The sequence below is a fragment of the Onychostoma macrolepis genome, chromosome 17 (assembly GCF_012432095.1).
Source record: "Onychostoma macrolepis isolate SWU-2019 chromosome 17, ASM1243209v1, whole genome shotgun sequence".
Taxonomy (NCBI): Eukaryota; Metazoa; Chordata; class Actinopteri; order Cypriniformes; family Cyprinidae; genus Onychostoma; species Onychostoma macrolepis.
This window is the reverse complement of record NC_081171.1, coordinates 25,391,230-25,679,587: the sequence shown is the minus strand read 5'-3', so window position 1 is coordinate 25,679,587 and position 288,358 is coordinate 25,391,230. Positions and strand designations below refer to the sequence as shown.

The 288,358-nt window shown below is 37.2% G+C and overlaps 1 protein-coding gene and 3 long non-coding RNA genes across 5 annotated transcripts; 3 read left to right on the top strand and 1 right to left on the bottom strand.

Moving 5' to 3' along the window:
* Positions 1 to 16,937: 16,937 nt before the first annotated feature.
* Positions 16,938 to 18,241, top strand: LOC131523429 (uncharacterized). Its single transcript, XR_009266774.1, has 4 exons — positions 16,938 to 17,007; positions 17,109 to 17,188; positions 17,420 to 17,515; positions 17,896 to 18,241. It is a non-coding gene; the product is annotated as an uncharacterized LOC131523429 (long non-coding RNA).
* A 34,750-nt stretch (positions 18,242 to 52,991) lies between these two features.
* On the top strand, positions 52,992 to 54,648 carry LOC131523363 (uncharacterized). The gene is made up of 5 exons (XR_009266757.1): positions 52,992 to 53,173; positions 53,268 to 53,365; positions 53,467 to 53,546; positions 53,778 to 53,873; positions 54,267 to 54,648. It is a non-coding gene; the product is annotated as an uncharacterized LOC131523363 (long non-coding RNA).
* Positions 54,649 to 66,038: 11,390 nt separating this feature from the next.
* Positions 66,039 to 67,105, bottom strand: LOC131522763 (uncharacterized). The gene is made up of 3 exons (XR_009266629.1): positions 66,772 to 67,105; positions 66,305 to 66,369; positions 66,039 to 66,213 (listed from the first exon to the last, which is right to left on the bottom strand). It is a non-coding gene; the product is annotated as an uncharacterized LOC131522763 (long non-coding RNA).
* A 45,248-nt stretch (positions 67,106 to 112,353) lies between these two features.
* LOC131522739 (leucine-rich repeat and fibronectin type-III domain-containing protein 2) lies at positions 112,354 to 239,002 on the top strand. 2 transcript variants are annotated; one of them, XM_058748405.1, is made up of 5 exons: positions 112,354 to 112,425; positions 150,355 to 150,492; positions 200,130 to 200,204; positions 229,994 to 231,389; positions 235,331 to 239,002. In XM_058748405.1, exons 4-5 carry the CDS (start codon positions 230,014 to 230,016, stop codon positions 236,295 to 236,297), a joined length of 2,343 nt encoding a protein of 780 aa, XP_058604388.1. In that variant the 5' UTR covers positions 112,354 to 112,425; positions 150,355 to 150,492; positions 200,130 to 200,204; positions 229,994 to 230,013; the 3' UTR covers positions 236,298 to 239,002. The 2 variants fall into 2 exon arrangements, with proteins under 2 accessions (XP_058604388.1, XP_058604389.1); XM_058748406.1 differs by lacking the exon at positions 112,354 to 112,425 and adding an exon at positions 116,564 to 116,587.
* Positions 239,003 to 288,358: the final 49,356 nt, after the last annotated feature.

Genomic DNA, 288,358 nt, shown 5'->3' with positions numbered 1-288,358 from the left:
TAAGTAAAAATCACATTTTGTATTTAAATTAATTTCCTTAAGTAGGGACTAATTTATTTTCCTTTTTAGACTATGCAAAAACTAAATGTGTTTTACCGGATTCAGTGCATCTTGAACTTGCATTATTTGTTGGTTCTGGCAGGTTTGATCAGGGTGTTCTTATCCAGTATGTACAGTATCAAGATAAAGTCCTGGCTGGTGTAGCTGTGTTTACTGACTTTCATGAGGTTCACACTGATTCCTTTGCTCCTTCCAGCTGCCAGCAGTATAATACCTCTCTACTATTGCTTCTGGTTGGTTGCTTTACCTGATCTTAACAGCTGCACATATGTATATTTAAATTCCATTAACATTTTTTTTTTTAAGTCAAATACATTTCAGGGAAGAAAAAAATAATAGTACTGTCAAATGATTAATCGTGATTAATTGCATCCAAAATAAAAGTTTTTGTTTACATAATATACAGTATGTGTGTGTACAGTGTAAATGTATTATGTATATATAAATACACACACACACAGTGTATATTTTGCAAATATGTACATGTATCTACATGTATATATTTATAGTCATATAATTTACATTGTGTATATATATATATTTAATATATAAACATAACATTTTTTCTGAAATATATACAGTACATGCATGTATGTGTATTTATATATACATAATAAATATACACAGTACACACACACACATATTATGTAAACAAAAACTTTTATTTTGGATGCAAATAACTGTGTTTAATTGTTTCACAGCACTATTACAGACATAACTGAAATGCAGGGCATTGCTTATGACTTGCAGGACATGGGAGAAAGTCCTAATTTCGGGACTGTCCTGCATTTCACCCTAACCCCAATACAAGAATTAAGAGTACTAACTAAACTGTACTGTTTTTTGTGGTAACACTTCGCAATAAAGTTATTTTATTTATTTATTTATTTTCATTTTTTAATACTCATGGCGATCTGGTGGTAGACAAACAATTTCAATGCCATTATACAAGTGTGTATATGATAAATAAAAATAATGAACTCTGATGAACCATGGAATTAAAGAAAGACTAGTAAGCTTGACACAATAAATTAGTTCATACTATAATCATTTATTTAAAATTCTAATAAATCAAAGGCAAATGTTGATTTATTGCCCTGTTTCTAGACTTAAGTATGTCCCTTCAAAACTATTGGTTCTGTTGGCGTACAGACATACAGAAATTTCTCTTACACAGCTCAGAAAATGTAATTTTACACAACTGTGGACCTCATAAAGCATTCTGCTCCAGTGTGCAAAGAAAGGCAGAGAGACAGAGAAAAATGGTCTTGGCCCTGGTTTAGCCCTCACTTCTCTCTCCTGATATTGCACTCTTTTCCTTTCCTGTTTTTTTTTTTTTTTTTTATCTCCTTCTTAGGATCTTTAATCTGTTTCTCTCTCACTCTTTCTCTTTCTCTCTCTGTCTCTGTCTGTTTTTCAAAATCCGGAAACCACCCTCTTTCCATCCCACAGTGCAAGGCGATTTACATCTAACACCTGTGTGATGGACCTGCTAATAGAGTCCTACTAAATCAGCAGAACCCAGTTGTACACCTGAGCCGAAGTCATAACTGACTGTGAGCCCAAGCCAGGGTATTCTGTAGGGTTTACCCCCTGCATAATGAGGAGGCGTAATGAAGGCCTAGTTTACAGGCACTATCGAGCACAACTAATTGTGTTTTGCTTGGCAACACAAGGTTACCCTGGCTTCAGACAACTGCAAAGGCCACACAGTGTAGTCGGGCTGAGAATTCTTCCTTCGCATCCTTTACTGGGACTGACAGTGACTGCCAATTCACGGACATTTCATGCCAGATTTTCAGCCAAGCATCCGGGCCATTTAAATGCAGTGTAACAAAGAAGCACAATCAACTTTCACAGCTAAATATAAATAAAATTACCACAGTTTAAAATAAATCTATATTTAAAGAGACAAAATCATGCTTTTCAGTGTTGCACTGAAAATACCTGGCAAGTAATTTGCTATATTATTTTGAATGCATCATGTAATGATTTTGTTATAAGGCATCATTCATTTGAGATCCCAATCCAAGGATCATTCAGCATAAAACATAAAACAAGAAAAATAATGACAGTAACAAACACATAAGCACATTCTCTGTTCTACAGAAAATGAAGAAGCATGCTGCTATTATTGGAAAGTATCATTATTCTTTCTTATCACGGATAATTACAAATAGGTGTTTAATATCACTCCAATGAGCTCAGACGACAGCTACAAATGAGCTGAAGCTAAAATCACTCAATAACTTTAATCAACAACCACAGTTGGAATTTGATCAATATTTACATACAAATGATCTGCATTGTGCTGCAGGTCATGGGCAGAGCTGAAGGTGAAACGTGTTTCATTGAAATATAGTTAATCTGACTTAGTGAGGGCTGAAGGTTGCTCATTTATAATTTATATTATCCACAAGATGAATGGAAGAGCAAAACTAATCTCGAGCAAAATGGGAGAAGTCTGGCTAATCTACCGCATTCCTATCAGCACATTGCCTCTTTTCTGTGAAATTCTGAAAACCTGATAACACGGTCCTATATGTTTAATGAAGACGTGGCTTGTGCCTTTGTGTTATAAAACAAGAACATTTCTAACTTTTAAAACTTTGAAAAAGTAGTAACAAGTAGAAACAAAGGCATATTTTGCTTTAAAGGTTTTTGAATGAGGTTGATATCTGCGTTCATCAATGCACCAAACAAAGTGTGGCTTTACTTAGTATATTTCTGGCATTAATTACAAAACACTTCTTAACTAATATTTACAGGTAAGGAATTAGGCAATAATGTCTAATGCTGCCTTCACGTGCTATTGGAAATGTCCTGTTTCTCACTTATGAAGTCATGATTACGAGCTTGTCATATTCAAGTGCTTTAATGTCAGAAAGAATAAAATGTAGCATCGCATTGGTTGACAATCATATAAACATTCACCGCGCTATTCATGCAGTTTGCTGACAATTCTGGAATTTCGGTCAAATACATGCTTATTTCACTGCTTATAAAACATACAATATGCTTCGCATGATCGTTCGTATCTAGCCGTATCTACACTACTTTAGCGACAAGACAAAGGGATGTAGTTGTGAGAACAGCATTTACAGCAGCAATGGTTGTCCCCTCCACCATGTTTAAAGTTTAAGACCCGCCCAACTCGGAAACTCAGGTATCAAAATTATTTCCAAATTTCCCAGTAGTAAATACGACTTCAGAGGCCATTCACGTCCAATTTCCGATTAGGAAACTGGTATTTATGATAATTCCGATATCATGTGAAGGCAGCATTAGTCAGACTTACTCCACTGAAGGCCAAATCAAGTCATCTGTCATTTTTCCCAGCTCTCTTACAAATTTTGATGACGATTATCTATATTTGCAGAACACAGTCCAATCGAATCAGAGCAGACATATTTAAGCTTTTTTTTTCTGGTCATGCAACTACACTAGTTTCCCAAGCATGAAACAGCACAGTTTAGGCACACATTTTTGATAGCATTTTATTCAATCAAATGCGTTTATGCAAATTGCTTGGCTGCTGAAAAATCTTCAGACATGTATAATAAGAGCCACTGCTCTGCCGTGTAAATCACAATGTTTGCAGGGCAAGGAAAGGCTCATTTTTTTTTTTTTTCACTGAAAAGAAAAAGACAGAGATGTGTGTTGAGTGATGTAGGATGTCAGATGACTTTTGTCTTTTCCCAGAACCTCCCTTATGTAATCACCTCATGCAACTCTGTGATGATGATTTAGACTGATGAGTGATGCAATGTTTGAGAAACCGCAAAGCTCTTTAAAAAGACACTGAATCTCTCCGTCATTAGTCTCTTGAGCATGATGATCTTCCTTTGCTTCTCAGACATTCCATTTGATGACATTTTCTGAAATCTCTTTGATTTCAACCCAAGGACTACAGTATATGGACTGACAGGAACAGCCGATATAATGAGTTCAAAGAAATGAAGAGCTTATTGAAGATTTTTTATTAGCTTTTTTCTGCTCTATCATCCAATGAAATTGACTGCAGCCTCATGTAGCCATACACATTTCAGGTATTTGGTAAATAATACATGGAATGAATAAACAACTAAATCTCCCATTAGAAATGACAATTAATGGCGGTGACAAAAACACAATAAAATATACATGTAAAAGTGATTGAGAGAAAACCAACTAAAATGGGTTGTACGTCTAGCATATTTCAAGGTAATTAAGAAACTCAAGTTCACCAAGTGTTACTGTTATTAATTCATTAGGCAGGGAAACGTCTCGAGGGAATGTTTTATCTAGATTTATACTAGGCAGAGAATTTTCATTACTCTACCCATAATCCTAACTGAATAATACATTTATGAGGCTGGAAACACATTAATATGCATCTAAGGAATCCCAGGATACTCAGTTCTATTTCATGGCTCCCAGTTGAGTAAGGTTGATACATTATTCCCATTTGTAAATTTGGCATGGGAAGTCCCAAAAATGACTTTATGAGTCATTATTTTAAATGGCTCAATGTATTTTAAATTAACAGGAGATTACATCTGCACATTGTGCAATAGTGGAATCGGATAGAAGACGGAGATCTCTGGATGGATTGTAATCATTTGTTGACAATTACATGGTTTAATAAGTCACTTTAACGATGTGATTAAATCAGGCCTGAAACAATAATGCTTTAGTGACATTATTAGGGCTGTCAAATTAACATGTGAATTTAGTACAAATAATGCATATCTGACCTTTTTGTAAATCCTGTAATAAAGGGCTTATGTTAAATCATATGGAATTAAATATATGCATTAATATGCAATATAATATTAAATCCACTGGCAGGTGAAGTGAATAACATTTATATTGCTACAATGGCACCTGTCACGGGGTGGGATACATTAGTTCATTTAATTAGTTCGAAGCAGGAAAAATGGGAAAGCAAAAAGATCTGAATGACTTTGACAAGGGCCAAATAGTAAAAGCTAGACAACGGAGTCAGATAATTTCCAAAATGACAAGTTTTGGGTAGTGTTCCCGGTTTACAGTGGTTAGTATCTAACACAAGTGGTGCAAGGAAGGACAACCAGTGAACTGGCATCAGAGTCATGGGCGCCCAACGCTCATCGATGTATGTGCTGAGCAAAGATTAGCACTGGTCCGATCACACAGAAGAGCTACTGAGCTCAAATTGCTAAACAAACTTAAGACTAGGCATGATGAAATGTGTAAAAAACACATACTGTAGTTGTTTGCTGTGTATGGGGCTGACCCCTGTCCACCAACTACAGCACCTATAATGGGCATGAGAGCATGAGGACTGGACCTCAAGGTTGCCTGGTGTGATGAATCACGTTTTCTCAAAAGGTACACTTCAGATGCCGGTTGAACTGACAATTCATTCATGTAATGGTTTAAAAAAATTAATTATGTTCAGCAACATGAGTACAGACACCCACAATTTCAACCTGCTACTTTTGTGACGTCTATTTGAAATTCTGTGGATATAATTCTCTGTGGCCTACCTCTGTATGTCTGAGCAGGTACGCACACACTGAGACTCTGGACCAAGGCTGCAGCCATGCTTGTCATTTCTATCACACACCCAAAGGAAAGCAAAAAAGAAAAACACAAAGATCCCATATGTGTGACCATTTTACAATATCTTGTCTCATAGCACTGTTCATATGTTTTAGTGCAGTATAAGGCGATTTGAAAGATCTTAAAAGTGTCACCAATTATAAAATACCCACCACATCTTTCTTCTCGGATTACTACATAGTTGTCTTATGTGTAATTTACATCCTTAATCATTATAATAGTGGCGTGGAGTTATGCATATTACATTATGGATACTAATTTGTTTGATCATTAAATAAGGAAAGGAATAATATTTATCAAAGTGTCTAGATATTAAGTCATATACAGTATAAGAGGCAATTGGTTCAGACCTGCCAAACATAATTTTTGAATTTCATAATTTGATAAATAATTGGATTATTATTTAGCAAGCTTGCTTGGTAGAGAGCATTACATATGATGTTGCCTAAGACAGATAGTAATACTGCAAAATTAATGTGTTTCTAAAATGTTGACTGGTGCGTGACTTCTGAAGTCTGATGAATATACACTGAAAAAAATTATAAACGCAACACTTTTGTTTTTGCTCCCATTTTTCATGAGCTGAAGTCAAATCTGTCTAAGTCTGTGTTAGTGGGCACTTCTTTTACTGAGATACTCCAGCCACCTCACAGGTGTGGCATATCAAGATGCTGATTAGACAGCATGATTATTGCACAGGTGTGCCTTAGGCTGGCCACAATAAAAGACCACTCTAAAATGTGCAGCTGTATTGGGGTGGGTCCGAAAAGCAGTCAGTATCTGGTGTGACCATCATTTGCCACACGCAGTGCAGCACATCTCCTTCGCATAGAGTTTAACAGGTTGTTGATTGTGGCCTGTGGAATGTTGGTCCACTCCTCTTCAATGGCTGTGCGAACTTGCTGGATATTGGCAGGAACTGGAACACACTGTTGTATACGCCGATCCAGAGCATCCCAAACATGCTCAATGGGTGACATGTCCGGTGAGTATGCTGGCCATGCAAGAACTGGGATGTTTTCAGCTTCCAGGAATTGTGTACAGATCCTTGCAACATGGGGCTGTGCATTATCATGCTGCAACATGAGGTGATGGTCGTGGATGAATGGCGCAATAATGGGCCTCAGGATCTTGTCACGGTATCTCTGTGCATTCAAAATGCCATCAATAAAATGCACCGGTGTTCATTGTCCATAACATACGCCTGCCCATACCATAACCCCACCGTCACCATGGGCCACTCGATCCACAACGTTGACATCAGCAAACCACTCACCCACACGATGCCATACATGCTGTCTGCCATCTGCCCTGTACAGTGAAAACCAGGATTCATCCGTGAAGAGAACACCTCTCCAAAGTGCCAGACATCATCGAATGTGAGCATTTGCCCACTCAAGTCGGTTACAATGACGAACTGCAATCAGGTTGAGACCCCGATGAGGACAACGAGCATGCAGATGAGCTTCCCTGAGATGGTTTATGACAGTTTGTGCAGAAATTCTTTGGTTATGCAAACCGATTGTTGCAGCAGCTGTCCGGGTGGCTGGTCTCAGATGATCTAGGAGGTGAAGATGCTGGATGTGGAGGTCCTGGGCTGGTGTGATTACACGTGATCTGCGGTTGTGAGGCCAGTTGGATGTACTGCCAAATTCTCTGAAACGCCTTTGGAGATGGCTTATGGTAGAGCAATGAACATTCAATTCACAGGCAACAGCTCTGGTGGACACTTCTGCAGTCAGCATGCCAATTGCACACTCCCTCAAAACTTGCGACATCTGTGGTATTGTGCTGTGTGATAAAACTGCACATTTTAGAGTGGCCTTTTATTGTGGCCAGCCTAAGGCACACCTGTGCAATAATCATGCTGTCTAATAAGCATCTTGATATGCCACACCTGTGAGGTGGATGGAGAATCTCGGCAAAGGAGAAGTGTCACAGATTTGTGAACAATATTTGAGAGAAATAGGCCTTTTGTGTACATAGAAAAAGTCTTAGATCTTTGAGTTCAGCTCATGAAATATGGGGGCAAAAACAAAAGTGTTGCGTTTATAACTTTGTTCAGTGTATAAAGAGGCAGGAAGAGAAATATGACTTAATTTGCTATAATATGCAATTTTTCACATTTTGTTCTTATCTGAAAAATGTTGAAGACACAACTACAATATGCACAATTAATAAAGTCACTACTACAAACTATTTTTATGTATTTTGTGTGTGTGGCAGTCCAACATCCAGGTTGTCTGAAACAATCTATAGCTTAAGATAAGGCTGTTGGAGATAAAGTAAAGAATTTCCAGTAGAGCCACATTGGGATGGAGATGAGTATTTTAATGAAAGCACTTTGAGTGTTTACTTGTGTATGTGAATATATGAAGAGCTCAGATGCAAAAGCCTCCAAGTACGTCTGACATTTTTCTTTAAAATTAGCATTTCTTTCTGGCTACCGTGTATAGGTTTCTATGCAAGTACTGATTCTTCTGAATGGGTTGAGGCTGGTATTTAGCGCATTTGAAGTGAAAGTACTTGATGAACATATACTATGTGTGGAGAGCGTTCACTCAGTATTATTATCTCATTTTTGACCAAGATGGCTTTTAGAGGCTTTTGCATTGGAACTCTTCATATGCATATGTATATGTGTGTATATGTGTGTATATGTATAAGACACAGCTCACTGACACTATGGTTAATGGTTGAAATGTTAACAGTGAAAGAGATTATAAATATAACAACCAATAAATAACTAAATAAAAATAAAAAGTTAATAAAACTTTAAAGCTTTAGTTCCTAGGTTTGGAACAGGATGGGAATAAAGTAAATAATGGCAGATTATTCATTTTGGGAAAATAATCCTTTAATATTGAGTCAACATTTTCAGACCTTCAAAGCATACTAAGATCATCTGACTATATGCCACTCAGCACACTTATTATTTAGCAAGCTTGCCTGTCAGAGAATGTTGCTTATGTTGTTACATACAGGTGCATCTCAATAAATTAGAATGTCATGGAAAAGTTCATTTATTTCAGTAATTCAACTCAAATTGTGAAACTTGTGTATTAAATAAATTCAGTGCACACAGACTGAAGTAGTTTCAGTCTTTGATTCTTAATCTTTGATTTTTGATTTTAATTGTGATGATTTTGGCTCACATTTAACAAAAACCCACCAATTCACTATCTCAACAAATTAGAATATGGTGACATGCCAATCAGTTAATCAACTCAAAACACCTGCCTTCAAAATGGTCTCTCAGTTTGGTTCACTAGGCTACACAATCATGGGGAAGACTGCTGAGCTGACAGTTGTCCAGAAGACAATCATTGACACCCATGACAAGGAGGGTAAGCCACAAACATTCATTGCCAGAGAAGCTGGCTGTTCACAGAGTGCTGTATCCAAGCATGTTAACAGAAAGTTGAGTGGAAGGAAAAAGGGTGGAAGAAAAAGATGCACAACCAACCGAGAGAACCGCAGCCTTATGAGGATTGTCAAGCAAAATCGATTCAAGAATTTGGGTGAACTTCACAAGGAATGGACTGAGGCTGGGGTCAAGGTATCAAGAGCCACCACACACAGACGTGTCAAGGAATTTGGCTACAGTTGTCGTATTCCTCTTGTTAAGCCACTCCTGAACCACAGATAACGTCAGAGGCGTCTTACCTGGGCTAAGGAGAAGAAGAACTGGACTGTTGCCCAGTGGTCCAAAGTCCTCTTTTCAGATGAGAGCAAATTTTGTATTTCATTTGGAAACCAAGGTCCTAGAGTCTGGAGGAAGGGTGGAGAAGCTCATAGCCCAAGTTGCTTGAAGTCCAGTGTTAAGTTTCCACAGTCTGTGATGATTTGGGGTGCAATGTCATCTGCTGGTGTTGGTCCATTGTGTTATTTGAAAACCAAAGTCACTGCACCCGTTTACCAAGAAATTTTGGAGCACTTCATGATTTCTTCTGCTGACCAGCTTTTTAAAGATGCTGATTTCATTTTCCAGCAGGATTTGGCACCTGCCCACACTGCCAAAAGCATCAAAAGTTGGTTAAATGACCATGGTGTTGGTGTGCTTGACTGGCCAGCAAACTTACCAGACCTGAACACCATAGAGAATCTATGGGGTATTGTCAAGAGGAAAATGAGAAACAAGAGACCAAAACATGCAGATGAGCTGAAGGCCACGGTCAAAGAAACCTGGGCTTCCATACCACCTCAGCAGTGCCACAAACTGATCACCTCCATGCCACGCTGAATTGAGGCAGTAATTAAAGCGAAAGGAGCCCCTACCAAGTATTGAGTACATATACAGTAAATGAACATACTTTCCAGAAGGCCAACAATTCACTAAAAGTGTTTTTTATTTATTTATTATTATATTTTTTTTATTATTGGTTTTATGAAGTATTCTAATTTGAGTTAGTGAATTGGTGGGTTTTTATTAAATGTGAGCCAAAATCATCACAATAAAAGGAACCAAAGACTTAAATTACTTCAGTCTGTGTGCATTGAATTTATTTAATACACTAGTTTCACAATTTGAGTTGAATTACTAAAATAAATTAACTTTTCCATGACATTCTAATTTATTGAGATGCACCTGTAAGCTAGAATGGAAGTCTGTGCAGTTTAATTAGTATAATTAAGTATATTTAATATAGAGTATGTATAAAGCTACACTTGGCTACACGAATAAAACATTGAGCACCAGAGAAGAGGGATGCATAGAAAGATAAAACAGAAATAATAAATAAAATATATTATTAAAATATATGTATTATTATTATCATCCAGTCTTTTCATGCCCAGTTCTATCAGAAACAAACAAATAAATAAAACATATTAACTAAGGCTTCTGAAGATATATTAATGTTCAGTGGAGACACACAGTGATAGAAGCGAGTGTTTTATTGAAATGCATTGTAAATGATTTTAAGATGTTCATGTAGGAAGTGAGAATTGAGGTAGGCAATTGTCCTCTAGGCTGTGCATGTCAACAGAGTGGATAAAAGAAAGTTGTTTTATTACAATGTTAAATCTTCAAAGTGTAACAAGTCTTTCAGCCTTCAGTGACAAAAAAGCTATTGTCCATCTGTCACTCTACAAAATGACCACCAGGATATTCATACCATGCTTTGTGGTGCAGATCTGGTTTTATGTTTTCTGTGAGAGATGGTCTGCACTGTCAGTGTAAATAGACCTAGCTAAATGTTGACTCAATGCAAATGGATTCACATCTTGTTTCCAACAATTAAACTGACCATCTGCATGAAATGTCTGCCGTTTCAGAGATTTGCTGGAAATTAAAGGAACATTTTGTAGTGAACTCGGTACTATGTACATAATATAAACAAATGAGCCTGTATGAATAACATTTCTGCTAAAGCTTTTGCCACTTTCCTGTAAAAACACCTTTAATCATCCCAATTATGCTGTGCATTAAAATACAAACAAATAACTACAAATTATTAGCTAATTTGATTGATTATACAAATTGCCAATGACCTATTATATATATATATATATATATATATATATATATATATCTTTGTAGTGAACTAGCTTTTATCTCTGTTTACTGTCTAGGGAAAATTGGGACCAGTCCTTAGGAGGCCATAAGAATGAAAACATTATAACATTATGCATGTTACTGATGTCAATCAATCAATCAATCAATCAATCAATATTATTTGACCTTAGGCTGTCATGCAACTTATGGCAGATGAAATCATGGAAATAAGCAGTAACCAAGAGCACATTGAACTGTTAATCATTTTTAACATTTTTTTGTTCTTGATGACATATCTGCGTATGTATTTTATAAACAGAGTAGAAAGTAAACATTACCTTTTCTTCAGGTCTCAAACATAATTTAGATTTTCCTCTCATGCTTGCCATTTGCCTCATTACTTTCCTTGTTCTGGTTTGTTTGAGCTAGAACAAAAATCTTGCACACTCATGTTCTGAAAGCATATCAGAACAAACAATTAAATGCCACTAGGGCAGCTCTTAGCATTAGTTTCATTTCATCACCCAAAGACATCGACAGCCATGTTTGTGTCATGTGTGGCCATACTTATGCTTTGAATTATGGGAACCATATCATTCCAGTAGGCCACCCAGTTTTCTTTCTGATCGCCATATATATTATCATCAGTGTGTCAGATAGGCTACAAGGCATGGGTAATTGTGAGAAAAATAAAATGATGTTGCAATAGTTAATGCTAAGGAAATGTTCACCAAGGATTTTCTTAATTTAAGGGGTTTGATGCAACCAGCTGCACGCCCTCTGGAAGCATTGATAGGGGTGTAATGGTACACGAACAAGACGGTTTGGTATATACCTCGGTTTAGATGTCATGGCTCGATATGGTTTTGGTACAGCAGGAGGAAAAAAAAAAATATATATATATATATAGCTTTTTGTTTATTTTTTTTATTAAACAACGGTTGACTTGAACAAATTGCTCTTTCTTTAAGTAAATTCATTTATAATTGAATAAAAATCAGCTTCTGCTCTAAACTATAGGGAGCCCTTTTACATTACTATAAGGTTACAATTAACAACAGAGCCCAAACTTAAATTCAGTTACTATTTATTTTTAACTATAATAATCAACACTCAAAAAAAAAAAAATAAATAAATAAAGTATGCAAACACGTAAATTGTTTTTAAATTAACTTCTAAATTATACAATTTCTATTTGTTGTTGAAATATAATGATTTATAGAGTGGCTGTCATAACTTCTTTCATAAAAGATGTATTTAAACATACATTAAACAATTAAGACATCACTAACAGGTAAAGTAAATATAATGAGTATATAATCTAATACTTCTCAAAATGCTCTTCTCAAGACTTAATTTCTCTAGCTGTAGACACCGATAACTTGCCTGAGGTAAATAAAATGCTACCTGAGATTTTGTTTACATGCTGTTTAATGATGTCTTTCTACAGTTGAAACACTAATTGTGCGATTACGTTAGGGGTGAGATGTTCATTCATGTATATTTCACGTTAAAACTAGTAATAAAGAGGAAGGGATGATCGCTCTCACTCGCGCTCTGTGCTGCTATTAGAACTGAGACGTTTATACAGCAATCTGTTGTGTCATGTCAAAGAGCACCAAAACGGCATTTATTGTCTGAATTCCCTGAGAAAAAATGGAACGATTTGGTCGGTACACATGCGTACTGAACCAAAAGACCGGTACCGGTATGAATTTTCGGTATGAATACGTGTACCGTTACACCCTTAATAGACCATGTATAAAACCCTAGACTAAAGAGCTATAGCCAAAGGTTTTGAAGTATTTAGTTCTGAGGTAATACATACATCAAGGTTGTCAGGTGTCCAGTAAAGTTAGAGGTCAAAAAACAAAAACAAAAAAATTCCATTTGCGAATTTGTAATCAGCTTTTAAATAGCTGAAAAGTCTTTTCTCTGGAAACTGATTATACAGCCTGACTGCAGAGCCTTGTATTGGTCAAAGTTCCCGTAATGGAACAGACAGTGTGTACATGTGTTTTTGTCCACTCAAGGCACGTAACAAGGCACCCAACAATTTGTCACTGAAGTGGTGCTGGCACAGTGTCAAGTTCAGTATGCCGCTCCACCAGGGCTTTGTGGTTTACAATATGTGTCATAACCTGCTGTCTCAGTTCTCATGTTCGTATAATATATATGAGGGATGTGGAAAAGGCTAAACTGTTTTGGCTTGCTGTCTGCAACTTAGGAACTCAAGTGTGACACTCAACTCCATGCATCTCAAAGATACCCTACTAAACCTAATTATGAAACTAAAGGAGAAGAGGCTGGATGCCTCAGGAATTTTAAAGAGATGGAGGCATGTAGCAATTTGTACAATTTAAGAAAGGTGATCAGCAGAATTTTATAAGGAGACTTTTGATAATTGTCACAATATCTAAATTATTACCTTATATACAATGATAAGGTTTTGAATCAAAAGTCAAATTACAGAAATGTTTATTTTCTTGAACACTTTTTCCATATTCCATTGATCATTTGAAAAGATTGTCCTTTCTCTGATTGACACTGCTGACTTGGTACAGCTAATGTCTTGCCACAAACAAAGCAATGCATTGATAGTGTGACAAAGACACTTTTTCAGGTGAATCAACCTATGAATGACTTACACTATACTTTCACAACAGTGTGCATTAAAGGCAATGCACCTTAGTTGTTTGGAGTGTGTGTGTGTGTGGGGGGTCAATAATAGTGATTTTTTTTTTTTTTTGTATCCAGGACTTCAAGTGTGTATTTACAGAAAGTCACTTTCAGAAATAAATGTACCCTGAGAAACATTTACTGGACTAAAAATTGTGACAACTAGTCCTAGTCTCGCTTATACAACTGCAGAAGTTTGTAACTTCATTTCACAAGTTCACACCTTCATTAAATCTATAATGAGAAATGAGGAAAAGGGTAAACAGGTTTGGGTCTCTGTGCAGAATGGAGTTTCAAGCATGAGACTGTTCTCTAGTTTAAAGTTTCTCCCAAAAGAATGTTTGATTGTATTATTGAAAGACTGCAATGCAATGCTTACACAGAGCACCAAATATTATGTTCTGTAAAAAGTATCAAATACCTTACAAATAGCATTACGGGAAATAAGCATTGATCACTTATACAGTACTTTGGCACTACAGTAAACCAGATAATAAGAATGTGACACATTGTGCTACAGAAATAATATACTGAAAAAAAAAAAAAAAGATCCATTAAAACCTAATTATTTAAAAACACTAAAATGATGCACAATAACAATAAGCAGGAAGAAAAAAAAGGTAGAAACATATAATTGTAGATAATTTTGTGGATTATATTTGCAGTATTGTTGTTTAGTAGTGCTGTTGTTTCACAAACTGGGCTGGTCAAAGGTGTATCCATGTATCCATTAAAAACAAAATTTAACAATTGATTGCTCTAACTATCCATAAGTAGGTTTGCAGAATACCAAAAAAATAAAAAATAAAAAATAATAATAATAATAAAAAAAAAAAATTAAAACAAACACAACTCCAAGGTCAGCTTATAAACCAATAGTAATATCATGATTTAGTCTATAATATAGAGTCTTTTGCTGGAAATCAGTGACTGAACAAAAGCAACAACATCTATAGACATTGAAGGTAATCTTTTGTATCTTTTGGGCATACACCATTTAAAGTCATTCAAATACATGTTAAAGTGTGTCATTGTAGCAGTGTTATATTGCTTTTAGTATACCACCAAAATAGAGCCTGTGATGGAATTAGGTACCAAGAAAGGAGGGATTGTGTGAGAGCATTGTCAATATAAAAGGGCACTTATCTATTTACCTCCAGCACATCCATGTAGTAACGTCATAGTTTTACATTAAGAATAATATTCATGAATGTGTGATTGTCACGGATCAGTCAGGCCCTTCCCTCCACCAATCACAACGATCCACATCACCCGAATTCTAATCACGCTCACCTGCACCTCATCACCACAGTCATCAACTCCAGCATGAAAGTACACACCACAGTTCACCTGTTGTCTGATCTCGTAACCACTACGTGGATTCTACAGCCAAGACCAACTTGTTGAGTATATACCTTTCAAGATACTTACCCTTTATGCCTTACCTCCTGTCTCTGCTCCTTGTGTCCTCTCCTCCCAGATCGTCCGTCTCCAAGTTCCGTGTGCATCCCGTGGATTCCCTCGTCTCGTCCTCCCCGCAAGTCTGTGGATATCAAGATTGTTAATATCATCTTCACCGCTCATCAGAGCTCACTTCAGATCTCTCCTACTCGCCTCAAATTGAAAGACCATTGTTCCATTGCCTCAACCTGTTCAATAAACGCTCCCATACCATCACTCACCTCTGCGTCCGACTTTGTTACAGTGATACTGTTGTCATAAAGAGCTCTTTGATTTTAGCTTTGTGCGGGTGTGCGTCTGTGTAAATAATCCTCAACCTTCAAACCAAAAATACACTATATATCCAATTAAACATCAGATTTCCAAGCAGCAGCTGGTCTAGTTTTAGAAATGCAATATGAGCTGTCAATCTAGTCTGCATAGCTTAACTGAGATTGCCTCGATTTTTGCTGATGGGAGCTGTGACCTTGTGCTTTTTTTTTTTTTTTTTGTGGAGTCACATTAATATAACTGCATTATGCAGATCCATTGCATTAACACAAGCTGCAAATTAGTTGTTTTTTGAAAGTTCAGGGTTCTTTTTTTTTAGCTTTAGTCAGAAATTTCATTCAAACTATCTCATAATTGAGACCTGAAATACATAAGCATGCAAGCTAAAGCATGCAAGCCTTGATAAGCTAAAGGGGGGGGGGGGAGGGGGTGCACAGAGACTGTGCATTGAAGTATTTTTACACACTCCGGTTTCAACAGTGCTTGCTGTTTCTTTTTCCCTGTCAGACGAGATGGAGGTATAAAAAAATAGCATGTTGTTTGTCAGACTAGCAGGTCCAGTTCATTCTGGGTGCGCCCTGACCTTTTCAAATGTGATTTCCAAGAGCCTTTCATTCCTGATGGGCCTTCTCCAGAGGAGTGTGGCCAGTGGCAGTCCTCCTCAAAAGGAAAGGTCAATTCTTCAGAACATCTTGAGCCACAGATACATAGGAGTTGTTTTCCATGTGGCAGAGAGAAGGAGAAGCAAACAAAGGTGGTGAATAATATTGCAACTGACGTAAAGGAAATGACGACAGGTGGACAAAGCCTATTAAAACTGGATTGTCAGGAGTGGCTGGAAAAGGTGAGAGACATTATTGGTGATCTAGGCCAGAAAACTCCAGAATCCTGATTCTCATTTTCATGTTTCAAACCTGTATATGACATTTAAGTACTAAGCATTTTCTGATTCTATTATCAGAATATTAATCACATGCAGTTTTACTGTTCCACTTTATATTAGATGTCTTTAACTACCATGCACTTACATTATAAAATTGGGCATTTGGTTCAGCATACTTGTGTTCATACAGTACATTTTGTTCTGCAAAACGCTTGCTGATACAGAGTGCTTTTGTAGGCCAAAACCTGGAAACAAGTTAGCATTTTAGCACTTCTGGTTCCATCCTCATGAAGTCAATAGGTTTAGTGAATGGGTCTTTGGTTAAATGTCTGAAGTAAGGTTTTTGGTTACACTGTAAAAAAGCCAACTTTCAAAAAGTCCTCCTAATAAACATAAAACAGTAAAATGAACTATGATATTTTCATTGGAAGTGTTCATGCATTATACTAAGTTGATTCAACAAATTCGTTGCTTAAATGTTAAAAACATGCATTGTCGACATGGTTGTCGATGCTAACGTGAAGGACGAGTGGCGTCGTGCTTGATCGATCCAGCTTTTCTATAAAATTAAGTAAGTACTTTTTTTTATTTTTCATAATCGACTGTATTTTATTTGCCATGTATAATTAATGTTTTGCTCTTCTCAAACTGACGGCCTAATCTATTTCGCAGCGTGTTTCTGATGTTGTGCACATTGAGTTCTTTTCAAAGCTGACGTGCCAGATAAATCCAGCTTTTCTATAAAATCACTGGTACGTAGTTATCATGTTTTATAATCGACTGTATTTTATTTATCATGTAAAAAATGCATTGACCGTGTAGACATCTTCCTATATTATATGGGTTTGGATTAACGTGGGTTAGAGTAAAAGATGACAGAATCATTTTTGGGTGTACTGTACCTTCACCTCCTAAAGCAGAAAGAACAAATGCAGATTTTATAAACAAAATATATGTTTGTTTGTTTTTGTTTTGTTTTTAAGGTGAGTGACATTACCAAACATCGTAAAACAACGGCTCTTGAGGGATTGCTACTTTTCCTGCTTGAGAAGTCAGCAAATTTGCTCAAGATATGCCTGGTAAATTACCATTTTCATACCCTATTTCCAAATCCATTTGTAAACTATATATATTTTACATGTATTCAGTTTATTTACACAACAAACAATAATAATAATAATAATAGGACGAGACAGAGTTCAGAGCAGGTTCATCGGGCAAATTCCCAATGGAAGGGCAGGCACGTGCCCTGCTCACCCAAAAGTCCCCACTCCAAGGACTCTACCTTTTGAAGGGAGTAGGACATAGGGATTATCACTTCCATTTGGAATTTGCCCAGTGAACCATTCTGTACGAATACACGCATCGTTGCACCTCTAAATAATAATAGTAATTATTATTATTATTATGTAAATTTACACTTCCATTAATACCTACCTCCCATCCATTATTCTCCCAGGATACGAATTCTGTGAACTGCTGCACCAAAGGTGTAAAGATTGGAATTCTGACTGTGGAGGAAGATGATGTTGCCGGTGTTACATCGCAGCCCACTGTTATCAACATGGCCATAATCTTGGAGGAGGCCATTGTGCTTGAGGACATTAAAGATCTTCCATCTGCATTTGCATATTTGTTTGGCCTCTTATATGCATTTAACATGGAATATCTGAAAGAATTGAAGTACACTTTTGAAGTCATCATGGATCTAGGTGGTACCTGCTCAGCTAGAGTGCAGTCATTGAAATCCAAACTTTGCTAAATGGATGAAGCCACTTAAATGACGTTCTTGCGTTGGCTTTTTTAATACTTTTATACTTAATGACTACAAAAACACCTGTTTTCATTCAGTGTGCTAATTACTGCTAAGGTTTTTGTTTATTTGTTTGTTTGATTGTTTCAGCCTTTGCCTTAAAGGAAAATTCACCCAAAAATGAAAGTTCATTATTTACTCACTCTCATGTTGTTCCAGACCTGTGATTTTCTTTCTTTTCTTGAACACAGAAGAAGATATTGTGAAGAAAGCTGACAACTAAAGGGTTGACTGTCATAATATTTTAATCCTATGGCAGCCAGTCAGTGACTACCTTCAACTGATCGGTTATCAGCATTCTTCACAATATCATCTTCTGTGATCAAAAGAAGAAAGAAAGTCAGGTTTAGAAAACTCCAGTTGTAAATTACAGTAAATGATGAAAAACTTTCATTTTGGGTGAACGATCTCTTCAGGCTGGAGTTTCTCCTAGTGTTTTTTTTTTTTTTTCCTGGACAAAGTAATTGTATTTTATTTCTGTGTAGACACTCTACTTCCAAAGATCTGGGTCAAGATTCGATTACAGGCATATCAGTGTATGTTCTGACAAGAAAAAGTACAGTGTACTTATAGCTGCTGAGTAGGGTTTGTAGTGTACTCGGATGCTTTATTTTTCTTATATATATAATGGCAAATTGTTTTTGAGGAACATTTAGGTTGATGTTAAAATATGCAGAATAGAAGTTTTCACATAATTGTTACTTTAAAATCTACCAAAATGTTAAGTACATTTGCAAATGTGCCTCATGTCACAGGACAGCTAACATTGTATGGTATAATTAACACCGGTTTTGTGGATTTCTTTAACATTCAATGCATTGAATTCAGTGTATAATGTTAAGAAGTTAAAAGGCAATATTTGATACTGTTATGTCATTGCTGTGCATTGGACACAGAATGTTTAAATAAAAAAAATTATTTGACCTATGTTATGGTCTCTTCTTTAATTAGACTATTTAAATAATATATAATAAATCAGTCTAGGCCTATTTGTTCAGTAAACAAAAATATTTAGTTCTGTAATTCATTAGGTAAACATGACAATTTATGTTGTGTCAACTTGTAACCTTAACGTAATCTTTTGAGTTGGGTGGACTTCAGTCCCTGTTTGTTGAGTTTACTCAAAAAAGCGCTTGCGATAGGTTGCCTTATTATTTTAAGTTTACTCAACTTTTTTTTTTTTACAGTGTAGAACAAGCTCAATATATATATATATTTTTACATTTAATTTTAGTAGTGCGCTTTTGAGTTTTTTTTTTTTTTTTAATCCTTCACTTGTCTTGAAAAGTTGGTAACAGTAAACTAGTCTTTATTTTACTTAACTACTTTATTTTAAGGTTAAATTTTTGCTTTTAACAAACCATTAACTATGACTTTTGCCTCAATAAACTCCTAATTTTCTGCTTTTTAATAGTTAATAATGTAGTTAAGTTTAGGTGTATTGGGTGTATTGATATTGTATTAGGGATGTACAGTAGAATATGGTCATGCAGAATATGTTCTTACTAATAATAAGCCAATATGTTAATAATAGGCATGCTAATAAGCAACTAGTTATTAGTGAAAACTGGTCCCTATACTAAAGTGTTACCAGTAAACTCGTCTACTTACTAGCCCGTTTTTACAGTCTCATTGTGTTTATATCACAGTGGTGTAGTTTTTTCATGGCCTGAATTTAGCAATTTACTTCTGGCGATTGCATTTAGACTTCAAAATGCATAAAAGTTGTGTTCATTAACTCCATAGCAGTTAAAACATGGCCCTTTTATTTCTTTAATTCTATGGGTCAGAAAGTGGGTGTAAATGGTCACAAAAAGTTTTGTACTGTTTTTGACAAAAACACTTTAATCGTTTGAAATAGACCTCAGGGAAGAAAACAAAATCATGAAAAATGTATGATGTGACCTCTTTAATCATTACAAAAATGTTGCCTTCAGTTGCTTATGTTTAATTCTTTATAATTTGACCATGTAAAAGTTTGTTTACATGAGTCATGTTCTCTTTAATTAAATTTGTGCTTTCATTGGAAGAGATACAATGTCTTTTCCTGCGGCTGCTTTTTTTTTTTTTTTTTTGGACTGCAGTACAGCTCATTGGTGAAGTTATAGTATGGGGTAAGACATTAGTAATCTGATATTTTATTATCAGATATGCAGACGGCATCTATTTAACAACTGAGTTTGATTCTTCAATAGAGCCACATATGTATTTCAGCATTCAAAAATGTGACATACCATTTCCAAATGAAGAGTACAGTTGGATCTGCTTCCTTCTCATCTGTAAATGTGATGATCCTTTCAGGAGTAGATGGAGATAATCATGGGCTTGTGGAGTCTGTGACTCCCACACCACAGTAGGTTTAATTGACTCTGTCCCAGCTGGCCCTCAGTGGCAAAATGAGAGAAAACTTATCACCGACTCAATTAAGAGTTGGAAACTATGGGTCATGCCGGGGTGGTGCAAGAACACGCCAGCCCAGTTGGTGCCCCTGCAGTATTCATCACATACTGCTATAACTATTGGCACCTCTGGCTTTCTCACTGCCTGTGTCCTGGCACAATCATCTGGGTAATTGGAAGGCTTCAATCACAAATGAACTTCTCTGCACATCTTCTGCAGGGGCCTTGCTGACCTTTGAAGAGAAAATGGTATAAACGTTTTCCACATTATAATGGAATATGGCTTCATCAGCCCCAGCCCCAGCTCCATATTCATATTAAAGTAATAGTTTACACAAAAAAATAAATAAATAATAATATTTTTTCTATACCCTCATATCATTCCCCAAATAAATAAATAAACCTCAAAAGGATATACAGTAGTCCCTGTCTAACTATAATATGGAAAAGAGCTGTGTGAACATTGTTTCACAGAAATACAGTCATTTTAATCCCATTCATTATATTGCATTATATAAACATATTAACAATTAATTTGGATTTTAAACATTGTGTGTTAAATTAGGTGATTCTCCCAATTGTCTAATAGTACATGTAAACCTACAATAACTTACTACACAATGCTAAAATTAATAAATGCTGGGTAAATATGCTCAGAGATGCAATAGTACAAATTTGGCAGCCGATAAGGGATGTGCCCTGGCTGCCAAACAGCACATCACTGGAGCACATGTTCCTGGCGGAGGAATGTTATTGCACGCTGTGCTGCCAGTCGTTAGAGAGCTGTGAATAGATGCGTTGGCTTCTTTCCAAACCCTGCACCTGGAAATGGGCTATCATGGGGGTGGGACAGGCTAGACAGGGGGAAAGCTTTTATTACCACAACCTTATTGACTACATTTTCTCAAGGTCAGTAATCCATATAGTTTATTACTTATTATGGCTCATTATTACTCATCATTTTGAACGTGTCTGAATTAACATGCACACACACACACACACACACACACACACTGCTGTTCAAAAGTTTGGGATCAATAAGATTTGTAATGTTTTTTAAAGAAATCTTTCATGCTCACCAAGGCTGCATTTATTCTAATATGCTGCTTTATTATCAATGGTGGAAACAGTTGTGCTGCTTAATACTTTTTTTTGGAAACTTTTTTTTTTTTTTTCAAGATTCTTTGATGGATATAAAGATAAAAAAAGAATGAGCATTTATTCAAAATAGGATTATTTTCTAACAATATACATTTTTATTATTACTTAAATTCAATTAAGTTTAATTAGGATTCTGAAATAAATTAAGTTATTAGATGAAATAAAATTATCGACGTAACGTCAAGTGACTGACGTAATGGGATCTCGCCTGAGAGCCCAATCACCTTCGAGACACAGTCTCTACACTCCCATCCCCCCCTCCTTTCACCAGTGGGCTTCCGGTCCGAGGACGCAATGCCTTCTCATACGCCCCCTGCCCAGCCGTGGAGCCAGGTAAGTGTTGCACCGCGCATTCAGACCCCACTTCGAGACGCACTGCCTTCCGAGTCGGGTCCCTGTGCTCCACTTCGCTGCCCCACCGCGGGTACGTCAGTGGCTCCCCTGGTCCTGCTTGTACGATCTCTGGGGGCCTGGCTAGCGCTCCCCAGGCCGTATCACTGGCTCCTGAGAATCATCAGACTCGGCTATGCAATTCTATAACGTAACCGAGACACTATACATATATGGGTTTTTGGACCCATTGTACCCTATTCATTCATTCGTTTGTTTATAAGACAGTAAAACAAAATACTACTACTAATAATAATAAGGTTACACTTTATTTCGATAGTCCACTTTAGACATTCTAATAATTATAAGTAACTTTGTAACTACATGTCAATTACATGTCAACTAATTCTCATTAATTTGCAACCTCATGTCTACTAACTCTTAGTTAGGTTTAGGGTTAGTAGAATAAGTTGACATATACTTGCAAAGTTTCTTATAGTCAGTATGTTGTTTGCTGTGGACCCATCAAAATAAAGTATTATAAGATATTAAGTAGACAGTCTACTAATACTCTAATGACTGCTAGTTGACATGTAGTTGCAAAGTTACTTACGGTTAGTAGAATGTCTAAAGTGAACTATCAAAATAAAGTGTTACCAACAATAATAATAATAATAATTATTATTATTATTATTATTATTTAAAGTAATTATTTCCTTAAATGGAAATTTATAAGAATTTATAAGAAAATATGACTTTTGTTTAAAATGAGAGGTTTCACAATGTCATGCACCAGCCCCTCTGAAGAAATGCATGACTCTCTGAAGTCTTATCTAAACTATGTCTCATGAGAATTTTAGCACTGTTCAAAGGATCAGAAGAATTACTGTATGCTGATGATTATTTTATTTATTCATGATATCAAATTATCATGTGCCCCATAATTTCAGACCGTGTCTATTGGCTATAATAACCCCTTCTCCGATAACTGCTACTCAGTTACATCTTATGATCTTTTTGATTTATTTGATACTGCTTTCTTCAAGGCTGAAAAAGTAGGTGATAGATGATTAGCATTTTTTGGAGAAACCTTGAAGAGCGCAGAAGTGCTGTTGTTATTGTTAACTCCTTTGCTGCTAATTATTTAACAGCACCTGGATTCCTATTCATCCTTGCCAGCGATTTCCCCCGAGAAGATGCTGCACGAAAGATCAGGCCTTGAGCACTTTTTGCCCCAAAGTAAATACTCATATGCCAGGTGGTTATCTCCGGGCACAGAGTGCCAGACATCCAGACAGGTGCTCTGCTCTGAAGCAGGACTCCCGGCCTGAGCAATGTATTGAGCGAAACGGCTGTCAGGCTGTTAAAAAATGCTGATATTAGAGGTGTGCACCCTGGGACGACTTGAAAGCAGGCCTCATTTAAAGGTTTCTTCCACGTCGCTTAAGGCAGGGAAAGGGATGAAAACAGCAGACATCACTCATGTGGAGATTCAGCACTAGCCTCAGCTGCAAGCATGATGTGGGACTGCTTGACCATCACACATCAGAAGAAAACAAACTCCCAGATGATAATAAATATCAAACATTCCTCCTCTGTGAAAGGAAAGTATGGAAGAAACCACATCCAGAATGAAGCTTTAACATTTTGCTGTTTACCATGAGCTGAAGAATAAATTAAGTTCATGGCTAAAAATATGGGGACACCTGCTCATTGACAGAGCCAGAACTTGCTAGCTGTTTCCCATAAAGCAATGCATCCATCTCCAAATGTCTGCTTCAACTCTTAAAAAATTGTGGCCATCTGGGCATGTGGCAGTTTGTGGTCAAATATAGTATGCGACAAATTACAGCTCTTTTGTTGCATGCTGAGCATTATATTTATTCTGCAGAACATTATTTATTTAAAGGTTAAGTGTGCAATCATTTCTAATTTAAAACACCTTCTTCCAACCCAGTGTAACCCTGTAAAGCCTACTGTACTGTATTGCAACTTGCATTCCATTCAAGTTATACATTTGATTAGTTCATGCATTACTTGACGACTAAACCAATGCCCTTAGCATTGCTAGATTCATGCTCTACTGTCTGAGTAACAAGAATAAACGTTTGAGCCTCCTGCAAATTACAACAAAGCAGGTCTAACATTTTCTTTCACACTTCCTTCACTTAAAAGATTTATTCTTTAACACTGGTTTATTAATGAGCAAAATGCCACTACTACTGCTGCTGCTGCTGACCCAGAAGCATGTTATTGACAGTGTTAGGAGTTACTAGTTACATGTAACTAAATTACGTAATTTAAGTACAAAATAAATGTAATTGTAATCAGTTACAGTTACTGAGACAAATCATGTAATTAAATTACAGTTACTTATAAAATTACAAATGGGTTTACATCTGGTTTTTAAATTTTATTTATTTATTTATTTTCTCTCTCTCTCTCTCTCTCACACACACACACACACACACACACACATACAGATTTAACTGATTTCTTTCATAAATTGCAGTGACTGATCTAAAATGTGAGCCACCAATGTTTCAGAAGTGTAGGACACATGCTGATTTGATAACTGGTTATTTCCTATTTGGGTTTATGGGTAACACTTTATTTCGATAGTCCACTTTAGACATTCTACTAACAGTAAATAACTTTGCAACTATATGTCGACTAGCAGTCATTAGAGTATTAGTAGACTGTCTGCTTAATATCTTCTAACACTTTATTTTGATGGGTTCACAACATACAACATACTGACGATGAGAAACGTTGCAAGTAGATGTCAACTTACTCTACTAACCCTAAACCTACCCTACTGAGAGTTAGTAGACATGTAGTTGCAAAATAATGAGAATTAGTTGACATGTAGTTACAAAGTTGCTTATAGTTAGTAGAATGTCTAAAGTGGGCTATCAAAATAAAGTGTAACCGAAAGGGTCTATGCGAGAGGGCGTGAACTATCCTGGATAATGCTGTGAATCACACCTGAGAAGACAAAGTCCCGCATAATGAGCTCCATAATGACATTTAGTCAGGTGTGTGACTGAGAGGAAAGAGTTACAAGAAAGAATGTGAGGAAGTTTTTATTTATTTTTTTTTTGATAAATAGAAAGGTTAGAAGAGAATCGTTTGTAACATGATAAATGTCTTTATCATCACTTGTGTGCTAAATAAAAGTTTTAATTTCTATATATACTGACTCCAAGCTTTTGAATAGTAAAAATATTTCACAATATTGCTGCTTTAACAAATACAACTTTATGTATTTTGCAAAAACTTTTGACTGGTAGTGTGTCATGTTGAAATATATAAATGAACATCACATAGGCTACCTGGCATTTTCATATTGTTTATGTGCTCTGAAGGAAAAAAATAAATAAATAAATAAAAACATTTTGAAATTCTGGGTTATTTCTCTCAGCAGATCTTCTTCCAGAGACAGAAATTAGCCGGGATGAACTTTATTCTTTGTTTGGAAGGACTTTGTTTGTTCATGCGAAGACGATGTGGGCGTTTACATTAGCACATGTCTCACGTGGATGTTTGAATGTGAAAAGCGCGATCGGCGCGTGGGCGTGACCGCATTAGATATAATGAGTTGAGACAGGAAAACCGGACATCGCGTTGGTTTCATACGGATTACTTTAATAGAGAATATTTGTTTTGGACGTGACTTACTTCATTTAAACATTTAAAAGACATTTCAAGCTTTCTATACATATATTTCTCATGTATTTGAGGCAAGTATTCGCTGGAGATTCATGTTGTTTTATTTACGTGTCTGTGAAGAGAGGTGACAGAGACAGAGCCGACAGAGAATGCACCCTGTTTATTTTCTTTATTTATTAAAAGCACATTATTTTGTTGTTATTATGACTATACACAAATAAAAGTAGACCCTTTGCAGTTTCAAACAATACCTTATTCTTATATGTACGATTAAAACTCATGGAGTATTTTTAGTTCTTTTTGCGGTCATAAAGAAAATACGAGACATCCCGCACTGGTGCGGGCTTCGACCCCATGGGGTTAACAGACCTACTACAAGGAAAGCCCAAGTCTCTGTCCTGGTCACCAGCAGCCTCTGAAGCCTTCGACACATGGAAGGGAGCCTTCACCAGCGCCCCACTCCTTGTTCACCCAGATCCTGATCTACCCTTCGTTGTGGATGATGGTCAAGATGGCGCCACTGTGTTCGGAAGCCGTTCAGGCTGCTCCGTTTAGATTGTGCTTTTACTTACTTTTTTACGTACTTTTGTTTTCTATTTTTACACACATAATGTCTGCATTGATCACTTACGACAAAGTAACGCTTTTGGTCATTGGACACCGCTACACTAAATTGTTTCAGGACACTTTATCTTCGAATCCATCATGGCCACTCGAGATTCTTCGGAACGCGGAGGAGAACAATGGCCACTTGAATAACCCCCCGAGGCGACGGATCAAGAAACACTGCGGGAAACGCGTTGGGATTCGCAACAGACTGAGAAAAAGGGCTCACAGTCCTCCTCTACCAAGCATTCTGCTCGCCAATGTCGAATCCTTGGAGAATAAGATGGACGATCTTAGAGCCAGGATAAGTTTCCAACCGGACATGAGGGACTGCAACATCCTTTGTTTGTCTGAAACATGGCTCACGCCCTCGGTCCCCGACACTGCTGTAACGCCGTCTGATAACTTTGTTTTTCGGATGGACAGAACAGCCAAGGCCGGTAAATAGAAAGGTGGAGGAGTGTGTTTCATGACTAACAAGAAATGCTGTGACCCCAGGAATATCTCCACTCTGTCGCACTCCTGCTCGCCTCATCTGGAACATCTATCCATTATTTGCCGCCCATTCTATCTGCCCCGGGAGTTTACATCGATCATTGTTAATGCTGTTTACTAGGGGTGACCCCAAATAGTTGATGATTCGATGCTTCGATTCGAGGAGCCTGATTCGACTCCCAATCTCACAGTCGAATATTCGCTTGTTATGATCATACCATTTTGGCTATATGGGGGTGCTCAATGTCTGATTTCACATAGAACTACCGGTTTTCTCCCAATAAGTTAATATACAGCCTATTATGATAATGCTGTAAATAAGAATCTAAAAAGAAAAAAAAGCTTTAATAAATATTTTAACGTGCGTGAATAAATCCAACCACCCCTATAGATTTAAGTTTCATTTTCCATAATCCCTGATCGACAGAGGAGCATCTTGGCGGCAAGGATTTAAAACTTTAACAAGACTCAAACTGACGCAGAGTGAAAGACTGGATTTTTTTTCGATCAGGTAGGATACAAGTAATTTCAAAACATTTCAGCCGGTTTATATATACACGATATATATTATTTATCTCTTATAAGATGCATTTGGTTGAGTCGCTGCAGTAAAGCGCTTTATTGAACAGTGATTATCTCTTCAGTGCGCAGCGCGAGCAGGACAAACAACTATGCAGAATAGTAATAACTATGACTGGGACTGTCATATACACATAACATTATAATAAGAACACTATTATAATAAAACGCTGTGAATTTTTAGAGTTTAGTTCCCGTGTTTCTGCACGTTGTTGCGTCCACAAAAGGAGTTCAGAGCCGCGCAGACACGTTCATGCATCGGGGCGTTTTGTGCATATAAGTTGTTATATTAACGTTATGTTGTATAAACAATGAAGCGTATTTTATATGAGATAAATGAGTTAAATCCCGTTGATTAAAAACCTTCTATCAAATGATTAATTCTACTGGTCATTCAGCGCGCGCAGCTCAAAACAGAAATGCAGAACATTAATAACTGTCATATACATAACGTTATAATGAGAGCACTATTGTAAAAATGTTGTGAATTTAACTATCTTTTAATCAAAACATAAAACATTATTCACTCCGTTTGTATCTGCGAGGCGTCCATTACACATTTTCCCTGTGTGTTAACGTCAGTATTTATGACTGTCGAATGTCTGACTTGACTCTTGGTAATGTATTTTGCCCCGCCCCCAAATATATGATTCGACTATCAGTCGACTATCGGCAAGATTTGAAAATTCTGATTCGACTATGAAAATCCTTAGTCGGGGACACCCCTACTGTTTACATTCCACCACAGGCAGACACCGGCTTGGCCTTGTCTAAGCTCCACGATGTGCTCAGCGGCTACATTAACAAACATCCTGACGCTGCCTTTATCGTCGCGGGGGACTTTAACAAAGCCAACCTCAGGCAGGTCATGCCGAACTTTTACCAACATATATCCTGTCCAACCAGAGGACCGAATACACAGGACCATTGCTACTCTCAGTCTAAGAATGCCTACAAAGCCCGCTCACTACCGGCTTTTGGCAAATCGGACAATGCCGCCATTTTGCTCACACTGGAATATAAACAAAGACTCGTTCAGGACCCCCCGGTGGAGAGAGTAGTGACGTGCTGGTCCTCCCACTCAGAAGCTATGCTACAGGCGGCTCTTGATGACGTTGACTGGGACATGTTCTGGGCGAGTTCATCTGACGTCAGCGCGTTCATGGATGTAGCATTAAGTTTTGTAAATACGCTAACCGAGCAAGCTACTGAAACAATAACCATAAGGACCTTCCCAAATCAGAAACCATGGGTGGACAGAACAATACGTGCTGCGGTTAACAAACGCACTGTACAACACCAGTCTTCTGTCTGGAAATATGAGCAAGTACATAGCATCGTGCTATGCTCTCCGACGTGCGGTAAGAGCCGCCAAACTCCAATACAGGGAGAGAATTGAGTCTCATTTTCAGCTCAATGACTCTCGACGCATGTGGCAGGGACTGAGGACCATCTGTGCCTTTGGAAATAAATCCTCCGCAGAGGTGAGAGCAGATCCGTTGCTGGCCGACGAGCTAAACACCTTCTACGGCCTCTTTGAATGCAATGGCGGCGGCAGCGCAACTCTGCCGATCAGCGCGTCAGGAAGCAGCAGGCAGAGCAGCGATAATCATGTAATCACTGTGTTGGAGGATGAGGTTTGGAGGGCCCTAAAAAGAGTGAATGTAAGGAAAGCAGCCGGACCTGATGGGATTACTGGCCGTGTTCTAAGGTCCTGTGCTGATCAGCTTGCTGGTTGTTTACCTCAATCTTCAATGAGTCCCTTGCTACCCCTGTGGTTCCCACCTCCTTTAAAAAATCTTTCATCATCCCTGTACCTAAGAACAATAAACCCTCTTGCCTGAATGACTATCGTCCATTCACCCTCACATCAATAGTCATAAAGGTTTTTGAGAGACTTGTAAAGAACCACATTTGCTCCTCCATCCCTGTTACTTTGGACCCTCTTCAGTTTGCCTATCACCCAAATAGATCTACTGACGATGCCATCTCTCACGTCCTGCACTCTTCCCTCACACACATTGACAGCAACAATGGGAACTATGTAAGGTTGATTTTCATTGACTATAGCTCAGCTTTCAATACTATAGTCCCCATCAAACTAGCTTTTAAACTCACAGACCTCTGCCTAAATTCTTCACTCTGCGACTGGATTCAATACTTCCTCACCGGCAGACCTCAAGTGGTGAAAGTTGGCCAGTTCACCTCAAACTCCATCACCCTGAACGTAGGAGCCCCACAGGGCTGTGTCCTGAGTCCCCTGCTCTACTCACTCTACACACAGGACTGCATGTCCTCTCACAGCTCCACTTCTATTATCAAATTTGCTGATGATACTGTGGTTCTGGGCCTCATTTCCAACAATGATGAGACTGCATACTTAGATGAGGTAGAGAGACTTACATCATGGTGCCAGGACAACTGTCTCTCTCTGAACGTGAACAAAACTAAAGAACTGATTGTGGACTTCAGGAAGAGACAGCAGCGGCCCTACACTCCTCTTATGATCAGTGGGACCCCAGTGGAGAAGGTGAGCAGCCTCAAGTACCTTGGTGTAATCATCTCTGACGACCTGACTTGGACTACACACATTCAAATACAGGTTAAGAAAAAGCAGAGCTGTCAAAATCACAAAAGGACTCAAATCACCCTGGTAACCGTCTCTTCATCTTGCTGCCATCTGGTGAGCGCTTCCGCAGCATGAAGGCAAGAACTGAGAGACTTAGGAGGAGCTTCTTACCCCAGGCCATCAGGCTCCTGAACTCAAACTCAGTCTTTTAACGTCAACATGATTCCATTTAATAATCACTTAATAATCAGTTAGTTGTTCATCATTCTCATCATTGTATTGCTGCTATGTAGATACCCTATACAACCTGTTTGCACATTGTATTGCTGCTATGTAAATTCCCTGTACAACCTGTTTGCACATTGTTCTTGCACATTCCTGATTATATTATTATTTATTAAGTCTATGGTACACTGTCCTGCACTTTTTATTTTATTGCACATTTCCTTTTATATTTTACTCTTTTTATTTGTAATCTCATTGTGTTTGTATTCCATATAATTGCACTGTCCATGGAGCGGACCTGACTCTTATTTCACTGCTGGTTATACTCTGTATAATTGTGTATGTGACGAATAAAAAATCTTGAATCTTGGAAGTCGACGCTTCAACCACCGGAGTTGGGGTGGTGTTATCACAGCAGCTGGGGAATCCATCTCTATTACATCCATGTGCCTTTTCTCGGAAGCTCAGCCTGGCAGAGGTAAACTATGACATTGGCAACCAGGAGCTGTTAGCCATCAAGCTAGCACTGGAGGAGTGGAGGCATTGGCTGGAGGGAGAGGCTCGTCATTTCACCGTATTAACCGAACACAAGAACTTGCAATATCTTCATGATGCCAAACGTCTGAACACCAGACAAGCGAGATGGGTGCTCTTCTTCACCAGATTTAACTTTACAATTTCCTATCGTCCAGGTCCGAAGAACGCCAAGGCCGACGCTTTGTCTCAAATCTACTGCCCTTCAGAGAGACTGGAAGAACCAGAAAGCATTATTCCCTCCAAGTTAATCCTAAGCCCCATTGAATGGAATTCTCCTCCAGTCGCCTCCAATGCACCCCCTAACAATCCGCCGGGCTGTCCAGATGGATGTCAGTATGTGCCACAATCACAATGCACTCCGCTCATCCTTTCTGCTCACACCTCCTTGGGCACTGGAATTCAAATACCCCAGGGACTGTAGAAGTTAGAAGTTAGTAGAAGTAGTATCTTGTTGGAAATATGCCCTACACCAAACCCAACCCTAAACCTACCCAATAGTATTGACAAATACAAAACTAATATAAAACGCATTTGTGGATGCAACTGTGCTATTTGAACTTCCTTATATGCAGATTTGAGCTGTTTTGTCAAACCGTAGTTACACAGGATTTGAACCAGAGCTCTTCACCTCTCAAGTACGTCTCCGTACTCCAGGAGCTACCGAACAAACCTACCGTCTATGAAAACCAGCATGTGTGATGCTAACATTCAAAAGCATCAGTTTTCAAATCTCCCAGCATATTAATATTGTTTTGAAGTCATAACATGATATTCTTCAAGTAATTGTGCGAAAATTACGCTTTATTAATCAAAACTCTGTAAATTTGTGTGAAAAGGAATAAAAGGCATCTGAGTTTTACTGCCTCTAGTGTTCATTTCTTTGCTAGATGAATGTTATGCTAAAATTTAGAAGGTTCACATTGTCAAACATAACACATAAACAGTAATACAATAAAATAAAATAATAAAAATCTAATGTACATAACTTATAGCAAAAACAAATAAGAAACAATTGTTTAAATGAAATATCAAACGTGAAGTGTCACACAGGGCATTCTGGGAATATCAATTTAAATATTTTCACTGTAAATTATGGAATGAACTGTTCTTTCTACGTATTATGGACACATAAAATAAATACACCAAACATCATATAAATAAAAGTGTATTATAAACAGTTAATAAGCATGTATAATAAACATGTAACATTCACATAATTACTTTTTTTAATGTCCTGCAACTCCATCTTCTCAAGACAATATGTTATTATTAGAATAACAGCATTAGAAAATGCATTATATTGGCTCTGTGTGAGGAAGATTGGAATTTAATGCACTGAATGGTAGTTAACATTCTTGCGCCGCATCTGCATACAGTTGTTCAATTTCAATTTTTGTATAATTCCTTCAGACCTCAAGTGTTACACATGAAGAAAATTGAAAATGAATAATCCATTAAATGTATGTGTCTGCAGTAATTGGCTACAGTAGAGATGGGTGAGGGGTGGGAGTTAGGGTTGGATTGTGGGGCATGCGCAGCTAATTTGCTGCCATTGGACACAAGCACTTATCTTGCTTCTCTTTGTGAGACGATAAGACCAGAACAAGGAGTTTGAAATAGGCTTGCTCCCCTCTTATTCTGTAATGCGGACATATGATTATGGGCATATGCATAATACTCTCGCTCCTAATAATAAGCTAAGCATGTAATAGGCTATAACTTGCAGTATTAACGTTACATATTAATAGCAGACACATTGCAATATCAAACATACTGCTTTCAACATTGCCTTACCACACCTTTTAATAAGAACAATAATATAATACGAGCATAAAATATGCAAGTCAGGACAAAAGGTTTTTTTAGATGCTAGAATGAACAGCAGTGCTGTCAGGGTTTTGTTGCTTTAAATCAGCACTTATCCCCTGCTGGGTAGATACACTAACTGCACCACTGTGCTGACAAAATGCCTGTATCTCTATTGAAGATCTAGTCTGGTAAAATAAAACATTGGCAATTTAAACACATAGCACAGTGACAAAGTTGTGCAACCGGATCCTGGCTTGTGGTCCTTTTTGATCTCTTTCCGGCTCTGCTTTCTGTCCACTCTGTGCTATACTATACTAGACAAACACCCAGAGTGGTTCCCAAACAGGAGTATGTAACGATTTTCATTTTATATACTCCTGGCTGAAGTCATTTGCACAAAAATAATGGCTCTGGAAGTGAGTGCTTGCCAGCAAAGATGGCAGTATGCACACTGTAAAAAAAATTCAACTGCACGTTTTTCAGTTTACGAAACCTTTTGAGTCTCAAATACTAAAAAAATATATTTTCTTGAAACTACATAAAAACCCTTGTCAGACCAACAATATTACCCCAAATGCTGTCCCAACTAGTCAAGCACAGTTGTCTGAAAAAATAATTTCATATTGTTGAAATGTTAAGGCTTTGTGTGTTCCCAGCATGCATTGCAGCATGAATTATGCAGTCAAGGTCATTGCACACTGAGTCCGAAATTTTCGCACGTTGAAAAATAAATACGACCTCACGTTATGTCAATCATGTTTACACACTGCCTCTTTCGTCAGTCATAATAAAATCCGGATAGGGTTTGATTTTTTTCAGTTTTTCACATCCACTTCATCTCGCAGCACAAAGCACTGTACATAGATCACAGAAATTGGTGATCTTCTTATTAATATGCAGCTTTAGTATCGCTAGCAAAGCATCAAACTGAGCCACTGACATCCTGAAGTAAACTTTGAATCGCCCGTAATAATCCCTCTGCTCTTTAATAAGGAGGGGGAACTCTCCGTCCTCTCTATATTTTAGGATTGGATGGACCCAATATTTCCTTTTTTTTTTTTAAGAAGCGAGAGGAGAACAAAATCATCCTCAATGCTTGAAGACTCCATTTAGTAGGCTACTGTTTTGCTAATTTTTTCGCAACGGATTAATTAATATGAAAATGGCGGACTCAGTGTAATGACCTTTACTGTTATAGGATTATTGTTTTGCTGTTTGCTGACTTCATTTAAACTTTTTTGTTGTTGTTTTGTCATTATTGTTAGTTATTTGTTGTACTGTGATGAAAAGAGCTCATCTTTTTAACATTTGTTGGATGTCACCGTTTTTGAGGTTAGTGTGTCTAGTTTTGAGGTCTAGAATATGTTTAGCCAGTTATGTCTATTTCCTGGAAAACTTAGCCTTGTAAGTTGTTTTACAAGCAATGTACAAAGCAAAAGACAGTGTTGTCTACGTATTAGACTAAGTTATCCATCAAGATTAATCATTTATAAATAAAAAAATTAAGTTGATAATGTGGTGACTTTTTACACATTCTCTTTTTCCTCCAGGAAAGAGAAAAAATAAAAAATAAATACCTCAATGATAGAAATTGTTGTCTCTATGGTGCCCGCGAGGTGACACGGTCGGTTCACTTAGTTTTGTCGTGGCCACGACATCATAATTCGTGGGAACGTGATAATATGTTGTGGCCACGAGATATTAATTTGTGGGAATGTCATATTAACTTGTGGGAACGTGATATTATGTCGTAGCCATGAGATCATTTTGTTGAGGTAACTATAGTTAATATCAATGACCTGGCGGTCCACCAGCAGTTTTTGGGCGGCACAAATTCAGCGGCTTAATACGGTCGGACCACTGTCGGCACACCATCGGCGAGCCGACCAATCTAAAAATGCTGTCGGTCAGCCGGCGTTTTTTTGGGTGGCACACCACCAGCGGTTTGCCGTGGCTGGGCCTCCGTCGGTGCACCAGTGGCAAGCCAAGGGTCTGTCCTGTGTTTCTACTGAGCTCTTACATGACATCTTTGTTTTATAAATTATATATATATATATATATATATATATATATATATATATATATATATTTTACATTTATGTACATTACATTTTACAGTTAAAAGGAATCTGAAGCACTGAATAAAAATAGAGTTGTAATTAACAAAAGTATAGTATAAAAACTGCAAACACATTTTTAAATGAAATAAATAGTTTGAATGATCATAAAAACAACAATACAAAATCTAATAAAAAATTAAAAACTAAATCTATAAAAATAGACGCTGCAACACTGCGTCTCTCGCTGCTGTTTTCACCGTTTTCAGGTGAGTTTAGTCCCTAAAATCACACAAATATTACATATTACAACTGTTCCTGACACTTTTCTTTCTTGTAATTGATATGCTTATGTTGAATATTTACTTCATAAAGACAGTTTAGTGTCTTCGAAAAAGTCCGTTAGCATCTCAACTGTTTTCAGACGATGTATGCTAACTCTGTATATTGAGCTCTGATTGATCAACGTTTTGACTTTTCATCACATATTTATGTGTAGTTGGGAGATTTTAATAGCTTTGTAAAGGTTTTGTCAATAGGTTATTGGAATTAGACAAATTTATTTAGCCTAAAATATGTGCTGTAACTTTACTGTTAATCGGTGATGTCACTTAAAGGAGCATGTATTAACTGAATCTAGTTAAAACGTGATTTGATATTTAATGGCAAACAATTATTGATAAAAATTGTTCTGTGGTTTCAGGAGTAACACTTCTACAACAGAAGAGAAGCTCCAAGATATCTAAATTTCTGAAGGAAGCTGCTGACAGAGATGTGGGAAACATAGGTAAGCTGCATGAAAAAGCTCATTAAATCACTTCATATATGCAAATATGTAGTGAAAAAATGCATATCACCATGCATCTTTTACAATTCTTTATTAAAGTTATTTTAAGAAGGTTTTGACATCCAAACGTGAGTGAGTGATGTTAAAATGTATTTTATTTCTGTGATCAAAGATTCATTTTCTGCATCATTACTCTTCAGTTTTACACAACCTGGTCTCATAAAAATATGTACCTCTGCGCACTTTTTGTGCGACACTGTTTTACGTGCCTTGCTGCACGTTTCGCCGCAGTTTCAAATAGAAATGTCCACTGCGTGGTGCTAAAACACAGGTTCAATACATGAACCCTGGCACGTTTTTATTACGTAGATATTGATACGTATTGCTGTTTTTTTTATTACGTTGCTTCAGATACGTATTGTGGCGGTTCAGAATTCAAATATCCGGGGAATGTCGCTAAAGGTTAATGCTCTATCGTGTTGGAAATATGCCCTACACCAAATCCAGCCCTAAACCTACCCGATAGTGTTAACAAATGCAAAACTGATATAAAAACGTATTAGCTGATGCAACTGTGCCATTTGAACTTACTTTTACGCAAATTTTAACTGCTTTATCAAACCGTAGTTACACGGGATTCGAACCGGTGCTTCTCATCTCCTAAGTCCTTCTTCGCACTCCATGAGCTACCGAACAAACTTATTATCTATGAAAACCCATAGATATGAAGCTGGATGTGTGCGATGCTAATGTTCAAAAGTATCAGTTTTCAAATCTCCCAGCATATTAATATTGTTTTGAAGTCATAGCATGATATTCTTCAAGTAACTGTTAGAAAATTATGCTTTATTAATCGCAGCTCTGTAAATTTGTGTGAAAGTGTTCATTTATTTTGGAAACTGCAGTGATATGTACTTATTGGTACATATTTCATGTCACGCTAAAAAGTGCACCTAGGTACGTAAATGCCATGAGACCAGGTAGGTTTTACATGATGATTATTCAGAAATCATTCTAATATGCTGATTTGCTGCTCAGGAAATATTCCTGATTCGTATTTTGTTTTATGTTTTGTGTGTATTATTCAGGATTCCTTGATGAACAAAGTTTAAAATGTGTTTATTTGAAACAAAAATATTTACTCTCACAGCAATACATTACAATTTTAACATTTAAAAAAAAAATAAAAAACGTTCTCTTGAATTGTAATATCATTTCACAATGTTATTGTTTTAACTGTTTTTTGAGTTGTGAGTATAAGAGACTTCTTTCAAAGATGTAAAAATCCTACTGACCCCAGACGTTTTAACGGTTGTGTAAATTACAGTAGTTATGATGTTCCTCCCACTTCAATAATACTGCGGCATATGTACACTGTAAAAAATCCAATTAACAAAATGTTGAAAAGGCAAAAATATTTGGTTACACTTTATTTTGATAGTCCACTTTATACATTCTACTAACTATAAGTAATTTTGTAACTGCATGTCTACTAACTCTCAGTAGGGTAGGTTTAGGGTTAGTAGAATAAGTTGACATATACTTGCAAAGATTCTGATAGTCAGTATGTTTTATGTTGTGGACCCATCAAAATAAAGTGTTAGAAGATATTAAACAGACAGTCTACTAATACTCTAATGACTGTTAGTTGGCATGTAGTTGCAAAGTTACTTACTGTTAGTAGAATGTCTAAAGTGGACTTTAAAGTTAACTTTTTATTGCTTGTGCTTAGTTGAGAAGACACATTAAGGCTGCACAAATATATTTAAAAAATATTAAATGAATGGTTATTTTCAAATCCAGTCAACATTCAGAATGCTAAATGTTGACTAAACTAATAAAAACAAATCCAGCCAACACTGAGATCATTCCACACGTGCACGAGCCTGAGTGACTTTGTGGGAGAAACAGTGACGATCAAGTTCACGAGTCAGGTGAGTTGCACTAAATAAATGTTATTTTTTAGACTAAATTTAACGAGGAAATCATGCAACATATCCAATTTTTGAGTGGACATTTAGAAAATGTTTTATGAGTTGTTAAAAAGTGGATATAAGACTAAATATTTGTACTTAACGTTATATTGCATTTATAAAAATGTATATTATAAAGGTGTAAATGTTTTATTTCAAATGTATATATTTATACACAAGCGTACAACATAAATAAAAACATTGAATAAGTGTTATATGATACGTTATGTCTGAGGGAAATTTAAGTTAAGGGAACGTGCTCTCACCTTGTTTAATCCATAAAACACAATGTCAAAAGCTGTGTTACTATAATGAATTCTTGTCTTGTGAATGGCGCTTCGTAAGACAAGTTCATCGTTCCGAACGAAAATGAACAACTGAATCGTTTCACGAGTCCGTTCAAAGCATCTCAGTCAGTTCTAGGTTAGTGAATCACTAGATCGTGTACACGAGTTTCTGCACAGGGAAAGAACGTGGCTCAGTAAACACTGGGACAACTGATCAATCAATTTGTAAAACGTCACCATTGGTATTATCAACAACAGGCAGGACCGTTATATTATGCTATTATTTTATGCTATTTAAGGTAACTAAGCCCTATAATATGAAATGTACATGTTCATTTTCTATTACAAATCCAGTCAGCATCAATGCTCCCTGTTGTGCAATGGATGGATTTATGCCAAAAAAAAAAAAAAAATGGTTTCAACTTCTGTTTTATCACAAATTTATTTAATTAACTGATATTGATACATTGTAAGTGATTTAAAAGGCATCATTTAATTTTTTTAACTTAAAATGTACTTTTCTTTCTCCATCAGGGTGTGGCCAAAGGTTTCATTGGTGCTTTGTCATCACTGCAAAATTTCAGATGCAACCCAGTCAGTTCTTCCAAGGCACCAAACACCAAACCGCTCCATTGCAATTACATACTGCGTGTACCTTCAAGACTAGGAGTTTATTGTTTTCATTCCAGGTAATGTGTGTAAATGTTTAGTGTTTACTACAATTAAAATGTGCTTTACTGTTCTCAGTGGCATTTACGCTAATATTAGTCTGTTTCATTCTTATTCTGAGGTCACCATAGCCACCCAGATCCAGTCCGTATCCAGATCAGATGGTGGATCAGCACCTAGAGACGACCTCTACAGCCCTGAATGTCAGCGGAGGCCATGTCCGCTAGATGAGCTCCAGAGACAGATCCCCAGTGAAGACCTCGTTGGCCATCGGGACAAGACCACGAGATCCAGACAAGTCCTCTGCTCAATCTGACCTGTGTAGGAATTAAACCATGCCATGCTGGTTTCGTCTGGCCAGAGGAGAACTGCCCCTCGACTGAGCCTGGTTTCTCCCAAGGTTTTGTACTCAATTTCTGTCACCGATGGAGTTTTGAGTCCTTGCCGCTGTCGCCTTTGGCTTGCTTATTTGGGGACGCTTGGCTGATTGCATAGACACTATTGGAAGAGAGCTGAACTGAATGATGATTTAATTGAATCATCAATGAACTGAATTTAACTGGAAAAATGACTTGTTAATGTCCTCTTGCATTATTAACAAACTATTTTCCTGTTTGACTGTAAAGCTGCTTTGGCACGATCAGTATTGTATACATTGCATTATAAATAAAGGTGACTTGACTTTATTTTATATACTGTAACACCTTGTTTATTTTTATTTTATTTTATTTTTTTTTGTGACTTCTGCCTCATTTTAAAGATGTAATTGTGAACAGTAGTAATATTTGTAAATGTTTGTTTGCTAACATTTTGTTTAGCTTGTTTAGGTTTTTCTTAGTTCATTAAAGTTTAAACTGAATTTTGCAGTTGTATTACAGATGTAATGTTTGTCAGCTGGAGTTTAAAGGGATAGTTCACCCAAAAATGAAAATTTGCTGTTAATTTACTGACCCTTAGGCCATCCGAGATGTAGGTGACTTTTTTTCTTTAATCCTGTATGTTTAGTCTGTATGACAAATGTTATAAATGGAGATTGTTATTAAATAATGGCTATTATGTGTTGTAAATTGTGTGTTTTGATAAACACCAGTTAGTCATTTTGAATAATTTTGTTAAACTATAAAAATATGTTTTAGTTCATAACCTTGTACTCTAGTAATAAATGTGCATGATCATCTTTTGCCTGAAATAATATGAACAGCATCTATGCTAATTCTTCTACTTTTGTTTTCCTGTTTCTATCTCTCAGGTTTCCCATCCCAGTGTTACTACAGCTTGGATCCAGCCTCACTTGTGGTTACTTCAGATGATGCCAACACTCATGAAGACCCCAGATGATGGCAACTATAGATGAACATACCAACCTGACAAATGTTATGTATTGTAATCATTGCCTTAAAGCACATGTTGAGTGATTTTCAACCCACTTTGTATTGTTACTATGATGGTAATATATGTGAACGAACAATGTTTAATCTTTCTCTGAGTTCTATGAGATACACCCATTTATTTGTCAGCCAAATAATGTTTTGCATTATCCGAATAATGTTTATTTACATATTACAGACTTTGAGACAGTATAAAGTGGATTTAAATTCCCCGAACCTACCCTTTAATGGTTGTCCCTTTAACTGAACATGACTTTGAACACATAACTTGTATTATCTTAGAGTTATTGACATATAGACATTAATTTGTTGCTAGAAGATGCTCCCCATTGAGTCACAGCCACCTCAGGCTGTTGATAGGAATTTTTTTTTTTTTTTTTTGAAGCCTAGAAATTTTCTAAAGCTGCTTTGATTGTGAAAAGCATTGTACCCTTACAACAGTTAACCGTGTTTTTACCCACATAGCAATTTTTCTTTGGCCCAGTTCCGGCCCAAGTCTGGATTTCAGACAAGGGCCACACATGGGCCAAAACTGGCCCAAGTCTCAGCCAAGTTAATTACCCATAACTGGCCCTGAATTGGGCCAGTTCTAGCCCATGTGTGGCCCTTGTCTGGAATCCAGACCTGGTCCACACTAGGACCGTAATTCATTGCGGTATATGGGCCAAGCAAAAGCTGATTGTGTGGGCCAGAGAAAAATTGCTATGTGGGCCGGAGAAAAATTGCTATGTGGGATCTGAGGTCCTGTATGACCATAGCTGGCCCTGTTCTGGTCCTATACGCTGGACCAGAAGGGTTCCACATGTCAGCCTCAACAAAACCATAACCAAGCCACTTGATACACACCCCTCCCAGATAAATAGTCACAACAACGACAATCTTCTGAACAAATATTTAATCATGTTTAATCAGCAAACCAAGTTGAATGAATCTCACACCTAACATACAGCATTGTCAGTTCACACTTTCACAAAAACTATAAAAACATGCTTATTTGTTTTGCTTGGTCAGTGTGTTCACCCTGTTGGAGTATGGCAGTGTGAATTGGCTTTTAGGTGCTTTGGAATACAAAACAAAAAACAGTAAAATAAATATATATTTGTTTAATGTATGCGCAATTAACACAAAATTCTTAAATAAGGTAGTTTCTCTATTTTTGCAGTATTCAAGTGTTCATGTCCCTGAATAATATCTGCATGAACCTAAGTCTGAAGAGTACACATATCTAGTAGACAGCAATCCTTGTGAGTGAGAAGTCTGGTGTGGAGGCTGGATCTGGAACTGACTTCTGTCCAGGTTATCCGTCTTCACGAACTGCCCTGAAATACAATTCAAACAAACAACCCAGACAGCAAGCCAACATTGAATAAACATTGTTTTTCCATCTGAATCATCATTATGGTTGATGTTGAAATTTCAATGCAAAATAAATGTTGAATCACCATTACCATATCGATGAAAACCTGATGTTATTAATGTTGATGGCAACAATATTGGAACAACATTGATCTATAGTTATCTTTATGATTGATTAAGCATTGATATTTGGTTTACCGGGCGATCGCTGAATGTGTTGAAAAGTCATTGATTTAGTTGACCGGGAAACGACGCTGTTGTTGAAGAGTCATTGGCATATAGTTGACCGGGAAATATGATTGAAAATGCATCGATATATAGTTGACTGGGAAATATGATTGAAAATCCATAGATTTTTGGTTGACCGGGAGATCAACACCAACGTACTGCACCGGACACAGCTCATTTCTGGACCTTGGCACAAGCGTACAGGTAAGCTTGCTTAATGTTCGATATGAATGAATTGTACCAAATCAAATACTGTTAGGTTGATCGTTAACATGATGGTTAATGTAGTAACCGACGCAGTGCTGCAGTCACTGAAATAGATTTTTGTTTTACCAGTGTGTCAAAATCTGCCAAAAGTACTTGATCTCTTCTAGGTTATAAAGTTAGCAAAACCTCATTGGTCCAGTCTATTTTTGTGACAGCTAGCTCAAAATACATGTCTGTACCCATTGCTAGTGTCGTGAAATCTATTAACAAAGCACCGCTATTTCTTCTGACCGCCGGAGAACACCGGCGGAACCAACGCTAGCATAGTGCTCTACCCACAGCAGCGGCGGGCCAGAATTACACAAAAGACATGGTTTACCTTTACTTTATTCAATGCAGAACTGTCTCGAGTTGTAATGTTAACTGGAAATGCCGATTAGACCATCTTGTAATAGCCTACAAATCCAAAATATGAATAATCCTCGAGCAGGGCTGCGATGTGCGATACAGATTTGTAACTCCATTGTGTTTGTTTTCAGAAATGATAACAGTCGTTTTATACTAGTGCTTATGCGATATCACGATTTTTGATGATCTTCTGCACCTTTTCTGAGCGCGAGGAAGCGCTGTTATACAGCGCCTGACAACCGGGCCTGGCGTCTTAGCCCCACATAACGTTACTTCATTTAGAAACAATTAAAATGCCTCGTTAATTTATTAGCCTGTTTTTGCGGTGAGATTTATGCTTATTCCTCCATGCACCCAGTATTTAAGCAGAAATTAATGAGCAAATTTAGTCAACCAGAAAAATCTTTTGTCTATGGTAACTCTAATCAATACATTTACTATTTAATTAGTTATAAGTATCCAGTTATTTATATTTAATTTGCTGAGTTAACAATTAGTTCTGATTTAATAAAATAATAAACATGATTTTTTTTTTTTTTAGAGTCACTTGGCCTCATAAATTGTCCTTATGAAAGATGTCACTGCAAGCTAATACTTTGCCTCCCTTTAATTCGAATACATCCATGAACATATTGGGCAGTTTTTAAAAGTACTTTGAATGTAGTCCGTCTTATACAGCCTCGACAAAAATGCGTTTCTACCCAGAAATATAAAATGATTTACCTAACTATGAGATGGCAAGATGAGAGAGGGGGTAAAATCTTTGCGTGGCAGGTGGAGCTGCCACTCGACCAGTCACGGTCACGGATATATGTTCCATTCAGACATTATAGCACATGTGACAGAAAATTACGTGATGTGACGTGATATAGGTATCTTGTACTTAAATATAGTGAACGGAGTCCATTATTCATGAATAAAAATTGTTCAGTCTTTAGAAAAACCTTTGCAAGCCCAGTTTAAAAGAACATGTTATCATCTGCTTTGTGGGGAAATAATCAGGGCAGTGGATGATTCTGAATTAAATTGCTGTTTACTGACACTGTGATTTACTTTTTGTCCTTTTTTTCAGATCATTAATCCACATCGTTTTTCAAGTAAGCAAGTCTTTAGTATAATAAGCCTCATCTGAAGTGGCTGCGCGATGCCCCAGACCGAGCGGGAGGAGCTGGAAGACAGACGCAGCAGGAGTTAGCACTTTAAAAGAAAAAAAAAAAGAAATAATACAATAAAAATGATTGTTTAATTTTTAAAGAATGCGTGGGGTGTCATTTGTGCTAGTCTAGGTTATAGCCTAAAGGTATAGTTTCTATTTTCTATAGTTTGCTAGCCCATCCTGGCTGTCGATAAAGCAGGATTATAGCCTAATAATAATGTTTTTAATATTATATTAAAATTACAGACCTTCAGATTAAACCTATGGTATACTAAAACACCATTGAAGTTTTGTTGATATGCTGGGATTTCAACATTGTTTCAATATCCATTGTAATCGAAATACCATTGAAATTCTGTTGATCTCTAGGTATGATTTAAACGTTGTTTCAATGATAATAGAGGGTGCAACATGATGAAGAATCAACATCAGAGTTCGACGTTGATTCAATGATTTTATCGTTGACAGCGGGATGTTGATTTAACACCGTTTCAATTACTATTTGCTATCTGGGAATGTAGTGTGAGGCTCTTACATTCACAATGCTCATTTTGGCTTCGATGGTGAAGTGTGCAGAAAATTCTGCTGGACTGAAATTTAGTATTTGGTGAACAGTCTTCGAGAGTGCAAATAATATTTTAAGTTTTAAGTATCTCTCAGGCTCGCGTGAGGTTTCCACGAGCAACAAAGTCTGCATGAACAAAAATTTCACTACATTTAAAGTTTAGAAAATAATAGACAGACCGTTACAGTTTGAAGTGAGGTGCGTTCACAGTACTGGTTCTGTCTTACCATCATTAATTTTAATTTCAAATAACTTTTTTATTATCATCTGTGTCTTTTTTTGAATTATGATTGACCCCTCTGTAGGTTGTTGTGTATGAAGTGTCCTCAGAGCAGAGTTAAACAAGATGGCCTTGTAGGACATGCAGGAACCCAGACAGCAACATAGTGTCGGCCCACATCTGGCCCGCGTGAAATCCATGCGGGCCAGATGTGGGCCGGATCTGGGTCGACCCTGCTTGCTGTCTGGGAAATATTTGATATTTATTTGATATATTTTTTATATATTCGACAAACTTTTGAATGTTTGAGGTTTTACTTACTAGTCAGATGGTTTATGGCGCTTTGGAGATGTTCTTCGACAGGAGATCTGCTCCGCTCCAGCACAGCCATCAGCATGGAAGAATAGGAACAGTATGTCACATAGCCAACAAAATGTAGTATATAATGTCAGGATTATTAGAAATAAACAAACTACAGCAGAGGTGAAATGCAATAATAATAATAATAATATACAAAACATACAAAAAATCTTAAGATACCAGAATTCATATTTTTAGGTTTTACAGATGCATGATGATATAGTTGAAATATATTGTGAAAAATTCATATAAAGTTATTTAATAAGATTTCTCAGATCACCTGTGTTTCCTGTATCTCTGTCAGCAGCTCTCATTACAAATTTTCTTGTAACTTCCCCTGTTTTAGGTATTTTTTTCTGACGCTCCTGAAATCACAGTACAATTTATCAATATTTGTTTGCAATGAAAGATCAAAACGTGTTTGAAATAGTTTCAGCCCATTAGTTCATGTAAGTGACGTCACCGATTGACCCCCACAGTGAAGACTTTTAGGTTAAATTAATTAGCTTATAGTGACTTCCATTTATCTATTGAAAAAGTATCAGCAAAACATTTACAAAACTATCAAAGCCGCTCATCTACACATAAAAGGTGCTTAAAAGCTCAAACGTTCATTAATAAGAGCTCAAATGTATAAGTTACCTTACCTCCAATTGTTAGCCTCTATAGTTAACGGTTGTGATGCTAACGGTCTTTTTGAAGACACTATACCACTCCTGTAAAGTAAAGATTCAACAGAAACGTGTCAGTAACATGTAAGAAAGTGTCAGGAACAGTTGTATGTATTATTTGTGTAACTTTAGGGACTAAACTTACCTGAAAGCAGTGAAAACAGCAGAGAGACAGCTTCTCGCTACTTGTCAGCTGAGTGAGTTGACTCGCTGTTACCATGGTAACCTCCTCCGCTTCAGTTTAAATGCGATTTGAATGCTCAACGCGCGCGCTCATTGGCCGTCCACACGAACGCGGTTAATTTCAAAACAGCAGCTTTTTCTATGCGCTTTGGCTGTTCGTCCTCACGCAAACGCTGCAGCAGGTCACTGAAACCGAACATTTTGAAAACTCCTGCCAGGGTGAAGATTTAAAAAAACTCCGGTTGCAGTGTTATCATGTAACGTACAGCAAAACCAGAGTTTTTGGCTTGTGACGTCGGAGCCTGCGCTGTTATCTCCGCCTACTTGAAACTTTGTCAGGCTTCTGATTGGCCAACATGGCCTAAAACACATCAAAGTTACCCATTTATATAAAAAGTACAAAAGTCAAATAAAATGCCCTGAAATTTCATCATGTATTGTTTAGTGGGTCCACATCAAACTGTAAATTGAATGAGAATATGAAAGCAGTGAATGCAAAACATTGTTTGAAGTCAGTTGTATATAAATAAAACAACAGGATATACTATTCTATAATATAACATATAATATGATATCATATGAGGCATGAATATAATTTCACATGTAAACACAATTAAACACACAATATGAGCTTTATGTTATGCATTTTAAAAATATATTTTCAAAATGTATTTCAATATATTTAACATTGTTTCACATATATGTGAATATATTACCTTTCTGTATGGGAAAACATTGGCATTTTACTCAAAAATATTTGAAATGGATTTTAAATGTGGGTCAAGATCGGCAATACTTATGTGGCCCACATATCTACATTTGACATCTGGGCCAAATACTGCATCTGACATCTGGCCCATGTCTTGTGTGCCGTCTTAAACCCGGTACCACCTCTGCCAATCTCGGGCCATGTTTGGCCCACATGCTGTATGCCAGTGCCGGATGAATGGCAGATGAATATATGAATATATATATATATATATAAAACAACAGAATATATTATTCTATAATATACTATATAATATCATATATTATATAATATCATGAGGCATGAATATAATTTTGCATACAAACACATAATAACACACAGTATGAGTTTTATGTTATGCATTTTAAAAATATATTTTCAAAATATATTTAACAGTTTCACATTTATGTGAATATATTACCTTTCTGTATGGGAAAACATTGGCATTTTACTCAAAAATATTTTAAATGGATTTTAAATATGGGTCAAGATCGGCAATACTTATGTGTCCCACATATCTGTATTTGACATCTGGGCCAAATACTGCATTTGACATCTGGCCCATGTCTTGTGTGCTGTCTTAAACCCGGTACCATCTCTGCCAAACCGGGGCCATGTTTGGCCCACATGCTGTATGCCAGTGCCGGATGAATGCCAGCTGTGCCAGATGCATGCCAAATCTGGGCCAAATTTCTTTGCTGACTGGGTACTATGGTAAAACTAGTAATCATAACTGTAGTAATCAGGGTTTTTGTGTTTTTCTCAAGCTAATGTTTTGATATCATGGTTCTACAATAGTAATATTTTAGTAATGCTGGAGTAAAACTGTGGTAACCATAGTTTTTGAAACCATGGTGAAGTTTGTAGTTACTATAGGTTTACTACTATGCTGTAAGACCATGGTTATGGTCTTACAGTGGTCTTGTATGGACATATGTGAACTGAATGCTTCTATATGAAAGTCACATTGGATAAAACCATCTGATACACTGTAAATGCATTTGTATGTTTAATCTGTTCACTGAAAATACATTTGCAATTGCTATTGTACATTGTTTTTGATCCATTATCAAAAAACTGATTATTGTGTGCAAGGATATTTTGGTTAGCGTAATCGAACTGATTACGGACCGACCGTGGACCGCCATCAAACAGTAACCGGCGGCTCGACTTTGGCACCAGTGGGCCGCCACTGGTCTTATGTTAGCTGGGTACATCCTTATGCCGTGGCCTCGAGATGCTATGTTGAGGGAATTACATCCATTTCTCGCGGCCACGACTTCTTATGTTGAGGGAACAACATATTTTTATTGTGGCCACGAGATCAATGCGTAAACAAACCTGCGTGACCATAGCAACCCGGGATTATCAGTGATGGATTCATTAATATTTTATTTAGAATTAAGAAATTATTATATTAATTATTATAGAAATTACATGATTAAATTATTACCATGGCTATCGGACTGTATTACATGCCATAGTCAGCATTCAAATTAAGTTTATCATGAAATGTTACATAAAGTGCATAAAATAGGCCCACAAGAAAACATTTTTATCCATCCCACAGTCTTGTAAATCCATTAAGTGATCGTCTTTTTCCCGTAATATTTGTATATTATTATTAGCCTATTGTTATTGGTTATATTTTGATATTTGTTTATATTCGTTTATATTTTTCCCTTCATTTCGATACTTAACGTTCTGAATTGTAAATAGCCTACTGTGAATGCTCGACATGCCAATAAAGCTTTGATTATGCTGACTTGAATTTTTACTGGAAAGCAGTTTAAATTTAACATAGGCTATATTTAATTTTATTTCTGCTAAGTAATACACCATAATTACAAATACTATAGTGTTTCGTTGAGGAATTAATCATTCACGTTATGATGTCGTGGCCACGACAAAACTAAGTGAACCGACCATGTCACTGTCACGAATCCGGTGTGTGAACTTCCATTCACCCTCCACCAGAGGTCACTCGCTCACCACATTGACTCCATGACACTGGACTCCATTTCCCATGCACGGCTGGTATCCCCAAACCAACTCACTGTAACCCTCCTGTTCTTGCGCATATTCCCCTGTCCGAAATGCTTCCCAAGATGGGAATCGCTTTATGTTGCGTTTGGGCTGCATACACCACCGCAGAACTGCCCGAGGTGACTGCACCCGCTGCAGTTTCTCCAGAGGTGGTGGCACATGCTGCAGAACCTTTAGAAGCGATGGGGCTCGCCTCAGTCCCTTGTATGGTGGTAGCGCCCAGCAATGTACTCTTAGCCTGTTGTATTGCGGTCGAAGAGACCGTTATTGAACTCTCCTTGTGTCCTGAGTTTACCACTGTAGAACCTCCTGAGGTGGCGGCAACCGCTGCAGAACCTCCAGAGGTGTCAGCGGTATCCGTCAATGAACTCTCGTCCCGTCCGGTCACGGATATGGAGGTCGTCTACGAATCCTCGTCCGGTCCTGTCACAGCCAGAAGAGCTGTCCCTGAACTCTCGTTCTGTCCTGTCACGGCTATGGAGGCCGTCAATGAACTCTCGTCCTGTCCTGTCACGGTTATGGAGGCCGTCAATTAACTCTTGTCTTGCCCTGTCACGGCTACGGAGGCCGTCTGCGAATCCTTGTCCTGTCCTGTCGCAGCCAGAAGGGCTGTCCCTGAACTCTCGTCCCGTCCGGTCACAGCTATGGAGGCCATCTGCATATCCTCGTCCTGTCCTGTCACAGACAGACGGGCTGTCCCTGAACTCTCGTTCTGTCCTGTCACGGCTATGGAGGACGTCTGTGAACTCTCTGCCTGTCCTGTCACGGTTATGGAGGCCGTCAATTAACTCTTGTCTTGCCCTGTCACAGCTACGGAGGCCGTCTGCGAATCCTTGTCCTGTCCTGTCGCAGCCAGAAGGGCTGTCCCTGAACTCTCGTCCTGTCCGGTCACAGCTATGGAGGCCGTCTGCATATCCTCGTCCTGTCCTGTCACAGCCAAAAGGGCTGTCCCTGAACTCTCGTCATGTCCTGTCACAGCCACGGAGGCCGCTTTTGAACATTTGCCCTGCTCTGAACTCTCGCCCCATTCTGAGCCAGCCATTGTGGCTGATTGTGAACTGTCTGTCTTGTCTGTCACTGCCAAAGAAATCATTGATGAACAGTTTGTCTGTCCCCTTCCCATCAATGTTTTTAGTTATGGACTGCTTGCCCGCTCAGTTACCACCAGGGAAGATATTCATAGACTTCACATGTTCCCCACCTCTGTCCTTGTGTCTGTGCATGTTCTTTCTTCTCCTTGTGTCTCAGTTTTCCCTAGGTCCCAGTCTCTGTCGTGGGTTCCTGATCCGTTGTGGTGGGCTCCTGCTCTGTCACGAATCCGGTCTGTGAACTTCCATTCACCCTCCACCAGAGGTCACTCGCTCACCACATTGACTCCATGACACTGGACTCCATTTCCCATCATTCATTGCACTGATTGCACACACGGCTGATTGTACTAATCACACGCACTCCTGATCCTACGCACACACTGATTACATGCCTTATATAAACCCTGGACTTTCTTTCCCTCACTGCCGAGTATTGTATGCACTTATCCCTCTCCTAGTGATAGCTACTACGGAGCCCACTTTGTTGTCGTAGTCTTGCCTGTTCTCCCGTGTTTGTTTCTAGCCCGTGTTCCCTGGATGAACCCTTGCCTTGCCGTTTGGACACTGTTTGCACCCCTATTGGATTCTAGCCCGTGTTCCCTGGATTATCTCTCTGCCTTGCCCATTGGATACTGTTTGCCGATCGTCGACCCACGCTTGCCCTAGGTTTACTCTTTGTCTTGTCCCTGCCATACCTGTTTGCCATTGTTTCGACCCTGCCTGTATTTATGACCATGCCTGTAAATAAAAGCTTGCACTTGGATCCACATGTCTCACGTCTCGTCAGCCTCGTTACAGTCACCTCGCGGGCCATATGTTTCAGTTGCTGTGACAAGAATTTTTCTATTAGCAAAATAAGACAATCAGCATTGCATGAACAAACAAATTTACCTTGGCTAAACAAAGTATATTTACCGAGGTTAACTAAAAAAACTATTGTTGAGAGAACTCGAATGTCTTACTGCATCAAGTTGCCTTATTTTTTTTTACCTTTTCTCAACTATTTATTTTTTACAGTGCAGGTTTTACATTTTCAGGGCTGCATATCACTTGGGCAACAATCATTGAGATGAACTGGAATTGAATTCTAACAGTTTTCTCCAGGTATTATAGACCTCCTTGGTGCTGACCAGTCTGAAACTTCTGAAGAGAGTAGTGAAGATGTGATTTAACCAGGCGCAAGAAGCTGCTGACTTTGTCTTTGATCAGTCCCACTGCAATCATTACTCTACTGTGAGCTTGCTTGACTTCTTATTCTGAAGTCAATCTCAAATAAAAGCAAAAATAGCTGCCCCAATCTTGCCTGCTCCATTACCCTGTTCAGCTTTCTTGGCTGAATTTTTGTAAAGTGGAAAATACAAGGGAGAATCTTGATTCTCAGGTTTAAAGCTTCTGCCTTTGTTGGAATATGTTTTACTTCATGTTGCCACAAATTTAAAGAAAATGTAAAAAGAAAAAAGGGCGGGGGTAGGGGGTAGATGGGGGAAGATACCCTCCTTAAAACTAGTATACCCTACAAGTTTAGGATAATGTACACGATAATGATACATCATGTAATATTATGAAAGAAAAATAAATAAACATTTGATAATTGTCTTTATTGCCATTGTAATTATACAAAAATTATAATAATAATAATAAAAAAATATATAATAATAACTTAAGGTTAAAATTAACATTGAAAGTTTGATTTAGTATGTTATAATAAACATAAACTTTAAAAATTGCCTTAGGTAAGGGATCTAATTCAGTAGCAGGGCAAGATATTCCCTTTTATGATTTTTTTTTTGTTGTTAAATGATGTGTTATGAATATGTTATAAACTACAATCTCAGTCAAAGTGATACATCGATATATGAAGATGTTTAAAATGTAAATATATAATTTATGAACTGTTCAATAATAACTTCATGATTAATGAATATTATTTTTTTATTTATTGTTTGTTCGTTCATTCATTCACACATTTGTTTGTTTGTTTATTTATTTATTAAAAATAATAAATAAAAAATAAAAATTTATCCAACACCTGTCACTCACATGGATAACTTACTGCTGTCTCAATCTTACAATACAATTGTGGCACCTTTTTCAGCAATAACTTCTACTAAACGCTTTTGATAACTGGAGATCAGTCTTTCAGAGTGCCGTGGTGGAATTGTGGCCCACACACTGCTTTAGTTCAGACACATTGGCAGGTGTTCGAGCATGAACTGCCCATTTAAATTCCTGCTACAGCATCTCAATTGGGTACATGTCAGGAGTTTGACTAGAAACTTCACTTTTGCTTTTTTGAGCCTTTCAGAGGTGGACTGGATCATTGTCTTGCTGCATAGTTGCATTCGAGCTTCAACATACAGACTCAATCCTCTTCCAAACAGTTCCATTTTTGACTCATCAGTCCACAATAAATAAATAATTAAATAAATACATGAATTCTCCCAAAGATTTGAGGATCATCAAGATCAAGAATTTGTAAAATTCAATTGAGCCTTAATTTTGCTTCTATGTTAGCGCTGCTTTTGCCTAGCCACTCTTCCACGGATTACTTTTTTGCCCAGTGTCTTTGGAATAGTAGAGTCATGAACATTGAGGCGTGTGGTTCCTTTGATGTTGTCCTTGACTCCTTGAGTCTTTTGTAACTTCCTGGATGAGTCACAGCTGTGCTATTGGACACATTTTGGAAGGTTGGTCACTTCAAGTAAAGTTCGCTACTGTGCCAAGTTTTTCCATTTAAAAATAATGTCTTTCACTGTGGTTCCAAGAGTCTTTGAAATCACTTTGTAACCTTTCGCAGGCTGATTATAGTTGTATTTCAATCGCCTTCTTCCTCATAATTTCTGGAATTTCTTTTACCTTTAATAAAGTGTGTTACTGGGTAAAAACTTTTGACTAACTTCATACTGTTGAAAATGTTTTGAGTGTTAATTTAATAGAACAGGGTTGGCAGATAGTAGCCAGACTTGGTTGCATATAGTCCAACTGAAACCCATTATGAAAGCAGTTGCATAGATTTGTGAATTAGTACCTACAGGTGGATGACAGAATGCACACTGTAACTCATTCTATTTTCATCACCTGAACAAAAATCACAGGGCAGATCATCTATAAAAATAAAAAAAAATCCTTCATGTCCACTAGCATGATAACTTATTTAATGTCTCAGTCTGATAACACTCTGACTCTAAATTGCTAGAAAAACAGAGTTAAGACAACATAGTAATTGCTACAGGGACCCTTGATGACCTAATATCTGGGCTGTCTGCCATTCAGAATTAAACCGAGAAGCTTGAGGCTTTAAAATGGCAATTGAATTCCTGAATTTGAATTAATGGCAAACAGAGTGCAAAATTATAATTATAAAGATAATGTGATTTTAAGAACATCTAGGACATTTATATATCTGCTGAGAGGTTTCTTAACCATAATACAATTCAACAATTTAAGAAAAAAAAAAAAAAAGAAAATCTTCAAATTGCTCAGCTCTGCCTAATGCACACCTGACGTTATTACAGTTATACTGTGATTCTCCTTTTGACACCTTGAATTAAATCAGAAAGGATTTTCACCTCCTAATCTTGTTGGAGTTGATTTCCAATAAAGCCACAACAGTGAGGATATGTAAAAAAAAAAAATAATAATAATAATAATAATAAAAATAAAACACTCCTGGAAAGAAATAAAAGAACATCATCTTTTGTTTCCCTGCCAATTGCATTTGTAGATTAGAAATAATGGTATATCACCTGCTGCAGTATTTCAGTTAACTTTCATATGTCAACCTCCATCTATCTTGTTTTTCTTTCATTCTCTGTGTGTGTATATATACACTGTAAAAAAGCCAACTTTCAAAAAGTCCTCCTAATAAACATAAAACAGTAAAATGAACTATGATATTTTCATTGGAAGTGTTCATGCATTATACTAAGTTGATTCAACAAATTCGTTGCTTAAATGTTAAAAACATGCAATATTTTGTTGATCTAACTAAGAAGTTTAAGTTTTCATTGATTCTAACGTTTCTTGTTAGCGCGTGCGCAGTTTGAACCTTGAACGCATGCGCACTTTGATACTTCAGCTACTTCGGCTGTATGACGCAGATTTCAAAAAGTTGATGCTGATGAGGGGTGATATCGTGCCTGGTATGTAGTAATAATATTTTATAATCGATCAATTTTATTTGCCATGTATAATGAATGTGGTCTTCTCAAACTTACGGCCTAATCTATTTTGCAGCGTGTTTCTGTTTTCGCGCACTTTTGTGTGGTTGTCGATGCTAACGTGAAGGACGAGTGGCGTCGTGCTTGATCGATCCAGCTTTTCTATAAAATTAAGTAAGTACTTTTTTTTATTTTTCATAATCGACTGTATTTTATTTGCCATGTATAATTAATGTTTTGCTCTTCTCAAACTGACGGCCTAATCTATTTCGCAGCGTGTTTCTGATGTTGTGCACATTGAGTTCTTTTCAAAGCTGACGTGCCAGATAAATCCAGCTTTTCTATAAAATCACTGGTACGTAGTTATCATGTTTTATAATCGACTGTATTTTATTTATCATGTAAAAAATGCATTGACCGTGTAGACATCTTCCTATATTATATGGGTTTGGATTAACGTGGGTTAGAGTAAAAGATGACAGAATCATTTTTGGGTGTACTGTACCTTCACCTCCTAAAGCAGAAAGAACAAATGCAGATTTTATAAACAAAATATATGTTTGTTTGTTTTGTTTTGTTTTTTAAGGTGAGTGACATTACCAAACATCGTAAAACAACGGCTCTTGAGGGATTGCTACTTTTCCTGCTTGAGAAGTCAGCAAATTTGCTCAAGATATGCCTGGTAAATTACCATTTTCATACCCTATTTCCAAATCCATTTGTAAACTATATATATTTTACATGTATTCAGTTTATTTACACAACAAACAATAATAATAATAATAATAGGGGTGTAACGCACGTGTATTCGTACAGAGCGGTTCACCGGGCAAATTCCCAATGGAAGGGCAGGCACGTGCCCTGCTCACCCAAAAGTCCCCACTCCAAGGACTCTACCTTTTGAAGGAGTAGGACATAGGGATTATCACTTCCATTTGGAATTTGCCCAGTGAACCATTCTGTACAAATACACGCATCGTTGCACCTCTAAATAATAATAGTAATTATTATTATTATTATTATATGTAAATTTACACTTCCATTAATACCTACCTCCCATCCATTATTCTCCCAGGATACGAATTCTGTGAACTGCTGCACCAAAGGTGTAAAGATTGGAATTCTGACTGTGGAGGAAGATGATGTTGCCGGTGTTACATCGCAGCCCACTGTTATCAACATGGCCATAATCTTGGAGGAGGCCATTGTGCTTGAGGACATTAAAGATCTTCCATCTGCATTTGCATATTTGTTTGGCCTCTTATATGCATTTAACATGGAATATCTGAAAGAATTGAAGTACACTTTTGAAGTCATCATGGATCTAGGTGGTACCTGCTCAGCTAGAGTGCAGTCATTGAAATCCAAACTTTGCTAAATGGATGAAGCCACTTAAATGACGTTCTTGCGTTGGCTTTTTTTAAATACTTTTATACTTAATGACTACAAAAAACACCTGTTTTCATTCAGTGTGCTAATTACTGCTAAGGTTTTTGTTTATTTGTTTGTTTGATTGTTTCAGCCTTTGCCTTAAAGGGAAAATTCACCCAAAATGAAAGTTCATTATTTACTCACTCTCATGTTGTTCCAGACCTGTGATTTTCTTTCTTTTTCTTGAACACAGAAGAAGATATTGTGAAGAAAGCTGACAACTAAAGGGTTGACTGTCATAATATTTTAATCCTATGGCAGCCAGTCAGTGACTACCTTCAACTGATCGGTTATCAGCATTCTTCACAATATCATCTTCTGTGATCAAAAGAAGAAAGAAAGTCAGGTTTAGAAAAACTCCAGTTGTAAATTAGAGTAAATGATGAAAAAACTTTCATTTTTGGGTGAACGATCTCTTCAGGCTGGAGTTTCTCCTAGTGTTTTTTTTTTTTTCCTGGACAAAGTAATTGTATTTTATTTATGTGTAGACACTCTACTTCCAAAGATCTGGGTCAAGATTCGATTACAGGCATATCAGTGTATGTTCTGACAAGAAAAAAGTACAGTGTACTTATAGCTGCTGAGTAGGGTTTGTAGTGTACTCGGATGCTTTATTTTTTCTTATATATATAATGGCAAATTGTTTTTGAGGAACATTTAGGTTGATGTTAAAATATGCAGAATAGAAGTTTTCACATAATTGTTACTTTAAAATCTACCAAAATGTTAAGTACATTTGCAAATGTGCCTCATGTCACAGGACAGCTAACATTGTATGGTATAATTAACACCGGTTTTGTGGATTTCTTTAACATTCAATGCATTGAATTCAGTGTATAATGTTAAGAAGTTAAAAGGCAATATTTGATACTGTTATGTCATTGCTGTGCATTGGACACAGAATGTTTAAATAAATAAAAATTATTTGACCTATGTTATGGTCTCTTCTTTAATTAGACTATTTAAATAATATATAATAAATCAGTCTAGGCCTATTTGTTCAGTAAACAAAAAATATTTAGTTCTGTAATTCATTAGGTAAACATGACAATTTATGTTGTGTCAACTTGTAACCTTAACGTAATCTTTTGAGTTGGGTGGACTTCAGTCCCTGTTTGTTGAGTTTACTCAAAAAAGCGCTTGCGATAGGTTGCCTTATTATTTTAAGTTTACTCAACTTTTTTTTTTTACAGTGTATACTTCATCATTTTATCATATATGTTATCTTACTGATGGCTGGAATGGGCTACAAGACCATCGCTAAGCTGCTCCGTGAGAAGGTGACAACAGTTGGTGCAATTATTCGCAAATGGAAGAAACACAAAATAACTGTCAATCTCCCTCAGTCTGGGGCTCCATGCAAGATCTCACCTCGTGGAGTTTCAATGATCATGAGAACGGTGAGGAATCAGTCCAGAACTACACGGGAGGACCATAGTCACCAAGAAAACAATTGGTAACACAGTACGCCATGAAGGACTGAAATCCTGCAGCGCCCGCAAGGTCCCCCTTCTCAAGAAAGCACATGTACAGGCCCGTCTGAAGTTTGCCAATGATTCAGAGGAGAACTGGGTGAAAGTGTTGTGGTCAGATGAGACCAAAATTGAGCTCTTTGGCATCAACTCAACTCGCCGTGTTTGGAGGAGGAGGAATATTGCCTATGACCCCAAGAACACCATCCCCACCGTCAAACATGGAGATGGAAACATTATGCTTTGGGGGTGTTTTTCTGCTAAGGGGACAGGACAACAGCATGACAATGACCCAAAACACACACGGCCAAGGCAACAAAGGACTGGCTCAAGAAGAAGCACATTAAGGTCCTGGAGTGGCCTATCCAGTCTCCAGACCTTAATCCCATAGAAACTTTGTGGAGGGAGCTGAAGGTTCGAGTTGCCAAACGTCAGCCTTAAAACCTTAATGACCTGGAGAGGATCTGCAAAGAGGAGTGGGACAAAATCCCTCCTGAGATGTGTGGCCAACTTCAAGAAACATCTGACCTCTGTGATTGCCAACAATGGTTTTGCCACCAAGTAATAGTTTTTGCGGAGGGGTCAAATCCTTATTTCACTCATTAAAATGCAAATCTTAACTTTTTTTGAAATGCGTCTTTCTTGATTCTTTAGTTGTTATTCTGTCTCTCACTGTTCAAATAAACCTACCATTAAAATTATAGACTGATCATTTCTGTCAGTGGGCAAACGTACAAAATCAGCAGGGGATCCATATTTTATTTATTTATTTTTCCCACTGTAGTTAAAAAATGGTTAAATGTAAAACATTATTCAGTATTTAGTCAGCTGCATTCTGTTTTATGACCCGATATTTCTTGTAATCAGTTTGTTTAGAGGAAAACAAACTTCTGCTGCTCTCACAGCATGATATAAGACAGCAGAAAAATATTATAATTTTCTTTGAGAAATGGCTCTGCTGGAACCTCAGGAAAATTACTGATGAGAATTTATTTGTGCCAGTTCATTGACAATTAATCTTGAGGATATTATTTGAACAGCAGCTTTGGAGCACATGGCTTTGTTTTGCCATGGCAGCTTACAGCAAGAATGCCATTGAGATTTTTAAACCAAGCTGAATGCAAGCAAGCAAAGGGGAAACAAATGTATACACATCCAGACACTGCATTAATGATGAAATGATTTGAACCAGAAACAAGTGACTGGACAAAGGTTTTTGAGGGTGACTAAATGTATTGGTAACTAATACATGACACCTCAGACACATTTTCATGCAGAGAAATCTATGCATTGATTTCAAGAAGAAAAAATGCACCTATTTTAAAAATTAAAAAAATTAAAAAAAAACATGAAAAAAAAAATCACCAATCCATCTTTTTTTTTTTTTTTTTTTTTTTTTTCAAACCCACCCCTTCAGAAAACTGTCATCAAGTTTTAATCAGTTCAAATCAAGAATTTCTTATTAAAAATTCAGTTTCACCTGGAAATATGTCACAACAGATGTAATCCAAACAGTTTAATGCCGAGTTCCAAATTTTTTTAATTAATTTAATTTATTTTGCATACTATGGTAACAAATGTGCTTTTATCACTGCAGACCAATTATATGTCTTGTCTGTATGTGTTTTAAAATTAATTTGAATATATAATTTCATAACTTAAGTTAATTTATAAAGGGGTCAACATTATTATTATTATTTTCTTTTTTTTATTAATTCACATTATTACTGTGATGTAATTATTTGTAAAAAACAACAACAATGCAAGGTCATTCTGAAAACACCTGCATGTCGTCTTTTATTGTTGACCAAATAGTTGCTTTTGTTTTGTGTTTTGATGTCACGTGTGGTATAGACTGCAACTGACAGCAGATCTTCGGAAACCCATTGTGTAAGAAAGTCTGACATAAAATCGATATTAAAGTATGTGATGTATGAGGGGTTTGTACAACTCTAGACAAGCCAAGAAATAATAGACACATTCATTAATCACAAGACTGAGCTAATTGATTTTGTTGCGAACAAGAACGCTTAAGACAATCCCGTTTCCCAGAGGTCTAAATATTTGAACACTGTACTTCATTTAGTTCCTGTTGTCAATTCTGCAGCTAAATAAACAATATACCTGTGGACACAAGAGGCCATACATTACATCTATATTTAAATTAAACCTTACAAACACAGTGAAACTAATGCATCAACCACCGAGGAAAAGGAAAACACATTGAATCTCATTACACAACAAAAACTTGGGGTACAGTCAATGTTAATTCAGTGTTTTTATGCAATAGAAAATGACTTGTGTTTAACCACCAGTTTTCATGTTGCATATCTTTCAGACTTCCTTTATTTTATCTGAGTTTGAAGAAATCTTGCCAAGGGCATTCTCTACACCAGGAGATCTAGAATAAGAAAACGCTATGGCATCAAAAGACGCCTTTGAATTTTATTTTCCTGACATTCTGCCAGTAAGGCTAGAGCAGTTTTCCTTCACTCATTACATGCTCGTTTTATTGCTCATTAATACACTGTGCTGATAAGCAGACTAAATGCTGTGCCAAAAGCACAATTAATAAATGAGTATAATTCATGCGGACGAGCCAGTTTAACCTTCATCCTGCAGAGCTGAAGTATGTTTAAAGACAAGATGAGGAAATGTACTTTTCATATGGCGACTAACTGCTACATGACTTTGTCGGGGTCATCACTGCAGAAACAGGAATCAGCAGAGTGATCCAACAGTACGGGTCAGTGCTGTATCTTCTTTCTTTTACACGCTTGACCCACATTTCTGCTCTGTTATCTGTGAATGCTTCTCAGTGGTCCTCAGGCTGATTACAATTTTTTTTTTTTTTGCTTTGCTGCTGAGCTTGAGCTGATAAAGATGGTTTGGCCAATTGACTTTCAAATGGAATAGAGAAAACTTTGTTTCTGTTTGGAAGCTGTGTGCAAAATATAACATTCAATAACGAATAAGAAAAGGATAAAAAGTCACTTTTTTCCTATGAATAAAGTACACTGTAGTAGGGATAGTAGCCAACCCAACCACACACACACACACACACACACTTTTTATTTTTTTATTTTTTGGTAAATATACAAATTCATGGAAGATTAATAGAAACTAAAACTGCTCATAAGTACAGTTGGACCTGTCGAGGAATGGAGGAAGGAGGTGCTTCACAGGTTAGTTCACCCAAAAATGAAAATTAGTTCATGTTTTACTCACCCTCAAGGCATCCTAGGTGTATATGACTTTCTTCTTTCAGATGAATTCAATCAGAGTAAGATTCAAAATTGTCCTGGCTCTTCTAATCGCTATTATTGCAGTCAGCGGGTGTTCTGCTACACAGTCCAAAACACGTAAAATAAAGTCTGCGAATCCATATAAAAAATATACCTCACACGGCACCGGGGGGTGTATAAAGGCCTCCTGTAACGAATCGATGCGTTTTTGTAAAAAAAACAAAAAATCCATATTTAAAACGATATAAACAGTTTTGTGTAACTTCCGCTAACTGTCAAAGGAAGCAACGTTTCCTTACTTTACCAAAGGAATAACAGTCTCCTCTTGGCTTATATCGAAATCCTTCGACATTTTTCTTAACAAATCCTCGTTTTGTGCTTCTAATTCATGGCCGGCGTTTTGTTTTGTTCTCTCTTATTATTAATATATTGCCATTTCTTGCTAAATTTTACATTCACAAATGTAAATTTTCAAAGAAAACGCCTTACTTTTTTATTTTCAGGAAAGATTTTGATGTGTACGTAAACTCTTTAAGAAACTCTAATAATTATATTGCATGTAAGGCTCTTTCATGGTGTAAGTCTTAAAAGCTAACATAGTATGCTTTGGATTATTGTTTGTAACCCTCATTGTCTTTTGTTCTTACTTTGTCTTTGTAATTGTATTTGTTGTTCTGTTATTGCATAATAAAAAAAATAAATAAATAAATAAAAATAAAAATTACAGTTAGATGACGTGAGAGAGATGTGTTTATTATGTATGAAATAATGATATTTTTCTTACAAAAACACATGGATTCGTAACAGGACGCCTTTATTCATCCCCCGGAGCCGTGTGAGGCATGTTTTTTTATGGATTTGCGCACTTTATTTTACGTCTTTTGGACTGTTTAACAGAAACACCCGCTGACTGCAATGATAGAGCTTAGAAGATCCAGGACATTTTTTTTATATAACTCCACCTGGAATCGTCTGAAAGGAGAAAGTCATATACACCTAGGATGGCTTGAGGGTGAGTAAATAACAGGATAATTTTCATTATTGGGTGAACTAACCCTTTAAGGTTGAGGTTAAGTACATCTCTTCTTCCATTTACTGGGAACAAATAAATGTACTAAATGTACCGTACCCATGCCAAAGAATATATTTATATTTCTTCCATAATGGTGTTTGTTTTCACTTCCTGAAGGCTGTACAGCTCCAAACATATTCACATGCAAATCTTATGACACTTCTAAAATGTTCCAAATGCTTCATTAAGCTCCTGCTGTTATCATGCTATGTTATTTGAGTTAATTAGCTAGCACTGTGTCATTTTAGTTAATTAGTGAGCACTATGTTATTTTAGTTAATTAGCACTTGTATTAGGACCCAGTGCTTGTTTTGGATAAGGTAATGCATAAGCTGATGAACCAATAACAAATCACCAAAAGGGAATTACAAGGCTTGATTTGTTTCTTTTATTTAACAGATTTGAGCCATGGATTAATTGCTTTATCTATATTTGTTATTATATTTCAAGGTGGAATCAGTGTGAAATATGGCAGCCTGTGAGAGGCAAATTATTTAGACATTTGTGGCTGTGATTATTTTAACTCAAAACTGTCCATTTTATTCCATCCACAATCCAGTTTAATAAGCCACTATGTGCACTTTTCTTTGCAAAAATTATCAGAAAACATTTCTGCCTAACAAATATATAAATTTGAATGAATTATTACCCACTTGGTTATTTGGAGATTAAAAATGATCATTACATTGTACATGATTGTACTTGTACATGTTTTTCTTGTACATTCTAAATATGTTTTAAATCTGAATGTGATTCCTAACTTTTAGTCATCAGCAACTTTTGCTGAGGCACAAATTGACTAGAGGAGATGGGCTATAGGTTGGCAATATAGTAGTAAATGATCACTTGCAATGAAACCAAATACAACAACAAAAAGTAATCAGACTAACTAGACAGAAGATACTCAGCAGAATCCCCAGACCCTGTCCAAATGAGTAACTAATGCCTTTGCCCATTCTCCACTGAGAGTATAAAAAATTAATTCACATTAAAGAATCCTTTGTACTTTCTAATAAGATCTTCACTTATGTATGACTGCATTAAAAGTAATGACCATAAAACCCAACCTTTTCATTTTTTTTTTTTTCATTTTTTTTTTACTCATTGCATTATCCCAATGGGATTCATAATTAGTTTTTTACTGGTGCAAAACCTTCCATATGTAGCCCTAATGGACATGAAAATGGGTTCTAGATAAGCTGAGCCAGGCTCTATTCCTGTGGCTTGCAAACCTCTTTTTATCTAAAACTAAACAGCACTGAGAGGCCATGTGTCAAGACTGAACAGAAAAACTTGCACTTAATTCAAACATCTAAATGTTTAAACGGAGGGGTCAGCAACCTTAGACACACAGGTCAAATATAAATCTTTGAATATCAAACAACCACCATCAGTAATAATTTCTCCTTTTATCATAATCAGTCTGTTTTATTCAGATATGAGGTGTATATGAAGTTAAACACTCCAGCTGAATCACAGCTGTAATAATTTGAATAAATTATTCACGTAATGGTGCATGCTGGGAAATAGAGTTCAGCTTCTAGCACCAGGTGGGCTGGGTGGATGTGCACAGTGATTAACAAGAAAAATGAAAATGGCACTTCATGTCAAAAAGGTTTCCGACCCCTGTTCTAGAGTGTGTAAACACGGTCAAAGGTCCTCTCTTGGAGTTTAATGGTTATGCATTTCCCACAAGCACTTTGCATTAATTGCTTGCAAAGTTGCAAATGAAAAAGAACAGACTGCCTGTGGACTACTAATTTCAACCTGCGTGGATGTAACTTTCCAATAATCTAGTTGCAAGCAATTTTGTATACATGAATAGCAGTTTTTAACATATTATTCAGAACTCTGAAATTAAATATTAAGTTTGAAGCTGTGGGTGTATAAATGTCTATATGCTCTTTCATTTAAGACAAGCTAACAGAAAGGTGCATGGCCTGTGTCCCTTAAAGAGGAGAGGTACGTATCAACTCGTCTAAGTTGAGGGAAGAACATATTGGAATATGGAAAAACGGTGGCGTTTTCCTTTAAGAACAGTAGCAGAACGCAATATTTGCCAGAAGATTCTTCCATGTTTACAACACCCTCTGCATCAATAGCCAGAGAGTAAATTAATGTTTCTTTAGAAAATAAACCACTCACTTAGCCTAGACTTAACTGCAGTGTCTGACAAAGATGCCACAGAAGTCCAACAAAGGTGCAGTCACGTTGGCTACAATAATAAAGAGTGCACAAAGGCAATGACATTGACTAAAAATAAAGTTCCTATGTTTGTAAACACCTTGAAATGGCATCCTGGTATGCACTTTTGCTGCATATGAATAAAATATGCATCATTATCAGGCTAATGCTGAGTGTGTTATCCATGGCACACTTTCTTCTAGCTCATTAATGTACCAAGATCTTGTCAACTTCTGTATGTTGTCACAATCTGTTGCCAAGGCAGTTACCACTTCTCAACAGCTGCAGAGAGTTTGCTGTCTCAGTGATAATCAAGTTTCACCTATGACAGCCTAAATAAAGGTTTTTTTTTATTTTCTTATTTTTTATTTTTCTTTACTACGTGCATTTAAGTAGGTTCATTTCAAGATTAGTGGCAAGTCTGTGTCAGACTTTGGGTTCCAATTATAATCTTGTAAAAGCTCATATGCTTTGGTGTAATGGTATACTCATAGACAAGCTATTGTTTTCATGCCCCAGTGCTTAACAGTCATATATCAATTTATATTTCACAAAATTATGGACAACATTTGTTGTAATTAATTCTCCTCTGAATTAAAGAGTTTAGCATATAGTAGAACTTTGATTAAAAGCAAATAAAAACATGGAAGAATTGGGTCATGGTAATATGTTCCTATTACATACAGAGACTTGTGACTGTAATCAGCAGATTCTGAGTACCAGACAGCATGCTTTCAAGGTTGCCAATAGGCAAGGGTGCACTGGTTGGCATGGGTCCTCTCAGTTAAAATAGCTTCTGTTTTGTGCCCCCGAGGACATGAAATGGTGCCTCCTTGGTGCCCTACAAAGACTGCATAATCTGCGTATAGTGAGCAGTGGTACTGCATACTTTAAACAATTAAATAACTTGGGAACTGTAAGTACTTGTAGTTGAACAGCTATGAGTTATTGCAAATGTGTGTAGGGATATGCCCTAAGTTAAGGGACAAAAAAATTAATAAATAATAATAATGAATTCTACTGAATAACAAGAAAATATTTGTTAGATTAAATAGTCAGACTGACAGACAAGCACACGGACATGAAGCAATATTTTGATCAACATTTTTAGGCAGTGGTGAGTCTGTAAAGCCAATATGACTAAATTATGATGAAAGTGTGATCTAAACTTGGTGGCCAGGGCCAAATGCGATGGCTTTGTTGCATGTTGTCTTTTTTAGCGTGCTCATCTCAAAAATCAGAATGTGTCAATAGCAGGCTAACATTAAACTAAGATACATTATGATGCATGTTTTTTTTTTGTTTTTTTCTTCTTCTTTCCTTCTTTTTGAAATGTGTTAATATTTTAAACCTTCAGAACAAGATAAACGATAACTATAGTGTTGGGAAGGTTACTTTGGAAATGTAATAGGTTACAGATTACAAGTTACCCTATTTAAAATGTAATAAGTAGTGTAACTGTTTTAGTTGCTTTATTAAAGTAATTTAACTGATTACATTGGATTACTTTCTGATAACTTCTCTATATTTCTAATGTTTTCAACTATTAATCATTTTCAAACATGTAAAGCAGGCAGGGTTAACGTTACAGTAGCATTCAACACTGATAGTCAGACTGTTGAAATTCTTCATCACTTGAATTAAGAATATAATAATCTAATTTTAAAGCCCAGCCACCACAGAATCTGACTTACTTTGAGATCATTCTGAGGTTAAAGCTGCAGTCCGTAATTTTTTTTGGTTAAAAAATATCCAAAATTAATATTTGAGCAAGTACATAACCAGCCAGTGTTCAAAATTATCACCTTACTTTAGCCCAATTCACAACGGTTAGTTTATAATAATGTTTTTTTAATTTGAGTGGTACCGGGAGGTTTTAGCGGGAAATTCGAGCATGGCGCTGCGTCTTTACGTCATGTCTGTAAACATAAAGAAGTTGTCCCGGCTACTAGGCTATTGAATGTCAGGATCCTGCAGGTGGCAGATCATTTATAGCCTTTTCTCACAGCAGCTGGAATAATTAAATATATCATTTTGATCGTGGATTGTAATCCAGAAAGGATTATGTGTTTATGAAACACAAGTAAATGAAATTAAATTATATTCCAGTTTTAAATGTGCTTCTGATTACAAATAGCCTGGGATTACACAATATTTGTATTTTAAAGAAAACCAGTTCGAAGGGAGCATAGTTTGCTTTTTGGGTTAAAATAATTTCTTAATATGAAATTCGAATGGTATGACAATTAATAGACTGTACAGAAATTGAAATCTACACGCTAATACACACTATACTTATTGTCAAGCAATGCTGATGTTGTCAACATGAATAATTTGAGAATAAAGTATAACAATAATAATAATTTGCACTGTTTGATGTGATATGAGCTAACCGATCGTTAGATTTAATTACCATTGATAGCACGATTTATTGTAATGTTTTTTTTTCCTCAGTTGGTCAGAACAAACGTGGCAGACTTGTTACTTACTTGTTCAGATGGCAATATATGGTGAAAATTCTTATTTGGGTCATATATTCCAAGACGTAGGCTAGAATCTGTGATTCCTAAGTACAGGATCCACACCGGTGCGGTGACTGACAGACTGACACACATACTCCTCAAAACATTAGATTCATCCACGCTGGAGCTGTGCCGGAGTACAACCCCATGCAAGGAAGATAATTCCGTAGAGCTGCAATTCCAGGTTTTCAAACAGGGATGGTGACAAAGAGGCAAAACTTACAGACTGCAGCTTTAAATACAGATTTAAAACCAAAACAAGAAATAATTTAGCTATGATACTGTTTTTGAAATCACATATTTGCATAGCTATGACAGGAAACACTGGCATCTAACAATTGCTTGAAAAAAAACAAAACAAAAAAAAAACAAACACTTAATCTTAAAAAATAAAAGTACTGTATATACATAAACTGGTAACACTTTATTTTGATAGTCCACTTTAGACATTCTACTAACAGTAAGTAACTTTGCAACTACATGCCAACTAGCAGTCATTAGAGTATTAGTAGACTGTCTGCTTAATATCTTCTAACACTTTATTTTGATGGGTCCACACCATACTGACTATCAGAATCTTTGCAAGTATATGTCAACTTATTCTACTAACCCTACACTGTTAGACATTTCAAAGGGTTTTTACAGTAACTTACTGGCAACACTGTTGCCAGTAAGTTACTGTAATTACAATTTACAGTAGCAAACTGTATTTGATTTTTCAGTATACTACTGTAATTCATTCATTTTAATATAGATTTCATTGGATTTTATTTTTACTCTACATAGGTACTACTGGCATTCAATTAAAACAGACACAATAATTACAAAATATCAAATTCTTTATTTAAAACATTGCATGTATAACACATAAAAATATAGTCTTCCAACTCTGGAACAGTGCATCTTCACCATTTATCCGGTCTTAGGACGGTTTGCAGTGCATTTTGTTGTGATTTATCCTCACAAAGAATATTTAGGCAACAGAAACATAAAGAAAAGCAGCCAAAGAATACATAGCCATCTGCAAAACCCAGGTGCTGCTCCAAAACGTGGCCACCATCTTTGCTCACCATCCACTTTGACAGAAATGTCTTCTCTGAAAAACAAGTAGAAGAAATGGCACACTTTTAAAAGGCAAACCTCATATAGAATACACAAACCTCTCAAAACCATAGCTGTTCTCTTACCATGAATTATCAGTCTCAGGGTGGCTGGCATGTCCATGTCTTTCTTGATGCTTCATTGCAGTTGCCTTTAAAACACAAATACAAAAAAATGCAGTAAATCTTAAATTCCATTAAAAACTATAACAAACTAATTCTAAAACTAGAAAGGCAGCTAGCCATACAACTAGTTTAACCTAGCTAACATGATTTTATTTTCTCAGGCTACTGGCCAACATTAACTACTAACACCTGAACTAAATTTCACATTAGTTAACCTAATGTTAATATAAGATAAGTGTTGCTCGTTAAAAACAATTTTAATTCGGTAACTTAATTCAATAAGCTGACAAAAGTCGTTTGAAACGACAGCGCAGTTTACCATGGTAAAGTTCTGTAACCGCCATGTTGACTAGTAAATGTTACTATGGGTTAAACTATTGTGCAAAAATCTGACACAAACACACAGACAAACGTACATATATTTGTACCTTGCTTGCTGGTCTTTTTCTCTCGTAAGGTGCATCAACACACAGCGCAGATGTTCTCCGGAGCTCTCCCACTCTTGCAGGTTCATCCCCGGGAAAACCCGCGACGCTGCCCGCTGCTTCCGTGTCTTCCTCGTACGCGAGTGGCGCGGCGAGGCGCGACTCGATAAAAAACAATATAGAACCCATTATATATATTATCTACAGTGGATGCGGACAGTAATGTGATGCCCCGGTATATTTCTGATGTACAGATGTACTACAAGTGCTCGCGCTGTTTCTGACACGAAGTACAAACGGATTTTCCAATCATTACAAGCGATGTAACACATCCAGTGTAGTCAGTCCCAAGCTGCTGCGGCGTTGTAGACACGGTGTTGGGCAAATTGTGTCAATCCAAATGTAAGAAATTAGGAAAATAAAACGACCTCAGTATAATGGCGCCAAAGAGACCGTTACAGTTGTATACAGCAATTTAAAAAAATATAGTAGTCTCTGTATGTGGGGTCTGACGTCACAGAAAATTCCCATGATGCAAAGGGTATTACAGTTACTTACTGTAAAGGGAATTTGCAGTATTATACTGGGTGATATACAGTAAATAACTGTGGAAATTACAGAAATGTCTAACAGTGTAAACCCTAACAGTCTACTCTGAGAGTTAGTAGACGTGTAGATGCAAATTATTGAGAATTAGTTGACATGTAGTTACAAAGTTACTTATAGTAGAATGTCTAAAGTGGACTATCAAAATAAAGTGTAACAGCTAGATGTTCTCCCAGCCAAATCTTTTAAAAATGTCTTGCTTTTTCAGCCCTTTGTTGCCCCCATGCCAACTTTTTTGAAACCTGTAGCAGGCATCAAATTTGAAATGAGCTCATGTAGTGGATAAAAGTGTAAAACTGCTCCATTTAAACATTTGTTATGTTCTCTATGTTCTATTGTGAATAAAATATAGGCTCATGTGATTTGAAAGTCTTTTAGTTTTCATTTTATTCAAAAAAAAAAAAAATAAAATGTCCCAACATTTCCAGAATTCGGAATGTATATGATAAATAAAAAGGAAACGGATGCAATTGAAAAAGAATAGAGCAAGCTAGTGTTAGATGATTTTTATTTTTTGTTTGTTTTGTTTTTGTTAATTGTATAATAAATAAAAAGAAACAGATAGAATACAAAATGATTAAAAAAGCTAGTGTTAGATTTTATTTATTTATTTTATTTATATATATATATATATATATATATATATATATATATATATATATATATTTTTTTTTTTTTTTTTTTTTTTTTTGAAGAGAACAAGCATTAATGAATAGAGTGCAAGGGACAAGTTTTCTTTTTTTTTTCTTTTTAAGAATATAAGTAGAATAGAGAGTGCTAGTGTTAGAGGGTCAAATAAGAGATGTGTTTTTTAGGCGATTCTTGAAGATGGCTAAGGATTCTGCTGCTCCGATTGAGTTGAGCAGGTCATTCCACCAGGAGGGAACATTTAATTTAAAAGTCTGTGAAAGTGATTTTGTGCCTCTTTGGGATGACACAATAATGCACCGTTCATTTGCAGAACATAAGCTTCTAGAGGGCACATAAGTCTGAAGTAATGAATTTAGGTAAAGGGGTGCAAAGCCAGTCGTGGTTTTGTAGGCAAACATCAATGCCTTGAATTTTATGCGAGCAGCTTTTGGTAGCTGGTGTAAAATTGATAAACAGAGGTGTGACGTGCATTCTTTTTGGCTCATTAAAAATACATTTTCTGGATTAATTGTAAAGGTTTGACAGAACTGGCTGGAAGACCTGCCAAGAGAGCATTGCAATAGTCCAGCCTGGACAGAACAAGAGCTTGAACAAGGAGTTGTGAAGCATGTTCCGAAAGAAAGGGCCTGATCTTCTTGATGTTGAATAAAGCAAATCTGCAGGACCGGACAGTTTTAGCAATGTTTAGTATATATATTTACTCAGAAAGTGCAGCTGTCAGCCATTGCTCGTTGGCAGCCTAAAAAAAAAAGTAGTATGAAATACATTTTGAAACCCAGTGTCCCACGAGTTGTTTTATTCCTCATTCTGAGCATGTTTTCTGGCTCATGATATACTTTGGGGAATAATGATAGCTTTCAGAGTTAATATCCCACTCGTTTGGTAAAGTTAGACTGATCTACTACCCAACTATTTTGAACCTCCGCAGGGCCATTCTGGCTGCACTTGAATTTCACTGCTCTCTCTTTGCTCTACAAGTTCTATTTCATGGTACAGTGACTGGGTACAATGACAGCTCTCTTCAGCGGCAGAGCACACAACTTTATCTTCGGGAAGACTCAGAAGGAATACCCCTGCCGGACGCTATTGACTATCTAAGAAAAAATGTCAGGATGGCATTCCGAATGAATGCCCACAGGTGAGCTAAGCATGAGAAGGGGCAATTAGGGAAATAATGCTTTGACAGCATGTGGATCCACATACAGTGCATTCAAATTAATGCGAACTGTCTCATCAGAGAAGATTAAATGAACATGACTGATGTTCAAATTGCCCAAGGGTTTGCAGTAGTTTTTATTTAAAACAATAGAAATGAAATGAGAAAGACAAAGAAACAGAAGGCTCAGGTAACATTAGCATTTTCTACCACTGAGTTTGACTACAACATTGCTTCCCCAGCTGTCAGGTTTCCTGTGCTGATAGGACCTCAGTTAGGCTGCTCTGCCTGACTGGCTGCAGAGCTTTATGGCATTGTGACAAAAGGCACAACACAATTATTGTCCATTACCCAGGCGACCGGGACTGAATGAAAGGGAGCGCACCAATGTGGCCCCCTTGATGGATGTGATTCTGCATGCAAATGCATTCAGCTTCCCCGGTTCATGTCACACCTTGTGCATTCAGCCGGGGTGATTCATTCTTCCTGCCAGAGTTAAGACACATTCCTCCACTTCTATGGAGGAGTGCAAGGGCAGTAAATGTCATAATTCTAAGCTTTACTATGTACTGTACAGAGATTACCAGGTTTCATTAGCAAGCATATAATAAGTGAAATTTTATGATTAATAATATCTCAGATTGTGTGGTGTGTCGAAGAGAGGTGTGCTATACTCTTATAAATGATCAAAGGTTTAACAGGCGGACATAAAAATAAACAACCTGGTCTCATAAAAATATGTACCTCTGCGCACTTTTTGTGCGAGACCGTTTTACGTACCTTGCTGCACGTTTCGCCGCAGTTTCAAATAGAAATGTCCACTGAGTGGCACTAAAACACAGGTTCAATATGTGAACCCTGGCACGTTTTTATTACGTAAATATTGGTACGTATTGCTGTTTTATTATTATGTTACTTCAGATACGTATTGCGACGGTTCAGAATTCAAATATCCGGGGACTGTCGCTAAAGGTTAACGCTCTATCGTGTTGGAAATATGCCCTATACCAAATCCAGCCCTAAACCTACCCGATAGTGTTAACAAATGCAAAACTGATATAAAAACGTATTAGTTGATGCAACTGTGCCATTTGAACTTCCTTTTACGCATATTTGAACTGCTTTGTCGAACCGTAGTTCGTAGTTCGAACCAGTGCTTCTTGTCTCTTAAGTCCGTCTCCGTACTCCGTGAGCTACCGAACAAACTTCGCATGTATGAAAACCCATAGATATGAAGGTGCTGTATGTAGGATTGGCACCTAGCGGTTTAACTAAGTATTGCATTCCAAATTCAAAATATTGGATACAGTTTTTTTCACCCGGCCCCTCCTCCTCAGACTTGACGCACACGCAGGTTGCCAGATTAACGACACCAACAGAAACGAGCGCACATGACGATGAATGAAATTAAATACACTGTGTTTTCCGCCAACTGGCGACCCGGGGTTCCGAAATACAATTGGGTAAACTGGCAGTGGGCGGGTTTCACAAACCATAACAAACACAGACATTCCGGGCCAGAATGCACATTTTCAAAGGAGAATAACTGACTGTAGAATTGTTTTTCAGATAAACAAGTATGTTAACTTAGCATGTTTCTTAAATATCTGCAAACATATTATGGTATTTTTATGCTTTAGTAGAGTCAAAATCCTACATACAGCACCTTTAAGCACAGAGTTTCCGAGTTGGGGACGTGTCAGTGAAAAAAACATGTCAGATGCAATGGACGCAGCCAAAAACTAAAGATATGTAGCTAATAAAGTTGTTTAAATTAATAAAATTATTATTATTTTTTTGTAATGTACAATAAAACTATGTAAGTTGCACATACACAATATTATATTATTGTGTAATTATAATAGAATATATAATTATTCAGTTTACATTACTTTCATAAATTAAATAAAAACGGAAAAAAGAAAAAAAAAAACACACTGATGCACGTTCTTCATTCAATATTTTGTAGATGTAGAGTTTAAAAAAATAGTTGAATTTTATGTAGAAAAGTTAAAATCGCCATCTTTTTCTGACCAAAGTGACTTGAACGCACCTGACGTCGTGATAATGACTTGTCAACTCGTAAGTACGAATGTCCCAGGAGGACTTGAACGCAGCATCTGAGCAACACACAGATGTGTTTACTGAATGAATGTGATTGTAACGAATTGGGTGAGTCAGTGTTTCAATGATCCATTCGTAAAGTCACTTTGTTTCGTTCCTTTCGTTCCTCAACAAATTAGCTGTTTCAGTGAATCAGTTGAATTTATTAATTATTAATAAGTCACTATTAAGACAGTGACCTGTGCCACCTACAGGAATATTTAGTTTCATATTTACATTTATATTTAGTCATTTAGCAGACACTTTTATCAAAAGCGACTTACAAATGAGGACAATAGAAGCAATCAAAACCAACAAAGGAGCAATAATATACAAGTGACATGGCAAGTCTCGGTTAGCCTAACACAGTACATGTAGCAAGGTTTATATATTCATACACAAAGCAAAAAGAAAACAAGTAGATAGAAAAGAAAAAGATTAAAGCTAGTGTTAGAGGCATTTTTTTTTGTTTTTTTAAGAAAACAAATAGAGAGTTCAAGTGTTAAAGGGCCAAGCGTTTTATCTATTTATTTATTTATTAAAATAAATAAATAAATAAAATAGAATGAGAATAGAGAGTGCTAGAGTTAGGGGGTCAAATAAAGATAGAAGAGATGTGTTTTTAGCTGTTTCTTGAAGATGGCTAAGGATGCAGCTGCTCCAATTGAGTTGGGCCAGTCATTCTTCCAGTAATTTATTTGAAGTATAATTTCATTTTTTTAAATCATCATTTCATATTTCAATATTAAGGATATCGTTTTTAAGACATTATTCTCATGGAATTAGTTATGCAATAGTAATTAAAGTGTAAATTATACATGCAGATTATGTGCCTCTTCTGCAGTGCAATTATCATTATTATTATTATTATTATTATTTTTAATACTGATTTAATTTGATTGGTAACAGCCTATAGTGCCTTATTTTTATAACTGAAATTGTTATTTAAAAGTAAGAGTTTGGCATAAAATATAATGCATAATTTAATAAGGTTAGAAAAATGCCTGCAGATGGGGTCTTCACTTTAGCAACCAACTAGAGACCACCAAAACACTCTATGAACCACATAGCAATGTGCTAACAATCATTTAGAGCTCTTTAGCAACTGCAAGGCAATGCTGTAGGATCGGGCAGCATTATTCACATTTTTATGGTCTAGATTTGTCACTTGTTATAGTTAGAAATCAGTATAAATGAGACTACTTTAAAGACCGAGTGTCTGTAATGACATTAAAGACCTTAGTAGTGTAGGCCAATTGGAATCTACAGTGTTACAAGGCAGTTTAGAAACAAACCGTGGCACTTGTCACAAGTGACATGCAGGGGTGTCATTTCATCCTGGTTATACTGCAGTCAGAAAAATGTGCACTAGTTTGATGTTACTGTCAAGGCCAGAGAGAAAGCAAACAAGTGTGCATTAGATTAATCTGACAGAAGACACTGCATGTTACGTCGCTCATTTGAAGAGTTTGCAAGCTGTTCACAAACAAACATTAAAGAAACAGATGTTTCCTTTCGCTTTAAACTCAACATTAGGAGATGATGGTGCAGAACATCTCAGAACATTCAAAGGCAGGCAATGTCGAAACCCATCTTGTTATGAAGCCTGCTGGGATGCTGTAAGGTTATTTTGGGAGTCTATTTCCCAGAGTAATGTTCCTGAGGTATTTTTTTTTTAGGGTGATGAAATAATAACAACAATGCTTTACAAAAACGTTGTAAATATGTGTATATATATATATATATATATATATATATTTGTGTATCAAATATCTCAAAGAATGATTACAAAAACGGTCAGCAGTAGGGGTGCCCGGTTATATATAACTTTTAAAAAATGTAAAATGTTATTATTATTATTTTTTTTTAACGGTGTCCGTCAGCGAATCAGCTGACGGACACCATGCTGCCTTACCACGGGAACATGCCAGCTGAAGATAATGAGGAAATTACGTTGCTCCCTTTGCCAAGTGCATTCCAAACGACTACATAATGGCACACACGTGCCCTGCTCACTCCAAAGTCCCCACACCAAGGGGACAGGGATGATCACTTCCATTTGCAATTTATGGTGCCCGGGAGGGGCCGTCTTCGGTTCACTTATTTTTGTCGTGGCTGGCCACAACATATTAAGTCATGGGAACGTGATATTGTGGCCACGAGATCGTTTGGTCGAGACAAGGACATCCTTATGTCGTGGCCTCGAGATGCTATGTTGAGGGAAAGACATCTGTTTCTCGTGGCCACGACTTCTTATGTTGAGGGAACAACGTATTTTTCTCATGGCCGCGAGTTTAATGCATAAACAAACCTACGTTAAAACAAACATTTAATTTAATATGTGTTTATTATTATTATTATTATTATTATTATTAGGTTATATTAACTTGTTAGGGCTATATTTTTATATTTATTTCACATAAATATAATATTTTATTATTTCCCCTTTCAATTCATGTATCGTACCTAATCGTATCGTAGACCTACCTATCGTACCTAATTAACGTTCTGTATAATTATGCTATTTGCTAGGCTACTGTAAATACCTGACAATTATGCCAGTAGGCTACTTTATGATTGTAGGCTATGCCAGTGCGTGATGATAAATGAGCATGTTGTGTTTTCATTTACAAATGAAACTACATGAATGATTCATTCCTCAACGAAACACTAGACAGTAGGCTATAATATTAATAATTATTAATTCGCAGGGAAAAAAGAAAAAAGAAAGAAAGAAATATATATATATAAATGTAATATAATAATATAAATGAATGTTAAATTCAACCTTTAAACTGCATTTCCAATATAGGCTATAAATTCCAGTCAGCATAATCAACGCTTTATGTCGAGCATTTACAGTAGGCTTATTTACAAAACTGGTCAGAACGTTATGTAAAGAAATCGAAATGAAGGGGGGAAAAAACGAATATAAAAATATAATAATAGGCAATAATAAGAATAATGATGATGATAATGATAGCTATTAATAATATAGCATATTACGGAAAAAGACTATGAGTTAATGGACACACACAGCTAGCAGATGGATAAAAATATTTTCTTGTAGTCTATTTTATTTGATGTACTTTATGTAACATTAGCATATGATAAACTTAATTCGATTGCTGGTTACATCGTGTGCAATTACTACAGTACAGCCTATGGTCAATATAATATTTTAATTATGTAATACTTTCTATAATAATTAATTTCTCAACTCAAAATAAAATATTAATGAATCCCTGATAATCCCGGGTTGATATGGTCATGTAGGTTTGTTTACACATTAAACTCCGTCAACCAACCTGGGGCCTGTACCATGATGGTAGATGAACAAATTCAGAGTTACAGGATTAGTTTCGAGTTGACAAAACCAAACCGCTCCAATCCGGCTTTGTTGGTACCATGATGCTGATCATCAACTTTCTTTGTTAACTCAGGCTTTGATCCTGAGTTTGTGGAGCATGTGCACATGAATGTGTGACATCAGTGGCTAACAGCCAATCACAAGCCTTGGTTAAAAGTTAAATATTTGCTAAAGGTTAAAAGATTGAAAAATATGATTCATTTAAATGCATTTACAATGAAAAAGTACTTGTTCATGAAAGAGGACAAATAAAATAAATTATCTTGCTTTATCAGTGCAGTCACAAGTGAAACTTAAGTTAGTTTATATTGTTGGAAATATACAGCGATAGAGACTTGAACATGTAAGGTCACAGTCATTTTTAAAGCATTATCTATTGATTCTACAACTTGTTTATATTATATACAATCTGTATCTATTAACATTCATATATAAATTATTTATAATAACTGTTAAACTAAAATAGCTTGTGTGTAATGGATTAATAATAATATAAATAATATAAAATAATGTAATTATCATTAAGTCCAGACCAACTTTTTTTTTTCTTTTTTTTTTTTTTGTACTAGTGACCTTTAATTTGGAGCAAGATAAACTGGGAGAGTGACTTTTTTTGTGTCAGACATGTGTCAGTTAGCTCACATCTGATTGGTCCAATTTCAGTTTGAGATCTCTAACTCAGAACATAACCTGCCCCGGAGCAGGTTAGCTGTGGAGTGTAAGTTACTATGGCAATGAACGCAGCTAAAAGCCAAGCTACTTTCATGGTACCTAAAACCCAGAGCTGGCGCAAGCTAAACTGAAACTTACCTGGCTAGCCAACTAATCCAACTTCATGGTACAGGCCCCTGGTCTCGGAATTCTGTGAGACCAGGTTGGGTTGCAACATAGCATCTCGAGGCCACGACATAAGGACGTCGTTACCTCGACAAAACGATCTCGTGGCCACGACATAGTATCACGTTCCCACAAGTTAATATGTCCTGCCCACGACAAAACTAAGTGAACCGAAGACGGTCCCTTGCGGGCACTGTAGCAATTTGCCCCGTGAACTGTTCGGTACGAATACATGTACCGTTACACCCCTAGTCAGCAGCCTTCCTAATGGGCATGTTCATCCCATCTTGTTCCACTTGAGGTCACCTATGAATTCATCCACTTTAAAAGTTCACAGAATCTGTGATATAATGAACCATGAGCCCTTATTATTTCTTCTGCCATTTTGATCAGGAACAGGGAGGGGGGGTAAATAAATAATAATAAAAAATAAATAAATAAATAAAAATCTTTCACATCTGAGCCTGTTTTTTTGGGAAAATAGTTTAGTTTTAACTAAATCATAAACATAATTTGACAAAAAAGCAAAAAAAAAAAAAATAATAATAATAATTTGGCTGCAATGAGACTGTCTGTGGTATGTCGTATCATTATTTTAGTGTGCCTATTTATCTAGCTTGTTTGCAGTTGTATCTTTGCTACTGTTTACCACTAGATTAAAAGGTTAAAAGTCTTTTGTAGCAAAGTAAAACAGGAATTCAAGACTTTTTAATGGGACTATACTAATGATCTTGTCAAGCACAGGGTGGCCCTGGAAAACAAACAAACAAACAAAAAAAAAACATTGGTTTGTAAAAAAATCCCATAGGAATTGTGTTTTGAAGTCCTCCTGCTGGCAGAAGTTCTTTTAAAATGTGCAGTCTTTAACATTAACACAACAGGTTAAAAATAGATAAAAGCAGCCATGATGCTGTTGCCAGTTCGGGATGCACAGGGAAAGAGAGCAAGGCCCTTATTTTGGAAGCTTTGGTATTCAGATGAAGAATCACAAGATGTTGCTTCTATTACTGGCAGCAGCTCATTAGGCCACTGCATTTTAAGCATGAAGCCCTCAAATATTTCGACGACAGACATGCCTCCACAAACAAGGTGAGTTTGGATTAGGACATCTCTGGCATTGTGTAGTCAGAACACTAGAAAGAAACTGGGGAGATTAATTTACAACAAAGGAAGTTGAATGGGTACTGTAACAACGTGTTAAGTGTTGTCACAGTACACTAGTTTGGCAGAAAGTAAGTAAACGACACAGTTGTCTGTGGGGAATCTCTGATGCTCAACCCAGATGGCCATACAGCACACACTCTCTCTTTCCTGGGCTAATGTTTTATTAGAAAAGCAGTGGGAGCTTTGTCAGTGTTCCAATGGTCAACATTAGTGATGAGTAGCAAATGTTGAAGAGTGAGATACATACACTGTAGGATGCTCCCACTGCATTGGGTCTCTGAAGTGCTTAAGTGACCAAAAAAAAAAAAAATGTTTTCATGATATTACAGCACTGAAAATGTACTGTACATGATTCAGTGAGAGAAAAGTGCATATTTATGATCGAAATTTGGAGAATATTGCTATAGTGTGACCATATTGTTGACTGAATATGTAGCTTATATATAACTATGCTAAATTAGATGTTTGGTCACAGTAGCAAAATTCTGCATGCAAAAAAAAAGGTCTGTTGTCAATAGTTTAGCAAAGCACAAATCTCTCACAGAGGTTACTTTCAAACCAAAAAGCTTTCCAGTGGTTTAAGTGGTACATTTTACTAATCATCTTGAACTTGATGCAAAGTCTGCCTTGGGTAATTCTACACCCTCACACAAAATTTCCAATTGTGTGGATTCCAATGAGTGGATTTGTATTAGATAAATATATTCAGCAGGTACATTACAGTTTTTGAAACAGTTAAGATACATTTAAATTAAGATGTAGGCTAGTACTTTCTGTGGCCTTCTCACATAATGTCTGTTATTGTCACGAATCCGGTCTGTGGCCTTCCGCCCCGATAGCCACCAGAGGTCGCCCTTCCATCAAATTGACTCTTGCACTACACTACTGTTGCACGTCACCCACGGACTACAATACCCATCATCCATTGCACTGAGACACACACACACAGCTGATTGCACTGATCACACAGCTGATTGCACTGATCACACAGCTTACTTAAACCATGGACTTCCTTAATCAGATTGCTGAGTATTGTTTAGCGTTTATCACAGTCATTGCTGATAGCTACCTTACGGAACCTTTTCCTAGTTTCTTAGTCTTGCCTAGCCTGTTTACCCATGTTTTGATTATTGCCTTGTGTTTTTGGATTGCCCTTTCGTCTTGCCTTTCGGACTCTGTTCGCGCCTTGCCTGGATTATTGCTCGTGTACTCGGATTACCCTTATTGTCAAGCCCTTTGGATATTGTTCGCCGATCGTCGACCCACGCATGCTCTCAGAATACTCTTTTGTCTCGCCTGTGCCATGTCTGTTTACTGATGTTTGACCCTGCCTGTGTTTTGACCATGTTCACTAAATAAAGCTTGCACTTGGATCTGTATGCCGCACGTCTCGTCGGCTCCGTAACAGTTATAAAGCCCTGAAACTATTTAATTGATGTCAAGGCCACTGAATGATTAAACTTACAAGGCACATGTGATCCAAGTTGAAAGTTGTTAAAAAAAGCCTTTATTTATATAGCACTTTATACAATAGAGATTATTTCAAAAGAGCTTCACAGAAAAAAAAAAAAAAAGAATAAATTATGCAAACTTCAAATACAAGACAAATTCTGATGTAAATCAGCAATAAAAAAGAGCTCAAGTCAGTTCAGTGTTAATATAGTTAAATTCAGTAATTGTACAATTTATTATGAAACAAGTTCACTTCATCTCTACAAAATCCAATAGTTTTGTGATTCAGCTCGAGTCAATAACGATGTTGACTCAGTGTTGAATCAGTTCAGTTCAATAACAGGGTTGATGTTGCAAAATTTGTCAATTATGAAACAAATTGGATTCAGCTATCATGCAGCTGCGCATAAAACAACAGTGTTATCATCCAGTAGTTTCAGTCCAGATGATAATGTTAATTATCTTTTAAACCTGAACTAAGCAAGCCGAAGGTGCAATAGGTAACAGAAATGGACTATAAAAACCTTAGGAGAAACCAGGCTCAGTCTGGTGACCAGATTTCCTCTGGCCCGAAAACTGAGATTAAAATCAAAGCCAGCAGAACAGCCTGTCACAATGTATTTTATGTATCCACAGGATTATAGCCACAACTGCTGTAACTCCCGAATTTAGATTATTTTGTTCCCTATTTGCAGATTGTTATTTTCCTGTGCTGACATTTGCCTTTTTGTCTTTTGAAAGCAAAAAAAAAAAAAAGAAAAATTGCAACAACACCATTTTCATTGTTTTTAGTCAGTTTATTTTGCCTCATTGTGGAAAACATCCAACAATATACCTGCAGCCCGAAATCATTCAAATGGCAGTCCCTGGCCTTTGGATGTAGAAAGACAGGAGGTAGGTAGGTCGGAAAATAAATGTCACTCACGTCTCGATCTACAAAAAAGTCATCATAATCTCGCCAGCACACTGTTGCTCTGAGCTGCTCAGGCTCTTTGTCAAACATATTGAGGAATGTAATTCTTGGAGGATTTCTGGCAAATCGCTTCTGCCAGTTTATGCAGAATGAAAGAATACAAAGCACGAGTTGCTCACACAAAATAGGCAGAGAGTAGCAGATAGAGAAGGAAAAATGAGAAAAGACCGTCTTGCATTCGCAACAAGTGGCGGGTGTCACAAAGGCAAGATGGCTCAGCTGAACATTTGTAGTGACAGTTGTTTCATTTGACAGCTCTTTCTCTCTCCAAATCCGACCAGCAGCACCACTGTGACCATTCATCCACTGTGAGTTCCTGTTATGTTATTCCTAAAAACCCAGTTGAGGACTTATTTCTGCCTCCTCTTCAATTGTTTTTATTACATTTTTTTTTTTTTTTTACTAGAGTGAACACGTGGTTACCAAAGCTATCCTTGCTGATTTGTGGGTAACGCCATAATCCCTGGCAATTAGAGACATATGATTCAGCTTCAAAAGACTCATTTCCCCCCACCACGAGTAAGATCCTTGATGACATTTAATGCACTTATAATTTGCTTTGAAATTGCCCTTTCAAGTCGACATGCACATAAAGGCAGCTTATCGATTACTACTTAACAGGAAGCCGATCTGCACTTAAAATGGGCAATTAAATGGCTGGTAATTATATATTGATTGAAAGCTGCGGCATTTGTCAAAGGCCGGGTGTGTAATCCACGCCGATGTGGGGGAAGGTTTGGAGGGTGGTCAAGGGGGCAAGCAGGAAGTTGTTGTCTCAGCTCATCAGCTCCCCTACAGCCTACGCCTACAGCTTTGGGATTTCCTCTAAGCCATGATGAAACCTAGTGATGACCTTTCTGATTTTGTTTTCATTACCTAGCTCCTCTGAGAATCTCCATGGTCTGATTACAGGGTTTGGATAATTAGAGTAAGGAGGCATCTCTTTCCTCCACCTCGTAGATGGTGAGGAAGCAGGCCTGAAGAAAGCAGAATTTGTGCAGACTTGGTAATGGTACCTCTTGGGTGGAGGTATTGATTAATCAGCATCTTGCAGCCAGATACCAGAGTGTGTTGGGATCAAACCTCACTGGCCAGTTAATTAGCAGCAAAGATTTTCCTTCCATGAAGGTGGACAAAAAAGAAAGGAAGGGAACAGGTTTGCAATAGCAATGTAAACCCGAAAAAAACAAGAAAAAAAAAACAAGATGAAAGGTTTTTTTTTAATACAATGGGGGATTATTCGAATACCAATCATGCAAGAAAGCGAGTGGTGTCTCCACCACTTTTATTCCATGTTCCCGCTCTCTCGCCATCTAAAAATCTTAGAATTCCATATATACATCAGAATGATGCTTAAAATCCTTATAAGGCTTAGAAAAATATTTCTTCCTGTGAATGCTGTAAGGTAATGGAGTAGTCACATAGTGTTAAATGTGTTTGCCAGTATGTGGCCTTTTAAGTTTCACAGTGATACTAATAGGATTGGCTACTGCAGATTCAGCCTCTGCTGGGACAGCCGATAAGACTGCATTACTCACCTCCCACCCTGCCAACAACGAAGGAGGACGTGGCCCTATATGCACTCAACCTTACAAATGGAAATATGATATCATTTTTATTTTATTTTTACTATTTTTGTGTGTTATGTAACATTTGATGATTTATGTATTTGTTAAAATGTCAAATGGCTCAATGGCATGCACATACTGTATGCCTGAAATGCTGCAATGTTTTAATTTGATTTAATTTGTCTCTCATATTAACATAATTTGATTCTATTCTATTAAATATGGAATTCTGACGTAGAAAGACTGAAATAATATTTTAAAATATAATATTTTGCATCTGCAATAATCCTTGTTTATTTAAAACTTTGAAAATCATTTTTTTACAGTGTGATACTGGCCAGAAGGGACTGCATGAACCATAAAAACAGGAGACATTGGCTTCTATAATATGGCTTAATTATAAGCATTGATATCATGCATTTATGTAAAGTTGTTTTGAAACAAAGAGTATTGTGAAAAGCACCATACAAATAATATTTGACTTGACTTGTTAATTTTGTCTGTGTGTGGCTAGGCTGCAGGGCAATGCGGTGTGAATGTCTCTGTAGGTTCATCTTGAAATAAATGAAATGCAGTTGCAGAGTTTTGCTGATTGTTCAATCTTCATATTCTGCTGGGTTTTCTCAGTTTTATTTTTTATTTTTTTGCATCAAAAGAGCACAGATAATGTCAACCTGGTCTCATGGCATAAACGTACCTAGGTGCACTTTTTAGCGAGACCGTTTTTACGTACCTTACTGCACATTTCGCCACAGTTTCAAAGAGAAATGTCCACTGAGTGGCGCTAAACCACGGGTTCAATACGTAAACCCTGGCACGTTTTTATTACATTGATATAGGTACGTATTTCTGTGTTTTTATTACAGTATGTTGATATAGGTAGGCCTACGTATTGCGGTGGTTCAGAATTCAAATATCTGGAGACCGTCGCTAAAAATTCCAAAATGTTGGAAATATGACCTACACCAAACCCAACCCTAAGCCTACCCGATAGTGTTGACAAATGCAAAACTAATATAAAAATGCAGATTTTAACTGTTTTGTCGAAACATAGTTACACGGGATTCAAACCAGAGCTCCTCAGCTCTCAAGTATGTCTCTGTACTCCGTGAGCTACCGAACAAACCTACCGTCTATGAAAACCCATAGATATGAAGCTGAATATGTGTGATGCTAATGTTCAAAAGCATCAGCTTTCAAATCCCAAAGTATTAATATTGTTTTGAAGTCATAACATGATATTCTTCAAGTAATTATGCGAAAATTACGCTTTATTAATCAAAACGCTGTAAAGTTGTGTGAAAAGGAATAAAATGAGTCAGAGTTTTACTGTCTCTAGTGTTCACTTCTTTTGGAAACTGCAGTGATATGTACTTATTGGTACGTATTTCGCATCTCGCTAAAAAGTGCACCCATGTACAGTACGTTTATGCCATGAGACCAGGTACCAGGTAGCATAATGTTTAATGTGGCCTCCAAGTGGCGCTGTAAATACTGTAATTATGAGTTAAGTGTGTACACACACATGATAAATTTTAAAGCAAAAAAATATATATTAAATATAAAGCATAAAAATGGTGAAAGGCATCTCTACAGCAGATGATGTTGATTTAATATAATTCAGTGCTGTATTGATATAATATTAAGCTATTATATACAACACTACTTGACCTGAATAAAGCTAATGACTTGATGGTTCATATCAGTTATATTGCCTAGATTCCATAAATATATCATGCATAAATAAATCATATATGTTGAATAAAAGTAATGTTATGCATATACACTGGTACAGCACAAAGAAGAGATTTTTCCATTGATCACAGTTTATTTGTGTTTCCTAACAATGATTGCCCAACTTAGATATATGAGCTTCATGGATTTTATCGAAGGCAGCATTTTCCCCCCCTGTTTAGCCTATAGAGATCAAATTATTGATTTAATGATTAGCTTAATTTGAATGCCAATGGCAGAACAATAACTACCTTTTAGCTATGTTTAGTTGCTTCACAAAGATAACAATTATGGCATTAAACTTGTCATTTAGCTTCTGGCCGTGTTGGCATAGGTGCATATAAATGTCCTCTGCATATTTTTCTTTCTTTCTTCTTGTTCTTCCTCTTTCTCTCTATTTAATCTGAGAAGCTTCTATGCATATTTTCCCCATGCATTAACACCTACCCCAAGAAAATCTGTCCTATCAAGTGTGCTTGTTTCATATTGTGCACGTCTTTAGCTGCAAATACATTTAATTTACAATTGTTTCTGAAGCAGTTAGATTATGTATGTATGTATGTATTTATTTATTTATACAACAACGTATAATCTGCCAGTGGAGTTTAAATGTCTGCAACAGTATTTTCTTTATGTGGCACAAAATGGCCAGTGAAAATGAGAGAATCAGACCCCATAATTCAAATCTGTATTGACATATCTCTTCCAGCGCATGACATCAATGACAATCAGATCTGCTCCTGGGAGCTCTTAAGGGACGGTGCGTCTATTTGAGAAACAAAAATATGGAGCTGATATGGAGATTCATGTCCAATAGACCTGTATTATTTTTAGGAGATAATGCTTTGGAGATCAATAAATCTGCAGTGGAAACAGAGCGAGGCCTCTGTCAACTAAATGCTCACAAAAATGTATTTATGTATCTTTCGGCAGATCTGCTGATTCTTGTTACATTCAGTTCCCTTTCAGTCGGTCACTCCGAGTCACGTCGGATGACCGACGAATTGGGATCTCGCCAGAGAGACCAATCCAATTCGAGTGTAACTAAACGAGCCAATGGACATTGGCATGTGATCATTGCATCCAGCTGCCGCTGATCACAGCGTGAGTACAAGAGGCAGCGGGTGCACCGCATTAATTCATCCTTTCGCTTCGGAGTCGAGCGGCGGTGAATCACTGCTGCGCAGCAGCGGTGGTCGCGGTCTCACGGGAGAAGAGGTCGATTCCCGTGAAGACAGTCACACTAGGAGTGTGTGGTGGCCAGCTCCCCTGCGTGCTTCAGCACTTAATAAAGAGCAAATTTCTCTAAAAGAGCAACACGGGTGATCGCGTCTTTTTGAAGATGTCTTGTCACCCGTGCGTTTCTGGGTGTGGTCGTTTCCTGGCGCCTCAGGACGGTCACGATCGCTGCCTCACGTGTCTGGGCATTCAGCATGCTGAGGAAGCTTTCGTGGATGGTTCATGTTCTTCTTGTGGGGACATGACCATCTCGGAGTTGCATAATAGACTCCACTATGTCAAACATGGCGGAGTCCCTCTGCCTCTGCCGCGATCCAGCGTTCGTTCCCGGGGCGGTGCTGTGGAGTCAGAGGTGATCTGAGGGTGACAGTGAGGGCTTCCCCAAGAGGAGTTACTCACCCCTCAAGCACTCCGCAGCCAGTGGAGCTGCCGAAGGAGCGCGCTGGGCCCTCTGCTGGACAGAGTGCACCACGCGTTTCCTTCGGTGCCCCCTCTGACGACCAGATGTCAATCGCTGCATCGGAGGGCGAGTCCTCTCTCTCCGGGGATGACGACCTGGCTGCGTTGCCCCCTTCAGGTGTGGTAACGTTGTCCGAGCCAGACCCAGAGATGACGGCTATGCTTTCCCAGGCCGCCGAGAATGTCGGGCTCGTGTGGAATCCTACACCGCGTCCCGATCCTTCGAGGCTGGACGAGTGGTTTCTCGGCGGGGGTCACGCTGGTTCTCAGCGCCCCTCTCCAGTGCCATTCTTCCCCGAAGTGCATGAGGCGCTCACAAGATCGTGGCAGGCACCTTTCACTGCCCAAAACAAATCCTGTGGCTCCTCCCCCCTCACCACCCTCGATGGTGGAGCCGCTTTGGGGTACACGGGCATCCCCCCTGTGGAGCGGTCAGTGGCCATGCAACTATGTCCAACAGCCGCTACCACTCTGCGGGGTGACCCGTGTGCGGGCCTGTAAGTATTCGTCAGGTCTAACTGGCAGTGCTTATAGAGCCTGTGGGGAGGCGGCTTCTGCCCTTCACGCCATGGCGTTACTGCAGGTCCACCAGGCCAAAGCCCTGAAAGACCTGCACGAGGGTGGTCATGACCTGGCGGTTCTACATGTGCTGCGTGCTGTGACGGACCTCGCGCTTCGAGTGACGAAGGTGACCGCACAGTCTCTGGGTCGTGCGATATCCACGTTAGTGGTCCAGGAGCGCCATCTCTGGCTGTGTCTTGCTGACATGAAGGAGCAGGAGAAGGTACAGTTCCTGAATGCTCCCGTGTCGCAGACCGGCCTTTTCGGCGACACTGTCGAGAGCTTTGCCCAGCAGTTCTCGGCAGGCCAGAAGCAGACTGAGGCGATCAGACACATCATGCGCCAGAAGAAACCTTCTGCTTCCACTCCGGCTGCAGCCCCTCAGCCTGCTCGCCGTGGCGCCTTCGCTGCCCCGCTCGCGCAGCAGCCTTCCACCAGGCAGCGTCGTGGAGCCGGTCGCAGGCAGGACGCCCAGCCCGTCCAGGCAACCCCGCCAAACCTGGCGGCAAGCGCAAGTGCAAGAGGCCCTGAGACGGGCGACCCAGAGATGGTGGAGACTGCTTGTCGGGAGATGGTGACCGCACCACTCCCTCCCCCGGAGGAGGGCCGAGTGGAGAATCTTTTGTTTCGTTTTGTTTTTGTTCCGCCACTGGCCCAGCAGCCAGCGGTACCCAAAACATCAATAAAAGAGCGGTTTCCTCAATCTCTGGGTCTCAAGAGGAGGAGAGTGGTGAACCGTGCATCACGGGATCACTTCCCTTCTCCTCTCTCGCCAGCAGGCAGCAGTGGGTTGCCCAAGAGCACCCCTCCTGCCCATTTGTGGAACCAGGTAAGGGCGGTAACACTCGAGTCCCCGCTTCAAGTCGTCACACGCCAGGCTGTCACAAGCCTCAAGCCGGGTTCCTGTGTTTCCTCCCTCACGAGGAGGAATCAGGTGAGTGTTACACTGCACACCCAGACCCCACCCCCCGCCATCACAGGCCAAGCCGTCACAGGCTCCGGGCCGGGTCCCTGTGTTCCACCTCGCTGCCCCACCGCGAGTATGTCGGTGGCCCCGTTGGTACGTTCTCTCGGAGCCTGGCTAGTCCGTCTCGGGGGCTCCTGCGGACCATCAGACTCAGCTACGCGATTCAGTTCGCCCGGCGTCCCCCCAAGTTCGGGGGCATCCAGGTCACTTCAGTCAAGGCCGTCGATGCCCCTGTCTTGCGTGCGGAAATTGCAGTCCTGCTGGCTAAGGACCCGATAGAGCCGGTCCCTACAGCCGATATGAGGTTGGGTTTTTACAGCCCTTACTTCATTGTGCCCAAGAAAAGCGGTGGGTTACGACCGATCTTGGATCTACGAGTTTTGAACCGTGCACTTCACAAGATGCCATTCAAGATGTTGACGCAGAAACGCATTTTTGGGTGCGTCCGTCCCCTAGATTGGTTTGCAGCAATCGACCTGAAGGACGCGTACTTTCATGTCTCGATTCTCCCGCGACACAGGCCATTCCTGCAATTCGCGTTCGAGGGTCGGGCATACCAGTACAAGGTCCTGCCCTTCGGCTGTCCCTTCGCCTCGCGTCTTCACCAAAGTCACAGAGGCGGCCCTTGTTCCCCTGAGAGAACGGGGTGTGCGCATCCTCAACTACCTCGACGACTGGCTCATACTTCCACAGACTCGAGAGCAGTTGTGCGCACACAGGGACCTGGTGCTCAGGCACCTCAGCCAGTTGGGTCTTCGGGTCAACTGGGAAAAGAGCAAACTCGTGCCAACGCAGAGGATCTCTTTTCTCGGCATGGAGTTGGATTCGGTCAACCAGACAGCACACCTCACCCAGGAACGTGCTCAGTCAGTGCTGAACTGCCTCAAGACTTTATCAGGCAGGGCGGCGGTCCCACTGAAACTCTTTCAGAGGCTCCTGGGGCATATGGCTGCAGCTGCGGCGATAGTTCCGCTCGGTCTGCTCCATATGAGACCGCTTCAGCACTGGCTCCATGGCCGAGTCCCGAGGTGGGCGTGGAAACGCGGTACTCACCGGGTTCGGAGTTGCTCAGGTAGACCTGTTTGCATCTCCAGAAACCACCCACTGCCAGTGGTTCTACTCCCTGTCCGAGGCAACTCTCGGCACGGACGCACTGGCACACAGCTGGCCCCAGGGCCTGCGCAAATATGTGTTCCCCCCAGTGAGCCTGCTAGCACAGACACTGTGCAAGATCAGGGAGGACGAGGAGCAGGTCTTGTTAGTGGCTCCATATTGGCCCAACAGGACCTGGTTCCCGGAACTCATGCTCCTCGCGACAGCCCCTCCCTGGCCGATTCCTCTGAGGAAGGATCTGCTTTCTCAGAGACGGGCACCTCTGGCACCCGGCCCAGACTTGTGGAAACTCCATGTGTGGTCCCTGGACGGGACGCGGAGGTTCTAGGTGATCTGCCCCAGGAGGTAGCTCTCACTATCGCTTCAGCACGAGCACCGTCCACAAGACGGGCCTATGCGCTGAAGTGGAACCTGTTCGTCGAATGGTGTTCCTCTCACCGTGAGGACCCCCGGAGATGTTCGATCAGAGCCGTGCTTTCCTTTTTGCAACAAGGCTTGGAGCGTACGCTGTCCCTCTCCACCCTTAAGGTTTATGTTGCTGCTATTTCCACTCACCACGACCCCGTAGAGGGGAGGTCGGAGGGGAAGCACGATCTGGTTGTCAGGTTTCTTAGGGGGGCCAGGAGGTTAAACCCTCCTAGGCCTCCCTCCCTACCCTCTTGGGATTTGGCATTGGTGCTAAGAGCCCTACAAACTGCCCCCTTTGAGCCTTTGCAGTCAGTCGAGTTGAAGTTTCTCTCTATGAAAACCCTACTCCTGACTGCGTTGGCCTCGATCAAGAGGGTCGGGGACCTGCAGGCATTTTCGGTCGACGAATCGTGCCTTGAGTTTGGGCCGGCTGACTCTAGTTCAACACTGAGGCCCCGGCCCGGCTATGTGCCCAAGGTTCCTACCACTCCCTTCAGGGACCAGGTAGTGAACCTGCAAGCGCTGCCCCTGGAGGAGGCAGACCCAGCCCTAGCTTTGCTCTGTCCTGTACGCGCACTGCGACAGTATGTGGATAGAACTCAGAACTTCAGGACCTCAGAACAGCTCTTTGTCTGTTACGGAGGACAGCAGAAGGGGAAGGCTGTCTCCAAGCAGAGGATGGCCCACTGGATAGTGGATGCCATCACCTTGGCCTATGGAGCACAAGGTGTGCCCTGCCCGCTCAGGTTGCGTGCTCACTCCACTAAGGTTGTCGCATCGTCCTGGGCGCTGGCTCGTGGTGCCTCGCTAGCAGACATCTGTAGAGCTGCGGGTTGGGCAACTCCTAACACGTTCGCTAGGTTTTATAGCCTACGTGTCGAACCGGTTTCTCTGTGTTCTCACCTCAAACGGGTAGTGGCACTGAGAGGCCCGGCTCAGAGTCGGCTTGCGGCGTTCTTTCGCCTAATTCTCCAGAGAGTTCCTTAACCAGGCAAACCCTGTCGAGTCCTCCAGCACTCCGGCGCCAGGCCTTTCAGCCAATGAATTCTTGAAATCTGAAGACCCTTCCGGGATCCCATATGTATATTCCACGGTATGCTTATTAGAGCCGTGTTTCCCCTGGCAGACCACGTTCTGCCATCTCTAATGATGCAGCCTGTGCCATCTCAGAGACTTCCATGTGCAATAGGGCCCTTCGGGGTTACTTCACATGTCTAAATGCCACTTAACCCCCTCGGGGAGGAGGTACCTCTTCCAAATGGAAGGGCACGCTTCCCAGTGTTATCCAAGTCCTATTGTCTGGGTTGTCCAAGGAACAACAGTAGTTGACCTTCTCTGTGTAGAGCCCGGTCCTATCGTCTGCCTTATAGGAAGGATCAGGAGGCCTACACAGGGCACTGGAAGGGGCAGCTCCTGTGGCGTTTTGGTAGGGATCCCAATTCGTCAGTCATCCGACGTGACTCGGAGTGACCGACTGAAAGGGAACGTCTCGGTTACGTATGTAACCCTCGTTCCCTGAAGAAGGGAACGGAGACGTCACGTCCCATCGCCACAGTCGCTGTACCACCGCTGAGCGGCCGGGTCAACGGCTCGGTTCCTCAGCAGCATGAATGTCACGGTGCACCCGCTGCCTCTTATACTCACGCTGTGATCAGCGGCAGCTGGATGCACGATCGCATGCCAATGTCCATTGGCTCGTTTAGTTACACTGGCGGGATTGGTCTCTGGCGAGATCCCAATTCGTCGGTCATCCGACGTGACGCCTCCGTTCCCTTCTTCAGGGAACGAGGGTTACATACGTAACCGAGACGTTCTCAATGTCTTTTTTTTGTTTTAACAAATATGCATTCTTATAAAAAATGCATTTGTGGGTCAGTTCCTAGATGATTTAGTGAATACAAATTAAAACCAAATATTCACAAAATATTGACAATTAATCTGAATCCATCTTTCACCGAATCATACTTTTTAGTACCAATCTGTGATATTATTATGATCATTATGAAATAATCTATATTTAATGAATTATCCAGACTCTTCCAACAGCACTTTCTAAGTGTAATATTAAGCTATTTACACACCACAGGCAACAATTAATGTGTCCTTCCTGTTTATATTATTAAATTAATTTAGCAGTCAGTTTGCTTTAGGCCATGGTAGTCTGTGAGAAAAGCTAATGGTTTAAACAAAACTATTATGTATTATGTTGCTTTGGTTTTGTAGCTATGTATATCATGCTTGGAGTTTGATCTGTTGTAGGAATGAATTCTAGATTTTATTCAGAATCTCTGGTGTGCACAAATGTTGCCATAACTAGACAAAAACTAAGAATGGCAAGCTAAATTGGGAAGTGCCTTCAGAGCCATATTCTAGCAGGTTAGGGATGCAGCTACTCAATATTAATACATATTTCAAATAGGCTTTTGGTTCATATCCAAAGCACTACAAGTATACAAATAAAATACAAATACAAAATACAAACAAACAAACAAACAAACAAATAAATAAACCAATACATTAAATAACTCATCACCCAATTAAAAAGCACAAGTCAAGTCAAGCATTGTAAGCAAAAGATGAGTTTTTAGCAGTTACTTAAAACAGATTAACATGGAATTATTTCCAACAGTGAAGCATTGCCAGAGTTTCTATCCAATAACAGTGATGAAAGGAAAACCATCTTCATTGTCTCTATCCAATAAAATGGCAAACATCCAAAAATAAAACAAAAATAACCAGAAGATTTTGTCGGCTGTCAGCTCCAGCAAATGGTTGAAGCCACTCTGCTGTCACCAGCAATGACCCAACACTCTGGTGACATTTGCCCAGCAGTAGATACCACACATTTGGCAAGAGGCCAGACAACTAGCCTGAAGCAGATGCCTCTTAGTGGATTAAAGACTTTAAAGCAGTTCAACTCAGTAGGGGGAGGTATCGCATGTGGCTGCCCCCTAGTGCTTTCAATGAATCATAGCATTTACTGCTTGGCAAGTAGCCATGGAGTCAATTGTCCTTGTGGTCAGTCGCCACTTTCCCAGTTCCCTTGTGTGGTCACTTGGCAAGAGGTACTAGCTCCTTAGTGGATATGCAATTGTAAATCGTATTCATTCAGCAGTCCGCTCTGATTTCTTTCAGCACTCTAATCTGCTACTGGTAGAACAAAAAAGGCTTTTGAAAAGAGGATGCTGCCTAATAGAATCTTTTTTTATCACCATAAGTCCAGGGCCATGGGGATTTTGCTTCTTCAGCTCTCAGTACACTGCACACACACACACACACGTTTGTTTCTGTGAACTGTGGGGACTTTCCATAGACTTCTGTAGTTTTTATACTAACGAAACGATATATATATATATTGATTTGTGGTCATTGAAAAATATATTTTGAATATTCATAGATCACTGCATTCATAGATCAGGGAATATTAAATGCTGAAATAAACTGATTTCAAAAGATACAACTTTTTGTTCTATGCCCAGCCAAGCATGAAATAATATAGGAAATGAATATGGGTCATTTTAGACTCATGTTGTGCAATAGAAGGGGTTTGCATAGCTTGTGTATCAAAGGGTTACAGGAAATGAACAGTTTATTAGTCAATAATTGAATGTGTTATTTTCAAAAATGTCCAATGTTATTTTCATAGGAGCCTGATAAAAATACACATTTATAATAAATAAATGCTTGCACCTGACCAGACAGAATCAACTATTTCTGAAAGATGTATAATAATTACATACATTTACATTTGTTTAATTTACACAAATGTGCAAAAGAGAAAAATACAAGCAGAAGCAATTAATTAAAGAAGAAACAATACAAGTATTGTTATGTCTTACCATAATAAACTATACCAAAATAATCAAGGCATTATTCTCGTTTTTGTTGAGCCCATGTTTAACCCTGGTTCCTCCCAGTTTTTGGTTGAACTCTTTTCCCTTGCATTGTCACCTTTAGCTTGTTCTGTCTGGCTCTAGGCCACAATTTTAATAATCTGCTTTGTGACAGTTCCAATTGCTAAAAGTGCTATACAAATAAATCAGAAAGGAATTGAATTGAATTAACTCGCCTTACTCTGTGCTAATGCCATGTGTAAAACACGGAAGAAGCTTTTACTGCTCTCGTTTATTGGCATAAGCAGGCCACAGTATTGAACGTGGCCTTAGGCTACCAGCCAACACTACATGTCCCAGGAGAACAGGAATGGTCAGCTTCTGGCAAAGGCACAATCACTCACCTACTCACAAACGGGGACAACATGATCTTCAACTCCCTCTGGGATACTAATTGGCTTATCGACCTCATCTCTGATGTACTACCTGCCTCTTAAGTACAAAAAATAAAAAAATAAAAAATAATAATAATACATCCTCTTGAAACAGACGTGTAACTGCTCACCCAGATACAGCAAGTGACGTTTTAATGCTGAGGAAACAGGGGGTAATTGTTACAGGGAGACCCAAATTTTGTGTAAAACGTAAGTTAGTTGCAATTATGTAGTATAATATAAAGTTGCTATAATATTTGCAATAATGCTATTGCACTGAATATCGGCATGACTGTGATTACCTGCTGCCAAATCACAGAAAGAGTGATACACAGAACAACAGAAATCCAGCGGACATGAACTGTTCTAGTAGGGGTGTGCAGCGGAGCCATTATTATTCTGTATCTTTATCTGTGACAATCTCAAAATTATTTGTATCTGTAGGCCTATCTGTATTCGGGTGGATCCAGAAGTGGGCGTGGCTTAAACCGGAAATTCGTCAAATTACATGAAAATACCATTTTAAAATGCAAATCTGTTCGATTTGTAGTTTTTATTTAACAAATATGCCTTGTATAACTAAAGAAAGTATTATTTTTTATTATAATTATAACTTTGTAAATATCTTCTATTTAAAACTACAGAAAATGTTGATCAAAAAGAAAAATAACTTTATTCTTGTTTTCCAGTGAAACTTTGTGTTCAATTTGTCAATCCACAATCTTAAATAAGAGGACTAATAAAAAAAAAAGAAGCTTGAAATAAATAAATAAATAAAATAGAAATGGAAAGAAAGTGTTCAGTAGGCTACTCATAGCAGAATGACAATAAAGCTTGCTTGAACTTGAAGTAATTTAGAGATCATGGGACTGTTTCATAAACGGCGCTAAGAAAAGCAGAGATTAAAGTCCAAAGCCTGACTTGAAATAACATAAACAAATCAATCGGGTCTAAAGCGGTTTCATAAACGAAAATTTAAGTTCACGCAATCTCACTGATTCGATCCAGGTTCAATGAGTCAGGATAATTTGATGTGCACGCTTATTCTTAAGCAGCCCTGATCATGGATCACATTGATCCGCCATGGCAAACAGCGAATATTTGTGCTGTTTAATGCATTTGAGACATTGTGTTTTCCTCAGTGCATAACTGACACGTCGCAGGTATATTTTTTCTTCTGTAAATGTTAGAAAGTCATGCAAATATATACATTTTGCTGTGAGGAGTGGGCAATGCTGCTGCGCGCATTTTGCCATATCTAGTTATTGTAAGCGTCGATGGACTTGTTTTAATACTTGTAACAGAGTTAATAAAGTAATTAGAGCATTAATAAAGTGGGAAGATGAAGGTTGAAGTTAGATATTCTGTATCCTATTTGCAAAATGCAAGATTTAAACATATTTTGGTGCATTTTTCAGGGGATTGGTTGTGTTTTTTTTTTTTGTTTTGTTTTGTTTTTTTGTAGCAATAGACACTGACAGGCAGCAATCAAAAAAGGAGCGCGCGGATAGTTTATTGCTGAGGAGACCACACTCGTTAGACAAACTCAAAGATCACCATAATATCTGTACGAAACTGTGTCAAACGCTACCAAAGCAGTACTAGCCATTATTATTAAATCTTAACAACCGCAAACCTCACTAATGTACTGCTGTTCCAGCTAACGATTGTCTGCTGAATATTTATTCTGTTATTTGGATAAATTCGTTATTCGTTTTGAAGCCATTATCTGTGCCTTTCCGAATAAGGTATTCGGCTTCGGGAACATCCCTATGTTCAGTGCTCAAACACTGATAAATTTAAAACAGCATCTTTTTTTTTTTTTTTTTTTCTCAGGTGTTAGCAGTTTTGGATATTATTATTACTAGTAGTAATAGTACGATATTAATAATTTTCATAATTTTTGAAATAAACTGGTTGTGTAGGCCCATGTCATTATTTTTTGCACACTTCAGGTGTCTTTATCTATTGTGTACTACAATTTGAAATAATATTTTGATTCAATTTATCAAATACATATTTTTAAATTGCACTTGCATTGTTAAAGGTATGATGTAAAAAAAAAAAAAAAAAAAAAAAAATATATATATATATATATATATTACACACACTGTCAAGGTGCACACAACAGGGAGGAACGAGGAACACGCAGATGAGGAGTAACTTCAAAATAATAGTCTTTAATGGTGACATCAGGACAGGGACAGACAAGGCAAGGTTAACACAGACAGGAACACCGGGGAGTAACGAGTAGACCAGACGAAAACTAACTAAACAGGCAGGAACTAAATACACATGACAATCACTGTTAATAACTAAAATACAGCTGGACAAGACTTAACTAATAATCACACTTAACAAGGACAAGACAAAATATGGACACAAGAGGCAGGAACACATGACACACACGACAGAGCACTGACACACACACTATTTGCAGTGATTTATCATTTGTTGGCATTATTTAATTCTTTAGCTAATTTTTAGCACTATTAATCTCTCTTTTTCCCCAACTATTCAACTAAACAAAAACACAGCTGTTCAGTGTTTGTTCATGTCACTTAATAGTGCATTATTTAATTTTAGCAGATACAACTTTTGATTTTGAAAACATATTAGATGTTAAAAAGAACACTAAGATTAATAAATGCTGTAGATGTTAGTCTTGTTAATTGTTAAACTAGTGAAGTTAACCTTATTGTAAAGTGTTACCAATGTATTTGAAGAAAAATCCCAGAAAATAAACTATGAAAAAGCTAGAATCTTCTTTTGTTGAATTCTGTTTGTGCATGATTCTCAGTTATCTGTAGAGTTTATTTATTATTATTATTATTATTATTATTATTATTATTATTTTGCACTACAGTCATCCTCTTTCAGCATATCTCACTGAGTCTTCAGGCAGTTGCAGTTATTTTTAATAAATCATTCAGAGCTATGAAGCACTTAGCAAAGGTCAAAAATGCTGTGAGCAGTGTTGAACAGAGGCTAAATAGCTACTCTAGTAACACTTGGTGGCACAGCGAAATGGAGTCCATGAAGAAGCTGTTTACTGCACTGTTAATTGTGGTGTAAAAGAGGCTCTTTAAGACAGCATTGAAGCTCCTTGCCGGTGACCTTGGAGAACATTTCACAGTCTTTGAATGTAAACAATGCAATACCTGAATGTGTCAAGTTTATTTAATGGTTTTCGTTACATAAATCTTTCTGTTTTGTCTATAAGACAAAATCTTATGGGCTCTGAATGCCTTGAAAAGAATAACACTGCAGTTGGGCTGATGTACGACCCTGAATGAAACAACTTGTCATGCCTTTCATGTATGTGTCTTGCACACGTATAATCAGCAAGTGTGCATCTGACACAATGTACCCCGTGTTGACATTTGTCTTCCAGGATAGGAGAAAAGGCAAAATAGCAACAACTCTGGTTGTAGAGCATACAAGCTAACAGTCAGAATACAGCGTTTATAAAGACCCAGCAAAATTATTTTACATTTTAACCAATTTAAATATAATTAAATGTGTTGATGTTTGTCTTCCAGGTGTAACGCTGGTGTCGAGGAAGGCACACCAAGGTGAAGATAGATCCAACAATTCGTTTAATGGCATCGAAAAAGATAGCTCATTCAGACGAGGAGTAGACACACAACAATCCAAACATAATACCGGACTTGCACAAAGGAGTGATTTTAAATAAGGCAGGAAACTGATGACACACAGGTGCAGAGGATGAACTAATAATGACAAAACGAGAACAGGAACATAACCAAATATGGGCACAGAGGGAGAAAACACGACAAGCAGTCCATGGGGTGTGGTAACAGAGTACTGCAAATATAAAAGACCCAGCAAAATGATGTTACATTTTAACTAAATTAAACATAATTAAATGTGACCTGAAATATTTATATATATATATATATATATATATATATATATATATATATATATATATTTATATTAATATAGATTATATATATATATATATAATATAACATAATTATATTAATATAATATAATTAATATAATATAATATATATATATATGAAAATTTTGGAGACTTTTTGTCACTTTCAATGGCCTTTTTCCCAGAGCACTGACTAATTTATAACCCTTTCACTAATTAGAAAAGTCTTCCACAAAAGAGACAAATATTACTTTTGCAAATGTGATTAAAATGATGAATAAAGTGATGATTTGCAGCTGCAATGCCACAGATCAAGGATAAATGTGATGAACAAATGCAAGAAGAGTGAACATTTGTTGGGATTTTCCAAAATGGTAATTTTATTGATGTGTGTTGAATGAGATGGAAAGAACAAAAGTAATACATATAAATACAAGCATATTTGCATGCATACATACAGTAGGCCTATACAATATATATATACATACACATAAATTAATACTCACAGTAAATATTCACAGTGAAACTGCTGTGGTTAATGAATATCAACACCAATAGGTGTCAAATCCAAAACCATTGGAGCTGGAGTTGACATGCTGAAGATATTTAAGAGCTGTTGGCTAATGAGGACTCCAGTTTAAGTCTGACTTGGGTTGCATCACAGAAAATAAAATAAAATAAAACAAAAATAACATAAATCCAAAACCACTGAGACAAAGAAGAGCCATTGTACACCTTTAGATATACTACTTAGTTATGTTAAAAATAATAATAATAATAATCTGGAGGGGGAAAAAAAGAAAAAAAGATCCTGTTAATTGGTTAATCATAAGCAAGTGAAAAAGAAGTTGTGCACATTATGGTTTTGTGTTGCATATGTTGTTAAATTAATGAATATTATTAGTGTCATGTGTGTTACGATGATGGTTTTTCGTATTTGTGTATACAGTGCCATTATACAGTACCGTTATGATCTGGCAACCACGACCTCTGTAAATTTAAAAGATTCCTAAACCTAACCCTGTTTTTAAATTATGGTCATTGTTTGTGTTAGTCATTTAAATAGATTAAAACATTGCTGAAACTCGCTTGGACGAAGCCGAACGGAGGATTTCGTCTGCCGAAGATTCGGCAGCAACTACTGAAGGGCAGCTGGCTAGCTTGAAGGTGCCGGTGGATCAGTTACAGACAAAGATAGATGATCTTAAAAACAGAGGCCGTCGCAAGAATCTGAAAATAGTAGGTCTGCAAGAGAAAGCTGAAGGCTCCGGCCCACTTTCAGCGTACCTGCGAGACATGATCCCTAAGTAGTTGGATTTGCCTGCTGACTTCCCTGCACTGGACATCGAGAGGGCCCACAGATCTCCCACCTTCGCGCCTAATAATCCGAATTCAGCTCCGACTCTGAGAAGTATTTTAGTTCGGTTTTTACGGTTCACTGATAAAGAAGCAATTCTGAAGGTGGCCCTGAAGAAGACCGTCATTCATAATGGCTCAGAGCTTCGATTCTACTCGGATTTGTCAGCTGGTCTACTCCAGAAACGCCGCAAATTCACAACTGTGGATAAAGCTCTGGCAGCCCATGGCCTGTACCAAGGATTCGCATATCCGGCCAGACTTGGGTGTCTGCATAATGGAAAGATGCACCTGTTCAGTGATGCAAAGCTTTCTTGGACTCTCTGGGCGACTAATTTAGTTTGGTTGGAAATCTATATCTTTTAATATAAAGTGGAACCAATAATTATTATCCCAATGGTCTCACTTCTTTTATTTGTTGGCATTATACTTGTTAGTGGAGCGGGCCATGACGGGGCTGTTTAACTTGGTGGTATTCATGTTATCAGCTGTTTCAAGGCTTCCTATGTTATTTTGTGACTCGTTGACATTATCTGTGCCTCATCGTTTGGGGATGGGGCCTTGGGGGGAGGGTTTTTTTTATGTTCATATTGTGTTTTACTTGTGGTACTTTTCTGTTCATATTTGGTATCTCACACTGACACATGTACATTTTTGTGTGTTATTTTCATGACTCTATTTTGTTTTTCTGTATGCAGAACGCTCTCCGATTGGTAACTTGGAACGTGAAGGGCATAGGTCATGTAATTAAGAGGAAGAAAATTCGGTAACACTTTATTTTGATGGTCCCTTATGAACATTCTGTTGACACTAAGTAATGTTGCAACTACTTGTCAACAAACTCTCATAAGAGTATTAGTAGACTGTCTGCTTCATATCTACTAACTCCTTATTGTGTTGGTCTCCCAACAGATATTCTACTGACTATAAGTAACTTTGCAAGAACGTGTCAACTTAATCTAACCCTAACCCTACCATTCAACTAATACACTACTAACACTCTAATGAGAGTTAGTAGAAATGTAGGTGCAACATTACTTATAGTCAATAGAATGTGTTAAAGGGACCATCAAAATAAAGTGAAACCAAAAATTCTAACATTCCTTAAAAAAATAACATATATCTATCGCGTTATTACATGAAACTCATTTATCTGATCAGGAACATATTAAGTTGAAAAGAAATTGGGTTGGTCAGATTTATTATCCCTCATTCACTTCAAATAGAAGGGGCACTGCAATTCATATTCATAAAAATGTTCCATTCATTCTCAAGCATGCAGAATATGATTCTGAGGAAAGATTTGTGTTTATTTCTGGTTTCATTCTTGGAAGAAATATCACTGTAGGGAATGTATATGCTCCAAATATAGATTGCCCTGATTTTATGTCATACAGTGGGGCAAAAAAGTATTTAGTCAGCCACCAATTATGCAAGTTCTCCCACTTAAAAAGATGAGAGAGGCCTGTAATTTTCATCATAGGTATACCTCAACTATGAGAGACAAAATGAGAAAAAAAAAATCCAGAAAATCACATTGTAGGATTTTTAAAGAATTTATTTGCAAATTATGGTGGAAAATAAGTATTTGGTCAATAACAAAATTTCATCTCAATACTTTGTTATATACCCTTTGTTGGCAATAACAGAGGTCAAACGTTTTCTGTAAGTCTTCACACACTGTTGCTGGTATTGTGGCCCATTCCTCCATGCAGATCTCCTCTAGAGCAGTAATGTTTTGGGGCTGTGGCTGGGCAACACGGACTCCAAAGATTTTCAATGGGGTTGAGATCTGGAGACTGGCTAGGCCACTCCAGGACCTTGAAATGCTTCTTACGAAGCCACTCCTTCGTTGCCCGGGCGGTGTGTTTGGGATCATTGTCATGCTGAAAGACCCAGCCACGTTTCATCTTCAATGCCCTTGCTGATGGAAGGAGGTTTTCACTCAAAATCTCACGATACATGGCCCCATTCATTCTTTCGTTTACACGGATCAGTCGTCCTGGTCCCTTTGCAGAAAAACAGCCCCAAAGCATGATGTTTCCACCCCCATGCTTCACAGTAGGTATGGTGTTCTTTGGATGCAACTCAGAATTCTTTCTCCTCCAAACACGACAAGTTGAGTTTTTACCAAAAAGTTCTATTTTGGTTTCATCTGACCATATGACATTCTCCCAATCCTCTTCTGGATCATCCAAATGCTCTCTAGCAAACTTCAGACGGGCCCGGACATGTACTGGCTTAAGCAGGGGACACGCCTGGCACTGCAGGATTTGAGTCCCTGGCGGCGCAGTGTGTTACTGATGGTAGCCTTTGTTACTTTGGTCCCAGCTCCTCTGCAGGTCATTCACTAGGTCCCCCCGTGTGGTTCTGGGATTTTTGCTCACAGTTCTTGTGATCATTTTGACCCCACGGGGTGAGATCTTGCGTGGAGCCCCAGATCGGGGGAGATTATCAGTGGTCTTGTATGTCTTCCATTTTCTAATAATTGCTCCCACAGTTGATTTCTTCACACCAAGCTGCTTACCTATTGCAGATTCAGTCTTCCCAGCCTGGTGCAGGTCTACAATTTTGTTTCTGGTGTACTTTGACAGCTCTTTGGTCTTGGCCATGGTGGAGTTTGGAGTTGGACTGTTTGAGGTTGTGGACCGGTGTCTTTTATACTGATAACAAGTTCAAACAGATGCCATTAATACAGGTAACGAGTGGAGGACAGAGGAGCCTCTTAAAGAAGAAGTTACAGGTCTGTGAGAGCCAGAAATCTTGCTTGTTTGTAGGTGACCAAATACTTATTTTACTAGGGAATTTACCAATTAATTCTTTAAAAATCCTACAATGTGATTTTCTGGATTTTTTTTTTCTCATTTTGTCTCTCATAGTTGAGGTATACCTATGATGAAAATTACAGGCCTCTCTCATCTTTTTAAGTGGGAGAACTTGCACAATTGGTGGCTGACTAAATACTTTTTTGCCCCACTGTATGTGGTTTTAAAGTTTAATCAGCATTGCAAGAACATTGGATTTTTAGGAGGTGACTTTAATTGCATTCTTGGCGGAAATTTAGATAAATCCTCACCCAGGGCTTTAACTCGTTGCAAATCCTCACATATTTTATGTAATACTTGTACGAATCTTGGCCTGGTGGATATTTGGAGAGAGCTGCATCCTAAAGACAGAGATTATACTTTCTACTCTCATTCTCATAACTCCTATTCAAGACTGGATTATTTTTTCATACCCTCTGAATGTATACACCATGTGAGTTCTTGTCATATTGGTCCTGTTGTGTTATCTGATCATGGTCCCGTTTATTTGGATATTGATATTAGTATATCAATCCAGAAGTCAACTTATTGGAAATTTAACACTTCATTTTTAAGTAATATCAATTTTTGTTCTTTTTTTTTTAAACAGAAAATAATTAAATATTGGCAGGATAATCAGAATTCACCATTTTCCCATGATATAAAATGGGACGCTGCCAAAGCCACAATCCGTGGACATCTTATTGCTTATGCCTCTCTGGTGAAGAAACTCAGAAACCAGAAAAGGAAAGAATTAGAAGCCGAAGTAACTTTTTGGGAAAAACAACATAAAAGATTCCCAAGTCATGACAACTGGATTTTGTTTAATAATGCCATAGCTAAGCTTAACCTAGATCATATAGAGCATGTTAAAAAATTATTATTTTTCAGTAAACAGCGTTATTACGAGTTTGGGAACAAACCAAGTCGCCTTTTGGCGTACCATTTAAAAAAAGAGCATAATGAAAGAACCATAAAAGCAATTAAGACTTCTGAAGGCAGAATGACCTTTGATCCCCTGGATATTAACACTACTTTCTCTGATTTTTACAGAACTCTTTATACATCTGTGTGTAGTAGCTCCAGTGAGGAATTGCTGAACTTCTTGCTTGAGATCTCTCTTCCGAGCATCTCAGAAGATGCCAGGGCTTTTTTAAATGCCCCTTTTACTAAGGAAAAAATCTGGCAATCTATACAATCAATGCCAAATGGTAAGGCTCCCGGCCCAGATGGGTTTCCGTTGGAGTTTTATAAACAATTTAGGCCTGAGTTTTGTCCAATTTTAATACAAGCAATAAATAGATTCAAATAGATTCAAAAGTCTCTTAGATTCAAATTCTATGCCCAAATTTTGGTCATTGGCGGTTATCAGTCTACTTTTGAAAAAAGATAAAGAACCGGTGAAATGTTCTTCTTATCGCACAATTAGCTTACTTAATGTGGATTATAAAATTATAGCCAAGTCTTTAGCTCGGCAACTTGAAATTGTTTTACCTCATATTGTTAACCCAGATCAGACAGGTTTCGTGAAGTCCAGATATGGCACTGATAATATTCATAGAGTACTGAATATTATAGATTATTTAAATGTTACCAAGGAACCTGCCTTCATTGTATCCCTCGATGCCGAAAAGGTGTTTGATGGGGTGGAATGGCCCTTTCTTTTTGCAGTTTTAGAGAAAGTAGAACTAGGATTTAATTTCATTAGCTTAATTAAACTTTTATATTCTAATCATATGGCTCAAGTTAACACTAACAGAGTGTTATCTGACAGATTTTCAATAAGCAGAGGCTGTCGTCAAGGCTGCCCACTCTCGCCATTGCTATTCGCCCTCGTTATCGAACCACTGGCCGTTGCTGTGAGAACTAACTTTAACGTATATGGCATTAAAATAGGTCTAGAGGAACATCGTATATCCCTTTATGCAGATGATGTTCTTCTCTATCTTAAATATCCTGAGACCTCTATTGATGCAGTTCTTGCTGTAATAGAAAAATATAGCAATTTTTCAGGATATAATATTAATCTAGACAAATCTCAAGCTTTACATATGCATATTCCCTCTGAAGCCATTTCAAAATCCCCTTTTAATGTAGCATTTTTCAATTTAAATATTTGGGAATCAATATCACACCTGATTTGGATGATCTGTTTAAAGCCAATTATCCCCAGTTAATCATGAAAATCAATAAGAAACTATCAGATTGGTTGACGCTTCCAAACTCTTTTTTTTTGGCAGGATTAATGTTATATGAATGAATATTCTCCCGAGATTAATTTTTTTTTATTTCGAAATGTGCTGTGTTATTTAAATACTGATTTTTTTTTTAAAAGGATTAATTCTTCAGTTTCAAGTACATTTGGAATCATAAAAAGCCCAGACTGAAACTCTCTGTTTTGATGAAACCAAGGGAATTGGGTAGAGTTTCGCTTCCTAATTTCCAGTTATATTTTTGGTCTGCACAAATTAAACACATGCTGAGTTGGTTTTTTAACAAGTCCAACTCACGTTGGACTGGAATTGAATCTTCAAGATGCTTTCCTAGGCTGTTAAGCTCTCTTCCATTTATTCATAATATACAAAAAATGGAACCTCTGATTAATACTTTCACTGTGATAAATACTCTTTTGGTGTGGAAGGATGTTATGACATATTTAGAAATTTCAAACAAGTTGTCTCTTGAGTCTCCTATATATTGCTCTAAATCCTGATCTTCCTTCACCCATAAAGAATATTGATCTTCTGACCTGGAGGTTGAGAGGAGTGTTGAATTTTGGTCATTTATTTGATAATGGTCAAATAAGGTAATTTCAGTCATTAAAGCTGGAATTTAACCTGCCCAGTAATGATTTTTATAAATTTCTTCAGTTACGACACTTTTTAGAGTCACACTTTAAAGAAAATAATATACGATCTGATCTTACTGAAGTGGAAAAACAGCTTTTCTCTTCATTCGCTCTTAAGAAGAAGATCTCTGAATTTTAATTTTTGGTTTATAAAATGTCCCTGTTATTTACTTGGATGTGCCCTGTAAATTGTATTTATTTATTTTTTATTTTAAATTATATTTTACATGCATATGTTGAACATGCATATCAAAATATTGTAAACTAATATTTGACTGTACATGCTGTTATGAGATAGTTGTTATTGTAATAAAAAAATAAAATAAAAAATAAAACAGCTGAGAAATTGCATTCACCCAGAGCAATTTATTTATAAAATTTATACGAGCAGCTGAATCCTTAGCCATTATTTAAAAAAAATAAATAAAATGAATAAATCTGATTACTTTGTAAGCGCACCTATTTTTTAATTTTTTTCTTCTACAAGGTGCGATTCGGTCAGAGATGTTGAGTGATCAACGGTGCTTGCATGTTAATTAATTAAATCACCTTTAACTTTAAATCTGTTAAAAGTCACAATATATCAAGAGTCACACAATATGTGACAGTATCTTATAAGGTGCTGCTCTTCATGAGCATCTTTTCTTACAGATCAATGCCCTACCAGCAGGTTTACCTAGAAATAATGAATACACATGAGTAATGTTGCCCTGATCCCCCAGCTTCCTTCATCATTTCAGGTGTAGTTTACAGGTAAAAGTTAAGCAATCATTTCCTCTTGATGCTTGTTTGAGCACAAAAAAAAGAAAAAAAAGAAAACACTTTTAAGAGTTGTCACACAGAGATGTGATATCAAAACTTTTTAGATAAGATAGTGAGAGTAGCAGTGGATAAAATGTGTCACCTCCTTAATCTACTGTGTTGCATTTTCATGTTACTATATTTTTAGAATGTTTCCATATACGGCTGTCTGTGATTGAGAGCTTTGCATGAGAAAGTTTTTTATTTTTATTTATTTATTTTTTTACTCTGCAAACTGTTGTTAGCAACACAAAGTGCATTTTCTGCATGGTAGGTAAAGTGAATTTTATTTTAAAGAAAATAGATTCAAGTCTAAAAATAGTGAATTGTTGGTCATATTAATGTGTAAAATACATGTTAAAAATCAATTACACTAAATGCAACAATTTTACTAAAGTGGTAGATGCTTTACAGTCATTTGTGTCAGTGGCTCAGCTTATAGTTGTGAGTATGGGGTTGTGCATTTAATTTGTTTTCTTGTTTATGTGTCACAGATCGGTCAGACTTCCACGCCAGCCAATCACAACGTACACCATCACCCGAGTATTAATGAAAGGCACCTGGACACTATCAGCACCTCATCAGCACACCCCAGCTCACACCTCGCCACAGTCAGACGTCCGATCTCGTTCATACTAAGTGGATTCCTTCCAAAGCATATCCAACGATTACCTGTTGCTAACCTGAACCACTCTTCCATCTCAAGTGGTCACCTTTTCCGTAGTATTACTCTGCTGTTCAATAAATCATCCCAGTTTTCACCGACTCTCTGTGTCAGATCTGATACTGTAACAGAATGTTATTTTTAACGAAAAAAAAATTATAATAATAAGTTGCTCATGTTTTCTCAGATGATGCAACTTATCCCTTGAAGTCACTACTAGACTTTTTGATGTCACATTTTTCATAGCCCTATTACAGCATGTCCCTTGAATATTTATAAACATTTTAATATATAGGCTGTCACGGATCCGTCTAGCACTCCTACCCTCGTCATCACTGAGCACCCTCACCTGAACCCTAATTACCTGCAACTGCATCTCATCACCACTATCATTAACTCCAACATAAAAGCACACGCCACTATTCACTCGAGGTCCGATCTCGTAACCACTACATGGACTCTACAGCCAAGTCAAACTCGTTGAGTGTATACCTTTCAAGATACTTACCCTTATGCCTTACCTCCTGTCTCTGCTCATTGTGTCCTCCTCTCCTCCCAGATTGTCAGTCTCCAACTTACGTGTGCATCCCGTGGATTCCTTCGTCTCGTCCTCCCCGCAAGTCTGTGAATATCAAGATTGTTTATATCATCTTCACCTCTCATCAGAGCTTACTTCAAATCTCTCCTACTCACCTCCTATTGAAAGATCATTGTTCCATTACCTCAACCTGTTCAATAAACGCTCTCATACCAACCTGATCTCACAGAATTCCGTGTAATGTTCACGGACTTAATTAACCCCGAATCTGTGGTGGCATCACGGAATCGCCGAAAATTCCGTGATGGGCTCACAGAAGGCATCAGCCGTGGTCCATGCACGGATTCACTGGTTCAACACCAGCGCTGCATCGGACCACGTAAAAAGAGTGACTCCGATGCAGTTATACTTTCACTGGAGTACCTGACCCCACCCCTACCCTAAACCTACCCAGTTCTGAACAATAATGATGACGATAAATTTCCCAGTATCGCGTCGGCATATTGATGCTAAAGGTTTCCGTGCGTGGAGCACGGCTGATGCCTGTCACTGACTTACATTGGTATCACTTCTGTGAGCCCATCACGGAATTTTCGGCGATTCCGTGATGCCACCACAGATTCGGAGGTTAATTAAGTCAGTGAACATTACACGGAATTCTGTGAGATCATGTTGTCATTCACCTCTGTGTCTGGTCATATACAGTGAGGAAAATAAGTATTTGAACACCCTGCTATTTTGCAAGTTCTCCCACTTAGAAATCATGGAGGGGTTTGAAATTGTCATCGTAGGTGCATGTCCACTGTGAGAGACATAATCTAAAAAAAAATCCAGAAATCACAATGTATGATTTTTTAACTATTTATTTGTATGATACAGCTGCAAATAAGTATTTGAACACCTGAGAAAATCAATGTTAATATTTGGTACAGTAGCCTTTGTTTGCAATTACAGAGGTCAAACGTTTCCTGTAGTTTTTCACCAGGTTTGCACACACTGCAGGAGGGATTTTGGCCCACTCCTCCACACAGATCTTCTCTAGATCAGTCAGGTTTCTGGCCTGTCGCTGAGAAACAAGGAGTTTGAGCTCCTCCAAAGATTCTCTATTGGGTTTAGGTCTGAGACTGGCTAGGCCACGCCAGAACCTTGATATGCTTCTTACAGAGCCACTCCTTGGTTATCCTGGCTGTGTGCTTCGGGTCATTGTCATGTTGGAAGACCCAGCCTCGACCCATCTTCAATGCTCTAACTGAGGGAAGGAGGTTGTTCCCCAAAATCTCGCAATACATGGCCCCGGTCATCCTCTCGTTAATACAGTGCAGTCGCCCTGTCCCATGTGCAGAAAAACACCCCCAAAGATGATGCTACCACCCCATGCTTCACAGTAGGGATGGTGTTCTTGGGATGGTACTCATCATTCTTCTTCCTCCAAACACGTTTAGTGGAATTATGACCAAAAGTTCTATTTTGGTCTCATCTGACCACATGACTTTCTCCCATGACTCCTCTGGATCATCCAAATGGTCATTGGCAAACTTAAGTCGGGCCTGGACATGTGCTGGTTTAAGCAGGGGAACCTTCCGTGCCATGCATGATTTCAAACCATGACGCCTTAGTGTATTACCAACAGTAACCTTGGAAACGGTGGTCCCAGCTCTTTTCAGGTCATTGACCAGCTCCTCCCGTGTAGTTCTGGGCTGATTTCTCACCTTTCTTAGGATCATTGAGACCCCACGAGGTGAGATCTTGCATGGAGCCCCAGTCCGAGGGAGATTGACAGTCATGTTTAGCTTCTTCCATTTTCTAATGATTGCTCCAACAGTGGACCTTTTTTCACCAAGCTGCTTGGCAATTTCCCCGTAGCCCTTTCCAGCCTTGTGGAGGTGTACAATTTTGTCTCTAGTGTCTTTGGACAGCTCTTTGGTCTTGGCCATGTTAGTAGTTGGATTCTTACTGATTGTATGGGGTGGACAGGTGTCTTTATGCAGCTAACGACCTCAAACAGGTGCATCTAATTTAGGATAATAAATGGAGTGGAGGTGGACATTTTAAAGGCAGACTAACAGGTCTTTGAGGGTCAGAATTCTGTGTTCAAATACTTATTTGCAGCTGTATCATACAAATAAATAGTTAAAAAATCATACATTGTGATTTCTGGATTTTTTTTTTTAGATTATGTCTCTCACAGTGGACATGCACCTACGATGACAATTTCAGACCCCTCCATGATTTCTAAGTGGGAGAACTTGCAAAATAGCAGGGTGTTCAAATACTTATTTTCCTCACTGTATGTTACATAGGCATAATCCTAATTAATTTTTTGTTCAGCTCATTGCTCCTGCCTAGAGAACAACCTGAGTAAAAAGTGACAGTTCTTTTTACTCTCCTCTGTTTGAGTTTTGCATCAATGGCACTATCGGAATAGCAAATCAAAATGTAACAAGGTTTGGGCCATTTTTATAGATATACAGACTAACAGGTAGACTAATACATTGTTAATTTCATAAACAGCTTACACTTTATTTTACACGTACTTTACTAGTAAATTATGTATAATTAAAAGCAAAGTAACCCTAAACCAAAACCTAATCCCAACCCTAACCCTATATTAAGTACACATTGTTAGTTAATATTACTCAGTATCCAACTGTATAATTACACTGTAATAAAGATAACATTAAAATGACGTGCAAACCATAAATAAATTAAGTCAAAATATGAAACGACCATTAAAGGGATAGTTCACCCAAAACTGAAAATTCTGTCATCATTTACTCACCTTCAAGTTGTTTCACACTGGTATGAGTTTGACAGAATGGCTACTGTTAACTGTTTGGTTACCAGCACTCTTCAGAATATTTTATTTTGTGTTCAACAGCTGAAAGAAATTCATTAAGTTGTTTGGAACAACTCAAGGGTGAATAATTGATGAGTTTAGGGCTACAAGAGATACCTTAAACTACCCTCAGTCTCCTCACTAGTATTCTTTCCATCTTCTACTTCAACTCTAACTTCAGTAATGAGATCTTGAATGGAGATTCTCCTAAAGCTGATTTTGTGAGCTGTTGCTCTGGTACGTTATGGAGCTCGGACACAGCTGTCAGTGCAGCTGAGAGGAGGGGAGAGAGGGGCTCCTCATTCTGTCTCTTGCGGTCTACATCGATCATTCTCCAAGGGGAGGCTGTGGGAGCCCTCTCTGTGAACCCAATCAAAGGGGGTGTTCATCGAGAGTGTCTGCCAAAAAACACATTCATGCCTGGGTTAACCTCCAGCAAGCACAAACAGTAACTTACCATTCTTCAAGCTCAAAGTTATCTAAGCAGCACTGATATTTTAAGCAAAGATGTTGTTTAAAAACTAATGAGCAAAACTAACGAGTGCATAACTAATGAGAATATTATATCAAAAATAAAAATTTTTGGTAACACTTTATTTCGATAGTCCACTTTAGACATTCTCCTAACAGTAAGTAACTTTGCAACTACATGTCAACTAGCAGTTAGTAGAGTATTAGTAGACTCCCTGCTTAATATCTTCTAATACTTTATTTTGATGGGTCCACAACATGCTGACTATAAGAAACTTTGCAAGTACATGTCAACTTATTCTACTAACTCTAAACCTACCTAACAGTCTACTCTGAGAGTTAGTAGACATGTAGTTGCAAATTAATGAGAATCAGTTAACATGTAGTTACAAAGTTACTTATAGTTAGTAGAATGTCTAAAGTGGACTATCAAAATAGAGTATAACCAATTTTTTAAGAGGATGTTTCCTTTTCCTTTCTTTCTTTTTTTGCCAATTTGCATAATTTCAAAGCTGTTTTCAAACTATGAAATGAAACCGATACTTTTTGCAATGCTTGACACAATTGTTAATCATGCACATGACATGCCTTTTTTTTTTTTTTTTTTTAACAGCAAACAGTCTTAAATTTGGATTTTGTTAGCAGTTTTGCTCTAATCCCCTGTCGATTTCTGACTCTGATCTACACTGATTTCATACATGGCCATTCTGCAATCCAACTGATGAAAATCTGTCATAGCGAAAGTTTGAGATTATTGAGAACACACGCACACACACACACACACACACACACACACACACACACAAATGAAACACTGCGGTAGTTGTACATCTGCAGACCTACTGTTGAAGACTCCTATCTTAAAGAGTAATGCTCTGTCAAGACTGTACTGCAGTCATTCACAGTTCCTATTTGTTTCGGGACCTTTTGCTTTCAATCTCAAACGAACTGAAGTAGAATGATTATATTGCCCTGTGGTGATCATTCTGCTCTTTAGCCTTGAAAACTCCTTGGTCACTTCAGCAGTTTTTTTAGGTCACTCTCCGACTGCATGGCAGATGGGCATTGAATGAGTTTTATGACATTTGTTTCAGTCTGAGCCAATGATTCTGCATACTGCAAATCTATTCTCCTTTCATCAGCAACATCTTCAAGAAAACAAATATGAACTGTCATGTTTTTACTTGTGAGCAGTGACTTTCTTTCTCTGTACTTTCCATTTTTCATTATTTGAAAATGGCCATTCTTGAATTCACTGAAAAAAGGAACCTCTTGGGAACCATTGATGAGTTAAAAAATGAATAGGAAAACTGTTTCTTTGTGTTTAGCTGTCAGTCAGTCATATCTTTGCTACCTAATCGTTCACAGATGTTATGCCATATGAGTGGCAGGGATATTTCTTCCATATCAGTGGCAGAAAAGGGATAAGGTACATCTCATTCTGCAATTGTGTCACTCAGGATGGACATATCAAATGTATATCGTAACTCCGTGTCAAGAGAATAAATCATCCCATCATCTTTCTGTGAAAAAAAAAGCCTGATAGCAAGTGAAAAATAACTTTGTTAAATAATTGTAAACAATAGATTTATTACGCAATAGAGTTCACAATAATATATAACACTTACCAACACAAATACCACAAACTTAAACATTAAACCACTTAAACATTACATGTTTTACCATAAGACAAATGTGATAAAATAACTTGCTTAGTCTGCCAGTGCACTGATAGATGCTGTCTTTCACTTGCTGTCTTTTGTATAATAGGTTCAAGGATAACAGAAAGAGAGTTTATAACAGGGATCCTCAAATCTGGCCCATGAGATCCACTTTCCTGCAGAGTTTAGCTCTAACCCTAATCAAACACACCTGAACATGCTAATCAGTGTCTTCAAGATCATTAGAAAATCACAGGAAGGTGAGTTTGATCAGGGTTGGAGCTAAACTCTGCAGAAGATTGGCCCTCCAGGGAAAGATTTGAGGAACCCTGGTTTATAAGAACATTCCACTCAACATAATTACATACTGGTAGTATGTATAACCAGAAGTAAACTTAGAAAGGTAGCAATTCAACCCGATCTCATGAAAGTGCGTATAAATAGTACGCCAAATGAAAATAAAAACTTGTGGTATTGATATGCAAAAATGGACTTTGGCGTGTATATGCTACGCGATGGGTTGGATTAGAGTTCTGAGGTAGATGCGTATCATATGTACGCGAAAACTGCGTATCATATGCACAAGAAAACTGTGTATTATATGCACGCCAAACACGTTCGTATCATATATACGCCAAATTCCATTCTTGCGTATCAATACCACGAGTTTTCATTTTTATTTGGAGTACTATTTATACACATTTTCATGAGACTGGGCTCCCTTTCCCCTATAGACTATCATAGTAAAGGGAACAGCATTTCTGTTTGCTTAAAATAAAGCTGATAAAATAAACTTTCATTATACATAAACATGTAAAGCATACTTTCACTAGCAGGAGTCCAGAGTTATTTCTGAATCATCTTGCACTCAGATATGTATTCTTGTCCAATCAAATATGCACTAGAATGACTATTTCCCCTCAATACCACCTGCCACTAAATAGCATTTGTAAAAAGCAAATCATGGTTTGTGACTGTAACATATGCTGTGTTCAAGCCATGTCCTAATTACTGTGTGAGATGACAGCTTTATGTACTTGAATTTGTCTCATAATGCCAAATTGGATTCATATTTAATAACAACATTAATTAATTCATTTATTCATTTATTTATGTATGTTGAAAACTATTTAAGAAAAAAAATCATTAGGCAACAGTCTCTATACTAAAATTGTACATTAAACATATTAAAGGGACACTTGACTCCAAAAAATGACAATTTTGTCATCATTTACTCACTCTCAAGATGTTCTAATCCAGTATGAGCTTCCTTCTTCTGCTGAAAACAAAATTAATCTATTTTGAAGAATGCTGGGAAACAAACAGTTGATGGTGGCCATTGACTTATGTCAAAAAAGGGATACTTTCAACTGTTTGGTTCTTTAAAATATCTTAATTTGTGTTCAACAGAAGAAAGAAACTCGGTCACACTTTATATTAGGTGGCCTTAACTACTATGTACTTACATCAAAAAATATGTACAATGTACTTACTGTGTTCATACTGTATTGCAAAACACTATTGCTGCTATTGAGGTGGGATACGGGTAAGGTTAGGGACAGGTTTGGTGGTATGGGTAGGTTTAAGGGTGGGTTAAGGTGTAAGGGATGGGTCAACAGAGTAATTATAAATGTAATTACATAAATTAATTACATATGTACATATAGGTATTTCAAAAAAATATATATAAGTACAATGTAAAAACATGTATGTACACAATAAGTGCATTATACCAAATTATTTATTCAAATGTAAGTACATAGTAGTTTGGAATACAGGTTTGGAACATGTGGAGGGTGAGTAAATGATGATGATGATGATATATATATATATATATATATATATATATATATATATATAATTTATTTATTTTTTATTTGAGGGTGAACTGTCCCTTTAAAGCATATTTAACAACTTGTCTGTTTGTACTTTTGCATCACTCACATACACTAGTCTGGATTTATTTTATTTTTTTCTTTTACAGACAATAGCAGAGTGATAAAAAAAAAAAAAAAGGTAAATGTCCCAAGTTATATTAAATATCAGTTGATTATTCTTGGAATAGCGCCTGACCCATCAAATTTAAGGGCTGGAATTGACTGTTGTATGATTACAGTTATGATGACAGTTATGAAACACTTAGAAACATAATATAAATAGACTTTTTCACAATCAGTAGTCATGCTGTTGGATGGCAGTTTAATGAATAGCTTCTAACATTAATGTATTTCATTTTAGATTTTATTTTATTATTCTTTTTTTTTTTTCTTGGTGTAAAGACCTAACATGCTTTCTATGTAGTGTAAGTTAATTGACACACATCTGCTCAATCTCTGAAAGACTAATCATGTAGGTTAAGTAAGGGCAAAGATAATCCGTATAGTCTCAATTCAAGTTGATCCGACACAATCGGACATCCTGCGTGTAAACGCAGTCAACCCAGATCGACCATTCCCTGCAAAGTGTAATTATGTAGCTTCGGCTAACGTACATATAATGCGTAAATCCGGACGCCTTGGCATGCGCCATACGTCCGTCTTTGCATTACTGCGATCCCGATAAGCTTCTCGGAGTTGTCCCTGCAACGCTCGATGTCCGTTCTGACTCGTTTGTGCCATCTACAGATTTGCACAGCTCTGGAGAGCTCCTGATCACCGTCTATACGCGTCCGATACATGTTTCAACTGACCTGCGCTAATCGCAAACCATTCTTTTTAAAACTATAGGCTCAATCGTTTTCCTCGAGGTGTTTCTGGATATCGCTTTAGTTGCGAACGGAATTGCCTGCACGTTAATGGATTCACTATTAAACAATGGAGAAACAGACAGCAACTGAAAAACGGGAATAAACGGGTGGCGTTCGGAGAGGAATACACAATTTAACGAGAGATCTGGGATAATTGTCTGATCTAGAAGTGCGTGTGGTCGTTTTCAGCTCAACTTGGTGGAAACTACACAAGGATGGTGTGTTAGGACTCGGATTTCAGCGCAGTTCGGTGTGCAAAAGAATGCACCCTGCTCCGTTTCTCCTTTCTTTACATGACACAAGAAAAGAAGATGTATTGAAACCGCAAAGGCTTTAAAACGCCTCTGTTTAGAATTAAGTGGAATCAAGGCGAATGGATACGTTTCCAATGTTTAAGGTAGGTGAAGGGCTTGTCACGCTGATTATTGAGCACCTGTCATTTGTAAAATAATGTCAAAACCGTTGCTAACACATCGACACGGCTTTTAGTGTTTTTACATCAGTTGAGTCGTTCAGTCGATTACAGTTGTACAGAAACTCTGCATTTGACGTGCTCGTTTTAACTACATATCACCATCGATGCTGAAGAAGGGTTTCTTGCACTTCCAAAAATGTTTAGATATTTTTGATAAGGAAAGTTGTGTCTACTAAAAATATACGAGGTGTCCATTATTGGTCCTTTTTAAACGTTCCTTGACAATTCAGGAATTTCAGTATGCTTCCCAGCATAATTGCCAGCTGAAATTACTCACTGTTCTATTACTGCTATTTGATTTTCTGACCACCTAGTAGGTTTCACGCCTATAATTCTGGTGGTATAAATGTTTGATGGGACTTATGTTGTTTGAGAGGTAAAATCTGCCTCATTCTGAAGGCTTATTAATAATTGCTGCTTTTCATTGTGTTATTTCCAGTGCACAAACAAGCAATATATAATTCACATCGTGTTGTGTACATAGTAAGCTTATGCAAACTGATACCGTTTGTACTCACCTGTGTTCATGGGAGTGGTAGTTGAGTTTCTAATCATGGCTGCATACTTCTTCTATTGCACTTGCCACAATGCTATTATAACCTTGTAAAACATATAATTCACATGCACTGGGTGGCCATCAAGTGGCACAATACCACCCGAGTTCACACTGGCTCAGATAATTATAGTCTTTGCAAAACACACCACACAAGTGCGCAGAGGAACGGAGAGACTGGGAGATTTCAGTACCACGGACAGCACCTGAGTCTAGTCTCACTTGCTTGCCATTTGCATTGCACAGATATCTACCAATAGATTGCAAAGATGCCACTTGAATGAGAAAATTGTTTTATGGCACCTTAATGAGACTCTCTGGCAGATGTCAATGATGATTGGGAAGGCACAAAGAGCATTCACCTTGAGGGCCAGCTCATGCAGCGTGTCAGTGTCTGAGGAACAGATTCATTAGATGAACAAGCTTCTAGCACAAAGCCAATTTGATTAGGACTCACGTGCACTGCAGCTCTAATAAGTCCCCTCCCTTTGTGTACCTGCTCTCAACCTTTCCAAATATAACTGAGAACAAAGGCTGCAATTGTCAACAGTAGTGAAATATAACAGCAGATCAAGCCTTTAGAGTATTGATTAGTGTCTTGTATTTATAGTTCCAATGTATAATATTTAACTAAATGTTGAAAAATATTACTTTGCCTCTGATGTGAACATGTTAATGCACACAAACCCGAAGAAATGCCTCAAGATTATACCATCAAATGGAAACCATAGGGTCAGGAAAGTTAGGAGAGTTCAAACCAATGGTCAGCTTTTAAAGCCACTCCACCTCTCAGACAATTGCTTCCAATTGGCCTCTGATTAACCTTACATCCACCTTCTTAGCTTAGACTTAGCCACTTAAAAGGCTCTCATACCATTCCAGAGGGCTGGACAGATGGTTTACCATTTTTTCATGGGCTGCTCGAGCATAGCAGGACTCATGTACTTGCCCCCCCCCCCCCTCCCGCCGCCCCCGCCCCCGCCCCCGCCCCATCCCTTCAGCTGGTGTCAGTGTAGGACTGTTGACACAAATTTCCCAAGGTGCCACCATCATTTGTATGCCAATGTGCTCTGAACTGCTCAGCCTCATTTGTCTTCCCTATATCTAATATATGCAGTTAAGCAGTTATTCTATAGAAGGCGATGCAAATGGTGTATCGAATGGTGGTTTCCATTTCAAAAGTTAATTCCGTAGTTCAGTAATATGTGAGGACGTGCGTATGAGGTCACTATGTCTGATTGAAAATTTCAGTTCATCTGCTCCTTGCTGTACTGCTCATCTTGAGGAGCTGACATTACCTAGACTAAGACTGTGTAATCTCTGTCTGTCGGGCAATTATAATTTGAATTCTCAGAAGACAGAGATTATGCAAACTCTGAAAGGGCCCTCCAGACGAAGATTCATCTAAAATCTACTATAAAAATGCTGTAGAGACCTCTGGGTGCTTAACTGACGTCCACTCAATCAGAGGAACGGCGGGCTAGAAGTGCTGCCAACCTAATCTCTGTGACTGGCAGTAAAATACTTACATTGCCTTAGCCCACAGGGGATTAGGGAAATTTCCCTAATGAACTTACAGTTAAAGCCTCTCACCCACTGGACCCAATTTACAGAGCCCTCTTTGAAGCACCCTGGATCCTGCATATAAATGCATCAGTTTGGAGTGAGCATTATGCCAGTGCTCGAAGATATCTTTGCAGGACTGTTATTTATTATTTGTTTGTTAGTTTTATAAATACTTGAAAGAAAGAGTTAATTAATGAATAAATAAATAAATAAATATGCATGCGTATTTATTTAGAATGAAATATATATAATATATTTATTTTAATATATATATATATATATATATATATATATTACTATAGTAACTATAGTATTGTAGCTATGTACTATTGTACATGTGGTTACGTCAATTAATAAAGTAAATAAAGTGTTCATCTGAGAGTGGAACAATCAAGATTTCCATTGATGTATGGTTTGTTAGGAGAGGACAATATTTGGCCGAGATACAACTATTTGAAAATCTGGAATCTGAGGGTGCAAAAAAATCTAAATATTGAGAAAATTGCCTTTAAAATTGTTCAAATGAAGTCAATGCATATTACTAATCAAAAATGAAGTTTTGATAGGAAATTTACAAAATATCTTCATGGAGCATGATCTTTACTTAATATCCTAATGATTTTTGGCATAGAACCCAAATTCCGGAAATGTTGGGACATTTTTTTAATTTAAAAAAAATGAAAACTAAAAGACTTTCAAATCACATGAGCCAATATTCTATTCACAATAGAACATATAGAACATAACACATCTTTAAACTGATACATTTTACACTTTTATCCACTAAATGAGCTCATTTCAAATTTGATGTTTGCTACAGGTCTCAAAAAAGTTGGCACGGGTGCAACAAAGGGCTGAAAAAGCTAGATATTTTGAAAAGATTCAGCTGGGAGAACATCTAACAACTAATTAAGTTAATTGACATCAGGTCTGTAACATGATTAGCTATACAAGGAATGTCTTAGAGAGGCAGAGTCTCATAGAAGTGAAGATGGGCAGAGGCTCTCCAATCTGTGAAAGAGTGCGTAAAAAGATAGTGGAATACTTTAAAAACAACATTCCTCAATGTCAAATTGCAAAGGCTTTGCAAATCTCATCATCTACAGTACATAACATCATCAATAGTTTCGGAGAAACTGGATAAATCTCTGTGCGTAAGGGACAAGGCTGAAGACCTTTGTTGGATGCCCGTGGTCTTCGGGCCCTCAGACACACTGCATCACTCATCAGCATGATTCTGTCATTGACATTACTAAATGGTCCCAGGAATACTTCCAGAAACCACTGTCAGTAAACACAATCTGCAGATGCCAACTAAAGCTCTATCATGCAAAAAGGAAGCCATACGTGAACATGGTCCAGAAGCGCCGTCATGTCTTGTGGGCCAAGGCTCATTTAAAATGGATTGTTTCAAAGTGGAAAAGTGTTCTATGGTCAGTCAAGTCCAAATTTGACATTCTTGTTGGAAATTACGGATGCCGTGTCATCTGGGCTAAAGAGGAGGGAGACCTTCCAGTGTGTCATCAACGTTCAGTTCAAAAGCCTTTATTTTGTGCATAAAATTGTACAATTTCTCGGTTTAAACATTTGTTATGTTATCTATGTTCTATTGTGAATAAAATATTGGCTCATGTGATTTGAAAGTCTTTTAGTTTTCATTTTATTAAAAAAAAAAAAAACAACAACAACAAAAAAAAAAAAATGTCCCAACATTTCCGGAATTCCAGTTGTAAAAGAAAAATCTATAATTTTGACAATGTATTTTTGGCTACTGCTACAAATACACCCGTGCAGCTTAAGGTTTTGTGGTCCAGGGTCACATATTTCTTGAGAATTTCAAAATTTTTATTCCTATAATTCTAATTAAACAATTTTCTATTCTGTTTATTACATCAACATCACAACATCTGAATGAGAACAAACCTGCTGTTTAGGGGCCAATCTGAAACAGCTTTGCCACATTCTGTAAGTATTTTGTCATCATCTAGCGTCTTATTATAAAATGAATGTGTCATGACCAATAATACTGCCTTCTGTTGAAAAATATCATGACCATCAGAGTTGATAATATTTTCTGGGTTCTACAGTGTACAGGGTCAGATAGTGAGGAAGATACAATCATTTTTTATAGCCATTGTGACAGAGGAAAAGACAGTGTGTGTATAAATGCCTTTAACTGAAAATTGAGTGTTTAATCTTGTGATTTTACATTGTTGATGCACTATTTTCCTATTTTGATAATGGCAAGTTGCTTTGACACAATCTGTATTGTTAAAAGCGCTATATAAATAAAGGTGACTATAAGTGTGTAGCAGTGTTTTGTGCAAGTCTAGGTATACTGTCTGTGTGCATTGTCAAGTCAACATTTCAAGTTGTCAAATGCATTTACACAGCAATACACATTGTTTCAAAGCAGCTTTCGAGAACATTATGATGGTAATGTTTCAAATATATTTTCAAATACCTTTTTACCTTGTAGTCAGATTTAGAAGATATGAGCTGGACAATAATATAGTACATATTTAGTAACCATAAAAACGATCAAGCATTGAGCTATATTGCCTGCATCTGGACAAAGCTGGACATACCTTTTCAGTATATCCAACAATTGTGGGTAAATCTAAAAAAAAAATAAAATAAAAAACATAACACCATATTTAGACAGTGTGTGCATTTTGCAAGCATGTGCAAGAGCGAGTGTACTTGAACTTGAAGATCAGCAATAAATAACTTAATGGACTCATTGATTGGTGTTTGAAAATGCTCCCAGACATTCCTTAATTACACAGAACAAAAACATCCGCTTAGACTGCTTTCACTGCATAATAAATGATAGCATAACTATTATCTATTATTTTTATGCCTAACCAAAACATTTAAATCATCGCAATTGTCTTGCTGAACATGTTTAAGTGTGCAGGCTGACTATGAGAATTTTAATATCTTATGGTTTGATATATGTAAGTATATGGCATATGCATCCGGAAACAAGCACAGGGTCATTTTCTTTTGGTTATGCCACAGAAAGAAGTGTGTTCAGGATATCACATGAACTTAAACCTTTGATCTAGATCCTGATGCTAAATTGGATCCAGTGAGGTGGCCCTCAGCATAAGCCATTTACTGTTTTTCACTGTCCATTAAAAAGATTGTGATCACTTTACTTTTGGGGAAATGAACTGATCTTGGGTCAGATGTGATGATAAAGGCGATGATGAAGAAGCGGCTTTTAAGAGCTGATTTCTGACATAGGCAGAAAGTAACTGGAGCAATGGCACCTCAGGGACAGTGAATGGAAAGGAGCTAGGCCATGCCCTGCAGCCACACACTGAATTAGAGACCCCTCTAGGGACTCGGGGGAGCAGTTCTCATCTTACCGTGAAATATAAGAACATCATTACTCCCACCCACGATCAGAGGTTCCTAAAGAGATGAGGCCTTTGTGCTCACGTTCAGGCATGGAATGGAGTCGGGTTTATAACTTCATTTCTCCATTTCCCCAACATATAAAAGGGCCCTCAGGCATGTGCTATTTGCATAACTAAGAACTATGTGCACATCTCAGTTTTTATTTTTATTTTATTTATTTTTTATTTAGTTGTAGTTTTAGTTTTAGTTTCAGTTAACAATAATAACCAGTCAGCATGAAACTGAAGTTGCGATCTCCTTTTCTTCCATAATTGACTTATCTGAATGAAAAAAATAAAATAAATATATATAATATATTTAATCGTTTGACTGTTGTCGTTCACTATTGCCGCGATTTCACGGTGACTTTAAAATAATTCAGTTCATTAGACAACCATTTTGGTAACACTACAGGTAAAACCGAAAGCTCTCAAACTCTAAAACAGTTTGTTAAGTTCATGTTTCAACAACATTTACAATTTAAAATAAGCAATATCATCTGACAATGTTATCATAAAATCAGCTTCTTTTGCTCAAACAATTTTTCAGGCTGGTCCTGTCAATATGCATGTGTGTTCTGCAGTAAATATTTATGAAAAGACAAGCTTTTAAATACTTACAGTCTGTATAGATGCCAACCTCTGCATGTGGTAATGGGAAGCCCTATTCCTTTGTTATATTCCCTCAGGGATCCTTGTGTACTCATGCTTGAGTTCATAATGTCCATAGAAACCAATGTACTACAATGCCACCAGGGTTTTACAGCACATAAATGATCACACTAAAAATAAACTGAATGTTTAGACAAGAGGCCAGAGTATCATATGTGGTTTTATCATCCAGCCTTGGGCAGTTGGATCCAGCTACATTTAACGTTAATGTGTAGATTTGTATCAGAGCATAATACACCAGATATTTATGCATAGTAAAGACATCAGATGTTTTTGGACACTGCCTTTCTCTGGTCTCACATTCTGAAGGATTATAGGAAGGGGGGGCTGTAGCCCCTTAGGAAATTGTTGAAACAGTTTCGCTCTACGGACCGAAAATGGAGAGCTACTTGTAGAGCGGCAGGGCGATAACATTCAGGCTCAGCTGGGGACATTGGCTCTGTGAGGCTGTAATTTAGAAAGGATCCAAAGCTTATCAGTCGGCATCCTGGTGTTGGCGAGGAAAAAAAAAAAAAACTCCAGGGATGAGTCACTCTGAGAGGGAAACATAGCTAACAACATATACACACATAAGCTCTGTTCCAAAACCTAGTGAGCTGCATTGCTGTCATTCTAAGGCAGCATCGTAACTAGAATGGAAGCTCATTTGGTGACTGATTTGCAAAACTCAGTATAGACTAACTCACAAGAAGTGCATGGAAAACTGGACTTATTATTGCTTCCAGTAAAGTTTAATGTTAGCATGTTGCTAAGCTAGCAACATGTGGTTATATAATAAAGGGATGTTTACACAAAGAATGATAAGATTATTAGTGTAACTATAAATTATTATACAGTCACTATAATTGCAATACTGTATAATTATATAATTCAACGAAGAGTAAAGTACACACCACAGCTATAATGCTTTTTTGTTTTCCAGCTGATGAGCAATTAACATATTGACAGTCAATCAGAATCCACCCAACTTTAAAAAGCCTGAGTATTTGAAGTGGCTGCTCATACACTGTAACTGCAGTTCTAATAAACCACAAATTAATCATCTTATTGTTTACATTTAATGTAAAATAAATAACAAAATGTCAATATTCAGGGCACCAAGACATTGTCTATTAAACACATCAACAAATTATAAATATTTCTGAGCCTATAGTAGTAGAGATACATAGATACTACATAGATAAGACAAGTTGTTTTATGAATATATTTACATACTTTGATTAAATATAAATTATATGTTTTAGTACAAGTTTAAGAGTTTTAAGAGCAACACATTTTTTTTTTTTTTTTTACTTTGAAGTAATAATGTTAATTCTATTAATTAACATTATGCAAAAATTCAAGGAAATAATAAAACATTAGATACCTAACACTGCTATTATATTTTCAGAGGTCTTACTGATGAGTTTTCATTTATTATTCATTCATTCATTCATTTATTTAATTTCCCCGTCGGACAGCAAAACAGTCTAGAATGAAAATAGAATGGGCAGTCAGAGAATTTGCATGCCATGAAAATGCTACTTTGATCCTCAACAAAGGTCAAAATAAATGAAAATGTTATGGAAAATAATAATTTACTGCAATCACAGAAATCCAATCCAGACAGGATTAGACTAATGTGAGGACCTCAGAGTTAGCTGAACAAAGTACTTTACTCATAGTTCCTCCCACAAAACAAAACAATGACAACAACAACAACAACAAAACACACATATGTGGTCAATTTGTGTTACATTGATTGCACTGAGTGTTTTTGACTCCCAAAAAAATGACCAGTTCATAAGAGTCATTTGTATGTGAAGCGGACTGCACTGGTGTGTTGAAGTCTTGTGAGGACAACTTATAAAGGAACCTGCTTTTCTGCTTTTATTTCGGGGTATGCAGTCTTTTTATGTCGTCATATTGAAGTGGCACTGCTGAAAATCGGTCCAGGAAAAACTGCTTACATTAATATTTTATATACTGGGATTTCAAATGCTTGGACTGGCAAATCATTTCTCTTAGGGTGGCAGTGGTAGTAGATCTGACTCTGATACTATATAAACATTTCTTTAGGTTTAACTGCATCTTGGATGCTTTTTTTTTTTGGTTCCCCAGTTTTTGCAATGCATTCTGGAATTGCCTTATCCATAGAGGACACACACTACTAAACTTCATATATGAGGTATCATAGAAGTGTAAAGAAACTCACTAGCGTAGAGAATTCTAACCAGACCAACCTGACCAGGCTGGAAGGCCAACTAAGATCGATTTTGTTTTCATCACTTTGCTTGTTTTATTATCTACCATGCTAAAACAAATTCTAATTGCTTGTCAAAGTAAAACATGCTCCTCAATAAACCACTTTTTTTTTTTTTTCAGCAAGCCTTAATAAAGAGATATCATTTTAGCTGTAAGGTTAAAATCATGCTGGTGTGGATGTGGTAAAAGGTCACTGGAGTGGCATGAGGGTTGCGTATAGGGAGCAGTAAGATTATTCTCTGCTCAAGGACACAGACAGAAACATCTCCATTTATTTTCATGTCAAGAGCCTCTGGGTGTTGTCTGCTCTGAAAAACACAGAGATGCTGTATTCTGCATGCTGAGCCTCTGCAAAGCAAACCAGCTCTCTGGAGAGCAGGGTCTGTCATCGTCCTCCAAGTTTGAGGAGAGCTGAGTTGAGCAAGTGGGCGCACTGATTAACTCTTTATACCGTATGATCAGGTAGGCGTAGCTTTTGAGGAATCCAGAACACTGCTAGCAAAACAGCTGTCTGAAAGTCTCCAGAGTGGGCCCAGAGCTCCTTAAGAACAACCTGATCTGAATGTATTTTGGTAGAACAATTTGGGTTATGTGCGCCATTCAAGGATGCACTGCTGGCAGGTGGAGGAGGGCAGCAATGCTGGCGTTCTCAGCATCAGAAATCTCCAGGCACCCTGCCTGGGACCAGAACCAGAAACTTGACTCTTTCCAGCAAAGCACCAAAACCCCCTGTGACATATAAATATTTCAAATGCATGAACACCAGAAATTGTTTTTTCTTCAGAATTCTGTTGTACTTTAAGAATGTGGTATAATACGATTGAGGCTCTACTGTAATTTAATACTATTTCTATATTGTGAGGCTGAAAGGGATTATCGATCGTCTCTGTCTGAAGCTGAATGCAGAAGATCAATATCCCTAAGAAACTTTGCTAAGGTTTTTGGTTTACTGTCATAGTGACCCACATTTCAGTAATAGGGTGTGCCGTTTACATTGGAGAGCAGCACTGTTAATCAAGAAAGAAAAGGAGAGCAACGTTGAAACGAGTCCAATTACAGTCATACAAATATATTGATCTGATAAGAGTGTAATTTGCAGTTGTTATTGCTTCTGTTGAGTCTACTAGGCTACTTGTGAAGGACTATTAAGGACAACAAAAACATATTTAACTGACATTTAGTTTAGTTGATTGTATTGCATATGATTTCACTGGATCTGGAACAAGTGAAAAGTTAGGCTGTTATATTATTGGATAGTACTGTATAATTCAAAGTTTGCAGTTTTCCAGTGGAATTGGGCTACATTTACACTGTTGCTTTGGATTGCTTTTTAGTCTCTCAATTAAAGTAATCCCCTCACAACCCAGTCCGGAATACTATTTTGACAAATGGGAGCCGATAAATGGCAACCCTGTCTGCAAAATTAATTTCAGGGGTAAAGAATGCTGTCAGTTTTTTTTTCTTTTTTTCTTTAGAACAATGTATAGTGATAAATAAAACTGGGACATTTTCAGTTTCATGTTGTCTTCATGGCTTTAAAGGAGAAGTGTTTATTAGTACACAGTTCGTAGGTTGATTTCCTGAAAAAATGGTGCTTTCAAAATATTTCTTGTTTTATAAGACTGGAGACATGTATTATGAAAGTAAAAAGAAAATAAGATGTCCAGCATTTGAACTTCTAAATTAGTCAGTGAGGTGAGTGCTAGGCAAACAGTGGCAGGATGGAAGGAGTGCTGAGAGTGTAGCATTCTGTTGTACATCTATTCTGAATATCTAATTTTTGAATACTAATTCACTGCCTTTACTAAAGAAAACCTTGGCATGTCCAGGTCATACCCTTCTGTCTGTAGCATTTCTTAGCAGTGTTTCCTGCTGAGCATGTTGCTGCAGCTTTTCAGCAACGCTTATGATGCTCATTTGTCTCCATCAGACACTGTAGTCACAACTGTGCGCTTGTCAACTAAGCAATTTCAGTGCCTTGGTTTCTTGATTTGCATTGTGAAAACAAAGATAATGAATTTAAACAATATATATCAGTTGCAATGGCATTGCGTACCTAAAATCATTCTTGCGTACTGTCATGATAATGCAGGTAGTTTTTTTTTTTTCAACATGATTTTCCATATTGGTTTTGTATATTTACTAAAATCTCTAAAAAGTGGTAAAAACAAAATCAATCAATCAATGCTTTACAAATGTATTAATATTATTTTTTTTAATTATGAATATCATAATATGATGTTTTCTTGTGGTTATTTATACATTTGAAAAACAGAATTTTTTGTACAACATTATTTCCTTTCTACTGCCTTTCATATTAGGAGCAATGCAACAAGCCAATCAGCGCTGTCATTTTTATTTATTTTTTATTTATTTTTATTATTATTATTATTTTATTTTTTTTATAAATGGCAGATTTCAAATGACATAATTTGGTAGTCCTGCCATTGAGATGAATAGGAATCCTAACAGATAGAGTAGACAAGACATCTTGAAAAATAAAAATGTTACATGCCGCACCCCTGACAGATAGTGTCATTGGAGCATAATTGCTTTTCAAAAGCAGCTTTAGCATCATGGTTAAATAGTACACTTTAGGCAGACAGCACTGATTAATAAATCAGCGTTACTGACTTAAATAAAAGATTAACATGGATAACTTGTCAAAGTATGATTAGTAGTATCTTATTTATTAGAGTTGTATGCAACAGGCAAGCAAATAATTTTCTTTTAAGCACAAAATACAAGTGTGTTAGTCTCCATTTCGTGATTAGTTTTTTCATGCTGATGGTTTGCTGTGTTCACATGGCCATGCTGATTACAAAAAGGACTGTTAAAAAAGCAATGATTTAGAGCAAATAACGATGACAAAGTGCTGCTGGCATCTGTAAACATAAACTCACACACAAAATGCATGTGGCTCGACAACCACTCACAACGATTATTGACACTGTCAGTCACAAACATGGCAGGCATGCAACAACAAAGGCTTGAACAGTCTCTCACATAAACGCACACATACGGCAGAGAAGTCAGCTCCTCTGTATTCTACTGCCATCTAGCATGTGTCTCATCTCGAAATTGCAATTTTTCGCTTGCATGCTCCATAGCCGCCCATCTGAACGTGGCATGTGCCCTGTTGAGATGTCAGTCATGCGACAGTGATGGCAAACAAGCTCAAGGACTTGAGTGCCACTCCAGTGATCACCGATGGCTGACAGTCCATCACTGCTGCCACAGCAGACCCTGTGCGACTGATCGATTCAGCTGGACAACGCTGTTACACGGCTTTCCCACAAATACAGGAGAATACCCGAGAGAGAGATTTTCAATTCTGTTATTGTATGATGCTCGCTGAAGTTTGATCTTGAGTTTTGAGGTTTGTTGAGTTGCCAAAACTTCTCCAGACACATAAATACGAGTTTGTGTCAGTTTGCTGTTTGCTGTCTCTGTGAAACAGTAAAGGACTCAAGCTGCCTTCACCCAAATTTACAGCCTTCTCCTCGCAGGCTTTTATGGGAATGTTTATAAGGATTACTTGTCCCAATAGTGTGGCTTGTTGTCTAACTTTGTCACAACAACAGAGGTGTCAACTATAAAATGAAATGAAGTCGTGCAGTTGTTGTCATCATCTTTGACATTCAAAGAGATTTTAATTCAAGCTAATGCATCTTTTAACATCTTTCACAACTGGCATTATCAATTATGAAATAATCGTGTTATCAGTTTCAAATAGATGAAAATACAGAGTGCTGATTTTCACGCTCCCCTCTGAGCAAGTTCCCTTCTCGTGTGATGTCAAGTGATTTATATCTCATTAGCGTCTCTTTCAAAAGGATGCTCCGTATTCAGTAGTGTGATTCTTCTGGCTTGGTGCCACACCCTTACGGCAAAACCAATTAGTTGCAAAAACAGCTCTCTAGAACTTCCTGCTACAAAGCTAACTAATAATCATCACACCATCGTGACTAGCATGCAGCTTTCACTAAAGTCTACAATGAAAACATCCAACTTTCTCATCACACGCCTTTGTCAGGTTAGTATACCATGACGGTAGCTAATTGTTATTAATTTCTACGTAAAAGAATAGTGATGAGGTACAATATTGAAAGCTTGGTTTCACTTTATTTTGATGGTCCCTTTAACACATTCTATTGACTATAAGTAATGTTGCTCCTACATTTCTACTAATTCTCATTAGAGTGTTAGTAGTGTATTAGTTGACTGGTAGGGTTAGGGTTAGATTAAGTTGACAGGTTCTTTCAAAGTTACTTATAGTCACTTATATATCTGTTGGGAGACCAACACAATAAGGAGTTAGTAGATTTGTAGCAGACAGTCTGCTAATACTCTTATGAGAGTTTGTTGACATGTAGTTGCAACATTACTTAGAGTCAACAGAATGTTCAAAAGGGACCATCAAAATAAAGTGTTACCGGAAGCTTTTGTAAGAGTAAAAGAGTTTGGTAGCACATAGCATATCACACTTATATTGTATATCACAAAATAAAATGTGAATGAATACTGAAAAAAAAAAAAAAAAATCTAATTTTGTACACACACAAATAATGTAAAATGCTAAAGTGAAAACCTGTTGATCTTGACCCCTTGAATCTTCCATTGTTTGGTTAAGCAGTTTGCACACTAATACACTGCTAACTACCAAAAATCACTTTATTGATAACTTGTTTAGTCAAACATTATTTGAACGTCCAATTCTCACTATTAACTAATTATTAACTATGATTTTTGCCTTAATAAATTTGTAATAGTTATAAAGGTAGTTGTTAAGTTTAGGTATGGGGTATGATTAAGGGTATGATCTAAAATATGGTCAGGTAGAATAAGGCATTAATATGTGCTTTATAAGTACTAATAAACAGCCAATATGCAAGTAATATGCATGCTAGTTAATAGTGAGAATTGGTCCTTAAATTAAAGTGTTACCACTTTTTTTTTCTGCTTACATTCAAAACAATAAACTTTTTTCCCCCCTTGTGCTGATGTCAAAACATAAGTATCCATATATTCTACTTAGATGATTCTATTTAGTCTGTAAGCTATGATGTAAAGTAAAGGAATGGTGGGGAAATCTAGATTGGTTCCAATCGGTTTATTCTTACTGCATTGGAGTTCACCGCCCCTGGTATATAGTATAGTGAAATGTACAGTTGCAAGTTCTAAAATACACAGGCACCATTGTGTACTTGTAATATATATATATATATATATATATATATATATATATATATACAGTATGTCATGTTTCTTTGAATTCTTAAATTGATTGAACAGAATATTGTTTGCAAAATCATTGTGTAAAGACTACTACAGCACTGTAAAAATATAAATAAATAGATTAAAAATGTTAAGTTGTAAACAAATTATTGGAGAAAGTTATTCTACTATTTTTCTTAAGTACAGTTTTAACCTGACTACTTGTAACTCTTACATTCGAAAAGGGCTGCTCTACTCCGTTTTTCAACTTTTCGATCTGATGGCTTCTAAGCTCCAAGTGGTCTCATGGGATGTAAGAGTGTCCTGTGACTGCACACTTCAGAATCTCTGGCTACCGTAGGTATTTTTTGCTCACTGTTCCATGAATGCAGTGTATTTGGACATCTCACTCATTTGACAAACTGCTTTTTGAATTCTGTTGTTGGAAAGCATGCATATTTGGACAAACACAATGTTTTCTCTTCCCATTCCCCAATATTTCCTGCTGTCTCTCTCCTACTAAAAATAAGTAGCTCAAAACATACTGTCTGTACTTTTTTATCTAACAGCTAAGCCTTGTGTTGGCAAGAGGCAACGGTGAAGTTCAGGTTATGCTAGTTGACAGCAATTTGAAAGCGAAAGAAATCCAGCTAATGATGCAGTAGCAATTCTTGCTGCTCTAGAATATGTGCAGTTGTAAGCAATTCCTTGGGGAGCCACATATTGTATATGAGAAATATGAGGTGTGTGGGTGTGGTCTGCTTCTCAGGGACACAACAGGGGGGATATGGGTAGGGAGCAGAGAGGTTGCCAGAAGACTTCCAGGAACATATGGTGCCTGCACCACAGCTCCTTGACACCTTTCAAGCAGCAGCTGTTTTGAGAGGTTCATAGATAGATTTTATTTACTGTTTAAGCAGTAAAAAAACAACTCACTATTGGCACAAGGTGATACTGCGCTAATATAAACAGCACAAAGAACATAATTTTATTTTGTTTACAGTATCTGCTTTAGCAATTTTCTTTGAAACATTTGATCATATTCACAGTGCCTTTCATGACATTTATGCATATTTATTAGGGTGGCCAATATCCACCTTTTTCTTGCCGTAAAAATGAGAGTGGCCATTAGTAAATTCTATGGGTCTAGCTTCCAGTCTCATCTGCGTCCAGCTATTTTTAGCCTGTACAAAACCGTTTGTTTTGCTTCTTGATATTGAAAATTGATGAGTCCTTTCATATTATTTTACTGTATTATCTTAATTATGATCACACTGGTTTGTAGTGCAAACAGTTTTACCGTTTACAGCACGTTGTTATTCTCTCTCTCTCTCTCTCTCTATACAGTGGGTACGGAAAGTATTCAGACACCCTTAAATTTTTCACTCTTTGTTATATTGCAGCGATTTGCTAAAATCATTTAAGTTCATTTTTTTTCCTCATTAATGTACACACAGCACCCCATATTGACAGAAAAACACAGAATTGTTGACATTTTTGCAAATTTATTAAAAAAGAAAAACTGAAATATCACATGGTCCTAAGTATTCAGACCCTTTGCTCAGTATTTGGTAGAAGCACCCTTTTGATCTAATACAGCCATGAGTCTTTTTGGGAAAGATGCAACAAGTTTTTCACACCTGGATTTGGGGATCCTCTGCCATTCCTCCTTGCAGATCCTCTCCAGTTCTGTCAGGTTGGATGGTAAACGTTGGTGGACAGACATTTTTAGGTCTCTCCAGAGATGCTCAATTGGGTTTAACCCTTTAAAACCGGCTGTGTCGGCGCCGATACATCAGACCAAGCTGTATTCATGTTACCATAACTCTTCTACCGTTTGGACTATCAAAATAATTCAAATTGCTCCTGATAGTAGACAACATGCGCTTTTCGGCAATATATGGCTTAGGTTTTAAAGGGTTAAGTCAGGGCTCTGGCTGGGCCATTCAACAACAGTCACGGAGTTGTTGTGAAGCCACTCCTTCGTTTTTTTAGCTGTGTGCTTAGGGTCATTGTCTTGTTGGAAGGTAAACCTTCGGCCCAGTCTGAGGTCCTGAGCACTCTGGAGAAGGTTTTCGTCCAGGATATCCCTGTACTTGGCCACATTCATCTTTCCCTCGATTGCAACCAGTCGTCCTGTCCCTGCAGCTGAAAAACACCCCCACAGCATGATGCTGCCACCACCATGCTTCACTGTTGGGACTGTATTGGACAGGTGTTGAGCAGTGCCTGGTTTTCTCCACACATACCGCTTAGAATTAAGGCCAAAAAGTTATATCTTGGTCTCATCAGACCAGAGAATCTTATTCAGGTGTTTTTTTTAGCAAAATCCATGCGGGCTTTCATGTGTCTTGCACTGAGGAGAGGCTTCCGTTGGGCCACTCTGCCATAAAGCCCCGACTGGTGGAGGGCTGCAGTGATGGTTGACTTTCTACAACTTTCTCCCATCTCCCGACTGCATCTCTGAAGCTCAGCCACAGTGATCTTTGGGTTCTTCTTTACCTCTCTCACCAAGGCTCTTCTCCCCCGATAGCTCAGTTTGGCCGGACGGCCAGCTCTAGGAAGGGTTCTGGTCGTCCCAAACGTCTTCCATTTAAGGATTATGGAGGCCACTGTGCTCTTAGGAACCTTAAGTGCAGCAGAATTTTTTTTGTAACCTTGGTCAGATCTGTGCCTTGCCACAATTCTGTCTCTGAGCTCTTCAGGCAGTTCCTTTGACCTCATTATTCTCATTTGCTCTGACATGCACTGTGAGCTGTAAGGTCTTATATAGACAGGTGTGTGGCTTTCCTAATCAAGTCCAATCAGTATAATCAAACACAGCTGGGCTCAAATGAAGGTGTAGAACCATCTCAAGGATGATCAGAAGAAATGGACAGCACCTGAGTTAAATATATGAGTGTCACAGCAAAGGGTCTGAATACTTAGGACCATGTGATATTTCAGTTTTTCTTTTTTAATAAATCTGCAAAAATGTCAACAATTCTGTGTTTTTCTGTCAATATGGGGTGCTGTGTGTACATTAATGAGGAAAAAAAAAACACTTAAATGATTTTAGCAAATGGCTGCAATATAACAAAGAGTGAAAAATTTAAGAGGTTCCGAATACTTTCCGTACCCACTGTATATATATACAAATATACTGTATGAAAAAAGTTGCTTCCAACCTTTAGCACTCAGATTGACTCTCGTATTTAATGTACATGTGGAGAAAGCATTTTCACAAATCACAGTACTAAAAATTGCAGTCTCTAATCTCATGAAAATGTGCAGAGACCAAATGCAGAGTGGACGGATATCAACTGTGGTTTATCCTCAGTAGTTGACTGTGAACTTTGAATCTTCTATGTAGTACCAAAATATGAAGTTTCACAATTATGTTAAAGTTGGAATTTCGCATGACCTGTTATCACGTAAGAAGTTGGGATGGATTATATATAGCGTAGATATGACATATTCATTCATAAATTACTTCTTGGCGGTAGCATAACTCATTTTTCACTGTGTGAGTACTGTATGTGTGTCTGTGTGCAAATAAGTGTGTCTATGTGGAGATAAGTCAAAGTGAGTTGTGATGGGCCAGCATAAGTTCTGGGCTGTTTTTGAGTCCCATCCTTGACTGGTGTGTCTATTGGCATTCAAATAAATCCTTTGGAGGAGACTCTCACTGGAAGCATCTGTTGGTGTATTGACAAAATAACCACAGTAACACTATCTGCAAAGAGTCATTAGAATGACTCATTTGTATAGTTACAGCTCCAATACACATGGATGCTTAATTGAATTCTCCAGTGGATAACCACATAGACAGTGAAATCAAACTTAATTTTACATTGACAAACATTATTATATTGTATATATTTATATCTGTATTTCTTATTTGGAAGACAGAAAGAAACATTCTGAATAACGTATTGCTAACTCATAATGTATGACTCACACTTCAAGAAGGATGTATAAACACCATGAACAATTTATAAAAAAAATAAAAAAAAAACAGTCCATACAACTCATACTATATATTCCAGGCTTTATAATGATTAGCTGGCTGTGTAAATTCTTCTGTAGTTTTCTGTCTTTCCTTCTTCTTCTTCTGCTTCTTGCATATGATCAGTGCTAGTCCCTGTGTGGCATTTTCTTCATATTATTTTAGTGACAATAATGTTTTAGTAAGCTAATGCTTGCTTACATTTCATTGTTCTTATATACTTTAACTTTTGAATAATATGTGACCCTGGACCACAAAACCAGTCATAAGTCGCTGGGGTATATTTGTAGCAATAGCCAAAAATACATTGTATGGGTCAAAATGATAATTTTTTTTCTTTTATGCCAAAAATTATTAGGATATTGAGTAGAGATCATGTTCCATGAAGATATTTTGTACATTTCTTACCGTAAATATATAAAAAAATACAGGTGCATCTCAATAAATTAAAATGTCATGGAAAAGTTAATTTATTTCAGTAATTTAACTCAAATTGTGAAACTCATGTATTAAATAAATTCAGTGCACACAGACTGCAGTAGTTTAAGTCTTTGGTTCTTTTAATTGTGATGATTTTGGCTCACATTTAACAAAAACCCACCAATTCACTATCTCAACAAATTAGAATACTTCATAAGACCAATAAAAAAAAACATTTTTAGTGAATTGTTGGTCTTCTGGAAAGTATGTTCATTTACTGTATATGTACTCAATACTTGGTAGGGGCTCCTTTTGCTTTAATTACTGCCTCAATTTGGCGTGGCATGGAGGTGATCAGTTTGTGGCACTGCTGAGGTGGTATGGAAGCCCAGGTTGCTTTGATAGCGGCCTTCAGGTCATCTGCATTGTTGGGTCTGGTGTCTCTCATCTTCCTCTTGACAATACCCCATAGATTATCTATGGGGTTCAGGTCAGGCGAGTTTGCTGGCCAGTCAAGCACACCAACACCATGGTCATTGAACCAGCTTTTGGTACCTTTGGCAGTGTGGGCATGTGCCAAGTCCTGCTGGAAAATGAAATCAGCATCTCCATAAAGCTTGTCAGCAGGAGGAAGCATGAAGTGCTCTAAAATTTCCTGGTAGATGGCTGCGTTGACACAGTGGACCAACACCAGCAGATGACATGGCAGCCCAAATCATCACAGACTGTGGAAACTTCACACTGGACTTCTCAAGCTTGCAGTCATCACTGTTGCTTGTGCACCTTTTCCTACGCAAATTCTCCCTTCCAGTCAACTTTGCATTTACTATGCTTTGATAAAGCACTCTGTAAACAGCCACACTTTTCAGTTATGACCCTCTGTGACTTACCCTCTTTGTGGAGGGCGTCAATGTTCGTCTTCTGGACAATTGCCAAGTCAGCAGTCTTGTCCATTATTGTGGTTTCAAAGAACAAGAGATACCCGGAATTTATACTGTAGGGATGGTCATTTATTGAAACTCAAATGTAAATATTCTAATATTTTGAGATACTGATTTTTGACTTTCATGAGCTGTAAGCTCTAATCAAAATAAAAAAATAAAAATTTGAAATGTTTTACTTTACATCCAATGAATCTAAAATATATGAAAGTTTCACTTTTTGAAATAACTTACATGAAAAAATGGCATTCTAATTTATTGAGATGCACCTGTATGCATTGCTTATAAGAACTTCATTTGGACAACTTTAAAGGTGATTTTCTCAATCTTTTGATTTTTTTGCACCCTCAGATTCCAGATTTCCAAATAGTTGTATATCGGCCAAATATTGTCCGATCCTAACAAACCATACATCAATGGAAAGCTTATTTATTCAGCTTTCGGGGGATGTATAATTGTCAATTTAAAAAAAAAAAAATTACACTTAAGACTGGTTTTGTGGTCCAGGGTTACATGTGTAATTAAGCAGGGAATACAATCATGTAAACAGAACATTAGAATAAAATGAAATAAAAATAATAATGGAAAAATAAGATAAAATATAATCAATAACTGTCATTAAGATTTATTATTATTATTATTATTTAGAGTGGCATTCATTCAACAAACAATGTTTTTTAGATGTAACTTTTTTTTTCTTTTTCTTTTTTTTGAAGCAAGCTATTTACTGGTTTCCAGATTGTATAGCCATTTATCTTTTAATGGCTATTTATGTGTGTTTAGATCAGTGTTGTGGGGGAAGGGTGATATGGAAAGAGACACAAGGGATGACTCTTGGATGTGAAAGTGATGTGAAATTTATCCAGGCGAATGGTTCTGATTATTCATGCAATGTGTTAATTATTCATAAGCACAACTGCAGAACCTGGCCTCTATCATTTGATCTGGGAATAGGTTATGTTAATGTAAATGTGCCTACCGGAACTTATACTGTATGTCTGCTTTATCTGACTTGGTGGAGCTTTTGACAGATCAATCACTAGAAGGAAAAATAAGACTCCAAATGTTCATGCAGCTTTTATTGCATTTGCAAATTATATTTATGAATAAAGGAAGAGTTAAAGAGTTCCTGAAAGGAACAATCTAGTGACTAGATTATTTATCATTAGGTAAGATCATATGTGACCCTGGAGCACAAAACCAGTCTTAAGTCGCTGGGGTATATTTGTAGCAATAGCCAAAAATACATTGTATGGGTTAAAATGATCGATTAAGAAATTAAGTAAAGATCATGTTCCATGAAGATATTTTATAAATTTCCTACCATAAATATATCAAAACTTAATTTTTGATTAGTAATATGCATGGCTAAGAACTGATGATGTGTACATCTCAATTTTGAAAAATTGACACTTAAGACTGGTTTTGTGCTTCAGGGTCACATATGTGGATGCGTGATGGTAGATGGCTACACAGATTATACGTAATTGATTATAATTATTAATAGTTATTTTGCAAGTTTGGCGTGACTTGTCATTTTGTTGTGGAATTAGAGCTTTGTTAATGCACTGCAGGAAATTGCAGAGACCCAGCTGGATTTTGACATGTATCACTTTCATTGGCTGGGCTCGCAGTGAACTGCCCCACTGATGCCTCCAGCATTGATATCACAGCTATAAATAATAAAGCAACCCATGGCCCAGGGAATACATGTATCTGAAACAATGAGAGTGCCTAGACTGCTCTTTGGCAGGATCAGATCAGTATATATTAATGAGACTGAAGCTCAGAACCTGTGATTATTATTTTTAAAAGCTTGGCTTCATTTAGCCTATTAATTCAGGAGGAATGATTTTGTCGGCAGTGGTAACTATGCTGTAACGGTATAGATAGGCTAAATTGACCCCTTAGCCCTCAATAAGAAGATGTCTCTTTGTAACGTGCTGATAAGAACTTTATTTTAAGAGTAATTTTCAGACTCCTTTTAACATTTGGCAGATTGACAAAAACACAGTTATTTATACTACTGTTTGTCAACTAGTGAAATCACAGTAGCAGGGTGCTGAAGCAAAACCAGATTTTTGAACTTTTCTCTGCACTTACAAAAAAACACTGTTTAAATGCTAACCATCAATCGCATAAACATATTTACATCACCCTTCCATAATCATAAACTACTGAAATTCTTCATTTATTTACAGGTATATCATTTTTTTTATTTTTTTATTATTATTTATATCATTTACATAACAAATGTTTACCAAAGACACAATCGTGTCAGCAAACAGCATTCTTGAGATGTTATGCAAACAGAAATATAAGACGTGACCAGAATAATTTGATTGTGCATCATTTCCAATCAAGCTGTGGAAATATGATTTAATTGTGTACATTTAGAGTATTTAAAATGCTATATAAACTAAATAAATTGTGATGTTGTGTTTTCAAAGAATTTCAAAAGAGCCCACAAAGGAAAGTATTGGAACAAACACTCATAAATGGCATAAAAAATAAAAATAAAATGAAAAAAATTAAAGTTTTTTTTTTTTCTTTGTACTTCTTAGAAACAATCAAGCAATGCCTGAAATAAACAGAACAGTCATCATTATATAAACTGTAATAAACTCTGTTTACTGAGCCATGTGTTTTATACTTATGTAAGATTGTGCAATTCAAAAAAAAAAAAAAAAAAAAAACATATCACAAACATTCAGGGAGACAAAAACTTTAAACATAATGGAGTTGGAATTTTCATTAGATTTATTATCCGCTTTGTAATATCAAATAAACTTCACACACTCGGCTTCTAAAGGGCCAATTCACAAGAAAATCATAAATAAATACAATAGAGACCAAAAGCCTTATTTTCTCACTCAATGACTTCCATGACATTTACAAAGCATGCAGTGAAAAGGGAACTGGAGTATTTGGTGGAGATAAATGTACTACTCAAATGGCAATGGCATCGCTCTTTAAAGGGGAAGGATGTGTTTTCTTTCACTGGATGATAAATGCAGCCGTTGTTGTTGTGTAAACTGGAAATTTAACTGCAAAGTTTTGAGGTTTTCCTTGAGGCACTGCAGCACACTGTAATATTCAGCCCGTGCCCTGTTATAAACTGTGGATAAAACTTCACTAGGACTAATGTGAAAAAGGCTGGATTAATGTCTCAAAATATGCCCTGGTGGTTAAAAACAAACAACATTTTGTCGTTGACATTTAGGGCTATGGCAGTGAGATCATGTGTATTCCATTCCAATTTTACAGACTAATACTAAGGCTTCTCTTGAAGGCTCTTAAAAGCTTCAGTTCCTTGCAAACTTATCATTATTGTGAGCCCATGCAAGACTAACACAAGCCGTGGGTAGAATGCACAAACCTTTCAAATATAATGTACCAACAAGCCCCTGTGGCAAACTTGAGGTGAACGCTGCAGCAAAATTTCACATGCAAATGAGCTTTGTGCCAAACTGTTTGCTGCAAATTTGCTGCAAGCACTCAAACCTTTGACAATGCATTAATGAAAACTGACAGCAACATTTTAATCTGTTGAATATATAATGTATATTGTTTTCACTATGGTTCATAAAATGTAGGTTTTTGTAAACAAAAGTAAATCTGAAAAAAAAAAAAAAAAAAACCTGTCTTAAAGGCTTGTAAATGCTTGTAGCAAATGTGTGCGTGAGCCCATGCGAGATCACAAACCATGCAGAGAATGCACAATTTACAATTTTACAGGATGACTGTGTGGCAAAAATTGCACAGGCTGGAAATCCTCTTCTCATACTGCTTTATGCTTTTGAATTGGCATGAGGAGATATCAGATTGCATCAGGCTTCATTGCGAGTCCCGCAGTCAGTGTAAGAGGCTTTGCTAACTGACTTCTATTGGCAAAAGGGGATAATTCAATGAAACATTATGAGCCCACTCCATACTCCATAAAAAGATTGCCTCCTCCCCTGCAGTGACAATGCAGCTCTCAATTTGGAAAAACTGGAAAGCTTTCTATCAGAAAAAAAAAAAAAAAGAGAGAGAGAATTCCACATAGGGAATAGAATGTTTGAGCATTTAGAGAGAAGACTTTATCTTGTGTGCAAGTAGGGGCCGGCCGACCTGTGGGGCTGAAGGACTGGATTAAAGATTTCCTGCCACACAGGCTTTTGCAGCTATGTCAGTGGTATGCCGATGACTCCCTCAGCGCTGCGGTCTTGCTGCACAAGACCACTACAGATATACTTTTGTTTGAAATAGAAGGACAGGTTAAATTGGAGATTTCTGTGACATGATGTAGATTGTTAGAGTCATTTTATAATGACCCAGGCTGTGATGGGAAAACTGGGGCAAAGCTCAGAATCAGATTAATTAGACTGAGACACATGACTAGCGGCTCACATGTTGGTATGCCAGGAAGCTGTTGTGGCATTGCAAAACTCACTTTTGCTTTCTCACAATTACAGGAATGCTGTACATTGAATTAATTGGCTTAAATTTGTGGTTATTTGCTATGATAATTTTTTAAGGAACCATGAGAAGAAGTAGTGCTTGCTCATGGAAAACTTGCCATTTCTGTGTGATGATGCTGCAAATGTGTTCTGAATGGTTGTTGGTGTGTTCGTTTTTAATGCTAAGTCATTCTGTGATGGTAGGATGTTAGGATACTGGTCCAAGTCAAACAAGTTCATCTTAATCTTAAATGTTGTTCTGATCTCCACATATGGTTCGGGTTCCTCTGTGTGCTGTGATTTTTTGTTTGTTTATTTTTATCATCAATCTTAAGTCTAGTCAATCCTCTCCCCAGTAAGCCTCACAATTCATTCATATCAGTAAAACAAATGGTGCAGGATAAATTGTGTGCCAAAGTAGGATTAGGGTTAGAGGTTTGTTCAATTCCTTAAATTTAAGATGAGCGGTAACAATAAGTAAGGTAGACTTTGATGTTCTTTAAAAGTTTGAAATAACTTCCAAAAGCTTGAATGTTACTAACACGTTTTAGCATGTTGCTAGAATGTTTGGAGTAGGGGTGTGCAGCGGAGCCATTATTTGTATCTGTATCTGTATCTGTGACAATCTCAAAATGATTTGTATCTGTATCTGTATTCGGATAGACCCTGAAGTGGGCGTGGCTTAAACTGGAAGTTCGTCAAATTACATGAAAATACCATTTTAAATGCAAATCTGTTCGATTCATAGTTTTCATTTAACAAATATGCCTTAACTAAAGAAAGTATTATTATTTTTTATTAAAATTATAACTTTGTAAATAGCCTATCTTCTATTTAAAACTTTATCAAAAAATAAAAATAACTTTATTCTTTTTATTTTCCAGTGAAACTTTGTGTACAAATTTGACAAGAGACAAGCATCCACAATCTTAAATAAGAGCACTAGTAGAAAAAAAAGCTGAAAAAAAAGAAAAAGAAAAAGAAATGGAAAGAAAGTGTTCAGTACTCACAGCAGAATGACAATAAAGCTGGCTTGAACTTTAAGTAACAGATCATGTGTTGCGGGAGTCTGTGATCATTTACAAGTTTTTTATCAACAGAGCGCAACAAATCATTTGGACCCTCCAAAAGCCTTGATCAAACATCGCTTTTCTTAGTCTTGTATAATTAAATGTAATGCGTTTTTACAGTTGGATTTCAAAAAGGTTTGAAGTTAGGACCGTTTTTATGATATTTTTGTCGAGTTGATATAACTCTAGACAAAGCTCTGATTTCTGAGAGACGCGCATAGACCCCAGCGCAGATATTGATTTGCGCTCATTTCATTCATATAGGCTATAGTTTACACTCATTCACTTTACACATCCAGGCCATAGCAACTATGAGGTCCAGACCTCCGTAAATGTTTCATGTTCAAAAATAAAATTTGAAAACATGAAAAATTATTTAAAATGATGTGGCTGAATAAATTCATGTGGCTGACTCGCTGCGAAACACAGTGAAGGAGCTTGGCACAAGTGCAGCCTCCACTCCGCTCCGCCATGTTGCCAAATCTACTTATTATAAGCGTCGCTGGACTTGTTTTAATACTTAATGTAACAGCGTTAACAAAGTAATTAGGCATTAATAAAGTGGGAAGATGAAGGTTGAGGTTAGAGATTCTGTATCCTATTTGCAAAATACAAGATTTAAACTTATTTTGGTTTAAACTAATTTTTCAGTAGATTGGTTGTGTTTGTTTTTTTGTAGCAATATCTGGCAATACTGCTTCGCCGACACTGACAGGCAACAATCAAAAAAGGAGCGCGCGGATAGTTTATTGCTGAGGAGACCACAATCATTAGACAAACGCAATGATCACCATGATATTATCTGTACGAAACTGTGTCAAACGCTATCAAAGCAGTACTAGCCATTATTATTGCACAAATCTTAACAACCGCAGACCTCACTAATGTAGTGCTGTTCCAGCAAACCTGATTGTGTCTGCCAAATATTTTCTCCGTTATTCGTTTTGAAGCCATTATCCGTGCCTTTCTGAATAAGGTATTCGGCTTCAGGCACATCCCTAGTTTGGAGTATATTTTAGCAACGATTATGCTTGCATGTTTTAGCACATTACTAGCATTTGTAAACCCTCTGGTTCTACTCACCACGCTCACTCCGAGCAAGATTCGAATAGGCAATTCTTGCATGGGAGGCAGGGATTCTAACATAGACGCTAAAGACTGTAGCCTCTAGCATCAGTCGCTAATGCTCCTCATGAGATCAGGGGAGTAATGTTTACCCACACAGCTTTTACCAGCTGGCATCCGTTACACAAACCCTCTAAACCTCAGTTCTATCCAGGTCACAGCACCAATGTTACACCTCCGGTTCTACTCACCACACTCACTCCGAACAGGATTCGAACCAACACTTCCAGCATAGCAGTCACTAGTGCGCCTCTTACGATCAGGGGTGTGAGGTTTACTCACACAACTCTTACCAGCTAGCCTCCATTTTATGTATGCTTTAGCACAGTGCTAGCATCATGTTAACACATTTCTATAATGTATTGTCATGATTTTAGCATATTGGTAGCACCTGTTGCTAGCTTGTATAATCATGTTGCTAGCATGTTTTAACACATAACTAGCATGTTTTGAACTAGTTTTAGAACATTGTCATCATGTCTTAAGCTGCTAGGATAGATAGATAGATAGATAGATAGATAGATAGATAGATTTTATTTTTGCTTGCTTGCTTGCTTTCTTGTGTTTGTTTCAGAGATCCATATATTCTTCATCTTAACTCATTATAATATACTGTCTGCACAACTAGTATGCACAATATGAAGCATTAAGATTAATGTTCAAAGCACTCTCCATGCCAGAGCTTGTTCTCCACGATTCGTCGATTCTACATGGATTCCTGTTTGTTCCTTAATGAAAGGCATTGCAAATGGATGTGCAGTGTGAATTTTTATGCCCTGTACTAGTGAGGGAAGCATGCTAAACTGCGCATAATGAGGCCATATTGTTAACTCTGTATAGAAGGATCCTCTACATTACCTGCATTTGTTTGGAAAGTGCAGTGAGGCACTGCTGATCGCTGTGATAATGCGAGAAACACCGCACATAACAAATGCTTGTCTTCATGGGGGAATAACAGTTCTGAAAATATTTGCAATAACTTTTTATACCTTGTCATTTTGGAAGGAAATTTGCAATGCAATTTTATACTCTAATAACATTTTAACAATGTATATATTACAGTACCCTATGGGGGGGGGGGGGAAATCATGTAATAACATCTACAAGTTTAATTGAAGTTTATAGCATGTTAATAACAAGTTAATAACAACAGATGCTTTTCAGGGACAAAGAAACTAATCAAGATAAGTAACAGGCTCTGTATTAAGCATGAAGTTTTATTCTTAGATAATACTTTAGATATTATGAACTAACAATGAGCAACATTTTTTACAGTATTTACTAATCTTTTTTGATGCCATTTGTTCATTGTTTATTCATGTTATTTATAAGTGTTTTAACTAATTCTAGAAGTTGAAATGTTATGTTTAAACAGAGCCATCTGTTAGTAATTTAGTTAGTATAGTCAGTGATACTCCCAATTGTCTGAACTGTCAATAGTACAACTGGTTTTATTGCATTTTTCATTTTCTTTTTCAAACTGGCACCAACGTAACATTGCTTCTGACATCAGTGTTTGACAGCAGTAAAGATCTGCCAAATCTGTGAAATCTGTGCCAAACAATTTTGAGCACATCAATCGGAGACAGATTATTCGAAAAAGTAACACCTATTATAACTACACTGACATACAACTGCAATACTTGTGTACAATGTTATCATTCTTGTTTTGTTCTGTACGGCTTATGTCATGAGTGTCTTGCTCGCTCTCACCTCTAAGCGTCGCCCAGGAGACAGATAATTCTGATATTGCCTTTGTTTTGACAGTGTGTCACCTCTTGTAAGTAATTTTTTGTACATGTTCTGTCATCCCACTTTCTCGTCAGCCACTGGGTTATTTTTATTTATTTATTTTAATTTGATGAAAATGTCACTTTGATGGCAAGGTTGAAAAGAGCAGACAGCTTGTAAAAAAGTTAATTCCAACCTATGGGCCACGCAGAAAAAGAGGTGGTCAATTATATTAGTTCAAAAAGTTCCAATTTGACAATCAATGTATTTTTAGACAATATGTAACTGTACAGGTTTCATTTTTTTGCTTTCTGACACTGGCAAATAATATCGTGGTATTCAAACATTACAACACACTGGGGAACTTCCATTTTGTGAGATCAGTTTTGTAAAGTGCTGACTTTGTAATTCTTTTTACAAGATGTTGGGCTTTGTTTGTGTACAAGACACATTAAAGCACATTATGTCATGGTCTATTGCATTCCATGTCACTTAATTCAATTAGTCTATGGAATTAGTCACACTTCGTGGCCCATAGATCTGAACATCATAGCATGCAAACAGACTTAATGCAACACAAATGTGCATGAAAAGCTAACATATGCGATACTTTCACATAATTTCTCTTTAAACATTCAAATCAAAATAATTTCAGATATAATTACTTATCAGGATGCATCTGCAATGGTAGTTATGGGAGATGGCTGTGGTAATTATCATGTCAAATATAAGCATATGGAATAATAAGGAGAAATTGATTTCAGGCAAAACACATCAGTCCTTTTGATATCAGCGAGCTCATAATCCTTCATTCCACAATATTAGGCCAGACAGTGCATTACTGTTTTGCAGCTTTTCCCATTCCATCACATGAATTAGGAATTAGGAAAACACAGTCCTGTCTTTCCCTCTTTTACACAATTAACAAATATCATGCAGTGATGAATGGTTTGCATTTGAAATCCTTTAGATTTAGATTAGTGACTCTGAAATAAATTCTTTTAGACAAGGTCGTAGCGCTTGCTAATGTCACACTGTTTTGCTCTGAGCTACCACACAGAAACACTTGAGAAAAATATAGTAATATTGAGGGGGATTATTTTTTTTAAATAAAATAAAATATTATTTTAATTTAGTTATTTTAATTGTTATTCATTTATTTATTTATTTGTTTGTTTATTTAGAGAGAGCGAGAGAGAAAGAGAGAGAGAGAGAGAGACAAAGACAGAGATGCTATAATATTTCATTAAAAAGTGATGGGATTAACTATTTCCATGCCAATGACAGAATGTTATAGCTTCCCGTGTTTTCACATCTTCTGAAATAGTACATAATCTCAGGATCCAAACACAGGTGAAGAAGAAGCAGAAACAAGTGGAAGCATATGTAAGCAGATGTAAAATGATCATCAAATATTAAACAGCACATAAATCAAAATGAAAATGAAAAGTGTTAATGAAAGCGATCTATCCTATCATCGTTCTGAAACCGATCCGGAATTGTATTTATTTTATTTTTAATTTATTTATTTCCAGAGCAATATTTTTGTGGTGCGTAGATAAACACAGGTTGTCATTTTCTTTTGAAAGTGTGTTGATGTGAGGCTCTAATTTGAGTGCGAATAGGTGATGTGTTAGTGCGTTCTCACCTGTGTGCAAAGTCTGCCATCTGCTCGTCGGCTGTCCGGATGACTGGAAGCTGTCTGATTATAAGTAAAGCTCGTCTTGACTTGCTGCCAGTGAGGGATGAAGTGAACATCAAAGCTTAAGCCAGACTGTGTCCAAGCAGGGCTTAGATCTGTCTCGCTATGCTTACCAGTGCTCCAGGGTTCTTTGACTAATATGAAATGCAGAGACAAGGCCGGCCCATCATACAGGCAGCCACCTAGGGCCCTGACATGTCTGGGGGCACCACAAAATGGTCCATAATAAATGAGCAGATCATTACTTTCGACACAAGTATCTTTTTATAATATTTATACTGCTGGGCCCCACTTCATAATCTCATCTAGGGCCCCACAAAACACTGGTAGCAACTCCAACATGCAATCTCTTCATAAAGTGTATGGAGAGAATTGTAGCTTCAGTGACTCTACAGTGACTCTTTTTTTTTTTTTTTTTATTGTATAAAAAGCTGATATAGACACATTTATGACTTTATATATAGAATTCTATATTATTGTAATAAGTTGAGTTGCTAGTCAACTGTACAAAACCTGCAATCAGCGAACTACTGTATGTTGCAAAAATTGCCTTTTCTCATAAATATTATTAATACATTTAAATATTTATTCATATTAATCAGTCTTTTCATATTGCTGTTCATAGTCTGTATTAAAATGGTTTTACCATGGTTAAAGGGGTTTCTGTCTAAGAACAACCCAAAAGTAATGATCATGTAACTTCCACACCTCGCGGTGAATTACAAATCAAATTAGATGAAAGATCACTTGAGAGTGTTTTAAATAAAACTGCAGACACTGCATTCACCGTTCTGTTTAGCTAATTCAAACATCCTGTTACATCTTGTTAAACTCACATCAATTATACATGTTTCTTATAGTGCACATTTCATTATCCAAAATGCATAATAAGAACTAGCAACATGTTCTCACAACTATGTCGTATTCAAGCATATTCACCGGTTTTTACATAAATGTGCATCTGAAGACTGAATAAAATGTTGTGAGACAAAATAAACAAGTAGCTACATACACGCATATGGTATTGCTGCTATTATAGTATCAGACTGTTCCTGTATGTGCTGGGTTTGAGGAATTATACATTCTCTACAAGTTAACAATTTCTTTTTATCTGCTGATGTTCATTTTGGAACTCTTTTTTTCCCTCTTCTTTTTTCGTACACATCATCACAACTACGAAATGAGAACAGGCTGGAAAACAGCCATAAATTGCAGACTCAACAGGAGTGTGAATTTTTATTTCAAGTGGTTCCTGTTTTTTGCTTCATTTCCCACAGATCTACAACAAAAGAAACACTCATGCTCCCATCTGAAAATATGTGTTAGAAACACATCAACAGAAAATCACATATCTGTCTAGTTCTTTATTTTAGGTTCATGTGTATCATATTCCCAAATAGCCAATCTATAGCCTTTTTCAAGAGTTTGTTGTCTTTCTTATACAAAGTATGCACAAATTAAAACACGTAAAAGGTTTTTAATTAACATAAAAAAACACTAATAATAAATAAAAAAATAAATAAACAATGGCACGTGGCATCAACAGGAGACTAAACTAATGTTGTTAAATATTAGGTTTGTTAATGAAGTGTACTATAATGTTCTTTCATGAAACGGCAAACTTGATCATGGATTTGGTGTATTTCCCCTACCTGAGGGAAAGAGGCAAACTGTAAACTCAATTGCCAAGCAGCTGTATGCAAGCCTCACATCACCAAGTGCAATGCCAAGTGCTGGATGAAGTTGTGTAAAGCATGCTACCACTGGAGCAGTGGAAACGTGTTCTGTGGAGTGACTAAGCACGCTTCACTGTTTACAGTCTGATGGGTGAGTCTGGATTTGAAAGATGCCAGGAGAACATTACCTACCTGACTGCATTGTGCCAGCTGTAAAATTTGGTGGAAGAAGAGTAATGGCATAGGGCTGTTTTCAAGGGGTTGGGCTAGGCCCCTTACTTTCAGTGAAGTGAAATCTTAATTTTTTTTTAGTAACCAGAACCAAGACAATGCTATGCTTCCTACTTTGTGGGAAGAGTTTGAGAAAGGCCCTTTTCTATTTCATTATGATTGTGCCTCAGTGCACAAAGCTAGTCCCATACAGACATGGTTGGATGAGTTTGGTGCGAAAGAACCTGACTGGCCCACACATAGCCCTGACCTCAGCCCCATCGAACACCTTTGGGATGAACTGGAAAGGAGATTGTGAACCAGACCTTCTCATCCAATATCAGTGCCTGACCTCACAAATGCTCTACTGGATGATTGGCAAAAATTCTCACAGAAGCACTCCAAAATCATGTGGAAAGCCTTAAAAGAGGACTGGAAGCTGCATGTCTATGTATTTGGAATGTGATGTCATTAAAATTTCTATTGGTGTCCCGATACATAATATAACTTAAACAATTAAGTTTTTAAGATTGAATAATTTAGACTAAAAATCATCCAGTCCAGGTTTTCAGTGACTTTAACTCTCCCAACACGGTGACAATTATTTATTGATTAATTAACTAAGAAAACAAGATCCATGAAAATTGTTGTCTTCATTTCCAATGGTTCAGTTGTTTAATGCTATGTATTCATGGTTTCTCTGAGAAATGAAGTCTACATGGCAAAATGTAAGATAGTTACAAATTGCCATTGTGTTGGACGTTGCTTATATGAAACATTTCAAGCGTAACAATGGATCCTGCAACATCTCAAGACAACAAGATACTGATGTGACAAATTAAACAAGAGTGCAAATAAAACTGTCAAATGGTCAAACAATACAACCATATAATTACTCATGTATGCAGAGAAAAACAACAACAACATACCACAACACCAAAACAATGGAGGAAATCTTTATTTGTTCAGTATGATTTACTGAAATAATGAAGGATCATTAGTGGTTTCTTCCGAGCCCTTGGCGAACTGTCACAGCTTCCTCAACATAATACTTATTGATTTTACATGATCAGGTGAAGAGGTCACACTGTAAAGTAGTCAGGTCAAGACAGACCCTGTCTTTATACTTAAAGTTGTACACATCAGAGTATGAAAAATACATTGTACGGGTCAAAATTATCAATTTTTATTTTATGCCAAAACTCATTAGGATATTAAATAAAAATCATGTTCTATGAAGATATTTTGAAAATATCTTACCGTAAATATATCAAAACTTCATTTTTGACTAGTAATATGCATTGCTAAGAACTTCATTTGGACAACTTTAAAGGCGATTTTCTTAATATTAAGATTTTTTTTTTGCACCCTCAGAGTCCAGATTTTCAAATAGTTGTATCTCGGCCAAATATTTTCTGATCATAACAAACCATAAGGAAAGCTTATTTATTCAGCTTTCAGATGATGTATAAATTGTAAAATGTAAAAAATTGACTCTTAAGACTTTATTTTGTGGTCCAGGGTCACATATTACTAGCATATTGGCTGTTTATTAGTACTTATACAGCACATATTAACGTCTTAATCTCCTTAATTTAGATCCCTTCATCCTACCCCATAGCTAAACTTAACAACTACCTTACTAACTATTAATAAGCAGAAATTTGGGAGTTTATTGAGGCAAAGGGCATAGTTAATAGTTAGTTAATCATGAAAATTGGTCCCCGAACTAAAGTGTGACTATGAGAAGTGTAGGGAGCAAAGATAAATTATTTTGTTTGGGGAATATGTGTTCACTCTGAAATAAAATGTTTGTGAAATATTATAATATGTTAACATAAAGTTGATGTTAAACATTAATAACACATAATCAAATTTATGAATTCAATATTATATGGACATATTGGAATATTTTAATACATGTGAACAAATGTAAATATTTACAGATCATACTTTAAATGTTTTTGTTATTTAAGTTTAGTATTTTAGTTTTTGTTATTTTAGTTTCTGCCTGTCAATATGTTAACAGTGTGAATACAAATGAGACCACTTTCTATATAACAGAGCATCTGCGTTTCTTCAAGCAAGAATATCACACAGCACAATACTTAAGACAAGCGAGAAACATCTCAGCTGGTGGCTAGCAATGTTTTGCCAATCATGTTGAAAGACAGATTCATTGGGGAATTGTTTGAAATATGGATTCTCAAGGAATTCCTCATTCCTGAGACAACTTACAAATTGGGCCTTGACACTTGCTTTGTAGGGTTTTTGATTGCAGAGTGCAAAAAAAAAAGAAAAGCAGCCAGTCTGCCTTATCCTGTGAGATTTTAATGGTGCTTATTAAACATTCCCTGAAGGGTGTACGTTGTGGCAGATGTACAAGGTGTGTTGCTGAAGCATGTAATGTAAGCAGAATTTCCCTCAGTGCATTTCACAACTGCCTTTTTTTATTGGAGTGATTAGGTTTCTGAATTAATTATTGTGATTAGTCATTTTCCAAAACAACACACTAGAGCTTAATATCTAAGTCGTACCTATGCTTTTGTAGTTTGATCTGGCTCTGAGATAAAATGTCACAGTTGAAGTAGAATTTCAATCAGATTACAGATTATGCAGACAAGATTTGAGAAATGAAATCTGTTAGAACTAATCCAACAATATAACTAATCAGCTTACTCTTTGCCTTGCTGCGTATGCAATATGGTTTGCGGTAAAGATGTTTTCAATGAAAGAGAAAAGCAGGATGAAAGAGAATCATTATGACAAAATCATTTATAATCTCAAATATTATGAGAGGTTTTCTTCAAATGTGTGCCTAAATAATGCATTTGGTTGACATGCATGAGTCAGTGGGTCACTACGATAAAATATGTACAGCGATTGGCCTGTCTTGAAGGTCATCACTGTGTGAAGCATCATATCATAAAATTAGATCTCTGACCAAAAACTACTCCATCATCACTCATGAATATTTCAGACCCCCGACATAAGTTGGCTGTTTGAAAATTTTATTTTACAACTGTGTAAAGATATGCCTCAGAAATCATAAATATTTATGCCGTTTCTCTGCCTCAGTTATCTAAAATGATTCCCGGGTGTGGATGCTGTGTAGTATCACATCTCTGGGCAAAGCTTTGCCAGCAACATTACTAATTACTATAATTAATTCTCTATGTTTGGCATCTGTGTATGTCACCTAATTAGCAGATGTGGTTCTATTCACTCATATTTCAATGGTTTGCTCTGTGAAAAAAGGTTACATTTGCTTTGTAATAAGGCTCTTTTGACCCTCTCAACCTTGAAAGACAACAACATATTTTTAGATTTTCAAAGAACATATAAAAGATGGGTTCTTTTCTTTTCACTGATCCAACTTTCATCTTAAAGTTTTGAAGGTGATGACAGAATGTATTTTGTGAACATCTTTTCTTGAGTGACTGATGAAATGTTCTGTCTTGACTTTTATTGATATCTTGGCCTGTTAATGCTGTGATGATGGTTTCTTTCCTCCACTTATCTTGACTGAAACAATGAATGGAAGAGACTAATTTTTATGAAGTATCGCTATAATTGCTGGATCCGCACAAGAGAGTGAGAGAACAACTTTAAATTCAGTTGAAGTTCAGTGCACTATGTTTAACTGGCCATTAATAATGTCATATTGAAGCTGCACTCTATGAATAATTGGTTTTGTAATGCACATCTCATTTTTATTTTTATTTTTTGTTGATAAAACGGACTAAATTTGTTTTGCCAGATACACATTTTGTGACTGAATATTTGCTAAAAGTAAAGCTAAAAATCAGATTTGCCATCAAGGCAAAAACATGCTCACAAAACAAGGCAATTAAGCTCGGAGTTAGTTCCGGTGACATTGTCATTGTGGCTTTCTTTGTTTCTAAACACAGCAGCTGGTACACTGAGACTCTGTTTGTAATACATAGACAAACTAATATTTGGATCGGATTGGAAAGTCATACATAAAAACAACTGTAAATATAAACATTCAGATTAATGAAAAACTGCATTTCAATAAATTATACAGTCTCTGTATTAGCTGACTTGCTCTCTATAGATATAGGGCCAGATTTACAGCTTGTGCCAGCGCAAACCCTCTTTTGGCATTCAAAACTACTGTCAGGATTTACTAAAGATACACAGTGAAAAATAAGCTATTTTATTATTTTTGTGGCTGACCTTATTGGACATGCATTTGTAGGAGGTTCCCTTTCAGATGCAAAATGTATGGGAGGAAAATATTTAATTGAATTATGTAACGTGATTTACTAAGGTTTGCACTTGTCATTGTACTGGTATTTGCACCATTATTTATTTATTTGTGCCTGTGTTGTTAGTAGATTACACATACCTCATTGAAATGTGCTGGCTGCAGTTCTTTATTTTGTGCATTGTCAGTATGTCACCTGCAGAACTTTCCTCTCCCATCTGCACTTTTATGGGGTACATTTGTTATAAGGTAAAATAAGGTTTCATTTATTAACTATATTAGTTAATTTGAACTAGCAATGCAAAATACTTCTAAAGCAGCCTGGCCAAGCTAGTGTTCAGCTGGTTCTCCCAATCTGACCAGCTAAACAAGCTGTCAAACCCCCTCTTAAACTATCTATGACCAGGCTGAAAGACCAACTAAAACAAACCACTTAGCTTAGGCTGTTTCAGTCTTTTTCCCCCCTACCCTATCAGGTCTAACAGGGCAGATGTTACAATATCAAGAAACCAGAATATGTATCGTACAGATTAAGGGTGGGCTGTTTTGACTTGGGACATCTATCAAACACCCATAAAAGCTAAAAACAACTTTAAACTTACCACCCACAATACCTCAGCTATCACATTTGGTTGCAGCAAAGGATGAGTTCTGAGTACAGGATCTAAAATGCAGCCAGCTTCTTTTTATTAACAAACCCAAAATGAACAGTATACCCAGGAATCAACATAGCTGTTAACATACAAACATAACAACCAAACATAGACAAAAAACAGACAACCAAGGAAACAGAGGACTATACTGTATTTACGCTGGGGAACCAAGGAGGGAGACAAGATAACAAGCAACTTAACTACAAACAAGTGACTTGAATCAGTAACCAATGCAACAAACAAGAAAAGACAGGCAAGCAAAAACCAAAACTAAAACAGACAAACCAAACATAACCCTGGCATTAGCAATGTGGTAGCAAGTTTTACACTTGCAAGCACCACTCACATTTTCTTCAGATAATATCAAAATGTAGTTTTGATAAGTATACCGATAAAATTGATTACAATATCTGAGATGAATCTTCACCTCACAGCAGCACACTGTAATTGTGGTTGACTTTCATCCCAGTGATAGATTGCACACCATCTTATAGCATAAATCATATTTGCCTGCAGGTGTGTCCTTGATACTGTATCATATTTTGATGACACATTTTAGTGTTGCCTTATAATGTTTCATACGATAAAATCATCACATCAATATGAAAATTCCCTTCTGTTTTATGCTTTATAATCTCAGCAACCTTTTATGACTCAGATGTACCCAAGTGCAACTAAAAGCAGTGTTTAAAGATACAAGGAATAAATCTTGTCATTTTCTTGGCTTATCATAGCATAGCATATGATCAGAACATCAACATGTCATGGCTATTACCAAAATAGAATGTGTTGTGTATGACATTTTGTCATGAGCTACAGTGAGCAAGAACAACTGCGTCAATGAAACACATGACAACATGGAACAGACTACAGCTTCAGATAGGCGAATGTGACAGTCAAAGTGACACTGATAGCAGCAGCATTATCACAAACGTGTGAATCTCTAGATGGATAATAGTGTTGAATCCCTGAAGAGAAAGACAGTGGCAGAATGCTGACTTTCTTGAACTAATATGAAAAATAGAGTAGTGTGATAAATGTTCCATGCCATAGAAAGACACACAGTTCTTATTTTCCGTATTAGCAATTAAACCTATCCATATCTGTCTAGCTTCTAAATCACGATCTTGCACTTACAAAAAAAAAGGACTGAGGTGGTACCATGGTACAGTAATGGTGTCAGAGGGCAAAATTATATATTCCAAGTCACTGAATGATTAGCATATTCATGTGCCATGACATTGAGCGATTATCATATTTATGTAGCTATGTATTTACATACGACTTCAAGGAAAACGTGGTACTTTCAAGTCAAGACAAGTCAAGTCACATTTATGCACACTTGTAAAAATCACCGGTCATGAAACAAATTTAATTTCAGCAGAAAAGCAGCTCAACAGTAGATAATAGTGTCATTATACAGTTCAGTTTAGTTCATTTTTGTTTCAATTAAATTCAATGACTGTGTCAATGTTGCAAAATGTAAATATTTTTTTAATTAATTAAATTTAGCTACTGTATAAGCAGCTCTACAGAAGACAAAAGTGTCATGAATGTCAGTTCAAGTCAATTCACTGTTGATTCAATTTAGTTCAATAATGGTGTCAATGTTGCAAAGGATTATGTCATTATCCATCCAGTTTATTTGTTTATGTATGTATTTATTTTGTTACCATAGTAATCTAAATTCCATTGGTGCACAATGAAGCAGATCCATATTCAACACATCAATTAAATAAAATGGATCTTACTTGATAATGGCTACCACAAAGCCAGTATTAGTAACAGTGTGTTCAAATATTTCCTGGTAGTGGTGCAAATGACCAGAATAGCATAAAGTGACTTTGGCTACAGCAGCCACCCCAGAATACCTTGGCGTAGTGGTTTTACATGTGCAAATTCACATTTTGTTCTGAAAATGTAAAAATCTAGGTTTTAAAATGTGACATACTTTGAGCTACCAAAGAACATATTCAGACAAATGCATTTTCTCTGTCTCGCAGGTGAACGAGTGACCCAATGAGGTGGAATACTACTTTAGCGGAGTGCTGGAAGAGAAGTCACCTTGCCCCAGTTCTCCGAGAGCATAGGGAGAGAGACAGACATCTCTGATTGTTTGCTGCCAGTAGGGAGACGGGAAGGTCAGTAAACAAACTAGACTGCATTTCTTCTGCTGCAGTGTGTCATTCTGCCTGATGTTCAACTCATGTCAGCACAGGAAGAGATGTTTGGATCCCCGCTTGATGTATCAGCAAGTGACTGCTGTCAGTGTAAACACTGCCATTCAAAATGCCATGCATGAAATGTCATTGAATACAGATTAAGATTTGGATTTCAGCTTCTTTGAGCAGGTCTGAAATCTCATTTTACTGTTCGGAACATAACTGTTGAATAATGATAATTTGACTAATGACTAAATCTACTTTAAAAGGATTTTTTTTCCTCTCTGAATACTGTGCAATAGGCTGCACAATTAATAACAATAGTGTGATTATTAAACCACAAAAGGCTATTTAATTAATTTATTCAATTTATTCTTCTGCATATTGTTTACTGCTTGCAAATGAAGAGGCAGTTGTCTGTTCTGCCATCATTTAGCAGACTCAAAGCATCTATAGAGGCTTGCTCGATACAAACTCCATCTGGCATTGCTTTGAGTTTAGTGTGATTTATGTGGTGCAGTTATGTCATGCATTGTAAGATTAATATATATATATATATATATATATATATTCAGTCAATTTAAGCTTGGGGTCGGTTGAAAGAGGTTTGGGTTTTGTTATTTTACGCTTCAAGAGTAACTTCTTATTTTTAGCAAAACATGACGCAATTTGGAGACAAAACGCATTGCTTGCAATTTTGTAGTTTTTGCACACCCTTTCGAACACAGAAGTTGCTGTTTCAGTGTGATTGTATGTTCTTTTATCCTTGATATCTAAACAACAGTAATATGAGATGGTTAATGTCCAAAAATGCTAAAACAAATAAGTAAATAAATAAATAATAATAATTTGCAGTATATAACATTACGAGCTGCTGTAATTTAGAGAGAGAGAGAGAGAGAGAGAGAGAGAGAGGAAAAAAGAGGAATGGAATCAGAAGTTCAGCATTATCATCCAGAAGGTATTCTTGGTGTAGTAAATGTAAGTGTCTTGCATAAGCAACTTGATTTACAACTGCAGGCAAAAAGATAATAAAAATAATAAGTAAATAAATGATAAAATATATTGACTATAGTGGCATATTATTAAACTGGCTAGAGCTTTTAACACGAGTAGCAATAATAGTCTTAAGGCAAATGTTATTGTTTAGTAAGACCCAATTTATTTGATGAATATGTGGAAGATCCTGAATACCCTAAGAAAGCAAGCAAACAAACAAATAATGAATAATTAATAAATAATAAAATCCCATTAAAACAAGTCTATTATTATGTGAATCAAAAAAAATAAAAATAAAAATGGTCACACAAACCAGAGGAAAACACTTTAGCATTAGCAACCGCTGAAAGTGTACATAATGTATTTGTGGCCATTAAATACAATTACACGGCTTTTTATAGTACTTCATTCTAAATGTTTAGTTACGACATACAGCTTTAACCACTGACTGGTATATATATATATATGTGCTATATATAGTGCTGCTTATATTGGCTCGTAATGATGATTGACAGGACTTAATGATTAGTCTCCCCCCGAACCTACGTTTGGAACTTAATTTAAACAATAATAATATGAAGCATGAAATATGTTGTTATTGGGTGTGGTTGTGTCATGTTGAGCATCTTTAGGGCAAGCAGACAAACTTCTTTTCAGCTGAATCTTAACTAATTTGGTTACACTTTATTTCGATAGTGAACTTTGGGCATTTTGTTGTCTATAAGTAACTTTGCAACTACATGTCAACTTTTATCAGAGTATTAGTAGAGATTAGTAGATTGCCAGGTTAGGGTTTTGGTTAGCAGAATAAATTGACATATACTTGCAAAATGACTTAAAGTCAGTAGAATATCTGTTGGGGCAAATCAAAATAAAGTGTTAGCAAATAATAAGCAGATAGTTTGCTAATACTGGAATTCTTTTCTGTTTGCAAAATAAAAAAAAAAAATCTAACTGCATTCTAATAGGCTTCATCATGCAGTGAATGCTTTTGGACTCTCAAGATGTGTGTTTTTTTTTTTTAAGTCAGTGACCACTCTGATGACAGCTCTCAATATCATATTTATGTCCCTTACATGTGCAGCACAATAATGTTATGTCAGAGGAATGTCTTCAACACTAATCAAGGAAATATTTTGTATAATTCTTTTTACAGAATGTCAAAAGTTGTGCTTAGAACTTTTTGTGCGAAAAATGAGGAAAACTTGCAGCTCGTTATGATATTGAGTTTTGATTGGCCAATCACCATTAAATAAGTAGAATATTTTAATATTTCATTTGCATGTCAAATTTGACATAATACACACCACTATTAATCTAAAGTGGACGGTACGGGGTATGGTGGTTTTACAGATTGGATGCTTTTTTTGTTTTCTTTCAACAAGGGACTATCCCCCCGCATTCCCCCTCAATTTGAGCCCTGTCTAAGCCATTGAAAAGGTCAGACTGAAGTGCAATTTTCTCAGACATTGGTAATGTACCAATACACAATTATAACCTACCTTAAATGTCTGCCTTTGTGCCTGATTTTTAAGTGAATTGGCTAATAATACTGTGTTAACTGCATATTTTCTAAAGACAAGTCACCATTTCATCATTTATTTCACCATTTATCATTTAAAAATATGTATCTTGTGACATCCACTTTCCATAATCCATATTTCAGTGGGTGGCCACAAATAAATTATTTAAAATAAAAGATGAAAGATAACTTCCCATTTAACACATAGAGAGAGTGACATAGTGGTGTATAATTTAGATTTTATTCTTTGTTGTTTAACAGCTATGTCTTGCAAATTCCAGATATCTATTTAGATTTTTAATTAATTATTATTATTATTTATTTATTTTTTGGTGGTGGTGGTGGGGGAAGTATTGCTTTCCTGGAAACTCCAGCAAAGGGTTAATAAAACGCTTTACAATTGCAGTGGTTATTGCAACTAGGTTCTTGTATAAAAATGACTCGCAACAGGAAGCAGTGGGCTTTAATTGCCTCCCAACAGATTGCTGCCTCACAGAGAAAGCGGGTTAATTGTGTGGGCTGGGAAAGCCATTTCATGACCTTTATCAAGCATTACCAAACACAACATTTCTGAAGCTTTAATGTTTACAGGTTTGTCTCCTATTGCGCATGAAATGAGTTGGCTAGCTTCCAAAATAAAAAGGCCAATCCTTCAAGACAACATTAATTTGTACACATACTGTAGTGTCACACAGGACATTTAAAATGCTTGTGGCGCATTTCTGCAAAATTATATTATGTTGCTTCTTGCATGTTTCACAACACTTACAAAGTAAAGTGTCCAGTGAATGTATTGGTGCTAAAGCATGTTCAGTTGTAACCAAAACAGATAAATATGAATCTGGCAACATCTTTAGTGTTGCACATATTGCAGCAGTTTTAAAATAAATTGTCCAGTGAGTAACGCAGAAAAATGCTAAAAACAACAACAACAAAAAAACACACTTTTGAAAATAACATATCACATACATTAAACCCTAGCCTAAACCTAACTGATAGCAAAAGAAAATGTGACTCGTGGCTTGTACCTTGCGCTCTGCATCAAAAATGTAACGCTGTACCAGGTGAGCTGCCGAGCAAGTTTACAACATAATTTTGTGACTTGCTGGAGACAGGTTTTAGATGTAATCTTGTGTTTTTTTGTTTTTCCAAAATGTGCCGTTTTATCTGTGCTTTGTTGGTGTTAATATTTAGCTAACAAGAACACTATAATAACTGCTTAGCAAAATACTAAAAACTACTCATAACACAATACCAACAATTAGTGTTGTGGTGGCTGTTTTTTTATCACTTACAAACTGTTTTTTATAATGCAATATTATTAACAATGTAATAAAATTAACAGTATCATACAGTACCTTGCCAGGTGCTTTTTCAATTGCCTCTGATGTGCTAAAATATGACTGTACAGTACACTGAAACGGTGGCTGATTGTCAGCCGTCAGCTTAGCCAAAGCCCCTCAGGAGACTGGCTGTTTCCAGACTGTATAAATGTTTAGCACTTCAGGTAAACCATTAGCTGGTGACCTGCCAGTAAACTGCCTACATGCAACATGCTGTCTGCTGACAGTCAGCCAGTATGTCAGTGTACTCCGAGGGTGGATGTCTGTCCACCACCTGACCACTGTCTCTGCTGCTGTACTCGGCCATCTGGCACTGCTCTCTCTCTTGAGACGGGATTAAGTGCATTCGCCTGTCACACAAATGACAACAGTTCCACTGCAAACTCCAAGAAATGAGTGTGAAAAACTGCTTAGTTAGAGTGCAGAGAGTGATGTTGTGTGTGTGTTCTTTCCCACTTACAGTACTGAGTCCTTGAGCTTTTCACACAAGTACCAAACTCCCTTGCGTGTCATTGGTTTTGCCATTTCTATCCTTTGCCTCATGTGTGGGTTTTGCACATTGTGTTTGTATCAGCATGTTTTAAAAAGTTAAATATTTGCATTCATATATTTTAGTTACAATAATTGTATTACACCTTATTGCAACTGTGCAAATATACTAATGTGCTATAGTGATGCAATTCCCTGAAACTAATTGCAAATGCACATTTTTATATGTGTAAAATTAATCTTCCTTTTTCTGTTTTTCCTTTCAAAATTCTGGCTCAAAATTTGGCTTGGGGGGGGTGGGGGATAACAAATTAGCGATCAAGAGTAAATGGTAACACTGTACAATAAGGTTCATTAGTTAAACATTAGTTAATGTATTAACTAACATGAACTAACCATGAGCAATACATTTGTTACTGTATTTACTAATCTTCGCTAACGTTAGTTAATAAAAATACAGATGTTCATTGTTAGTTCATGTTAGTTCACAGTGCATTAACTAATGTTAACAAGATTTTAATAATGTATTATTAAATGTTGAAATTAACATTAACAAAGATTAATAAACACTGTATAAGTGCAGTTCATTATTAGTTCATGTTAACTAATGTAGTTAACTAATGAACCTTATTGTAAAGTGTTACCGAGTAAATGCTGAGTAAAAATAAACAAGTCAACACTACTCAAATGCAAATATGATTACGATCACTGAAGATGACTAAGATTGCTTTGTCATTTCATTTTATTCTCTCTGTGATAGAATATTTGTATTTGGGGGAGGGTGTGGCTTAAAGGTTATGGTGCACAAATTCATAACCCTTAAATTACCATTTAACATAAATTTGCTCTCACACATTAATAAATAAGTAATCCATAACTTCTCCATTACCACTGCATCTGTTGTTGTTGTTGAAAGTAATGTAACTGATTTCATTCTACCTATCCAGTATTCCAAGCTTGGATTGGTCTACTAACTTGAAAGCCTCTTCCAAGATCTGCTTCATTAGTTGAAACTTAACTTAAAAGAATAAGAATAAGAATAAGAATAATAATAATAATAATAATAATAATAATAATAATAATAATAATAATAATAAGAATAATAATACATTTAATCAAATGTATCACATAGTAATAAAATCCAAACTCTCATTTGGATAACAAGACATTTCCTCACTGTTGTGTAAAATCATGGTCTGATGACAACAAGGAAAACATTCTCTAGATCGTGTCCATTTTGTCCTACCAGCTGTGCCAAGTTTGGGAAACAAAATAGCAAGACAAAATAGCAAGTCTCTTATCTGAGAATGCATGAAGTGGAACAATGTGCTTACAGTCAATAGTCTTCATATTTTTCTTAGAATGCTTTCTTTGATTCTTTTAGCCTGAAACGATTACCTTGAAAGTGTGCATAGTGCTTAAAAAATAAAAATAAATAAATAAAACTTTCAATTTTCTCTTAGAGCTTGAAAAGTATACCAACCAAAAAAAAAAAGTTTTTTTTTTTATGTTTATTCCAAAATGTATTTATTTATTTTCTCCTTGAAATAAAGCAAAAACTACGACAGATGATAAATTCCATCATTGCCAGAGTTACAGTAAAAATAACTGAACTGATAAAGTGCATTTATTTAATAGGCTACGATGGCCTACAATTGACAATGAATGTTGGAGGGAGAAAAATAATAATAATTCTCTCCACAACACCTACCTGTACGGTATCTGGGAAAAGCTACTTAATGTAAGAGAATGTCGATGTTAATACAGTTTAATACCATTATTTTCCACACGTTCTTTTTAAAGGACCTTCCTTTTAAATCACACTAACACAGACATACACACAGATCTGACAAACCTGCAGAATTTGTAGAGCTTCACAGATATTAGGAAAAACTACCTGGTATTCACTAATGGAGTCTAAAGACATCTTTAAAAAGGCTGCACAGAATCTGAAGTGTGTTAAGCTAGTTAAATGACGTTTTAACTTGATACAGAGGTGCCATAAATGTGTTCACCTGAGAATCACAGGAAAGAACATATAACATTGGATTATGATGACAGCCAGCAAAAAAATAAGATGCACACAAAGCTTATTAGAGTATTGACGTGAATAACTGAAGTGTTGAAGTGTATAATGTTCCAAATTGCCATTTATGAGAGCTTAGTTGTCATAAAAAGGCGACAGCGGATGTGATATTTAATTTATGCAGAACTAACAGCTTATTACAGTTGTCTGCATATAAGTTTAATATTTTAGTACAGCTAAAACTGGCATATTTACACAAAATTTGGAGCTCTTACAGAGCCACCTTAGCTTCACTGTTTAAAGATGCATATAAAATACTATGACATAGTACATCCTTAAATATGAAATGTATTATGAAATAATAGCAAAGTCTTTCTCAGAATTTGAATCGGAATTATAAAAGTGAGTTGTGATTTGAGTTTTAACACATCAAACAGCCCCTTCTTATCTCAATGGAAGATTTTTGGCCAGAATGAGATTTAATATATACTATATCCAATGCTGATAAACTTTGACTTGCAACTTGCAGACTAACAGTTTTAGTCTTGTGATAGCGACAGGCCAGGGAACAGAGATAGTGCCAGGAGTGTATGAGAACTGTCAGTACGGAAGATTAATTCCTGGTACTGTCAAAAGTATAATACAGAACTGCTGGCCCTCTTTGAGCTCAGGCTTTAATTGCTTTAGAATTGCTTGTTATACATTTGCCTTGATTTCAGTTCCTGATATTATGTACACTGCTTTTCAAACCTAAAAAACTTTCATTATTGTTATTGTTTTTTTTTTTTTTTCAGACCTTAAACCTTTTCATTTATTTTTTTATTTTTATTTTTTATAAATCCAGTGGTAAACTAAGTAAAATTGCTAATAGCGACAGAATCATGTAATTTTGTTGTCAGTGCGCACAAATTGACACTGCTTTTTTGCAATTTGAAATCAAGAAGGTTGTGTTTTGTGTTTCGATGAAGGTCTTGCCTCTGAATGGGAGTTTAGAATTTTGCTAGTCAGAGTTTAGCATTTCGAGGTTGTCACCCATAGACATGCTCCTTTCTAAGTAATTTGAGATCCCCAGATGTAATTAAATAATAATAATAACAATAAACATAACACATAAACGAAGTAAATAAACAAAACAAAACAATAAACATGAATAATTATACAACCCCAAATCAGAAAAAGTTGGGACAGTATGGAAAACGCAAATAAAAAAAGAAAGTAGTGATTTCTAAATTTACTTTGACTTGTTAACAGTGTCCAGAAGCACCGTCGACTTCTCTGGGCTCGGAGGCATCTGGGATGGACCATCACAAAGTGGAAACGTGTACTGTGGTCAGATGAATCAGAATTTCAGGCATTTTTTGGGAGGAATGGACGCCGTGTGCTCCGGACCAAAGAAAATGATCATCCAGACTGTTACCAGCAACAAGTCCAAAAGCCAGGGTCTGTCATGGTATGGGGTTGTGTCAGTGCCCTTGGCAAAGGTAACTTGCACTTCTGTGATGGCACCATTAATGCTGAAAAGTACATAGAGATTTTGGAGCACAATATGTTGCCTTCAAGAAGACCTCTTTTCCAGGGACGTCCATGCATATTTCAACAAGACAATGCAAAACCACATTCTGCACACAAAGTCCTGGCTGCGGAGGAAGAGGGTACGGGTACCTGACTGGCCTGCCTGCAGTCCCGACCTGTCTCCAATAGAGAATGTGTGGCGCATTTTGAAGCGCAAAATGTGACAACGAAGACCCCGTACTGTTGCCCACCTTAAGACTTGTTTGCAGGAAGAATGGGACAAAATTACACCTGAAACACTTCATCAATTGGTGTCTTCAGTCCCTAAACGTCTTTTAAGTGTTGTGAAAAGGAATGGCAACATTACAAAGTGGTAACTGCTTTACTGCTTTACTGAATGTGTTGCAGGTCTGAATGACAGGAAAGGATGTATATTTACAAATGACACGAAGTTGACCAAACAAAACATGAAATATGTTGTGTTCATATTGTCTGCAATGAAATACAAGTCAAAGTAAATTTAGAAATCACTACTTTTTTTTTTTTATTTGCGTTTTCCATACTGTCCCAACTTTTTTCTGATTTGGGGTTGTATATAAAAATAATGTAATTAGTAGTAGTCAAAAGTGGTTACATTCACCCCATAATGCAATTAATGCAGCATAGAGATTTGGTTGTAAAGTGAATACTGTGGTTATCATAATGTACTGTAATTATGTCTATAATTAAATTGTCCATGATCACAATATAATATGTGGAGTACTGGGTTTATCCACTTATAGATATATTTACACTTCAATTTCGTTGCATCCTCTCTGAAAAGTCTGCATGTCTTGCTGCTGCAGATGAGTGACGTGTTATGCTCAAAGGTTTAAAACATGGCTGAACTGATGAAGCTTTCAAAGACTTAATTTTCAGATGTCAAGTGCTTTACCAATGGTCGGAAACACAACAATGGAGACATTTTTAGTTGTGTTTCTGACAAAAACAGGGAGGCTGAGTACCCTAGAGCTGACAAACATGTCTGTGTAAAGGAAAGGCGTAATAGGTGCCTATTTTAAGCCACAAAAAAACAAAAACAAAACCTTACTCAACCAGCAGCTGTAATCTTTCCACGCTTGCACACTTGATCGTGTGATCACATCTAGAGATGCTGCAAATGAACAAGATCATTGCCATCATTGCAACTAGTAGATCATTTCTGGCCCAACTGAATATGTATCATATTCGTCTGAGGACTGCATTTTGCATTTGAGGCAAATAAAAACTGAGTTTGAATAGAACATTTTGTTTTGGGTGAAATGATTAGCAACAAAATGGTAGGAAAAACAAGAATAATTCATAGTTCAAATCAAAGTAGTCAGCATGCAAACAGGATTTTGCTATATCACACTGTTAGACATTTCTTTTTACAGTAACTTACTGGCAACACTGTTGATTTATATTTGATTTATCAGTATACTACTGTAATTCATTCATTTTAATACAGATTTCATTAGATTTTATAATTTTTATATAGAATTCATTTTATTTTTACTCTACATAGGTACTACTGGCATTCAATTAAAAAAAGACACAATAATTACAAAATATCAAATTCTTTATTTAAAACATTGCATGTATAACACTTAAAAATACAGTCTTCCAATGCTGGAACAGTGCATCTTCACCATTTCTCCTGTCTTAGGACGTTTTGTAGTGCATTATGTTGTGTCCTCTGGATTCATCCTCACAAAGAATCTTTAGGCAACAGAAACATAATGGGGAAAAAAGACAAGCAGCCAAAGAATACATAGCCATCTGCAAAACCCAGGTGCTGCTCCAAAACGTGACCACCATCTTTGCTCACCATCCACTTTGACAGAAATGTCTTCTCTGAAAAAAAAGTAGAAGAAATAGCACACTTTTAAAAGGCAAACCTCATATAGAATACACAAACCTCTCAAAACCATAGCTGTTCTCTTACCATGAATTATCAGTCTCAGGGTGGCTGGCCTGCTCATGTCTTTCTTGATGCTTCACTGCAGTTGCCTTTAAAACACAAATACAAAAAAAAATGCAGTAAATTTTAAATTCCATTAAAAACTATAACAAACTAATTCTAAAACTAGAAAGGCAGCTAGCCATAAAACTAGTTTAACCTAGCTAACATACGATTTTATTTCCCCAGTAGCTACTGGCCAACATCAACTACTAACACCTGAACTAAAATTCACATTAGTTAACCTAATGTTAATATAAGATAAGCGTTGCTCGTTAAAAACTATTTTAATTCGGTAACTTAATTCAATAAGATGACAAAATTCGTTTGAAACGACAGCGCAGTTTACCATGGTAAAGTTCTGTAACCGCCATGTTGACGAGTAAATGTTACTATGGGTTAAACTGGTGTGCAAAAATCTGACACAAACACACAGACAAGCGTACATATATTTGTACCTTGCTTGCTGGTCTTATTCTCTCGTAAGGTGCATCGACACACAGCGCGGATGTTCTCCGGAGCTCTCCCACTCTCGCAGGTTCATCCCCGGGAAAAACCCGCGGCGCTGTGCCGGATCCGTGTCTTCCTCGGTCGCGAGTGGCGCGGCGAGGCGCGACTCGATAAAAAAGCAATATAGAACCCAATATATATACTATTTACAGTGGATGCGGACAGTAATGTGATGCCCGGTATATTTCTGATGTACAGATGTACTCCAAGCGCTCGCGCTGTTTCTGACACGAAGTACAAACGGATTTTCCAATCAATACAAGCGATGTAACACATCCAGTGTAGTCAGTCCCAAGCTGCTGCGGCGTTGTAGACACGGTGTTGGGCAAATTGTGTCAATCCAAATGTAAGAAATGAGGAAAATAAACCGACCTCAGTATAATGGCGCCAAAGAGACCGTTACAGTAGTATACAGCAATTTTAAAAAAACAGTAAGTCTCTGTATGTGGGGTCTGACATCACAGAAAATTCCCATGATGCAAAGGGTATTGCAGTTATTTACTGTAAAGGTAATTTGCAGTATTACACTGGGTGATATACAGTAAATAACTGTGGAAATTACAGAAATGTCTAACATTGCATGTAAACATCTCCATATAACATCTCCACGTAACAGTCCATATTATTTACTTGCATCATTGACAATAATCACACTGCACATGTGCACATACTCTAAATATAACCAATGTCATCAGACAGTGGCTTGTAGAATCTGAATCACAACAAAATTGGTCTGTTACATTCACATTAAATCCAGATCCTCATGTTGCAGATGACCCTGATTAATTATGTATCAATGTTCTAATTTTCACCCATCCATCCAATTTGGATAGAGTCTATTCCAGCACCTCAGACAGGGAAACACTCTGGATGGATTGTCAGTCTATCATATGGCTAAAAAAAGACTCATATGTTTGTAGGGGGAAAATAATCCACCAAGAAACCTACAGCAACACTGACAGAACAAACTCCACAAACAAAGGGCCCTGGCTCAATCGGAACTACAGTCAGTTCCATATATATATACAGTTTATATATAACTGACACAGTTTTCATAATTTTGACTCTGTATGCCACCAGAACAGAATTAAAATGAAACAATCAAGATGAAAACGAAGTGCAGCTTTAATTCAAGGGGTTCAACAAAAATATTACATAAAAAAGCTTAGGAATTACAGCCATTTTATACCCCCATTTTCAGGGGCTCAAATGTAATTGGACAAATAAATATCATCATAAATGACATGCTGAGGTTTTTTTTTTATATTTTGTTGAGAATCCTCAAGTCTGGAACTCATGGACATCACCAGAGACTGGGTTTCCTTCTTTGTGATGCTTTGCAGGCCTCTGCTGCAGCTGACTTCAGTTGTTGTTTGTTTGTGGGTCTTTCTGCCTTTAGTTTTGTCTTTAACAAGTGAAATGCATGCTCAATCGGGTTGAGATCAGGAGACTGTCTTGGCCATTGCAGAATATTCCACTTTTTTTTACCTTCAAAAACTCCTGGGTTGCTTTTGCAGTATGTTTTGGGTCATCGTCCATTTGTCTGTCCAATGAACTTTGCTCCATTTGGCTGAATCTGGGCAGACAGCATATCCCTATACACTTCAGAATTAATCCGGCTGCTTCTGTCATCTGTTACATCATCAATAAACAACAGTGACACTGTGCCACTGGAAGCCATGCATGCTCATGCCATCACACTGCTCCACCATGTTTCACAGATAATGCTGTATGCTTTGGATCATGAGCTGTTTCAAGCCTTCTCCATACTTTTTTTTCTTCTTCCCGTCATTCTGATACATGTTGATCTTTAATTTCAGCCATCCATAGAATACTTCTGCAGAAGTGGTCTGGCTTGTTTAGATGTCTTTTGGTAAAGTCTAATCAGGCCTTGTTTGCACCTTGTGATGAACCTTGTGGTGAAGTATTCTCTTGATTGTAAACTTTGACAGAGACACACTTACCTCATGGAGAGTGTTTTTCACTTGGCTGGTTGTTGTGAAAGGGTTTTTTCTTTACCATGGAGAGGCTCCTCCGATCATCCACTACTGTTTTCCTCTGTGGACGTCTATGCCTTTTTATGTTCCTGAGCTCACCAGTGCAATCTTTTTTTCTCAGAATGTACCAAACTGTTGATTTGGGCACTCCTAATGTTCCTGCTATCTATCTGATGGATTTGTTTTGTTTTTGAAGCCTAACAATTGCCTGTTTCACCTGCATGAAGAGCTCCTTTGACTGCATGATATGGGTTCACAGCAACAGCTTCCAAATCCAAATGCACACTTAGAATGAACTCCAGACCTTATATCTGCTTAATTTATGTAGAAATAAGAAGGAATATCCCACATCTGTCCATGAAATGGCTTTTGAGTCAACTGAGCATGGTCCCTTGAAAAAGGCGGAGGTACATATTAAAGAGCTGTACTTCCTTAACCTCTCCTCCAATTGTGATGAGAACACTCTCAAAAGAGAATAATCTCAAAAACAGTTTAAGCCCAAATGTATTATATAACTGTATCTTCCCATAGGAAAAAAAAATCAAAAGTGAGATCTCTTTAATATCTCAAATATTTATCCTTGACAGAAATGAGGTTACTTTAAGATCGAATGGAGATGTTTGCTTGAGTCTCCTGCTTTTCAAACTTGTCTCCTGAGACAAAAACTCTAACACTCTCACAATGGTCTCCTTTAGAGCTTTAAAAGAGATCTCAACAACATCACACAATGTGCTCAGATATTTCTCCTAGTCTAAAGACTCTAGTGGTCTCATATTTGTCTCCTTTAAAGTACCAAGTCAAGTACTTTAAAGGCACTAAATTAAGGGGGGGGGGGTATAAATTCAGAGTTAAAGGCTATATTGAGAGAGAAATTGTGCAGAAATTAGGATAATGTTGCTTTTTATAGGACAATTTTTATGTACTTAGGCACATAATTTGTTGTTGGAAATAGTAATGTACCGGATGCCTTAATCAAAACTGATTTGCATAAAATGTAACCCTGGAGCTTTCTTTGCTGAAAGGCACATAAATGGCGTATGACTCGGTTTTGATTATTAATTGACTAATTTGATTATAAGTGCATATTAGGGTACAAATGTTTGAGCTCATATTGAGGCATTTGACTTGCTGCATACTTTTGTAAAGTTATTGAGATCACTTCTGAAATTTAGAGGAGGCAGATGTGAGAGCTCCCGAGTCTTTAGTGTAGGAGAAAAATCTGAGCACAGTGTGTGACAAGTTTGAGAAGCAGGAGACTCAAGCAAAAGTTTTCCTCTACTCCTACCGTCCTGACCATTAAAGGTGAAACCATCCCCCAAAAAAAATCAATCTCTGAGCAGTAAAACATTTTTATAATGGAGTCTTGCTAGAGATTACAACAAGACAAAAAAAAAAAAAAGAGATCTCCCGTTTTCTCTCCAATTGTCATTTTGGATTCCTTCCCTTCAGAACTTTCTCATGCCTCAGTTGTGATTACTTTTATTTCTCATAAGGATTTTTAGGAGGACCATCTGAGACACTGTTGAGACTAAAATGAGAAACACATGAGAATCACAACTAAGTCTCCTGAGGTTAGAAAGAGCAACCACTGAGCAATAAAATATTCCTATACTGGAGTATTGGTAGAGATTGCAGCAAGACAATAAAGAGATATTCTATGTTTCTTTCACCACCTAATCAGTTTTTTTTTCCTCAACTATTTATAATGTCTCATTTGTATCTACTTCTATTTCTCCTAAGGAATTTTAGGAGAAACATCTGAACTGCTGTTGATAGTAAACTGAGAGCTAAACAGTCTCCTGAGCTTAGGAAAAGCTACCACTGAGCAGTACATTTTTCCTACGGGTTGAATATGTTTTAATCAACAGCTAAAATAATAAAAATTGTGTCAATGTCCAAATATATGGACCTGACTGTAGAACCATGATCCTTCTGGCGAAAGTGCTACCCACTAAGCCACAGTGATCTAACTTGTAGTACTATAATTGTTTATTCCTTGCCATGTTAGATGACCACTGAGAATTATTTCTGATGCTTATTGCAATGGATCAGCACTTCCCCACTGGAGAATCTCTTATAAAATGCTCCGCTGAGGCCTTGCATGTTGTTGTTCCTGTCCGTCAGTGTAGGTCGAGGGTTATCTAACCCCAGGCTGTTAGTTTTGCCACTTCAAACATGTTTATCTTGGATAGTAGCGCTCTTCCTACAGTGGAGAGCAGTCAGGATAAAAACTGAAAGCGTGCTTGTCTGAATAAGCAGAGAAAGTGCAGATGAGAAAGCGAGGTAGAGAGCGAATCACACTCAACTTGGCAGCAAATTAAGTCACGGAATTCAAGCAGAACAGCTGCTCAAAAAAGATGATAGGAGCAAATAAATTAAAACAAAATCAAATCTCCTTGTCACACAAACAAAAGAGAAAAAGTGGGTTGATGAATCATTCGGTAGAAAAAAAACAAAAAAGTGAGCTAAAGGTGGAGGAAGAAGACTGGCTGCGTTAAACATTATGTGGCAGAATGTTCTCATATTTATGTCAAGGCCTTTGCCTGATAGTCTAAAAAGGTGGTATAATTAGAAACAAGGGTGGCAGGCAGTTGAGTCTACTGCCTCAGAGCACTGCTCCTTTCATTTCAATTAGGTTCCCTGGTGTCAAACTGCTGGCTCCGACATCTACAAAAGAATTTCAGAGGAACATTCGCATGCCTATCTATTGTCTAAATGTCTGAAAAGACATTTGCACACTGGTGGTCTTTCTCTCAGCCCACAGAAGTCATTGCATCTGTAAATTCAAGATGTTCTTTAGTTTCTTGCCAGCTATGGTGTAGTAGGAGGTCACAGTCATAACAAGAAATGGCTCACTGTGGGATCTTCCCCATCTCATCACCTATCAGTGCAGCACACCATCCATCGAGTGATTTTGTAAAACAAAATATGACTCATAATTCAGGAATTTTTTTAACTATATACATTTCTTAACTATAAGGTGAAAATAAACCAGGATTAATGTTGGGTGGCAGAATTTGGACCAGGTCCTTTTCTGTGTTCAATTCAAAATGAGATGTTGGATATTCATACTTGATTGTCTCATGCTTGGAAGACATTTAGCCATTCTTTCTTGAGACTTGCTAATTTGCTTTTGGTAAATAAAACAAATAAATTCCATGTTCTTCCAGGTTTAACAATTTAGAGGTTCTGCATCCCTTGGGTGATGTTTTGTTATATTCGTCCCTCAACATAAAATTAATCGGACATCCTGGCCTAAGGCAATAAATGTATACTACAGAAATAATTAAGAAAAAGGAAAACACTTGGATATAATATTCATCCAAGTTTGTTACATCAACTATCATAGCTGCTGTATTGAGGCTACACTGAGCTCAGCATTAGAATCCATCTGCATCTGGAAAGGAGTAGGTGATGGGAAGTGCTTCCCTGATGACATTACAGGATACCTGTTGTCCTTAGGGTAGGCGATACAAAGAACTATGTTTTCCCCACTAAAATTGGCCCACCTTGTTAGCAACCACTTGGACATCTGCCAACTACTTGGCACTTTTTTAGCTCTAGCCAGACCAGTGGAGATGGAAACAGGTTTTCCACTTATGTTATAACCCTCAGAAGTACTGTGGTTACAATTATTTGGTTGGAGGCCAGGTGTCCCTGAAGGATGTATCCTCTGTTTGCTAAACATTACACAAACAAGGCAAATACCAGCACTACTCCAACTGCCCATGCATGTTACTGCAAATTTGGAATGCTTACATTGACTGATTTAGATTTTTTGAGTTGGTGGTCTTTGACTTACTTTGGTTTAAATGTAGACAAGGGCAATATAGCATTATTAGGATACTTATTCCAAAATATATGTCATTTTTAAGCTTACCGTATGAAATTGGCAGAAAAAAATATATAGTTTAGATAAGTGATTATTTGTGTCACTTGGTTTGGTGCTTGCTTATCTAACAATTTAGAGCATGCTTTTTTTTTTTTTTTTTGATACCTTTGATACATAGAAAATGTATTTGAAAATTTGCTTCAATGTTTTCAGAGATGTGAGCTCCAGGGCATCAACGCCCATTCAACGCTCATGAACCCACCGAGAGCAGCCTTAAATTGGCCAGATCTTCTGTAATTTGTCCCTGGTTCCGATGTCTCTATAGTGGTTAAACATGAGATATAATTTGCTTGGGGTAAATCTAATGGGCAGTCTTTGGTCTCATTAATCTATTATGTATTTTAGAGCAAAAAGATTAGGCTGAGGGCAAAATCTCACCACATTATATTTTATGTAACATTAATGTTGTATATCAGAACACTGCCTTTGTACTTTTGACTGAATTGCCTAGCAACATTCATGATGGCTGTTATTGTTGTTTATTAAATATTATCATTCAATAAATAATATTTTAAATAAATAATAGTAGCATTTAATAACTGTATTTTATATTGAAAAATGGCGTGTGCGTGTATGTATTTGTGATGGTGATTTTAGTTATATTATTCTACAATTAGATGGAGACAAAATACTGTTTATATATATATATATATATATATATATATATATATAGAAATGAGTTGGCAGTAAAGACTTTTATGTTGGCAGAGACTGAAAGAGGGTTGTAAACAAAGAAGTTATTTTTTAGTTTCAACAACAGCTTGTAAGACACAGCCAACAAATGCACTGCGCAGCGCTGTCATCGGAAATCACCAGATAAAAGGATAGTACAACAAAGATATTGCTTTCCTACAGAGCCCTTTACAGGACATTCTGGTGGGAAAAATTCGGGGTGAATGGAAAAAATTCAGGGTGGGAGGAAACATTTTTTTTCAAATGTTTTGCGTTACCCTCGAGAAACTTTTGCGTTCTCTCGCAAAGATATTTGCGTTCTCTCGCAAAACTTTTGCGTTCTCTCGCAAAACCATTTGATTTCGGACAAACACTTCCTGTTTACTTTGCAGCTTGCAGTGGTAACAGCTCGTATGTTCACAATGGAGCGGTTCATAGAGTTTTATTTTGAACTTGCACTCAAAGTAATACAGTCAGTGCTTATGTCGAAGCACGGTTTTGGGACATTCTAAAACGCTTAATGTGGCTTAATGTTTTAAAACAGTGACATTGGAGGACTAAATTCGATAATAATAAATCCTGATAAAAATTATTAGGCTAATAATAACCTTATTAATAATATTACTATTAATAAAGCAGAATATGAACGCAACGCCCTGCACGTTAAGCCTTTTCTTCCCCATAGAAAACACTTAAGGTAGGCTATAATGAATGGTTCATGCAGCTGGTATGTTCACAATGGAGCGGTTCATAGAGTTTTATTTTGAACTTGGACTCAAATAAATTAATAAGTCAGTGGTTAGTTCAAGGCACGGTTTTGGGACATAATAAAACGCTTAATGTGGCTTAATGTTTTAAAACAGTGACTTAGAGGACCAAATTCGATAAAGCTGATACAATTATTAGGCTAATATTAATAACCTTATTAATAATATTACTAAGCAGAATAGCCCAGAATATGAACGCAACGCCCTGCACGTAGCCTAAGCTTTTTCTCCCCCATAAAACGCTTAAGGTAGGCTATAATGAAAACGGTGATTTAAAAATATCAAATCCGTTGCATTCATATTCTGGGCTATTCTCCTTCATTAATAGTAATATTATTAATAAGGTTATTAATATAAACCTAACAATTTTATTAGTATTTATTATTATCGAATTTGGTCCAAATGTCACTGTTTTAATACATTAAGCCACATTAAAGCGTTTTAGAATGTCCCAAAACCGTGCCTTGAACTAACCACAGTCTGACTGTATTTCTTTATACTTGAGATAAAGTTCAAAGTTCAAAATTAAAACTCTATGAACCGCTCCATTGTGAACATACGAGCTGTAACCACTGCAAGCTGCAAAGTAAACAGGAAGCATTTGTCCGAACTCAAATGGTTTTGCGAGAGAATGCAAAAGTTTTGTGAGAGAACGCAAATATCTTTGCGAGAGAACGCAAAAGTTTTGCGAGAGAACGCAAAGTTTCTCGAGGGAATGCAAAAGTTTTGCTAGAGAATGCAAAACATTTGAAAAAAATGTTTTCCTCCCACCCTGAATTTTTTCCATTCACCCCGAATTTTTCCCACCACAATGTCCTGTAAAGGGCTCCGTACTTTTGCTCAGCGAACATTCAAACTAATGTTTTATTGTGAATATGAGATTGAGCTGAATAATGAATGCTGTATCAGATCCAGGTAATCATACTCGCTCAGTCCATCTCTCATCAGAATATTCATAATATTCCACACAATACACAGTTTTTAATGCAGTAATACAATACGATTTCAATTTATCAACTCAACATTCCTTCGCTGCTACTTCTAAAGTGACATTTTCGAATTAGTAATGGAGGCTTGAGTTCAGTTGCTAAACTGTCAAGCTGAGACTTGAATCCATGGTGGAAGGAAGTAGTTCTGCACAAAAGAGGGGTTTTAAAGACACTCTGATATCATTTCCTATGTATTTACACACTTATGACATCAAACTGTTGTATAAATGCAATATCACACTCTTAGCAGTGCGATATGGATGTAGCCCAACTGGGTGACACTACTCCAATAACAAATTAAATTAAAATATTGCCAAGTAAAGTTGAACAAAATGTTCAAATGTTCTGAGTATATATACTCATATATAATACAGTGTGCATTTTTCTAATAATTCAATGAGCCAAAGTCAATTATACCGCTTATACTACAGTTGCCACACCTCAAGACATCGATCAGATGATATATTTCAAGGCATTCGTCCGTTTTTTCTACTTAAATCGCTTGTAAATTGTGAGTAGGATTATTTCTTCCGCATCTTATCCAAAGCCTCCATTGCTAATTCCAAAACATAATTTTAAACCTAGTAACGGAGGCTTGAGCCATTGATAGTAGACTAATAATGCAGTTAATACAGTTAATAACTAAGTTATGAGAGAGAGAGAGAGAGAGAGATTAACATTACCTCTGAGTCTGTGCGTCTCTCAATAGTGTTCAGAAGCAACATCTCGTTATAGTGAAACTTTAATTTAATTTTCTTCACGAACAGGGCCATTGTTGTTACCTCGCTTGTGAGAAGTCATGTAGTTTTGAAGTTGTTAAACTATGTTACTGATAAAATCGTCAGAGTAACGCTAACAACATTAGCGCGTATGTTAACGTGTGCAAACTGTGTATGCGTCTGTGAGGGAGAGAGAGCGGTGGAGAGATAGAGTATGTGCATTCCGTACATAATAAAACATAATTTTGTGGCAAAAACATGGACATGATCTGTCATTTTTATCCTTTTGTTTACTATATTTATTTGTTTGGCCAGTGTAGTTGTGGTTTTTGGTTCTTTTGCTTTAAGGACCTTTGAAATAACTCAAATAATTTGGCAAAGTGATATGGTCATGTAATGCAGTCAAGACCTACGTTCGCCGTCCGTTTCCCTGAAAACAATTGCACACCTTTGATTCAATGGCCCTGTAGTCCTGTAGTATATATATATACATACATACATATATATATATATATGTGTGTGTGTGTGTGTGTGTGTGTATATAACCTTGTCTTCATAACCTCTTACCCCTTACCCTAGTTTCATACTTTTAGTTACACAGAAGTTCATTACATTTTAGACTAAGCAGGTTTATTTTTATTTTTTATTTTTCCAACCAAATTAAACTAAAGGTGATATAGGCCATGGCAAAAAACGAATGAGCTGGCCTTTAAAAATGTCAGCCTTTATACAGCTTGCTCTCTGATGTTCCTGACAGAAAATATTAATCGCATTCTAAACAATAGAATATTCACCTAAGTATGCAATGACATAGCAAACTTGAGCAAAATAAAAACAACAGTAATAGCACATTTATATCTGTACCAATCTCTCTTGCACTTCATCTCTACCTTTCTGCACTGAAAAGTGTTTTAATACTAGGAAACAGTCATTGCTGTTTACAGTAATAGTACCAATCTCAAAAGCACCATTATCATCATTAGATGGAAAGTGTTAGAAGGTTTGAGACTCTGTAATTCTGGGCTACATGTTTCCATCATTGGCAAATGAATAATGCATTAGGCATCACTCAACTAATGCAACAGTGTTGAGAGTAATTCTAAACATAGTGGGAGGCAAGTACGCCCCAACCCACCCTACACTCATTAAATCAGACTGCTACAGCAGTGAGGAACAGGCTGAGCTTTCTGCTGTTTACAGACTGAATATAACATTCATCACTACGTGTACAAGTATACAGAGCAGAGTCTCACTCTTTATATGTATGTTGCAGATTCCTATGGTGAATGTTGATCGAGATGCTCCACATAGCCTCCGAGATTTCCAGAGTAGGCTTTTTCCAAAAGTTTACATTACATTATTATCCAATTTTTGCATCATATAGCCACTGCTGGTAGATCCCATAACTACACACTGATAAAATGATACTTAAAGGTGCAATAGGAGATCTCGGAAAATGCTAACTTTAGCCTGATAGCGCTGAAAGCGAACGTCCCACCCTCCCTGCAATCGCCGTCCAAAGCCACGCCCACCTGAACGCACATACTCTCAAAGAGCAGAATACCAGAGACAACATACTACAATCGGCTACATCAACGGTTTACAATTATAGTGCTCACACCCTCCCCGCTCTGCACATTTCATATGTATATCTTATTACGTCCGACGGTTGTTCTATTCGACCGTAAGTCATAAGTGCCCTGCGAAGTGGACATCACCAGATATTCCACCATGATTCCAGTTCAAAGCGAGCGCATATGCTCCATACAAAGTGCATTAAAGTGTGCGAGACATGAATTTAAATTGTATTTATTTATAGAGGTATATTATGTCACACTTTACACTTCTCTAGTAAGTTTCGTCTGTGTGTGAAGATGCTGTGCAGCGCAAATCCGTGAGTGAATGTTCTGAAGTGAAATAAACTTAAACGGATTTCCCCTGCTCAGGGAGTTGGGAGCAATGAACACTATGTAGGGAGCATGTCAATCAAAACACAGTTCATGCACATAGCTCTCTTCTAACGAGCTGGTTTTCTAAATCAGGTGTGTTAACTAAGAGAGTCATGCAACATATGCAGAGGGGGGGGCGCAAGGACTGGAATTGGGAACCGCTGAGCTACATAATGTGTCATTCGCCGGTGAGAAAACGTTATAGCACAGTTAGTAAAAGTACTACAATACCAGGAAGGAAGATCGGGTTGTTGATGTTTGTCTGCCATTCTCGCTCTGTTTGCACAGCGTGGTCTGTTTGCGTGAATGCATGGATGACATATCCTGTCTGCACAAAGGTTTGCAAATACATACGTTGACAGGCAGGTAGGAAAGCCAATTAAAACACTTGGACCGAACGTTTTGATTGTACGAACATTTCTTGGTCCTACACCTTCCACAAAATATGTAAATACAGATAAATACATTTAGACCACTTAACTTAATGATTGCTATCAGGATGTGAAGAGACTTTCAACCAGAATAACAAAACAAATTTTTTTTTTTAAAGAAAAAAGGTTGTTTTGTTATAGCTTTTAGAGCAAGGACGCCACCATCTTGCAGTACCACAGAATGTAACGTCTCGAGGTTGGTTCGCACCGATGGCCAGTATAGTAATATAAGCATTTCTTTACATTTTGAACACACAAATGTTATTTTAACACACAAATAATTTGTTCCCCTTCAGGAACTTGAGCTGCGTCGAAACGCTTTGGGAACTCCTTCAGCGTGAACACGCTCTGAATCATGTATGTAATCAGACCACTCGATGGGCGAGACGTCACGGGCAGGGTGACGTAGAGACCAGGAAGCATAATAGCACGTGTGGTGGAACCGGCGTCAGCTTTCTGTCATTCAGCAAGCGCTCTGTGTGTGTCAATCTTATTTGTTGTTGTCTGTCCATTATCACTATTATCACTATGAATTCTCGAGTAGGGAGCTCGGTGCTCTCGCTTCCATGGAGGAGGTTGAGGTGGCAGCAGGAGCAGCCCCAAACGTGTTCCAGCTCCTCATTCAGGGAGCATCACCTCTCGTACTCCCCAGAATTTTGGAGTCAGAATGGCGCTCCCGGACCGAAGGCTTCTAGCAGGAGGCAGATCTGCGGACTGTCATTTTTGCTGGATAATCTTCAGCCTAAGGCCCATGACTTCTGAGGGCCGGCCCCCTCTGGGGAAGAGCGGTTACACCTCATTATATGGTGCCCGTCTCTCCTCAGTGCCCTCAGGAGATGGTTCTGCCAACCCTGCCACCTATGGTGTTTCAGGGCGCAGCGGTTTCCTGTGAGCGCCTCTCTCAGTCTCCGCCCGGAAAAGTAGCGGTACTGGGAGGCTCGCTACCTCTTCGGAGGTCTCTAGAACAGCTAGATTGGCCATCCCCTGCCAGTCCTCTTCTTCAGGGCACCGAGTTAGCAGCTTTAAGTATACCAGAGGCTAGTCTCGAGAGACTGGTTCCCTTAGTAGGTCACCTGGTGGTGTGGGAGCCCCTGCCAAGTGTGTCTCGTTGGGTCCTGCATTGCAGGCTCTGGTTCTACCAGTTTAGTCTTCCTGGGAGATGACACGGGTCTGAGGACTGTCATTTCAATAGAAGACTTCAGTAAGAGAGTCTGGATGCTTATTGCTTAGGAAACTACTACCAAACGTAACCCGGTGGGTCCTGCACACTGTAGAGTGAGGCTATAGAATCCAGTTCGGTTCTCCTCCACCTCAGTTTAACAGGGTCATCCCCACTCTGCTGGATCCCGAGCAAGCTCTGATCATGGAACAGTATTACTCCTTTGAGGAAGGAGGCCATCAAGGTGGTCCCTCCTCACGTAGTAGAGTCCGGGTTCTACAGCCGGTACTTCACCGTTCCGAGGAAGGATGGAGGGTTGTGTCCTATTTTAGATCTGCGTCATTTGAACCGTTCAGTCAGGCGACTGAACTTCAGCACGCTCGCACTCAAACAAGGTCCGAGGACTGGTTTGTCACGTTCAATCTAAAAGGTGCACATGTCTTCATCCTTCCTCATCACAGGAAATTCCTGAGGTTTGCTTTTGGGGGAAAAAGCTTACCAACACCGAGTTCTTCCTTTTGGCCTTGCACTCTCACCCCACACTTTCACGAAGTGTGTGGATGCTGCTCTGGCTCCTCCGTGATCCAAGGGCACCCGCATACTCAACCACATCGTATGGTGGTTCGACATCGAGATGTCATTCTCGCTCATATGAAAGAGCTGGGGGTTAAGACTAAACGCCAAGAAAGGTGTGCTTTCTCCATTACATAGGACCACTTATCTCGGCGTGGTGTGGGATTCGTCCACGATGCAGGCACGTGTGTCCCCTTCTTGGTTTGAGTCGATCCTCACGACAGTCAAGAGGGTGAAAGAAGGCCAGTCACTCACTGCCAAGCAGTTTCAGAGACTGCTGGGTCTGATGGCAGCTGCGTCCAACGTGGTTACTTTTGGCCTGCTGTACATGAGACCGAGGTTGTTGAGACCACCCTCCAACCCAGAGCTCCCTCCTTTCATAATGCAAGGCACACACAAAAAGCCACAGCTCGGCTCGGACAGCACGAGAGTACCAAATTGAGCTTTCTTTCGTGCCTTCATCAGCAAATGCACACAAAAGCACGCCAAAATGACAGTCATGAGGAGTAACGTTATCCACGTAAACGAGTATTGTTTCCGATCCGCACTTTACCCCAAACCAGCAGGTTCACGACTTTTCCAACCCCTAATACTGCTCGGCCCCATCGCCATATCGACTCAAATGCTTAGGCAATTGCACTTATTATGGACTCAACAGTGCTTTCAAGGTCATCTTCCTCCATTTCAAAACAAGCGTGTTCAAAATGTAAAGAAATGTTACTATACTGTTACTATAAATGTTACTATACTATACTTATATTACTATACTGGCCATCGGAGCGAACCAACCCCGTGACGTCACATGCTGTGGTACTGCAAGATGGCGGTGCCCTTGCTCCAAAAGCTATAACAAAACATTAATCATGTTATATATATTTATATATATATATATATATATATTTTTTTTTTTTTATTATTTTTTTTTTATTAAAATGGAAGTTATTTTCTGCTTCATTTCCACTTTAAGGCCACATTTTATTTATTAAATTAATTTTGTATTTTTTTTCTCAAATGATCTTAATGGCTTGGTTCAACCTTTAATTCCATTTAATTTTGATAAACACACACACACACACACAAATGTGTTTTTGTGAAAAGTGGGGACATCCCATAGGCATAATGGTTTTTATACTGTACAAACTGTATGTGCTATTGTCCTACACCAAACCTACACCTAAACCTATCCCTTACTGGAAACTTTGTTCTATTTCAGATTTTCAATACACTCAATTCTGTGTGATTTATAAGCATTTTGAAAAGTGGGGACATGGGGTAATGTCCTGAAAAGTCATCTTCTCCTTGTAATACCTATGTCATAACCTTGTCATTATGCAAATTTATGTTCTCATTTGTCACAAAAATGTGCGCACACACACACACACACACAAATTAGCCATAGACCAATATAAAAATGCATTTTACATGAATAACACATTTCACCTTTTTTCAGTGCCCCATTACACAGGCAAAAAGTGTACTTCTCCATTGACAAGCCTTCAAAAGTCAAAAGTAGTTGTGTACTGTGATGTTAACACAATGTTTTGTTAGCAGCATATACTGTACTCATAGTTATATTTTATTATATTAAGGTTTTTTTTTGTTTTGTTTTGTTTTTACAACAGTTCTTTTCCTTACACCCCCATCAGTTTAGTTGCTAGTGAAAGATAAAAGCATGTTATGCACATCCAGGGCAAAACCCCACATAGTTACTGTTCAGCACATTTTCCTTGATTTCCATGCTTAAAAGCAAATTACCAGCTGGACAGTGCCTCTCAATTAACCTGAATCTCAGTAATTCCTTTTCACAATGTTCCCCTCTTTGTCAGCATGTTAATTTAAGTTTGAAAATAGACATACACCTTCTATAAGGCCTGTACTTTGATGTGTCCTAAAGACATACAGCAACCAAGCTTTGTCTTTGAGATCAGACGCTGCACCATAAGGTGACTGCTGGAAAGTAGTTTCTTTGAAGACTTCAGCTATTTCAATTCAAAGGGGTTCATTGTGCCTCACCCTGAAAGCTCTCCATCAAATCTCTCCTGGTCGCATACTGGCTTGTTGTATGCTGCATCCTCATGTCCTCTGTCAGTTCATTTGCACTAACAATGTCATACATACTGTCCATTTGATTTAAGTCCATATAGTAGGATTACCTGTATGCTCCTTTGTGAGTTTGGAGGGGTGTGTTTGCATTATCAGATTAAATTTGTAATTCTGTATCTTTACTCTGGTTTTTGTCCACACAGAGTGGACGCTCGAAAGATTTAGTGACAATTGCAAAATTGCATAAAACATGTTAAATCATAAGATTGTGTCTTAATAATCTGTTACAAATTATAATTGTATATAAATCTGCTTGTACATTTACGTATCAAGTGAAAACAGCATTTTTCCAACTATTTGACTCCAGAGGAATTTAACACTTATAAAAACATGGTTGTTTTAATTTTTTGTGTTTAAAATTATTGTGGTAATGGAAATAAATGTTATGCTCACTGGAAAAAATGTGCCTGTGGCAACATTTCAGCAAAATGATATAAAATTGCTTCTTGCACACTTTGCCACATTTTCAAAGCGAAATTTTCAGTGAGTGTGGTTAAAAGCATGTTCCATTTTATTCAAAACAGATGAACATGAATCTGACCACGTTTTATTAACTGTGTTGTTGTGCATACCATTGCAGTTTGGAAATTAAATGTCCAGTGAATGATGCTAAAAGTTCATTCTCATTTGAAAATAACATACAACCTTCACTAAACCCTACCCTAAACCTAACAATAGTTTTTTTGAAGTTGTAGCTTGATTCTACAAATCTTTGAGTTCTTGTATCAAGAGTCATGTTTCATGAGCCTCACCCATGTTCAAAATGTTTTAAAGTCATAACATAGTATGTGCAAAGAACCATGTATAAAATGTAGGTTGAGGCTTGTCTTTACAATAAACCTATATTGTTTATGCCCTATCACCACCCCGGTCCAATGTTTCTCTTTTTTTTTCCTCCACAAAATAATGCAGAAATAATGTAATTCTAAACAAATAAATAAATATATCCGATATATAGATAATATATATACATTTTATCTAATTTGATTGTTTGAGTGGCTTTCTAAAAGTGCTGGTATAAATTATACCAGCCATGGGAATGTCACTATTTGTATGTATCGCTACGCTTGTTTCAGATTTAGGTTATTCAGCTTATTCATAGAACTGTTGTATAGAAACAAAACTACACTCGCAATTGTGCTGTGACACTGAATATCATCAGCAGGATGCAGACCAAGTACTGCTGGTAATCACAGCTGTGCTGACATTAGCATATTCTTAATCAAAACATAATGGACAGTCAGTGTGTGTGTGTGTGTGTGTACCTGGTATTCCCTTCATTATGAGGACCAAATGTCCCCACAAGTATAGTAATACCAATAAATTGTGACCTTGTGGGAACATTATTGGTCCCCGTCGAGAAACAAGATTATAAATAATACAGAATGAAGTGTTTTAAAAATCTAAAATAGCAGAGTGTTTTCTGTGAGGGTTTAGGGGTATAAAAACCATTATGCCTATATGTAATGTCCTCATAATAACAGGAATACCCGTGTGTGTGTGTGTGTGTGTGTGTGTGTGCTTTTTATTATTTATTTATTATTTTTATTTTTTGTGGAAAATATAAGCTTATACATTGTCCATACATCTTATGAAATCTTGGTAACACTTTATTTTAAGGTCTCTTAACTAGTTGCTTATTAGCATGCATATTACTAGAATATTAGCCATTTATTAGTACCAATTAAGCACATTTTAATGCCTTATCCTACATGACCTTATTTTACATCCCTAATCCTACCCAATACCTAAACGTAACAACTACCTTACTAACTATTAATAAGCAGCAAATTAGGAATTTATTGAGGGAAAAGTGAATAAGTGTTCCCTATTCTAAAGTGTTACCGAAATCTTTGTTACAACCCTCCCTGCCTGCTCAGCTATGGTATTGCTAGGTTTTAGCTTGTAGATTAAAAGCTTGTGTGCGGATGTGGTATATCAAATAAAATAAGTCAACTTGCTGCACTGGATGAAATCATTTCTGTCTTTATTGCAAAAATATATTTATATACAAGACCTACTGTACATATTCCCTTTCTTATTTCTTGCATGGCTAACAATATGTAAAATTGTATTGGAAGCCAAAATAACTTTTTTATAGACAACAAGTGTTCCTCCATGTTTATGATGGCAATGTGCTGTTTGTAAATTGTTTTACATATGCAAGTGGACTCTATTTCACTTAACACCAGTGAGAAGATGCACATGGCAGAAACAAATCTATGATTCATTCCATATCGTAGTTTGGATTGACAAGAGAGCGCTACAATGCAAGCATGAAAATAAATTTGCCATTCTCAGTGGATTGGTAAATCAGAAATCCTGAAATCTCAAAGTCAAATGTAATCATTGTGATATCGAGAAGCGCCTCAGACTTGTTTTATGCTTGGCATCTCTGGTAACCACTGCTAGCCTTATTATGTTGTATAACAACGTCACTTTGATTCGCAATGCGGTCACTCACTCATGACAGGCGTTGAGACGTTCTACACTGCCATTGTTAGTAAGCTGCATAGACAGATGGATGTGTCAAGATTTGTTTAGAATAAAAAAATATAAAAGGCTTTGGCAGAGCAGAGATCTGTCAGTCTAACCTTCGTTAGAGAACTCGGCTGTGTCTTTTTATCAGAACATGGACACAAGTTTTAAGGAATCAAAAGTATAAAATACATTGAAGTTACCCTAACACTGAGTTTAGATTCAGGTTTGTTATAGTATGGCATATGTTTGTGCCAAAGTCTGATTATTAAAGAAAGCAAAGCAAAAAAAAAATAAAAATAAAAATTGGCTAGCTACTTTACACAGATATCCTTATATATATATATATATATATATAATGCTTTGTAAACAGTCATAGCCTGCTATATAACTTTTATTGCTTATATGACTTTGGTAATATAAGCAACACAAGTTCTCTAGTAACTACTATCTAACAAGAAACTCTGATTAATTAATTAGTATGTAATAGTGCTTAGTCAAATGTGGTAGTTCACTATTAGCTAATAAGTAACTACTATTTTTTTCATACCTCCCCAAGAACTACTAAGAAGTACTGTATACAGGTTCATAATTAATATTAATAATGCATAAGGTGTAATTAAGTCTAATTGAAGGCCATGGTAACCCACTAGTAATGACTCAAGTATTACCAAATTTTTCAGAAGGAACTGCTAATTATTTGGATCAGTATTCTAAAGTGAAGATCATGATAACTCCCTAGTAATAACTGAAATAATTGTAAACTTTTGAGGTTTTTGTAAGGTTCTGGTTGGTAATTCATTTTGCTAGATTTGGTAACACTTAAATCATTACTAGTGGGTTATTGTGATCTTCACTTTAGAATACTGATCCAAATAATTAGTAATTTCTTCAGAAGTGTGTAATAACACTTAAGTCATTAAACATTAACAGTATCATGTTTTCACATAAAGCTGCTTTGAAAAAACATTTAATGTGAAACACGCTATATAAATGCATTTCTGTCATGACAACTCTCAGAGTGATTTGCATGGTAATGCACATGACAATGTTAATGAATTTGATCTTGGCAGAATAGCAACTGTGTCTTAGAAGTTGGCCAAATAAAGTTGAGGTATCTTTGGAGGCAGCATAATTAAGCTTACCATTATGCCTTAACATGCACCTTCTATAAGCAGTTTACTTGGAACAGAACTGTTATATTTAAATATGTTTGTGTTCGGTAACTAGGTTTAATTGTATATTAAATTGTAATGAAGCTAATCTAAATGGATTTATATGGCAGCAGGCAGATTTCTGATGTTCTGATATTTATCCATGCACAGCCATTTACGAGTAGTTATCAACATTTTTGTAAGCACTGTAAAAATCACCTCTATTTCCTTATATTATGTTTTGCCTGTGACAGATTTTCCTGGAGGGCTCTTAAAACCGTGAAATGACTTCCATGTCTGCTGTCTTTGACATAATATTTCAGAATAGTCAGTAAGGGCTGTGCACATTCACGTGGAGCCATCAACCAATCAAACTTTAGCCAGTTAAGATGTCATTCCTGTGGTGACTGGCTCAAAAAAAATAGAAATGAGAGACCATGAGCATGGATGGTAGCATAGGATAGTTTCATGTACAACAGGCTTGACTTTACAGATTCACTGTGGTTCTTGTCTTACCGTTCTGAATTAAGGTAACAGATGTTCATTAGCTTATCCTTACTTAGAGCCTCTTTATATGAGGCTTTTAGACACAGAGAGGGCTTAAGGCACGTAGATTTGCAGCACAAATTGGGTAAAAGTAAGTAGCTTTACAGCATGATACAATGCTTCTATTTTTCCACTGCGCTATAAGTGAAGACAGCTTCTTTCAAAGTAGGTGTTAGTGAATAGTCTTCCTTCTTCCTTTCAGTGCTGGCTGCCTTCTCGCCTACTTAGTGGTCACCACTTGAAAAAAGGAATATGGTAATAATGTTTGGCAAAGTGTGAAAGCAGAGACCCTGGACTCAGTAGCAGGTCAGCACACCTGATCTTGCGTTAACAACCCACATCTACACTTCAAAGGAATAACACAGAACAGCAGTTCTAAGACTGTTTTGAACACCGAATATTGCTAGTATTATTGATTCCTCTGAAAACATAGAGGGTATAAAAGCCCTTTAGTTTGTCTTAGCATTCATTACTATATTTTCCCCCATGGGTTTTTTTAAAGGCTGAGACAGCGGGCTTCTTCTCTGACAAAACTTAAAAACATAGATATAAAATGTTCTATCCAGAATGGCAGAAATTTAATCTAATACAGAGCTTCTTAATGAGGGCGTTAAGAGAACATTGGAAGAAATATTTTAAAGGTGGGCATTGAGGTGTTCTTGGGGGTTGTTCATGACAAGATGAAATTAAACTTATAGCTACTGTATTTGCAAAAGAATGTGGTTTGCACCGTTCTTGTAAAACCTACCAGTTTTCTCTATAAATAAAACACATTCACAAAGGCAGAATTATGACCTAATAAGCTGATCACATCAGCCTTTTTGTAATGTGCAAGTCACTTTATTTATGTATGTACTGTATGTGTGTGTATGTATGTATGATTTTACTTGGTCAATTGTTTTTCACAGATACTTTATACTCTGACACCTCACACTTTCAAAACTGCTGCTTTAGGCCATCATCCCAGGATCAGCTCTTTCAGGATAATAACTGTCCTAAATGTAATTATGAATGCAATTATTGGGCAGATGATAAAGTATCAGAGATCTGTTCCATCAAAAGCCTGCCCAACATAATACAGTGTCTGGACTACGAAAAAGCTTTGCACAGCAAAATTCCAGGGCAAGGAAAAATTTCTGCCAAAGTCATTTTTCAGTTAAACATAAGAACATGCCAACTAAGGCAGTTTAGCCGTTTTTCATTCCCTTTAAAAGAGCCCTTCACTGATTGGATTGTTGCTAGAAGTTACACCACTGGCTGTGCTGTCAATGGATAATATGAATTATTTGAAATCAGTATTATGGCTCATGTCAGCAGATCTGACCAGGTTTTTTCTTACTAAATTTGGTAGTTGGCATAGGCCTTGTCCCACAAGCTCCTCTTGTTTGAAAACCAGGATGAATTACCTTTTAAATAACTTACCCACGAGACATATTGTTTCCCCAAGGTGGAGGAAACAAAACCAGCATGGCATTGAGTTAGTCAATGTTAGCTTTATTTTGCTTGCATTACTGATAAGGTATTGCAGGTGATGGATAGAGAAGACCATAGCACCCCTGAGGAAATTGATTGTGGGATGCTGTGATTGCGGGATGTTCTGAGCAAAGATAACAGCAGAATTTGAGGCATGGCATATCGACTAGATTGAGATGTCAGACTAAATAGTGCTGGCAGAGGAACTGATAGGCTTATGCTCAGAGTTTGTTGGCATGGATGAACAGGCCTTGAACTCTTAATGGCTGAATATTTTCGTTGATATAAGTCAAAGTCATGTTGACTGATGCTGCTAACAGGTATTGGAGGACATTTTAAGGTAGAGCTGAAGGGTTTTCACTCATGTATAGGATAAAGATATGGATCGTGTTTAAAAATGGAAGACTTGGTTATTGCCGGCTGAATGCTGTGCAGCATGCACTACATAATTCCTTTGCTTATGAGTGGCACCGAGGTTTTATCATGGAAATAAAAATGGTTATTTTGAGTTTGTAATTCAAGTTTAAGTGACAATGTGTGTGTGTGTGTGCGCGTTTCCTGTAAGGGGTAGGGTTAGGTGTAGGTCAATAGCACATACAGTTTGTACAAACAAACTTGTGTGTGTGTGTGTTTTTTGGCAACCCAGGAAAATTTGTGCTGGTTGCTAAGGGTGTCCCCGATTAAGGATTTTCATAGTTAAATTGAATTTTCAAATCTTGCCGATAGTCGACTGATAGTCGAATCATATGTTTTGGGGGCGGGGCAAAATACATTACCAAGAGTCAAGTCAGACATTGGACAGTCATAATTACGTTAACACACAGGGAACATGTGTAACGGACGCCTCACAGATACAAACGGGGTAAATAATGTTATATGTTTTGATTAAAAGATAGTTAACATTAAACTTCAGCGAAACCCTAAGAATTCACTTCTTTTTTTTTTTTTTTACAATAGTGCTCTCATTATAACGTTATGTAACTTTATATGACAGTAGTTATTCATGTTCTGCATTTCTGTTTTGAGATGCGCACGCTGAAGATAACCAGTAGAATGAAGCATCTGTTAGCAGCTGGTTTTTAATCAATTAGATTTAACTCATAATTTATCTCATATATTATACGCTTCGTTATTTATATAACATAACGTTAATATTACGGCTTATGGGCTATCTGCACAGAATGCCCCGAACGTACATGAACGTGTCTGCGATTTGTTTTTAACCATAGTTTACCTATAATAACCATGTTTTTTTTGTTGTTTTTTTTGGTTGTAACCACGGTTAATTTTCGTAAGGGATATTTTCATGTTATTTTATATCTTTTTATTTTTACGGCATGTATTTGTGAAAATGATTAGGCTATACGTTTAGCACACACCACATAATGCTGTGCATTTCAAGGCGCTTCAGTAGACCTTTAATGTTACCTATGTTTTGTTAAAATTATTTTTAATATATAAATAAAAAAGTATGACAGGCTTTTACTCTAGTCTTTATCACTTTATTAAGATTAAGCAAAACAAAATGACTAATGTTTACTTTCACAAGCAGTCACGTATAGGCTTGTAGTAAGCTGTCTCTTGCTTAGATCAGGTAACAAAAAGTGTCGGGAAACGACACCTCTGGCCATTCCGTTGGGTCGTTTGTCCAGTCACAGATACTGTACCCGACCCAATACGGCTCAGTTTTTCGACGTATCGTGCTCTATCGAGCAGCAGAAATTATTTTATGTACACCATTCTGGGTCAACACCATGCTTTTCCAATGAGGGGGAAACATTTGTTTTCCCCCACGCTGACTCCGCCCACACAGCTATGACACGACACCGACCAAGTCAATGAACTCCTTTTGTAGACGCCTTCTTCATGCAACAATGTGCAGAAACATGGCAACTAAACTCAAAAAAAATTCACAGCGTTTTATTATTATAGTGTTCTCATTATAATGTTATATACAGGGGCGTCATGCACTCATTATTTTTGAAGGGGCACGATTGGGGGAGGTGGGGGTTCGTCATGTGACACACAACAGCCACAATAGCAATCATGTTTTTTTTTTTTTTCCTCATTTGAAACATTCCCAAACGCATTAACTATATCATGAAATATCTTGATTCTCACCTTTATAGATTATGTTAGTTGATCTAGTGGGCGATGGTCAAAGTAATAATGTAATCTATTGCATAAAAACCTGTCTGTTTACTTAATTAACAGATATGGATGTCATGCCATAACATATTTTAATACGACTGACTTTATATTTAATGTGAATTTAACATTGAAAGTTAATGTGAATAAAAACATTGCAAGTTAGGCTACTAATCATAACACTTTCATTGTACAGAAAGAGAGCAAAGAACATTTACATTATCAAGAACAGTTTCACTGACAGTCTAGAGTTCAAGCACTCTCAAAAACTCCCATTAAAATCACTGAAGCTGTTTACACTATGAAATGAATATCTTACTTACATATTCGTACACAAATTTGCACTTTGTTGTTTCTGATGAGAGAATTTGCCTCATCTGAACACCTCTGACTGGTTATTGCATTCATAAGCTCAACAGAATCATGTGTGATTGGTTATAATGCACAGTGCTGTACAAACACGTCTGTCTCTGGCTCAGCGCCAGCGAACGATTTGAATTTAGCAGCTGATGATATGACGCAGTGAATGTTCTAATCACGCCGGTATGATTGTATTAAATATAGAAAATATTAATCGGCTATTTTTTATCTTTTGGAATATGCATTCAAAATCCACTTGGCTCAAAAATCTGAGGGGGCACGTCTGGTTATTATGACAGTCCCTGTCGTTAAATTTCTGCATTGTTGTGTTGTCCTGCTCGCGCTGAGTGCTGAAGAGAAAGAGAAAGCTTAATCATTGTAGTAGTACGATGAAGCGCTTTACTGCAGCGCAACTCAACCAGATGCATAGGAGATAAATAATATATACACGATATATAAACTGGCTGAAATCTTTTGAAATCACTTGAACCCTACCTGATCGAAAAAATCCAGTCTTTCACTCTGCCTGTGTCAATTTGAGTATTGTTAAAGATTTAAATCCCTGCCGCCAAGATGCTCCTCTGTCGGTCAGGGATTATAGAACGTGAAACTTAAATCTATAAGGGTGGTTGGATTGATTCACGCACGTTAAAATATTAATTTAAAGCTTCTTTATTTTCAGATTCTTATTTACAGCTTTATCTTAATAGGCTGTATATTAACTTATTGGTAGAAAACCGGTAGTTCTATGTGAAATCAGACATTGAGCACCCCCGCATAGTTAAAATGGCATGATCCTAACACCCCGCGAATATTCGACTCTGAGATTGGTAGTCAAATCAGGCTCCTCCTATCGAAGCATCAAATCGTCGACTATTCGGTGTCAGCCCTACTTGTTGCAAAGTTTCAGCAACACATATATTATGTACCTTATTGCACATTTTGCAGCATTGAAATGTGAAATGTCCAGAGAGTGGCACTAAATTGCATGTCCGTGGCCAAACTGGTACACCATTTTATTGTGTAGCTTCAGGTTCAGATTTCAAATATCAAGGTTAATGCTCTATTGTGTTGGAAAATAACACCGAATACAACCCTAAACCTACCCGATAGTGTTAATGAAAGAAAGTGAAACACATTCACATGATGCAACCATGCATCCTTCTATGTGGGTTTGAGCTTATTTGTCGAATTGTAGTTTCATGGGATTCATACAGGAGAACTTTATTGTATCACGTGTTGGAAAACTCATGCATATGAACCTTTATATGTGATGCTAACATTCAAAATATCAGTTTTTAAATCTCGCAGCCTGTTAAAATAATTTTGAAGCCATGTCATAATATTGTGCAAGAAATTGTGAAAATTAGACTTTATTAATCAAAACACTGGCCCTGTAAATCTCTTCAACTGGAAACTGCAGCAGTTCGTATGTATAGGTTATAGTTAATGTAGTGCTGGAGCCATGGTCCTACAGTAAGCTCCAGATATGCTGGATAGTGGTTCTCATATGGGGGCAAAGGTTCAAATATAGCTTGCCTATCATACAAATGAAGAGAAAATTATTCAGTATTACATTATGCAAAGTGGTGAAATTTGGCAGGCTGTCTCCATAACATGCTAATATTTCATTCACACCATAGTTTATTACTACAAAGTACTTCATGATAGAAATCTTGAGCGTCTTTCCTCTGTTCTATCAATTTTCTGAACACCCCGGTGTGGGCAGAGACATCCATCAGTTTTATGCTAGTGCCTCTTTTCATGGCCTCCAGTGAGCTATAAGATGTCTGTGGTGAATTTCCTGACTTTCTATCAACTTTAGGCATAAGATCTGCCTCAGGTTTACAAATTTGTCTTTGTCTAATTCGGCTTCATACCCTGCATATTGAGTTGCACTTATGAATATACAAATGCATATTGTCACATTAATTTCCTGTCAGAACTCTGACGTCTTAATCATCTTAGATAAAGATGTGATGTGTAATGTGCAGGACTCATAGGATTATTTGCTATGCTGCTTGATTTCAAATATAGCCCCAGGCTTCATCTAAAAAGCACAACCTTATAAAAGGCATCAGCGTACAGTTTCAAAAGGAGGTTTTGTTAAACCAGTGATTGAACTGTATAGTTTTTCCTTTTAAAATTCTCCTTCCTCTAAATTGCAGCTTTTATTTGGACAACACAAGAAAAAGGCACCCTCCATTTACTGAGGCAAAAGCTGGTGTAAATAATGGTTGTTATAACTTGTTGGGAACAGACATTTTCTGATTCGAGGCCAGAGTTGTTTGGAGACCTGACAAGCTCTTATTCTGCCTCTCATGTGTGAGTCTCTTGCCTACTTCAAGCAAAGAAAATAGTCCTTCTCATAAAAATTCACACTGATAATTAAATATCCTCCATGGCATGGGATAATAGTGTTAGTACGGTCACATAGACTGAGGCGTGAATAGGTTACTCAATGGCGGGCAGCAGAGCTGTGGCAGAATTTGACTTGGTGCATTGAATTTATTAATTAAACGGTTAAATCTGGTATTCTGGTCACAGGTCCCTTTGAGTAGAGCTGTTCTCTGCTGCAGCTTTTCCGAACTGGTTTGCTATATCATTGAAAGAGATAGAGAAAGTTGGGCTTCAAATCGGTTGAACATTAGAGTAAATCTCAGAAAAAAATAAAAATAAATTTGAATGTCTGAGTAGCGTCACTAGAAGGTTAGTGCTCTATTGTGTTGGAAAATAACATACCCCCTTCACCAAACCCAATCCTAAACCTACTCAGTATTGTTAACAAATGCAAAAGTGATATAAAAATGAATTCACAAATACAGTCATGCTACTTTAACCCCTTAACTTCCTTATATGCGAGTTTGAGCCGTTTCATCAAACCATAGTTTTACAAGATTTGTACCAGAGCGCTTTACTTCTCAAATGCAGTTTCGTATCGTGTGTGTCACGATTCAAGGAGTCAAGGAAGCCAGGAATGAGGAGATGAGGAATTCACAAAACGAGTGTCTTTAATAATCCAACGGGGAAACATAGAGCACAAGGAAGACATTCAAGAACCAACAAAACCTAATTGAAAGGACTGGGGCTTTTAAAGACAGGATAGCGAGGGACGAAAGGACACACTGGAATCAAATAAATAATCAAAGGGAGACAGAAACCGGGTCACACGGAACACATGGGGAGCAAAACACAACACAGACAGGTCCATAGATATTTTCCAAGTTTTGAGCAATTCGGTACTGTTTTGTACACATTGTCATAATCATAATTCAAATTTTGCATAAACATAGTTAGAGGCATGTATTTCTAAAGAGCCTGGTTAGCAATAATCTGAGCTGTTTTATATAACCTTGAAAAGATATTGCCATTTTGTCTTTTGTTTTCTTACACTGTGAGAATGTACAGTAATTGTAATTGACAATAATTTGTTGATAATGTCAACCCTAATTAGAAATGATGTGTTTTGTTTAGATTGTATACCAAACTGAGAGAGCGAGAGACACAAACAGTGAATGATCCGGTTGATATGTGACCCCAAACAATCAGTATGAAATTGAGCTGGACAAGGATGATGAGAGCCACGTAATGGGACCGGAACCGAGAGCGCTACTATGAACTAAAGTCATCCATCTCTCTCAACACAGAGGACATTGCTATGCATGAAAAGGGAGACCATCTCACTAGAATCTTGGGAAAACACGCATTTCTTAGCAGTTCATTTCTTTATCTAGCTGGAGGGCTGTGTTGATATTCTGATATGCTAAGGCTGAGATCTGTGTCTTGTCCCCGGGTGTCTGACATTTCATTCGCCGGTGTCCAAAGCATTGCAGCTGTGAGCTCACTGATGTCTCAAGGCATCACACATACTGAAAGAAGAACAAACATGCCACTGTTAAGACTGCACAGTAAGTCTCTCTCGCTCTTTCTCCGCCTCGATCTTTGACTCGTTCGCTCTCATATACACACGTAAACAGGCGAGTGCACTTGCATACAAACTCCCACACAAACATACTCAATCTGCAACATCTTGTATCTTCAGGACATTTGCATTTTCAAGTGTCACTTAAAGAGCAGGATCCATTTTTTTTGTAGGGCATAGATGACAACATCAAGTGTTTGTATAAAACAAGATGATTTATACAGGCATCATATCAGATTTTGTTTAGGCTTTGTTTGCAGCAATTGGTTGAACAAATCTTGGACATATTTGAGACTTGGTCACTTTTTTGCTGATTAGGCAGCTACATGAGCATGAAAATACCTAGTGTAAATGCCTGTGGAGATACATTTAAGTCAGATATCAATGAGGATGTGGTTTGAGTACAAAATACAGCCTGGCCAAGAGTAACTGTATCTGGCCAATGTGAATGTATCTGATGGCTCAGGCCACATACGTAAAATCCTCCCAAAAGGACTATGGCAATATGCAGATGTATGGAAACCTCACACATGTGCAAGCAACCATAAATGAGAGTTTTGCAAGCGATTTCTGCTCACAAGACGTACGATAGGCCCTGCAGTCTATAATCACAAAGGTTCTACGTGTATATACAGTACCATGTACTTATTGTAATAATTACAATAACTGGGTAATAACTAGGTAATAACCCTGAACCTACCCCTAAAACTAATATTAACCTATGTTACTAAGGATGTGCCGAATACCTTATTCAGAAAGACACAGATAATGGCTTTAGAATGAATAATGAATAACAAATTCTTCTGAATAACAGGAAAAAATATTCTGTCACTTCCGTGTTTGCTGGATAACAGGTGAGCCATGGATAGTGCAATATTATACATAAACCTCTAAAATCATAATGCAATAATAAGTGTATCTGTTTCTGTATGTCTCTCAGAAATTAGAGTAAAGTAATATAAACTAAAATACTGACACATACATATTTTCTATTGTTTGATATGTCTATTTAAATGTTCTTAACTTTGTACTAAGACTGAGCGATAAACAATAAAAACAGGCTATATTTTTAATGTGATTTACATTTCTCCGATGGCATTTTTTGACTGTGTCAGTGTCTGTTGTGCACACAAAGTGGATATGGTAAACATATCTGTTATGTGTGTGTACATTACTGCTGGATTAACAATTTTGCTGTATCATTATAAATTGATACTGGAATGGATTCTTAAATCTGAAGATACACTGTTTTCTGTTGATATGTGAACTTCACTAAATATTTGTAGCGCACCTGCCATCCAATAATCTCAGTCAGCTTTGCTACTTTCGATATGAAACAAAGTCACAGATTTCAAATTCTGGTAATTAACAGCACAAAACACAAGCAATAAATGTGGTTTTGTCAGTTGCAAGAGTGGCAAGAATTTGTAATGTTCATCATCGCCCAGCCCTATGATACACTAATGAGTGTATCACAGTACATTTGATCACAAATGACGGCCTTGCTGTTTCAGAAATCAGAGCTTTTATTTAACACTTAATTTATTACACTTAGTTTTATTTATTACACTTTATTACACTTACCCCCTGTTTCACAAACAAGGCTTAGGCTTAATCCCAGACTAATATGTAAATCAGAGCTGCTTCAATTTAAAGAAACCTGCACTAACTGATCTTAAAATATGTCAGTGCCTTTGTTTTGTCTATTGTTTTGTATTGTTTTTTTTTTTTTTTCAAAGGCATGTTTGTGAAAAGTACTTTAATGTCCTAATTGAACTATTGCCTAATCCTGGCTTAACCTAAAACAAAACAAAAATAAAACTGTGAAACCAGGCCTAAATATCAGTTAAAATATATTTAAATACATTTTAGAATTATAATTATAAGAAAAAAAAAAAAAAAAGTTAATTGAAAACTATCAAGGGAACATAATCACATTTAAAATGGACTTTTCATGTAATTTGATGAACTTTCGGCATAAGCCCATTTCTGAATTTTATCTGAATACAGAAAAAAAAATAATAATAATTAATAATAATAATAATAATAATAATTTTGAGATTGCCACAGATATGGTATAAGTGCATGAGAAGTAAGTGCAATCATCACAAGTCTGGAATGAAAGCATCTTTCATTAATGTTTACAGCCAGTCTGCATACGCTTCCCAAAACCATTATTCATGCGACTTGCTCAAGGGAACCTCAGGGAGCAAGAAGCCAACAATAAGATACATCCCAGTATTTCTATTCCAACAGGTATGCTTTCCAGTATGCTTAGGGTGGAGTCCATAAAAAAATAAAAAAATAAAAATAAATAAAATAAATAAAAAATCAAAGTTACATATCACTGTAAAGGGGAGACAGCATCAGGCAAGAAGAAGTGACAGCTGGCTGCTTGTAATCCACCGAGACAAGCTATCAGAAAGTTAAGCGAGATTATACGATGTATTACAAATATGCTTAGAGTGATGAGATGAGCTACTTATAAGTCCCAGAGAGGAGCTTTTCTCAAACCTCCACAGGAAAAAGGGATGAAGTGTTGGGCTTTAAATTCCATGTGTTATGCTTCCCAGTCTGAATGATGGGTAAGTTGAGGTTCAGAAGAAGACTGAGGAAAAAGCATTAAAGTGCTGAATATCAGGAGCTTAGAAAAAAAAAATAATAATAAAAAACACTGAACATCTTCCCGTCAACACACTGGGTTGAGCTTATTCACACTGCATGTCATTTTTCAGGCTTTAAATAGTTTGCACAGAACTGGAGGAGGGAAAGTGGGATGGGTTGCGAGTGGAAATAAATTGAAAGGTATTGTGAGGATATTCTGCAAAAACGCTCTCTTCTTAAATGTCAACTTAATGTTGCATGCTGTGAAAGCAAAAGCCCATCTTACTGGCTTTTCTTTAATGGTTGTTTTTGTGTTTATTGCCAGGGGGCACACACTGAATTCACAACCCAATGCTAGTTGATTTATTTCAGCAAACAAACATGAAATATAATTACATGTGCTTCAACAAAAGATTACCCCATTGCTAAGACCTCAGACATAGATATACTTACATACTTTAAAGGGCACATACAGCACCCACTGTCCATAGAGTGGTTTAATGGTATGAATTTTCTTTAATGGGCAGATGTTTTAGATTTGCTTTCATGTCTTTTTTCATGCTTTAACTAATCGTTCACTGCTGTGTCTTGGATGCAGCACCTTGCAGGTCACGCTCTCAGTGTGAAGGCTGTTAATCCAGGGATCCTCAAATCTGGTCCACGAGATCCACTTTCCTGCAGAATTTAGCTCTAACCCTAATCAAACACACCTGAGCATGCTAATCAGTGTCTTCAAGATCATTAGAAAATCACAGGTATGGGTGAGTTTGATCAGGGTTGGAGCTAAACTCTGCAGCAGATTGGCCCTCCAGGGAAAGATTTGAGGAGCCCTGCTGTAATCTGTTAACATGGGCACTAAATTGAATATGGGCCACTCATGCCCTATTTAGATGATATGCAAAATAGGCCTAATCCTGCAACACCAGCATCATTTTGAGATCTGATCATTTAAAACAAAACCATTCAATTTATATAATTTAGGTGTGTCAACGATAACGCGTTAACACATGTGATTAATCAAAAAATTGTAACGCGTTAATATTTTTTTAATGCAAATTAATCGCTTGATAAGGTTTGACCCCAACTTCTTCCCGTCATCACAGCGCGGAAGGTTATCTATCATTGTGTGATGAGGGTACAGTGCACCAGTGTTGTCAGGGTAACGGCACAAGTGGGCTGTTTTGAAAATACAGTCGCGGGAAAAATTACAGAGACGTTTTGGGCTACTTTTTTAATGTACCGCGGCCGCCCAAAGTGTATATAGACAAATAAAAATTAAAAAGATCCTTTTACTAATGTGTATTATACTTGGAATGTATACCTGGCAACTTAAGAACGGAGAGGCGGTAACATTAGAAACAACGTGAGTTTCAGCCAGAGCATACATGGCTTTTACACAGCAGAAAAACATGACAACAGCCACTATATATTATATAAGATAATAAACACATGATTACGATAGGATATGGTCTGTATGTGATTTTTTTAGATTAATGTGTACATCTGAAATGCTAATTTGTGCAGCGATATAAAAGGCTATAAACAGCATATTTTAACAACATTAAATGACCAAATTCCACATGTGATCGCAAAAGGAAGTTATTACAAACACTCGATGGTGGTTTGAATTGAGGTCTGAGTAAAGGTGTACTATTAATCTCATAAATTGTCTTATGAAGCATGATGCTAATATTAGCTCTAATGCACCTGCAGAACAGGTCCAATTCTTCTTCATAATGCATTTTGTCATAATACTTCACGTAAGGTCGCAAGAAATGTTTTGTTGTATTTATTTAGAAACACTTTTGATAATAGTTGGGTAAATGTATACTGGGATTGAAGCGATGTGGCTTGGTAAACGTTTTATTGCCAGTTTAAAGGCTGATAATGGCTGAATAAAAACTAAAGAATAAAGATAAAAGAATAAGGATTATGTCTCATACCTGGTGGAAGTGTGAAAGGTTCTGTTTCCTTAAACTAGTTTGTCATGCATTTCTTTATTTCAACACATTTACAGGTAAATCCTAGTATTTTAAATTTGCAATTAATCATGATTAATCACAGTCCACGACTGTGATTAACACGATTAAATTTTTTAATCGATTGACAGCACTAATATAATTTATATATAAATATATATAAAGAAATAATTTCCTTGATTGTGGTCTCGACTAACCTGAGCCTCAAGATATGTAATGTTTTGAAACAGGATATCAAGGACAAGGCAACTTTCAGGATCATCTCTTGGGTCAGGGTATGGTTATGATATACACCCTCTGTTCACCCTAAATTTGGTCTAATTTAATATGGGTTATTGCTGACTTCATAACAGCTGCTGTCTTTGTGAGATGCCCCAGATTCCATCATTGTGGTCTAGATAAACTGATGTTTCCCTCGTTGGAAGTTGGAAACCAGTGGGGGCTGACTGTCGATGCTAACCAGCCAACTATCCTGTGATTATATCCATTACCTCGTCATGCACATAAAAGCTGCTGGTTACATTACAATTCTTGCAAGGCTTCCAACAGAGAACAAGTTATGTAGTGTCATGACAAGAAACATTTCTTTATAAAGAACCTCAGTCCTAAGCTTGCCAGACTATTCTATTGTTGTCTTGGAAGCAGTAGTATTTCCTTCTGTAGATGTAAATCTGGTTAATGAATCTCTTGCAGTACAAACACACAATATAATTATTATATCCTAAGTATTACTGCAATCGGATCAATACAAATAACCCAGAAAGAAGCCATGTACCAAGTTAAACGAGAATTCAGTTTGGCTTCATTTTGTCATGCTTAAGATTTATTGTTTTATCTAGAACCTTTCATGTCATGCTACCCTACCCCTGAGATTTATATTTGTCTTCTCAGGTAGGGGTCACCGATATTGAGCAACACATAAAAATTAAGCCTCTTTATTATTTTCTGGCAGACCCTATAAATCTGATTCTGTAGAGTAAATCCTTAGTGAAATCAACTGTATTGACTACATGAAGCTTTCCAATATGTATTGTTTGACATACCTGTATATGTATTCACATAATAAAGTGAATGTTTATAGTCCAGCATGATAGTCTGCAAAAACTGCTGCATTAGAAAATGTGGTCCAATTTTATATTAGGTGGCTTTAACTACTATGTACTTACATTTAAATTAATAATTTGATACAATTCACTTATTGAGTACATACATGTTTTTATATTGTACTTGTATTTTTAAAAATACCTATATGTAATTACATCTGTAATTAATTTCTGTAATTCAATTTATAATTACACTGTTGACCCATCCCTTACACCTTAACCCACCCTTAAACCTACCCAGACCACCAAACCTGTCCCTAACCTTATCGTATCCCACCTCAATAGCAGCAAAAGTGTTTTGCAATACAATATGAACACAATAAGTACACTGTACTTATTTTTTGATGTAAGTGCGTAGTAGTTAAGGCCACCTAATATAAAGTGTGACCGAAAATGTAATATTTAAATGCAATGGATGAACCTGTTTTTATTACTTCAGTGCTGGCCTTCTTTCAACAGCAAGAACATTATATTTCTAGGTTATTTTATTATCTAGGGAACATTGCTGATGCCAAGTAACATCTCTTTCAAAAATGCAGCTCATAGCAAGGAAAGAGTGCATTGAACCCAGTGGTCCCTCTCAAATTGCAGAACTCAGATAAGTGGACATGCTCATGGGCCTCAAGTAATAGGTACATAATGACAACATGGACGAATATGATAAGCCCTTATCTGAGGTGCACTTGTCCCAAACCTAGTGGAAAATGTGATTACACCTCTCCACAGGAGAACCAAGAGTGTAAGGTAGTGGAGAAAAAAAAAAATACAGTTTACTTGCCTCCTGTACACAGACCTTTCACACTAAGGCTATGCCTTGCATAAGGTGTTATATTGAGTTCTTACACTGAGAAGTCAGCTGTGCAGTTGTACAATAATTTGTAAAGAACAATGGTGTATGATCAATTTCTGAGGGACATGGGCAAACATTAGCTGTAATGCTAAGTATTAATTATGTAATATATATGTTATTACATAGTTATCACACAGCTTATAAAACGACCTCTGTGGTTAAACAAATGTGATGTAAATGCATGTGCATGGGAGCTAGCATGCCTTGTGTTCTGTATCTATTTCCCTGAGGAGCTTCCCCTATATAAAATGTCATGCTGTGGAACTACAGTAGCTTTACATCAATATTCTTGAGACCAAGCACAAGGTCATGAGCAGAATGAAACTTCATAAAATATGATAGTCTGGACCAATACACTTCATGATATTGATTCTATTCAAAGGGATCTTGTTATGACAAGTACAATTTGTATTTACTGTCTTTAATATCATATTCACATAATCCAGGTCACAACAGTACATGTGCTTTTCACATCTGATGTTTGTGCAGCTTGTTTACTTACATTACCAGCAACACAGCAAAATATGAAATAGTTGAAAACAATAAATTATAATCTAGGTATACATGAGTTATGTTTTGTTTTTGTTTTTTTCTTAAAGGGGAACCAGTGACACTCCTGTTAGTCATGATAGTCTAGTGTACGTGATTTTGAAGTGTGCACCAGGGTTATTATTTCCAACTGAAACTAAAACCATAAAATAGTTGTTTAAATGAAGTAATGTTAACCTGAAATAAAAAATATTACAGACAGATAAAATACTAAAAAAACAAACAAACAAACAACAAAAAACAAAACAAAACAAAACAATAAAACTACCAAAATGTTATGTTTTATAACAAGTTACGTGTAACATTTTTATAATGTGCATTTTTGTAATGGACTAAGCAAAACTGTAACTGAATACATTTAACTATTATTATTTATAACTTAAGCTTACACTGTAAAACATAAATTTAAACATCAGTATTGGACATTATGAGGCTAAACAGCACCTTGTCAAACTTAAGGACTTACCACAGTCAGGTTAAATTATAAAGCAACATTTTTGACAGGAGTGAAAACTGTGAGGGATAGAAGTAAAGTGCATTCAATGGGCTGTACTGTTGTTTGACAACATACTGATTGTTCAGCTGCCAAAATGTGTAAATAAAAAATAAATAAATAAATAAAAATCAGTTAGACAAAAAAATCAGCTTTAGAAATTTTGGATTGTGATCTATGTTCTTTAACCCTCTGGGGTCGACAAACGCGTATACGTGTTTTGAGGCAGTTTTTCCTGATAAGGCCGAAATGAGCTTGAATTACTCTGCCATTTTTGATCGTACAGATAAGAGCAATACACCATTCGAATCTGTAAGGGGTCTACTTTTATTTGTATACACTCATAATAAACTTTGTGCTTTTGAAGAATAAAGAAAACAAACAGGGTGTGATCTCTGTCTTCTCCGTCTCCGCGAACTGTTTCTAGAAACACGTCATTAAAATGAACTGTAACTCAGCAAATACTTCACACAGAGACATGAGAGTTATATCTATAGAAAGCTTGAAGTGTCTACTTTGAAACGAAGTAAGTCTTATCGGAAACAAACATTCTGTTTGTGTGTGTCATTCTAAAGACTGTAAAACTATCCCTCACACCCTTGTTTTCATCTACAAGAATTTATTCACAGTGAATTTATTTTGCATTTGATTCTGTTTATGTAAATTTGGTGTGAGGTAAAATATGGTTAATTTGTGCAACGCTGATCACACTGCACCACACAATAACTTCATATAAGATTCATGCTATATGAAACTTTTTATGTCTTCAGAGTTGAGGAAAGTAACATCTATGTTTCTTAGCTCAGTCGGTATAACTTATTGAACAGAGGCTTGGAGGTTAGCCCAGGTTACTTCTATAATAAGAGTGGGCTTGTTTTTTTGTCAGGTGGCTGAGCAACTCCCATTTTGTGTTAGGATTTGTCTGCGCGGCCTGCTCTGAAAGCACTGACCCTCATAAAGCCTCTGTATTGACGCAGGCAAATTGAGGCTGTCTACAGACCGTGTGGAACAGACTGTTCTTTCAGCTGCATCATTCTCAATTTTCTTGCTCATGTGTGCTTTTTGGTCATTTATTTTAAGAAACTACTCGCTTTAAATCTTTTTCAACATTGTTTTCACAATGCTGTTTTTCTTTTGTTTTGTTTTATTTCTGCACACTCATTCTGTTTGGAGTCTCTTTGGGATTACATGTTGATTTACTCCAGTACTCTGCACTATGATGTTGGCTCCATTGTTAAGTTGTTTCTAGTCTTCTGTACTGTAGCCAGACCTTCAGACTGAAAGCAAAAGGTCTGGACTACATAGCGGCTATCATTGTCCAAGGGCTGCCCAAGAGAACGTCTGACCGACATGTAAAGTGACCACTCATAGTTTGTTTTGTTCAGCTTCAAGTTTGGGGGCATCAAAATGTAAAGTCAATGTCCCTATAATAAGAGACCAGCGTGCAATTCATTCAAGAACATTGTGCAAGTTTGCAACATTAATGGTCCTGTGAACTTCACATACTTTTGAAAACCCAGTGCTTAGTTGATCCTGATAAGCACTTACTGTCACAGCTGTAAACACAATGGATTTCTTATTCCAATAAGGAGTTCGGTGTCATGACGGCTTTGTTTCTAGGTGGACCTGTCTCCCAGAAACCCATTGATGACTTAGAAAATCCTTTAGTGTTATCCTTTTTTGTGCGCCATATGCATCAGACATTCAGCCAGAGGTCCAAATGTGTGACATCTGAAGCTTAAACTAGGTTGTTTCACTAGTATAGTAGGCTATATTATATATGTTGTTACATAACTTGGTTTGTTTGTTCTGTTTAGATGCACTTCTTCTTTGTACAGCAGAATGAGCTGAGAAAAAAAAAGCATTTTATTAAAATTAATAAAAAATAAACAGCAAGTAACACATTACACATTGAATTACAAATAACACATTATTTTTTACAGTGTCCATAAAGTAAATGTTGTAATAATAATAATAATTATTATTATTATTATTATTTAATTACAATTGCATTGGCTGGGTGGGCAGGCATAAGGTAACCCACTAAATGCACTATTTATTTATGTATTTATTTATTTACAAACAAACAAACAAACAAACAAACCTAGGTATTGTTGAAATGGGACCAGTCATCCATCAAAGGAGGATGCATCTTAGAATTTATTCACTGTGACTTTAAAACACAAAGACGCATGCAATACAGATGGTGTGTAATGATATGGAACACGCTGTTATGGAAAATCTGTCTTCTTAAAGTGTGAACGGCCTGGGATGTTTTACTTTTTTATTTTATTTTATTTATTTATTTATTTATTTTATCTAATGTTAATTGATGATATTTCAACAGTTGTTCTCTTGAGGCTCAGCAGCAGAGTACTTATCTCAAGAGCCTTTTTAGCCAAACAGAGGTATTTGTTTATTCTGAATGCAAATGTCAGAGTCTGTCACTGAGCAGTTTACAACGTCTTTCCTCATTTATCTCTAAAGTCTCTTTAAAAAGGTCAAACCCCTCCATTAGATGCTGGTGCTTTTAGATCTCGCCAGCAATTTGTACTGTTTTATTTAATGGTGGGTATTCTCCTACCTTAAAGTTTGTTTTGTAGTCATTTTTTTAAGTATTTATATTGATGCTTCATGAAGCATTTCAGTGCAGGTAAACCCTTTTATGTCACTTCACACATCATTGAGCTTGCGTTAGGATCATAGTCAGATTTAGACATGTGTTTCTGACAATGCCTGAAGTCAGATTTTTTTTATTTTATTATTTTTCTTTATTCCCTCAAAAAGGGAATTGCATCATATTACACTGCGCAAATACACACACATCAGTTCTATTTCAAGAGCTGTCAATACCCAACCCATCTGATGTCGCCTGCATGACTGCACTGACTTGAAGCTGAATAGGGAATACGCTTCACATGTGATGCGGTATGGTGAAAAGGAAATAAAAATAACACTAGCTAAACTTAAGCAAGCGTGCTGCTAATCCGGAGCTGAACATATGGAAATTGTTGGGGCCTCAGAGCAGAAAGAAATGCATATGGATTAGTGTGGAAATTGCTTTCCAAATTGTCGTGTTTTGCTCTTATCGGCATCCTCACTGGAATTATTTGATAAACTAGGATCACAAACAAACATTCTAACCCTGATGTTTGGATAGAATTATTATTAATATATATATATATATATATATATATTTTTTCTCATTGTTTACTCACCCTCATATTGTTTTCCATGATTTTCTTTCTTCTTTGGCATATACTACATGAGTACGCAAAGCAATGGCCACACTTTTCCATATCATGTATATATATATAGGCCTATGTATACTGTATATAGTATATTCCATATCATATACAGTAATGATTATGTGAGGAGTAATTTACTGACTGATAATCTGATATTACACTCCATTTAATTGTTTATTGATAGTTTTATGAAGTAAATTAAAAGACCTGACTCAAAATGATTTGTACATGAATCAACCAAATGTTACTTTAATGACACAACACAACTTCAAAAGACCTTGATGTCTATTGTGATATATATTCAGTTCTGATCAAAACTATGCATACCCTTGGTAAATATGACCAACAAAGGTTGTGGAAATAGAAAGAAAGAAAGAAAGAAAGAAAGAAAGCAAGATACGTGACTGAGCATGATTACATGAAAGAACAGAGAGAGAGGCAGAAAGATAAGAATTCATACACAGAAACAGGATATTACTAGTGCTCTCTCATATTATTAGTCTCATCATCTGGAATGACATCCTCCCTGTTTCAAACAAACATTTCTGGGAAATGAGGGTGTTTTGTGTTTGTCCATCCATGACAAGTGAAGAGACTCTCTACAGTGAGGAACAAAGGTTATGGCACATTATACTGCGTCCACACAACCATACAAAAGAACAGAAAAAAATAAGAATTGTAATAAAAACAAGCCTTGCGCTTTCAAACACATACCCACTGCCAACATGGCATGTACTATTATAGTAGAAGCACATTGTGTGTGGATAGATAGGCCATTTGACAGTGTGGAATATGCTATATACTCTTTATGGAACTGGAATAAATCCCGTTGTGACCACCGAGCTGCAGTTTTGCTGTAACACCCCTGCTGTAAAATATTCTGGTAGAAAATAAAATGGATGTCAAAGCAAAATAAATCACCATTTTAAAGACAGCACGATAGTTCAATCCAAATATCTTGGCATATAAGTGCAGAAAGCAAAAAAAAAACATTTACGCAATGCTTTTTTTATATATATAGGTTTTGCTGGAAGACACTAATTGTGACTTTTTTTCTTTTTTTTTTTAATACTAAGGTATAAGCCTGCTGTGTGAGAGCGTTTGAAATCAAGGCTGCGAGAAGGAACCATATGGCACAAAACACAATATAGGTAAGAATGTGCTACTTGTTGATGTGGAAGTGTTCATGTATTCACACCCTTTGATTCTGCCAATTAACACCTCCTTCACCTATTCCTTTTTGTTTGTTTGTTTTACTGATGAAAAAAGGTGTAGAGAGCTAGTTAAGCATATACATAATTCAGTAGATTTATTAAGGAGAGAGAGAACTTGAAGATAAGTTGGATCATTTTAAAGCTCATGTTATTGCTCTACAGGTATGGTAACCTTGAGCAGGGTGCTTGGCTTTTTGTTGATCTTTTTTTTTTCGGCGGGGGCAGGGGGACTGGGAATTTATTTTTACACACCTTCTAGATGTGGAATGCAAATGTATAGGCCTATGTAATGAAATATTAAATGGAATATGTAATGGTCCATGTCTGATTGCTTTAGGATCAAGGTTGAAAAACCACTTTCCCCTTGTGGTAAGCAGGAAATATGTTGTTTTCTATTTTAATATACTTAAAAATACAATTTATTTCTGCGATGCAAAGCTGAATTTTCATCAGTCAATAATCCAGTCTTCAGTGTCACATGATTCTTCAGAAATCACTATAACATGCTGATTTATACCAGTGTTAGAAACAATTGTGTTGCTTGATATATTTTTTTTTATAACCTGTGGTACTTTTACCAACTTTCATTATAAATCAGTATATTAGAATTATTAATAAAGCATCATGTGACACTAAAGACTTGAGTCATGATGCTGGAAATTCATCACTGGATCACTGGAATAAATTATGTTTTAAAGTATGTCAAACTAGAAAAAAAATAATAATAATCATATCAGGCCGATGCCAATGTTTACATTTAAAGCCATTATCGGCTGATTCCGATATAAGTCTGATAATATAGTACATCCCTAGTTGCTAATGACTTTGAGATTGCAATTAATGTGAGATTATTATATTATATTATATTATTTATTCTGTGTTTTTGAGTAAATAAATGCAGATGAGCATAAGAAATGACTTTAAAACAAATTACAAATCTTGATTCCAACTATATATTGTATATAGAATAGTATTTTGATCCTCTCAATTTTCCACATTGAAATATTTGTGACAGTAAATCTAATTTATTTGTCATATTCATCCAATGATGGAATTTAACTAATAAAAGACAAAAATCATTGGGAGTCATGGCAGATGAATTTACCTTCAAGAATAATTTTCAGAAAGTGCTATCTGTCTGTATGTAGCTTTATCTCACTCCATGCATTCAATTACAAATAAGTTAAAGTGAATTTACACTTGAACATCTCCACTTAGTACAATCTTTTATGTGCTTGTGAAAAAAGAATTGTGAACATTTACCTTTGTAAGAATTTTCCAACATTCCTAACCGGCCTAACAGTGAATTGAAGACATTACATTTAACCAATTTCTAGTAATTATTACAAAGTACTGTACTTTAAATACATTGCTGACAGCTAAAATAATGAGTAAGGTGAAAATTATCCAATAATATTAATTTGTAATATTTAAATGCATTAAAGCAGTAATATTATTACGTTGAGATGTGCTCTTATTATGGGTTAATGTTTTTTTTTTTCAAGTGTTACAATTGCTCCTAGCTACAGTTATAATCACCCACATTGCAGAGGTGATTATCACACTAGTCTTCTATTAAATAAAAAATTATAATCTAATCTTCTTATAACTGCACTTACTTTTGGCACATATAAATGGTTCTTATACCAAAAGATGATATTTGTGCTCTGAGATTTATAAAAGAAAATGCTACAATTGTCGCTGGCCTTTTTACTGTATAATAGGAACAGAAGCCAACAGCACAGAAGGACACTTTTGTATTCTCAGTCAGTTCGGGTATTCTGTCATGGTAGTTTTTTTTTGGTAATAATGTAACACGACACATTATTGAAGTGCACAAAGCGTGAGAAAGTGTGACACTGTGGCTTCTTCACTTTTTTTTCCTCCTGTCATCCGTCAGAAAAAGGTCTGTTGAATATTCATTGAGACTGAAATAACTGTGTTGGATATTTCACTCTGTTCTTTCAGTTCAGGGGATGTTTATTGCATAATCAGGGATGTTGTCAGTGTTCTTGTATGTTCTGTTCTTTTACGATCTGTTTTAATGACAAGATTCTAGCATTTCACTTTGGGATATAAAATGCCACAACATATATTTTTTACCCCTAGAGCGTGGAGTCTACTTTGTATCAAAATTAAATTGGGAATTGTTTGTTGTTCTCGGTTTGTGTCGCCACTCTAAACTACCAGAAGCAACAAAGCTTTATGCTATGACAGATCTGTCCTGACGACAACATGCGCACCCTCAGGGAAAATAACACAGACTTTCTCAAAAGTATGAACATACCTACAAAGAGGCCTTTAGATCTAGACGAAAAATACTTTCATCAGCAGCCCTTAACAGCTAAACTTTTCATGTTTATTTTTCCCAAGACTACATTCTTCAACTTCCCTGTTGCAAATTAGCATGTGTGCAGGCACAAACAGTGTCACAAACAGATGCATTACATTGAGTTTATGAGCAGAGAAGAAACAAGAAGTTCTTTAGAGTTGTGTTAACTCGAAATGGCTGGACATGTACTGTATATAATAGCAAGACCAATATATATGTTAGAACTTCATAAGCATTCTAAAACTGAATTTGATCAACTTTTTGGATTATTCTAGTGTAGCATTAGCTTCAGAGCTAGCAGGCTTGAACTGCAAACCTCAAACCCTAATTTTCTCTAAATTTGAACCGAGCCCCTCTACGATGACAGTGACTTGATGTCTGTGCCACATTACTCTTCATCCAGGAGTTTGATAAAGCCAGTCAATTGTATTACTGTATAAAAGTCAACCAATTAGAAGTGTAAAACAGATGGCAACAATTCACCCAATTCTTATTCCTCTGAAGGTGAAAAGATCTGTGGATGTTAAATTAGAATTTAGGCAACTTCTTTATGCCCTCTCTGGCATACTTTGATGTGTTGCTGGATGTGTTTTGCTGACGTGTTTGATTTTTGTGCCTTAACCAACAAGTCTGTTGCACATCTCTGTAGCTATTTTGTAGTTTGAAACAGCATAATATACTTGTTAGTTTAATACACTGTCCTGTCACTAAAACCTGTCCTTTTGTTGGTCAGCATTGTTCTAAGCAGGCTGAAGAAGATTTTGGGAGGCTGAGAAGTCGCTGTTGTCTGACAGCTGTCATTCAACATAGGCCACCACTCATATTCCCTAAAGGGATTCACATGTCACTTGGTTCTTCACCTGCACCTGCATTTGGTCAGCTATGTCCTTGACTAGTTAAACGTTCATTGGAAACCTGGAATGAATGGTAGTATTTAAGCAAAGAGTCAACAAATTGTAAGTCCTCAGTTTTAATATAGATGCATTTTGCACTTATCTAACCTCTCATTCTCAATGCACTAAAAACAACTGCCTCTGACTGTGAATACAATTTCACTCTTAACAGACACTTTTATCCAAAGCAACTTACTGTATACATTTTTATCAGTTCAGCAAATCCACTAAAAAAGCCTAAGATACATGTGGGAGCTACCGAGAAACATAAGGTTATTGCTTACGGATAGCACCTGGCTACTGAAAAACTCAATGGCATATTTATAGCTGACACCCCCTAACCTAAAACTGCACTGGGGATTTAAAAATGTGCTAAAGAATCACAGGCTAAAAGAATAAATGCATTTTTCTCCAAAGAATGTTTCAGATTTAAGGCTGTAGTTCCATCAGCAACAACTTCTTAAAATAAAGAATACCTGACAAATACATGTGCATGTACATACAACCTCTCACACAGTTATAGCATCAGCCTTTGGTACAGTCCCCAAGGACTAGGAGCACTTCACTATAATTTCTCAGAAAAAAAAAAAAAAAGAAAACTAGTCCCTATTACTTCAAGTGGTCACCAACAGGTGTTTTTGAAGATGGTGTGTTCCATGTTCAGTCACATAAACTGGCCTCCTTAAATTAATACCAAATTAGTCAACCACCAAGTCTTGAATAGTAAAAGCAATTTCATCAACCAGCTTCATCAGAATTGTTTTTGCTTTTGCCAGTGAACACAATGGCTGTTCTGGTCTACCAGCCAAACTAACACCAAACCAGCATAAAGTATCCTAGGCCTGCATGAGCCGTATTTGCTGGTTAAAGAAACTAAGTAATTTAGTCAATTTGTTGCAGGCTCCCAACCATGGGTAAAATTGCTGTGAAACAATATAATTTGCTGCTTATCCGCCACATATGCACAGCTGCCTTCACTTGCTGACATCTACAGCACCAGATGCATACGACAGGCCAGAAGTATGATAAAGGACTCTTCCCACCCCGGCAACCACCTCTTCACTCTGTTGCCCTCTGGAAGACGCTACAGATCCCTCAAGACATGCACCTCCAGACTCCGGAACAGTTTTTATCCACGTGCCATCTTAGAACTGAACTCCAATTAATAGAAGGCATATCACTCAATCACAAGCTTCAAGGTTGTAGAATATAAGGACTATACACTTACTACTCATACAGCTACTGGTGTAGCTGTGCAATACACTGTTCTCATATTTATGTATTTAATCCTTAATTATCTTGTATTTATTTATTTATTAATATTTCATTCACTACTATACATATTTGTTACATTTGCACTATACCTATTTTGCACATTCGGTATATATAACTGTTTACATTTGCACTGTCTGCTTTTTTGTATCATTGTTTACATTTTGTTAAATGTACATTTTTGTATGTATGTGTGTACTTTCAATGTGAGAGCAAAAAAAAAAATGTTGTTGTACAGCTGTACAACGACAATAAAAATGTATTCTATTCTATTCTATTCTATTCTATTCTATTCTATTCTATTCTATTCTATTCTATTCATAGTGCAATGCATCGTTGGAGAAATGAAATAATCATGAATGTTATCCTGAAATTGCCATAAAATGTGATATCACACAGGTGGTGGAGTAATAACTTTTATTTATTTATTTTTATATTTTTTATTAATTTATTATTATTATTATTTTACTAATTAATTGATTTAATATTGCAATTAATGAGAGATAACCATAAAAATAAACATACTAAAATGTATTTGAAATGCTACAAAACCATTTACATATTTATGTACTTTATAAAAATACCCTGTAATTGTTATTTTAGTATATCAAACTGGTATACTTAAAGTCTGCTAAATTGGAACAACTAATTTTGTACTTAATAAACTTTCATTGTGCAGATATAGTGCTGCAGTCCAACTAAAGATAAACTGAAGTACATTCGACTGTGCTAAAGTTAAACTATAACAAGTTTATATTATAGCCTATATGGCAGCGGCTATTTGCACTAAGTGTAATTCTCTAGCATATACACTAGCATATTCTCTTGCATTTAATGACTGATATTATTCAAAATCATAATGTCCTCATCAATAGTGACATTAAAACACATTTTAGGCTTAATATTAAGAAATGTGAATTGTGCACAAGTAGTACTGCAAATAATGTTTAATTATCATTTCGGTACCACTTTATTTTAAGGTGTCCTTGTTACACATGCTACATGTACTTACTATTATAATAACAATTAATTATGTATAATTATATGCCAGTAACACTAAACAAACCCCTAATCCTAACCCTAACCATATAGTAAGTACATGCAGTTAATTAATATTACTCAGTATTTAAATATATAATTTCACTGCAACAAGGACACCTTAAAATAAAGTGTAACCATCATTTTTATATCAGTAAGTTTCAAGTGAAAACAGTATGAAATAAATGTATTTTGAATATATTACTTTTTTACTAGGGTATTATAGTTCATTTACAAAAGTCTAACCAAATCAACAAAATTGCTGAACTACTATGTTGGCAACTGCAGATCTTGTGTGACCACAGTTGACTCACAATGCTTTTGCAAAATGCACCACAGATGTATTAACAGTTGGACAATGTTAATCCAGAGAAAAGAACATAACCATTCACTAACATGGAAACTCCTGTCAAACATGATGAATAATGAATGCATATGCAAATACTGTACATCTGAAAAGCTCTGAGTAGAAGGTGAAAAAAACTCCAATGGCTCAAAGCACCAGCTGGTAGTAGACTGATGCAAGTCTCCAGAACCAATCAACCTGAATGGCTTGAAAGGTGTCTGTGAGTAAACACAAAGAAAAATCTATATGAATACCAATACACATCACTTAGTAGTTATTGTGCAGTGTGCTTCACTTCTCAGGAACACCAGGAAATACTCCCTCCATCCATCCATCCAGTTCAGTTCTTTTTGTTTTTTAATGTTTTTTATTTATTTATTTTATTATTATTTATTTATTTTTTTTTTTTTTTTTACTCACCCTCATTAGCCACAGAATACTTTCCTTGGCTTGCGATCTGAACTTCCGTCTTCAGTCATGTTACACCAAATCACTTACATGAATCCAGCAACTGCTGTTTTTACTTTTTTTTTTTTTTTTCTTAACAAACTGAGCCATTGCAAATCTCTGTGGAAGTGGGTCAAGAGCATCACAATTGTGGCCTTGAGCAAGGCACTTAACCCCAGGTTGTTCAAGGCGGGACTGTCCCTTCAGAGAGTTAATGGTTCTTTTCCATGGCGACGTCACATTAAAGTTGTAGCCATAAATCCCATCAGCTGCACAGCAATAAATAAAGATTCCTTTTATATTATTATTTAACAGTGCATAAACATTCAGTTAACACTGTTGTGATGTTGAGGAGTTTGCTTTACTAATGTTATTGTGTTATGGCACCCATGGTGACCATTTCAACATTTTCATTCATATTTTATATAGAAGGCTCATCCTAGTACACTAGAGGAATAGGAAAGGATGCAGAGAATTCATCCTCGTAAATAAAACAAGCAGAGGGCAGAACTACAACTCACTATGCCTGTACTCAAGACTGGGACATAGTGTACAGTACCAGCATACCCACTTGTTAATAAGTTTTCTCTGCTTGTTACTTATTATATACAATTTCATCAAGTGAACACTGTGTTTAAATTTATAGAAATATGCTTTAGTCTTATAGCAACCGAGGGGATTCAAAGATTCGAAGAACAGTAGACTCCATCTACCATTACATAGAAGAAATTGTTGTAATTAGGTGCATTCAAAGTTCATTTTTATAGTTCATCTTATGTTCTGTACTGTTATGAAGTACAGTAATTATGTAGTTATCATGTCAGTTTACAAGCAATATTTTGAGAAGTAAGCAGTAGATTTAATCAGCAGTGAAATAATTCATCAGATATGTTTTTGTAAATTTACAAAGGCCAGGATATATTTTCAATGTAATAATTTTCAATGGCAGTGGTGCAATGTTTCAATTTAAATATAATCATATTTTAATGCTTGTCTGTTTCTGCTTCTCTGTTTTTGTGATGCTTCTCTGATTTTGAGACACATAATAAAAAGACTTATGATCAAACAATATGATATTGATTGACATGATGTATTTATTTATTTATTTTTTACATTGTGTTTTATCAGACTTTATCATATCTATCGTTTAGCTTCCTCCTAGAACAAGACTTGGACTCTGCAGAATGAATTATCCAAAAGTCCTTAGTCATACCTCAACAGGGTATTGTCTCTTATTACTTTGAGATTGCTCTGTTTTTGTGGGATAATTATTTCCGTGGTAATTAATCACTCACAGAGAAAACAATTCCCCCCATTTTAATTCCTCTCCAATAGAACACTCATCAGTTAAACAACTCGGGAAAGAACAATCACAAAAGTAGGCCACCACTGATGTGTTTTTTTTTTTTTTACAGCAGTGCACACAATGCAAAAATTCCCCAGGAGGAGCAGCATTGATCTACTGAAAGCTGCATAAGTTTTCTATCCCGGGGAATCAGTGTGACAAAAGCGTCAGTGTGAAACTAATGCAGCAGAAATGCCATGGTTGCCGCCCAGTGTCTTTGCGGGAACCTTTGTTTGCTGACACTGAACTCCAGTAAAACAGGGGTTACTCTTGGCTACATGCAAGACTTAGAGACTAAAGTTTTCCTTTTTGCTGAAAACAGGGCACGCCGGCTTTCTGAGTGTGCACTTGGTGTGTCCGCCTTTTATAGGCTTCTTCTAAGCACAATGCTCTCTATGAATATATTCATGTAACATCTTTTCAGAACATAGGCCTGCTTAAGCCTGCTATTTTTGTTACAGAGTACGGGGGCTTTGTACAAATGACATTACATAGGGGTGTTCATAATATTACATATATACTGTGGTTATATCGCATTTTTGTTTTTGTCATAAGCTTGTTTTATTTCAGTCTCTCTGCAGTTTGTACTGCATTGCAGTTGTCATGGAATAAAATGTAAATGTGCTGATGTTATTAATAATATTAATTATTATTAATAATGAAAGAATATTAACATTTTTTTTTTTTTTACAAATCATTATTACAACAATATTATTGTTGCTTCTGTCGACATTTTTCGTTTAAGGATGAACCAAATGTTCTCTATAGGTTAAAGATCTGAACTGCAGGCAGGCCAATTCAGCACCTGGACTCTTCTACTACGAAGCCATGCTGTTGTAATAGACGTTGTATGGAGGGGAGCATATGTTGCTCTAAAACCTTTATATATATATATATATCTTTCAGCATTCATAGTGCCTTCCAAAACATGCAAGCTGCCCAAACCGTATTCACTTATGCAACCCCATACGATCAGAGATGCTGGCTTTTGAACTGAATGCTGATAACAGGCTGGAAGGTCTCCCTCCTCTTTAGCCCGGAGGACACGACGTCCGTGATTTCCAACAAGAATGTCAAATTTGGACTCGTCTGACCATAGAACACTTTTCCACTTTGAAACAGTCCATTTTAAAGAGCCATGGCCCACAGGACATAACGCCGCTTCTGGACCATGTTCACATATAGCTTCCTTTTTGCATGATAGAGCTTTAGTTGGCATCTGCAGATGGCACGGCGGATTGTGTTTACCGACAGTGGTTTCTAGAAGTATTCCTGGGCACATTTAGTAATGTCAATTACAGAATCATGCCAATGAGTGATGCAGTGTCGTCTGAGGGCCCGAAGACCACGGGCATCCAACAAAGGTCTTCGGCCTTGTCCCTTACGCACAGAGATTTATTCAGTTTCTCTGAACCTTTTGATGATGTAATGCACTGTAGATGATGAGATTTGCAAAGCCTTTTCAATTTGACGTTGAAGAACATTGTTTTTAAAGTATTTCACAATCTTTTATGCACTCTTTCACAGATTGGAGAGCCTCTGCCCATCTTTACTTCTGAGAGACTCTGCCTCTCTAAGACATCCCTTTTATAGCTAATCATGTTACAGACCTTATGCCAAATAACTTAATTAGTTGCTAGATGTTCTCCCAGCTGAATCTTTTTAAAGTTTCTTGATTTTTCAGCCCTTTGTTGCCCCCATGCTAAATTTTTTAGACCTGAGATCAAATTTGAAATGAGCTCATTTTGTGGATAAGAGTGTAAAATTTCTCTGTTTAAACATTTGATATGTTCTCTATGTTCTATTGTGAATAAAATATTGGCTCATGTGATTTGAAAGTCTTTTAGTTTTCATTTTATTCAAATTAAAAAAAAAAAAAAAAAAAAACATCCCCGAATTTATGGAATTCGGGTTGTAGAATGAACCAGTGTTGTTTACCTACTGTACAGTGTCTTTTTCACAAGCTTGATTATTAAAACCACGCACAGCACAACATGCAAATCTATGGATTGTTTGTCCCTTATTACTGGATTCTGTGTCTTCAAGCATCTGCAGTGTTAATTATATAACATACTTCCCTTGGGTCTGTCTATCTTTGCATAAACAAACAAATTCTGCGACATAAATACATGGGGCTCGCAAATGAACAACAAGTGCAGCTGCTGTAGATGCCAAACGTGTTTTGTTTGTGCTACACAGCTTCAATTAAGGAGCAGGAGGCTAAGACCCTTGGATGAAAGCATCTCATTTCTGATTGTCTCAATGAGGTGCTGTGGAACCTTCCATATAGAGGGGACTGCAATTGTTTTCCTCTCCTGGTAGTTTCTGTCTGAAGTCACAAAAGGCAAAGCTTTTAGCATGCTGCTATATCTTTAACCAATAAACATCTCTGCAACCTTACAATTTTCCCTCTCTCTTGCCTCTCCCACTCTGTTCTCCTGTTCTCTCTTCTTCCATCTGTATTCCTCCAAATAATTTTATTTTTCTCTGAATTGTATTCATCTATTTCTCACAAGCTCAGCTTCATATGCTTGAAAGGGTGCTCTGGCAGTTGTTAATTATCTTTTCTAGAAGTATGATAGTGGAACTAGGAGAAATGCACAGCGGGCTGGCTGTGGAAAAAATGATTTTGGGATGGCTTGGCAGATTGGAAAAGAGACCGTTTGGAAAATTCAGTTCTGTGAGCTTCAACACTTGCAAAGAGGAGGTCATCTACTGTAAATGTGGTTGTACATACTCATAGTAACTTGCTATGTGATATTTTAAGAAACTTGTTGATCTTGACACATAATTTCTTATGTAATCTATTGTTTTTGTTTTCTGCATTTTTTCTGCATGTTGTTTGCAACACATGACTTTGTTATTATTTTAATAGTAGTAGTAGTAGTAGTAGTAGTAATAATAATAGAACGTTATGACAAGCTAATTGATTATGTTAAAATTCACTAACTAAATAAATACATAAATAATAAGGTTAAAACTGTAAACCTTTGACACTAATATTTCTCACACATTACAAAAAGGTAAAAATGAGAACAGCATAAACAATATAATACTCTTTTTCTTTCAATTATTTTTCATAAATTGTGAATAGTAACAGTTTTTAAATGTATCTTCATTTACAATAAATAAATAAAAGTATATATATATATATATATATATATATATATATATATATATATATACATATGTGTGTGTGTGTGTGTGTGTGTGTGTGTGTGTTAATTAGTATTTCCAACACTTAAAACATGTTTTCTTACATATATGGTGAAAAAGCCATGCCTATTTATTTTGGATTATATATTGCATTTTGACACATGTTGGAACAACACATCATATCAGTGACATAGAGAATATATACAGTATGTGTCGGCCTACGTCTTCCCAAAGGCTTTTTTTACCTTCATTTTTGAGTCAAACCCTCTTGTGAGCTGTGTGTTGCCAGAGGTGTTATATGTTAGTAAGGTATTGTGAATGATGAATTGAGCTCTTTTGTCTACCTAAATCTGCATGTTTACCGTTGATACACAGGAACTGTAGAGTTGGAGTGACAGCCATAAATCACAGCACTTAAGAACGTACTGTGCCATGCTCTCTCAAAGCATGAGGGGGCTTTATGCCATTTCTCCACATTGGATTAGCCAAAATGTAGGGGGTGGACCAACCTCTCCTCCCTCTACAGAACCAGGTTCTTCTACTGAGTGGAAAAGTAGGGTTTTTTGTCATTTTCAAACCCTCCCAGGCAACAAGCTTTCACTCTCTCTCAGCGGTTGTGATATGGGTGCCATCCCTTCATGCCGAAGCATGTCTGGAGGCTGTGCGTGGGATGCTCGTGGTGGGTTGATGTCTGGCAGCCTCAGATAAGAGCAGGACCTGGTTTTCCCACCCGCAGGACCTGGAGGGGGGAAAGAGTTATGGACTGCATCAATGGTGCTGTGCTAAAATCTATTGAGGATGTGGGCGGTAGAGACTGGTGCTTGTGCGGCACGGCTGTGACAGGAAATCCCCTGGGATATGGTCTTTAACAGTGTACAATGTACATGCGCTGTGTACTCGGGGAGGGAGGGCCGCCAATAGGCAGTTACATACTAGAGCCCATGGTAAAGCATTAGAAATAAAAAGGAACATGAAAACAGATATTCTACCATTGCGCATACTGATGATCATCATACCGTAGACCAGGGGTTACATTTTTTTCCCCCCCAGCTGAACCCCTTATACATAAAATATTTATTTGAAGTATCCCCAAGATTATATGTTTATTTCAATAACATCACATTTGCATGTTCAAGGATATCTGATGTTGTTTAATGGTCACATGATATACAACAAGGATAAAATATGTTTTATTTCGACTTTGTAGCTGGACTTTAATGTGGACTCAAATCTCTTTTTAACTGCAATAGATTCTCAGTCCACATTACGTTCACATTGATGTTTTAGGAACCCAATCAAAGTGAATAATAATAATAATAATAATAACTAATATAATACTGTTGTAAATAACAAATTCACTGTAAAATAAATATTTATAATTAATATTTAATAATAGCTATAATCATTTTATTTTACACTTATTTAAATTATAATAGTAATATTTGTTATTTATATTTGTATAATATTTGTAATTATGTCTTAATTTCTTCATGTTTAAAAGTTAAAAAATCTAAGCTTAACATTTATTTTTTTTAAACTTTGAATACTGGTGAAATGCTATAAACTTCTGTCCACAAAAATGTAGGAAATTGTACGAATGTGTAAATAAAACAAACCCAGTGAATGCATATTATACTCACAGTACATGCAGAGATTGAGTTTGCTGCAGTTACTGTGAAATGTGGATTTAATCAGACCTGTGTCATTTGACGTTTCCTGTGAATTTTCCTTGAATGTAGCTCTCGTTGATCCTGTCATACCCTGGTACCCTGGTGGCCTTTGTTTCTTAAGTAAAGGGACGGAGCAGTTAGCACTTAATGTTTAGTAATGTTTCACATTTAAAATAATTTCTGGAGTTATGTTGAAGTTTTTTGTGGTTATCACTGTTCTGAAGAGTAGCAGCTCTATGCAAAACATACTCGGAACTAGAAATTGACTGACCAGTTTAATGCAACATAAAGTGTTCATGTAGTCCCAACACAAAAAAGATAAAGGCAACTTTCATTTCACACATTTATGTGGATTTAAACTACTTGCAATTGAAAATTAACCAAAATATTCAAGAATTGTGTTATTTTAACTCACTATAACTAAACTGTTTGATTGACCTGATGCAAAACACCAATTTTAAAAGTTTAGACTCACATAACATTGCCTTTTTCTCACCTCCTTGGACACAGACTTGTCCATGATGCCCTTGTAATCCATCACTCTAAAAAATGCTGGGTTAAAAACAATTATTTCTGGGTTATTTGGTAAGCCAGCGCTGGGTAAATATTGAACAGAACACATGCTGGGTTATTTTGAACCAGCATATTGGGTTAAATGTTTTTACCCAACATGCTGGGTTGCTGTTACTATTGTTTCTATTTTTACTATTGTTACTATTTTTAAATTCAATTTCTAAATTAAAAATCACACACACAATTACTAGAGGCAACAGCAATAATCAAATGATGAACATTATTATTAAGCAAGAACACCCATGCACAAAATACAAGATATTGAATTTATTTGAGTGAATACAGCATAGTATACAATATCCATTTATGTAATTTTTTTTATAAATATTATAAATAACCCAGCAAAATGACTGAGCAAGCTGAACCCAGCATTTGGTTTAAACAAAACAAAACGTATTTATATATATAGAAAAGGACCTATACATTGCCATTAGAGTAAAATTACTGAACCTAAACATAGCAGCCTGATAAAAATGCTAATTTTAGATGAAAATTTCAGATGGCACTTAGAGGCTTTTGCATCTGAACTCTTCATATATATATATATATATATATATAATATATATATATATTACGGGGCAAATGAGACGAGAGACGTGCGGATCCATTTGCAAGCTTTATTAGAATCTGTCATGGTCAAAACCACAGGCAGGGTCGAAACACCAGCAAATAGGTATGGCACGGGCAAAACACAAGAGCAGTCCAGTGAACAGACAGGGTCGATTGGCGGCGAACGTGATCCAGGGAGCAAAACAAAGAGAGATAATCAAGGTACATGATAATAGTTCAGGCAGGGACAAACAGAGTCCAAACGACAAGACGAGAGAGAGAGATCCAAGGCAGGCTATAAACTTTAGGGAAGGCATAGGTCAGACAAGAAAAGAGATACAAAGGCTAGGATCAAGACACAAATGACTCAGGCAATAAACAGGATTAAACTAGATTTAAGACTAAGAAAACTCAGAATGGTTCCGTAATGTAGCTATCACTAGGAGAGCGATAAACGCTAAACAATACTTGGCAGTTTGAGAAGGATCCGAGTGGGTGTAATATAGTGTGTGTGTGATTGGCTACAGCTGTGTGCAATCAGTGCAATGACACACACACACACATATATATATATATATATGTATAACCCAGCACCTGGGTAAAAATATTAAAAGCAACGCAATAAAATGACTGAACAGGCTGAAAAAATAGCTCAGCAGTTTTTACAGTGTACATTTAAACTGGTTTAACCAGCATTTTAGTAATAAAACATTTTACATTTAAAAGTAAAAGGCATTTCAGTTAAAGGCATTTCATTATTGAATTCAGTGATGTCATTGTCCAGCTCAGTTCAGTATCTGTGTAACATGTTAAACAGTATCTGTGCAATCATGTAGACGATATCGCTGGAAAATATGTGTCCCCAACTAAGCAAGCCAGAGGCAACAGCGGCAAGGAACCAAAACTCCATCGTTGACAGAATGGAGAAAAAAACTTGGGAGAAACCAGGCTCAGTCGGGGGCCAGTTCTCCTCTGGCCAGACGAAACAGCAGTTCAATTCCAACTGCAGCAAAGTCAGATTTTGTAAAGGACTAATTTGGTTCCCGTGGTCTCGTCCCGATGGCTGTATAGGTGACGAGGTCCTCGCTGGGGATCTGTCGCTGGGGTTCATCTAGGTGTCCTGATCTCCGCTGACGTTCAGGGCTGTAGAGGTCGTCTCTAGGTGCTGATCTTCCATATGATCTGGATTGGACTGGATCCGGGTGATTGCAGTGACCATCTGATCTGGATACGGACTGGATCGGGTGGCAACGGTGCCATTCTTCCTACGATGTAACAAGTACATTGGGTGTTATGGGAAGTGTTCCTGGTTCTGGTTGACCTAATTAATGCAGCCTAACAATCATTTAACGGATTTGAATATTAGAAGCATATTACTGTATTGTGTAAGCCAGGTTAAAGAGATGGGTCTTTAATCTAGATTTAAACTGACAGAGTGTGTCTGCCTTTCGAACAGTGTTAGGTAGATTGTTCCAGAGTTTTGGTGCTAAACAGGAAAATGTTCTGCCGCCCGCAGTTGATTTTGATATTCTAGGTATTATCAAATGGCCAAATGGCAAATATCAATAGAGTTTTGAGAACGTAGTGGACTTGGAGGACTATAATGCAATAAGAGCTCGCTCAAGTACTGAGGAGCTAAACCATTCAGGGCTTTATAAGTAATTAACAAGATTTTAACATCTATACAATGTTTAGTAGGGAGCCAGTGCAGTGCTGACAGAACCGGGCAAATGTGGTCATACTTCCTGGTTCTAGTAAGAACTCTAGCTGCTGCATTTTGTACCATCTATAGTATATTAAGTGAGCAGAACTACCACCGAATAAAGCATTATAATAATCTAATCTTGAGGTCATAAATGCATGAATTAACATTTTTTCATTTGACTTTGAGAGCATAGGTCTCAATTTAGATATATTTTTAAGATGAAAAAATGCAGTTTCACAAATGCTAGAAATGTGGCTGTCAAAGGAAAGATTGCTATCAAATAGCACACCTAGGTTCCTAACTGATGACGAAGAATTTACAGAGCAGCCATCAGGTGTTAGACAGTGTTCTATGTTATTACATGTGGGGGTTTTAAGTCCGATAATTAACACCTCTGTTTTTTTTTCAGAATTTAGCAGTAAGAAATTACTCGTCATCCAGTTTTTTATATCGACTATGCATTCCGTTAGTTTCTCAATTTGGTGTGTTTCACCGTGGCGCGAAGAAATATAGAGTATCATCAGCAAGCTAACACTGTGTTTCCTGGTGATATTTCCTAAGTGTAACATGTAAAGCGTGAATAGTAACGGCCCTAGTACTGAGCCTTGAGGTACTCCATACTGCACTTGTGATAGATATGATACCTCTTCATTCACTGCTACAAATTGATGGCGGTCAGATAAGTACGATTTGAACCATGCTAATGCACTTCCACTAATGCCAACAAAGTTTTCTAATCTATTCAAAAGAATGTTGTGGTCAATAGAACGCAGCACTAATATCCAGTAGTACTAAAAAGAGATACAGCCACGATCAGATGACAAGAGCAGGTCATTTGTAACTCTAATGAGAGCAGTCTCAGTGCTATGAAACGGTCTAAATGCTGACTGGAAATCCTCACAGATACCATTTTTCTCTAAGAAGGAATATAATCGTGAGGATACTACCTTTTCTAGTATCTTTGACAGAAAAGGGAGATTGGAGATCGGTCTGTAATTAACTAGATCTTTGGGGTCAAGTTGTCTTTTTTTTAATGATAGGCTTAATAACAGCCAATTTGAAGGTTTTGGGAACATATCCTAATGACAATGACGAATTAATAATAGCCAAAAGAGGATCTTTGACTTCTGGAAGCACCTCTTTTAGTAGTTTAGATGGAATAGGGTCTAACATACATGTTGCTGGTTTAGATGATTTAACAAGTTTATACAATTCGTCCTCTCCTATAGTAGAGAATGAATGGAATTGTTCCTCAGGGGATCTATAGTGTACTATCTGATGTGATACTGTAGCTGACGGCTGTATGGTTACAATTTTATCTCTGATAGTATCGATCTTGGGACTAAAATAGTTCATAAAGTCATTACTGCTGTGAACTGCATTGAATAAATACCTGGAGTTATGTTTGTTTGTTTTCTAAAAAAAGATGAAAAGTAATCAGATCTAGCAGTTTTTAATGTTTTTTTCTGTAGGGTAGTGTACTTTCCCACCAAGCAATACGAAATACCTCTAGTTTAGTTTTCTTCCAGCTGCGCTCCATTTTACGGGCTGCTCTCTTTAGGGTGTGAGTGTGCTCATTATACCATGGAGTCTTTTCCTTAATCTTCCTTAAGCATAAAGGAGCAACCGTATCTAAAGTGCTAGAAAAGAGAGAGTCCATAGTTTCTGTTACGTCATCAAGTTTTTCTGTGCTGTTGGATATGCTGAGGAACTGAGATAAATCAGGAAGATTATATACAAAGCAGTCTTTTGTGGTAGAAGTGATGGTTCTACCATACTTGTAGCAAGGAGTAGAATTTACAGTTTTAGCTATATGGAGTTTTTACACAAGACTAGATAATGATCTGAGATATCATCACTTTGCTGCAGAATTTCAATATCATTAACATCAGTTCCATGTGAAAATATTAAATCTAGAGTATGTTGTTGACACTGAGTAGGTCCTGACACATGTTGTCTAACCCCAATAGAGTTCAGAATGTCTATGAATGCTGATCCTAATGCATATTTTTTCATTATCAACGTGGATATTAAAATCACCAACGATTAAGACTTTATCTGCAGCTAGCACTAACTCTGATAGAAAATCAGCAAAAAGTCTGTATGGTGCCCTGGCGGCCTGTATACAGTAGTCAGTACAAACATCACAGGGGATTCATCATTAACATTTGTTTCTCTGGATGTTATATGAAGCACCATTACTTCAAACGAGTTATACTTAAAGCCTGCCCTCTGAGAAATACTGAGAATATTGCTTTAAATTGTAGCAACACCTCTAGTGGTGAGTGAACGGAAGTGCAGACCAGATTCGTGACAATATTCAGTAAACCAAGCTTTATCATTTGTTTCTCTGTATTATATATTTTTTTTTTATTTGTTGAACGTCAATCAAATTGTTACTCTTAAATTGGTTGGGATGTTTTTTTGTATTTTCTAGCTCAGGGAACAGTCTCTATAGTGTGATGTCTAGGTGAAAGAGTTTATATGTGCTGAGAATTAACTGACTTCTTTAGAAATAAATTAAATAAAATGTATACAAACCTTTATTTCACTAAAGAAGTGCACCAATTAGGTGGCGCTGAGAACAACTCTCTCCTGAAGAGGATGCAAAAATCCTGTGCTGTGACTGTATATGTGTATAGTTTCAGCTGTCGGTGAGATTGAGCCAGCCACTAACCTAATGGCTGGCTAACACAAAAAAATACTAAACTTTGGAAAAAAAACAACCCAACATATGACCCAACAGGCTCAGCCCAGCGATTGGGTAGAAAAATAACCCTACATTATATATATATATATATATATATATGTGTGTGTGTGTGTGTGTGTGTGTATATTAGTGTTGTCAATCGATTAAAAATTTAATCGCGTTAATCACAGTCGTGGACTGTGATTAATCATGATTAATCACAAATTTAAAATACTAGGATTTACCTGTAAATGTGTTGAAATAAAGAAATGCATGACAAACTAGATTAAGGACACAGAACCTTTCACACTTCCGCCAGGTATGAGAAATAATCCTTATTATTCTTTTATCATTATTCTTTTGTTTTTATTCAGCCATTATCAGCCTTTATACTGGCAATAACACGTTTACCAAGCCACATCGCTTCAATCCCAATATACATTTACCCAACTATTATCAAAAGTATTTCTACATAAATACAACAAAACATTTTCTTGCGACCTTACGTGAAGTATTAAGTCAAAATGCATTATGAAGAATAATTGAACCTGTTCTGCAGCTGCATTAGAGCTAATATTAGCATCATGCTTCATAAGACAGTTTATGAGATTAATAATACACTTTTACTCAGAACTCACTTCAAACAACCATTGAGTGTAATAACTTCCTTTTGCGATCACATGTGGAATTTGGTCGTTTACTGTTGTTAAAATATGCTATTTAAAGCCTTTTATATCGCTGTACAAATTAGCATTTCAGATGTACACATTCAACTCAAGAAAATCACATACAAATATCCTATCGTAATCGTGTGTTTATTATCTTATATAATCTACAGTGGCTGTTGTCATGTTTATTTCTACTGTGTAAATGCCTTAACATGTGCTCCGGCTGAAACTCACATTGTTTGAGATGTTACAACAGCCTCTCAGTTATTAAGTTGCCAGGTACATTCCAAGTATTATACACATTAGTAAAAGGATCTATTTGAACTGCAAAAAAAAAAAAATTATTTTTCCCGCGACTGCATTTTCAAAATAGGCCACTTGTGCCGTTACCCTGGCAATACTGGTTCGCTGTACCCTCATCACACAATGATAGATAACCTTCCACGCTGCGATGAGGGAAGAAGTTGGGGTCAAACCTTATCAAGCGATTAATTTGCGTTAAAAAAATATTAACGTGTAAAAAACACGTTAACGTTGACACCCCTAATATATATATATATGCTAAGTTCCCAGTCATTGATAATCGAAGATAATTATTCACTCAAAAATAAATAAATAAATAGAGAAAGATCATTTTTTGGAGAAATTTTAAATGGAAAGGGTTTGTAGACAGATTAGACATTTACACATTTGAGAAAGATGTCTTTCAGGCCTAGTTGTACAAGCTTTTTCATGAAGCCAGGTAAAATGACATGGTTGTTTCAGCAAATGTATTTTATAAGACGTTTTCCATGAACCTGGGTTGTACACATCCTTTTTTTTTATTCTTTCTTTGAAAATCCAAATTGTAGTGTTTTGTTACAACCAGCTATTTCATACAAGTATCGAAATTTTGCCTGATCCTACTGATGAAATCGGTGAAGGTAGTTTGCAAACTGCTGTTTCATTGATTCTCTTAAGTACTGTATTTCCCCCAAACAACAGTTGAAATTGCAGGTTCCATGTAATGAAAATCCACAACTTTTTTTTAAACTATTTAAGCATCCAAGCTATCACATAATTTCCAAACTTTATCTGCACTGCTGTGTTCTGCCAACCCTTCATATTCTGATGACCGACTTTGCTTCCAGTTGTGTCCTGAAATAAAGGGTTGTTTCAAAAATAGCTTATGGCAGTAGCTTCCATTTGACTGAGTGAACACTTATCATTCCCTCATATGAACCTGTCCATTTCTCTTCTCTCTGTTGAAGTGGTCCCTCGTTAAACTCTTGCTGACAGTTCCATATTTATGATGCGAGGAAGTCTCTGATATTTCGATATTTGATACAGGTTAGCTACATCAGGGTCAAATAGATAGCTCTGCAGGGTCAAGATAGATAACTTACCGAGCTATCAGTTCATGTTGATGTTAATCTTTCTTTGTTGGATGATAACATTAGTCTTTGACACTGCAGACTGGCCAAGACAGGCTGAGCAGATGGTAGATATGTGTTCTCCTTTTTTTAAGTTACATATTAGCTGGTGACCTATACGTCTAGTCTGAACAAAATATAGAGTGATAGATAAAAGTAAGTAACCTATGTCTTAACTGTATATTAAAATGCTCTATAATTGCCTTACAGTGTTAGATTAGCAATAGATCAAAACTTAAAACTTAACCCTTATAGGCATGTGTCTATTTCCTGCTGTAAAAATGGTCTGATATTGTTGATCTTCCAGGCTGGACTTTTGACTGGTTTTAGAAGAGTCTTTATTATTATTATTATTTATTTTTTTATTTTTTTGTCTGGTAAGAACCAGCTTCCTGCCAGTGGAACACCCACTTGGTCAAACTTAACCAGCTAAAATTAATTAATTATCTTGGGATGATTTATCTTTAACAGGTACACTACTGTTCAAAATGTTGGCTACTTAAACTGTTTTGTTTCCACAAAAATGTTAAAAAGCACAAACGTTTTCAAAATTATTAATGAGCAATGTTATATTGAGCACCAAATCAGCATACTAGAATGATTTCTAAAGGATCGTGTGGCACTGAAGACTGAAGTAATGGGTGCTGAAATCCAGTTTTAGGAATAAATTACACTTTAAATTACACACATAAATCTAACCCTGCACATACTAGGTTTCCATCTAAAGCAGCAAATGTAACTTATCTGCAAAATTGGAATATCACATAAAACATTTGCAAATAAAGCACCATTCCCATCTAGCGAAATGAAGAAAACTAAATTGTAACGTCCTGATAAACTGGTGCCAAATATCACTAAGATAAAGGTAATTTGCTACAGTAGGAGAAGCCATAGTTGATCTTTTTTTCATATATAAAAAAATTACTTGCACCTCAGAGCACCCAGACAAAATGCAATAAGCGCGGTCACGTTATCTTGCTTGGGAACGCAGTCATATACCGAACCACTTTAATGACAGACTTTGGCATAGGCATTTCAGAATGACCAAAACGATATTTCAGAAACTATGCAATGAGATCAGTCCACTGGTTAGGCCAGTTATGACGTCCCATTGTGCAAAATCAATTGACTTTTTTTATTTGCATCAAGAATATTTTTTGGTAAATGTGTTTCCATCATATATGCATGTTTTTAAATATTCATATTATGCAGTAAGCACTATTCCTTTCCAAACATAGCTGACACATTTTTATATGAGTATTGGTTTTAGGAACAGACGTAGGAAAAGGGCACTGATTGTTCTGTGCGATACTACCTGCAGTGAGTTGGGTGGCTTTGTGATTATATGCGACCTGTCGTTCACCTCCCACAGTGGAACTCCTTCATTCATGTTTAGTGGCCTTATTATACTTCACATTAGCAACCAAATGGAGTCATTGTCCAAAATGCAATAAGGAGATGGATTATTTGTCCCCAAAGAGCCGTATCCGTCATGGCAGATAGCTTACTTCGAGATCAGCCTACGGATTGGATGGTGAGAGGACAGGAGAAAATGAAGACAGTTGTTAGCTCCTCAAATTGAAATTTGGGATCCATTATTCAGCTGTCAACACACGGGAGCATGGATACATTGATAATGCCACAAACAGCCCTCTCTGCTTGACTGTCTGCTTGAAAGGCAATGGAAAGAGTGCCGTGCAGTAAAATTGGGCATGCAGTGTTTGTTTCCATTTTTCATTCTGTACCATATATGCACAGTTGGAACGCTGTCAAAAGTATTCACAGATGCATGCGCATATGTCTGCTGTGCTTAAGAGGTTTGTTGGCCTCTGATCTTCACACTGTTATGCTTCAGGGGTTCTGAGATTCCTGGAGGAAAACTCAATGATGTGGTGGATATGGTGCTGTGTACTGCATGGAGATTTCGTAAGAGTCGTAAATATGAATGTTAATAGGGCAGACTCGGGGCAAGATGTTTCACAGGGAAGTTGTTGCATGTGCTATAAGTCAGGAACTATTTTTGACCCAAAAGTCCAAATACACAAATGTATGTTGTCTATAGCAATGGTTTGTTCAGTTTGGAAATATTTTAAAGTAATTTAGTCTTGTGATAGCAAACCTGAAATGTCAGCAGCCATTACTCCAATCTAATATACTGATTTGGTGCACAAGAAACATTATAATCAATGCTGAAAACAGATTTGCTGCTTCATATTTTTCTAGAAACCGTGATACATTACCATCTAAATGTTTGTGGTAAATGAGACTGAAATAATAATAATAATAAGAGTACCAAATTTAGGATATTGGAATGATATTATCAGGCTTATTTTTAGCAAAAGGTTAAAGACTACGTTGTACGGACAAGGGTATTTTTTTTTTTCAGGAATTTTAGGTATGGGCAAGCATTGATATATGTATAAATTTTAATGGATTAACTTTTTTTATTATTATTATTATTTTATATCAAAATCTATAGTTTATTTATTTACTTACTTACTTAAATTTGGCTTTAAAGCCTGTAATTGGCAGTTAATGTCAGCTTCCACTGTGACAACTTGCCCCATATGGTGTAATGACATGCCAGCTTGTCAGCTTGTGTTCATCGTCATACTTTTTGCTTCACGATAACAGTGGACTTGTTGAAAAGCTTTTTGTAGTCATGACTTTAAGGTATGTGCATAGAGAAATTGACTTTCAAATACAACCTACCCTGGGAAATATTCACTAGAGTACAACATTTGACAGCTAGCTCTTCCCTTTTGTGATTGTGTTTTACTTTTAGAGGACATAATATTTAATAAGTTTGTCTCCTGTGAACAGCTCTTTTAGATAAATGACTAAAGGGAGCAAATGGATTACTGTTTGTCCTGTTATCCAAATATACATACTTTTATGAGACTTGTACATGTAGGTGTGCAATAACAAGCAGTTCAAATAACTAAGTAAACACAATAGCACATTTAAAGGTCAAGTGTTTAATATTTTAAATGTTATACTGATTTTTTTTTTTTTTTTCTGCAGTATATGCTCTGCAAGCCATCTGATTAAACATGTGCATATTTAATAATTTAGATGAATGTCTATCGTAGGTAAAACGGTTTTGTCTAAAGTGTTAGGGCACAATTCACCCAATAATAGATGTATACTTACTTAGTCAGAGAGAAAGAGTGGGATTTGAATGTGAATCCAAATCATGCACATGCCACAGTTAATGATTATTACTCAATGACATTTTGTTGTCAGCAGTGTAAAATGTACATTATTTCACACAATGGTAAGGCTAATAATAAACAATCTTTATCAGCTCTGAATGTCTACCATGTTACATTATCTCATTATCAACAAACAAATTATAGAGCGAAGGCACACTCAAATGGAGTGTTTTTTATTGTATGTGAATGAGCTGCACACTTTAGCAACAATAAACACAAAATTGTAGATTAGCGTAGCGTAGACACAACATAAGCTGCTAAGGTTAATTAGCCTGTCGTCGAGCAGAGAAGCAATCTGATTTTTTAACCTCCGCATCCTGCTGTGAAAATTAATTTGGCCGCAGAAATAAACCCATTGTCACCCTCCCCTTTGGCTGCACTCTGCTTTCCTTTTGAGGGCTTTCATCACTTCCCACTAAAATGGCGCTATGTCGTCTGCACATTAATCAAAGGAACGGGAGATACAGGATGTTTGTGTGTAAAGGCGAAAATGATTAGCAGCCGTGGATGTGACTACACTGATAGAAGAAGAGAGGGAGGGTGAAAATATATAGAGAGAGAGCTTTTAATAAATCTGACCTTTTCTGTTGTGCACTTGTTATGAAAGATGCTGGCACAGGGAATAAATGAAAGCAAGGGGCAAGAAGACCATTTGCATGGCAACGCTGAGATAGAACACCAGTATGCTGAAGATGAGATGTCTGAGGGGTTGAATATTTGCTGTTTTAGTGAATGGTGGTTGAGAGTAAAATATCATGGGTCAAGTTTCTGGATATGGATTTATATAAGGCGATGTGTGTGAATTATTGACTAAATGACCTGAGGGAACCAAATGGAAGCGCTGAGGATAGAGACTATTCTGTTTTGCCTCTCTCTCACGAGCAAGCAATCTTCATTAGAATAATAAAAGTTGCATTGGTTGCTATAATATGAAAGTAAAAATTTTCACCTAAGATAAAACTTAAAGATTTAAGGTAATACTTTATTTCGATAGTCCACTTTAGACATTCTACTAACAGTAAGTTACTTTGCAACTACATGTCAACTAGCAGTCATTAGAGTATTAGTAGACTGTCTGCTTAATATCTTCTAACACTTTATTTTGATGAGTCCACAACATACAACATACTGACTATCAGAATCTTTGCAAGTATATGTCAACTTATTCTACTAACCCTAAACCTACCCTACTGAGAGTTAGTAGACATGCAGTTGCAAATTAATGAGAATTAGTTGGCATGTAGTTGCCATGTAGTTACAAAGTTATGTATAGTTAGTAGAATGTCTAAAGTGGACTATCAAAATAAAGTGTAACCAGATTTAATTCTCTCAATAATGCTATACATAAAACAACAACTTTGAAAGACTTAATGTTAATTATGTTAAATACAAACTATAATAATAATAATAATAATAAAGAAAAAAAAAACAAGTAATAAAATTAATAAATGTTACGTGTTAGTTCCTGTTTGCCCTTATTTGGTTTGTTTCCTGTTCTCATTAGTTAATCATCTTTGTGTTCACCTGTTATCATTTGATTATCTCATTAGTCTTCATTTGGTTTAGTAATTATAGTCCCTTGCTTTGTTAGTTCAATGTCCTGTCTTAATGTAATGTTGTTTTGGAAGCATTGCTTGCCAATTCATTTGTATTTCTCCAAGTTATATGTATTAAAGACTATTGGATTTCCGTGGTGTGGCGTTCTCTAAGCATGTTCTGTTACAATAAAATCCACACAAATAACAATAAATCTGCAGTCAGTAAAGAGTATATATATATATATATATATATATAAGAAAAATGTAGCTTACAAATGTAAACATTCTTCAATTTTACACAATTTTCAGTTTTGTGTGAAGTATTGCTGTACAATTCTAAGTAATAACCCGTAGATTTTCTGTAGCTTTTTAATAAATGAGACATAGAAGTACTGCAAAAAAAGCTTCCAAGTAAATCCAACTAGAAGTTCAAAGCTGCCTTCATAGAGCTCATGGATTCGTGCAATTATGTGAAACTTATTTCTAACTGTGAAATTCTGCCAAAGACTTTTGAGCTGTGGAGAATGAAAAGGTATTCACTGCACTAAGACGTTCACCCCAAAAGCTACTTACAGTAGTTTGCTCATACTTCACAAAGATTACCCATTATCTCCAGAGCTTCTGAGCATAGATTACCTCAGGTAACACCGAGCTTCCTCCAGCTTTCATGTCTCTGGTGGAAACAGTGCACTGAATTGTTCTGACAATAATCTCCGGTGGAATGGAGGCTAGTACATGTAGACCAAAAGCAGTCCATTAGCCCCTCTGTCAACCCTAGAGCTTTTCTAGTCATAACACATCCCAAATCCTTAATATTTGTGTGATTGAAGTCAAAAACTTAATGAAACATAGTTATAGTGTAGATACCTTTACTTTTTTTTTTTTTTTCTTACATTTAGACACCAAAATGTGTATGTCTGCTACACTACTCTATTTTACTCTTAATTGTATGAAGAATGATGCCATTAAATAAACAGTTATCAAATACAGGTCAATTCACAATCCTTATGTGACTCAAATGACAGTTTTCTTCTTTACTCTACTGAAGGAGACCATTCTCTAACAACCTTCTCTCCAATACCATACTCTCCTCTACTTTTGTTGTTCCATTTGCCAACAAATGTGTTTTGAGAAAAAGAGTAGTGACTTTTAAAAGAGCACAGAAGTATTGAGCTAATAACATGATTGGCAGAGTGTAAAGGCAGCATGACATTTATTGTATAATGAAATGATTTCCATAAAGCTGCAGTGATGTACAAGAAGAAGCCTGAACTTTAAGTAGACCAAGACATTGTGTGAAAAGAATGATTACGTTGTAAACTTGGCGTGCTTGTACATGTTGATTTCACAAGAAATGTATGTGTTTCTTCACTTGGGATTTCATTCTGCACAATCTTAGAGTGTTGTCGGAGAGCATTTGGGTAATTTGCAAGCTCAAAGTGTCAAAGAAACAAATAAAATACACATAAGAGCAAACAAACGTTTAAGGGGCAAGTCAGATAGTAGAACCTTATGACTATGTTGGACAGTTGTGGCTTAATGGTTAGAGAGTCGGCCTTGTAACCCAAAGGTCACGGGTTCGAGTTCAGTACCAGCAGGGATTGGTGGGGGGAGTGTGTGTGATCACTACTCACTGCTGTGTGTGTGCACTTGGATAGGTTAAAAGCAGAGCACAAATTCTGAGTATAGGACACCATACTTGGCTACATGTCACATCATTTTTAAAAAACAACAATAATAATAAATAAATACATACATACACACGGGCAAAACTTGACTCTCGAGTCAGGGGGTCAAGAATTAAAAAAATAAAAATAAATAAATCTTTTTTCAGGTGCAACGCTCTACCATATTCCAATGCATTGTGTACAGCGCAGTGAAGAATAGCTTAAAGAGGTTGCCTGTGTTTACTAAACTGTGGAGATTTTCTTGCTGCTGATTTCAATGCCGATGCTTCCTGTTTTAAGTGTCAGTTGATGGCCTTTCATTTTTAACCAGAAATGTGCGTGCTGCTTTTCTGATGTTCATTTAATTTTTCCGTGTCTTTTTCCCATTTCACTTGAAATGTGTCTGTTTTGAATCGTGGTGAGACACAATCAATTGTGGGACTATTCTGTCATAAATCACATTCCATTCATTTCTGAACTTTCTACCGTCTTTTACTGGAAAATATATTATTGGTTGATATGTCCTGATCTCAATAAAGTTATTTTAGTCTGTGAACTGGATCAATGTCGCCAATATACATACATACATAATCTGGACCACAAAAAAATCTGAAGACTATTGCACAAATATTATGCCAGGTGCAGAATCCATCATGCAGTCAGACGTCATGAGGATTTCAGAGGATTTCAGAGTAACACTGTCAAACTGACATCCAGCTGTCATAATGGTTAGCCCATGTCCAATCAGGCATGTGCACTGGGGAGTTCTCCCCTGGATCTCCAGAAAATGGCCCTCCACATCATGGTTGCTCTACCGTCATCTTGCACTTCAGCACCGTATGATTGCGAAGCCTAAGCTTTTACCTCGCCTTTGGATGTTTAGCCGTCTCTGTAGTTTTTTACATCCTGCTGTTTCATGGGCACCTTCTCCTTCGCTTGATAAAAGACTTTTTGATGTGCTCTTACACGCTTTCATTTACTATAGCTATGATTATTTGGCCTTAATGTCTGCTGAACTGACAAAAAAAGAGAGTTCTATGATTTTTCTCAATCCTTAGATCTCTTTTTGTTGATTTGCTTGAAGTTAGCAGTGACCAGGCTAAGCTCATTTAAACACTCCCTCCAACAAACGAGCTGAGATGCTTGGCTCATTTGATAAAGTGAAGCAAATTCCTTTCCACTCCGCCATTCCGTCATTTTCTCTCTGATTTGGATGAAAAGCAGATATGTGCAATGTTCTTGAGGGCTGTGTTCCTCGGCAATTGTTATATATGTGTTTGATGGCTGCGCCATTAGCAGGCTGCAAAGGGAATGAATAAAGATGACTCTTGACAAGCAGTTATGAGAGAATTGGTAATGCAGGAAACTTACCTCAGAAATACAGGCCTGCTAAAGGGCAAGCTTCAGCTGTATTCAGCCTAATCAGGTTTTAGCTGTCAAAAATGACAAATATCCCCTTGCCCCAAGAGCACTTCTTATAACTTTACACTGCTATGCAGTGCGAGTCCTGAATGAACATTGAAATTAAGTTTTATTCTACATATGGTATATTTCATCGAATCGAATATGGGGTGGCCATAAGTTCCAACCAACATAACACTAATGAAATGTTGCAGATGCCTATGGTTAAACATTCTTCCTCCTCTCTTTATTAAGATGGAATTTGTGTTCTTCTGCACTGTTTACATATGCTAGACCAATATGTTTTTTTTTTGTTTGTTTGTTTTTTTTTGTACTTTGCATTTTTATGCATATTTCTTCTGTTGTTTATTAATGGCCTTTTTGAATTTATTGTACAAGAAAATAGAGATAGAGAGGAAATTGGAGAGAGCAAAAGGGGAAATGGGTTCGAGACATTGTATGTGTTGTCATTGTTGCTCTTTCATTGTACAAATCTGATTTCCTAGGAATTAAATGATGAGAATGAGTATTTGATATTTGGGGAACATGCTCAGAAGGGAAGTAAAGAAAATATGTTCCTGCTCAGAAATCATGATAATTTTCATTCTCTGCAAGAGATTTCTGTTTCAGCGTAAAATTACTATAGACTAGAACATTTTCAGTTTACTGGGAAATTTCTTACTAGGTTCTTTCCACATATCAAAACTTTTGGACAGTTTTAAATACTGCATTTCTCTAGACTTAGAAAATAGAAGTCATTGTTTGTTAATGTGCTAGTAGTCTTCAGGGTTTTTGTAGTAGCTGAGAAAGAAAATAGCTTGACAAGTTATGGTAATTCTGCTATTTGCTTTCTAGCAAAATGCAGCCCTGGCATAAATATCTGGCATTACCAAAAGCTGATTGCATGTCTGTCAAATTGCCAATGAAATATCCATCCCCTGTATGCAAAAATGTATTTATTTTGTTGCAGACAGTTTTGATTACATGGTTAGGGTAATCACAATATTACGCTTCGTACAAATCTTGCTGATTTTCTAAGATGAGTTGCAGTCTAGTTTCCAATGTCAGTCACCCAACTCCCTGTTTTCTACAAACACTCAGATCTGCATGCTTTCTCCTGTGAGCTATATTGAAATACAAAATAAACTTGAGGCTAGCAAGCAATATGTGCTTGAAAACCTATAAGCTGTTGCTCATAATTTTGGAATCCAGAACTCTGTGTACTGGGGTTTATATGAATCTTAGAAGATATAAATTTAAGGTATCGATGAGGCAATAATGATTTATTGTATGAGTGCTGCCAGCTGAGAGAATTATTATCCTTTAATTATTGCCTGGAAATGAAAATTACCCCTTCTCCTTCTTGCAGGCACCTAAAACAGTTCCACCAACCCTGCCCTACCATTGGAGAATCAGTCTGGCAGAGCACTGATTAAAATTGATTTAAGTTTTGAGTATATTTGGAATTGATGATACAAATGTCTACAGGAATTATGGGCTGTCGTCTGAGGGCAAGCGCAGTCATCTGTTTTCACTGTGTCAGAGATATGGAGCCTACTGCGGAATTCATATACGGACATAGCATCAAACTATGCACTTCTCAGTGCTCTGACAGGGGTATGAGAGTTTCAAAAATAGCCCCTAATAGCCTAAGCTGGTTCATAATTAGAAAATGTGCTCAAAAGGAGGACTGTTTTTTGTTGTTGTTTTTTTTTTTTTTATCAGATAGCCCTTGCAGAGGCAATAAATAATTTGTTGTTTGTATGGCCGGAAAGGACTGACCATTGTTTTTTTCTTGTTGTCTATCCAGGTCCCTGCTTGTGATTTACCATGGCCAAAGTGCTCTGCAGCCTCCTTCTCCTGGGAAGCGCAGTGATGATGACCACCGCCTGCCCTAAATATTGTGTCTGTCAGAACCTATCAGAGTCTTTGGGCACACTGTGCCCATCCAAAGGTCTGTTGTTCGTGCCCCCTGACATTGACAGAAGAACCGTGGAGTTACGCCTGGGAGGAAACTACATTATCAAAATTACCCAGCAGGACTTCATCAACATGACGGGCCTTGTGGACCTCACACTGTCTCGAAACACCATCAGCTTCATCCAGCCCTTCTCCTTTGTGGATCTTGAAACCCTGCGTTCGCTGCACCTGGACAGTAACCGGTTGACAGAGCTGGGCTCAGATGTCCTGCGGGGCTTAGTGAACTTGCAACACCTCATCTTAAACAACAACCAACTGACTCGTATCTCCAAAGAAGCTTTCGATGACCTGCTGCTCACCTTGGAGGACCTAGACCTCTCTTACAACAACTTGCGAGGCATACCCTGGGATGCCATTCGTAAAATGCTCAACCTACACCAGCTGAGTCTGGACCACAACCTCATTAATCACATAGCTGAAGGCACTTTTACTGATCTTGAAAAGCTGGCAAGGCTGGACCTTACATCAAACCGTCTCCAGAAGCTTCCGCCAGATCCCATCTTTGCTCGGTCACAGAGCAGCAGCGTTCTTAGTACACCGTTTGCCCCGGTCTTGTCTCTCAGCTTTGGTGGGAATCCTCTTCACTGTAACTGTGAGATTCTTTGGTTGCGCCGTTTAGAACGGGAGGACGATATGGAAACATGCGCCTCCCCACCTAGTCTGAAAGGTCGCTACTTCTGGTATGTGCGAGAGGAAGAGTTTGTGTGTGAACCACCGTTAATTACCCAACATACCCATAAGCTTTTGGTTCTGGAAGGACAGACGGCCAGTTTACGCTGCAAGGCAGTGGGTGACCCTATGCCACTCATACACTGGGTTGCTCCAGATGACAGACTAATTAGTAACTCATCCAGGGCTGCAGTGTATGAAAATGGTACTTTAGACATTATGGTCACCACCTCTAAGGATTATGGGACATTTACTTGCATTGCTGCAAACGCAGCAGGAGAATCAACAGCCTCGATTGAGCTCTCCATCATCCAACTCCCCCACCTAAGCAATGGAACTAACCGCACATCTCAGCCAAAGTCCAGGCTATCTGATATCACCAGCTCCACTAAAACCAGTAAAGGGGAGACCAAAGCCCAACCAGAACAGGTAGTGTCAGTGTCAGAGGTCACTGCAGTCTCTGCTCTGATCAAGTGGACAGTAAGCAAAGTGGCACCTAAAGTCAAAATGTACCAGCTCCAATACAACTGTTCAGAGGATGATGTCCTGATTTATAGGTAAGTATTCTATGTTTATTTTCCTTTAAACCTCCCAACTACACACTAATTAGGCTTGTGCTTCCACCTGCCCTTTAGTTTCTCTCTAAATATCTGTGGAAATTATCATTAGATTGGATTAAAAGATAAATTATGTATTCTATAACTCAATTCAGTCTTGTAAGTTAATTGAATTCAGTTCATTTAAGCAGATAATGTTTAATAGGTTAACACTGAATATAGTAAATATAGTGACATTTAAAAGGTGACTCACTTATGCTAAGAGTTATGTTAGACATTGTTTTTGTATATTTTTAATCAACCAGTCACATGCATATATAGGCCTATCTCAAATGTGTTTAATGGTGTTCTGTGAGTGTTATAGCTAAGACAATAGTGGCACACTTACCCTTTACTGAATCAGTTACCTACAAATTATGTACAGTGGTGGCCAAAATTAGTAGAACACTGGGATTGTCACCAGCTAAAAATGGTTTTAAGTCACTAACTTTTGCTGTAGTGTGTCAGTAGGAAATATCATCTTATTTTCATTATTTTCTTTTTTATTGCATTTTTGTTTGCACAGGGAATCTGACAACAGCCAGTGCTCCACACAAAGATCTGATCTCATCATCATCCAGTCTGTCTGGAATGACATTCAGAAACAGAACAAACTGAGACAGACTACATCCAGAAGAACTGTGGCAATGTCTCCAAGATGCTTTAAGAGTCTATTTAAGAGGATTTAGTCTGTCTCAGTTTGTTCTTTTTCTTCATGTCATTCATGACAGACTGGATGATGATGAGATCTGATCACTTTGTGAAGCACTGGCTGCTGGCAGACTCACTGTGCAAACAAAAATCTCACTGGATTATTACAATGGCAAAATGAATGTTTGGAAATGTAAACTGATATTTCCTGCTGACACACTACAGCAAAATATAGAAATAACTGACAAAAAACATTTTTTAGCTGGTGAAAATACTAGTGTTCTAATAATTTTGGCCACCACTGTATGTCTAAAACCCACCAGCGGCACTTGATAATCCATATTCCTCCTTGTCTGTGGAGTATTTAGGCAAACAAACGAATACATAAGTAAATAAATAAAAACCTTTTAGTTTTTTTTTTCTTCTTCTAGGAAATATATCGGTAGCACTGTGTACTTATTATAGCATTTACTATAACTGCTATACTAACCCTGAACCAACCTCTAAACCTAACCCCTAACTTAACCCATATACTGTAGCTACCTTATAACAGTACTTACCCAGTAATTACACTGTAAGTACACATACTGTAACATAAAGTGTAATCAAAATATCTTTGCAATAGAAGCAAGCCTTTTTACGGTTTTATGCTTAAAACTATAAGAAATATGTATGTAAACTGTTCTTTTTTAAACAATAAATGAATGAATGAATAAATAAATAAAGTTTTTATTACAGTCAAAAGGCACAGACTTTTTTTTTTTTTCATTTAAATGAACCTCTATTAGCTGTCAAAAAATGTATTTCTCCATCTTTTAAGCGAATACAACATTTTCTCTGTGTGAAAAAAAAAAATGTGTATAAATCTCTATTACCTCTAGGCTTTTTTTTTCTTTGCATAATACAACCATCATGGTCATCACCATTACAAGCCTGAGGCAACAGGAGCTTTTAGAATATGCTTTATTCTTTTGATTTTAATTTCAGCTCACTTCTCTTACTACTTTCTTTATATCTACATGATCTACAGCTGTTTATAATCAAAGTGATCAAACTGCCCTATCAAACTGCCTAAATATGAAAGGCTATGCATAAACATTAAGCTATCTGGTTTTTCTGACTTGTGAAAAACATATAATCTACAAAGAATGAGTATGACTGTTCATTTTCTGGTGCCTCTCTTTTTTTACTGTTCTCTGAAGTCTATTTATAATGTTATCAAGATGTTTACATCAAATAAATAAACAAATAAAATACATCATAATTTAGAAGCAATAGGGTATTCTCTTTCCTGTTTTAATCCCCCACTGGAACGCTTCGTTTGAATAGGCATGGCGGATTGTAGACTTGGAAGTAAATGCCCACTGCTATGATTGGGTAGTGGTTGTGTATGTTTGACACTCTATTAGTCATAAAGTGGCACATTCCACAACCTGTCGTTTTGGCAGATTGAGTTCAATATAAGTTGTTGTTGGACTAACAGGAAAGTTTTGAGCTCTGAAATTTACAGAATGTTTTCATAGCACAATGACCTCTTATATATATAAAGATCAAGGGAATTTAGATTTTTCAGTTCATGACCACTTTAATGACTTCATGCTAGTGAACTGCATGTGGCATTATCCATAGATCTGTTTTCTTCCTCCTGTCTTGGAAGAGCAGTGTTAACCTGGATGCTGCCAACAACAAAGAAAAAAAATCAATCACTAAGGTTCGAGTGGAAAAAGGTTGGGCTCTCTCGTAAAGCTGTCACCACTGAATGTAGCGTCTTCTCCTGTGATGGGAAAGCAATTATGAATGAGTAATGGACTAGCTGGCTTACCGTAGACAATGTTTCAGGCTGCACTGCTAGATGTGGTTTTAGTGTGGTAAAGGATGTCTCTAACACAAAACACGGGATCCCATTATGTGCTAGTTTTAGGAAAGGCATAAGATTAAGAACCATATCAACTGCCTGGTACTTTTGTTGTTGTTGTTGTTCACCCCCAAAATTTAATTTTTGTGTTTTCAAGAACTGAAAATTCCCATTCCAGTGCTGCAACTGGATTACAGAAATTGAAAACTAGATCACTGAAAGCTAATTCACTGAAAAGATCCGACACAAAATAATGATTTGTTCTCTAATCTGCATGAAAAATAAAATGGAAAACAGTCGTTTACTTTTGTGTTCCATGGCAAAAAATCATAGGGGTTATTTAAGTAGGTAAATGATGACAGAATTTTCATTTTTGGGTTCCAATTTTCTATTCCTATTTTAATTTTGATTCCTATTTTAATGTCTTATTTTGCATTGAACCCCAGTGACAAATGCACATACATATATTATATTATTTTTTTATTATTATTATTCTTATCATTGCTTGTGGCTTAAAAATAAATAAATTGGAAATATCTCCATATGCACATAATTGTACAGTTTGTCGTCTATTTGCCCAGATTCTGAAAATAGCCTCAGACACTTCTATCGCTCCTTTTCAACTACTTAACCTTCTCAGAGCAGGGTAGTTAGGTAAATGATTGCACTCTAATTAGTATTCTCAGTCTACATCCACAGCAAGGTATCTGCAAAGAATGTACCAGATAATGATGAGCTAATGCAGTTAGAAAAAAGATAATTTGTGATTACATGCCCTCTGTACTCAAGGTGCTTTTTAGGAGGTCGAGTGCTGAAGTACTACATAAAATGAACTTAAGGAAATAGATTTTTATTAAGTCAGATCTATCCTCTTAACCAATTCAGAAACCTAAAAGAAAAATTGTATTCATTTATTTTTCCCCCTTTCCAAAACAATATTTAGTAAATTACCATTAAAAAATAAATAAATGCTTTGCATGTTTTAATGGTTCAGTGTTGACAAGAATGTTGCGTGTGCGTCAAGTACATTTTTAAATAGTGATATTTACGTAATCCCCACATTGCTTCCTGACAGTCAAAAACAACTGCTTTTTATCTCTGGCTCCATTGACTGCACAATAGACCTCATTTAAAAATCATTTCATCTAAATGAACTTCCAAGGTTGATATGATCAGCACTTTCCAAGTAATTAAGTTTTCACTATAATAAAAGGATTACTGATTGTTTTCTGCCAACGCACAGAGCATCATGAGCAATGAGCAATCAGTATGTGCACTTTAATAACCACCTTCAGCATGACATACCTCTGGTTTCAATCTACTGCATCTACTTAATGATTAGTCTTCTGTTGAACCTTGAGAGTCAGTGTCAATGTCTGTGTCTTCTTGTTCACAGAATGATTCCGGCAATCAGCAAATCCTTCTTGGTCAACAACCTGATGCCAGGGATGCAGTATGACCTATGCGTGTTGGCCATCTGGGAAGACACCGCCACCACACTCACTGCGACAAACATAGTGGGTTGCATGCAGTTCGAGACACGTGACGAGTACCCCCGCTGCCAGTCGCTGCACAGTCAGTTTTTAGGAGGAACCATGATCTTGGTGATTGGTGGAGTAATCGTAGCTACTTTGTTGGTCTTTATCGTCATCCTTATGGTACGCTATAAAGTGAACAGTGGCTTGCAGGTTGCAAAGTTGGTGACGGTAAGTAATACCTACTCCCAGACCAATGGGAGACCACAGGCGGCACAGCGACTAAACAACGGTGCTCCTACACCTCAGGCTCCAAAGACTGTAGTAGTGATGCGAGATGAAGTGGTGGAGTTTAAGTGTGGCTCCTTGCAGAGTAGCATCTCGTCCTCTTCATCCTCCTCGGCTGACTCCCTTGGAAGTGAGAAAGTTGAGTCTTACAACCGACATGTGGATTCTAACACCTTGCCCAACAGGTGGAAGCAGTCATCAACTAAGGCACGACCAAACCTGGATAACCTGCTTGGGGCATTTGCTTCTCTGGACCTGAGAGTTCCCGCAAGAGATCCAGGAGGACCATCTTCTTCAGGGACCATGGCGATGGGTATGAGACCACCCACTGACAAGGAGCCTCTGCTAGGCCGGGGAGATTCCAATCTTGGGAAGCTTGTAATGCTGCCATCAGAGAACAAGCCCAAGCGCAGCCACTCATTCGACATGGGCGACTTTGGTGCTTCGCAGTGCCTTAGTTACCCACGGCGCATCAGCAACATTTGGACTAAGAGGAGTCTCTCGGTCAACGGCATGCTCCTGCAGTGCGACGAGAGTGAGGGAGAAGGGGATAAGGCAATGTTTGATAGCTCTGAGTGGGTCATGGAGAGTACAGTCTGACAGGGATATCGGATTAGCTCTGCCAAAAACGAACAAAAAAACAACCTATTCTCCGAACTCGTCAGGTGAAAAGGATAAGAACTTGCTGCATCATATGACGTCAAGAAGGATTTAAATGGCTGTAATGAAAAGACACCTCAGCAGAGGCCATGACTGTGTAATGCATGATTTTCCATGTCAATATTGTCCTTCTGTTCATTTGATCACAAAGAGGTTCAAAGGTTTGTGTCTGAGCTTGGCAAGCAGCCGAGGCCAGGGCTGGTCCTGTTTATTGAGAGCTGGACGAAGGATATCTCCAGTTGCCTTCAAACATTAAAGCAGATATGAATAAATACCCAAGAACAAGGGATATGGGGGTATCTCAGAAAAGCAGGGGGAATAAAATAGAGAATTTATCTGACTGTGCACTGCAGTTTGCCAAGAGGATTTTCTTCAGCTAAGTGGATGTGCATCACAATGGACCAAACGTTCCCGTGAGACAGGACTACATCATTTAGCAAGTGAAATGAAAAAAAAAGAAAGAAATGCAAATGTAATGAATTTTTGTAGGTTCTTTTTATTCTGTTGTCATTTTTACTTTTTTTAAGTTATTTCTAGTATTGACCACCCCCATCCCCCCCAACACACACACACACACATTTTTTCCTGAACAACTGAAGAATACAGTACAGCCTGTAAACATATTTTACACTGAGGAGAAATACAAATCTAAAATTCAGGAAGATTTATTTGTCATAATCAAATCTGCAAACTATAATCTGCTAATTGTCTATGATGTTTCTTGACATTATGTGCCTCTTTTTAAGTTTATTAGTACATCTGTCACATTTGTTATTAGTTTCAGAGTTTGAAAGCTGACTGTCGTCTGATCAGATCGCTGCAAATTTTAGTACTTTAGTACCTTTATTACTGATACAGCACAGTACTGGCCTGTCTGAGGTACATATTATTTATGCAAAGAGATATTTACTACATATTACATACCCAACCAATATATTGCATACCCAACCAAAAAGAGACTCTGTTCGACATCCCCTAGTACAAAAAATTGAAAAAATGGTTTATACCAACATGATTTAGACATGGCACCACTGTAAAACCACAGTATTCTTTAAAGTACCATGCTATATGACTATGTGAATAATTGACTAGATTACATTTTGCAAGCATATTCCAAGGGCATAATCATACCCTTGGAATATGCTTTCAAAATATTTTTTTATTATTATTATTATGATTTTCTGATCTGTAATGATGGTAATTGCCCCCTCAATGATCATTTTCTAACACTGTGTTAAGATTACTTTGTTAGTGTTGGTGATTTACGTTTGTACTTTCCACAACAAGCCCCTCAAGACTTAAGCCTGAAATATAGGTCAGAGTGTTACGCTACACAGTATGTTGTGAAAGACGTTTAGGACAGGATCTGGATCACAGTTTTGTGTAGAAACCTTTATTGGTGCCAAATGGTTGTGGCAAGCTTGATTTCACACAGAGGTGAATCATGTACTGGGGAAAACTGAGCTCCTCTATCATCATTGTACCCTTGAGCGATGGCACTTAACCTCAGGTTGCTCCAAAGGGACTCTCTTGCTATTAGTGCAGTGCAAGTTGATTCAGATGAAAAGTGTTAGTTACATGATTATTAAATGACAAAAGAAAATGGTAAAGACCTGGGAAAAAAATCATGTATAGTCATTATCTCTGATTTTACCATTTCAAAACGTGGTGATACTTCCTATGAACACATCTATAGTGCATTTTTGGTACATTTTAGTGGAATTTTTAAAGCAGTCATAAACATTATTACGAGTGTAAGGCTTTACAACAAAATATTGTTATTGTTGTCTTGCATAGGGGGGTCCAGAGGCAGGTGGGCACGAGTTTGGGTGAGGATGCAGTATTAAATCAGATTGAATTTTGTAAGGTCAGGTTTCTATGACTTTTCCTTTATCTTGTTCCTAAATATAAGACATTATTTTGTTTTACTGATATTTAAAATAAATTATCTAGACTTCTCAAAATTTCCATCCAATCCCGTGTTAAATTGAATTTCAGACATCAAAATGGCTATTTCATTTTGTTACGTGTGTACTATAGATCTTGTGTTCGTAGGATGTTTTACCCCAAGGATCATTACATGCAATGTTTATTTTTCTTATTTTGAAACAAAAAAAAAAATCTTTATTTTTCTATTTTGTGAAAAGCTAACAGTTTCATTGCCTTTTTGTTTGTCTGATACAATGTCACTGTATATGGTTTTGATTATGTTTTACTGTTACTGTTATATTATATACAGAAAGATGTGGATAAACAAACATAACATACAGTTATTTATTTATTTTTATTTCATTTAATTTTATTTTTTTCATTATTATTAGCAGTATTTTTATTTTTAACTAAACATTTAAGCCACATTCTAGATTTGCAACATCCATTGTTTATAATTTGTTACTGCTCTTGGTAATACGATTCTTTCTATGACTTTTTTGTATAAAAATTATATAAGAATGTATGATGGTATTCTGTACAGTGATCCTCTTATTTTCCTGGTCAGAAAAAAAAAGAGAAGGTGCTTTAACGTATTGTTCTGACATACGCATAAATGTGAAGCAGCATAGTCGCGTTTTTCACTTGGAGTTGTAGAAAAAAGAAAAGAGACTAAATCATTCTAAACCATTTCTGTGCTCAAAAGATTTTGCTACAACAAGATAAACACACAGAATTCATAATATTTAAAACTGTCTGTTTTTTGTCTACTTGCTTCTCAGCCTCCCAGAATGTTTATTTTTTATTTTTTTATTTTAATTATTTATTTTTTTAATTATTTATTTAGTTTAGTGTGTGTTTATTGTCGCTGCTTTTCTGCCTTAAGGTGTTCTCAAACAGAAAAATTTGTCTTACTCATGTCTGGCTTGAGTCATTGCAGTTGGGGATTTCATTCTCACCAAAAAGAGCACATAGTTTTAGCAAGATGTACATTTAAACAAATTTATTCTGAGGGGATATCCTCAAAGATCAGATGAAGGAACTCATAGGGTGTACAATAAACTTAACTGAGTGTAGTCTGTAGTAGTCATAACACATTAAAATATGACACGCAGCCCACGGAGATGTGCACACTTTCTATGACGTGTAAACTCATATCAAACATACTTGTCATCCATTATGTCTGCTGCCTCAGATACCTCCCATAGAGTTTAATTAATGTGCACATTTAATTTACCATGGTCCATAATTATTTAAAGGGATCTAGCTAGGAACAATCATGTTTTCCTTTCATCTTATTTTAAATAAAGGAGCTTATTACATTATGAAAACATACTGGAACTTTCATACTGGAACCATTCCAAAACGTCCTTTTAAAAGTCCTTTTATTCTGCCAAAAATAAGTCTGCTAAACTTGATGCTGTGCCGCTTGATGAAAGAGTAGGAGTAGGTGAAGTTTACATTTAACAAGGTCCTAGATGATTTGAGTTTGATTTTAATGGTTTGTGAGGCACATTTCAATAAAGGCTTGAAAGAGGCTGAGGCTGTTATTGAATATATATATATACACACACAGGTGCTGGTCATATAATTAGAATATCATCAAAAAGTTGATTTCACTAATTCCATTTAAAAAGTGAAACTTGTATATTATATTCATTCCTTACACACAGACTGATATATTTCAAATGTTTATTTCTTTTAATTTTGATGATTATAACTGACAACTAAGGAAAATCCCAAATTCAGTATCTCAGAAAATTATAATATTACTTAAGACCAATACAAAGAAAGGATTTTTAGAAATCTTGGCCAACTGAAAAGTATGAATATGAAAAGTATGAGCATGTACAGCACTCAATACTTAGTTGGGGCTCCTTTTGCCTGAATTACTGCAGCAATGCGGCGTGGCATGGAGTCGATCAGTCTGTGGCACTGCTCAGGTGTTATGAGAGCCCAGGTTGCTCTGATAGTGGCTTTCAGCTCTTCTGCATTGTTGGGTCTGGCATATCGCATCTTCCTTTTCACAATACCCCATTGATTTTCTATGGGGTTCAGGTCAGGCGAGTTTGCGGTCCAAATAAGAACAGGGATACCATGGTCCTTAAACCAGATACTGGTTGCTTTGGCACTGTGTGCAGGTGCCAAGTCCTGTTGGAAAATGAAATCTGCATCTCCATAAAGTTGGTCAGCAGCAGGAAGCATGAAGTGCTCTAAAACTTCTTGGTATATGGCTGCGTTGACCTTGGACCTCAGAAAACACAGTGGACCAACACCAGCCGATGACATGGCACCCCAAACCATCACTGACTGTGGAAACTTTACACTGGACCTCAAGCAACGTGGATTGTGTGCCTCTCCTCTATTCCTCCAGACTCGGGGACCCTGATTTCCAAAGGAAATGCAAAATTTACTTTAATCAGAGAACATAATTTTGGACCACTCAGCAGCAGTCCAGTCCTTTTTGTCTTTAGCCCAGGCGAGACGCTTCTGATGCTGTCTGTTGTTCAAGAGTGGCTTGACACAAGTAATGCGACAGCTGAAACCCATGTCTTGCATACGTCTGTGCGTAGTGGTTCTTGAAGCACTGACTCCAGCTGCAGTCCACTCTTTGTAAATCTCCCCCACATTTTTGAAAGGGTTTTGTTTCACAATCCTCTCCAGGGTGCGGTTATCCCTATTGCTTGTACACTTTTTTTCTACCACATCTTTTCCTTCCCTTCACCTCTCTATTAATGTGCTTGGACACAGAGCTCTGTGAACAGCCAGGCTTTTTTGCAATGACCTTTTGTGTCTTGCCCTCCTTGTGCAACATGTCAATGGTCGTCTTTTGGACAACTGTCAAGTCAGCAGTCTTCCCTATGATTGTGTAGCCTACAGAACTAGACTGAGAGACCATTTAAAGGCCTTTGCAGGTGTTTTGAGTTAATTAGCTGATTAGAGTGTGGCACCAGGTGTCTTCAATATTGAACCTTTTCACAATATTCTAATTTTCTGAGATATTGAATTTGGGATTTTCCTTAGTTGTCAGTTATAATCATCAAAATTAAAAGAAATAAACATTTGAAATATTTCAGTCTGTGTGTAAGGAATGAATATAATATACAAGTTTCACTTTTTGAATGGAATTAGTGAAATAAATCAACTTTTTGATGATATTCTAATTATATGACCAGCACCTGTATATATATATATATATATATATATATATATATATATATAGTGCCTATAGAAAGTCTTCATACCCCTTCATTGTTTTCACATTTTGTTATGTTGCGTTATTATGTTAAACTGCTTTAAATTTCCTTTATTCCCACAGAAATCTACACTCCACTCACCATAATGGCAAAGCAAAAACCAGATTTATCACAGCTTTGCAAATTTATTAAAAAGGAAACACTGAAAAAATGACATTGCACAAGTCTTCAAACCCTTTGCTTTGACACTTGAAATTTAGATCAGGAGCATTCCATATTCACTGGATCGTCGTTGAGAAGTCTCTATACTCCGACTGGAGTTAACCTGTGGCAAATTCAGTTGATTGGACATGATTTGGAAAGGCACACACACCTGTCAATATAAAGCTTAAGAGCTGAAATGGATGTCAGAGCAAAAACTAAGCCATGAGGTTAAAGAAATGGCCCGCAGAGCTGAGAGACAGGATTGTGTTGAGACATATCTGGGAAGACTACAATAAATAAATAAATAAATAAATAAACAAATAAATATATATATAAATGCATATAAATAAGCGGGGGGGGGTATAATGCAATTCAATACAACGTTGAGACCTGTACAAATATCATGATTTTGTTCCTCAAAAGTATGATTTATCATATCTTAACATGATTTTTTATTTTTATTTTTTTTCTGACACCTGATGGATAATCAAGTATAATAATAAAAGTTATTCTTATGTTAAAAAAAAAAAAAACATTAAAGGTTTTACATCAAAATGACACGTGTACCACAACCTAAGTGGAACATTTTTAGAGTTATACTCAAAGGCCTTTTGATAATTTAGAGTACTTAGAAATTTGCATTTCAAACATGATGCAAACTGTTTTTTGGGGGGTTAATTGTAGGGTAATTGTAACAGCACAAAAGAAGGACAGAAATTAAAAAAAAAAAAAAAAAAAAAAAAAAAACTTGTCTGCAAATCATTGACGTTTATGAAAAAGTGATGATATGATATGAAATCCAACAGGAAATACTCTTTCAGATGGAGAGATTAAAATGGGAAATAATTCTCCTCTGATTAGAACAAGGTCTCTTCTCAAAGCTTAATCAGGGTCCTGAGTGTCCACTCACGTCAGCACTGCCCTTCTTACCAGGAAGGAGACTCTTGCAGGCCAGGCCACAGAATAAGACTTTAACACATGTAATCTGTAGGATAATAAGATTAGCAATACTTCACACAGTTATAATCTTCGCAAACAGTGTTTAGAGGTAGGTAGATGGAACAATCTAGTAGGTAGATTATCTGGGTTGTGCAGAACATCAAGTCCAATTTACAGCATGTTTCTCAGTATTTCATGTTTGTTTATTGTACTGGGCAACATGGTACACAGAAATTTCAGTTTACTTAAAGTATTCTCCATGGGTTGGTATCTGTCGTTCTTGAAGGGTTTGTTGTGCTGACCTTTGCAACGCTGTGCCACATTTCACAGAATTGCGGCATTTACCCCAGACTGTTGGGTCTCAGTAGATAGAATGCTTTCAGAGTCCTTCAAAAGTTATGTTGTTCCCAAGCACAGTTAACAGGTTGAGTAAGGTCAAACCAGTAAACAAGAGATTGTTTCAGAGGTAAGAATGAGGTAATTTAGGAGCAAGCCAAGAAGAGGCTTGTACTACTGACTGGATTAAGCTCTGAGCACAAGTGTGTCATGATAGAGGGGGAAAGAATCTAAATGACCCATGAAAAACATATTCTTCTTGTATTTATAAGCTAAGAAGCTAGTCATCGACTGCATATCTATGTTTTAGCTAATTTCAAACTGTGTCCTTTACACACTAAGTATACTGCTACAACAGGTTAAGCACTATGTCAGATCTTAGGAGGTCAGCAGTTATTTAAAAAGGCTGCCATGTGTCCTAAGTCAAGAGAAATGTCAACATTACCTCAGCTTACACTAACAGTGTGTGTGCTGCGTGTGAAGGCACTCGTGTGTATTTATGTCATTATCCAAGTGTGTGTGTATGCACTGAAAAAAATAAAAATAAATAATAATAATAATAATATACTATAAATATAAATACAGTATTTATAACAAATTGTATTAATTAACTGATTAATGTCATGAAAAAGAGAAAAAAAAAGACAAAAAAAAATAAAAATGAAAATTTGCAGACTAGCATCCATGATGTTCTTTTTCTTCAGTAGAACAGTAAAGTAAAATTTTTAGCTGAAACTGTGGTCCTTGGTGATTCATAAATTTTAATTCAGCAGCTGCATTTGCTATGAGAGTCAAAAAAAGAAAAGCACATCAGGGAACACAAAGTTAGAACTGTGGCTCCTGAAGATATATGAATGTCTTATGGAGCGAAACAATCTGTCTGTGAAAGTCAAGTCAAGTCACCTTTATTTATATAGCACTTTTAACAATACAGATTGTGTCAAAGCAGCTTTACAGTATCAAATAGGAAAATAGTGTGTCAATAATGCAAAAGGACAATAGTAAACACTCAATTTTCAATTAAAGGCAATTCATCATTGAATTCAGTGATGTCATTGTCCAGTTCAGTTCAGTTTAAATAGTATCTGTGCAATCAAGTCGACAATATCGCTGGAAATTAAGTGTCCCCAACTAAGCAAGCCAGAGGCAACCGCAGCAAGGAACCAAAACTCCATCGGTGACAAAATGGAGAAAAAAACCTTGGGAGAAACCAGGCTCAGTCAGGGGGCAATTTCTCCTCTGGCCAGACCAACCAGAAGGTTGTTCCATGCTGCGGCAAAGTGAGATTGTGCAGAGTACTTATCTGGTTCCTGTGTTCTCATCGTCGATGGCTGTCTAGGTGACAAGGTCTTCACTGGGGATCTGTCTCTGGGGCTCATCTAGTTGTCCTGGTCTCCGCTGACATTCAGGGCTGTAGAGGTCATCTCTATGTCCTGATCCACTATCTGGGCTGGAGCCCATTCAGGGCTTTATAAGTAATTAGCAATATTTTAAAATATATACAATGTTTAATAAGAAGCCAGTGCAGTGTTGACAGAACTGGGCTAATATTGTCATACTTCCTGGTTCTAGTAAGAACTCTAGCTGCTGCATTTTGTACCATCTGTAGTTTGTTAAGCGAGCAGAACTACCACTCAATAACGCATTACAATAATCTAACCTTGAGGTCATAAATGCATGAATTAACATTTCTGCATTTGACTTTGAGAGCATAGGGAACAATTTAGATATATTTTTAAGATGAGAAAATGCAATTTTACAAATGCTAGAAACGTGGCTGTCAAAGGAAAGATTGCTGTCAAATAGCACACCTAGGTTCCTAACTGATGACGAAGAATTTACAGAGAAGCCATCAGGTGTTAGACAGTGTTAAAGAGTTTGAAAGTTATTACATGTGGGGGTTTTAGGTCCGATAATTAACACCTCTCTTTTTTCAGAATTTAGCAGTAAGAAATTACTCGTCATCCAGTTTTTTTATATCGACTATGAATTCCGTTAGTTTCTCAATTTGGTGTGTTTCACCGGGGCACGAAGAAATATAGAGCTGAGTATCATCAGCATAACAGTGAAAGCTAACACTGTTTTTCCTGATGATATTTCCTAAGGGTAACATGTAAAGCGTGAAAAGTAATGGCCCTAGTATTGAGCCTTGAGGTACTCCATACTGCACTTGTGATCCATATGATACCTCTTCATTCACTGCTACAAATTGATGGTGGTCAGATAAGTACGATTTGAACCATGCTAATGCACTTCCACTAATGCCAACAAAGTTTTCTAGTCTATTCAAAGAATGTTGTGGTCGATAGTGTCGAACACAGCGCTAAGATCAAGTCAAGTCAAGTCAAGTTGAGCTTTATTGTCATTCCGCTACATGCGGGGGCATACAGTGGAACGAAATGTCGTGCCTCACAGGACCACGGTGCTACATAAATACAGGCATACAACAATGGAGTAAGACAATATAAACCTATACACAACTATCCTACTGATAGATTTTGACTATAAATATACTATCTATAAAAAGTACCTATACAAACTAAAAAATACAAACTATACAAACTATACGAATGCTTCAGATAAATACTGTACATGTGCAAGGAGAAACATTGAGTTCAAGCAGCTGGCTGGGGAACAGTGCAGGAGGATTTGTAGTGCATGAGCATGTAAACATACATATATTACTGAGTTCTTTTGTGGGATTTGTGTACACACAGCAGTGTGTGTGAAAAGTGACTAGTGCATAGAGGAGGAGAGTGTGCTACTACAGGTGGTTTGTACAGGCCCACTCACCTGTGTGCACACTTCAAATTGCACGTTACATGTTACAGGAGGTAGGGGTTTGTATGGGGGTTCAGAGAGGCGGGGTGATTTGAGTTCAGGGCTCTCACAGCCTGGGGAAAAAGCTGTTGAGCAGTCTGGCAGAGCGGGCTCTGATGCTCCAGTACCGTCTTCCTGATGGTAGGAGCTGGAAGAGACTGTGGGAGGGTGTGTGGAGTCCTTCACGATACTATTGGCTTTGCTGGAGCATCGTGTGAGGAAAATATCCAGGATGGAGGGAGGGGCACCGATGATCCTTGCAGCGGTGTTCACTGTCCGCTGGAGGGTCTTGCGGTCTGCTGCAGTACAGTTCCCGTACCAGACAGTGATGCAGCTGGTCAGCACACTCTCAATGGTGCCCCTGTAGAAAGTGGTGAGGATGGGTGGAGGGAGACTTGCTCTTTTCAGCCGGGCGGAGGAAGTGTAGGCGCTGTTGTGCCTTCTTGGAGAGTGACATGGTGTTGGTGGACCAGGTGAGATCCTCTGTGATGTGCACCCCCAGGAATTTAGTGCTGCTGACTCTTTCCACAGTCGAGCTGTCGATGGTCAGTGGGGGGTGATCAACGGAGTTTCTCCTGAAGTCCATCACAACCTCCTTTGTCTTACTCACATTGAGGGACAGGTTGTTAGTGCCACACCATTCAGCCAGCTGTGCCACTTCCTCTCTGTAGTGCGTTTCATCGTTGTTGCTGATGAGACCTACCACTGTTGTGTCATCAGCAAACTTGATGATGTGGTTGGAGCTGGACTTGGCAGTGCAGTCGTGGGTCAGCAGCGTGAAGAGCAGCGGGCTGAGCACACAGCCTTGTGGGGCACCTGTGTTCAGTGTGGTAGTGCTCGAGGTGTTGTGGCCGACACGGACTGACTGAGGTCTTCCGGTTAGAAAGTCCAGGATCCAATTGCAGAGGGAATTGTTAAGGCCCAGCAGGTTGAGTTTATTTATGAGCTGTTGTGGGATTATTGTGTTGAATGCTGAGCTGAAGTCAATGAACAGCATTCTAACATAAGTGTCTTTGTTTTCTAGGTGGGTAAGAGCTAGGTGGAGGGTGGAGGAAATTGCATCGTCCGTAGAGCGGTTCGGACGGTATGCAAACTGGAGCGGATCGAGTGTGTTGGGGAGGCTGGTTTTGATGTTGTGCATGACTAACCTCTCAAAGCACTTCATTATGATTGAGTCAGTGCTATGGGACGGTAGTCATTTAGACAGGACACAGGTGATTTCTTTGGTACCGGTATGATTGTTGTGGATTTGAGACATGTGGGGACGACTGCCTGGCTCAGCGAGGTGTTGAAGATATCTGTTAGGACATCTGTCAGCTGTGCAGCACAGTCTTTCAGTACACGGCCAGGTATGTTGTCGGGACCCGCAGCCTTGCGTGGGTTGATCCTAGATAGGGTCTTCCTTACGCCGGCTGGAGACAGACAGAGCGCCTGGTCGTTGGGAGGTGTGGGCAGTTTTGTGCAGGTGTGTCATTCTGCATTTCAAACCGTGAGTAAAAGTGGTTGAGTGTATCTGGGAGGATGTGTCATCATCACAGGCCTGTGGCGGGGCTTGTAGTCTGTGATGGTCTGAATAGCTTGCCACAGGCTCCGTGTGTCACTGCTGTCTGTGAAGTGATTGTTGATTTTTGAGCATATGACCGTTTTGCATTTTTGATGCTGCGGGACAGATTGTCTCTTGCTGTTTTGAGGGCTGCTTTATCTCCTGATCTGAATGCTTCATCTCTGGACTTTAGCAGCCCACGAACCTCTGCTGTCATCCATGGCTTCTGGTTGGCGCGTGTGGTGATGGTCTTGGTGACTGTCACATCATCAGTGCACTTTTGGATGTAAGCAGTCACAGTTTCAGTGTACTCCTGCAGGTCTGTGTGGTTGTTGTAGGTGGCCGCCTCTTTGAACATGTTCCAGTCTGTGTCCTGGAAGCAGTCCTGCAGTGTTGAGGTGGCATTGTTTGGCCATACCTTGATCTGTTTGTGAACCGGTTTGGCCAGTTTCAGAAGTGGTCTGTATGCTGGGATTAGCATAACAGAGATGTGGTCCGAGTACCCGAGGTGGGGGCGGGGTTCAGCTTTGTATGCGCTCTTAACTGTTGTCTAAACAAAGTCCAGTGTGTTATTTCCCCTTGTTGCAAAGTTCACATGTTGGTAGAACTTTGGCAAAACTGTCTTTAAGTTTGCGTGGTTGAAGTCAACGGCTATGATGAAAAAGCCGTCGGGGTTATTTGTTTGTTGTTCGCTGATGGCGCTGTACAGCTCGCGAAGCGCGTCCTTTGTATTAATAGAGATACAACCATTATCAGATGACAAGAGCAGATCATTTGTAACTATAATGAGAGCAGTCTCAGTGCTATGAAACTTTCTAAATCCTGACTGGAAATCCTCACAGATACCATTTTTCTCTAAGAAGGAATATAATTGTGAGGATAATACCTTTTCTAGGATCTTTGACAGAAAAGGGAGATTGGAGATCGATCTGTAATTAACTAGATCTTTAGGGTCAAGTTGTGTTTTTTTTTTTTTTTTTTAATGAGAGGCTTAATAACCAATTTGAAGGTTTTGGGAACATATCCTAATGATAATGACGAATTAATAATAGCCAAAAGAGGATCTTTGACTTCTGGAAGCACCTATTTTAGTAGTTTAGATGGAATAGGGTCTAACATTGCATGTTGTTGGTTTAGATGATTTAACAAGTTTATACAATTCGTCCTCTCCTATAGTAGAGAATGAGTGGAATTGTTCCTCAGGGGATCTATAGTGCACTGTCTGATGCGATACTGTAGCTGACGGCTGTAGGGTTACAATTTTATCTCTGATAGGATCGATCTTGGAAGTAAAATAGTTCATAAAGTCATTACTGCTGTGTTGTTGGGAAATGTCAACACCTGCTGATAATTTTTTTTTGTGTGTGTGTTAATTTAGCCACTGTATTGAATAAATACCTGGGGTTATGTTTGTTTTCTTTTAAAAGAGACGAAAAGTAATTAGATCAGTTTTTAATACTTTTCTGTAGGATAGGGTACTTTGCTGAGGAACTGAGATAAATCAGGAAGATTATTTACAAAGCAGTCTTTTGTGGTAGAAGTGATGTTCTACCATACTTGTAGCAAGGAGTAGAATTTACAGTTTTAGCTATATGGAGTTTACACAAGACTAGATAATGATCTGAGATATCATCACTTTGCTGCAGAATTTCAATATCATTAACATTGGTTCCATGTGACAATATTAAATCTAGAGTATGATTTCGACAATGAGTAGGTCCTGACACGTATTGTTTAACCCCAATAGAGTTCAGAATGTCTATGAATGCTGATCCTAATGCATCTTTTTCATTATCAACGTGGATATTAAAATCACCAACGATTAAGACTTTATCTGCAGCCAGCACTAACTCTGATAGAAAATCAGCAAATTCTTTAATAAAGTCTGCATGGTGCCCTGGTGGCCAGTACAAACATCACAGGGGATTTATCATTAACACTTGCTTCTCTAGATAATGTTATATGAAGCACCATTACTTCAAAGGAGTTATACTTAAAGCCTGCCCTCTGAGAAATACTGAGAATTTTGCTATAAATTGTAGCAACACCTCCCCCTTTGCCTTTTGGACGCGGTTCATTTTTGTAACAGTAATCTTGGAGGGTGGACTCGTTTAAAATAATGTATGCATCTGGTTTTAGCCAGGTTTCTGTCAAACAGAGCACATCTAGGTTATGATCAGTGATCATATCATTTACAAAAAGCGCTTTCGTAGAAAGGGACCTGATATTCAGTAAGCCAAGCTTTATCATTTGTTTATCTGTGTTATATAATTTTTTTATTTGTTGAACGTCAATCAAATTGTTACTCTTAAATTGGTTTGGACGTTTTTTGTATTTCCCAGTTCGGGGAACAGACACAGTCTCTATAGTGTTATATCTAGGTGAAAGAGTCTCTATGTGCTGAGAACTTAACTGACTTCTGTGACCTGAGGCGTCTAGCAGACGGTCGGTTTAGCCAGTCTGTCTGCTTCCTGACCTAGGCCCCAGTTAGTCAAGTAAGAACTCTAAGACTATGTGCTGTATTTCTAGAGAGAAGAGTGGCACCACCCCAGGAGGGATGAACACCATCTCTTTTCAACAGGTCAGGTCTGCCCAAAAAACTCGTCCAATTGTCTATAAAACCTATGTTACTCTGCGGACACCACTTAGACATCCAGCCATTGAGTGACGACAGTTTGCTATGAATCTCATCACACCGGTAAGCAGGGAGGGGACCAGAGCATATTACAGTGTCAGACATCGTATTTGCAAGTTCACACACCTCTTTAACATTATTTTTAGTGATCTCCGACTGGCGAAGTCGAACATCATTAGCGCTGACGTGAATAACAATCTTACTGAATTTACGTTTAGCATTAGCCAGCACTTTTAAATTTGCCAAGATGTCAGGCGCTCTGGCTGTAAATAAATGGTTGTAAACAATGTTGGCTGGTGTCTCTCTTTTCACGTTCCGTACAATAGAATCACCAATAAGTAGAGCACTTTCATCAGGTTTCACAGTGGGTGCGTCACCGAGTGGGGAGAACCTGTTTGATGTTTTGATCGGAACGGAAGAGCGGTGTTTTCACCCAGTTGCTCTGTTGCACGGGCTCTACCAGAACCAAACAATGTACAGGACTCCCAAAGCTAGCATCCAAAGCAGTATCTACAGCCCTCACATTCTTACTATCCTCAACTAACTATCCTCTAGTTCTAAAATCTTCTCTTGTCAGCCTAACTATTTCCCTGCATTTATCACATGTGAATCCCTCGTCGCCGACAGGGAAAGATAAACTGTACATATGACAAACAGTGCAATGTATGTATGTACAGTATGTCTGTATGTAGGCTATGTATGTAGTGGTGGAGGAGGGGGGTATAATGTGGGGAAAAATGTGTAGGGTCATTAATAAATTGTTACTTAGCAACCATATACCGAAATATAATACATGATAAACCAGCAGTAGGCAAATCTGGCCCTCAGGGTAAAGTGCAGAGCTTAGCTTTGACTCTAATTAGACACACACCTACATTTAATTTTAAAGTAATCCTGCAGACCTCGGGTAGGTTATTCAGGTGCATTTGATCAGGGTTGAAGCCAGAGTTCCCCACTGAGTGAAATCTTGCAGCTCATACGCACAGCAAACCTAAAATCCCCCATACATTACATTTGTGGCAGTAAAAGATTACATTCATTTTAGAATAAATATTTCCCTATATCATTGTTGAAATCAACTGTTAATCCAAATTTTAAAGTTGCTATTTAAGAAACTTCTTCCCAAGCGCCATGCCCCTGGACCCTCCAAAGAGGTTTACATGCTTGTTACCTTTTTTAACCTTTATGAGTTTGCATCTGTGTGACATTACTGTTTGATATTGTTTTGCATTCTAGAGACCCACTGTTCAGCAATGTTTATGTCCAGCCTGCTTCAACACATCTGTGATATTCATTCATTCATCTATCCATTTATTAATTAATTTATTTATATTTTTGTGATCCTGAAAACCTTGGAGCTAAACTCTGCAGGACAGTGGGTGTCCACAACCCAATAATAAGGTATATTTCTAATGCGATGCTAATTGACCTTTTTTTTTTTTTTTTTTTTGACTGACGTTATCAACTGAGTGAAGTAAAAACATGTACTGTATGTTCTCTTTTGTTGGAGAACAGGTTTATAAATGTTTCCCATTACAAGTTGCTTTTTCCAAAAGACTCAAATGACACAAACTCGTAGCACTTTTAGAGAAAGAGAAGCATTTAGAGCGAACCACACTGTGCATATATTTAATTAGAAAACACAGTCTTTGATTTCATAATCACACATCGTAATCCTAACTTAAACATGTAATTTATATCAATAAATCTTTGTTCAAATGTGAGGGAGAGATTTTATCATAAAGATGCTGCTGAAATAATTTCTTACTCGCTCATGATTGTGCTGAGGAATCACTACTAGATGGATGTTTATTCATAATGGTGCAATCATATCCATTTTTATTGATTTACCTCATCTCTCCATATAATGGTGTTCAGTGCCTTGACTCTGGCAACTGTAATTTATCCCCTTCTAATAAACCTGCCATTTCCCTTGAATTACACAGAATTATTCCCAAAAGTGAATCTCACTCACAAAGACAAATGCTTGGTAGGAAAGTACATGTCACTGCAGCTATCCTTTAGTAGACAGGAAGAGTGAGCTGTTGGTGAGGCGCCAAACATGCATTAGTAAAAGCCTCTATCTTTTTTGCTTGGTTTTGAATAATTGTAGCTCTCTCTTGGCTCACTTGGCAGCATTTTCTTTCACCTTTGTTGTTACATCTGATGAATTGGCTCAGACGTAGAGCGGATTATTCTATCAGCCGTCGTGACATTCTCTGGCAAACTTAGTGTGAAATCCAATGCAATAAAGGCTGCTTCTGTAACTAAGGTGAGCGATGTTGCCCCACTGATAGCAATCAAGAATATTTTATGGCACATTTTCCATGCGCAAATGGGTGAGGAAATTGGTTTCGTCCTACAGTTGTGTTAAGGTGAATCACATTTTCCTGGCTCTGTCTGCCAGGTGAGAGGTTGTCTTTGGGAATCATCAATTTCCAGTGCCTTCACGAGGGAGAGAAAACCCTAGGCGGAGAAAAAGACTGCCAGCAAATGCATCTATATCAGTTGCGGATGAGCAGCGTGAGTGAGCCAAATGAATTAACGAAACACAGCTGTGTCTGTGTGTGGCTTTCATTGTATGTCTATAAGGAATAAATGACTCCTCTCAAAGTTGTCACTGATATGAAAGCGGACAAGTTTTTTTTAAGCAAGCAAAATAAATAAATATATATATATTTTTTTAATCATTCATTTTAATATTATTTGATTTGGCATTCATTTAGAGTGAGAGAATTGGGTCGCAATCTGAATACTTTTGCAGGTCTGTAAAATATTGTATTACATTATATTATATTATATTATATTATATTATATTATATTATATTATAATTGTAATTTTAATTTAAATTTTAAATATAGCTGCAAGCAGCGATCACCGGGGCCAACCTGGATGTATAGCTGACAGTGAAACACATCAAAAATGGACAGTAGGCTCACAGAAACACACACACACAAATAGAAATAAAATAAACTATCATATTAATAATCATTAAGCTTGCTTACACACACACAGACACGCTCATACACGGACATACATGCACACATATTTTGTTGCAGATATAGATATTTTAAATATACGGAGCCCTTTACAGGACATTGTGGTGGGAAAAATTCAGGGTGGGAGGGAAAAAAAAAAGGCAAATGTTTTGCGTTCTCTCGCAAAACTTTTGCGTTCCCTCGAGAAACTTTTGCATTCCCTCGCAAAGATATTTGCGTTCTCTCGCAAAACTTTTGTGTTCTCTCGCAAAACCATCTGAGTTCGGACAAACGCTTCCTGTTTACTTTACAGCTTGCAGTGGTTATAGCTTGTATGTTCACAATGGAGCGGTTCAAGGAGTTTTATTTTGAACTTGGACTCAAATAAATTAATAAGTCAGTGCTTAGTTCAAGGCACGGTTTTGGGACATTCTAAAACGCTTAATGTGGCTTAATGTTTTAAAACAGTGACTTGGAGGACCAAATTCGATAAAGCTGATACAATTATTAGGCTAATATTAATAACCTTATTAATAATATTACTAAGCAGAATAGCCCAGAATATGAACGCAACGCCCTGCATGTAGCCTAAGCTTTTTCTCCCCCATAAAATGCTTAAGGTAGGCTATAATGAAAACGGTGATTTAAAAATACTAAATCCGTTGCATTCATATTCTGGGCTATTCTCCTTTATTAATAGTAATATTATTAATAAGTTTATTAATATAAACCTAACAATTTTATTAGTATTTATTATTATCGAATTTGGTCCTAATGTCACTGTTTTAATACATTAAGCCACATTAAAGCGTTTTAGAATATCCCAAAACCGTGCCTTGAACTAACCACAGTCTGACTGTATTTCTTTATACTTGAGTCAAAGTTCAAAATAAAAACTTTATGAACCTGTAACCACTGCAAGCTGCAAAGTAATCAGGAAGCGTTTGTCCGAACTCAAATGGCTTTGCGAGAGAACGCAAAAGTTTTGCGAGAGAACGCAAATGTCTTTGCGAGAGAACGCAAAAGTTTTGCGAGGGAATGCAAAGTTTCTCGAGGGAATGCAAAAGTTTTGCTAGAGAAGCAAAACATTTGAAAAATGTTTTTTCCTCCCACCCTGAATTTTTTCTATTCACCCCGAATTTTTCCCACCACAGTGTCCTGTAAAGGGCTCCGTAGAAATTGCAAAAACTGATATATCTGTATGAACAAAATGGTAAACTTGAATTAAATGTGATTTTAAATGTCATAACAGTGATTTTATAATATATCTATAAGAAAACCTATGAACACTACTGTTTTAGAGTTTAATAAGCCCATTAGTGGTCTTCCGCTGCCATCTAGTGGTTATAAATTGCAATTTCTCATACAACACTGTGTTTTAACCTTTATAACTATTATAGTATTATTTTTTGCCCAATCTCTCTTAAAATTTTGCATGCTCATTTAGAATGAAATTAGGCATAATTTTACACAGTTTTGAGAATTTGAGGGTACACTATGTAAAGAAGATATTATGAAATGACCGTTTATAGTTGTCCAAATGCATATGTTCAACATTTTTTGATAATTATTGACCTAGAGAGTCTACAGAATAGTACTGCACTGATTTTATTGATTTTGATTTTAAAAACCATGTTTAGTTCAAGTAGTTTTTTTTTTTGTTTTGTTTTGTTTTGTTTGTTTGTTTGTTTTAAATAATCTCAAATATTTAAATGAACAGTTTGATTGACAGCATTGGTCCCAGAGGCAAAGTTGTTCAGAATTAGAAGGTCTACCATATGATATTGAAGATATAGTGTATAAGTGTATATTTTTAACATTTTATTGCAATTTGAGGTCATTTACTATAGAAATACTGTGTTTTAGAGGCCTTTTTCACTGTTGTAGCGCCACCACTGTTATTGCATGCTTGTTAAAAGTCATCTGACACATGTTTTCAACAAGTTTCGTAAAGTTTCTAGTTTTCGTTTAATAGGTTTTATAGGCTTCTGGGTGTATTTGGCCACACCCCTTTTTTAATGGCCCCATTACAGCTAACCAAAGGACAAAATTCAATATTTTTTTGATAATTATTGATCTAGAGAGTCCAGAGAGTATTACTTCAGTGGTTTGATCGAGATTGAGCACAAAACCTAGGACTAGTTCACAAAAGTAGGTTTTTAACATAATTGAGAATATTTAATGCGCGATTGGATTGACAGCATTAGTCCCAGAGGCAAAGTTGCTGAGAATGAGGAGATCTATCAAATGATATGAAGGCCTAGTGTTTGTGTGAATATATGAACATTTTCTACAATTTGAGGTCATTTTCTATAGAAATGTTGTGTTTTTGAGGCCTTTTTAGTTGTTATAGCGCCACCTATGGCCCGATCTCCATGAAACTTTACATGGCTGTTAAGAGTCATAAGACACATGTTTTCACCAACTTTAGTAAAGTTTCAAGTTTTTGTTTAGGTTTTATAGGTTTATGGTTGTATGTGACCACACCCCCTTTTTAAATGAGCTACTTAAAGCTAATCAAAGGATAAAATTCAAAATTGTTTCGATAATTATTGATCTAGAGAGTCCAGAGATTATTACTGCAGTGGTTTGATCGAGATTGAGCAAAAAACCAGAGACTAGTTCACAAAAGTAGGTTTTTAACATACTTGTGAATAATTAATGAACGACTTGACTGACAGCAATGGTTCTTGAGGCAAATTTGTTCATTATGAGGAGATCTATCAAATTATATACATTTTGTGTGGATTTGTGAAACGCCACGTGATTACAGAGCCAAAAAATCTCGTTAGCACCAACTAGTGGCCGATTTCCTTCAAAATTCTTACAGGGCCATGAGTCGAACATGCCCACCGAGTTTCGTTCCGATCAACCTCCATTAACCTTGTTTAATAGGTGTTTAAAATTCATTGGCCGATGGCGGCCATCTTTTTCGAGATACGCAAATTACCTCATATACACTCGTGCCCCTTTGGACCAAGACGCTGCATACCAATTTTCAAGTTGATCGACCAACGGTTGCTTAGTTATCACTGTTTTTATGTTTTTTCAGTCTTATAGCGCCCCCAAGTGACAAAGCTGCGCAATTTTTTTTATTTGACCAAAGAATGAGCTCATACACATTTTTACCGAGTTTGGTGAAGATATCTCATTGCGTTCCAGAGTTATGCTTCAAATAACATTTGGCTAACGTTAGCATAGTCGTTAATTGACGTACTGTTTCGCGCGAAAATCAAAATTTCAACTTTTTTTTTTTTTGATAATTATTGATATTCAGTGTCCAGGGAATATTTCTGAAGTGGTTTGATTCCGATCAGGTTAAAAACCTAGGACTAGTTCGCAAAAGTAGATCTCAGATATAACTCAATTTTGTGAAAAAAATGTATCCCAGTCTCCCCTATACGTACAGTCGTTTGTTTATTTTTTTATTATTTTTTCAAAGAGTGTGCTTGTGGGAAATGAAATTCAAGTAGTTGTCCCCTACAGTATACAGTAATAAATAGCAGTTCTGATTGGCTTTGATTGGATTGGATCAGGAGCTGGAAAGTCACAGCAGTACATCTGCAGAGGAAATGTAGGATAATTGTACCCTTGATTGGGAGAATCCTAGCCATAAAATATGTGGGTGACATTCGTGAACATATACAGTATATATTTTTTTTTCTTAATTTATTTTTAATTTATATAATTATATTGGAATTTTGTGGTGATTTTATATATAATTGATTGTGTTAATGCATTATTTTATATTTAAAAATATAACAATGCAGTAATACACTGTACTTCACTGTTTAAATTTAAGTCAACATTAAATATTATTTCCAACCGATTTTATTTCTACAATGACATTTCTGAATGAAACAGGACATTCTCTGTAGAGAGGGATCATATCCACCAGCAATTGATTGAATGGCAAAATACATTAAATATTAATTCATTGTTCATGCCATTTAAGGGTCCATGCTTAAAGCAATAAGAATAGTGAAGAGGATGTAGAGAAGCAAAAAACAGAAAACAGGAAACAGATGGCATTTTGAGCATGTGTTATACACAAAGTAACACTGGTTTCCAGCTAACAGATGGTGGTTTAGGGGTTAGACATCAAACATGTGGATTCAAAGAAAATAAATCAATATATAATGTTAGAACATCAACAATCTGAGGTGCAAACCATTGTCATATAATAACAGATATTGTAATAAAATTCCCTGCTGTTATAATCTTTAGAAGTGATATCCAGGATTAATTGGGGTGGGGAGTTGAACATGAGAAAGTTTATTACATTATTCATTCTGGAGACTGATGATATGTTGATCAATGTTATTTGCTCTGCCGTTGCAGACAGATCCCATGTGATGTGGAAAGCAAAAGAAGAATCAAGTGAGCACAGGAACACAAAGAAGGGAAAGAAGAAGCGTTTTTTTGTTTTTAATTTTTTCTGAAAACTGTACAAATATATGGTGCCGCCTTTACCTTCTTTAGTGTTCTGCTCTATAAATTATGAATTAACAATGCAACCACCACTCTTCACAAGCTAAATCTGATGAGAGGTCCATGAAAACATTTTCAAGAGGAAAATGTTAAATATTGGAACCATAAAAGCAGGACTTTCAAATGCAGTGGTCTCAGTGCTAAGTTTGGTAACATTTCACAATAGGAATAAAAAATAAAAAAAATAAAACTTATAGAAATTTTTAAGAATTAGTGAACAGTACTTGGAAACTTTTTGTCTACAGTTTTATGAATACTGAGAATTTAATCATACTGCTTATTTCACGTTTATTTTTTGAGTATTATTGTAAGTAGTAAGCATATTTGGACACAGGTTTGCCTCTGTAGTACTATGAAGATTATCTTATTTTGAGCAACTCTAATCCTACAAATAAACTGTGAAATCTTACACTTGAAAAAAATAAATAAATAAATAACTTACTAAATAAATTTGAATATAATTAAAATAATTAATTTTGATTATGTATAAAACTGGCACACAATGTCATGTTGTGTCATTGCAATAATAAAGCAAATTATTAATATTATTTTTATTTTATTTTTTTGTTATTTATTTAGATGTTTTTTTTGGGGGTCTTGTATGGAAACATTTCCATTGTTAGAAATGCATGAGGAATATTAATTTACATCAACTCATCAAGATGATTTGGTGTTACACAAGAAAACATTTCTAGAGCAAAACATATACAGGTGTTCCATTGTAAGATTGAAAATATTAAATATTAATTTAGCTTTATTTCCATATGTCAGTTGGTTTGATGAATGGGAATAGTCTGCAGCTTTGGAGGGTCTTTTGAAGAGCAATACTATTCACTTCTGTCAACCAGAGCAATCAGACTGAAAGAGTGATTGCTTCCATGCTGGATTCCTAGTAAAGTGCGAGACCTGTCAAGTCTGAAGTACACTCATATTATTTCAGGATGCATTTGTTTCTATTTCAGGGTCCTAGGAAAAAAAAAAAAAAAAAAAAAAAGATGTCCAATTAACATGCAGCAGCATCTTGCCAATTGATTTTGCCATGCCGGTGGGGAACAAACAGTATCAAATGCTGGTAATATGCTAGAGCTGGAAGAGGAAAAAGAAGACCTGAGATTCACACACTCCTCACCTCTTGAGCTCAGGTACATGGATTCATAACAAATGTGAAGGCTGTCTCTGTCTAGTCTTTATCCTAATAAAAGGAGTTTGGCTATAAAGTTGGACTGGCAAGGCTTACATAAATACAAGCAGAAGGACTTTGTATAAACCATGCCTTCAAAGCAAGAAAAATAGTTGTTTGTAGAGGTTATTTTGGTCCTTGGCATTCTAGTGAACTTGTATTGAACTACACAAATGTCAACAAGAGTCAACAAAGGCTTTGCGTGTGAGATCACTTAAACAAAAAATAATTTGACCACACCTGTGTATGGTGTGTTATTGAAATTAAATTAAGCAGGGTCCAACTTTGCTAAACAGGTAATACTAATTACAGTGACTTTGCACAAGGCAATATGAAAAAACCTGAAAAGAGCTAAAACATCTAATAAATCCAAAGAGCAATTAGTCCCCCAATATGTCACCATGCTTAAAAAACAACAGCAACAACAACAAAACCAGTTAAATTATTCAGTTGTAAGAGCTTATGAGTATTTCCCCAGCCACAACACTGTATATAGTCTAAGCACAATGTGAATTTTATAGTGCTTACAACAGCTATTTTCAAATTTGCACTTCACAAAAGTTCACTGTGTCCACAGGAAGTCGACTAAATGGACAATTTTATGCAGTTCTTTTGCAAAGTTAAATATCATTAAATGTACGCAACAGATACAAATAATCTTTAGTAAAAAAAAAAAAAAAATATATATATATATATATATATATATATATATATATATATATATTTTTTTATATATATATATATATAACTCTGCAGTACACAGTACACTAGTTTCACAGATCAGATTTGCCTCATGCATTTAATATGACTGTACAAAAATATTTTGGGCTCATTTATGAAATGCACCAATTTACACTACCAGTGCCTGACACCAATTGATACCAATTCTAGCATTCTCTAGAACCCTCCCCCATACCGCTATACCCTATCCATAACACATCATATATACATTGCTCAAAACCACATGAATTCTGCATTGCATTACTGAAATGATTCTGGGCGGACTGTAGCATTATACATGCATGCATGCCTGAAGAGCGGGTGCTCAATGTAGAATATAAATCCCCCTCTGACTGGCTGCCTGCTTGCGTGACTATTTCTGTGACCTCGTGCTGCATGCGCTAATAACTAAAACATGAGCTTTTGGTCTGGGGTCTGCTGGCTCGGGTGCCATGACGGACAGAGTGCTCTACCAACATGCTACCGACTCCATAGTCACCCATATCATTTGCCTCCTTAGAGGGAACAGTGACATGCACTCTTCTCCATCCCTCCAAGGACAGAGGTTTCATCTACACTCAGAATAGATCTTCACTGGACAGAATGAGAGTGAGCTGAGGAACTGTTGGTGTGGACCCACTTTGATGTGTCGTGCAATATTTATGTGCTGTTTCTCCATGCTGGGCAAATGGAATCTGACCTTGAGCCCTACTTACCTTGCCCAGTGTGGTGAAAATTTGTTTGTTTCCTATTATGCTGCAGTGGGGACGCAGTACCTTTAAAGTGATGAAAATGGACTTCGCATACTACAGAAAGCAATAATGGAGCTTTTGGTGGATATGACTGCGTAAGATGTGTTTTGAGAATATAGAAAATAAACAGTTAAAACAAGATGCAGAAAAATGGGTGTATGCAAGCAATTGGACATACCTTAAATTTGTATTTATTAATAGAGGTCTACAGTACATCAGGATGCATCTTTTCCATTTTAGTTCTTTTCCATTTTTCTCTTAGGGGTAAACAGAAGTTTGGGTAACACTTTATGTTGATAGTCCACTTTTGACATTCTACTAACAGTAAGTAATTTTGCAACTACATGTCAACTAGCAGTCATTAGAGTATTAGTAGACTGTCTGCTTAATATCTTCTAACACTTTATTTTGATGGGTCCACAATATACAACATACTGAGTATGAGAAACTTTGCAAGTATATGTCAACTTATTCTACTAACCCTAAACCTACCCTACTAAGAGTTAGTTGCAAATTAATGAGAATTAGTTGACATGTAGTTGACATGTAGTTACAAAGTTACTTACTGTTAGTAGAATGTCTAAACTGGACTATAGAAATAAAGTGTTACCAAAGTTTGAAATACCTGAGTAGTGGTATACTGTTAGCGAACATCCCAAAACAGTCTATGCTGCTGGGAGCAACATTTAGATGAATGTGTAAATATGTACTGTGCACTTTCCTGTTCATAACAAAATAAACACACAAAAATGACAGTGGTTAGAAAACAGCAGTTAATAAAGCATCTGATCATAGCAATTTGGATAGCACTGAAATTTTGAAATTTTTTCCATAAATTTCACTCTGGCAAGCTGTTTCCAACTCCTGAAACAAACTTCAAGTGAACTTTTGGCCTGGTTTTGTTCAAAATCACCTTATAACATTGTGTTGTGATGCACCATAACATTGAAATCAAGATTTGCAGTTCTCCAATGCAGCATAAACTCTAGCTTAACACAGATAATCAACAAGCCCTGAAAGTGATCTCTTCAATGTAAACCACTCAAGCACCATAAAGGTGTGAAGAAACAGGACAAGGTAGAATAACAACATCTAACGCAACAATTTTATTTTTATTTTTTTATTTAAATTTTTTTATCACAACACAACTATGGTGGTGAAATTTATTTCTACAACTGCTATTATTCTTGCTGTAGTATTGTTGCTGCCGCCGGCTCCATGTCCTGGAGATGCTGTGTTTCAATGTGAAAGCGAAAGTACTTTGTTTGGGCTTCCAAAAGAGGACACAACTAGAAATCAGTGGTTAAGTTGCATTGACAACACTGTTCCAGAACAGTTCAACCCAAATATTAGAGTGTGTGCAGCGCATTTTACGGAGGACTATTTCCTGAACCTGGAAGAGTAGCCTACAATGCCGGGTTGTACAAAGGCTGTTTTTATAAAGTGGGGCAATTCCAACTTTGGAAGGACAGTCTGGCGCTTCTGACTCACAGCCTGTAAGTACGTTTTCTTATTTAAAGAATTTGCCACTGACGATTCAAACACGCGTTTTGAGCAGTGTAGAGTAGTGCTTGTTGTTTGTCATTTCTCCAATCACAAATACAGACATGGTAATGTTTACCATGTATACGTAAAAAGACAGTATAAGTCATTATAATCAGTAATTATGTCCCCACTGGATGCAACAAATGCCTAATTTATAATGGGTTTTATTGTTTTTGTGTCATCGCGCCGGGACACGGTATCACAATATGGTAAGGGGCGTAACATTTTCGTCTCACGCTTGAGGTATTCGGCCAAATCACAACACATTGGATAGCTGGCCAATCAGAGCATGTCTCGCTTCTCAGAATGATGAGCTTTGTAAAAATCAACGTGTTTCAGAAAGGTGGAACATAGAGGAGCAGCAATAATGTATAGTATGTGGAAAATGTGTTTTTTGAACCTTAAACCGCATAAACACATTGCATTACACCAAATACACAAAACAATGTTATTTTTAGCAACATCATATAACCCCTTTAAGATAACAGAAACAATAGAATTGCATTTTGAACCGAAGTGAAAAAATAAATGAATAAATAAAACAATGGACAGATAGACCACTACACCAGATCTCCTGCAAACAATCTGAATTCCCTGTTTGTTTCAGGAGTGAGCCAATGATCTTCATGGTTTGATATTTAAACCACCAAAATTACTATGTGTATGGCATAACATCTTTGGATTATTAACCTATTGTGATTTGCAGAGTCATAAGGTTGACCCATTTCCCAGATGGTCGAGTTCTGTGTCAGCCTGTACAGGGTGTCCCTGCAATATGTTCATTTCATTTTCACACAGACATTTATGTAGCATACACACATATTTTTTGCTCACGAATCGATGGTAACCAATAATATAACTTGAAATGACATGGCAATGGTTTATATGCAATTATATCATAAAAATGACCCTACACGAGGACCTAAATTTGCAATATTGCAAATTAAACTATACACAGTGTAAACTAATTGTCACTTGTGAAGTTCAATTAGGGTGTTATTTAACCCCAGAAGAGAACAAAAAAAAAAAAAAAAGATAGAAAGAGAGGTTTAAAGTAAGAGGATGAGAGAGGGTCATGGTGGAGTGAGTGGGATAAGTCTTCCAGAGATTGATTTGTCAACTCATTGGCTTTCCCGCCTTCATCACTGTCAGCTTTACTACTTTTATCTCTCTGCCAAAACTCATTTCACACGTCTAAAGTCACATCTCTGCCACTCTATATGTCTATATGAGAGAGAAAAAAGAAAGAAAGAGTAATTGTGTCTCTTTACTCCCAACCTCTGACACCTCTACATTTGAACTTGCCCGTTCCATCACCCCGTCTTTTGATCTATCCTGCTGCAGTAGTCCAGGTTAACTCTGCTGGCTGGGATGCAAGTGTCTGCTGTTGATCCTGGATTAGCTTCAAGTCTACTCCGACTCTGTATTAGTGCTCTGAAAGAGATAATGTTTTAGATTTGAGGGTGATGTAAGATGAAGGGTTCATTAAAACATGACTGAGTCACTGCTGAATTCAGATGCAATCTGAATGCAATTCAAAGATCCACATGTCCATTTTTGGAAGGTTTTTTTTTTTTTTTTCTCAGTTAGATAAGAGCTATACAAGGGCAAAAACTTTCTGCATTGTGACATCCCTGCATAACACTAACAATGCAAAGGCCAGAGGTTACATTTTCAAGGAGCATAGGCCTACACATTAATAAACTGTATATGCTGAATTTCATGGAGGTTGCTGCCAAATAAAGACATGTTGATGGAGCTTTGGTTAAAATGTAATGTTTTTACTTTAATGCCAAATGTTTTATTTGAAGTCACCACGATGGTGATTTGTGTTGCTTTTGCTTAGGATGTCTGGATCTAGTACGTTCTTCAACTCAAGCCAAGTCAAAAGTGTGACATTTGTTAACACTATGGTGAGATGTAATGTAAAATAAATTAATTGACTTGATCCAAATTAGTCAATCTCTTCCAATCTATTAAATAAAAATAAGCAGTTATCAAAACCTATTTTAAATTGATGTCTATTTACAGATTTCACAACAGTGAAAAAGCTACTGATCAACAGTACATGCTTGATGAACATGAAAGTAGTGACATCTTGCAACACAAGATTTGTTTTTTTTTCTCATCTAAATACATACAAAATGCAACAATGATGTTAAGAAAGATTAAACGAACAAGTACCAACAAAGTCATGATGAGTGCCTTCATAGTGCAAATGCACTGTAGACTTACAGGATGATATTGTTTGTTTATAGGAATGTCTGTTTTCCAAAACTATAAGCTCACGGTATAAACAGAGATGTTTTTACATCAATCCTACAATTGTAATTCTACAGTGGGCAGTTGTGGCCTAATAGTTAGAGAGTCGGACTCGTAACCCAAAGGTTGCGAGTTTGAGTCTCAAGTCCAGCAGGAATTGTAGGTGGGGGGAGTGAATGTACAGCGCTCTCTCCACCCTCAATACCACAACTGAGATGCCCTTGAGCTAGGCACTGAACCCCCAACCGCTCTGCGGGCACCGCATGATTGGCTGCCCACTGCTCCGGGTGTGTGTTTGTTTGTTCACTGCTGTGTGTGTGCACTTAGGATGGGTTAAATGCAGTAAGTTGTTTAAAATATTACCAAAAAGGCACAGCACATTTTTATTACAGTAAAAAAAACAAAAAAAAAAACTTGTGTACATGTGTAAAAGTGTACCCTGGCCTCCTAATATAAATCATATCCTGAACTGGATGAGAGCTATAAAGGGACTAGAGACTAGCCATTATAACTTGAATATTTACTTAGAAAAAGAATGGGATGCTATTTCCCAGAGATGGGACCAAGTCATTGTTTAGCAAGTCACAAGTAAGTCTCGAGTCTTTGCATTCAAGTCTCGAGTCAAGTCTCGAGTCAAGACAGACAAGTCCCAAGTCAAGTCCCGAGTCAAAATAGGCAAGTCCAAGTCGAGTTGCAAGTCCTCAACTTTTAGCTTCAAGTCTTAAACAAGTCATTAGTGCTCTTTGCCCAAATTAGTGTCTCAATATTAATTACCACATCAAATTTATTGTAATTTATATCAGGAAGTCAGGTAGAATATGTTTTTACATAGTTTAATTTCATGTGAGATGGGTGCCCTTAGTAAAACTACTCAAGTTCAATTTAGGGATTGTGCCAAGGGACAAGGACAAAAAAAAACTATTTTATTAGTAACAGAATAGCAAAGACAACAGAATTTCATAACAGCTGCAGTACTTTGCATGTGTGCATAAGAAGAATATATGCTTCTAGGTGTTATATCTAAACCAATGAGCCATTATTTGGAACCTCAATGAAACAGATTTAAAAGCATGTGAGCAGAAACGCAGAAAGAACTGTTTCGAAAGAACTATAAGAAAAACTGCTACCATACTTTACAAGTGAGAGGAAACATGCAATATGGATGCAGAAAAACTCCCGAAGACAGTCATTCAAAAATAATGTGCTACCATCCTTTATAACTAATAGTAACAAAGACAAAATGTTGTACTTTAAATGTTACGTTTATAATATGCATAGTTGATCGCTAAATTTAGGGTCTATGAGCACTATACAGACTGATTTACAACACGTGAATTCAATTATTTACCCCGAAAGAAATAGAAGTGAAATGAGTGCCTGGTGAAGAGGGAGAAAAATTTAGTATATTTTATAGTTATATATAGGCTAAAATTCACAAATCATTTTGTGAAAGAAACACTTCTTCAAATTATATTTTAAATGATCATTAGGCCAAGTGCCGCTTTTTTTCTATCAAATTATAGCTAAATTGTTTGCAATTATTAATTTTAAATCTAGCTTAAATCAAGGTTTATCTAATAATTATTTTGCACTTTAAACCTTTAAAAATAAGCAGGTTTACATTTTAACCCATCATTTTGATCCTGGATTTAAGTAATATTTAAGATTAACTTTAATCCTGTTGCACCATAACTTTAAACTGATTTAAATCTTGATTATGGATTAACTTTAAACTTAATGGAGGTTTAAATAAAATGAAATGCACATGCAATTAAAATATGCAACTGATTGAACAAAAGTGGGGATCTGATCAAAAAAAAAGGTCTCGGAGAGGTGTTTACAAATTAAAGTACATCGAGTTGACAGAGTGCGAGTATCGTGGCGGATGGTGCACCTCGGTGTCGGACAAACAAAAGAAATGAGGAATATGTTTACCATTTAACAGCAGCGGTCGGTGATGGTAAGGCGAGCACCAGTGATCGCGGCAGCGCCTTGTTTCTCATGCCCGCTCCGTGTGTCTGCTGGGCGGCGATCAAACGGGCAGGGCAGCGCTTTTCACGAGCGGAGATAGCCACTAGACGAATCATGTAATTTTATTTTTTTTCTTATCTCGGTTCTTTTGTCGAAAGTTATGCTATTACTCCATTAATTTATACTGTATATCAAGCCTCCCTGAACGCAGTCTCTGGCTTATTGCCAGTCAAGCCCAAGCACGCTGCACCCGCCTAGAGTGATAACGACGCTGATCTGATCAAGTCTTTCCGAGTCACAGGGCTCAAGTCCAAGTCAAGTCTCGAGTCATTGCTGTCAAAGTCTAAGTCGAGTCTCAAGTCTTCTTTAATTATGTCGAGTCGAGTCGCAAGTCATCAAATTTGGGACTCGAGTCCGAGTCAAGTCTCGAGTCATGTGACTCGAGTCCACACCCCTGCTATTTCCTAAAATTTAGAGGTAGTTAAGGATTAGGTATAAAGCCCAAAGTATACTTCACTTTTTAAATGTATGCGAGGGAAAGCATAATCACGTGATGCAATTTTCGGCATCAGAAATTACAGAAAATACTTTGTACACGCAGGTCGCACATGCGCATTGAAGTTATTTTGCAGTAATCAGTTTTTTTACATGGTGGCAACACCGCCGCGATCCGTTGTTTCAGAGCAGAAAACGAAACTAAAGCGACAGAACAACAACAAAATAGCGGAGACTGCAATACTCGCATAGACAAACGCTTGTGAGCGAGATCGTATGAGACAGCTCAGCTTTGGTTTAAAAGAGTTCAAAAATATTTGTTATTGGCCATAACTTAACAGGGAAAAATAGAGAAGACACTGGACATGGATGAAGCTTTCTAGAGAGCATGTGTCGACCACCCGCGTTTGCGTACATCAAATGGATTATACTTTGAAAATCTACGCATTTGACTGTTCGCATACGCTAGTGTACACATACAAAAACTAAGTATACTTTGGGCTTAAGACTACAGAATATCTTTTTGACAGTAATATTGCCCCAAAAGCAAAAACAGATGATGATCCAAGAACATATCATCAAGGTAAAATCATGGTAACCTAGAATCTTTTCTGTATGTTAGTTTTCATGAAGTCTGACACTTTCAGGCAAACGAACTCCACTGCTCTGGGAAGTGAAGTGATCGCAATGATACACACAGTTGTCTTTGGAACACAACATATAAAAATAAAATCCACAGACTGCTGTATAATGAAGTGTAAGCTCGAAGGGACTTCCTTTCCCAGATTCAAAGACAAATCTCTGCCATACCAGCTGTGTCTAGGAGCAGAAGCATCATGGGCAGTAGAGGTCTCTTTTGCAAAGTCCTATCCCTACTTGCCTGGTGGGAAATTCCTTCTATCTGCACCTCCGTCTTCGCATTCTGGAACTCGCGGTCTTAGACAGCTAGTCAATACTATGGCTCAGAAACCCAGTTCATATTGTCTTTGTTTTCAGGAAGACTCCATAAAGAGCCACCTGGGAATTTATGTCACTTTGAGTTCCCTCCCGAGGTACCACAGCCGTCTCTGTTCAAATGAGCTTCCACCCACTGCATTTCAACACTTATCCCAGGAGTTACACACCAATACTGGAGAGTATGTGTGTGTGTATATTGGTGTGATGAATTCTGGCCCCGAATTCCACCTGGAATGGCAATCCTTTTTATTATTACTATTATTGGGACAAATAGCAAAGAAAAAAAGAATTGTTGAAGAGAATAAATTTGAAAACTTTTCTTTTGACTGTTTCCGAGCCACCTTTATCCCCACATGGTTCCTTTTTTTCCAATATTATTTAACTTCACAGTGTTAAATTGGTTCATAGTTCATTGGCTTTGTCAAATTATGCAACTTTTATGTGGAATACAGATTTTATTGTGTTTGAGGAATATGACGTAATAAAATCTGCACGTCACCAGGTATTACAGAATCCATCTGTTGTGACAAACTAAACACTCTTATATAATAATAATAATAATGATAATAATAATAAAGGAAGGGAATAACTTTGTGTTTCATGCCAACTTCAAATTTCAACAACAACAACAAAAAAAATATATATATATATATATATATATGTGTGTGTGTGTGTGTGTGTGTATTATCAGCTATTAGTTTTGATAGTTGCTAGTAATGTGATGGGTATCTGTATTGCAATTTGCTTTGGTATGAAATTGCATGCATGTTCATGAATGAAAAGAAAATTTTTAGTGACTACTTTGCCACATCAAATTCATCATTAAAGATGCATGTTTGCTTTTCATTCCCTGAAGATAGCTTCATTGAATTAACATGAGCATCTCTGGATTTCATTACTTGATCTTAAAATCAAACACATGATATTCCCAAAGGTGTCTGATTTATGATGATTTATGAAAGGTTTTGTATGAATAACCAATATGAAGTATTTCAACATGAAAACCTTCTGTTTGAGTCTGATAAGAAACCAACATCCTGCAGGGAATAATGGACTCAGAAGCATGATCTTTATTTGTTGACACCTGAGGTTTTCTTTTGTATGAGTAGGGGTCTCTTCCAAATACAAATATATACTGAGCGGATGGGCAACACGCCAAAACAAGACCAGCTGGGCAAAAGGCCAAAGAGAAATGCCCAAAATCATCATGATCCTCCTCATACAGTCAAAACATTGCTCAAACTAAGTTAGATATATGTTGTTTTCTTATTATTTTATTTGGTAACCAGTACTCACATTTATCACAAATGGAAAAGCTGCTATATACACTCCAGACACAAATGCTATCAATATGACTAAAGTTTTGGCTACATTATACATTGATTTGTAGAGTCCATCTTGGTTTTTACGTATAATCCCACTGGGGTCTTATTGTACAATATGGTATGGTGCAGTTTACCACTGCAAACCTGGAAGATCATGTACAATAAATATACCATTACAGCATTTTCCCCCCTCCACGACAGTAATTCAAAAGTAGCTGTGAATTCTGACGAAAAAAAAAAAAAAGAGTGTCATTTTGTTTAATAGAACATATTTTATTAAAAATATTGTTGGAAATCTTTCAACAACAATTTTGATAAAATGTGTACCTAGTAAGTATTTATCAATACTTCATGTCACTCAGGAAAGTTAGTAGTAAAACTAGATCAAGAACAACCGAATGCCCGAGAGCAAAGATGATATATTTCAAACTGCATTCTTTCGGAGGGTCATGTGTCAGCCAAGCAACTGTCTTTGAGATGAATGGAAATGCCAACAGATAGCTTTCTCTTGACTCAAGAGATCAGAGTCATCCATCGCTGAAACAAATCTCAGTTTGCTCACAAACGATGTGCTCCAGTTTCTTCAGTTCATTTACAATCAAAATGCTTCATTCGTCCAGTTTGTTCACAAATTACATGTCTTGTTCAGTGCCACTCCACTTGCTCATTTATTCATTCAGACTCGCATCACCATCTCGCTCTGTGCAAGGGTATATTTGTTCAATGATACGCTCTGTCACAGCCCACACTATAAGTCTATTTGCTTAGTCTCTGATTTGTTCGCACTACAGTCTTTACTACACACGAGTCAGTGCATGGAAGTGAACAAGAATAACTTATTCACTTAAAACACTGGTTTAAAACAATTAAAACAACACTAATAGATATTCAAACTGTGTAATGTGGTGTTGTGACACAATGATTGATTCCCTATCTGTTAAAGGCCCTGTTCATTTAGATCTGTCTGTTCCAATCCCACAGCAGCTTCCAGATGTGTTAATTGTTTCTCATTTGTGTGTAATGGATGGCAAGCTTCTTAAAAGTGGGCAGCACGCCTGGACTACGCGACAGGAAATTGTGTCACAAATGAATGCAGGTCCAGGCACGGAAAATTTGCAGTCACAGGCTCACCCGGGTGTTTGAATTGGAGTTTTGCAGAATTACAGACAAATAGTCAAGACTTGAATCATATTTAAATTAAATTAATCACATTTAATTGCAAGTTTTTGGGATTTATCATGGGAACGTGCAAATTAGAGAGTGGTTAGATATCAGTAGATACTGTATTTATTGTGCTACTGTATGTGAAATTTGTATTTGCTGAAATGCTTCAGCAGACACCATCTGACAACGAGATTGAATTACACGTTGAAAAGATTGCCGCCAGCATGTTCGTTCTCAAACTTGATATTTTCATAGTCTGTCTTTCAAGGTTTCTTTGTTTGGTGCAACAGTATGCCTCCCTTGCAACACAACAGGAGGCCTATAACACATCGTTGTTGTTTTTATGACAGCTTTTTCAATAAACACTTTTATTCTTGACTACTTTCATTTCTGCCTTCTGTTTATTGAATTTCATTGTAACTTTTGAAAACTGGGCCTTGGAATAACTTCTAGAAGTGAGAAACCCCAAGAGAGGGACGTCAATGAGGTGGATGCGTCATTGTAGCCACAGAAGTGTGACACAATAGCCTTGCTTTCAAGAAGACTATTCAACAATATTCTAAGATGCTTTTGACCAAAGATGTGTTCTAGACTGGCTTCAACCCAGCAAAAAAAAATAAATAAATAAAGCATGTGCAAAATGTTGATACTACATTTACTAAAAATCTAAATACTTTTAGCATACAGTATCAGCAGATCTACTTGTTTGAGATTTGCACATTATTTTGTTTATATTAATCTTAGTGAGAATATGGATAATTCATCTTTATGACTTGGTAATGTAGTGTCTTTATCCAATGATGAGGTAACCTTTCCAACAATGGACCATGAAGAACTTGGCAGGTTCCTGCTGCCAGGTGTGCAATACAGATACTCATTTTTCATCTGTACCTGTTAAATGACCTCTATAGGGGACACTGTAGACAATAATTCATCAGGAAATTTGATTGGACACCCCATCAGAAAATGCCCAGACATCCATGATTAAAGCTCTGAAGCGATATTTAAAGGCCACTGAGGTTGACTAACTTTGGTTAAGGCTGTCATTCCAATATCTGTCATTATCCACCATGATGCAGGGAAGATTGGTCTTAATCTATTTTAATCCAGATTTAATATCATTTCATTAGGTTGCTTATCAAATCTGCAATTCATTTGACAGAAGGATAGGCATAAACATTTCTTGAATAAATTCAGTATATGAATACATTATATTGAGCACACACTTTTTCCACCTTTTTTTTTTTCTTTTAATACAAAATTACAAAATATTATCTGCATAATTCAATTTGAAAAAGAAGTTGAATTGAATAATTTACATGAATTTCAGAATGTCTTAGTATTTGGTTTACCCTTTTTACTTTAAGATATTGCTCAAACTGCTATTGTTACGGATCTACCAGGCTCTGTCACCAGCCAGTCACAACGCACTCTCTCACCCGAGTTCTAATCAGCCACACCTGCACATCATCTAATCACCAATCAACACCGGCATATAAGCACACACCTCACAACACCTCATTGTCTGGTCTTGTTCATATGAAGTAGACTCCTTATGCTATCACAGCTACTTACCTCCTTGTGTACTTACCTCCTTGTGTACTTACCTCCTTGTGTACTTACCTCCTTGTGTACTTACCTCCTTGTGTACTTACCTCCTTGTGTACTTACCTCCTTGTGTACTTACCTCCTTGTGTACTTACCTCCTTGTGTACTTACCTCCAGTGTTCTCTCAAGCTGTGTGTCTACAGTGTGCCCCAGTCTGTCTGCTCCAGTGATCGGCTCCTGAAGTCTGTTCCTCTGCTTGTGTGAGGTGTGTGCTCTGGTCCGTATTCAAGGTGTTCCTGTCAAGACAAAGATCTCCCATCAACATATCATCAGCAGTTACCTGGACAACTGGATATCATACTTACCACCTTCAAGCCATATTGCCTTGCTCAATCCAAAATAAACAATTGAGATCTATCGAACTCCCGGTTTCAGTCTGCTTCTGTAACAGAAGACCAGACCTACACCGAAGGATTGCAGCATGAGCAACTCCGACCCCTTTCAAGAACTGGTAAATTCTCTCAGGCGGGTACTCACACCCGTTCGCCCAACTCCACCGCCTGCTCCTCCCAACACTTCCGTCATCAGTACAACCTTTTCTTCTCCGACTGTCATCGCCAGTCCCATGGCCCAACCAGCGCCCTTCTCTGGTGTGGCGGAGGAATGCAACAGCTTTTTGCTTCAATGTTCTTTGGCTCTAGAAAGACAACCGTATCTGTTTCCCGACGACAAGGCGAAGATCGCCTTCATTATCTCGCTGCTGCAAGGAAGAGCGTTGCAATGGGCAGAAACCATCTGGGCTCAGGACAGTACTGTAACCCAGTCATTTACTAATTTTGTTACTCCCTTCAAGGAAGTCTCTGGCAGGCCTGTAGGAGACACCTCTATCAGTGATAAATTGTGCCATCTACGTCAAGAATCGATGTCTATTCATGATTATACTCTCCAGTTTCGCACCCTTGCAGCAGCCAGCGGATGGAACGAGAGGGCTCTCTTAACCACCTATCGTCAAGGATTGGAACCCCGACTACGTTTGCAACTAGCGGCTTATGATGACTCATGTGGATTAGAGAGCCTCATTCAGCTATCCATACGATGTTCCACCCGTATGCAATCCTGCATAGAGGAACAAAACTCCTCCTCCCTTTGCACTCCATTCCTCCGTCACCCAGAGATCTATGACCCTCCAGAACCAGTACATGAACCTATGCAAGTGGAAAATACTCGACTATCCTACAATGAACGACAGAAGATTTCGCCTAGGTCTGTGTCTGTATTGTGGAGCTGAGGGACATCTGTGTGCCACTTGTCCGGTTCGTCCACCACGAGTTTTGGTGAGTGTGACTCAACCAGCAATCCAAAACATGAAACCATTGTCAATAGAAGCCCTGCTCATCACTCCCAAACTCTCTTCCAGTCCATGCCCTCCTCGACACAGGATCCGACGGTAATTTCATCTCAGGGAACCTCAGCTGTCAGCTCAATCTTAAGACCATCACAAGTCGATAACCGGCAAACCCCTCAACCGTAAAAGTGTCAGTCCTGTTCAACTCAAAATCGGGTTGCTACATGAAGAGGAAATACAGCTACTGGTTCTGAAGGGACCCACAGCGGACATTGTGTTAGGGCAGCCCTGGTTTGTTAAACACGAACCCTCCATATCCTGGCGAACTGGAGAAGTCCTGAAGTGGGGTAACCAATGTTTTCCTGACTGTTTTCCACATATCCCTCAATCCACTCCTCTCCGTGTCAAGACAGTAGCCCTCAATTCCACGTCCATAGAAAGTCCACTAGAGAAGCAATCGGTTACCATCCCAGACTGTTACTCCCACTTCAGTGACGTTTTTTGCCCGAAGAAGGCCTCTCAACTACCTCCCCACCGGCCATGGGACTGCGCGATAGACTTGGTACCGGGTGAGCTAGTGCCCCGTGGAAAAGTTTATCCACTTTCACTTCCCGAACAGAAGGCCATGGAAGAGTATATCGAGGAGGCTTTACAACAAGGTTACATCCGACCCTCGACTTCCCCTGCTGCTTCGAGTTTCTTCTTTGTTGCCAAGAAGGATGGGGGCCTACGACCTTGCATTGATTACCGGGCATTCAACAAAATAACGGTAAAGTTCCGTTATCCACTTCCTCTCGTCCCAGCAGCCTTGGAACATCTTCGCGGAGCCACCGTGTTCACCAAGTTGGACCTCCGCAGCGCTTACAACCTCATCCGAATACGTGAGGGGGATGAGTGGAAGACAGCTTTCGTGACCCCTACTGGCCACTACGAATACCTCATCATGCCGTATGGTCTTGTCAACGCCCTCCGTATTTCAGGATTTTATGCACGAGGTACTCCGAGAGTTTCTCCATAGATTTGTGCTGGTCTATATTGATATCCTCATCTACTCCCGGAGCATGGCCGAACATCGCTACCACGTTGCGGAGGTCCTGCAATGCCTGAGAGACTTCCAGTTGTTCCTCAAGGCCGAAAAGTGTTCCTTCCACCAGTCCTCAGTGCAGTTCCTTGGATACAACATTGACAGCGGTGGCATCCAGATGGACGAGGGGAAGGTGGAGGCTATTAGGACCTGGCCCACTCCTAATACCATTAAGGAACTCCAACGCTTTCTGGGATTCTCAACCTTCTACCGCAGGTTCATATACAACTACAGCACCATTACTAGCCCCCTGACCAACGTACTACGAAATAAACCTAAGATCCTTGCCTGGACTCCAACCGCATCAGAAGCCTTTGAGAAACTCAAAGAAACATTTACCAAAGCTCCTGTCCTTGTTCACCCAGATCCCAGTAAACCGTTCATTGAAGTCGATGCCTCTACTTCAGGAGTCGGTGCCGTATTATCTCAGCAGCAGGGGACACCAGCAAAACACTATCTATGTGCCTCTTCACGTAAGCTCAGCCCGACGGAGAAAAACTATGATATTGGCAACCGGGAACTCCTTGCCATCAAGCTCTCCCTTGAAAAGTGGAGGCATTGTTTGGAGGGTGCTCTGCACCAATTCCCGGTTTACACTGATCACAAGAACCTGCAATATTTACGTGAGGCTAAAAGACTTAATCCCCGCCAGGCTAGATGGGCACACTTCTTCACTCGCTTTAACGTCGTCATTTCCTATCGTCCCGGTCCCAAGAATGTTAAGGCAGACGCCTTGTCTCGTCTCTGCGATTCAGAGGAGAAGACCAATGAGGAGCCTGAATCGATCATCCCGGACAAGCTCATCGTAAGTCCAGTGGGATTCCAGTCCTTTCTCCTCCACCAATGCTTCCACGGCCGCTCCGCCGGGCTGTCCACCCAGGGCTCAACGAACCAATATGTACTCAGGGCTCAACGAACGCCTATCATCCATTCCGCTCCTTCATCTCTGGGCACTGGCCACCCAGGGGCCAACAACACCCTCTCGCTGCTAAAAGATCGCTTCTGGTGGCCACAGATGGCTAGAGATGTAGGAAGGTTCGTCCAAGGTTCTACTGACTGTGCCATCTCCAAAAGTCCATGCCATTTACCATCTGGCAAAGTCCTGCCACTGCCCGTTCCCAATCACCCCTGGTCACACCTAGGAGTGGACTTCATCACTGATCTGCCTCCCTCAGATGGTAATACCTGTATTCTTGTAATCATTGACCGATTTTCTAAGTCTTGTCGTCTGCTCCCCCTCAAAGGTCTATGATATTCCAGAGGATATTGTTTCAGATCGAGGACCCCAATTTATATCGAGGGTATGGGGAATCTTTCTTTAATCTCCTAGGTGTGACCATCAGCCTGTCATCGGGATACCATCCCCAAACGAACGGGCAGACCGAAAGGAAGATACAAGAAATTGGGCGATTCCTACGAACCTTCTGCCATGGCCACCAGGACTCTTGGAACCAGTTCATTGGCTGGGCCGGGTACGCCCAGAATTCCCTGTGCCAATCCTCTACCGGAATGACTCCGTTCCAATGTGTGCTCAGCTACCAGCCACCCCTGTTCCCCTGGTCTGGGGAACCTTCAGATGTACCATCAGTGGAATACTGGTTCCGAGAGAGCGAGAGGGTCTGGGACGCCGCTCACCACCAGCTTCAGCGTGCAGTGCGTAGGCGCAAGATGACGGCCGACCTTCGCAGATCCGAAGCCCCATAGTATCAACCCAGACAAAAGGTCTGGCTGTCAACCAGGGACATCAGGATGTGCCTACCCTGCAAAAAACTCAGTCCCAGATTTGTTGGCCCCTTCACCATCACGAGACAAATCAACCCGGTTACCTACCAACTTCAGCTCCCCCCTCAGTATAAGATTCACTCCACGTTCCACGTATCACTGCTCAAACCTTGCCACTCCCCTGTCTCTCCCTCCACAGAGCCTGGCCCAGCAGAAGAACCCCCTCTCCCATTGATCCTGGAAGACGGCGCCATCTATGAGGTCAAGGAGATTTTGGACTCCCGGCGCCGTGGTGGTCAGCTAGAGTACTTGGTCGACTGGGAAGGGTATGGCCCAGAAGAGAGATCCTGGGTTCCCAGAAACGACATCCTAGATCCCACACTACTCGAGGACTTCCATTCAAGTCACCTGGCTCATCCAGCACCCAGGGGTAGAGGTAGACCACCACGATGTCGGGGTCCTCAGCCCTCGGGAGCGGGCCGTGGAGAGGGGGGGTAATGTTATGGATCTACCAGGCTCTGTCACCAGCCAGTCACAACGCAGTCTCTCACCCGAGTTCTAATCAGCCACACCTGCACATCTAATCACCAATCAACACCGGCATATAAGCACACACCTCACAACACCTCATTGTCTGGTCTCGTTCATACGAAGTAGACTCCTTATGCTATCACAGCGACTTACCTGCTACTTACCTCCTTGTGTACTTACCTCCAGTGTTCTCTCCAGCTGTGCGTCTACAGTGTGCCCCAGTCTATCTGCTCCAGTGATCGGCTCCCGAAGTCTGTTCCTCCGCTTGTGTGTGCTCTGGTCCGTATTCAAGGTGTTCCTGTCAAGACAAAGATTCCCGTCAACATATCATCAGCAGTTACCTGGACAACTGGACATCATACTTACCACCTTCAAGCCATATTGCCTTGCTCAATCCAAAATAACAGTTGTGATCCATCTAACTCCCGGTTTCAGTCTGCTTCTGTCATAGCTATGTACTCCATATTTATGTGCAAAACCAGATCGTCTCACGGCAATTCATAAATATTTTACGAGGTGGCTAATTCGTATGAATTCGTACTACTTCACTCGTACACATTCATATGATTTTTGTTAAATCGTACATATTTTACGAGTTGCACAATTCATATGAATTTGTACAAATGACATACACCTAACCCCGCCCCTAAACTTACCCGTCACTGGGGTGTAGACAAATCATACAAAATCGTACGAGTGAGGTTGTGCGCATTCGTACGAATTAGCCACCTCGTAAAATACATATAAACTGGTCATGAGATGGCTTTGGATTATCCATGTAATTCAGCATGATTTGAGAATATTCCAAAAAGCATCTTAAATGTTTTAGTTGAAGCAAGGAAATGTATACACTTTTGCTGGTCATAGGGGTTATTTCCTACAATTCAAATGCCAATGGAAAAATCCAATTGGCTCATGTCAAGGGAATCAGTGTGATGCTAACTTCGTTGTTGGCCTACAAAAATAGGTCATCCCCGCAGCACGCTATTTCCCCATCGCAACCAAACCCATGGCATGCATTAGGGGGTCTATTAAAACTCAGTGGGCTCAGGAGAGGTAAGAGAGATGCTGCCTCTGACTGAAAATTTAACAGAATACCTGAAAAGTACTTGTTTTGAGCACCAGCAAATCTGAAAACAAAGTTGGTATACAGTGTTGTGTTTCTTGCATTCTATGCCAAAGACTGACAAGAGAAAGTAGCACAAGTTAAAATACTCCACAAAGAAGGCATATGTGTGCACTTACCATTTTGTGGACAAACTCCCAAAACTTCATCCTAATTGGGAGCTAAATGTAGAATATGAGTGACCATATGTTTTCAGTGCTGTTAACCTCAGGCCGCTTCATGTCATCTACTTACTCATTAAACTTTGAAGCACTGACAAAAGACAGTCATTGTGACACTGTAAAGTGATGGAACTATGGAGCCATGTATTTTTTTTAAACCATTTTCACAGGTTTAACATTACATTATTGGCTCAGCACACCATGTGTGAGAACAGGGTGTGAGTGACTCTTATTTTAAACAACCAGGAGCACCGAGAAATTTAGCTTTGGGCTGATAATTCCACCATATTAATCGTTTGTACAGTATAGCTATACTGCAGTGCAGGAGAAATACTCCAAATGTTCCAAAAGTGTGACAATATGGCATTTAAACCACACAGCATCATGCAGCACTGATGGACTTGCTAGTGTTGTGATAAACCAGTGAAAAACACCACGGGATGTGTTTGACCCATTTAAATTCTCCTATTACACTCCTATTGTAAGGGAATCTTAAAGGCTCTTAAAAAGATTGATATATCTTATTGGCACAAATAAACGCAGCACTATATAAAGTAGATAATTAGCAAAATTTGTTCTTAATTTACTTTACAGTATTTTAACTCAAAACCAGCGCAGGTAATACTAATATTAATATTATACATTTTTAATATTTTTTTTGCCTATATTCCCTATAGGCAGCGGTTATCTGTAATGATTTTATAATCAGATGTGAAAAGCAGCCATATGTTCTCTCCAGCACACTGAATGTGGTTTTAATAGACAAGTCAGGTTAAGTCAAATTTATTTATAGCACTTTATCATATACAGATCGCTTCAAAGCAGGAAAAAAACAAAACATGTCAGTGTTGCAAAGTTCTTCAGATTCAGAAAACAGTAATTTAAAGTATAGTTACAACTTACATTTTAATTATAAAGCAGCTTCCAGTTCATCTTCTGGCTTTACAATATGACCACAGCAGTGATTGTTTCAGTATGGTTGGATCACGTTTCATAAAGGCAATTTACACTTTTTTAATATTTAAGTATTTTCAAAACCAGATGCTTTGTAATGTTCTGTAAGTAGTATTTTATTGGACTTTTACTTAAAGCAACGTTTACTAGTTGTGGTGTCTGTACTTTTACTAAAGTATCGTAATATATTTACTAATAATCATAATGCAAGGAGATGGTGAGTCTGTGTAACCATTATGACTATGGGCTGTCCTTAGAAAATCTGGATTAAGGCTATTTAACTACAGGGAAAAGTGCATACTGCAAGGAAAAGTGGGCACAGCAAATTTGGATAGACTGGAAGGCAAGCCATTTTTTTTGTTGTTGTTTTTTTTTTCAGGGTAAGACTCAGGAAATTCAGTCATCAGTTCAGATAATCAGCAGAAGCATAACGCACAATCACAAATTATGCTTGGCATCTTATATTGTGATATCATGTTACCAAAGGAAAAGCACCTCACACAATTGCAGAAAGAATAATACTGCCTGCTGCTAGACAAAGTTAATATAGTTCTGGATGAAAAGACAAAAAGCTAAAAAAATAATTCCTCCTAGCAACAATATGGTGTCATTGAGAATTGGGGATATTGCCTAGAATTTGGAAAAACAACTCACAGCGAGACAGCAAAGGGCTTTGATATTCAGCGGGAAGAGTGCACTGACGTCGCATCAAGCACCACGTTAATGGTTTATGCTCAGTTTTTTTCGCTAAGTTAATTTGTTGAAGATCTTCTGTGCTTCAAATGCACCAGGTGAACATATTTGTAAAGAGTTAAATGTTTCCATGACAAAATGTAGTTTAGATTCAGCCAATTTCAAAGGCATCACCAGTGGCAGGGCAGCCAGCATCATTAGCAAAAACAGCAAAGTTGTCAGAAGGATTAAGAATGCAGCAAAAAAAAACATTATTTGGAATCACTGTTTTATTCATTATGAACCTTTTCCATCAAAGGAATCCCACCCAAGCTTGATGTGGTGATGAGAGATATTGTAAAACTGCATTGTGAACTACATTAAAATTAGTGCTCTTCATATCCAACATTTTAAGGCCCTGTGTGCTGATTAGGAGACGTGTAAATGTAAAATGGATCTGCAAAGGTAGAGTGTACAAATTGAGGAATGAAATAGCATACGTGCTTTCATAAGTGAGAAACTGACACCTCTCACAAGCTCATTCAGTCATGAAAAATGGCTTTTAACCCTGTTTTATGTTGCTAACATATTTGCTGTTCTGAATAAACTGAACCTAAAATTACAAAGTTGAACAAATGATCAAATTCACAATTTTAACCAATTTGCAACAAAGTAAAAAACAAAAAAATTAAAAAACTGAGTCTTGAACCTGTTGATTATGAGTTAAATCGACTGAATCAGCATATAAACAAAATGGCTGAAATGACTGACAATTTACAGATGGATTACACTATATAATTTATAAATCTGAACAGATTATAAAACACCAGGCATCATTCACTTGCCGACTTTGTAAATGGTTGCAGAGGAAATACTGGGCATCACTGTCTTTCCAAACACAATAAACATAAACACGTGCATTGTTACTACGAGACACAAGACAAACAAAAACAAAATGTGTTCTAAATTTGGCTCAAAATATCAAACAATTTTGATATTCTCTGAATAGGTGGAATCATAGTCTGAAGCTAAAAAATCAGAGTCAGTATCTATCATACACTATACAGTTTTGTGTGAAGTCTGTTAACACAAATTTCCACACTGGCTATGACTTCTGGTAACTAGTGTGGACACGTCCATACCACAAAAATATTTTCAAAAGTATTTCAGCCTTTACTGGTTATTACGGCTAGGTACCGATTATTTCATAACAAATCCTTAATAGCACTGTTAAAGAAGAGTTAAGTGGAACAGAAATCGCTAAAATCCTTATGGATGGGTTTTTCTGTCAATCAGCACAGCAGTAATTTTATGCTATTCTCATTTGTACTGTACATGAGTTGCTTCTTATTATCCCAAAAAGATATTTGCAGCAAACCAGAGCAACATTAGTGAAGCAGCACATGGTTTTGTAAATCTCTCCAGCTCCACTGACTCAACCGCTGTAGTCTGCTATTCACTCCCCCGATCCAGGGCTTCTATTTGAAGTGAAAGCCTCCGGGATAACAGCAAACCAATTAATCTTTCCTATAATAGACCGAAGGCTCGTGGATTATTGTGCTGATTGGATAGTTTGCTTCAGGAACTTAATTAGCTTTGCAGGTTTACCTGACGACCAAATCTCTTCTGACTCCTCAATTAATTTAATTCTTAATATAATTATCATACATTGTCCTCATTATCGATTGACTCCAGTTACATGAATGAATGGGAGGTGTTCTCCGTAGCCCTTGTGATCCTGGTGCTATAATAACTTTTGTTATTAAAAGTAAATGTGATACATGAGACCCCATCTGCCTCCCACCTTTGTCTTGCAGCTCTAATTTACCAAAATAAATTGTTGTGCAGGATAGGAATGCATTTTACATGAGGCAGAGGCTGATGGGAATTAATTGAGCCTGACACATGGCGGATCTTTGTGACGTCTTATAAGTGAGTGGGCTGACTTCTTGTAATTGATTCCATCACGGGTGAACACGTGTTCTCGACCCCAGCAGAGATTACAGCTGGTTCTGTATAGTCCAGCTCTTTTCTAGCAGGTAACTGACAGGCCCTGAAAACACTTGGGCCAATTTTTATCAGATTGCGGTTCATTCTTGACTGATTCCTGTTGGTCACATAAAAGCATTTCTTTGGGGGTAAATCATTATGTTCTCTTATCCTGCTGTTCTGTGTATTGGACAATTTTGTCTCTGTTTTCCCTCCGAAGGAGAGAGGTGCAGTTTTAGGAGCTTGCGACAAGCATGCAAGCAACCCCACCAAAAACAGAATCTAAAAACGTATAACATAGTGTATAAGCACAGTACAGTATAACAGATTTTTTACAGAACTAATTAACTAAATAAATAAATAGCTAAATTGCCACACAGTGAAATGGAAATGCTATTAAGTGATTTTTAACATTTTGTCATGCTACACTGCAACATGTGGGGGGGAAACAGATTGTTGTTGGAAAAAAGCTACATTGTTTTGAACAGATAAGAGATTGGCAGTTGAAAGAGGTTATTCAGTTTTATACTCAGTGTTCCCAACACTGTTTTGCCTCTTTAGAAATGCTAGTCATGCTTGAGGTGGAATCAAGTGCTAGATCATCAGAAACAACAGTCAATTCTTCAGTACCACACTTTGATTTCCTCTTTAAAATACAAAGCAAAATCTTCTGTAATAAGCATATTACACACACACAAACACATACACTCCCACACCACCCACTGGATTACATTTTAAGCATATATAGGCCCTAAAGCACACTAGTTTTGCTTACAGCTCTCATTTCCACCAGAATCAGGGGATTTGTTGAGGACTGTGGGTAGGTCACAGTTGTAGGGGTAATCAAAGACATGCAAAGCCTTTGGGGAACTTCCCACATTGTCCCTTAAAAATGAATGGTGAGAACTGATGACTGTTAAAATATTAACTAATGACGTTCCAAGTTTTCAATAGTACATGAAAAGCAACACAAAATACAACTTTCAGCAGAACATACATAGTTTTTTTTTTTTGTTTTTTTACAAATATGGTACATTTATCTGAAGTGCAAACATACTAAATCAAATTGTTTATCACCCTCAGTAAGACATGGTGAGGACAAGGAAATGGCACTGTGTATCTGACTGCTGGTTTCAAACAGCTGCTTCAAAATTAGAATTATAAATTAGAATATGTTTTGTAAATGTTCCAAAAATTCCAATATAATATTTTTTTTGTACTAACTACAGCTTTCGGCCATTGGTTAGAAACATAGTTTCATCTGGAAACAGATCATGCTTTTGGGCACAGTAAGGTAAAGTGCAGTACAGGCAGTAACATTGTACATTTTAGTGTGTCAACAATCAGCACCACTTTTGAAGAGTGTACATGTGCATAACTGCATAAACAATTATATAGTTATTTAATTCACCTAATGATGCATTGTAGTACAGTGGTACCTAGAAGTTTCTAGTGAGTCTGAAGACGTTGATTAGCTGGTTCAGGTGTGTTTAGGGCTGGAGCAAAACTCTACAGGACAGTGACCTTCCGGGAACAGGTTTGGACTAATGCCCTCTAATGCTGTATCTTTTTTTTCTGAATGACTCTATTACTTTACCAAAGACTGAACTTGTGCTCAAATTAAAGTTATGTTGTCATTACTGTCAGGCTACAAGAAAAAAAAAAAAAGCATTTAAACTTATATTTTTACTATATTGGAAGTGTTCTAAAAATAGCATCTGAACAGTTTGATAACCTGCCATGTTGTCGTGTTTTCTTAATGTATATAACCTAGAAAATTAGGTTAAGAGAGCTTGAGATTTACTTGTTTTCAGGTTCTTTACTATTTGTGTTCTACTACAATCACCAGTTTGCAGTCCTTTCACTGCAGCTGTCCCAGTGCTGAGTAATGCATTTGGCCTTTAAATGTGAGATGTTACTGACAGACGTTTGAGCACACTTTTAGCTCTTTTTGCAAAGATTTTGTATAGTGAAACTGACAAAGCTAAATTATTCTTCAAAAATCACACATCAAAGATCGTTGCAAACTCAGTGAAGAACTGTGTTCTAAAGTCTTTTTGCTTTTCACCGAGGGATCTCTGAATTGCCCAGAGCTATTGGAACAGCATGGCATCAGAAAAGAGGGGAAAACAAAACAAGACTGCTGTCTCTTTATATACTGTTTTATTTTTCTGTTTCCTTCAAAACTCAGGAGAGTGAGATGTTCACATTACCACTACAGGCATTACTTATACAATGCCTATATATAAGTATAACTTCTCTCATGGAAAGTTTTAGGCACGGAAAGTCATGACATTTAAAATAAATGAGCCATTCATCTTATATGACATCTAGAGGACAATTTTAATTCAAAGCAAAATAAGATCGACTAGCACAATGATGACAGAATCTCAACCCCCAACCCATATATAAAAAAGCTATTTAATATGAATCACTTTTGCTCATATCACTCATGAGCTGATTACTGACCAGTAATGGCATGCTTGACAATGGCATGCTAACCCCTGATGTAAGTGTCTTAGATTGTTTTTGTGCTGTTCTCTTGTTCATCAGGTGCATACATCTCTCCGTAATAAGTTCATAATAAATATCTAACCCAAATATGAGCAAAAGTATCACCCTAGAAAGTAGCAATAATTAAAAATAGAAAAAAAAGAAGAAAAAAAAAAGAAAAAATGGATTACAATCATTATGGTGTGTCAACAACTCCTTCTGGTCTACAAACTACATTTCACAATCAAACACATGGTATGTGATGCAGGAAATAATGTAAGATCACGCCTGTGACAGGAGTTCTCGAACAAGACTGACTTTTTTCCTTGTAGAAATTGTAGCTTGCAAGAAGCTTGCCATACAAGTTGCAGCAAAATAGAAAAAAAGGGGGTAGAAAGGAAGAATATAAAGGAGAGATGGTTGCTTGTAGAAGCCATTTTTCTTGCAGATCTATGACTCCACCACCTGTACTTTCCCTTGCCCTGTATTGTGCTCTCTCATTGGCTGTATTTAGCATGCTAAATATCTCACAGGAATCGGCGAAGCATTGGCGCTTACCTCAGATCGTGTCTTTGATAATCTGCCTCTGATTGTGGGCATTTGTCGGCGATTTTGACAAAACTGTCGGAGAGTGAAAATCACGGCTAAAATCGTGCAGTGTGTGCCTGGCATTAGTGGGCCATGTCACAGTAAGAAGGTCCCTGGTTTGAGGACTTTTTGTGTAGAGTTGGCATGGTTTCCCTCACAATCTAAAGACGTGTCTGTTCATGTTGGTGTGATGAACTAGCTAGCCATCCAACGTGTTTCCTTACCTATGTTCCCAGCACAAGATAAAAAAAAAATGGATCTGAAATGTAAAAATAGGAATAAATATTTAGAGCTTACCTCAATGTGATATTTCTTCTTTCTTCTTCTGATAGGCCTATTGGTGTCAGAGTTACGATTTTCTCTTTCCTCTCTGGACCAGCAATCAATAATAACATAATATTGATTGGTTAATAATGTAATTCTGAGAAGCACCATGCAAGAGGTATGAAAAAAAAAATTATTAACATTTCCAGTCACACTAACAAGATGATCAATAAATGTAATTGGAAACAGGAATTTGACTTAAGAGTTACTGATGTAAAGTAATACGATCGCTTACAGCATTAATATTGGTGGGAATTTGCCTGGTGGCAACTGAATAATGAGATCGAAGAAACACTTCTTATGATTTCAGGTGCGGTCATGGATTGTTCATCCTCTTCCTCACTGTTTATTACACTCATTTATGACCTTGCCCATGCTGAAGTGTGCACCCTAACATAGCCATATGCTATGTCTTGTTAGTTTTGCCTAAGATCCTCAAGGAATGGACAGTCGATCACTGTCCCAAGCATCAGAAAAAGTGTCATGATGCGAACAAAATAACTGATCCCTTTGGCAGATCGGCCTGATAACTCAGGAGAGTTAATCGATACTGGTCAAAACAGGGCAGAGGGAAAATCTATTTGTATGCATGGACTCATTAAATCTGACTTGATTGCATCTAAGCTGCAACTGCCAGACCCACAAAGAGAACTGTAATCAATAAATAAACACTACTCGACCAAGACTGGCCTCAGATTGTAGATTACAGATGGAGTCCAAAATCTTGAAGTAAACAGGACACAGAGGGATATAGGGCTTAAAATAGAATAGATTTAATACACTCATTTGAATAATCTTTAGAGCCGTTTTCAGGAAGGCTGGAGACGCTCCCATCAACCCAGGGTTTTTGAGCTAAGAGGATAACACAAGTGGTGGTAGGAGGGAAGTATAATTGGTCTCACTAACTCAAAATGAGCTTTGGTGTGCAGTGGTGGGGTACGTTCCTGAGACTCGTATATTGAATCCCCATTACGTTGGCTCACATGACTTAGGTGACTAATTGAATCCCTAGCCCTCTCAAGTATTTCTGCGCTTCCTATTGTAGAGTACTTGAAGATGATGTGCACATTTTTTTCAACACTGAAGTTCACATCTTAATATGAATAAATAACTAAGTAAACCATTCATGAGTTTATTTCTCAGAAAGAAATGTGAGTCTGTGCGTGAGTCTTGTTTGACCAGGTCAGCTGGCTCAAGCAATGATTTGAGTTTGGAGTGGGACTGGACTATCTGAATATGTTCTGCCTTCGAATATACAGTGGGTCAGATGACTAGTATGACAAAACATAAACTTTTTATAAAGCGCAAGCTGTAAAATATCCAAATGACCTATCTGTACTGCTTTTGCCCAGATTCTGACGTGTTCATCAAATGGACACCATCCCATTAAGTCATGGAAGAGGAATCATCTCAGCTAATCATCCGCTAATTTTGTACTGTAGGTCACAGAACTATGCCGACATGCATGTGTTCATCATAGTCATACTACTCACATGCTTACAAAATGTATTTTATTTATAGTCGAGAAGTATGTCGCAAGCAGTACATACTCTGAAAGAACATTATTTTGGAAGGAAACACTGGTATCTGCAACTGGGGACAATCCCGCGACCCATTTTCAAACCACAGGGGAAAATCAAGGGATTTGTTTTTCTCTCTCACTCTACTTTTTGCACCTACAGGTACAAATCTTTTTTTTTTTTTTCTCTCTCCCTGACAAGGTGATTTCATCAGGTTTTGCTATTTTTGTTTAAAATACATTTTCATATGATAGTCCCACAAGAACAGCAAACCCTGCGCACACAGATGAAACCTCATATATGAACTCTGCGCAGGCAGCAAATATGGAGTTAAAATAGCACTTCTCACATCAAGTGCATAAGAAACTTGATTCCAATAAACTTGAATCTATCAGCATTTTTCTAAGCTAATGGCACAATACTCTAATAAGCATAACATACATTATACACACACAAATATTTGCTAAATCTTAGAAGGCAGCAAAATAAATGTCTAAAAAGACAGACGGGATTCCCCAAAACTAGACACATTATACAGAAATAGAGAAATTTAATTTCAAGTAAACCAGTGTAAAGAAAAATAAATAATTTATTCTTAAATAAATAAACTTCCTTCTGTCAAACCTATAGGCTAGGTGGCATTTGAAAGCTCTGACTGTCATGAGATAAAATGTACGGTGTCCAGGAGATGTTTGAATAGCAGTGGATCAATGAGTTTAATCTCATCCACTCAGCGCATAGAGGTTAATTTCACAGTCACCACAAATTTAATCACATGTCACTCTCTGGAGATTTCACCTTTACAATAATAGTACCTTTAATATAATATCAGTCCATCTTAATTGGATCTGACATCCTCTACGCATATCAAAATGCAATATTTGCTCAATATGTTTAAAAAAGTGTAGGCACACAACATTATTTATAGTCTCATTTTACAGGATTTACCATAGACTCAAAGCATAGTTTCAGCAAAGCAGACCGTGATTAGCCCAATAGACTTTATTGTGTTGTGACAATCTTTGCACTATTTATTCATTAAAATACTGAACTGCACCAAGAGTAGCCAAACAGAGCCTAAATGGATTATTTATAAATTATTCTAATGCAGGTTTCCTGCCTAATCTTAAAGTAATCACAACTGTTTTTTTTATGATTTTTCTCTACGTTTAAAATGCTTTCCTACTTGTTTCTTCCTTATGTGTATGTTAGAGCAAAAGAGGTTATGTCATGATTCCACCACCATGAAATAAATCAGTTCTGAGTAAACACAAAGTATTTGATGTGTCTATGTACTTAAGCAGTTTTATATATTTTAAAATGTTATGTTCAGATACTACCATTTGCTTACTACAGCTCAAGCAGAAAATTGCTCGTGGTATCTAAGTATAAACATAAAAATGGTGTCTTATATAAATTATTTAAAATTATTTACAACTGAGCCAATTATAGACCACATATTGACCTATATACTGTATAATGTATAATATTTGTGTGTGTGTAATGGGGTGGAAGTAGTATTGGTAGCGGCTCTATATTAAGCTTGTTTAGGACTACAAATGCGTTGGACTACAAATCCCATGAATCTAGTTACTATAAAGAGGACATCAAATTTTTTGGTCTTCCTCTTTGTGTCACTATGTGCTAAACAGGAGAAGATGTGTGATAGCTGAAATGACTAGTTGCCTTGTGAGCAGTATGGAAATAATTTGTGGAGGTAAGGGTTGTGACTCTCGTGGTTATAGTAAGTGTGTTTAGTTTTAATGTGTTTGTTTGTTTTTATTTTTTTAAGTGTGTTTACTGGAGATATACTGATGGGTGCCTGATGGGTGTACTGATTTTAATAGAATTATTGGGGTATTTGAAATTTTTTTTTTAAAGTCAGTGTAAAGTTATATTAAAATATGTGTTCTGAGCTTGTCACACAACAAAGAAATGTGTTATTAACCACCCAGCCAAATTTGGATGATAAAAAAACCGCCAAGTAACTAAATTAAGTTATCAAAGTGGCTGTCTAACTATAAAATACCGCTACAACCTGAATGGATGCTATTGATGCTACCTCTAGTAGTTTAATTGTATTTATACAGCCATGTTTGAGCGTGCAAGTTCGTTATTTAATTGTAGACACGCGGCAAGCACGCCCAACGCGGCTCATGGTTGCTTAGCAACGGCAAACACCACAAGAGCGCTTTGAAAGAAGAGAAAGATGTGAATTGTGAACGCTCCTTGTTTTTAAATTGTATGTATTGTGCCACTTATTGATGATCCATTCACCCTAGAACCGTCCCTGCCTAGAATCTGTATATCTAACATCCCAGACATTCAAAAAGACAAACTAAGAACTTGACCTCTTAACATAGGGTAAGCGTTAGGGACGGGGCCATGCTCGGTGGCTCCATTGCGTCATCGAGCCACCGTTTTAGCCCTGCCCAAATAAATCCTGAACACAGAATTGGTGAAAAACGGTTTAACTCCACAATTGACCTTATGCACGGTT

Coding starts and splice junctions, on each gene's coding strand:
- LOC131522739 (XM_058748405.1), top strand. CDS start 230,014: ATGGCCAAAGTGCTCTGCAGCCTCCTTCTCCTGGGAAGCGCAGTGATG. Junction 231,390..235,330: donor GATGATGTCCTGATTTATAG/GTAAGTATTCTA, acceptor TCTTGTTCACAG/AATGATTCCGGCAATCAGCA.